Source organism: Denticeps clupeoides, chromosome 9 (genome assembly GCF_900700375.1).
Source record: "Denticeps clupeoides chromosome 9, fDenClu1.1, whole genome shotgun sequence".
In the NCBI taxonomy this organism is placed as follows: domain Eukaryota; kingdom Metazoa; phylum Chordata; class Actinopteri; order Clupeiformes; family Denticipitidae; genus Denticeps; species Denticeps clupeoides.
Window position 1 is genome coordinate 11,194,635 of NC_041715.1, and position 288,358 is coordinate 11,482,992.

Consider the following 288,358-nt stretch of genomic DNA (forward strand, 5'->3'; position numbering starts at 1 on the left):
TCATTATTGGGCCAAGATACCAGTTGACAGCAGGAATTCTTCTGCTTGGGACCGAAGACTGGGCATTCATGTGAGGAGTGGGTAACGGCGCTTCCTCCTTCCTCTGGGATGGGGGAGGAAGACTCCCAGAAGCTGTGAGTCTATATGGCAGAAACTACATGTTACGCAAGTGATTAGTGCTGAGGATGCCTGGCAGCAAGGATAAGCTTCAATACTTCCAGTAGTGAGCTATCATCTCCTTTTTCTTTATATATATTTTTTACGTCTTTCTTGCCGCTACTGAAGAAAAACGACTGGGGACAGTTTTTACACAGAATTGATTAAAGTGAGACAGATGGCCAGAGTCTTTATTTACAGAATCCGTGCTTTATGGAACAAACACAGCATGATGTCAAACGAAAGTTGTTTCAATGAAACATACAAGCAGGGACAATACCCAGAATGCAGTTTTATGAAACACTGTTAAAATCATTGTTACAATTAAACAACATGCTGTGAACATTTCCTAATTGTCGTGGCCAGGGCCCCGGTATAGGATGAGACGTCAGGTTTACGTCAGGCCTAGCTTAGCAGAACGAGGTGGGCTGAACATCTAGAACATCTAAACTAGAACATCTGAGGACGAGGGAGAAGAACTGTCATGGGCAAAGTGGTTGGTCGACAAAATCTGAATCAAACACGTGTAATCCATAGAAAAGAGTCTGGGACAGGCAGTTGGTGCGAAGCAGCATCAGTCCTGGTTAGAAAGGTTTGCAGCAAAGTGTGAAAAACACGATGAAAATCGTGACTAGCAAGATGACCACCGGGGTTTTATGTTGGATGCCGACCTACTTCCGGGTGGCTGACCTTCTCTGGAATCCAGGAGCCCCCTGTGGTCGATTTTCACCCACAACCCTCAATGCCCACATGACCAAACATCATAAAGACTGCGTTTTTTTTTTCATTACTCCATTTTACAGATTAAACAGTCCCCTTTACTCGTCTGGTAGCAGGGGCAGATCTACATGGGCCTGGCCACCAGTTATGCTTCATATTGAGATGATGCCCCATATTTTCATTGTGGCTTGTTTTTGTATTGTATTAGTTTTCATTGGATGGATGTGGTTGAATCAATCACAGGATCCACACAGTCCAAACCAGTCTGAACCTCCTTATAGTCTCGAAAACTCTGCACTCAAACTCAAAGCCCCACTTACTGTACAGGTATAAATGATCCAGACTCCCTTCCCCCCTTTTTTTTATTTTGAAAATTACTCTGTTTGGCCATGACTCCTCTCCACTGCCCCACAGTTATTGATGTCCTGCACGAAGATCAATGGTCGTGTATCTGTTAGAAATCTTAGACAATAGAAAACGGCTGAACTCTGCACTGTGGAGCACACCGCGCCTCAGCACAGCACTCATTTATTTGATTTATTGAGTGTGTCCCCACCGAAAGGGGAAATGAAAGAGTCAGCCAGGCAATTATGCAGCCCGGGAGAAAACCTGCACGCGTCCTGAGCCGGCAGAGATGGCATCAGGTCCACGTCCTCTGCCCGCATCGATATTCATGGGCCCACCGCGTCATACATACATTAAGAGACTGATTCACGGCCAACATCCACGCTGTCCCTTCGTCTTCATGGCAATGCTGCTCTACAGGAATGTAGAACAGAGCCCAGCGTCCTGCCGGCAGGGAGGGGTCTTCAGCTCGGCGGGAAAGGTGTGGTTCCACAGGGTTCCTCGCCTGCTTCTGTTCTCATTACCGGAACAATGGCGTCCGGATTACGGCAGCCCGGGAACACGACATGTGTTCCGTAATTGTGACAAGAGCACTGCCAGGGCAAAGCGCGTCCTACATCCGTTCATATCTGGGTGGCGCTCCTCTGCCGCAATCAGATCTAATTAGCGTATGCAGATTCCTTAATTAAAGCTTGGCAGATGCTAATGAGCCGCAGCACTCCTGGAGCACGATGCGTGGCGATACGCTTGTAAAGAATGTCGCTGGCCCCAGCACGACCTCGGCGAAATGTGTGTGTTTTCATTTCTTTTTTCTTTTCAGGAGGCTCGTGCATCGGCAGCTGTGGCAGACGGACATGGCGGTGATGGCCGACTACGGTCGGTGTCTTTGACAGGGACGTTATTGGCGAGACTAAACGGCTCCTTTGAGCAGCAAAATCTTAGAAATTAATTGTACTGATTCATGCAAGACCCTCGGGGTGGGGAAAGAGAAATAGTAATTTAATCCCCTTAATTCCAATATGGAGGTGGGGGTTTCGGGAAGGGGGTCTCGTCCCAGGTGAAATATGTTTGTGTTCTGAATATTACTCATCCATTCCTTACCCACTGAAAAAGCATATATATTCATAAAGCGTGATATCCACCATAAGGTCATTATCCATAAATGTCAGCTCCTAATTAATTAGAGCTTTCTGAGGCGTGTTCCCTCTTTCTCATTAACAAGGCATGTCTGGATGACTTTATTCATATTCATGCCCAAAATACACAGAGACACTTTTTCTCTGTCAGCCTTCAGTGCCGATCCCCCCGTCCCCCACCTAACCAATGACATTAATGGTTGAAGGGCAGAACTGGGTCTGAACTTCTCCAATTTTCTCTCAAACATTCTTCCCGTTTCTTAAAGCCAGCTATTTAACAGTTTAATGGACATCTTTGTGCGAAGGCTGCATTGTTCAGCAGTGTGTGTGTGTGTGTATGTACAGTCTAAATTTGAATTATCTCCAATTCTGCAAAGAACCGACAGAACAATTAGGCAGAAAATTGCTAGTCTTAGGAAATTGATTGTTTTAACCTACCCTGGAGGCTCCTTCATTATGGGGCTTTTTGTTATTCAGTCGACCGGGCCACGCTAATAAAAATCCAATCTAAATTTGCACAGACGGCCTAAAACGTAAATGCAGCCTGATCCTAGTACAGCAGCTTACAACACATGCCGAATGCCATTGGCTGGGTTTTCCAATGGAGAAATGAACAAACACAAGGCCGCATGAATTTATGCTGCATTTGATACAGTAATATGATTCATAAGTGTAGATTTCTTTAATAAGCCCTATCATTAGATTTGATGATGTTTGGACACTCTTGACCATTCATTTTCACTTAAGCTCTATATTTTCATCATTACTAATCTGTTGATTTAATGCTGATTTACACAACTTATCATTAATGCTATGGTAATGCTGTTCATTTTACATTTCAAGAGGGAATTTATTTTATTCGGTGCAGTTCACTCCACTTTATGCTGCACTTACACAAGGCCAGAAGAAAAATGACAAACATGACAGACATTAACGTGGGAATGTATCAGCCCCGTGTCAAAGAGCAGATCCCAATTAAACAGTCTGCGTAAATTCTTTAAACTGATGCATAGCGCAAATTAGCTTATTGTGTAAATTTTGCTATTTTGATGATAGAGAAAAAAAAACATACTTTGCCACAGCACAAAATTGAAAAAAAGGCAGCGAAAGAACATCTATTGTGGATTGATATTATGATGCCACATGCACCTAGGTTTTCAGCCATTGAAACAGACCTGCTTATCTTTAAAAATGTGCCAGCACCACTGATCCATGTAATTATAGCAATCAACCACATTCAGAATCTATTTAAAGAATGTAAATCAGGTCATAGAATGAAATGGTCAGGTATGTCCTCTCGATGATTTGCACTGCCAGAAAATCTACTCACGATCACACATATGGCCTCCATAGGTCCAGTTTCACTCAGGCCTATACACCAGAGCATTATGAAGATGGCAGTAAATGATGCAGTTCCTTGAATGATTGTGTCTCTGTCCTTTTATGAATATATTTTATAACAGCAAAACAGCAGACACTATAAACACTATTCATCTATATACCAATGTGCCACAATTAGACAAGGATAATGTTTTTTTGATTACACATCTCATAAAAAAATAATAAAATATGAATTCCAAACTTTGCCCATGATATTATAGCATTATTCTTTGAACTCCCATCTGGAGTTAAAGGTCCCCTATTATGATTTTTGTTTTGCTTTTATACAGGTCTTAGTGGTGCCCTAATACTGTATCTGAAGTCTCGTTCAGAAAATCAGTCTTGGTGCAGAATTACAGCCAATTTTATCCAGTCCCACAATGAGATTTCCCCAGGACATGCCGTTTTGGTGTCTGTAGCTTTAAATGATAATGAGGAGGAGAGAGGCAGGACGAGGAGGAGAGCGGCCTATAGAAGTGAGCGGGCATTCACAGAAATGACGCCGCAACTAGGAAGTCCTGAGGGTGTTTTTCCAGCAAAATTAAATTAAACCGCTGTTTCTACAGTGTCTCGTGTGACGGAAAAAAAAAATCACATTTGTTTTCATTTTCACATCCAATCACTGAGCAATTGGAACACTTCGCACATTTTCAAGCCATGACTGTAGGTGGAGTTACTTTTTTAGGGGAGGGGTTGGATTTGATCTCTTCATCGGAATTGATCTCTTCATCGATGGTAACTTGAAAGCACGTTGTAAGTCGCTCTGGATAAGGGTGTCTGCCAAATGCCGTAAATGTAAATGTAAATGTAAATTCTCTGGGTGGACAAAGCAGGAGAAATGGGAGGTAACATTTCCCCTCATGACGACATAAGGGGACAAATTGCAGATCCGACCATTTGAGTTGGGCAAAGCACGCGTTATAAATATCGTCACTGAAGGACCATAGACAGGCTAGGGGAACTCGTTTTAACGTTAAATAATCTTACAAAGTGAAATTTTCATAGGGAACCTTAAACATCACCATTAAAAAAGACATTCGATTAATGTTTAATGGTGTTTCTATTATCATTATCATTCCAAAATACATTCTTATGCAACAGAAGCATGCAGGCACATTTGCAATTTGCTATGTATAAAAAACACTAAAAATTTGTTTCTTTTTCTTTCACAGGTTACCCTATTCATTGTTTAACAAGTATTTATTATAAATTATAATGTTTTGATGTTATAGTCAGGGGTGCACATAATATTTTTAGTGAGCTACTCAGGTGAGTACCAGGAAATGGTGTTTGGTACTCACCCCATACATAGCGTGGTCTTAATAAGTGCAGTCTTCCTCACTGTCCTCCTCAGTATTGCTCCCACTGACCTCAGCTTCCTGCATGGTAGATGATGAACATGCTGCAGATGCACCTGCCTGTCCTTGGTTGAGCCTCCGATTAACGGTCTCCATCCACAGGTCAACAGCTGGCTTTGGGTCAAATGTCTCTGTGGTCTGCTTTGACAGGTGAATGTGCAACAGGGCTGAGAGATGAGCGTGTGACAGACGAGATCTGTACTTGGTTTTTATCAAGTTGAGATGTGAGAATCCCCTCTCACAAGCTGCACTGCTTAAAGGCAGTGTAAGAGACAGCTTAACCACCTTGTTGATGTTGGAGTAAGCATCTGGGTTACTTGTATTCACTATTTGGACCAAGTCATACACAGAAGAGGCTCCCAGGCGTTTTCCTGCCTGCTTTAAGCGCATCCATTCTGTCACAGTGGTGTCTTTGTCAAGATGCAAGATGGCCTCATATTTCTTGAGAATGCTGCAAACAGTTATGTTTCCAAAAATGTGGAGGTCTTGCTTTTCCTGAGGCCATGTTGAAGGATCAAATACTAAGAAATGATCACATGACTTGAGGGAGTCATATCTGATTTCAAACTCTTCAATTAACCCCCTGAGTAAGTTTGTCTTGTCTCTGTCAGCATCAGCATTAGAAACAGTGTGTGCTCTGTAGTGGCCCTCACTATCAAGCAGAAGGGTGAACTGTCCAATGGCCACCATGAGTTCATCCTTACATTCTCCAATAATCAGCTTTTCCTTCTGAAACCTAATGGATGTGGTCTTTAAAATGTTGCCAATGTCAAGCATGTTTGACAGAAAGCATTGAAAACGCTCTGTACAGATATGCTGCAAGTCACTGTTATCACTCGTAGCCAGTTGCATTTTAATGGCTGGCAATAGTCTTGATATTTTTAACAGTGTTTCATGCCTCCATGCAGACCACCTGATATTATGAAACTTACCCAGCTTCACAAAGGGGATCCCATTTTCTTCACACAGCTTCTTCAGGGCAGCTATTTTTTTTGCTCCACCTTTTTGCAAATAAAACTGCAGCAGCTTGACCACGGAGCAATTAAATGTCTCACAGTAAGGAACGTTGCGATCAGCAGATTTTAAGCAATTCTCCAGTGTGTGTGCCGTGCACAGAATGTGCACAAGGGATTCTCTAACTGCAGCAAGTTGCCGGAGTTTTGGCACAACGCCGTTGTACATACCGACGTTGACAGCAGCCCCGTCTGTGCACACAGCGACCAACTTTGTTGCCCAGTCATTCAAGCCTGCGTTCTGGAAAAGTCTCACAAGTCCGTCTGTTATGGCCTGCGCGGTTCGATCAGTACCCAGTTCAATCAGTCCAAGAAAGTCCGACGTAAATTCTCCGTTGCTGGACACAGACACAATGTAAACGATTTCCTGCTCAGTTTTTGTGATGTCCTCAGATCCATCAAAAAGCAGCCCCCAAAATTCGGCAGACTGCAATTTGGCTCGTAACTCCCCGCTGATGGTGTGAGCGATGCTCTGCACGATTCGTGTGCCCCCTTCACGTGAATGATATGCAACTCCGACATTTACTCCTAGCCGCTTCAGTAAAGGAATATCCTCAGAATATGAAGACATGGGACGTGCGTGTTTAGCTTTATGGAAAGCGAGGAGAAAAATATTAGACAGAGCTTGCTGCTGTTCTTCATTTAGCTTGTCTCGCCATCTATTAAGCGGGCGACTGGACATTTCTTCTCGGCTAGCTTGTTTATTAGCAATGACTTGCGCCACATTCACATGCTCCTTGCTCTTTTCATGTTTCTCAAATAAAGGATGGTTAAAATTCTTTGAGCCCCTGTAAAACGCACCTGATTTGTCTGCTATATGTGGATGCGAGCGGCAAATCTTGCACCACATTTCAGTGCGCTCACTGTTAGCTTCCAGCCACTGCACATCTTGGAGCCACTTTTCCGAAAAAAATCTTTTCTTCGGCTCTGGCTCCGGTTGGCGTTTCTTAGCTGGTGGCGAAACGCCAAAGAAGCTGCTTAATGTCTGTTGTTTTTTGGACATTTAGTTGGTGACAAGCAACGTGTAAGATTAAATGAGATAGTGGTGTTGAAAACGTGATGGTCAAGTACGCAAAGGCGCGTGGTGACACAATTGTCACTACGCATTCCTAATTTTTGTCGCGCATGCGTAACTGCGTACCAGTTATGTGCACCCCTGGTTATAGTCACATTACAAAAAATAATAAATCTGAGTTAAATGGCTGCATGCTTTTTTTAAATAGACAGATGTTTAAGATAATAAGTTATGAACATTTCAAACTTGCATAAAATAAAATTGTCGAGAATTTAAGTATTTTGACTTCGGACTATTTTGTGGAACTTATAATAAACTGCCATTTAATGGCATTTATTTCTTTTACAGAGAGTAAACCATTGGCTCCCTGCCTCTGTCTCTTTAATTGTAAAGCGTTTACCATATTCTGTCCCACCGGTGCACCTTATCTCAGGTGAGGAGGTAACACAAAGCGTGCCTGGAGCATCATGGGAGACTCTGAGAACATGAAGATTATGGAGGAGGAGCATCTGCCAGTCAGCTTAGAGCAGGATTTGCTGTTTCTGGTCCGGGACCAGGCTGCCCATCGTCCGAATGTCCCACAATTCAACTGAAGTCTATGCAAATGGTTGAGTGCGGCACTCTCTAACTTTACCTGACAAAAACAGTGCTTGAAGCCATGTACAAAGCTTACATTCCGAAGCTGCTGTCAACAAAAAGGTGCAGCGTATTATGTGATAAGTGTTGCGTCGCCTTCTTTCAAGTCCATATTATCAGCTCTGAAAAAGGGGAGAAAGTCTTTAGGCTTCATGGGAGAGTCTGGCAACACACAGATTACAGAAAGGGTTGCATCACCCCGAGGGCTTAGCCATGGATTTGTTCAGCGAGCAGGGAGTTCAGTGTAGCATAAAACTGTGAGTTTCTTTCTATATTGGTGTGTTCTGATAATCCTTTGACACACCAACCTGCATCCACTTTTGAAGGGAGAAGCCACCATGGCCAGGGTGTTGATCAGATGATCTTTACTCAAGTCGGAAAGCTTGTGTGGATGGCAAACTGCTGAATTTGGAGACTACTGAATTCTGAGTCAATGAAAGATGGGAATCAAACGTCTGATCCACTGTCTGATCCAGCTCTGGGACCAGGGGGAGACACACTGTTGACATCACTTACTATTGTAAGTGATGTAAATCATAAATTAGTATTCAATTTGCTAAATCGAAAAAGGATTGTTTAAAGAAGTTTAAAGATTTTTTTTTTTGGAATTTGAACAGCATTTTCTAACAATTTGCTGTTTGGGAAGATGACCACAATTGTGATCACATGTTGTAAATGGTGAGGGAACCATCATTACAACAAGCCCCATGCTTACCATGTAGCACTTCGCTTAATGGCAGTTTGAAGATTTGCCCCGTTTGTTGCACAGCCTGTATGATTTTCAGTGCTATAATGATGACCAAATATTGAGCAATAGAATAAAAAATACAGGTTATAGTTAAAAGTACCATGACTGTTTAACATACACTCTACAACTACAGTACCATTCCACCACTCAATATGCCTCATAAATATCCAATAAAAACAGGCCTAAAGAGCAGGTTAAAACAGGTCTGCCTTTTATTTCCTAAGTTAATTTCTTCCCCCAGAGCTGTCTCACTCACTCCTGTTTTAATTGCTGTGTTTCACTGTACATTGGGGCTGATTAAAGTCATTAAATGTTTACCCAGTTTGCACTTCCTTAAATGCCTGCAAACAATTAATTATAAAGGCAATTATTTCCAGGTATCTGTGTGGGTCTTATTTAGCTAATTACCTCAGTCACTATTTAATTAGATCTCAGACAAACACATTTAAGACGGCAGTAAACTGCAGTAAAAACAAAAAGAGACCCACCTGACTCTCTCTCAGTAATAACACTGAAAATATTTAGTAAGCCATCACAGTAAGTATGCTGAAGAACTGAATAAAGAGTAGTGAACCTGAAATGTTCAACCCTTTCAGTGACAGTGTTGGGAATGTAAATTAAGGCACAAATGAACATAACATTAGCATTCACGATTCTGAACACGATTAATAAACACATTTCTCATTCTGATTCGATGGCATATTTTCTTTTAGAACTTAAGTAAGAGCGACAATTAAATATATATTTTCATAAATAATTTGATGTTTTACTGTATAAATGAATATAAGAAAAATCATACTGTAGGGAGCATCTCTGAACACCTAAGTACCATTAACTCATGTATAATGGTAATGGTACATGGTTAATACTCAATATGTTATTGTGATTTTTTCCACAATTTTACTCTTTAATATTCATTTAAGCATTTTAAATGGCTGAAATATAATTTTCATTCAGGCAGCAGTTTGAAGCTATATACAACTATATTTAAAGAGATTCAATACTTCATGCTTTTAAAATATTGTAAAAACAATTACTTAGTACTTTTAGCACTCTCTTCCCTTTTCCTGCCACTGTCCTTGTCTGAATCAAAATGTCATCTTCACACAGACTTCACACAATAATAAGCAGTAATTTAATTTATTATGTCTGGATGTTTTGAGACCCCCCAGTTTGCATACTATGGGGTGTCAAAGACAAATGTAGTCTTCACATGTGGGTAATTCTGCAAAAACATGAAAGGCCTCAAGTTCCATCAGGCAAAGACGGGCTTCAACATTGCACAGGGCAATCTGGTGAGACAGAGCAGAGGCTGGGGCTGGCAGTACCCAGAATCTCCAGGCACACAGAACATGACGTGTGGGCAATAACACGTCATGTATCATTGAGGGCAACACATCTTGAACTTCACAAACTGGTGGTGCTCACACTGCAAGCGTACCATGTCCCAGAGAGATTCCAGTACCTCCAGCAAGAGTACTTCAGCCATTTCAGGATGTATTTCACCTGCATTCTGGCAAGCAGCATCCAGCAGGCTCCAGTTCATAGACGATAAGTCCTAGAAGGTCAGTTTATTCTGAAAGATCAATGTCAAAGTTGTCTTTGTGAAACACTATACCACAGGACACAGTGACACAACGAAATGCATCCTCTGCATCAGTCACCTTAGTGAGCAGTGCCTCAGGCACCTCAGTGGCACCGTGGCAGTAAGGGATTCTAACTGGCAACCTTCCGGAAACGGGTCCATTTCCTTACGCGTTAGGCCAACAACTGTCCCAAATAATTACAGGTGCCAGGATGTGTCAGCAACGCATCCATAAAGAACATGAGATCCAATGAGATTGTATAGATCCACAGAGCTTAATGACAGAGAGAATGTGAAGGAGATGCTTGATCAGGCTGAAGCTTGGCTGCAAGCTTCTGTCTCTAGGAGTGGGCTACCCTATGTAGCTCCCAAGATGTCTTTGCCCACTTCTCATGTATGAGGTGCTGTTATCAACAGTTAAAGCCTCGGAAAGGAGGATCAACACCTTCCTTTTATGATGGATGTCAGTCCATGAAAGATTCTCTTCAATTGGCCTGTTCCGTTCTGGAAGCGAGCCAATAACATCTGTGCTTATAAAGAGTTGAAGAGTTTAAGGTGTCTAAAGCCTGACAGGGGATAATGCTACATGACAGCAGCAACCAATTAGTCTACCAAGCAGATATTAACATCTGCTCTGGACTGAAGTAAATGGCAAGCAGGCTCTGTGGCAGATGCAGATGTAAGGTGGGGACTGTCAACCAAGGCAGGCTGGGCCTTCAAGTTTTAACCGATGCAAGGTGGAGGGATGCATATGATAAAGGTTACTGCACTCTAGTCTATGAAGTCTGGGATTTCACCCACCATTGAGGTGAGAGCAAACAACTCATTGCATTACAGACAAAAGCTACACTGTAGTACTGCACTGTGTAGGACTAAAGGGCAAGAGCTTGTAGAATCATGTCATTGGCCAATGTAACCGCAGACTTTGCTTCTTTGCGTAGTTCACAGCAGACCATCTATCAGGGAACCTGGGACTTGGGTTGCCAATGACCTTGCTTAATGGTCCAACTGTTGGGACTCACAAAGTTCCATTGAAAAATCCCAAAATCCACAAACCACCGACTATGACTATGAGATCCATACTATGAGTTCTCATTGTTTTAAAAGCATCCTGAGACTTACTTTTGGTGTAAGAAATAGGGCTGACCATGTTAATTGACAGGCTCTTTAGACCTGAACTAAATTTCATAAAACTGCACTCAGTTTGATGTGAAAAGAAGCACAAATGTATTTTTCATGCGAAAACCCAGGGGTTAATTAAGCTTTTTTTCTGGAAAAATGTCAACACGAGTTCCTGTTTGTGCTATAGGCCGCTCTCCTCCTCATTAGCATTTAAGACCTTTAAGGATAAGTTACTATTAAGTTATTTTTTTAAAGATGATTTTGCCACTTACAAATCCTATAAAGGTAGCACTGAGCATACTCAGTGAAAGATCCTATATTTGGGATCATGTAAAAGTTTTGGGTCTATTTAAAAAAAAGAGGACCCAGACACACACATTAAACATCAAATAGGAGACATTTGTCCCTGATTGGTCCCCAATGTTACAGAGAAGTTATTGATGTCTGCAGTGAGATCTCGATTGGGCTTTCTGTAACATTCTGAATGGCACCTTTAGGGAACATGCTCATCTGGTACATTAAAAATGTCTTTAAAATGTCCCTGTAATATACCTGCTGTATCCTTGGGAGATTTCTAGAAATGGAATCTTACACATTGAAGTTTAGGGAATTTTTGGAGATGACCTTTAGGAGGGTATACACCTACTAATAACTTGATTTCTAAACACACAGACACCTTGCACTGTCAGTCCTCTTCTCAGACTTATACATAGATATTTTTATTATCAGGACACTTTTATGTACATTGGAAAATGACACTGGATTACAGGCGTAGCATGGTACAGAGGACTTCAATTCTCAGGGCAGCAAACTGGGCTGAAAGTCAGGAAAATCTGTTTTCCCCTCCGTTCAGCGATGGAACAAATCAGACTGATGGATGGCATGGAAAATTCCAGAACACTCTATGTTGCTTGGCAAACCCAGACTACAGTAAGAAGTGATAACATCAAAAAACAGTCAGGTGGAGGTACTTGCACATCTGAAAAAAGAGAAAATTGAGTAAAGAACAGTGGGACAAGGCCATTGTTCTGTTTGCTTTAACCCCACGGCTGAGAAAGAAGCCAAAAAAACACCTTTAAAGTTAAAACACAATGGGACACATTTCCCAGGTGTTTTTTAAGATGTTGTTCATTTGATGTGTTCAAGAACGTCAGATTCACTAGGTCCCCAATCAGAATTTAAGTCATCCTGAATGAGGAAGTGGGATGCATGAGACCTGTCAATCATCGCTATTGGCTCCCCCCACTTTAAACCCATCTGGAACATTTGCACAGGGCAGTAACGTACCTGTGCCCACCCACTCCAGAGGACAAGACACACATACACACAACCCATTCACTCACATGCCCATACCTGGGAATCGACAATTTAGAGTCACCAATTCACCTATCATGCATGGAGACCCAGAGGAAGCCTGGGCACGTGGGGAGAGCATGCAAATGCCACACACACCAAGCTGGAGCTGGGATTCAAACTCACAACCATGGCTGTGTCGCTAACCACCACACCACCATGTGACCCAACTTAGTTTATAAAAAGGTAATCTTCTGGCTGACAGAAATAATTACACACCAGCAATAGAGCAGTTAGTTTCTCCTCTTCAGCAAGCGGATCTAATTATTTATGTAAATCCTGAGGACACACTTGACCTGACATTAGTGAACAAACTCAACGCTATGTTTATTACAGCGCTTTGAAAATAGGGCTCGATGTTGTTTATCATTTAAACAACCATTTTACCATTTTAACCCCATAATCAATAAGTACTCTGGAGATGTTTAATGGGGCATTTTGTCACTATTGACATTTTCCTCTTGTAGTTAAATACCTACAGACTGAATGTATGTAGCTGAAAGGCCACAAAAGGGGAAAACACAATTATTAAACAGTGCAAAAAAATGCTACACCAATACCATATTTTCCAGCATCCAAAACTGCAGCACACACATTATGCACAGATGGCCCAAGATTAATGAACTAATGTGTGAACCACTAAATGTGTTCCTGTATGACTCCAATGGTAGAGAAAAATGGTTTTGTACACTTGTGTATTTACATATGGAACTGAAGAACAGTCGTAATACAGGGAGAGTGTATTACTTTCTACAGCGTCTCATAATGCTAGAACAGATATAAACACGTCCACATATACACATATGGGGCACTGTTTTTCAAATGGCCACTAGGTGCAGCCTACCGCTTTCTAGTTTCTCTTTCCCAAGATACAGATAACTAACAAATATTTGGTTTATGTGTAATTAATCTGCTTTATGTGCCCCCTATTTATGGCATAGTGCTGCGCTTATCGGCAGTTTGAAAATAGTGCCCATACACTCTTTCCCCACACTTCAGCCAAGACGAAAATAAAATTCTCTATTCTGCACAATGGTACTGCAAGAATCATTTGTTAAAAGTAGGATTCCACATAACGTGATGCATGAGAAACAAATGTGCAAGTGGGCAGCAGTTTACATCCAAGGCTTGCACATCACCTCAACTGTGATCCACCATCAGTGCAGACGACAGCAGGAAATGTGTTGTATAATAAAATTATACACTTGTGTATAATTTTGTTTTGTTGTTTTGTTTTGTTGTGTATAATTTTGTGTATAAGTTTGTCAGTGCTTTCCTGTGTATGGGGGAACCTTCAAGACCTGCTCAGGTTGAAGAATGACATGCAATGACAGTGGCTCACTGCATGGTCAAGGAAGGAGAAAAGAAAACGCACACACACTACATCAACCCAGAACCACAACACGCACATTGGCAAAAGGGCCTTGAGCAGCACATTCCTTCTGTCTCTATACATCTTACTGTGACATTGTAGTACTGGATGGGTTAAATGAAGCTGTGTTTGTGTGTGAGCCCTCTGAATAAAGGCTGAAATTCCATACAGCTGTACAGAAGCACAAAGCGTGGCAGTCATTTTTACGTGGCAAAAGCAACAGCAGAGCCTTTTTTTTACTGTCACCCCATCCCTACCAAGGAAAAGAAAGTACAAACAAAAACAATAATGATCATAGAAAGAAGTCACCAATCAACAAGAGACATTTTCAAAGGGACGGGCATCTTCCAACATGGATTATCACTTAAAAAAAAGAAAGAAAACTCAGATATGGTTTCCCCTTCCCTCTTATATACACAGTACCCCTCCATGTGCTCAGATGAGCGGTTTCTAGCTAAAATTTGCATGTATTATTGTTGGTTCTTTTCTCCCCGTTTTGTGTTCATCTGCTTGTTAATTTTTTTCTATTGTGTGTTTTTGCTTGGTTTTGGTCTCAGTGTAGTTTTGTAGTGTAGTTGGTCTCAAGTTTTTTTGTTAGCTCCTTTATTACGCTTTACTGTCTTCTTGCGTCGTGTGAAGCCTGTCGCTGTGCACTTTAATCTCGATTGTGTCTGGCTTCAGTGTCTCCTTGCCATTCTCCTCCTTCAGGGGCAGCTTTCTGTGGGGAGAAATCAAAGAAAACAAAAAGTTACCAGTGATGACGCGTTGGTGTTCCCCTTCCAAAATTCTTTTGAATGGCGATTTTGTGGAAGTCACGTTTTCTCCAACCCACTCATACACTTTTGACCTCCACGTACACTGAATTTTTAGGGGTAGTGTGAGATTTAGGAATAAAAAAAATCTTAAGAATTCAAACACAGCGTTTGTCACTTTTATGGATATCTAAAATTTGAGTGATCACACAAGGACATTTCCACAAAGTTTTAATATCAGAATATTATGGCATATTAAGTACACATCAATAGTAGGAACCAGACTTTTTATGATCTCTATTCCCTAGTTTTACTGAGATGTGTTTATGTGTGTATGCATTTGAGCTCCTCACCCTAACAAGGCTGATAAGACCCCATCTCAGGAGTACCTGAATAGATGATCTGATGCAGGCCATGACCTTACACTACCACCAAATGTTTGGATGCACCTACATTTGTGGCGGTTATCAAAACTACAAGGATATGGTATCCTGTAGCAGGATAAACCAAAGTGTGCTGGTCTGTTTCCCTTCATGTCTGCTATGTTCACTATTGTCATCATTAAAAAGATCCATGTTCATCTTTTGGGTGGTTTTGAGAGATGACATACATCTTACTAATTATTATAAAAAAATTTGTGCAAAACAACTGATACAGAATATGCAATGTGAATCAGATTGTTTTATATGTTTTATGATTCCTGTTTATAATACATTTATTACACATTTATAACCATGGTTTTCAACCTGTATGGACGTCAGTATGCTTGTATCTGTGTTTAAAGCCTTGATTGTTGGTATTTCAGCAAAAAGAACATCTCTTAAATCCCATGAGACCTGAACCGAATAAATGTAAAGGCCAGTGTTACCCATCACGAGATTGCTCTGATATCAGTCCAGATAAGGCAGATAAGGTTGGAACAAGAGGGACAGGGCCATGCTCACGCACCGCGTAATGCAGGTCATGCCTTAATGTGCTCCTTTGTGTAATCGCAGGATCTTACAGAGGATCCGAAAGCATTTATCCACAGATCAAGCAGTGGTTGTGCATGGCTAATCTCAGCACGGAGATCTGAGTGATGAAGGAGTCAGGGAGGCAATGTGGGAGGCGATTGTGAGAGTGAATGAAATACATTATCTCAGCTTGTGACAAAACATTTCTGTTAAAGAACCACTTAAAGAACTGAGCTGAAACTAGCCAAAACATTGTCTGCCATCTGTTGATACACATCAAAGTTCCACGAGTTGTCAGGAGAGCAAAGTAGTCCCTAGTTACTGAAGTAGACCCTAACTACTCTGAACTTCAAGAATTTGCATCACCCCCTTGAGGTTTCCAAAGGTCAGAATGCATTTTAGGCTGATTTAAATGGAAGCTTGACTGAATTAATTGGAAACAGATTTTTTTTTTGATAAAGTAATGTACATGTCTAAAGTACAGATATTTCATAACAGTTAAAGTAGCATATATGTAGATAGATTGATTGATAGATTGATTGCCACTGAGCAAAGCACTGTCCCCAAACACTGCTCCCCGGGTGCCTGTCATGGCTGCCCACTGCTCACTAAGGTGATGGTTAAAAGCAGAGGACACATTTCGTTGTGTGCAACATGTGCTGTGCATAGATAGATAGATATATAGATAAATTAAGAAGCACATCTGCTAAATGAATGTACACATAAATGAGAAGACAGACTCACAAGTATGCGGCTTTTCCTTCCTCCATCTCTTTGTTCTTGCCACTGGTGGCCGTCTTCTTGCTGCAGAGCTTGCGGGTGATGCACATGAGCAGGCCACACTGGCGCAGGAAGAAGCAGCTGACATCCACCACGACCAATAGCAGTAGCAGGCCGGCTACAGCCAACCCCACCACTGCACCCAGGCCCAGCTCACTGAACAGGGAGTCTGCTGAGACAGGATGGACAGAGCACCGTCAACATATAGCACTTATACCACAATTACAGTACACAGAGTGGGTTGCGTATAGTCCAGAGGTCACCAACCCTGGTCCTTCAGGCCACCAGCCCTGCACGTCAAAGATCTTTCCATGTTCCGTCACACCGTCATTTAACTCGAGAGCCAGCTTCATAAAACTGAGGGGAAATATAGCAGTACTGCACAGAGGGTGCACTCTGTTCATGATTATTGGCTGACGTGTTGTGGAGGTGGAGCGCAGACTACTTATGTCACCACATATTCTATGTTCAACATGTACACATTCTATATAGAACACTGGCTATAAGTAGTTCACTTTCCGTAAATGCTAATTCCTAAACAGGGTCATGGCTGTTGGAGCCCATCCCGGGACACTGGGCACAGAGCGGGGCACCAGCACACTGCAGGTCTGAATGATCTGAAGTGACACGAGCTATGCTTGGTCTTCAGCAAAATATTAAAAATACAACTAAAAAAACAGGCATACTGAGATTGGGTTGGTGACCTTGTTCAAAGTCATCAAAGCGTACTGCAAGAGACAATCAGGCCAAACTACACTTGATAGTGTCATTCTCAGAAGAAAATTCCATTAAAACAGAACGTTCCTGGACACACCATTTTCCAAACACATCAATCATGTATTGCCATCTGCTTCTCATCCAATTCCTCTCTGGTTTGATGCAGGCTGTAGCGTGTTGGGAGGACGGACAGGAAAACAGAGACTGGGAGGGAGAGGTTAGGTAGTACACAGCAGCTCTTGCCAATTTGCTAGGAAATCAGGCACAATGAGAAATGTGATGAGAACATAATTTGTAACTGGCAGAAAGTGAAAAAAGCAGGTGAATAAGGGGGTTGCTGCGTGTTTGTCGCCTCTGCTGTCGTAGCACTCTGACATGGGGAAGGTGAAGGTCCTGCTTTGTTTCATAATGAAATTGGGATTGCTCAACTTAAACACAAATTGCTCAGAGGTACAGGGCTGGTAAGTATGTGAAGCTTCCAAAGCAACCTCTTCACAAATAATGATTCGGGTACTGCTCGTGATATACAATGTGTTTGGCCACCGCCTTGCTGAGTGATCGGCATTCATATCTGTCCTTCTAGGCTCCATTCCCCCTGTCAGCCTGTGAGAAATGTGTCGCCTGCTTCTGTGTGCTCATTTGTTGTTGATTTATAATGCCATTAAAAGCTCAATTTAGCATCTCGTTAATATTACTTATCCTGAACTTCCATTCGTCCACATCTGGGTTCAGTGCGCCTCAATTAATTAAGACTCAGATATGTGTGGCCATAACTCAGGACTGACTGGTCGTGACCGTCACTGAAGAATGGCCTGTGGGTGGGATCCCCGCAGGAGATTGACAGCTTAATGAGGGATATAATCATGTGTGTTAACTAATTAGAATGCCTCTCTGGACCACGACTTTGAATTTGGATGCAAATGTAGCAGTTTTTGCTTTAAAGTCTGCAAAGTCTTTAAAGTGAGTATTCATGCTTTGATCACATGGTCTACAAAATTGAATATATAAATAGATATAAATATTTTTTTCCTTCAAAGCCTGCTTTGGATAAGGTAAAAGTCAAATTTAATTTGCTCTTTAACTTTAAATGTCTGCTACCCTCATGAAAAGTAAATGTACAGATTAGCAAATTTGTTGTGCTCATCACTGAGCAGGTTGTGTTATGTTTCATGGGGCATGTTAACACTTGAGAGCTGACTGGATCTCTTTTTCCTTAAATTTCACTGTACAATAAACACTGGTCTTTACATTTACTCAGTTCAGGCCTCAGGGTGCATAGAGATGTTGTCCTTTGCTGACATAAAAATTATCCTTAACAATTAAATTTAACCTAATTTAACCCTTGAAAATGTCATCAATGCGGCCATGTGTCATATATCCCAGCCCTGGCAGGTCTTGGCCACTAGGGGGTGCCACTGGATGCAAAGACAAGTGTTTGCGTTTACCTGTGTGGACTCCATTATGTTGATTACTCCCACTTTTTCACTATTACCCATGATTCCCTTGATAATGAGTTCTGTCTTGTTTGCCCTTATCTCTTGTCTTGTCCTATGCATGTATAACCTACACATGGTGCACACAGTGAAATTTGTCCTCTGCATTTAACCCATCACCCTGAGTGAGCAGTTGGCAGCCATGACAGGCGCCCGGGGAGCAGTGTGTGGGGACGGTGCTTTGCTCAGTGGCACCTCAGTGGCACCTTGGCGGATCGGGATTCGAACCAGCAACCTTCTGATTACAGGGCTGCTTCCTTAACCACTAGGCCACCACTGTGTGCACTGTGTGCTGTGCTGCTGTGTATCACATGTGACAATCACTTCACTTTGAAACTAGTAGGAGTTTGAACTCTTGACCCAACTCATGATGAGCATGGAAGCACACAGTTTCTACTGGATAGCCATTTTAAAACATGGGTTTATGTTCACCTGTGTTGCCAACATTAATAATTTATCATCTTATTAATCATAACATTACCTTTGTCTTTGGTTTCGTCTTGTTAAAAATAATTAAAAATAAAAATGTAACATTGTCTGTTTAGTCTACATTACATCTAGACAACATTGTTAATACTTTGTTCAGCCATCAATTTTCTCAAACCCAGTGGTAGAAAAAATGTCGAAGACCAGGTTTGACAGCTCTCATTGTTGATTTTATCCCATTATCCCCAGTGATGTGGGTTTCTTCAGTGATTTCTGGTGTCCTCAATGGAGGTCTTAAGTGAACTGTATTTGTTACCACCCTGCTTTGGACTGGTGCACTAAGCAAAGTTGATTTTGAATGAACAGCAAACCTGTTCATTTTAATAAACAGCTAGGGCTGACAAAGTCTTTGCCTCTCTTTGTCCCACATCTACACTCTACGCTACAGTACTTTTAATTAAGACTCACTGATTCCTGCATAAGACAGAAGCCAAAATACTTTTTCTCTTTTAGTGCTATAATTCATAGTTAAAGATATGGGCCCTTAGCTCACAGCATTCATTGCTGTCCTTCCATTGTCCATGCTGATGGTAGCAGTGAAGCATAGCATCATGAGAAGAGCTTAAACAGCCAGGTGCCCATTAGCAAACCACACTGGTGGAAAATGGTGCAGTCATTGTGAAACAGCCATTATCCATTTGGACGTGATCTATATTTATGGAAGCCTGAGAGTGTGAGAAACAGGCTTCTAGGAGAAGCTGTATGGATTAATCTGTTACTGGTCCTATTGTTGTTTTTCTGCCCTCATATATCAGACACAATCATTAAAAATTTGTCTCATGAGAGTTCAAATGTGATTTGATGATTTCAGCTAAATCTTTCAAAACACTATAAAAATCCTGCCTTCTGAACTAAGAATACCCCTCAAACACATTAAATTCCTTCCTTTGTTTTTTTTTGCAGGTGACAAGTAAAAGAAACTATGATATTTAAACTAAAAAACGTGAATGAAACAACATGCTGCATTACAAATGTCTTTTCCCAGCTCACTCTGAGTGTATGGTGAGTTGAGTTGACTGCTTGCACAATCAACACAACGTTTACATTTTTTCCAATGTTACAGCCTTATTCCAAAATAGATTTAATGCATTTTCTCCTAATGATGCTACACCCAACACCCCATAATGACAACCTGAAAAAGTTTACTTGAGGTTTTTGTACTTGTACATAAGTATTCACAACCTTTGCCATGAAGCTCAAAATTGAGCTCAGGTGCATCCTGTTTCCTCTGCTATGATGAAACAAAGATTGAACACTTTGGTGTGAATGCCAGATATATATATATATATATATATATAAAAAACTCAACTCACCATACACTCAGAGTGAGCTGGGAAAAGACATTTGTATATATATATATATATATATATATATATATATATATATATATATATATATATAGAGAGAGAGAGAGAGTATATAATATAGAGTATAATAAATGTAAGTCTGTAATGTCCTTCAATGGCCCAGACTTTAATCTGATTGAACTTCTCTGGAGAGATCTTAAAATGGCTGTGCACCAATGCATCCAATCCAACCTGATGGATCTTGAGAGGTTCTGCAAATGGGGAATGGGTGACACTGGCCAAGTATAGGCCAGTACTAAGCTTGTAGAGTGATGTTCAAAAAGTGATGCACTGTGAATAATTTCCAGATGCCCTGTTCTCTATTCCTCATGAAAACAAATGACATCTTCCCCGCACATATGCCCATGGGGCAGTGGTAGCCTAGCGGTTAAGGAAGCGGCCCCATAATCAGAAGGTTGTCGGTTCGAATCCCGATCCGCCAAGGTGCCACTGAGGTGCCACTGAGCAAAGTACCGTCCCCACACACTGCTCCCCGGACTGTTCACTCAGGGTGATGGGTTAAATGCAGAGGACAAATTTCACTGTGTGCACTGTGTGCTGTGCTGCTGTGTATCACATGTGACAATCACTTCACTAAAAAAAAAAGAATAAAAAAATCTAGACATCAATTTAATCTATGCAATCTACATGCAAATGTGACATTGGTATGTATAACTAATGTATGTGGATGTCAATACTGTGGTCAAAGCAAACGGTGATGATGAAGACAATTTCTTTGTTAAGATCTGATTGTGAGTTTACTTAATGGTAAATTATACATTTAACAGTTTCCTGCTATCATCTTTCACAAAGCAGTAGTCTTTTGATCAACGTTTTACCATCTTGAGCATCTGGACAACACACAGATTTACAGCCTGAAATTGCTGGTTTACAATAGATGGGTGTGTAGAGCCTCCTCTGGCTTATTTCGTTTATTTTACCAGCCTGAAAAAGAAGGCCTTATTTATGAGCAATGTGATCAGGTGTAATGGCCGCGGTAAAACCATAGACCCGTTTCATTTGCTGAAATTTACAGCAGGAACAATTGACAGATTGGCCTGATTCAGCTAAATCAGGAATCAAGCTAATCTACAATGCTGCTATACTGTACTCTGCCAAATTTCAGTCATTTGTGTAAGGCTTGAAAGTCTTCCCATTTTCATTTTCAGTAAGCACATTTCTGGTGCTAATCTGTAGTCCTGTCATACAAAAACCATCAAAATGCTTTTTGATTGTGGCTTTTCATTTGGGGCAACGGTGGCCTAGCGGTTAAGGAAGCCGGTTTGATTTGCCAAGGTGCCACAGAGGTGCGACTGAGCAAAGTACCGTCCCCACACATTGCTCCCTGGGTGCCTGTCATGGCTGCCCACTGCTCACTAATGGTGAAGGGTAAAAGCAGAGGACACATTTTGTTGTCTCACCATGTGCTGTGCTGCATGTGTTTGACAATGACAATCACTTCACTTTCACTAAATTGAAAACATTCAGTCACACGTGCACAAGAGAATAATGGGCTATATTTAGATATTTGCTCCATGGAAAACTGAAATAAAATGTAGCTGCTTCTTTTCAATAAACAGCAAAATAGCATAATACTCAGTAATTCCAATTGCTATTGTGAAGGGCTATTTATTTCTTCTGTGTCCACTGTTCCATCACTGCATTTCAGAGGCCAATCTGCAAATCTCCATGCAGTGAGAATCATTGAATAAATGTATTTGTCAGGAAAAAAGCTATTTTGTCCACAGACTAATTAAACCTCAGAAACATCAATAACACAGCATGTCTAACATTGTGAGTTTGGGCCTTATTTTGATTAAGCAATGCACTCCATCATACCAGAGCAACACATTTTTTTGGGATGTTCATGCAGATGTGCAATGCACAAATAACAGGGCTGAACATAGTGCCATTCGCTTATAAAAGAAAGTTAAAAATTGAATGATATCAAAACAAAAACAGAATAGACTGTTCTACTTATTTTCTCTAATAGGAGTACAAATTCATACTCTGTAATCAGAATAAACAGACAATAAAAATACTATTTTAATTATAATATAATAATAACAACAGCAGCAGCAGTTTGGCTTACTTACCTTACTAGTTAAATTACTAAATTACCCCCCAATAAGAGTGATATGAGTAAGAGAAGACAAACCAAAAAATTACTCAATTCACTTTATTGGAAAAAAACAAACTCCATAAGAGGCTACTATATGAAATTGCTGTTTGAATTTATTCGAAAGAGTCTGATATCTGTTTTTATAAATTCAAATCAGTTTTTTTGGTTAAATTATACTTTACATCTTCGATTTAGATGAATCTAGTATTCCTTTCTGCTGTGTCATGGTAATGCAGCATTACTTGTATTATTTTATTTACTATCTGCACTACTTTCACTGAAATGGAATCCAGTGGATTAGTTGCAGGAAAAAACAATACACTGTGTATATTTTGGTACAAAACCGGTTTTCGCTGCATTTAATTCATGACCTTACAGCCAGCTGAAGCATCCTGGTGAGAGAACCTCTTGATGCTGAAGATCAACACAATTGCTTATTTAATGTGATTTGTAAGGGACAATTCACTGAGATTTTATTTAGGTCTAGACTCAGAAGCTGTCAAAGAAGGTCCATGACCTGCCGAGAAACTTTTAATCTGGTTGTACACTCTTTCATGGTCAATTTTAAATAGGACCACCTTCCTTTCATCAGTGCATCATATTAATACAGACAAGTAAATTAATGAACACAAGCAATGCACTAACAGTATAAGGTTGGGTGTGTAATTGAAGACCAGTGTGAATAGCTGAGAGTGTCCGAGCTGCCTGCCTCTGGTGAGTGTGATCTGGCTTGCAATGTCGTGATGCTGGTCTGAAATCAGAGGGATGGGTAAGTGAAGCAGGCAGAGTTGGTACCAAGAACTCAGTCAGCACCAAGACGTGATGTCAAGAGGAGTCAAAAGCTGGCAAGGTTGAAGCTGGGAAAGTCAGTCAGAATCAAGGTGAAAGGCAGAGAAGAGTCAATGTCGGGCCTAGGCGAAAATCGCGAAGACAATCAGCACAAAATTGTAAAGCAGGGAGAGAAGTCAATCAATCTGTGTCATAACCTGAAGTCTAGAGATTTGGGATAATCTAGTGCATGATGTTGGACAAAAAAGAAATTCATGTCAGTAACTGTAACAGTGTCAGAGTTCCAGACGATACCCAGAGATATAACCAACTATAGTTGATTTTGACAGCATGCCTTTATTTTAGTTTAAGTCTTGTCTTTTGCGTCATTTTAGTCTAGTCAAGTTTCAGTCAACTAAAAGTCTGAGCATTTTAGTCATATTTTAGTTTTAGTAAAAAAAAAAACTGAAGCTATTTTAGTCAATGAGAAGAGTGAGTGCTCTCTTAACCATTTCCACTCCCTGTAAGTTCCAAAATTACATCTAGATCATAAAATGAAAGCTTTTTCCAAGCTAGAAAGTGTCTGTGCATTGATTAGTGTGTGACATGCATCACATCGTGTAGTGTATTACACAACACAAATGTGAAATTCCAGATGGATCTTCGCACTATGTAAAAACTTTTTTTTTTTTTTGCTTTATAAAATTATCGAGTTCATATGTGCACATTACAATGGTTGCATTGTTCGTGGAGTGCATGCAATGCCCAGCTGATGGAAGGCTATCTTTGGTTTTGTCATTGAGATACACGGTGCACACAACAAAATGTGTCCTCTACATTTAACCAATCACCATTTTAGTTGAAATTAAAAGTAATTAAAAACAGGCTGAAATTGAGGTTATTGTCACAAAGGGGTTAAGACACATCTAAGACACAAGTACAGTCAACATTTGTAACTACAAATTTGCAAGAATGGCTGTGGTTTTCATGAGTATTAAGTGCTAAGCATTTCCAGAAATTACTCATTTGCAACAACTTTATTTTAAAAAATGTATTCCCCTCTCATGAGCTCATTTACATGACTCTCCCATGTCCCACCTTTTGGCTTCTTGCACAAAGAAATTATGAAAATGCCTAGCAACATGATTCAAAATAGGTTTGTGTGAAGAGAATCATGCATTGCAGTGCAGATAGTGACAGGGTTAAAATGTCTATGTGATCACATCTATGGGACTTATGTTCCAAGTACTTTCTAAGACCTTGTCAGGATTGCCTGCAGCTGGGCTCCACACCGGAACCCAATCCTGACGCCCCATAAATGCCGGAAGTTTCCGCCCGTTCGGGGTCGCTGGCATTTTCGTGAACTCGCTGCACGAACTTGACCTAGTTTTGTTTTATGTGTTTTGAGTTCTGGCAATCGCCACACGCCTACGGGTTTGTTTATGTTCTTTATTTAAGTTTAAATCGTTTTCGGCCACCGCGCCAGTCTTTATTTGTATTTCTTTGTTTGTTATAATAAAACCCCCTTCCCAGCATGTCAAACCTCTGCGCTTCCTTCCCTCGTAAGTCCGTAGTCGTGACAGAATGCCAGCGACCCACCCAAAAGCGCAGAGGTGGAAAGCGGAGGAGAAGAAACGCCGCGAAGGACGCAGCGCGGCGCGGCGAACGCGGACGGCAGGGGAGAGACGCGCCGCCCGTTCTTGTGGAGCGTTTTCTCCCCGAGAAGCCGTGGTACGCGGCGCCGCGTGATGACGTCACCCCCGGGAAACTCCGCGAAACCCGGAAGCGACAACGTCGGCGGGTGAGGAGGCGGAGCGAGGACGTTGGCGTCGGCAGCAGCGAGGAAGTGACGTGGGCAGCGAGCGCAGAAGATGCGACCCCCACGATCTTCGGCATGCCGAGCCAAGAACTCTGCGCTCTGCTGGCAAGGCTCCCCGTGGACTGGGACGACACGGATGACGACGAGAGCACGGGAGACGAGAGTTGGGCTCCGCCCATCGCGCCAGTCTGCGATCGTCGCAAGGTCCGTGGGGACCCACGTCACTTCCAGGGGGGTGAGAAGCGGCAACAACGGCGGCGTTCCTCCAGCGAGGAGGTGGGCAGCCTCCAGCCCGAATGGCCAGAGTACTGCCCATGGGAGCTTATCGCGCCATGGGTCCAGGATGTCCGCAGGGTGGACGACCCTCGGAGTCACCGGTGGGAGGACACGGATGACGAAAGCGATGATGACGTGGATTTTCGGTGGGCGGTCGGTGCCGGGATGGCTCCGCCCAGCGTGCGCGTCCGAGATCATCGCGGCGTCCGTGATGACCCATGTGACTTCCGGGGGTACGAGGTTGACACGGACGACGACCAGGATCGTCACGAGGTCCGTGGAGACCCACGTCCCTCCCAGCAGTGTGAGGAAAGCTGGTGGAAGAGGGCGACGGGATGTCGCCAGCCAGCAACTGCGCTGCCGGAACTGCCTCGCAGGGAATCCTCCATTCCTGCTCCAGTCGCCGACCCGCCTTCCCTCTGCCCGGACGTTCCCCAGCGAAAAGGCAGCGCAGCACCAGCGTCCACACCTGCTGGAGAGGACGTCCACCCCCCTCCACACCACACACCTACCACCATCTCCAGCAACGTGCCCAGCCCCATGTGGGACAGCCCAATTGTCCCGGGACCCTTCAGTGGGGCAGCAGACACTGATAAGACCACCACCATCCTCTCGTGTCTGCTTGGGTCAGCATGGGGCTGGAGCGCAGCCCTCTGGCAACAGGGAGAGACAGACAGCAGTTTTCGGGACTTCCAGCAGAGACTGAGGGCGGAGTTTGATCGGCCAGAGCCTGAGCCAGGGATCGAACTCTGCCCCTCCACCAGGTCCAGCGCCAGTCAGGATCCGGGGCAAGAAGACCAAGCACTGGCGGGCGACGAGAAGGTCGCACCTCCCGAGATCCTGGCTGTGCCCCCTGAGGAGGTCCTGGAGAGCCCAGAGAGGGAGCCAGACGACCCTCTCTTCTGTCTGTCTCTGTCTGTGTGTGTCTGTGTGACATATGTGTCCGTATGTCGCCCCCACTTCCCCTCTTTGTGTCCACCAGATGGCGACCCAGCCGCGGAGCCGAACCCCAGGGAGGAGGTTCCTGACCCGAATGTGCTGGTCCAAGGCGAGGTGGACAAGCCCCAAGGTACCCCTAAGTCCAGCCGGGGGGGGTGCTCCCCCAAAGAATTTTTTGGGGGGGTGCAGTTCGGGTTGGGGACTCCTCCTGAGGGGAGGGGAGGTGGGGAAGCGATGGAGCTGGGTCCTCCGGTAGCCAGTGAGGAGGGCGGGCCAGGCATGGGCCTGCGTCTGCCTCCAGAGGGGTGGAGCGCCATAGAGCCCCCGGGTAGGCATGAGGACCCAGCTGGGACAGGCAGGAAGAGGGCCTGCTTGTCCCAACGGACGCAGAAGGGGCTAGCCGGATGGTCTGGCAATGCCCCCCCCTTGGCACCAGGGCCGTGCAGCGAGAGGGGCTGCATAGTCCCAGAAGGCACCAGCCTGGGGTGCCTGGAACAGTCGCCGGAGGCTCTGGGACAATCTCCCTGTGCGGTGCAGGGGGTGACACAAGACGTGTCAGAGGGGACATGTGGAGACAGGGCCCACACGTACCCAGATGGATCGGCCCTGATTATTGTGTGCAGGTACAGGAGTCCGGGGCCGCCATGCGGGACCACGCCGGGGAGCCAGGCCGAGGGTCCGGGGCCGCCATGCGGGACCACGCCGGGGAGCCAGGCCGAGGGTCCGAGCCGCCATGCGGACCACGCCGGGAGCCAGGCCGGGGGTCCGGGGCCGCCATGCGGGACCACGCCGGGGAGCCAGGCCGAGGGTCCGGGGCCGCCAAGCGGGACCACGCCGGGGAGCCAGGCCGAGGGTCCGGGGCCCGCCAAGCGGGACCACGCCGGGGAGCCAGGCCGAGGGTCCGCGGCCCGCCAAGCGGGACCACGCCGGGGAGCCAGGCCGAGGGTCCGTGGCCGCCAAGCGGGACCACGCCGGGGGAGCCAGGCCGAGGGTCCGGGCCGCCAAGCGGGACCACGCCGGGGAGCCAGGCCGAGGGTCCGGGGCCGCCACGCCTGACCCACGCCGGGGAGCCAGGCCGAGGGTCCGGGGCCGCCACGCCTGACCACGCCGGGGAGCCAGCCCGAGGGACCGGGGCCGCCACGCCTGACCACGCCGGGGAGCCAGCCCGAGGGACCGGGGCCGCCACGCCTGACCACGCCGGGGAGCCAGCCCGAGGGACCGGGGCCGCACGCCTGACCGCCGGGGAGCCAGCCCGAGGGACCGGGGCCGCCACGCCTGACCACGCCGGGGAGCCAGCCCGAGGGACCGGGGCCGCCACGCCTGACCACGCCGGGGAGCCAGCCCGAGGGACCGGGTCCTCCAAGGGGAGGATACAGCAGGGCAGGAGCCCTGTGGTTGCCGCCGTCCGCCCCGCCGCCTCCACTGATGGTACTGTTGGGGCTCCGAGGACGTAGCCCTTGGAGGGGGGGCTCTGTCAGGATTGCCTGCAGCTGGGCTCCACACCGGAACCCAATCCTGACGCCCCATAAATGCCGGAAGTTTCCGCCCGTTCGGGGTCGCTGGCATTTTCGTGAACTCGCTGCACGAACTTGACCTAGTTTTGTTTTATGTGTTTTGAGTTCTGGCAATCGCCACACGCCTACGGGTTTGTTTATGTTCTTTATTTAAGTTTAAATCGTTTTCGGCCACCGCGCCAGTCTTTATTTGTATTTCTTTGTTTGTTATAATAAAACCCCCTTCCCAGCATGTCAAACCTCTGCGCTTCCTTCCCTCGTAAGTCCGTAGTCGTGACAGACCTGGTGGATGGTAAAGGCTAGTGTTGTTTTTGTCAATGAAATTTATTATAAAATATCTTCGTCATCATGAGATGAGACAAGATGAAAATGATGGTCATTTGACTATAACTTTAATGAAATAAATTTAATATTTGTGACCAACAAAAACAAGACTAAATGTGGTTTACAGAATAAAAACTATACTAAAAAGATTTACGAAAATGAATAGAGACATTATTTCCTTTCGTTGAATTGTATTATTATATCGTGGTTTCTGTTTCCTCACAGAAGCAATCGCAGCATTATTTGATTTCAGAATACTAGTCATTGTTTAGCAAAAAAAGAGCAATCTTTGGATGCACTTTCTTTACAATAAAGTGGAAAAGAAATGCAAAAAAAGCAAGCTCAGACTTTTAGTTGAAATTTGACTAGATTAAAATGAGTCTGAATGTGACTGAGACTAATAAAGAATACAATGACAGCTAGATGCAAAGACTAGAATTGCTAGTTATCGGCTTGCTAGTTATTTGTCTGGAAGATGAGGAACTAACTACCCACCAGGAACCTTTGGTTGCTTGTTGTGTAATTCCTTTGGACACCTAAAATATGAATATTAATCATGTTTTAAGAACAGTCTAAAATTGGAGGAGCCAATAGTAATGGCCAAATTATTAGCTAATTTAACTAAATAAGCTATTAACTTGCTGGTACTAAAACTCGAACAGTTTGTTCTATGGTGATTCAGATTGCAGTATTATACACCCCATTTTAGTGTCATTTCTAATTTCCCTGACGTCCCTGCTTGGCTTTAACTGTCTAGATGTATTTCCAGTGTGTCTAGTTTGGTGCAGTTGATCGTTTACAAAGCAATGCTTTAAAAGTGGCATCTGGAAAATATGTGAGTTCTTTTGCAGTGTGTATGTGTAAAATTCACAAAAAGCTGAAAAACGTAAAAAACTTTAAACCCCCCCAAAAAAGATTTTATTATAAGTGAAATGGGCTACAGTTAATGCAACATCTACATGGGGCACAAAGCTTGTTTTCTTTCTCTGCTTGGTTCCAGTTAATGAATGCTCCAGCGTGGCACTCCGTTGGGTGCTCCTGCCCCTGCTATTTTAACGTCACATTGCAGAAAAAAAACGGTGGCTGGAGCAACAGGAGCAGCATGACGCCTGACGGACGCGTCCACCTCGTGGAACTGCCCCTGCTTCAGAGGGCCCTGCTGAGTGAACAGTCGCTATTCTCTCATTTTAGAGTGAGAAGGAAACAACAAAAAGGAAACCATGTGAACGGCAGTGGGGTTGACAGTTCACAATGTCTCACGGTTCGATTCGCTTGTTGACCAGGAAGAAAAGGGGCAGCAGTTCAGTTCTGGTCGCTAATATGTCAGAATTATCAGAGGCAACGATGAAAGTGAGATTCAACAGAATTGTAGACAGAGTCAGTCAGTGGCATCAGAGACAGAGATCAGCGGAGACCAGTCAACAGCAGAGGAAACCCCCCGAGAGAGCTGCAAGCGTCCCTGGCTGCAGATCCGGTTGTGGAGGGAGGGGTTTGGATAAGTATTGCGTGGGGTGGGGTGGGCGAGCAGTCGACAAGGTTGGTGGCCTGCGGTTGTGGCAGTGGCATCAACACAGACATGAATGTACGGCGAGGGACAGAGCGGTGACTCCGGTGACGACTGCCGCCAGGACGTGGTGCGGAGCGCCGTCCCCACTTCCGGCAGGGAGGGGCTCACAACACGAATCTGTAATGAGGTGGGGGAGGAAGATTAGGAGAAGGAGGGGAGCAGGTGGTGAGTGGCGGTGGTTGGTTGGTTTATCGGAATTCCAGTCAGCGGGGCGTGGGCAGGTTAAACGGTGATGGTCAGGCGCGGTTAAGCGAAAAGAGGGAGTTGTTTTTATGGATCACGAAGCGGAATGTTAAATTGACATATCGAGGAAAGACAGCGCCGTGTTCAGAGAATACGTGGGAGGCGATGGTCAGGCCGTAGTTTTTTTTTTCATCACGAATATTTGTTGTGATGGGATGGAGCGGAGAAATGCAATTTGGGTACAGTGCAGTGCATGAAAAGAAAAACAAATTGAAAAGAGACAGAGGGAGACGTCGCCATCAGTGACATTGTTTTTTTTTTTTTGGTTTATGAAGGGAATGAAAAAAGGGGGTTTAGTGGCAGTTGAGTACAAACAGAAAAGGCCCAGCAATTTAAGATGTGGCCCCAAATGCAATACATTATGCATTAGGGGCCAAGTGAAAAGAAGAGAGAGAAAAAAAACAAGATTGTTTGGAAAGAAATTGTGAAGATGCATCATAACAGAATTATAAATTCATATTTGGGGAGGGCGAGGGATTGGATGGAGGGTGGGATGGATTGATGGATGAAGGGGCGGGGTGGGGGGGAACAACAATGGGAAAGGAGGTGGGGAGAGAACAGACAAAATGGCACCTGATTAATAGTGTGACTCAAACCCGCATGAACGCAGATGACATACACAGATGCATGCTGACACACGTACACACTCGCAGCTTATCCTACATCTATATACACATCTCTTTCTCACAACCGTTTAGCACAAAGGACAGATGGAAGTATCCCAGGATGCACCTGTTCCCTGCCAAATTTACATTTGACGTGTTAATGCCCAGTTAATGATTCTGAATGTCAGGATGTATAGCAACATTAACACATTAAGACCCGTGATTTGTCTAGAAACCTGAACATGCTATTTTGTGTTGTTGCAATTTAATCAAATATTTTGTTATCTTGCATAATTCCAGCCTTTAGCTGGTATTACTGAAGAACAAGTTGAATGAAATGACGATGAGTAGACAGCAGCAGCTGATCATTGTTGCCGTTCGCCATTATTATATGGTTTTGCCATTAAGCACAGTCACTATGCAGATATTATCAAAAGCAATGATGATTCCTCTTATGTTTGTTGTGCATTTCTTAGTTCTGCAAAGTTACAGCTAAAGCTAAGTAAACTGGTGATTTAATAACGATTCATTTCAGCCTGTTATTGTAATTAATGGGCTTTTTTAATTCATTGGAAGACACTTCTATGCCATCATACTGGCTTTGTGAGTCTCTTAAATCAGCACTCATCCCCCCTGAGCTTCAGTAGGGGGCATTGTGAGTAAACAGGAAGCAACAGGAGACTCGGACCATCTGTACAGTGCACACCTGTGTGTGCAGCAGAATGAGGCTGTTGAATTTAGCTGGAGTTCACCGCACCGATTAGTGCAGTGTATAAAAGTCTTTAAAAAAAAATCCTCATCATCCTGCTCGAACAAGCACATGAATGAATGTTTTCAGGGAAAAGTGACTGCCTCTCAGCACGTGTTGATCTTCCATAGTCGTCCCTGCCAACTGCTGATTTGAGCTATAACTGTCAGAGGAAGACTTTTAACTTCTTTACGGGATTTCAGACACTTATGCTTCACATGACTCTCATGACTTAACTATGCTGTTTTTGGACTATTGATCCCTGGCCACCACATGAACACGGTTTTCATTTAGTTTTGTTGAGGCCAACATTAGAATGTAGTAGCCTAGTGGTAACACACTTGCCTATGAACCAGATGACCGCAAAGTCACAGGTTCAAACGACACTTCCTACCATTGTGTCCCTGAGCAAGACACTTAAACCTGAGTTGCTTCAGGGGGACTGTAACTGCATTGTTCTGTATAAGGGCTTCTGCTTTATGTCAGAAATATTAAAACACAAATATAAAAATTCTGTTTTGGCATGAATGGTACTATTTTATTATTGTTTTTTTTCCCTTTTAATAAAATCAGATAAATAAAAATGACTTATGTGATTATTATTCATGATATTTACTGCAATATTGCTATGTCAGCACTGCAAAGGAATATTCAGGTATTCTGTGTATTTGTCTCACAAAGAAAATGTAGATATTCTGCTCCCAACTAGGCTTAATGTTACAATATTAAACCTTAAAAAAACTTAAACAAAAAGGTTTTCATTAATTGCTTCACAGCCCTCCAACATCTGACAGGTAAAAAAAAAACGATAAAAAGACATAAATGATTCTTACAGGGTAAATATTTTACATAGATTATAATAGAAACCAAAAAGATCAATTCTGTGGTTTTATACCTGGACTCAGACGATCCACTTTGCCTTCTGGCAAACATTGGCAGACATTTGAAGTCCCACAATAAAAGCATGATAAGCTTGTCAATACTTACACAATTTCTTTCATTCAGAAAACTGCCTGTAGTTGCCAGCGGGTCTATGTGGTCCATGACCAGTAACCCATTTACACACTCTGGTTTGGCTGTTATGTCTAATTTACAGGTCAGCAGCGAACTGATCTCATATTCATTTGGCTAATGGCTAAAAAAGCAAGACAGGTTAAAAAGATTCAGCTAGGAGAACATCTAGCAACTAATTAGATTAATTAACATAACTAACTATAAACGGGATGTCTCAGAAAGGCAGATGCCCAGAGGCTCTCAATCACTGAAAGGGTGAAAGTGTGCATAAAAAGATTGTGTAATACTTTAAAAACAATGTTGCTGAATGTCAAATTGCATCATCTCATCATCTACAGTTCATAACATCATCAAAATATCTATCTGTCTGTCTGTCTGTCTGTCTGTCTGTCTGTCTGTCTGTCTGTCTGTCTGTCTGTCTGTCTATCTATCTATCTATCTATCTATCTATCTATCTATCTATCTATCTATCTAGCAAACAAGCCTCACGCAACTACCAAAACCCTGAATCTTTCAGCATACACAGTACTAGACCCTCCTGGCCTGCATACACACAACCTAGTTTTGCTTTCTATCTTTTTAATACCACCCTAACCTTTTTAACAGTCTGGTGCCACGACAAAAACATGTTAAAAATGTAGTTGTGTATCGGCGCACATATTCTTTTTCAAAAATGTTTTGATTTACGAGTGTGTTTCTCGCAGCTCATTAATGTTGTTTAAGTTTCATGGGAACGCTTCAAGGAGCTCCAAGGTCTTGGATGAAAAATAAGCTGAACAGACAGACTCGCCATTGTGTCATCGGCAAAGTAGATTAGGCAGGGAGGTAATTTGGTTGTAATTTCTAAACTGAAACAAAAGATGAAAAGTTTGACTTTTTAAAATTGTTGTTCCGCTCAACAGAAGCATGAGGAGCATCGTTCTCTCTCTCCAGAGCTCTGTTTGCTGCCTCACTGAGATAATGAGAGAGGACAGGCAATCGGCTGACCTCATTTAAACACTCATGCCAACTTTTCGTTTTTAATTTTGAAACATGGCAGGAGGAGCGAGCGCTTCTGCAGATCGTGCTGTTTGTAATGAATAACCGCTCTCCATCCATCGCTGTCTGGGGGCTCTGGTCTTTTGATCAGGAAAAAATACTGGTCCTCTATGGACCGAGGAAGCTGTCAAATAAGACGTGTGTGCACATGTGCATAGTAGCGCAAAAAATGTCAAAATATTTCATATTTAGATCTTATTTTTTAGATCATATCTTATTCAGACAACTAAAATACGAACTCTGTATTTTATATACGATTTGACTTACATGAGTTTACACAAGTATATGCACATTTCCTTGAGCACAAACTTATTTGACAGCTTGTTTACCCCATAGTCCTCTGGCTGAACTTTCACAAAGTTCACAAATTCCACAATCGCTGACAAACTGCTGGGAATTGCTGGATGTGTTACAGATGAGCTGAATAATCAAACTTGACAAAAAATAAATCCAACATCTCCTCTACAAACAGGAGTGCAGAACTACAGCAGTGAGGTCGGAACCGTGTGTGGATTAGTGTGAGGACACCTATGTTCATACTAAAGCGGATCTGTAAGAAAGTAGACAAGCTGACACCACATGAAATGAGGCCATGTGCATTATATACATGTGTGTGTTTGTTAAGTGTGCACACATATTGGTGATGTGTGTGTCAGTCTGTGCGAGACAAAGTGGCCAACAAACATACTTTTCACTTAATGGAGAACAAACATTCAAAAAATTGAGCTTTTGTGTTAATAGCATATGTTTAAGTGTGTGTGTGTGAGTGAGAGAGAGAGTGAGAGTGTTTGTGTGTGTTGAGGGCGTGCGCATACCAGTGATATCTGGCTTGTGAGGCATGGAGAAGTGGACGATGGTCGGCTCAGACAGGCCTTTGATGTTGCGGGCCGTGATCTCCACCTCGTACTGAGTGTTCCACTGCAGAGGCTGCAGCAGCACAAAGTCGTTTGCCCCAGGCACCAGCTTCGTCATCCACTGCTCCTCTTTATCCTACATACACACACACACACACACACACACACAAACTGTGAATTCTTTATTGGGTTTTCTTTGTTTCAGTTTTTTTGTTACACCCAGGAATGGACTAAAATCAGTCTGTCTCACCAAGATTCAGAAAGATATTTATTAATGTCTGCATGTCGAGAAATAAAAGTGTTTATTCATTCTTTCCTTACTTCAGATAAATTATTTACGTTAGAACTGGACTAAGACAGTATAATGGTGCTGTGGATCAAAGTGAAAAATCTGATGATCCATCTGTTCCTCCTAGACGTTTCCCATTCCCCCTGTTAGCCCAAATCTTGTGTGTCTGTGCGAGCATGTGTGTGTGTGTGTGCGCGCCCATTACCTCCGGCCATGCAACCCACATACTGTTTAAAAAAAAAAAGGCTCGTTCTCTTTTCATACTTCTGACATTTTTGAAACGCCACCGCTGTTTGTACGCCTAAACACCTCAATATGCATTTCATGTGGTGACAGTCCTTGGCTTCCCTGCCTGCTCCTACTGTGACAGCTCCATTCCACCAACCTTTACCTTAAACTGCCATCTGAGCAGAGGCAGAGGGAGATAAAGTAGAACACAGAATTTGCCAAAATTCAAAGAAAACTTTCAGAGAAGTCTGACAAAAGGAAATAAATCCTGACAGAAGCAAACCCACCAACACCATATTCTCTTTGGGTGTTTATTAGCTTACACAAGCATCTTTCAAAGAGCAGCTATTGCCCACCACATCGCTGCAGTGCTAAGAAATGTCTGAATATAATATGTTGAGACTTAAAATATGCAATCAAATACAATTTCAGAACTGCAGTATGGGGTCATGGGTGTGGGGTGATATTTTAATTTGAAGGTGCAAGTCTCAGGAGCATCTAACATAGTAAGCAGCCTCTCACATCTAAATAAAAAACAACCATGCTGCAAGCTGACACTGTTGAGTGGTCCAACGTTTAAACATCAGCAGAAACCTATCAGCAGACATTCTGCCAACTTAAAGAATACTTGACACACCTTTAAAACTATTCAGACTGCTTAAGGAATGCCATAAATTAAAAGTAATGTAAATGTATTCTGGTCTGTGTAGAGCAATGGTTGAATTGTTTATTAGCAAACTGAAAAATTAATAAATGAAAAAAGTATTCAGGAAAAAAAACATTTGAAAAACAAGGTGCAGCTTGACTTGTCTAATCAGTCCCTTATTTAAGCCTTTGTGAACCAGAGTCGTTACCAAACATGCTCACCAAGGCGCCCCCCCCTTTTTGGTTCCCCGAGGGTCTGGTATGTGCTGCATGTGTATTTCTGTGTCTGTCATCAAAATATACAGGATCGTGTTTAGCCCACAGTTTTCCTAGGCAGGAAGTCAGCCAGTGAACTGGGACACTTACACCGACCTCACCAAGCCCTATGACTTGGTGAGGGTGACAAACGGGCAGCAGCCCTGACTGATGCACGCCAGAGCCAAAGAGGGGGACAGTGTTCAGTGCAAGGTGCTGTGTCTTGTTTTTTAATTTTTCACAGTGCAATAAACTTTCATTTCTCGCAACCCAGCTTGGTCGTGACAACAAATAGGTTGATCAATCTGTTGTTGGAGAGGTGCTATTTCCTGGAATTCTAAACCAACTTTAGTTTAATTTAATTTGCAAGCTTCCATATAATTTCAGCAAGTCAAAGTGCACGTTTTTATGATACCCATACATCACCAACATCCTTGTCCCTTCGACTGCCTTCCTACAGAAAAATTACATGTATAGGTGTGGAAGTATTTATTCAGATATATGCATTCAGATCATCCAAATACATCCTTTTTTTACCTACATGATTAAGTATCTCAAGATGCATTCATTTTCTAGGTTCTAATATGAAATAGTCACCATTTGCTCACCAGCATTAACACACCACCTCCAGATTACTAGTTAACAAATCACATAATCACATGCCAGATCAGGAAAAAAAGTCTATTAAGAAGTCATACACCAAAATACACCATACGCCAACTTCCCTTCTTAATAAACCTGCAATAGATTCTGATAAATAGATTTATGGTGTAGAGCATAAAAAAGATTTCATATAAAATGTTCTGAGTGGGATGGAAACAAAACAATCTGAATCATCCACAGACCAACGTCCTTCACTGCAGTCACAGTGCATAATGTAAATCTAACAGAGACAACAGCCTATTTTGATTCAAGGTTAGTTCTTGTAAAATGTGAATAGCTTCTTCCTGTGTTCTTATTCAGCCAATCAGCAACTGGACCAGACAGAGAGAGAGTGTATAGTTGTGGCAAAAAGATTTGAGAATGACACAAATACTGGTTTTCACAAAGCTTGCTGCTTCAGTGATTTTAAATAGTTTTTTCAGTTGTTTCTGTGGTGTATTGAAGTACAAGCATTCCAAAGGCGTTTATTGACAATTACATCAAATTTATGCAAAGAGTCAATATTTGCAGTGTTGGCCCTTTTTTCAAGACCTCTGCAGTTCACCCTGGCATGCTGTCAATCAAATTTTGGGCCAAATCCTTACTGATGGCAAACCATGGCAACCCTGGGCAGTGGTGGCCTAGCGGTTAAGGAAGCGGCCCCGTAATCAGAAAGTTGCCGGTTCGAATCCCGATCCGCCAAGGTGCGACTGAGGTGCCACTGAGCACCAAGGGTGATGGTTAAAAGCAGAGGATACATTTTGTTGTGTCACCGTGTGCTGTGACAATGACAATCACTTCACTTTCCATTCCGTCATAATCATTGCTTGGAGTTTGTCAGAATTTGTTGTTTTTTGTTTGAGGTTTGACCACAAGTTCTCAATTGGATTAAAGTCTTGGCCATGGACCAACATTTCAATGTGTTCTTCCCCGAGTCGTAATTATCACTTTATACTTATGGCACCATACACTGGTGGCACCCCAATCCCACAGCTGAATCATCCTTAGGAGAAGGTCCTTGTGCTTGCTGAATTTTTTTGGTCACTCTGAAGCCTTATGATGATCTGACAAATGGCTGATTTAGGTGCAACATCCTTGCCTGTGAGGCCCTTTTAATGCAACACTATGATAACAACACATGTTTCCTTGCAAGTAACCATGGTTAACAGAGGAAAAACAATTATATCAAGCATCACCCTCCTTTTAAAGCATTCAGTCTGCTATTCTAACTCAACCAGCATGACAGAATGATCTCCAGCCTTGTTCTCCTCAATACTCTCACTTGTGTTAACGAGAAGATCACTGAAATGATCTCAGCAGGTCCTTTTGTGGCAGGGCTGAAATGCAGTGGAAATGTTTTTTAGAGATTAAGTTCATTTTTCATGGTAAAGAGGAATTTTGATCACTCTTCATATCATTCTGGAGTATATGCAAATTGCCTTAATAAAAATGGGAGCAGCAAACTTTGTGCAAACAGTATTTGTTTCATTCTCAAAACTTTTGGCCACAACTTTAGATGAGGAATGAGGACCAAATGAGGTTTTGAAGAATGAGAGATGGCGATGAGATGCCCATCCAGTTCCATTCTTCTCAATTAAGGCAAAAGGCAGTTGCGTGGGCTCCATTTGTTACAACAACTATATTTAAACCCTGACGTATCATTTTATTTCTCACATATCCTATATGTGGCCCACAGTGTCCGTTTCATTCCTAAAATAATAATAAACAATCTACACAGGATGTCATCATAGGTCACTCACTGTTTTGTACTTGACAATATACTCCAGTATGGGCATCCCACCATCGTCCTGCTTGACCAGACCCAGCCTGTAGGCCTTCCCGACCCCTCTCTGGCCGTTCACTGCAGGGGGGCTTGGCTCACCTGCGGTGGAAGAGATTGAAGTAAGCAGATTTTGGTGTGACTACAGTTAATTTTAATAAGAGGTACAGAGAGTTAAAAGAAGTTATGTGTTGGTTGTTCATATCATACCTTGTTCATGTTAAAATTTTGAAGATCACAGTTAAAAAAAGAACAAATTCCTGTTCCCCTGTGCATTGTAAATAAAAAAAGAGCTTTCTTTTCAACTAAGTTGTCACGACACAGACAATGAAGGAAATATAGGTGAGAATGTGGGACAAAGGATTTTATTAAATAAAATGAAAAACAAGGGAACAGGAACTGAAACTGGATAAGCATAAAGGGTTAGAAAATGGGGAAATTGAGACAGCACCAACATGGAAGGGGCACAAAAAAAAGGAAGGGAGCACAGGGGTATTAGAAACACCATGGCAGGGTGGACGAGAACAGACAAACAAGGACACACAGCCTTGATCGGGAACAACAGCACGGGCAGTAAACACGGACACAGGTAAACAGTAACAAGGACTAAGCAGATACAGGACTAGATAGATTCCCGGACTAGGAAACATACAGCTCTTTGGCAAACAGGTGGCAAAGACAATACAGGGTCAGCAATATCAGACCAGACAATGAAGAAAAGACACACAATGAATGACGAGGGGGTGTGGCTTGACTAGTAACTGAGAGATGCTCATTGAGTGCAGGGTAAAGAGGGGCTGGCTGTGCTGTCGTGACATCAGTATATGCTTGTCTGTTCATGAAACCAATTCAAATTCAAAAAGTCTGCCCGATCTGTTCTGCACTAGGGCAGTGGTGGCCTAGCGGGTAAGGAAGCGGACCCGTAATCAGAAGGTTGCAGGTTCGAATCCCGAACAACCAAGGTTGAGCAAAGCACCGTCCCCACACACTGCTCCCTGGGTGCCTGTCATGGCTGCTCACTGCTCACTAAGGCAGATGGGTTAAATGCACAGGACACATTTGTGTGCACTGCATGTTTCACACTCTACTTTCACTTTTTTTTTTCACAAGCATGTCAATAATTTATTCTTCTTCTGCATATGCATGTGGAGAATGGATTGAGACATAAGAATAAGTATGACGGTGTTGTGATGGTTACAGTGAAAGTCACGTTCACGTTCCTTATGTGTAAATTGATTGGACCAGTTCGATGTTCACAAAACAACATTTCCAACAGCAATTGTACTGTAGACTCACGTATGGGGAGTGTCTGGAAGGTCTCTGTCCGGCTGAACTCGCCCTGGCCTTTCCCATTCACTGCTGCTACGCGTACCTCATATGTGGTGTTGGGCTCAAGGTTGGAGAGTTGAACCAGTGCTGTAAGGAGAGAGAGTGCAAGGTGATTGAAGATGGACGTTACTTTTCCTGCTCTTGCCTGTGGCCTCCAAACTAACTTACTTCAGAATTATGGATATTAGCTTTGAGGCCTTCAAGTAGTAAGCTGTGCTTATCTTGCTGTCAGATTTGTCCTTTAAGTTCCTTTTTTTGAAGTTTGAACATCACACAGCCCCTTCTGGCTGTTGTGGGAGAGAAAAAAAATTAATTTGTGATCTTGCAGTTGTGTAATCTTGTACCGCTGGGCTCTTCAATTCTCCCCCTTACGGGCAGCCATGGCAGACACCATCTCAAGGTCTAGAGTGTCTTCTGGCATGTGTGCATGTGTGATGTGGTGATATTATACTGTAGGGGATCAAACAGCTCCCAAGGTCATTCACACACACTCAACTTGGGTGAACTGCATCTGTGTGTGCGTGTGTGTTGGTTCAAGGTTGCTTCAGAGATCCAGTGCCTGGATCAGGAAGCTCAGTGTTTATCCTTCATCGTGTGTCTGATGAAAGCCAGACATCCAACAAACCATTGAGCAGCTTTTCTATAATAGCAATAATAATAATATAAATATGAATGATAATAATCTGATAAACGCTCTAAATGGTAAATGGTATAATATGAATAATAGAAGTACACTTATTTACTGTACATTTTGTGAGAATCTAATGTTTACTCAAAACTAAGAAACCTTTGTCCCAATTTTATTGACCTGTCTTCTCATTTATCAAAGACTTTGCTAAAACACTGAATAACAATGATTTATATTTACATTTACATTTATGGCATTTATCAGACGCCCTTATCCAGAGTGACTCACAAACAGTAGTTACAGGGGACAGTCCCCCTGGACCAATTTAGGGTTAAGTGTCTTGCTCAGGGACACAATGGTAGTAAGTGGGATTTTAACCTGGGTTTTCTGGTTCATAGGCGAGTGTGTTACCCACTAGGCTACTACCACCATATGATAATTATGCTTACAGTATGATTATCATCCATCATACATTTACATAGTACTTGTGTTGCATTTTTAATGTTCTTGTGGTTCTGTGTGTGTGTGTGTGTGTGTGTGTGTCTGACCTACTAGGTGACATGTGGAAATGCGGACAAACCTGGGCATTGTGAAGTCACCTTGTGTAGTTTCTTGTTTAATCTGTTTATGTAAATCCTGTGGTTGCCTTTGACCTTACACTTGCGAAAAAGCACCATGCTTAGCATGTAGTGTTGTGCTTAGTTTTAAAACAGTGTCCTATATGTACTGTGTGTGTGTATATTAATCTGCATATTCAGTAGATGTGTGTGTCTGTGAGTCTGTTGACGGTGTCTCTGCGTTGTCTGTGTTCAGTAAACTGGAAAAATGCTTTTTCAGAGTTTAATTGCATGCGGGTGCTGACGACTCAATACTCAGATTCTGCCGTATGGCATCACTGTGTGGAGCGCAGGACGTGCCATTTCTACCTCACTGCACTCCGCTGACTGTGAGATGGATTGAGTTCATGGGGGGGGGGGGCGAGGATATCGACAGTGTTAATGATATATTCATCTTCAAAAGCAGCGCAGTGCAGATAACCATCCCACGCCACCTGGCAGCTCACTCCACACTTACTCTGTGTGCCTTGAGACTTGACGTCCCTCCAGTCGTGAGTGCCGCTGTCCTTGTATCTGACCAGGTAGTGGCTGATGGGCACGCCACCATGGGAGTCAGGCTTCATGAAGGAGACTGTGGTGACGCGCTGAGCCACTGCACTCAGCCGTACGGAGTAAGGGTTTGAGGGTACATCTGCAACAGAAGAACACACAGCCAGGTATGTTTTTCACTGGGAGGATAGAAATTAGGAGAAAGGCACGATCAGCCCAGCCTTCATGGGTTCACATAATTGCAGCCCATTTCGACTGCATGGATACTGTTTCCATTCATCTTTACTTGTGGGTTTTCCAATGGACAAAAGTGTTATATTGGTACCGAAAATAAGATGACAATTCCTCTTTTTGTGTTCAAATTAAGCGAAAGTAATTGTCATGAATGTGTTTTTGTCATCTGTATTTAACCCATCACCCTTAGTTAGCAGTGGGCAGCCATGAAAGGTGCCTGGGGAGCAGTGCGTGGGGGCGGTACCTTGATCAAGGACACCTCAGTGGCACCTTCACAGTTTGGGATTTGAGCCTGCAACCTTTCAGGTTATGGGTACGCTTCCTGAGCTGCTATACCACCACTGCCCACACTCAATACAAAATAAGATAAATATTTTTTTCACGTACCAGTATTGCAATGACACAGTAATGTGAGTAAATTTGACATACTTTGAACGTCTTGAGACAGTGTCCCTAATCTCATGTGGCAGTGGTGGCCTAGTGGTTAAGGAAGCGGCCCCGTAATCAGAAAGTTGCCCGTTAGAATCTCGATATAAACCAAGGTGCCGCTGAGCAAAGCACCGTCCCCACATACTGCTCCCCGGGCACCTGTCATGCCTGCCCACTGCTCGCCAAGGGTGATTTCAGTGTTTCACAATGACAATCACTTCACTTTCACATGTGTAGAATGTCTCATGTGTACCTGCTTGCTGTGTGCAAGCACTTCACTTTCACTTTCACTTTCAATGAAAAAAGAAAGAGCACAAACACCTTCAAGGTATTAGAAAAATTGGTGTCACACCCATCGAGAAATCTGGTGCCAATCTGCAGGGCTGGTTATAAGGAACTTTGGAGCAGCCGGTCAGCGACATTTTAGTGGACCCTGCGACTGTTGTGTGTTTTCAGTTCTGGCAATCCAGGAATCCGCCTCTCCAGCTCTGGTCGTGGACACATCTTCCCTCTGCTCAGATGTTCCCCAGCTGAGCGGCAGCACAGCACCAGTGCCCCTGCCTGCTGCAGAGAATGTCCACCACCCTCCATGCCACACGCCCATCAACATCTCCAGCAACGCCCCCAGGCCCCTGTGGGAAGTAACCATGGTGCCTGGACCCTTCTCAGGAGCATCAGGTACATGTCAGCCCTTCTTAACATCCAGGGGTGTGTACTTTGCTGCTCTTCCCACAATCTCAGACAGCGAGAAGATCACCACCATACTCAAGTGTCTGACTGGGTCAGCTTGGGGCTGGGGCACAGCCCTTTGACAGTGGAAAAAGACAGACAAGATGGGTTATTCGGACTTCCTGGAGCTACTGAGGGCAGAGTTTGATCGGCCAGAGCCCAATCCAAGGATTGAACCCTGCCCCACCACCACACCCAGCACCAGCCAGGATCCTGTGCAGGAAGACCCCATGGTGTGGGATGCAGCACTGACTGGTGGTGAGAGGGACACACCTCCTGTGATCCTGGCTGCACCTCCTGAGGAGGTCCCGAAGAGCCCGGAGAGGGAGCCAGAAGACCGTCTCTTTTGTCTGTGCGAATTTTGTCTTGTGTCTATATGTCGCCCCCACTTCCACTCTTTATGTCCACCAGATGGCGACCAAGCAGTGCAGCCAATCCCCAGGGAGCAAGCTCGACTACACCAGTTTAGGGCCTGGTGGACGAGCCCAAACATACCCCTGTGTCCAGCCAGGGGAGGTGCTCCCCCAAAGTAATTTTGGTTGGGGGCAGTAGAGGTTGGGGGCTCCTCCTGAGGGGAGGGTGGGTGGGGAAGCAACTGTGTGTAACGGATGTACACCAGCATTCAATCACCAATACACATCAGTTGGTATCAAAAGGGAGGTTTTATTTCCGTGGGAACACAGCAGGGTACAGTTAGTGGCTAACGTTCACGCATGTCGCGGCCCCCCTCTCTGCTCCCGCAGCACACTGATGTAACTGCATGTCAATACAACTTGTAAAATAGAATTAAATAAAATACATAAAATAACCCACCTATTTACAGGTGAGCCCAACAGTGACATCAAACGACAGTAAAACAGAGAAAATTATAATACAATTTAAAAAAGAAAATGACGATCGTATAGTGGCTACATTACATACATTTCACATTTAACATACCTGTGGGAACACAGCAGGGTACAGTCAGCGGCTAACGTTCATGCACGTCGCGGCCCTCCTCTCATCCTACAAGACACAGGCTTCTGCTAACACGTGGCGGGAACAAAGTTTCTTTTTTTTCTTTTCAGAACCACAAAGCCGCACGTGCTTATATTAGAGCATAATACCAACAACATAACATTAAGAACTTTAATACACCTATATACAACAGATAATATGGGGAACACTGCATGTGCGTCTCATCCCTCTCTAACTGCACGTGAATGTGAGCTATCGAGTGTGCCATTAATATAACCCTGACCACACAAACAATGTGAAACCAAAATTTTCATTCCCACCCACAATTACACAGAAAAACACATGAACCCCATAGCTTACAATTAAGTTTTGTTGGAGTTCACAACATACATATAATCATCTTACATAACATCCCAACCACATACTCCCCCCTGAACTTCACAAAATTTATTCAGTAAGGTAAGTAGCTCAATGACACAATGCTATGAAACCGGTCATCCATACAACCATCGTCTACTATGCGACATACTTACAGGGAAAATGACAGAGGATAACTGGCCAGGTTCTCCACCATCACTTGGTGGAGAGAGGTGCCCCACTCACACCACTCCCTACTACGAACAGGCTAACTTCACTAACTCTGTGCCTTAATGGATTTACAATTAATGCCAATCCCATGGAACATTGATTATGACGACAGGAGATTCACAATCCCACTAACTGATCTTTCTATAGGTACACTTTTCTGTGTCATGTTATGAAACGGCTTACTGGCTTCACTATTCTCCCTACTTTCGTCCTAATCTGGGATATAGTAGTTGCTTGGGACAAGCAACTACTATATACATCAACTTGGGACACCTCAGCAGACAAAGGGGTTGTGGAGGGTACAACCATAACTGAGCCAGCAGGAACACTGGTGCTTTCAGTCTCGATGTCATGGCTGCTTTTTGAGGCACTGTCATCACAAGGTGAGTTGTTCACAGGAAGGGAAACAGGTTCTGACACTTCCAATCCAGAAGGCACTTGTGGATCTTCTGCACAACCAACTGTGTCGGTAACTTCAATTAACGGTACGCACAGCACTGTCTATGACTGAATCTAGAACAGATTGAGTTCCTCCAGAGTTCTCGCTCTGCACCTGGCTGACTTCAGGCTGACTGATGAAAGAACACGCATCTCCAACTTCGAGCGAGAGGAAATTTGCTTGCAGGAGTAAGTTGTGGTGAACTACTTTCACATGTCCCGAGCTGGTGTTCCTGACATGGTAGACATGGCACCTGGGGTCCTTAGATTCCACAACGTAAGGGGTAGATTCCCACTTGTCTGCCAGTTTTCTGCATCCACATTCTCCCTTATTTGCCAAAAGGACCTGGTCATGCCACCTAACATTCTTTTAAAGCGCTCAGCATGACCATTTCCCATCGGATGATATTCAGTGGTTCTTGGCTTCATGACTCCAACTACCTGCATGAGCTCTTGGATCAGCTGGCTCTCAAAGTTAGCACCTTGATCCGAGTGTATCCTTTCTAGAAATCCATATATACAGAAGTACCGGTCCCACATCTGTCGTGCTACCTGCTTAGCTGACTGGTCTCTACATGGGAAGGCATGCACCATTTTGGTGAAGTGATCCGTTACTACCAAAACATCCACGCTTCTTCCATTCGAATCCTCTGCTGACCAGACATCCATGCAGACAAGTTCCAACGCCCTTGTGGTTATGATACTTTCCAAGGGTGCTCTACCCTTTGGCACAGGTGTCTTGCTAACCACACATTGTCTACAACACTTGACATGCTTACGAACATCCTGTTCCATTCCAATCCAAAAGAACTGCTGTCTTGCCAAGTATAGGGTCCTGGCTTGACCTTGGTGTCCAGCAGTGTAATGAACTCCTTCCAGAACATCCTTAATAAGCAATGACCGAACAATGAATTGGTGTCTTTTTTTCCTTGTCAGAAAGTCTTTACTGGCTCTATACAATATGCCATCCAACATCTTCAGTTTCTCGCACTGCTTCAAAGCTTTAAGTACGTGGTATGTCTCCTTAGCACGCTCCCTAGGTGAAGGTCTTCTGCCACGGGCCACATAGACAAGAATACGGGAAAGGGTAGCATCCTCGGCTTGCTTCTCCTGCAATTCCCGGAGGGAGAATGAATGCAATGGCACTTGACCAGATGGTACTAGCTGTTCCACGTCCTGTGCTAACCAAGAGATCACTCTACCTTCAGATCCCTTGTCCCACTCCGTGCAGCCAGTCAATAAAGCAGACACTTCCTCACTGCCGAGTGAATGACACTACAGATTTTCAAAGGAGGAAGGTTCTACCATGGCCTGACAGTTAGTTATTGCTTAGCCTAAAAGTGTCCTGAATCAAGTCTTCCTTAAGCTGTTCGGCCTCCTTCAACAATGCTCTTTCACACAGACCTGTGTTTTAATAAATGGCCTGTCAATAAATGTATTGGATGTTAAAATCATAAGGAGCTAACTTGGCGACCCACCTCTGTTCACATGCATCCAACTTGGGCTTTGTCAGGATGTATGTAAGTGGATTGATATCTGTCCAAACAGTGAACAGGTGACCCTTCAGCCAGTGTCCGAATTTGTCATAAACAGCCCACTTTAGCGCCAGGAATTCCAGTTGGTGAGCAGGGTAGTTGAGCTGGGCACAGATAAGTGCTTTGCTGGCAAAGGCTATTGGTCGAGACTTGCTCCCGTCTTCTGGGGCCTGTGCCAGTACGGTGCCCAGTCCATTCAAGGAAGCATCCGTGGAGAGGATGAACAGCTGACTGAAGTCTGTACAACAGAATTCAGGAGCGCTGACTTCAGCTGCAGGAACGCTTCTCTGTGCTCCTGCCCCCAATCACTTGGTTTTAACTTTTTGAACGAAGCAGCTCCTCTTGGGATCCCTTTCCTTCCTCTAGGAGTGGCAGTCAACATGAAGAGTGTTTTGGCGATTCTAGAACAGTTCTGTATTTGACAAAATTAGTTTACCTTCCACTGACATGGTGTGACAGCATCATCCATCATGAGATCCACTTCTCCCATATCACAGATGGTGTTGATTTTGTCAGGATCTGCAGCAACACCGGTCCCATCTACCACATGGCCAAGGAACCTCATACTGCGCCGGAGGAAATAGCACATCTTTGGAGCTAGCTTCAGCCTATGGGCACTCAGTCAATTGAAGACCATCTCCAATCGCTCCAAAGCTTCCTCCTCACTTGGAGCATACACCAACAAATCATCCAGGTAGCAGAACAGGGTCAAAAAGTTTTGATCCCCGAACACGCCCATCATTAGATACATAAAGCTTGCGGGGCTGTTACACAGACCCTGTGGAAGCCTGTTGAACTCATAGAGGCCATTGGTGTTGTGAAAGCAGTTAGCTTTTTGTACTCTTCTGCCATTGCAGCGTTATAGAAGCCGGATGTCAGGTCCATGGTACTGAACATGGCATTGCTGCCAAGGGCCGCCAGACAATCTGCTTGGTGGGATAAAGGGCGTGTGTCTCTGATCGTTTGAGCATTCAGTCACCGGTAATCGACACAGGCATGGAGATCGCCGCTCTTCTTCCACACTATCACCAGGGGAGAAGCCCATTCACTCTTGGACTTCCTGATGATCTCCCTTTCCTCCATATCAGTCAACACATGTCAGAGTTTCTGGTAGTGTACTGGGGGTACACACCTGTAGGGTAGCCGTAATGGTCTGTCGTCGGACAAATGGATGCGATGGACAATGTCCCTAGCCTTCCCACAATCAAGCTTATCCTTGGAGAACACACTCTTGTACTTCTCGATCCAATCCAGCGACACTTCACAGGAATTGATGTCCAAATCTTTCAATCCCATTCGCTGCAGATCATTGCTAATGCTGGAGCTTGAGTCAGCTTGTAATGTTTGGTTATGTAATTTGACTGTCACCTTAAGTGACCGCTTGATGTCTCCATCGAGGTCTTCTACAGCCACACATGGGTAGACATCGGCCAGTTTTGTGTTCCGTTTGAGAGTTATGGGCGAGGGGCCTGTGTTCAAAACCTTAACTGGCACCCATCTATCCCCTGTCATGGTAGCTATGACTCCTTCTTGTGGGTCTGTGCTCTTGGTACTATTAATGTGGGCACGGAGACTGTGTGACCATACACTTCCATACTTACATCATGCACATGCTTAGGATGAACTTGGACACCTCCACAGCCTACAAGGATAACATCAGTAGGAACTGTACTCTGGGCTGCGATTAACCCTGCATCCAGCAGTTTCTGTTCAGCCTCTTCACTCATAAAGTGAAGTGATTGTCACATGTAATACACAGCAGCACAGCACACAGTGAAATTTATCCTCTGCATTTATCACATCACCCTGAGTGAACAGTGGGCAGCCATGACAGGTGCCTGGGGAGCAGTGTGTGGGGACGGTGCTTTGCTCAGTGGCACCTCAGTGGCACCTTGGCAGATAGGGATTTCTTTCTTTTCCACAATAACATCCACATAGAACAGACTATCTACTTCATAACATTCTGAAATTACATAATTTCATAGCCTCACTTGTCACTTTGTTACTTTAAACTTACCTCTGTTGCACTACATGGGTTTGCACTCTCCACCATGTGCACTTATTTGTATATGGTGTTTTTAAAATTGTATATTGTGTTTTTTTTTTTTTTAATTGTATTTATACCTTTGTATTCAATGTTACTGTTTTGTATTTAATGTTACTTGTATGGGTCTGAGAGTAACGTAATTTCAATTCTCTGCATGTCCTGTACATGTGGCAGAATTGACAATAAAGCTGACTTTGACTTTGACTAATTTCATTATGTTCTGAAACAACACCATCGTGTGGTTGTCCAAAATGGTCCAAATGTGGCAGCCCGTCTCATCTTCAATCAGCCAAAATACACCAATGTCACGCCTCTTCTCACCTCTCTCCAGTAGCTCCCGGTAGCCGCTCGCATTGAGTTCAAGTCCTTGATGCTCACCTACAGGGCTGTAAATGGAACTGCACCCTCCTATATCAATACAATACTAGCTAGCTACACTCCTGCACGCCCTCTCAGATCTGCAAATGAAATGAGACTGAAAATTCCCTCTTCACGGGGTCTCCGATTCCAATCAACTCTGTTCTCCTTTGTTGTCCCTGGCTCGTGGAACAACCCACCCTGCTCCATTCGACTAGCCGAAACTACTACCACCTTTAAGAAGCAGTTGAAAACCCACTTATTCAAAAAGTATTTCAGACAAATCTAACACTTAAACACGCACATGCGTACACATTGCACAAAATGAATAAAAATTTTTTTTTCTTCGTCTAGCAATCTCAGAGCATGTTCTTTACTGACAAGTTAGGCCTTATCAGGGCTCTTAGTTTTTGTAAACTCAAAATCTATAGAAATCGAACAAGAATTGCTGGTGTCCTCCTCCTGTAAGTCGCTTTGGATAAAAGTAAAGTAAAGTAAAGTAAAGTGTGGTTGGGGGTAGCCGCAACCATTTCTTCAAACTCATCGACATGGCATCACCAGTATTGAGGGTCCCCTTTCCTGTACTTACATTGTCCCCTCCCAAATGTGAGTGATTCAGTTTTCCTGGTTCTGTGATCGATTGACAGACTGGACAGCACGGTTAGTTGTCCCAGGGCAATCCCTTCATTGATGTCCCGTTTCAAAGCCGACGAGGCATTGCTTCTCCTTCATACAGTGTGTACGAGTGGAATGTGACTTATCACCACACACCTGGCAGGTGGTACGCTGCTCCCACGAGAAGGATGAGGGTCTTGCTGGAGCAACAGTTGCCTTCTCTAGCACGTTCCAGCGTACCTGATTCTGTAACAGCACTTCCACTTGTCTTGGCATCACTTGACTTGACTGGGACACACTGCGCTACATTAGCACGGGCATACCCACCATCGCTGGTGGCCGTGGGGTAAGTGACAGCCATGGCCATAGCCACCTGGAATGAGCGAGGCTTGTGCATGCCTGGAAGAAGCTTCTTTGCTTGGAACTGTCTCTGATTCTCGTCAATGGCTTCCTGCACCTCGATCACGGTCCATTTACCTATGGGTTTGCACTTGAACACACTAGAAAGTTCGGCATCTGGGCTGTTTCTGATTAACATCATCGTTATTTCAGCATCCATATTCTCCATTCTGCTTCCTTGTCGGTCCAAATGTTTGCTGGCTACTTCAGCTGCTGTGTTGAGCCTCACCCAGTAGTCAACAGGTGTCTCTTGAGCAGTGGGCAGTGTAGAATAGAAGTCGGCCAACGGTAGGCATGACACTGGAGTTTCAACTCAAGGTGCAGTAAATTGCTTCTGGGTTGACAGTAGCATTATGTGAATTGTTACTTTAGAGAGTTACCTTGACAATGCTCTTTGCTCTGCCCATCAGGTGTTCCAGAATCTCATCGATTTTTTCAGGCTGTGCACTCTCTTTCTTTCGCAGATAAACTTCCATCTGGTCGATCCATTCTTGGATGGAGCAGCTGTCTCTTCCATCACCACAGAAGATGGGTGGCTCTTTCACTTTGGATTTAACAATCAGGCTGACTTGAGATAAATCAAGGGTTTTACTGACAGGTTCGGTTCTAGTGTCACCCAGCGGTGGTGACTGGCATGACTGCACGGGGGTCTGACTAGCCAACAACTGATTAATGACAGAGACTCCAATCACAAAGTCACATAACTGTTGTGTGGCAACATCATTGCTAATAGCTGGAGTGGAGAACCTGGGTATAGCAATAGGTGTCTCAGTGCAAGATCGTGTGTCACCAACGGGTGAAGCATGAACATCTGTGGGATGACTAATGCCTGGCGATCCCACCTCTAAGAATCTAGCTAATCCTCGGCCACGCCCCAAACCCAATATGAAAGCATCAGATACTTCTAACTTATCACTGGACATTTTGGGTTGATATTACACAATGGATGATGACCAAATAAAAGAAAGTTTACTATGTACACAACACCACTTTCAGATCTGATATGCAGCAAACCGTAACACGTTGGTTCATGGATCTTCTGTCTTGGTGCTTCCAGGTTCACAAGCATGCACTCGGTCCCGGCGATCGGCGATGGCTGATCAGGTGCATCTGGGTCACGGCACCAGTTTTATGTAACGCATGCACAACAGCATTCAATCACCCATGCACATCAGTTGGCATCAAAAGGGAGATTTTATTTCTGTGGGAACACACCAGGGTAATGTCAGTGGCTAACCCTCCTCTCATCCCCTCTCTGCTCCCACAGCACACTGAGGCAACTGCCCGTCAATACAACTTGTAAGATAGAATTAAATAAAATACATAAAATAACCCACCACATGAATTCAAACAGTAACTCAGTCATTAAATGTACAACTATTTACAGAAAATTATAATACAATTTAAAAAAGAAAATTATGATCGTATAGTGGCTACATTACATACATTTCACATTTAACATACCTGTGGGAACACAGCAGGGTACAGTCAGTGGCTAACGTTCATGCACGTCGCGGCCCTCCTCTCATCCTACAAGACACAGGCTTCTGCTAACACGTGGCGGGAACAAAGTTCCTTTTTTTTCTTTTCAGAACTTCAGTACCAACAACATAACATAACATTAAGAACTTTAATACACCTATATACAACAGATAATATGGAGAACACAAACAATGTGGAACCAAAGTTTTTGTTGCCACCCACAATTACACAAAAAAAAGACATACTCATACAATCATCTTCCATAACATCCCGGCCACATGTGCTTGGTCCTTCGGTAGCCGGTAAGGAGGGCAGGCCAGTCATAGGCCATGGTCCACCTCCAGAGGGGCGGAGAGCCACAGACCCCCCTGGAAGGCATGAGGATCCAGCTGGGACAAGCAGGAAAAGGGCCTGCTTGTCCCAACATATGCAAAAGGGGCTGAGCAGATGGTCTGGTGAAGCCCCCACACTGCCAGCAGGGTCGTGCAGTGAGAGGGGCTGCACGAGATCAGAAGGCACCCCCCTGGGGTGCAGTGAACGGTTGCTGGAGGGTTCGGTGCAGGGAGGGGAGCTGGTCGCACTGCCAGCAGAAGGCACCATCCAGGGGTGCAGCGAACGGTCGCCGGAGGGACCGGGACCGCCTCCCAGCACGGTGCAGGGAGGTGAGCTGGTGGCACTGCCGGTGGGGACGTGCAGCAAGAGGGGCTGCACGTCACCAGAAAGCACAGATCGGGAGTGCAATAAGCGGTTGCCGGAAGGTCCGGGACTGGGATGCAAGAAGCGTCAAAGGGGACGTTTGGAGACAGTGCCTGCATGTTCCCAGAAGGGTCGGCCCTGATTTTTGTGTGCAGGTTGGAGGGACCGAGGCCGCCATGCGGGACAATGTCTGAGAGCCAGCCAGAGGGACTGGTTCCTCCAGTGGAAGCACACAGCAAAGCAGGAGCTGCCGTCTACCCCCCTCCTCCACTGATGGTACTGCGTAGCCCGTGGAGGGGGGGCTCTGTCAGGATTAGGTGTACCTGGAGATGCAGTTGGTACCAATCCGAAGGGCTGATTATAAGGAACTTCAGAGCTACTGACCGGCTGTGACATTTTTGTGGACCCTGCAACTGTTGTGTGCAGTTTTTAGTTCTGGCAATCGCCACATGCCTGCGGGTTTTTTTTTTTTGATTCTCCCCTTGATTTTGGCCCTTGCGCCATTTTGGTTTCTGGTTAATAAAATCCCATTCCCAGAATGTCCCGCCTCTGCACTTTCTTCCCCCATCAGCTCGCGGACATGACAATTCTGTTTCCATTTCCTTTTTTTACTGACCATTACGGATGCAGTATGTGTATATGTGAACTTGGTTGTTTATATTGGCACCCTAATCCAGCTAGCCCTAGCCGCACACTAAGGCCATTAGTGACAATTAATAAAAAAAAAAAAGTAATAATAATAAAAAATAACTCAAGCTCAAGGCAGCACAGCAGGAACCATCTCATAAATGGCACAATGCTTGTTTAATATTAGAGCAGGGGTTATACCCTGTACATGTGTGTGCTTTGCAGGGAAGAGCCAGCGGCCAGGCCCTCTCGCCACAACCATGTATCACAAATATCCTTTAACAAAATATTATAAACATTAATATCATAAATAGGCCAATGTTGTCCCTCGCTTATGAAGTAATTACATTTTTGCGTGATTTCACTTACATGTACAACATTTATCAGACGCCCTTATCCAGAGTGCCTTACAACCAGTATTTACAGGGACAGTCATCCCCTGGAGACACTCAGGGTTAAGTGTCTTGCTCAGAGATACAGTGGTAGTAAGTGGGGTTGAACCAGTGACTTTGTGAGCTTCTGTTTCATAGGAGAGTGTCTTACTCTCTATGCTACTACCATATAACTGTTACTGTGTGTTTATAATGAACGGCTGACTTCAGCAGAAATAGCACAGTTTTGGATGAAACCCGTTCTTGACAGTTTATGTAGCTTCAGGTAAACTGGCTCCCCTGAACAGCAGTGTAAAAATATTGAAGGTTGTAAATATAATGTACTGGTTGTGTGCAGAGTGCAAACTATTGCTATTAAATAATAACAAAGAAAGAAAAATGTCTTTCATTATTCTACTGTGAATCATGCCAAAGATGACTTGCAATATTTTTATGTGATGCCATTGCAGTGTCATGTGTGTAAAAGTGCCATTGGCTCAGAGAAACCAATGAGAAAAGGTTTTTCCTGATTCCCAGGATTCGTAGCTTTTACGGAATATTGAAAGGTACACGTAAAAAATACACAGCTTAAACACTGACACACACATATTTATCAGCAGCCCGGACCAAACAAACAGCTCCTTTTATCGGCCTGGGCCACATGGTGAGAGCGAATGAAAGAGGCCCATTCACTCAGCTGTGGTGGGCCCTGTATAGAATACATTATTCTAGTTGCATTCAGCTACCACACACACACACACACACAATTTCCCATTCTGTCCTTCTGTTGGATTGTCTCACAAACACACAGCCAGAGTCCAATAAGATGCTGAAAGCCTGGCAGACACCATCACACCGCTCTCAGCACTCACACAGCCACCTACACATAAACACACTTCGCAACACAGTCATCAAAGTGGGACAAAAATGTAAAGCTGTTTTATCATAACTGTAGCGTCTGCGTAGGATCACAGATGGTTGATCTTCAAAGAACCTTTTAACCTGTGACATTTACATACCAATTACAACCCTGGACCCTCACTCTGATCGTCCCGTCTTCCCCCACTGTCACAAATGTAGCGTCTGCGTAGGATCATAGATGGTTGATCTTCAAAGAACCTTTTAACCTTTGACATTTACATACAAATTACAACCTGGACCCTCAGCCTGATTGTCCCGTCTGCCCCCACTGTCACCAAGACGATGCAAAACAGACGGGGTCTGCAAACTGCTCATCGGGGCTCCAAGCTTCAAAGCATTCCAAAGACCTCCTGCCTGGCTCCACCGTCGCAATACACAATCACGCACACACTTAAAACATATTGTCTGTATCTTGTGCTAGGAATATGTGATTATAAGTGGATCCCGTATATGCACGCGTTGTGTGTACGTTCCCTTGTATGAATTATACTAGTTACAACTTTCTATTGTACATTAGGTAAACTTTAATTACCTATAATTAAGTGTATAAGTGTATCTCTACTTTCCTACCTCCTAAAGGTCCCTTTCTTGGTGTCAGAAGGAACTTCTCGTTACTACTGGAACAGTGATGCATACCATGTGATCACAAAATACATCATACAATTTCTATAAGGTAGAAATTGTAACTGCAACAAACCACAGTCTCTCTCTGGACCAGCCATAAACATTCCGGTCAGTCGTAAACCCGGACAAAGGGAACTTCTCCCGCCAAAATGTCACACTTGTGATTGGCTATTCAGGCCACATGATGGGCGTGCCAGAAAACATTCAAAAAGGAGCGTCACACAGGCACGAATGCTCAGAACTTCTCTTCTTCCTTCCGAGACACCTCCTTCAACACCTTGACTCTTTGGAAAGTTTACCTTCAAGGACAACCTCCAGCGCCAGGCCTAAGGATCGAAGATCGCGACCCTACCACATCAGGACTCCTTTGCATGAAATAAGGACCAATGCAAGTAACTATTTAGATGCACGTGTAAACCCCTTTTTAAGGTGAACTTAAGAATTCTCTGACGATTCTCATTAGGCTGTGGTTAATTGATGTGTAATACTGCCATTCTCTTTTCATCACTTTCCTTTACCCTGTATGTATATGTTTGTCTAATTGTTGTATGTTAGCTATAGCCGTGTTTATTAAAATCTTTAAATTCACAATCGTTTGTTTCTGTGTGCTGCTCACAGCTGAGTCACTGAACGTTGACCTTTTAAGCTACATGCTAAGTTACTGCTAGTGGGAAAGCTACCTTTCCTGGCAAGAGGGGGGGATAATCGTTCCCAGAATTGATAAATAATTATATTATCTGCTCCGTGGACGGACAGATCAAGTAATTGTAACATTAATTCTGCTACAGTTTATCCCAAAATCTAATCTAAATGTTTATTGTTAATTATAACCAGTTATAATTAATTCTAGATATTTCCTCTTGAGCTAATTCGTTACATTTAATGGTGGAGAATGCGGGCACGTTCAAACTTATTTTGTGAGCAAACTCAGTAACAATCTTTTTGTGTTTTTATGCACGCTTAAAGTGAGGCAAGACTCACTCTCGTGATTGGTTGGTTCAAGACCACCTCCATATGTGTATTTCAACAGCCATTGTCTGTTAAAGTACACAGCCATTAGTTCATAATATTAAAATTGTGCTGTAAAGACGAAGAAATCTCTTTGCTGTACATTTTAATATTATCAGATCGCCTGTTGGAACGAAGAAATCTTCCTTCATCGCGATAAAGATTGATTTGAGCGACGTTCCTCTTGTCATCTTTTTATAGGCCTTATTCGTAAATGAGAGCCCTAAATGCATATGTGTAGAAACAGCTAAGGAACCCTGTTTTTAATTGTTAGTGTGTAAGAGGCGGCGAAGAAATCCTGCCCACACATTGCTGTGCAACTAACTGCATTTGTGTAAAAACGGCGAAGAAATCCCGTTTTTAATTTTCAGTGTGTAACTGCAGCGAAGAAATCCTGCCACACACCCCTTTTGGTGCAGCTAAATTGCATTTGTTTTAAAGCAGCGAAGAATTCCTGTTTTTAATTGTTAATGTGTGAAAGGCAGCGAAGAAGTCCTGCCACACCCTGTCTAACACTCCTAAATTCCAACTCCACCCCCTCTGTTCTAACCCTTGGGGCTCACCCACGCCACCTTGTGGCCGGTCTCAGTAGGTGGGTTTTCTTGGTTGGTTGGCCTAAGCCTGCCAGTTTATCTGAAAGGCTTAGTCTGGCTCTTTGCCTCTTAACTTGATTCTTGTTATTACTGAGTCAAGCCTCTCCCTCTCCTGTTTAGATTTATTTAAATTTAGTCTAAACAGTGTTTGAATTTAAATTTAGAATCGATTTCTATATTCTACACCTGTGTGTTTACTCATAGGTAGTGCTCCCCCTCAATCCTATACCTCTCCTCTGTGTTTGGCGTATTTGTTTGTTTGTCTTCACCTGGTTTCTGTTTGTTTGCCTAGAGACCAAACCTTTGAGAATCATCAGAGAAGGCTGAGTAATACATTGACAACCCAAGCTGCCAAAGTCTTAAGACTGTCACGCAGTCAAATCTAAGTACTATAGGCGCAGTCATTAACACTGGTAGGACTTGCATTGGTTTTGTTTTGTGCTGTCCCTCTCTCTCGCTCCCTTTCTCTCCCTCTCTCGCCTGACAAGCAAGCCAACATGTCTCGATCATCCAGCCCTGAGGCCCACTGGGATCGTCTAGAAGTCTGGCTGAACGCCCTGACTAGCAATCTTCTTCCTGAACCCACCGGGGACCTGCAGAACCTGAGCCAAGAGCAGATTGACGACAACCTGAGCATCTTGATGGCCCGCGATCCGACGCAGGACTACAGCCACAAGGAGCTGGCCAAGATCACCGCATCACTGGCTCACAACCTCCTCGGCCAGGCAAAGCTGAGTGAAGCAACAATCCACCACCAGGAACGGCGGACTGCAGCACTAAAGCTTCAGGATGAGAGAGCACAGAGGAATCTGACGCTCGTTCGAAGACAACTGGAGCAACTGGAGACTCAGGACAGGACAGCACACAAACAGCACCCAGAGCTACAGGAGGAATTGGAGAGACTCCAGAACGCCTTGACTGATCTCCGCGCGGACACAGCACACCGGGAAGAGCAGGAAAAGGACGCCAGAGAAGAGCTGAGGGAAGAACTCAACGAGGCTAAGACCCTCCTGATGAGAGCAGAGACTGAACTTAAAGAAAGAGAAGCCAGGGCCAGGGCCTGTGAGGGCCACCTGCAAACTGCCCGGGCTGAGGTCAGTACTCTGTCCCAACAAAGAAACTACCTGAAAGATGAACTTGACACGGTTCGCAGAGAGCTCAAGCACTCATATAGACTGCACGATGACCCTAGAAGAGAGATGCACCCCGCAGAGTTTCCCCTAACCAGCAGCAAAAGGGAGGAGAGCCCAGTGCTCAGGACATCACCTGCCAGCATCCCAAACCCCCCACCAGCAGCAAGGGGGTGGGAACCCTCTCAAAGACTACATTCCAGTCATGGCGTGTCAACCAAAGAACTGGATAAGCTGGCGAGGAACATTCCTATTTTCACTCCCAACCCTGCAGGAGGCCATGATGTCCACTCATACCTCGATGATGTGGACTTCCACTTGCAAACTGTTGCTAACGTTACCACACGCGACAGGCTTTATCTGCTCAGAATCACTGCTAGCCGTGAGGTGCGCAGTTTCCTGGACCGACAGCCAGAGAGCGTCAAAATGGATCATCAGCAACTGCAGCAAGCGCTAATCAGGGAGTTCTCTGACCCAGAGTCAGAGCATGGACTGATCACTGCCATGGACCTTAAACAGGGCAGACAGGAAACCACGCAAGCCTACTACAACAGACTCCGACAGGCCTACTTCGGAGCACGCAACGAGCCAGGAATGGAGGACGATTTCAATTTCAGATCCCTGTTCCTCCGGAACCTGCACCCCACAGTAAGCCACTACCTGGGGGTTCTGGCATGCCCACGGACGATGTCCACCCAACAGCTGAGAGACTTGGCCCACAAGGCCTTCGCCAAACAAAGAGCTGTTTCGGAAAAGACAGCGAAAACCCACACCATCTATCCTGTCTCCACTCAGAGTGCAGAACTCACTCTAGAGGGCGCCGAGCAAAACCACCATGACAACAGATGGTCACGAACCTTTCCAGCCAACAGGGGGCAGCGTGGACATGACGGGGCCCGACACAAACACCAAACTGGTCATTCCGGAAGATCCTGGGACAGGCCACAACCACCCCCCAACCCAAGGGATGAAGCCACATGGGAAGGAAAGAGACGACCCAGAAGGAGCCAATTTTCAGCAACACAAGCGTCAAGATCAGATTGGCAGCAGCCGAACCCTTCTCAACACTCTCTGGATCAGTCCAGATTTAAATCACCAGCAGGACCAAACTGGGAAGCCACATCTGAAGCAGCAGAGATCATGAGAGTTTTGAAGGAACTCCTCCAGGAAAGGCACCAGAGGGGGGGCAAAAAGGATGAGTCAGATCAGGCATGACTAAGCGTGCAGTCTGACCCTATCACCCAATCAAAGTCCCCTCAACATAATCCTCCTAACCAACTCAAACATAATCCTCTGCTGACCACAGAACGAGAGGTCCCACCACCAAGTGATATCACGCAACCACAGCAGATTACTATGGAACCATCAGAACCAGCCAACTCCCAGCATCACACCTCAAGCCAGGACCTTGATGTACCTGAGAGTGCTGTCTTGGTGGTCTGTCTGCCGGAAGAGTCACGGGAGACTGGTCCTGACTGCTTACCGATTACCACACAAGCCCCAATACCAAGACTGTTGGGGAACCTAATTGAAAGGGGGGTAGCCAAGAAACTGTACCTGACCACCACTTTGGAGAATGAGGTAAGGCTAGAGGCCCTGGTGGACACGGGAGCAGACCTGACTCTGATGTCAGCCCAGCTTTTCGACAGACTTCAGATTGCTGCCAAGAGACAGAATCGAACTCTCGAATATAAGAACTGTGTGCTGAACGTACAATCATACAGCCAAAATGATGTACAACTAGAACAACTAGCTCCCATTCACCTAACCATCGGCCCTATGACCTTAGTACACCCGGTGTACATCTCTCCATTTGACACATACCCTCTCCTTATTGGAAAAGACCTGCTAGACCGCTTTGAGCCCCTATTGGACTTCAAACATCTAAAAATTTGGGCTCAAGTGCGAGAACCTCTGCCTCCTCAGTCACCAAGATCACGCCAGACAGACTGCCAGGTCACAAAGGCCACAGAAGGTCTCGCCAACAACTGCGGGAACACACCGACCCAAGAGCAAGGTTCAAGGTCATCACTATGCACTTTCCAGCTGGCTACAGCAGGTGCACTACACGGCGAGTTATGGCATCCACCTTCCCACCCACCCACCCTTAATGTGGCTGCCATAACCCGCAGCAAACAGACTCTGCCCACTTCAATGACCGCCTCACAGCCGCTTACGCTGGCTCCTCAAATCACCACCATGGACATTGCTGACATGCAGGCCTCTGACCCAGCTATACACACTATCCCTCACCACCTCTCTGACCCCTCCAACCGCCCTATCACAGCTGCACAAATGGCCAATACGCCAACCCTCAAAGCACTACTCAACGTGAAACCTATGCGGTGTGTGACGCACAATATTCTTGGGTACTGCCCTGATGACGTCACTGCGCCAAGGCTTGTGGTGCCACAGTGCCTAAGGGGGGTCATGCTAATATATGCTCACGACACACCAAGCGCGAGACACCACGGCACAAGTACCACGTATGAGACACTAGAACAAGCGGCATACCGGCCCAGCATGCAGCAAGATTTGGCAGAGTATGTGAAAGAATTCTTTCCTTGTTACCAATTCCAACCAACAAAAACAAACCACAGAGCCTCACTGCAGCGCAGAGGAGTCACACCTCCTTGGTCAGACCTCCAAAGTGACTGGGTTGGACCCCTGCCTAGGTCAACTAGAGGCTACAAGTATTTCCTCACAGTCGTATTCCAGTTCACAAAGTTCGGGCTGCCACTGAGAGTCAACTCAGACAAGGGCACCAACTTCACAGCTGAGATTATACAGCAAACCTGGAAACTTCTGGGAATACAAGTACACCTGCTATACCAGCCAGGAGACACCAACTACACCACTCACCAGTACCTTGAGGAACCGCACCGGCATTTGAGAACCGCATTTGCTTTTGCCCAACAACGACTCCAAAAGAGTGCAGACGGCCAGAAAGCATATTACAACTGGAAGGCATCACACCAAGAACTGGACGTGGGCGACAAGATCAAGCAAAGCCGTGGACAGAAAGAACCAGCGTTCAAATGGTTCCATCGTAACCAGATCAAGAGACATGTGGCTTCTGGCAGGGAAAGACAAAGGGGGGTGCTGCTGTGGCTGTCCTTGCTATGCCTCCAGCTAACCAGAGGACAACCACAACCTGAGATCACATCCCCAGGTCCAGCATCCGGCATTGCACTGAGGGACCAACATGGACTTCTCATCACCAACGACCGTAACCCACAAGTATACCGGGCGTTGTACCACCTTCCGAGCGATGAGTACCAGTCCGAGGTGGAACTTCCATCTTTTTTTTCAAGGATCACAGTCTCACCCTGGAGCCCGAATTGGAACAGAGCATTGAGGAAGAGGGGGTCTCAGATAATTGATATCACCCCAATCGACACAGCCCTCCAAGCATTGTCTAGGCAACCTGTCCAGACCAACTTTCCTGTTGCCCGATCCTGGACTGCGGCCGACACAGCTCTTTGCCTCGCCACAGCGATCAGTTGCACCCTAACTCTCGGCCTTGCCTCCGTCCTGTTTAACAGAGTAAATTTGGTGCAAAGGTCCATGAACCGGTGCACGGCTGCATTTCCCCGGACCTTTCAAGAAAAACCGCCGTAGGAGAGTACCCCAGGCAGAGGCAGTGCTGAACTTGACCAAGGGAACACCCGGGTGGAAGACCCAAAGGCTTGCTGGTCCACCTGCCATCTGACTTACAGGATCCATCTGTCATCCCACCTTCATGATCCAATGTGCCTGATAAGGTTTCTAGTTGAACACTTTTCAGCCACAAGGGGGGATTTGTAGCGTCTGCGTAGGATCACAGATGGTTGATCTTCAAAGAACCTTTTAACCTGTGACATTTACATACCAATTACAACCCTGGACCCTCACTCTGATCGTCCCGTCTTCCCCCACTGTCACAAATGTAGCGTCTGCGTAGGATCATAGATGGTTGATCTTCAAAGAACCTTTTAACCTTTGACATTTACATACAAATTACAACCTGGACCCTCAGCCTGATTGTCCCGTCTGCCCCCACTGTCACCAAGACGATGCAAAACAGACGGGGTCTGCAAACTGCTCATCGGGGCTCCAAGCTTCAAAGCATTCCAAAGACCTCCTGCCTGGCTCCACCGTCGCAATACACAATCACGCACACACTTAAAACATATTGTCTGTATCTTGTGCTAGGAATATGTGATTATAAGTGGATCCCGTATATGCACGCGTTGTGTGTACGTTCCCTTGTATGAATTATACTAGTTACAACTTTCTATTGTACATTAGGTAAACTTTAATTACCTATAATTAAGTGTATAAGTGTATCTCTACTTTCCTACCTCCTAAAGGTCCCTTTCTTGGTGTCAGAAGGAACTTCTCGTTACTACTGGAACAGTGATGCATACCATGTGATCACAAAATACATCATACAATTTCTATAAGGTAGAAATTGTAACTGCAACAAACCACAGTCTCTCTCTGGACCAGCCATAAACATTCCGGTCAGTCGTAAACCCGGACAAAGGGAACTTCTCCCGCCAAAATGTCACACTTGTGATTGGCTATTCAGGCCACATGATGGGCGTGCCAGAAAACATTCAAAAAGGAGCGTCACACAGGCACGAATGCTCAGAACTTCTCTTCTTCCTTCCGAGACACCTCCTTCAACACTTTGACTCTTTGGAAAGTTTACCTTCAAGGACAACCTCCAGCGCCAGGCCTAAGGATCGAAGATCGCGACCCTACCACATCAGGACTCCTTTGCATGAAATAAGGACCAATGCAAGTAACTATTTAGATGCACGTGTAAACCCCTTTTTAAGGTGAACTTAAGAATTCTCTGACGATTCTCATTAGGCTGTGGTTAATTGATGTGTAATACTGCCATTCTCTTTTCATCACTTTCCTTTACCCTGTATGTATATGTTTGTCTAATTGTTGTATGTTAGCTATAGCCGTGTTTATTAAAATCTTTAAATTCACAATCGTTTGTTTCTGTGTGCTGCTCACAGCTGAGTCACTGAACGTTGACCTTTTAAGCTACATGCTAAGTTACTGCTAGTGGGAAAGCTACCTTTCCTGGCAAGAGGGGGGGATAATCGTTCCCAGAATTGATAAATAATTATATTATCTGCTCCGTGGACGGACAGATCAAGTAATTGTAACATTAATTCTGCTACAGTTTATCCCAAAATCTAATCTAAATGTTTATTGTTAATTATAACCAGTTATAATTAATTCTAGATATTTCCTCTTGAGCTAATTCGTTACATAACTAACCTCACACACACCAAACCAGCAAACTAAAGCAACCAACGTCCCTATGACAGCTTAAAGAAACTTTAATTTCAACTTCCTTGCCTTTTAAGAACCACTTTCCATTTCATGTGAACTTGCAACAATACAGTGCAGTCCAGTGAGTGTGTGACAGATTACACAGATTATATATTTGACAAATGCCAGCAAATTAGCCTGACCATTTTTGGGATTTCAGGAAAATTTGAATGTTTAAGAAAAAAAAACGGCATGTCCAAATCTCAAAGACAGAGAGTGAGAGAGAAACTGTCATTTTTCAGTGCCAAACCCTAAAAAGGGAAGAAAGAGTTTATGAATTGAATGCTAAGTGGCTGTTTTATTAGAGCTTAGTTTGAGTAAAATGAGAGGGAGCCTGAGTAGAATTTTCATCCAGTTTTCTGTTGCTGGGTGATACTGGACACACAGTACAGGCCAAAAGTTTGGACACACGTTCTCATTCAATGTGTTTTCTTTATTTTCATGACCATTTACATTGGTAGATTCTCACTGAAGGCATCAAAACTATGAATGAACACATGTGGAGTTATGTACTTAACAAAAAAAGGTGAAATAACTGGAAACATGTTTTAGATTCTTCAAAATAGCCGCCCTTTGCTCAGATTACTGCTTTGCACACTCTTGGCATTCTCTCGATGAGCTTCAAGAGGTCGTCACCTGAAATGGTTTTCCAACAGTCTTGAAGGAGTTCCCAGAGGTGTTTAGCACTTGTTGGTCCCTTTGCCTTCACTCTGCGGTCCAGCTCACCACAAACCGTCTCGATTGGGTTCAGGTCCGGTGACTGTGGAGGCCAGGTCTCCACTTTTTGTTAAGTACATACATTTACATTTACAGCATTTATCAGACGACCCTTATCCAGAGCGACAATCAGTAGTTACAGGGACAGTCCCCCCCTGGAGCAACTTAGGGTTAAGTGTCTTGCTCATGGACACAATGGTAGTAAGTGGGATTTGAACCTGGGTCTTCTGGTTCATCGGCGAGTGTTACCCACTAGGCTACTACCACCCACCCATAACTCCACATGTGCTCTTTCATAGTTTTGATGCCTTCAGTGAGAATCTACCAATGTAAAGGGTCATGAAAATATAGAGAACACATTGAATGAGAAGGTGTGTCCAAACGTTTGGCCTGTGCTGTACATCTCAGAGAGACAGAGATAGATAGCTAGATAAAGAGAAAGAAAGAGATAGGGTTGGGGTTGGGACTGGATGGGGCTGAATGTGTGGGATCATATAAAGTGATGGTCACCTCATAGAAGAGCTAATCCTGATGGTAAGGTAAAGTAAAAAAAAAAAATTGAATCGATAAAGAGTTCACACTTTGGGATTTTGCGACAGGTCATAAGAGTTATATGGGTTTGAACTGATAAGTGATGAGAGGGCAACACATTTCAATATTTCACCCCTGGCATGTCCGTTTGGTCTCCAACACTATGTTCTGTGATGAACATATGTGAAGATATGTGAGAAGTGACACAGTTACAAACAAGTTAGTTGCATAATGATCAGATCAAAATAAAAACACATGGACAGATACCTGAAGAAACATGGGTCAAGAAATTATTTTATTTTGGTAACATGGTAGATTCCCATCCCACTCACAGATACACCCACACATTATTTGAAGCTGCTGTACCTGTGTGAAGAATCTGTTATGTTGGATACCTTCTAGCCCTTGATCAGTGGTCAGGCTCTGACCAGGACAGCTGCTGACTGGGTATTTTAGACAGTGTGTAAATATTTTCTCCTAGCATCTTATCTCTGATACTCATGAATTGGTGAAAGTGGTGGCTGACAGCTTTATCAGATGGGCAGCAGTGTGTCACTTTTATGCTTTTTACACCTGTGACACCTGTTAGTGACACCTGTTAGTTTTCAATTCATTTTCATTGGAAAGCTGGCAGGCAGGAGGAGAAACCTGACACTTTTATGCATGAATCAAGAACATGTTTTTTTTTTGTATAAAGCAATGTAAAAAAACATGATATAATTAATTATATATGACTAATTACAAAAACATTATTAACAAATGTCTCACATTATTAATTAATTTGTCAGTCTGACCCATCAAATTAAGAGGGCAGGACAAACTGATCAGCCTGAGTTCTGTCCAATAGGGCCCTACCATTGGTCATAACTCTAACTAGGTTCAGCATCCCCTGCTTAGATGTAGTTTCTAATCCTACAATGTCTCTTATCAGCTCTGCTGGAACAATCCCTCATGAATGGTATGACACAACTAAACCTACATAAACTCAGGCTATATCAGCCCACTTACTTTAATGGGTCAGACAGATAAATGTTATTCATGATGCAATGTGCCCAAATGAATATTTGAAATATTTCAGTATGACACAATAAATTAATTAATGATGGTTTTATTTCCAGTTTTTTAGAATTCATGTAAAACTAAATTAATTAATGATGTTATAACAATTTTTCATTTAAAACGATTTGATCTTTTTGATGCATTAATAAAATACAAGAAAATAACCCATGCATTGCTCTCTTTATGCAAATACATGTACCGAAAACTAACCAAAGCATTGGCTTAAAAATCTAAGGTACGGACTGTACCGTGGGATACCTGTACCGTCACACGCCTAACACCAACATAACACAACCCTCTTCCCTATACACTTCAGCTATCCTTAACTTTCAAATCTGAAATCCCTGTCAAAACGCCCCATCGAGCAGTGCATGTAGGGTAGTGACATAAGAATGTCCACCTGAATTACCCAAACTCTTTTTGGATAACACTAAGATGAACCTCATAAGAAAGTGTTATGAAGACATCAGTGATGGGAATATGATGCACTCAGACCTACCAGCCTGTGCCAAGATAAACTCCTGGAACCTCATCCCAATGTTGTTCCGTGCCGTGCAGTTATATCGCCCAAAATCCCTGTCTGACATTGGAGTGACCTGAGACAGATCGAGAGAGAGAAAGTCAAACAGTGAGAAAAAGAGATTTGATTTCATCATAGCCATTTTATTCATCCCCCACATCACAGAAAAGAAGTAAAAAAAAAAAAAAAAAAAAGAAAACCACAATTAAAGCTTTGACACATAAATGTTCCGGGGCGCTGCTTGAATTCCAATTTAAGTTTCTAAGTTTGCGAGCGTGACATGAAAGGATATCTGATTATTCGGTTCAATGTTTTATTTAAATCATTCATTTTTCATCAGCAATGCTTCAAAAACTGAAAAAAAAACATAACTAGTGTTTTCTGTGATATGCAGCCTCTTTAATCTTTCAGCACTAGCTCGCCATGGTTTAAGGTTTTATTTGAATAACAGCCACACCTCCAGCAGTGACCTCCCGGTGGCGCTGTAGACACGCATGTTTCCCGTCCCCTCGGTCGGTATGGTCAGTTTGTCTCTCCTCCATAGCATAGTGGCCGGTGGATTGGACATGACATCACAGCTGATGTTGACAGGGTTCCCCTCCCAGGAGTAAAATATTGTGTGATTGGTCTGAAACTTGGGCGCATCTTTTAGAAACAGGAAAAGACATATGGTCCATGATCAAAAACGGTGCTAAAAATGTGGGTCTTACAACTTATTACAAAAACAACAACAACAACAACAACATTTATTTCTTATATAGCCCATAATCACATACAGTATGTCTCAATGGGCCTTGAAAGGCCCTAGAGTTGACCTTCTGCAAACAAAGAAAAACTCCACTAAAAAAGAATCCAATGTAATCCTCAGGATTTATAGAAATGTATAAAAATATGTGACATATTTATAAGTAGTTTATATTTCTTCATTAAGATACTGACAAATACCAACTACCTTATTTTATTTATTCATGTCAATCCCAAGGATATTTTTTACCTAACACTGGTGAACATGCCTGCAATTAGTGCATTGCGATGCACTTAGCAGCAGTTCCAAAAAAGTACCCCTTATATGGTACACAAAACTATCAGCAGTAGATCATTAGCGCAGTTACTTAATGACCTAAAGACCTGGGCTACTACCCTATTGGCTAAGAGTGTATTTATGGTCTGGAAGCAGGAGCTCCTGGCCTGCGGCCTTAAAAACTCATTAAAAGTGACTTTAGCATCAGTCCAGGTCTGACCATAAGTGTTTAAATCAAGACAACCCATGCTCAGCCCAGGAGACTGTCCTGGCCTGGAGGTTTTCCAATCAACTTTAAAGAAATATCACTGTTTATCTGAACAATGTATGGTTTAATTAGATCATTAAAGGAAGTCATTTGGGTATAAAGGAGGAAATCCAAACTCTTTGATCTGAGTATGTGCGTCAGATTACAGTAGTTGCATTATTGAAAGTATTGCACAAATTGAAAGTGTTAATAGAAAATATGTCTAATGTTGATGACAATGTAGAAAAATTATAGATTTTACATTTACATATTACACATATACATTTATACATATATTTCACAAAACATGTTTTACACATAAAATGGAATTCAGGCATTTTCGATCTCAACAATCAGAAAGGTTTAGAGGATCTAGAGCATGGTAGAGAGAATTTCAGATTCTGAAACATAAAGTGCCTGTTCATTGGTTACCAAGCTGTGATATAAACCCAGGTCATTTTATAAGGAAGTGCGGATCACAACTTTTTAATACAATGCTGAGGGTGCATTCAGCTTGAACTTTCAACACCCAATCAATGTCAAGAGGAAGAAATAAGGTTTTGAGTTGCTCTGAAAATGAGGTCACTGTGAGTGGTGGATATGGGCCCACTTCATCATGAGGTGACCCATGTCTACCTGGTCCCACATGAATCTGCCTTTGACTTCTGCATACTCGCCTTCTACATACTTCTGCATACTGCCTCCCCTGGTTAATGTTAACATTGCATGCAGCATGACTGATGTGACAGAAAAATCTTGTAAACATGAGAGGTTCCTATTCATATGCATTTGCTTAGTCAAGGTGGAAATTGCCTGTCTCCAGTTCCTGTGCCTGCACAACAGTCTGCTAATAAAAAGAACATCCAAGTAACCTTAAGGTGCTTGAAATATCTTGAAAACATTCTTAGAAATGCCTGGCAGTGCTCTGACTGTGGGCTGGCAAGTTGGGAAGGACAGATAGGAGGAAGGAATCACAGATGTTTACCATCTGGGTGTGCGTTACCTTACTGGGGCACTGGGTGCAGGGCAGGGTACCAACCCACCACAAGTCACACAAACTTATACGCACCTTTCACCCACAAACTCACATTTACAGATATTTCAGAGTTGACGATACATCTTGTGTACATGCCTTTGAACACCGGGAGGAAAGCGGAAAACCTGGAGGAAACCTGTGCCTACATAGGAAGAGCATGATCTATGATGATGCCAAAGGAGGTCTGTGCAATTCTCCTATATTTTGGCATAATACACCACAGACACGGGTCTTCAGGGGAGAGCACTGAAAATATCTTTAGCTAATAACAAAATAATATCGACAGATGTTGTTTCCTTAAGCTATTCTGAGAATTTACACATCCTCAATAAACAGCATGGTGCTAATTATGCAGGAGAACTGCAGATAAGCTGATGCCGCTATAAAGACGGAAATTAGTTTAAATCAGTTTATTTGTATCACTGCTCTTGTAAGTTTAAATATGTTCTGGATTGGAGGATGTGTGTTTATGTGTATACTCACATTCAATGTCCAAGTACATGCTCTTCTGATGTCCTCCAATTCTGCTCAAGGCCTCACAGTCAAACCGGCCCCAGTCTGACAGAGCCACGCCCACAATTGTAAGCATGGACTCACCATGGCGACCACGAGCCTCCACCCGTCCATCATGACTCTACAGACACATAGAAAACCATACGAACAAACAATTTATTCCCTTTCAAAAAACATTGAAATATTGGTTTAATTTGGAAATACATAATACATTAATAAACAAACAAATTACTTACCACATACAGTGCGTACAGAAAGTATTTTTCACACTTTGATATATTGCAGCCATTTGCTAAAATCATTTTCATTAAAATCCTCATTAATGTACACACAGCATGTTGACATTTTTGCATATTTATTATAAAACCTTGAGATGGTTCTACACCTTCATTTAAATCCAGTTGGAACTGCCTGAAGAGCTCAGAGACAGAATTGTGGCAAGGCACAAGGTTACAAAAAAATTCTGCTGCACTTAAGGTTCCTAAGAGAACAGTGTCCTCCATAATCCTTAAATGGAAGATGTTTGAGACGACCAGAATCCATCCTAGAGCTGGCCGTCCGGCCAAACTGAGCTATCGGGGGAGAAGAGCCTTGGTGAGAGAGATAAAGGAGAACCCAAAGATCACTGTGGGTGAGCTCCACAGGTGCAGTCGGGAGATGGGAGAAAGTTGTAGAAAGTCAACCATCACTGCAGGCCTCCACCAGTCGGGGCTTTATGGCAGAGTGGCCTGACTGTGGCCTCTCCTCAGTACAAGACACATGAAAGCCTGCATGGAGTTTGCTAAAAAAAAACACCTGAAGGACATATCGATTGGTTGAGGAATACGATTCTCTCGTCTGATGAGACCAAGATAGAACTTTTTGGCCTTAATTCTAAGTGGTATGTGTGAAGAAAACCAGGCACTGCTCATCACCTCTCCAATACAGTCCCAACAGTGAAGCATGGTGGCGGAAGCATCATGCTGTGGGGGTGTTTTGCAGCTGCAGCGACAGGACGAATGGTTGCAATTGAGGGATGAATGCGGCCAAGTACAGGGATATCCTGGACTAAAATCTTCTCCAGAGTGCTCAGGACCTCACACTGGGCTTAAGGTTTACCTTCCAACAAGACAATGACCCTAAGCACAGGGTCAAAATAACAAAGGAGTGGCTTCACAACTACTCTGTGACTGTTCTTGATGGTACAGCCAGAGCACTGACTTAAACCCAACTGAGCATCTCAGGCTGAGAAGACCTAAAAATGGCAGTCCACCAACATTTATCATCCAACCTGCCAGAACTAGAGAGGATCTGCAAGGAGGAATGGCAGATGATCCCCAAATACATGTTTGAAAAATTAGTTGCATCTGGCAATACTGGTAGTAAAAAAAAAACCCACAAAACACATACAGTGTTTACTTACAGAATTAAAGAATTGAAATAGACGTTGCAATTATTAATTTACAGACCATGCAAATTACTCCCTTTATTGGAGTGACGTCCTTTCTATTATTACAGGTTTGCTCCTTGACTAATATTTAGTTTAGGAACTAATGTAGAAGATTAATTGGGTAAGCAGGTCAATAGACCATTTAATTGGCACTATGAGAAATAAATCAGTTTTAGTGGTTTACACAAAATAATTTAGTGTTATGTAAGTGTCTCCATCACGTCCTTCACCCTCACATGTCTTCTGACTCTACTCCTAGTACTCAATCATCACGTGCTCTTCTCTGTCCTGATCAGCTGTAAAGTCCGGTGACCGAGCCATCTGGATATGCACTCTGTCTAGTCTGTCTGTTACCATCCTTAATCTGACTTGCCAGTTTGCTTGTTTGGGGGCCTCATCCCCTTTTACTTTTTAAGTAAAACTTTGTTTTTTTGTACTAGACTTATTCCTGCATCCTCCATCCCTTGTCTTTACTGGATCGTAGCTGTTTGAGGCTGGGTGTCAGTTCTGAAGACATTTTGAAAAATAAAACTAGCAAAATGGGATTTGGTCCCAGCAAAATTTCATGTGTAGATTTATGCAAACTACGCAAGCCAAGACTGTAAATGTAAAGGATGTATAGCTGTGCTCCATCATGTCAGCATATTAAGGCTGAAGAACATTACTCATCACCTTTCCTCATGCACTTTCTTATTCTTTCATCACCATCACTGACTTCACTGACATCACTTTGGTCCAGTGCTCTGTACATTTCTCCATTAGGTTCTGCAGTTTCATCACTTCTTTTTTCAAGGACTGGGGTCCTCTCATTTCCAGCCAACTTAGTTAGTAGAAAGTTAGCTCTTTATGATTAACACAACACACATCTATTGATCATACAAAGGGCAGTGGATTTCCAGGTTTACAGATGTGATCTACTAAAATATATGTGGACAAGTATCGCTCTGATTTTAAGATTTAGAGCTTTATTCTATTCCTTTGTGAGCCATCTGGTTCATGATTACGTTTGTGGCTTCTATGAACTTATGTAGAAGGAGGTGTAGGAGAGTATGGCCCTCAGGGTCATCTTTCCACTTCCACTTTGTTGGGTCTACAGTTCAGAGTGGAGCAAAAGTCTCAATGCAAATCCCCAAATCAGATTAAACCGGAGCTTCTTGTGAGCTCCTGTAGGACCAGCTTAATGATGCATGCGACTTTTCTGCTTCCAGCAGCTCCAGCCCTCCTCCCCATGTCCCTGGAACCCAGGCCTTTCTAGTAACTCCCAGAGCAGCGGATGTCTGAAAGTGTTTCATTAAGATCCTCAAGAAGGGGGGGTATGAGGACCCACCTCCCTCAGTGGAGCACTTTCCATTTGCTGCTATTGTTGTTGCCTAACAACCAGCCTTTCATGCATTTTAATGATCTGTAACCACTTTCCTCCTGTTGCTCTTGCTCTCTCTCGTGGTTTCTGCTCCAGCTTGGTGATTGAGTTTAGGCCTGATGCGTGACTGATGTGGCTGAAGGCTCTTATCTCCCCAACACCATTCTCCCACACAGAAAACACACTTAATGCAGCAGCCACTGGGCACAACGCATCAGAACAGAGATTTCTGTGTGCCTGTGTGTGTGTGTTGTGTACAATGCTGAATATCTGTGCATTTTCATGTGCACGAATGCATGCTCATTCAAGGCTTACAGAACATAGATTTATCGCCAATTATGCACATCTACTAAGCAGTGGTTCTGTGAATATGTGTGGGCCCATGTCTGCAGAGATACGTTTTATATTGCTTCAGCAGCCATATGCCGTCAATTCAATTGATTGCCCTTTCACTCTGCTACTATCAATCAATCTTTATTTATATTGCACTTTTTACAATGTACAAAAAGTGCCTAACAAATAGAACTGTGCTCAAAGCCACATGTGAGCAAGCCAGAAAACTCCCTCTAACAGAAAAAAAACTTGAGAGGAACCTAGACTCAGCAAGGGGGACCCAATGAAATAAATCCATAAAAATATGGCATATGAAGGTTATTGGAGTCCACTTGTGAATAATGAATTATTGTAGTGCTTTGTAGTGTTTTAAATTACTTTGTGAAAATAGCGCCAAAATATTTCACTTGTTGATGCCCCTGTAGTGCTTTGCTAGAATAGATGCAGTCGAGACTCCTTTCACTGTTGACAGGGAAGACATATGCAGCATAAAAGGTTTACAGTAGATCTCTGAGGCTGACTGTCTGCCTGTGTGTTCAGGCTCTGGGCACATGTGGCTGTCTGTCTTCCTGTGTAAGACTTGCATAAGGCAGTGTAATACCTGCCTGTCGGGCCCACTGTGCACTTCATTGCAACATTCTTCTGGCAATAAGCTGTGCTTATCGACAATAAAGCAAACGTGATGTGAAAATGAAATGCAAATAAGCAGAAGGAAAAAAAAAAAGAACATATAATTTTTTCCCCCTTTTCCTTCTCAAAGCAACAGCGCAGATGTGCAGTTTGGAGCAGTGTGAAAGCTTGATAAACAGGCTGTTTTACCCTGACTTGGCCTAGATTTGGTTATGTGCCATTGATAGCAGACCGCATCACCGCTGTGAATTGCATTAAATAAGCTAATTGCTACTAATTATGCACAGAGTCACGCTGTTGTGATTACAGCTTATGAAGAGAGCTGCTAGATTTTCGATTAGCCAACAGTATGTGATGTTTAACACGCCCATCACTTTTTCGAGCGTTATAGAATAGTAGTGGAGCAATAAATCACATTTAAAAAAAAAATTCCAATACCGGGACAGCATCAGGCTGTCTGTGAGTAATTTGAATCAATTGTTGTGTTTTAATAGTGATGATTATCATGTAGCACTACCAGTGCAACACCAATGTCCCTGTGTCAGTATCACTCTTCACCAGATGCTACGTGACCAAACTTTGAAACGTAGTTTAAATAATGATTAAACTTACTTTAACACTGAAAAAACATCATGGTATAGCTTTATGAACACATTCATGAACCAAACTAATAGTTTTATGAATGATTTAATCCAATTTTACTATGAGCGACAGAGTACGGACCAGTTAAGGTGCCTGATTTATAGCACAAAGTGCACTAATAAAAGCAGAATGAGAAAAAATACTGCATATGTGCATATTATGCAACTGATTTTTATGCAACCGGTTTGATTAATACTGATTCAAATCAAATCAGTATTTGAATCAGTTTCATCAACAAACAAGTGTTGACTAGTTAATTTCTGGAACTGTGGAGAAAAAAACTGTACTGCAGTAATTGCAGCAGTATTTTATTGTAAGGTCAAATGTTGAACATTGATCATGTTGAGCATTAAAGTGCCAGCTGAGTGAGCAAGATGTACCTAATTAAGTGGGCATTGAACAGAGGCTCTAATTAAAAGGCCAATAGAAGTGTGTTTCATTAACATTTCCCTTCCATAAGGGATTATACATTTTTTTATAATACATTATATGATGGACATAATGTATTATAATGGATTTATTAATGATTACTCCACAACTGTTCATGTTCCCTAAAATGTTCTCATTGACTTTTTCATATCATTATCTCATGAGGCTTTTATCTCAGATGGTTTCCATGTATGACAGAAAGATACTGTTATTTGATAAATATTGTAATGAAGTGTATTTATAACGTGTTACAAAAGGGCTGTACCTAGAAAGTATTACTGAAGTTTCTGCCACTTGTCTCACCTTGTCTCCGTCCGTAAAGCTATGTCCATCGCTGGCTCTCCTCCAGCTGATTTCAGGCAGTGGTTCACCCTCTGCCTTGCAGGAGATGACGGCGGCGCTGCCCTCCACTGCTGTTACATTACGCAGCTTAGTGATGTGTGGAGGAACTGAAGAACAGAGGGAGTGAGGGGGGTAGTCAGTTAAGATGGTGAAGGGAAGAAGACATCAGAAAAAAGACATTAGAGGAAAAAAAAAAACGGCAGAAAAAAAGATCCAATGAACCAATTCAGTTTGATGTAACCACCACCCACAGTTCAAACAACCATCAGTGACCTTGACACCCAAAATCTAATCAATTTCTAAATAATGTGCAGATGGATGAACAGAAGACTGGAATTCATAATAGATTTAGGATTTAGTAATATTTAGTAATATTTAGTAATATTTTTTACATAAAACATTTTTGAATTGGTTGACTGACAAATTTAATATCAGATACTTGATTGGAAGAGTTCAGAATGGAGTAAAGTGATTGTCGTTGTGATACACAGCACAGCACACGGTGACATAACAAAAACGTTTCCTCGGATTTTAACCATCACCCTTGGTGAGCAGTGGGCAGCCACAACAGGCGCCCGGGGAGTAGTGTGCGGGGACGGTGCTTTGCTCAGTGGCACCTCGGCGGCTCGGGATTCGAACCAGCAACCTTCTGATTATGGGGGCGCTTCCTTAACAGCTAGGCCACCACTGCCTAGTGGTTAGCCTTGCACCACTGGCTAAATGGATTTAGCGTGAACACAGATTTAATCTTTGTCTACATAGAACAAACATACTCCCAAGGTTTAGGATTTGTTTCTATGGCAACACACCCAAATCAGATCATGCAGATCATGCCAACATTTGAACCCTGAGAAACTGGTAATCTCTGTATGGACTGGGACCGGGCTGGGATAAGCAATCAGGTGTCTTCATAACTGCTGCTGGGCAACCCTCAGAGGCACTGTGTACATACTAATAATAACTTCCTGATAAGGTGTCAGCAGTTGTATCTGATGTAGAACAGCTCTCTCAAGTAGGTGTAGCGCTGCGGTGCATGAAGCAGGATACTCTATTAAAGTACATTGGAGCTCCCACCCCACAGGGTTCAGGCCCCCATCTGGAGAAACAGGGTTCAGCAACCACTAATAACAGAAGGACTATTTGACTCTGAGATCCCTGGTGAAGAGCAAGAGTTAAACGGCTTCATGTAGAACCCATTCATTTTATCACATATGACAATGATAACACAAGCGTTAGGGAAAAAAAGAAGGCACTGGGGCAGTGAGGTGGGGAATGTTCAGAGGTACGGATCAGGGAGTTGGTTGTTGAAGTCGTGCCAACCACACAGTAATATGCATATCTATAAGAATCACTAAATATGTTTAAAGGTTTGCAAGATGATGTTGTCAAATTGCATTTAATTGACTACCTTTAATGCAAAATATATAAATGTAAATGTAAAAATAAAAGTGACTTAATGATGCACACCACAATACTTACTTACTTACAATAGTACTTCCAATAGAATTGTATGACAATTACAGTGTCATTACTGAACTGAACATAAAACTGAACACAAAAGGCACAATGGTCTAAAACTTTACATTGGGCAGTGGTGGCCTAGCGGTCAAGGAAGCGGACCCATAATCAGAAGGTTGCCGGTTTGAATCCTGATCTGCCGAGTTGCCACTGAGCAAAGCACTGTCCCCAATTACCTCTTCCCTGGGATGTACGCTTTCAAAAACTGATGCAAACCTGAAACTTTTATAAGTTTATCTGCAGAAAAGGCTACATGAGGCTTTAGAAACATTTGCCTTTTCATATACACATGGTGTCTAACACACACAGGCTTTCGGCTCAATTTGTGTGGTAAAACACCAACTCTTGTCTAAACAGGAGGTTAATCGCTGATTTAAGTGCTTTTAAGGAAAGAAAACCAGGACAGAGACAAGATGCAGACCAGTTAGGTATATAGCCTTAGGAGGGCTGAAATGACACCACACTGCTGAAGGTACAATCAGAGAGATCCTTACCAAAAAAACATTTCTACCACGTGGTGTGTGTAGGTAAATTATGATTTTCCTCCCCGTACTGGCACATTTCTTTTTCTCTCCCCTCATTTCTTTTTTTGTCCAGCTCTATTTTCTCCCTCCTTACATACTGACTCACCCATTGCATTCACAACACATCCCTCTAGCTTTTACAGAGTAGCTCTATTATTTTTGGATTTGTTTTTTTCTTTAAACCTTGCGCTTTGCTTGTCATGTATTTTTGTCCTCGCCCGTGGATTTGGTAAGTGAGTGCATTTTTCTCAGTATTGTTATTGTTATTGCTTGCATTCAGATGCTATTGTGTAGCAGGTGTTTCACTTTGTTTCTTGAACGTTCACAATCAGACCATCTATTTTAGTTTGATTGGTGTTCTTTGTTATTTTTGTAGCCCATCTCCACTGTACGACACCAACGACAAATTCAGCATAATTTCCACCACGCCTTTGCACTGAGAAACAGACCATGTGGACACCTCAAGGTTAAATCACTATTCTCCATGCCTAAAGTTTATCCTGAAAGACATCAAACCTTAGGGGCAGACAGAGGTAATAAGACCCTGCCTATCTGAGTGTAAATGCACACACACAACACACACACAAACTGGCAACGGCCATATAAGGAAAGTTACAACCATGTTTCCAACTGCGCTATGCAAAAAACAAAACTCCCATCCAATAACGGAGATTCATTTAAATGAGTGCTGTGAAGAATCTCACTGGCTTGCGCATCGAACGGATTCTGATGACTACAGAATAAATCTCCATACATTTCCATGCAGGAGAAAAGGTGCTATCGAAAGAAAAATCTAGGGGAGCTTCATGAAAAGCCAAATTGGAATTTGTGGCTGTAAAATTTGCTGTGGCATTTTTATGTTAAATTATTTAGTGCCCTGTTTATGCAACAGAAAGATTTTATCTGGAGAGGATGCTTTCACTGCATATACTGAAATACCGTACACTGGCTTTTACATTGATCCACGAGCAACAGGACTCTGACCCCACAGGCCCCTCTACCTGAGCAGACTCTCAGTATAATATCCAGTCAGGAGAAATGTCTGCCAGTTGCAGCTAAACACACCACAAGGACATTCTAATCAAACACACATTTTCAAGCCACATCACAGTGAATCAAACGTAATACCTCACCTTAGCCCAGGAGAGTCATGTGACAGAGATACCAAAAAAAATCATTTTTAGCTTACTTAAAATATAAACAATAAACATTATTTGAATGATTAACCACATTAAATATTAATTATCAGTAAAATTATGTATTAGGATTGGGCAAATTTGAAAAAAAATTGGCAAATACTGAGGAAAGGACAACACGTGCACAAAGCATGTGCAATAAAGTCATGCTTTACAAGAAGTAAAGTAACATACAGACTAAACATGAGTCTGGACTTCCATATTGCCCCTTTTAAGTTTTGTATTTTTCTCAAAATATGCAGAATACATTTGGGGTTTAGACAAAAAAAATGTTGGAAATCGCACAACACACAAAAAAATTAAATAGTGTCATTCTAAACCCAATATATGTTTTTAAATATAATTTTAGGCACATATTACTACTAATAAAAAAAGTTGAAAAGTTCAAAGTTATTAACCTAAGGGTTGATCTACCAAATGCTGTATCTAAATGTAACATCCATGAAACTGAACTACTATTCATCCCACAACAGGGTCTTTAAATTTCACTGGACATTTCTCCAATCCCCTCTTCTGACAAAGCATCCTTGTGGTAACCATGGACAGTTCCTTTCCCTACTCCTTCTACTCATCTCACATTATCATTTTTATTGACATAGGCTACTCAGATAGATGCTTGTCCAATCTCTAGTCAGCTCCAAACTTGACTACTATCACTCACTTCTGGCAGGTCTGCCTCTTAGGTGCAACTCAACCTCTCTAGCTGATCCAGTATGCTGCAGAACAACTCACATCAGTTTCTTATAATGATTCAGATACTGATGCTTGGCTACAAAGCCAGGTAAGGGTCAGCAGCACCCTCCTACCTCAGAACTCTCATCAGTCCTCGCTCTGCACCTTGATCTCTCCAGATCCTTCAGCACTGTTTGACAAGAAACACCCTCTCTCAAGGTACTAGGAAAGCATTCATCTAGACTTTTGTCTTCAACACTGGCAGTTATCACTGGCATTTAAGTAATCTGTCACACCTAATATTTTAGCATTGACGTAATGTAAATAAACCAATCAAATCTGTTGTAACCTGTTACATTACGTCACTATTAGGTGTTGACAGATTACTTTTTTAAGTTTAGCCAGAGTTCACTTTTGAACACTGGGCAGTGGTGGGCTAGCGTTTAAGGAACTGGCCCCATTATCAGACAGTTGCCGGTTCGAATCCTGTTCTCCCAAGGTACCACTGAGGTGCCACTGAGCAAAGCACCGTCCCCACACACTGCTCCCTGGGCGCATGTCATGGCTGCCCACTTACTAAGGGTGATGGTTAAAAGCATTTTGTTGTGTCACTGTGTGCTGTGCTGTGTATCACAATGACCATCACTTCACTTTCACCTTTTTCAGTGTGTCTTGGCTCCAATGTCATGGAGTCACTAAAGATCTTCAAATGCAAGCCTTCTGTTTTAGGTAGGGTTTGTACGCATATTTAAAAATGGTTGGGTTCTGAGGTATTAAACTAAGTGTGCAGAAAGAGTCAAAGTGTGGGGGCTGTCAACTGTAGGGCCTGTCAAAGCTCATTTAGACGTACTTAAATAAAACTTTACTGCACAGAGAAAGTTGGATTGTCATGATTGTCATTGCCTAACCACTAGCCCACCACACTTATTCATGTGTTTTCCTGCCAAAAGTGTGACTGTGACCTGGTTTTGAATGAAGGTTTTGGCTTGTAAACAGTACCGGCCTGTGCAAGCTGCCCTTACCCTGCTTTTCATGATTAATGAAATCATATATATTAAATCTTCAAATGTGTGTGTCCATGACTGGATTAATGAAAACAAGCAGGAGGGTAATTAATGCAGAACCCTTTACACAAACAAACATTTCATTTCAGTGGCTTAGACCAGAGATTATTTAAGCAACAAAAGCATTTGCAGACACAAAAGAAAATGGGTCGTTAGAGTCATAATAATTAGAAAATGTGGTCAGGATATTTCATAATAGGGATGTGTTAATCAAATTATGGGACAAATACATTGGGGTGCTAGAAGAGGTTGTTTTGCATAGGGGTGAAAGGTAGTTTTACAATTTTACAGACATCACACCCTCTAAAAAGTCATTTCAAGGAGGTACCCCAGGGAGAATTGGGAGAATTACTTTAAAGAACATAACATGATGACAATTTAGATATTCAGTAGGTCAGTCACCAGCATGTAGACAGAAACTAAGGCTTTAAATGACAAATCTGAAGGCTGGCGGACTAAACTGCAACAGCAGCTGACAGAGACAGACAGGCTAGAGTCCAGAGGAGCAGAGCAACATCTGAAGCTGCAGAAGGATCTGGCCGAAGGAACCTTTGTTCTACATGAAGTCAGACTGAATTTCATTCATTTTGACAAGTCCTTCAAGTCATGGCCTTAAAAGCGCTATAACATTTATTTCTTATTTTCTTTTTATTTTCTTATTGCACTGTTTTCTCAGATATTTTATACAAACATCACAGGACATGACAAAATGATGGGGACAGATGTTAAATTAATTAAATATAATTTTTGATTTTTTTGAATTCTAAATTCTCTCTCTGTTACAGTAATGTGGACTTCATTGTAAGACACTGAGTGGGTGGCAGTGTCCCCCCCGAAAAAAGGACAGATGGTTGCTTCCTTACCGAACACCTTGAGGAAGAGTTCGTGCTCCGTCTCTCCGGCCTTGTTGGAGGCCTTGCAGGTGTAGGGACCTCCATCATCTCGTCGGATATTCCGAACGGTCAGAGTCGTGCCCCTTGCCCGGACCACATACTGTTCTGATTCCTGCAGTTCCACACCCTTCCTGCACACACACACACACACACACACACACACACACACAGTGTGAGCTCCATGTAATCAGTCTGCACACCACCAGAAAGTGAGCAAAAGGTTGCAGGCCAATGAACATTTAGTGCTTTGAAAAACTTCAACACCGAAGAGTTTGGACTCAACTATTGAATCTGACATGCAGAGAGGAAAGACATGCTGAGAGGAAATGGAAGAGAAGAGAGGAGAGATTGCAGTTTCCCTTTTTTTCAGTAGCTTTGCATTCATCACACTCTCTCACATGCGCAGACTCTCAGAACATGAGACAATGCATTTGAATAGGACATTAAACAGATTGTGGAGATACCCAGCCATGCCCTGCTTGATAAATGAGCTGAATCGCGCTGATATATAATGATTTCCCAACATGCTATCAACGCGCCCTCTGCTCCATGGAAGTTAACTGCCAAACCATAAGCAATCTGCAAAAAGCACCGCTTCTTGTACAGCAATTTATTATCTGTAGTTTTCCTTTGCAGGAGCTATGCATTAAGTAAAAAAGGAGACAGAAAAAAAAAATACCTAGCAGCAAATCCATAATAGGATTTCTTTGTACAAACGCCTTGGGCAAAGTTTGCAAAGTGCATCTTGAGAGTGCTGAAGTAGCAGTACAAAGAATACAAAGGTGTCCATACAAATAATTTAAGATCGTGTCATTCACTGTAATTGCTATAGAGTTTCCAAACCAGCACTCGAGTTGAATTTGGGCTTTTTAGCATCCTGTTGCAGTTTGGCTAACACGACACAATACACTATTAAGAAAAGATATTCCAGTCTTTATTCGATTTTTATGTAAATATTTCTCAGGCTCCCCAGCGGTAGTGCAGCAGCCATTACACGACCTCCATAAATAGTGAATCCTTGTTTGAGGAATAACGGACAAAGTGGTCAGAATCATGCACAGGGCTGGGAACCAAACTTTTGGCAAGTTTGTTGTACTGGGAAAAAATGTACTCATTGAGCAATTTATTAATCTTTCGTTGGCAACAGTGCCAAAACATGGTGAATGTTGCTAGCTATGAAGAGATGTAACGTAACGGGTCACGTCGCACCACAGAGGCTGGAGGGAAAGCACATGCCATGTTTGGTTTTGAAAGCAGGGCTCCAGACTGCAACCAACCTCTCGAGCTTTTTGGGAGAGTACATGATGTTCATTTGTTCTGGTGTCCTTTAGCACTGTCCCATTTTCATTATAAAACATAGCTGAGCTATTTAGTCTGCATAATCAATTCCTTCAGACTGACACACTAAGCATAAAATACAATGTGTACAGTCTTTTTTCAAAAAATAAACTGAAATACAGATTTGGTTTGGGCCTTGTTTGCAAGTGAAAGGGCAAAGATGACTTCAGGATTTACATAGATAAAACTATTTACCAAGAACTGCTTGGTAAATATTTGCTTCTTGAGGAAAATGCAGTCTTAAAGGTGAAAAATGCCCTGGTGACATTTACACTAATAGATACTACCATGTATAATAAAAATTACATTTGGGTTCCTAAAATATCAAATATCAAATTCGGACAACACTGAGCACAAGATCCTGCTTCCTCCCTTATCCACTGTGTACCTCTGCATTCTGTCCAAATAGTAAAAATTCAACAGATTCAACAAATTTAGCAAAGGCTGACTATCTGCTCAGAGACCCAGAGGTGTCAGGATAAAGAAACTAAGGAATAATTAGGAATCATTATCTCCCATCCTTCCAATTTGTCTGCTCCTTTTCCCACCATGCATTGAGTAAAGGTCAGGTCATGTCAGTGCTCGCCCAGATCCACTCAATTTCCATGTAATTCCCAGATATGACAGAGGAAATTCCACTGATATACCAATTCTAACATAACCATAACAACACAAAAAAAAAAATACAAAAAAAAATACAAAAAAAAGAGACAATACAGCGTATTTCCTGCTTAGAATGATAGTGCTTAACCTTTGGAATGCAATTTGGATGCAGTCTTTGCAAGGAAAATAACAATGTAATATATTAGAATAAGCAACGCTGGTCCTGGAGGAATGCATTAATATTGCTTTATTATTTTGTACAAAGAACAGGTAATGAAAATCCTCATGAATAATGATGCAATAATGCAAACACGTTTTCATCGCACTGCAGCCAAACGCTGGGTTATTCTAAGAAAAACAGTAGTACCTGTGCCAAGTAACATTGGGCTCGGGAGAACCGTAGGCCCTGCAGGTGAAGGTGACCGACTCCTGGTAGTCTGCCGTGACGTTGAAGGACTGCTGGGGTACAGAGAGCACCGGGGGCACTGTGAAGAAAAAGAGAAGGAGGGGTTACCAGTAAATCTTACAAATTACTGCAGGAAAAAGTTTCTGCAAATCATTAAATTGCACCAGGGGACAACAGCAAAAGTGTAAACTTTATATCTTAATGATGGTGCTTAACATGCCTGTATGTCTGAGCGGTTTTCCAATTCTTCACCTCTTAATTATGATAATAGCTGTCCATGTCCAAATGAATGAAGACAAATGGCTTAAGGAGTTGCATATTTGCGTTACAGGATGTATGTCAGCTGGTTTCACACAAGACACATGGCAGTGTGTGCCGGGCACGTAAAGATGATGCCTTTGGCAACACGCTTAAGTGTGCTGCCTTTCATTATTGCCTGAGGAGTCGTGCGCTTTCAGGCATAAGATGAGACGCAAGTGACGCTCTTTGTTTTTGAGATGCTCTGTTTGCCACATCCTTTTTCCTCGTGATGGTCTCTGCCTCCATATGGTGCATGATGGTTGCAGTGTTGCTTAATCTGACTGTGTAGCGATGGAAAAAAAGTTTGTTCTCATTCACAGAAGGTTTTTTTCATGGATTATATTTTTTATAAAAACTTATCAAGAAAGAGGACTTGAAAGATCTCATCCACTTTAACAGGAACGCTACTCTGCTTTTTCTGCCCAATGTTTCAATCTATATGAACAGGGCCTATAAGTGTACTACCACCCATATGTAGGGTTTAAACACCAATGTTTAATTGGTCTGACGTACATGTCTGACATAAATAAAGCAAGCAAAGACCAGTTAGAATGCTACCCAAAATGGGAACTGCCAACAGCCATAGTCCGGCAAGGATTTCAAAAGCAGCGGGTTTTAACTCATAGATGCCTCAATGCCAGAAGCCAGAGTGGACCAGGGAGCAGGGATAGAAAGGAATGCATCTTAAATTCGATTACTGCAAACTCAACTCATTATTCCACAGCAATGGGACTTACTCTTCCTCCCTGATGGAGGAGGAGCTGCAATGAACCCAGAATCCAAAGAGGAAACTTGGTCCTCAGTGATCATCTATACAGTTCCCTCCTTTAGACATGGGTCATTTTTTATTTCCCAAAAATCCACTGTATAAAAAGAATGAAATCAAAGGGGCAGCAGTCAGACCATAGGATTAACAAAATGTACTGTCTGAAATATTATCAAGAAGAAAGAGCTCAGTAGACTTGCTGGCAGAAGAATCCACACAATTGTATAGAAAGATCCCCAAATATTTGTCAGACAGACCACAAACAATTTCCATCAGGCAGGTGTGTGTCAGAGACTCCATGACCAGAAACATAGAGGCTGCATTAATGTAATAAGACAACAAAACAGGAAGTCCAGATTATGTCTGGCCCCTAATTACTTTAAAAAAAGACTGCAGTACTCTGGAAAAATGGTCTTGTGAACAGACCAAGAATAACATGCATCGGTGTGTGGAGAAAAAAGAGGAACCAAAGCACACTTGGTGGTTTGGGTATGTGTGGCTGCTACAGATCCTGGTGCAATGGATGATGAAACTGATGGCAGCTGTGCAATAAATTCTCTGAAACATCTTGTGTGCTCCCAGTTATGTCTCCAAACTAATGATACTTATCTCAAACATGCAGCTAAGGCAACACAGTAGCTTTGCCAAAGCTAGAAAATGGAAAGTTCTTGAATGGTCAAGCCAATCAGAGATGATTTATATAAAAGTGAAGTGATTGTCATTGTGAAACACAGCACACGACATGGTGCACACAACAAAATGTGTCCTCTGCATTTAACCATCGCCCTTAGTGAGCATAAGGCAGCCATGTGAGGTGAAACCTTCTGATTACGTGAGAGGGGGGTGAAGACTGCTGCATTAGAGGCTTAGCAGAGCACCACCATACTCAACACTTGATTACGTCTTTTTTTTTTTACAAGCAAAGTACATGCAACAAAGCAACCACTAGCGTGCATGCTTTTGTACACTGTCAAGAAAACTCTGCATATACCAGGCCGAGTGTAAGGCCACTACTCACCGAACTGCAATACTGACAATTTTAACCAGTTCTAACTGGCCTAATTGTACTTTGTTTGACTCATGACCATGGGTCCATCATGTTTTTCAATCGTTTTGGATCACATAGAGCACCTGATGCAGGGACAAAACTTTCCCTGTTTCACTAAACATGACCGCTCTACATTTATATTTACATTTACATTTACAGCATTTAACAGACGCCCTTATCCAGAGCGACTTACAATCAGTAGTTACAGGGACAGTCTCCCTGGAGCAACTTAGGGTTAAGAGTCTTGCTCAGGGACACAATGGTAGTAAGCGGGATTCGAACCCGGGTCTTCTGGTTCATAGGCGAGTGTGTTACCCACTAGGCTACTACATCATGGACACAAAGCTAAGTTCAGGTCTTGTTTGTGTCACTTCACTCTTTTTTACAATATAGTAAAAGGGAATGCAGTCCAGAACGAGGCTGGCCGGGGGAATTCCAACACACATTCAAACATGCACATAGAGAGATTGTCAGCCAATTCACCCAACCTGTGAGGAAACAGGAGCCTAATGTGAACCTTTAAGTCTACCTTTACTACAAGTTGCTTAATATTAATGATGATGTATGTGCATGTAGTCCTACCTAATATGCCCAGACTATTTCAGTTCATCACATTATGTTGCAAAACATTATGTTCTGTTATATTAATTTAGCACAAGTGTTTTACCAAAGCACCCTAGCCACTGAATATGCCATGTCAAAACATGCCAAACAACTTTCAAATTAATGAATTCAAGCTTCAGGACAATGAGAGGCATAAAAATGCAATTAAATGTGATGCTACATGATGATTTTTTTAAATTCCATGTTTGGACACTGGATATACAGGATTTTATTTGCATGCTCACAGAGATATGACAGTTTGTATCTATTTTTCCCATCCATTTTTTGTATCTATTTTTACACATTTGTTATTTGTACTGTAATTTTTAGAACTGGATTTGACCTGTGTTTAGCTGAGTAGACCCAGTGTCAAGCAGCACAGTCAGTTGAGTTTCTCTATTTTCTCTATTTTTCTAGCAATAAAAGAAAAAAAAGAAAACAAATTCTTATTATGTTTTGAAAGTGACATTTGCGGGATGAATGGCATTCTGTGGTTAATTTTGCCTGCAAGGTGTTTCAGTGAATCTCTCTGTAATTCCTTACAAGGCTGTTGTTCTGTTTCATTTTTCATAATTACAGTGCAATATTTTCTCACTCCTCTGCAATTCTTATGTGAGGAACAATGGACTGAAAGAATTTGCACAGATCATCCACTTCTGTGAATTATAAGACAATTTAATAGAGGCAGCACTTGGCTAAAAAAGATGAAATTAAGTGGATGTTTTATTCATGGTCAGCCTGACTTGGCTGTATATTAGATCAGCACTTTGCTTTCGCCCTCTATTAACCATCATAAATGCGAATTGTGTTTGTCTAACGGAAGACAAATTAAGGGTCAATAACTAAAATTGCTGACAGGCCAACCGCAGCCGAGGGAGCAATATATTAGATGACAGAAGCAAAAGCAGGAGAAATGCAACATGGAAGGAGACACGCCCACTCTAGGAAATGTTGCTGCTAGGCGGAGATGGATGGTGACAAAGTAAATATCATTTGTTCGTGAACTTTTTTCTTCACTTGATTATATGATGTACAGGGAGTGCAGAATTATTAGGCAATTTGTATTTTTGAGGAAAAATTTTATTATTGAACAACAACCATGTTCTCAATGAACCCAAAAAAACTCTGTGTGTGCATCCATCCATCTGGCCCATCAAGACTCACTCTCATTTCATCAGTCCTTAACACCTTAGAAAAATCAGTCTTGAGATATTTCTTGGCCCAGTCTTGACGTTTCAGCTTGTGTGTCTTGTTCAGTGGTGGTCATCTTTCAGCCTTTCTTACCTTGGCCATGTCTCTGAGTATTGCACACCTTGTGCTTTTGGGCACTCCAGTGATGTTGCAGCTCTGAAATATGGCCAAACTGGTGGCAAGTGGCATCTTGGCAGCTGCACGCTTGACTTTTCTCAGTTCATGGGCAGTTATTTTGCGCCTTGGTTTTTCCACACGCTTCTTGCGACCCTGTTGACTATTTTGAATGAAACGCTTGATTGTTCGATGATCACGCTTCAGAAGCTTTGCAATTTTAAAAGTGCTGCATCCCTCTGCAAGATATCTCACTATTTTTGACTTTTCTGAGCCTATCAAGTCCTTCTTTTGACCCATTTTGCCAAAGGAAAGGAAGTTGCCTAATAATTATGCACACCTGATATAGGGTGTTGATGTCATTAGACCACACCCCTTCTCAATACAGAGATGCACATCACCTAATATGCTTAATTGGTAGTAGGCTTTCGAGCCTATACAGCTTGGAGTAAGACAACATGCATGAAGAGGATGATGTGGACAAAATACTCATTTGCCTAATAATTCTGCACTCCCTGTATGACATAACTGCTCCACTGTTTGTCTTTGCCTTAATTCCAAATTAAGGTATCCCACGTGTTTGTGGGATACTTCATAATTACCTGACTATTTTAGCTCCCAAGTTTAGTCAGTCCTTGGCACTCCCTACAGGTCTCCCTACACGTCTACAGCTATTCTGTTCCCTTTCAGTTCAGTCTGAGAACACTTTTCAATTCCTGTTTATGCTTTATGGAAGCTCACTGAAAGCTAACATTGTCTCAGCAAATGAAGAATGTAACTTTATCCATTCACACCTCATTAATATTAATGATGACTGCACCGCCACAGTATTATAAATGTGCGTTTGTTGACCAGTTGTAAGCCTGACATCCCTCTGGTTTTAAAAATGTCCTCACCACCAATAAATGATCGTTCAACATCTTTCCCACCCATTTTACATGTGTGTGTGTGTGTGTGTGTGTGTGAGTGGATGAGCCAGGCTGTGACATTATTATTTCAGTAGTGCGTAGGATGAATCACTTCTTTAATAATTAACTCAATACGTAGCTGTAGGTAACTTGTACACTCTACAGTGCTCCTGCTGGGATTGTGATAGGACCATGTCTCAGGGCCGGCAGCATGCTGCAGAGTGACCTCCTGAGTGGATGCTGAGAACCTGCATAGATTTTCAGCTTCATTGTGCATGGTGATTTAAGCAGAGGTGAAAATAGTTTACAATTCTTGCTTGCTCTATATTACGCCTTTTGACATTAGTTTTGATACATCCTGGTCTCTTTTATGTGCTATGTTTCCTGAAAAAAAAATATTTTCTGACATTATATCAGCTGAAAGTGCAGGCAGCTGCTCTGAAACAGAAACAATGAAAATTTGGCAAAGGACAGGTAAGATTTGATATGTTCTGCAGTGCTCATGTGTCTACACCAATTATTGTTTCTTGCTCATTAAAATCTAGCTTGCTCAACCTATTTTAGACTCAATTGATAAGCTGGTGTTTGTGATCGGTTATTAATTCAACAGCACATGACCTCAACCTATTGAAATTGAATGGGAAGTACCTCCATTGATGTCTTCGGCACGTATTTTTAAGTCTACAATTATGGCCTGATGAGCCTCTTTCCCACACATATGGTATTGAGATTAATCGTGCTTTATTCATTAAAAATAATTGGGACTAATTAGTTAAGAAATGTAATCGATTGACAGTCCAAGTATGAATGAATAAAATATGCTGCAATTATTTCAACTTGTCAGTCTTTGCTACATGGATGATAAAAAGGTGCCTTGCCAATGATTTAAGTGCAGTTGATTTTTAGCTGGAAATACACTAAATCAATGTTTCAGTGTATATGGACTTCTGGCCGTATTTGATGCTTTTCATTTCAACAGTTGAGACAGCTGAGTTTCTTTCTCTGTAAATGTCCCCAGCTTCATTCACTCTTTCACCTTGACACATAAAAGCACCATATACACAAAAAAAAATCCTTTCTCTTTTTCTCAATTTATTGTTACTTTTCAAAGCTAAATATTTAATTAATGTTAGATTGCTTAAAAAAGAAACAGGTATTGTGTAATTGCCCTTTTTGCATTTTTGCCTTTTTTTTAGAGTATGAGACTTTCAAATGTTAACTTGATGGATTTTAACTTGTTAAAGTCTTGTTCTTAGAAGATATTTAAGTAATTTTATGAAGAATGAGAACAGATATTTTACATATTTAATGGCTGCCCAGGTGAGACTGCCTATAATGATCTCAGCATCTCCTACCCAATCTTTACATCCTCAGCACCAACCCATCAACTGCACTATCAGTGACCCAAACGGTAACCTCATAGTTCAGTTCATCCCCAATGGGCAGGCACATGTAAATTAACCTGCCCTACAATCCAATGTCACTCCTATATTAATTGTGTTAATTTATTAAATTAATTATTGTAAATTCAAAGCTCCCCATTTCCATTTTTCTATTGCCAAGCTGTGTGTATTACTCCAGTCATTGTGTATTTCTTGTCTGAAGCTTTTGTTCGTTTGTTACAAGTACAGAGCTCAGCATAAATTAGTACACTGTCCACTGAAGTTAAAATCTTGATAGGAATGTTTTCTGATGAGAGGGCTTGAAGAAAATTGCCATGCAAGTTCACTGCAGTTAGGTAAAGCAGTAGAAAGCCAAACTGGAGTGACCGTTTCCCGTTACACCATACGGCGCATAATGCAGAGTAATGGCATGCATGGGTATCGTCCACGAAGGAAGCCTCTCCTCAAGCCCATGCATGCCTAGGATTTGCTAGGGCCCATGCAGAAAGTGATGAAGAATACTGGGAGTCTATACTCTGGAGTTATAAGACAAAGATCACCGTTTTTGAACTAATGGTTTCAAAACTGTATGGTGTCGTAAAGGTGAGGATTTCAAAGAGAAATTCATGGTGCCTACAGTAAACCATGGTGGTGGTGGTGGTGTCCTTATGTGGGGCTGCATGAGTGCTGCTGGTGTTGGGGAGCTGCATTTCATTGAGGGTATCAGGAACTCAACAATGTACTGCTCTATACTGAAGGAGAAGATCACTCTGTGCACTTGGTCGTCGAGCACTTTTCGAACACGATGATGATCCAAAACACACATCTAAAGCTACTGTTGCATTTCTGAAGAGGAACAGGGTCAAGGTGATTGAATGGCCAAGTGTGTCTCCTGATCTGAACCCAATCGAACACCTGTGGGGAATTCTGAAGCGGCAAGTTGAGCATCACTCTCCATCCAGTATCCAGCCTCTAAAAGAGATTATTCTTGAACAATAGAAAAAGATAGATGTTGCAATATGTCGCCAACTTGTCCTTGAAAATCATGGTGGTCATACAAAATACTAGATGTAGTAGTTTTTCTTGCGGGGTGTATTCATTTGTGCTTCAACTAATTTTAGTAAAGCTAAATCTAAGTTTTATTATTAACTTTAATTTCATGTTATGGAGTTAAACAAGTGTTCAATAAAACCCAGCCTTTAAAATTTCTGGAAATTGTTCTTTTGTTCATTGAGCTACTGATTCAAACTGTTTAAAGAGGGTGTACTCATTTATGCTGAGCACTGTAGTTTGTAGATGGCCACTTATTCATGCATTCTGCTACTTAAATATGCAATTGCAGTTCTCAGTTTTATTGCAGATTGATAGTGATAGTTGTAGTGTAAGTACACAATCAGCTATTCTCTGGCTCCCCCTTTTTAGCTCGGGGGCCTTGTCAATTACCTGCTTTGACATTCCTGATCCCCTGCTGCACTGAGTACCTCTTGAACTGCATTGTGATGCTACTGAGGTTGCTGTGTAGTTTTGAACTTGAATATAAATCTTAATAGGAATTGTCAGCAGACAGAGCAGTACTGTGTAATAAAACAGTTCAGTGTTCGTCCGGCTTCTATATACCTGGCTTCTGCTTTTTAGAAGGCATTGCATGTTTTATAACAGTTTCACGGTCATTGCAAAATCTTAAATTTTGCAGAGTTGAGGACTCTTGAAGGAGTTTACAGAACCTCAGAGCCTTTGAATGGCTATGAAACAGAATGGACCTGAATTGAGAGCTGTGAATAAAATGCTGGTCAATATGCCTCTGAAATGTGCTCCCAGAAGCAAATATAATTGACTTGGTGAGACAATGACCATTTTCCAAAGCCTGCAACCTAATTCAGCCCATTCTAAGTTAAGTCAAACCTACTAGAAGAGTGCTGCCTCTGTGAGACATGGTCAGGGATAAAGAAATCAAAAACTAGGGAGTCAATGATCTAACAGAAAGTACAAGGAGAACCTGTTGCCCCAACATCTGTTATCTGCACACATAAAACTGAATGAATAAATAAGGTTCTGAGGTGGGGAGGTCTGCAGTTGTTTGATGAAAAGTGACTTACAGACAAGTAACTAATCTCAGCAAAATGAAATTCCGCCTTTTTGGCAGCCCTTTGTGATTGGTCAGCCTCCCTGGGAATGAACTTTAGATATTGGAAATATGACTTTTTTTCTATATCGCCAACAGGCACTGGCTAGGCATGTGGCTACTGGTTAAAGAGGAGTTGGGAGCAGGGTGAGGCAGTGTGGGTTTTGCTTTTCAGTGGTTGATATGTGTTGTCATGTTTTCAGGTTTCATCCAAGGTGCTTTTTTGATCCAACTTATTGGATCCACTAGAGAGATTTCAGTGGTGACTGCCAGGACATGCTTGCCTTGTTGGCATCATCCAGCATCCAACATCCTTGGTGGCTTGTCTTCCTGAAGTCCCTTTGCCTAAAAGGTCAATTGCAGCATCACTTTAAGAAGATGGGTGAATTATGGCTCTTGGCGTTTCATTTGGAAACATGAGTTTGAGATTAAGGAAAGCTGAACACTGATACTCCTGAGGAAACAGATACCTCTGTGGCCTTGTGTTTAGTGAAATGCAAAACTATGTGGGTCGCAATCATCAAATTCCAGATTGAAGCACAGAGCTACTACTCAACAGCCAAAATCATTATCATGTTATTACCATTAGATAATTTGGTCTATGATTTAAAATGAGAAAGAGATAGCATACATTTAAAAACATGCTGACTTTGGTCCATAATGACAAATCATTTATAATGCAGAGATTTGCCAGCAAATAGGGGATGCACCCCTTAATGTTATAATGGGGATACTGAAGGTACTTTCCTGGGACCTTCATTTACTTTCAGAACTAATACATTTGGACCAGTCTGTTGTCAGTAGACAGTATTGGGTTGAATATAGTGGTGGCTATCTGATGTGTAGTGGTGTAGTCATACTGTGTGTAATGTTTGTGTTACTGATGTGTGTAGTTTTTTCATGATTGTTACACTTTTATCTTGAGCAGAAGGTGGTCGTGCGTTCATGACGTAAACTTGCACAAGCATTTTTAAGTTATCTTAGAACATCAAGCGGACATTGTTTTGTTTGCTATGTTCGCTTTGGCAATTTGGCCTGTTTTAATTTAACGTATTAAGTCCCTTTGCCATTCACCAATTTCAGCCGACCAAAGTAATTGATTGATTTCTGCTTTGAGGAACTGTTTCAAGGCAAACATTTCAACTAACTCGGATGTTGGGCATGAATTAGAACTTGTATACAAAACTTGAAGCAATCCATTCATTTGAGGTGTGGTGTTGAATTTCACCTTAAGTTCAGTCAATTTGTATACAGGTTCACATTCTAAAAGATGGTAGCCTTGAGCATGAAAGAGAAAAACATATATACACACACACACACACACACACACACACACACACACATAAACACACACTTACCATTTACCACCACGATGATGTCTCTGAAATCGATTTCACCCCTGGCCTCCACTCGTGCCTCGCAACGGTATACCCCTTCATCTGCTTTAGTCACCCGCTGAATCTGGAGATTATTGTTGGGAAGGACCTGGAACTCTGTTAGAAACAGCAGAAAAGGGCACTAGATCTTTATAGTACAGTAAATCAAAAAACAATGACTTATGTTGTCACCTTCAGGTGACAATGAAGACTTAATGGATAAAAAAGTAGGACCTTCCATGATAAAGCTGCATGCACACTTACTGTGGTGTTCTGGTGGGATCTCCATATTGTTGTAAAACCAGGTGACCACAGGAACAGGAGAACTTGTGACATCGCACACAACCTCTGCCCTCTCGGCCTGCCGGAACTCCTGAGGTGACTTCACCTCCCGAAATGTCAGCTTTTCTAAATGACAGAAAGTATTATGATGACATAGAAATTGAGTTTTTAGCCCTGCTAAGTCACATGTCACAGGTAGAGATGGAGACTGTAGACCACCTGTTGTCTTCATAAAACCATTTTGATTAGCACATTTATTAACTTATTTGAGACATCAAATCAAAATGGACTGGTGCCCTTCCCTGCATCAACAACTGAAGTAGACTTGGATGAACTCTTAATGTTCCTGCAGCCTGCAAGCCCTGTGTTTATATATGATACATGTGTACATGACTCATTCAATTTCAATATAAAAAAAATTGAATCCCATCATTAACAGTCTATCACTGTAGCATACGTGATTCTTTTTTTCTAAATGACATTACGTCAAGCAGCTCCTCTCCCGCACATCGAGGAGCATCTTCTAAACTATGCCAGACGTCCTCATCCATCCTGCCTCCCCTCCTCTGAGAATTGATTAAGGAGCCACGTCTGCTCGGACTAAACTCTCGGCGCCCAGCATTGCTTATTACAAGGCATAAACAAACACCACGACGAATGCCAGAGAGCGAAGCTAGCGGGAGGTCGGGTCTTGGCAGCATCAGACACCTTCTGCACTCCGCATCCGGCATTCTCATTACGTCCAGCGAGCATTATGATTTAAAATAATGCACGAATCAAAGGAGGATCCGTTTTTTCCCGTGCTTCATTAAAAATGACTCACTTGATCCTTGTCTCATTGAAGATGTTGACATCCACTGCTGGCTTCACTGGAGACATCTCTACAGGAAGTGTTTTCATTTTTCTTTCTCTTTAAGGTCTTTGAGTCCAATCCTCCTCCTGACTTTTGAAATTGAGTGGGTGGTTTTCTTTCTTCTTTTTTTTTTCTCCCACTTTTAATTTTTGAACTCCCATTCTCAGTAAGAGACAGTCCTTCCTGTCTTTCTGTTCGCTTTCATCTCTTTTATTTCCTTTAATTTTTTGGGGCTGAACAGGAGCAGCAGGCATAGAGAACCAATGACATGCCCTAACTCATTCTGGCTTGAGGAGATGCTCCGATTGGGATAATGCATCATTTCTCCTTTACTCCTTTCCTTGTTCTTTCTAATTATTAGATATTCAAATTCACATCAACAGAATTTTATTTCTAACATAATTTGATAAAAATAAAATTTTTTCCATGTCTTTTCTCTTGGTCTCTATCATCCTCCCTCGATGTAATCTATTTAATCAGGAGATAACAATTGCTGCCTTTCAGATAACAGTCAAAGAGCTCAAGTGAGTAGTTTAGTAGGTTTGCACAGCTGCTCGCCTTGCTGTGCCCTGCACTGCATCCAGTGTCCTGGAATCAGCCATCTGAAAGCATTATTCTTCAAATGTATATGTATAGATAGGTGAGACATTAAAAGTGAGAGCATGAATAAATAATCGGTGATGATTGGAGCCTGGAGAGCTCATTGCTAATAACCACCCAATTCAAATCAGATGTGGTGGAATTGGGAGAGAACTAAGATGTGCTGGACTGGTAGTTCCTAAAATACATTACCTGGGATAGATTACAAAGAAACATCACTAAGATTAGGGAGTAAAACACTTTTCCAGTGCTACAAATGATCTAACATCATTAACCAGTTAGAAGTACATGGATGACAGAAGTACATGAGCAGATTTTTTAAGCTTTTCATTTCAGCATGAGGCTGTATCTTGTACTGCGTCTAACTAGGCCCAAGTACAACTTGTGAAAGCTGTCCAAGGTAATTGGTGCTAAGTGCAGTGCAAGGTCACAGGCAACAAGAAAGAAACACAATCTTTAATGATAATTTCTTGTGTGAGGTATTGATGGGTGCAGGTTCAAATGCCCCAGAATGAGGAACAAGTGTGAATGAAAGCTGTCACTCATAAGACTCCTCCTTTTATCTCATTACATAAATCCACATAATACACCAGAAAACAAGTCCCATGCCTAATGCTACTGCCAGTTAGAAAATATTGCCCATTGGATTCATTCTGTATCTACTTGCTCTATTATTAATTTAAGTGTGAGCTGACCTTCGATCTCCTGCTCCACATGTCACTGTGCCTCGTTGCAGTGCAGTTAAAACACAATAATAATTACAGATACTAGTTGTGTTTCATTTAAATGTAATAAGAAGGGCATTTTTGGGAGCACATTACTCTAATATAGTAAGGGCTGAGCATTCTGACCGGGGTGCTCAGAGGAACAGCCCTGACATCCCCAGCAATGAGCTACATGCGGAGCACAAAGTGCCTTTATATCACCAGGCATCGGAGTGGAATAAGCGTAACAGGGGCGGCGTCTCGGCCTCTGATCGCATTTCCCAGCAGGCAGGCATCTGTTTTCTCCAGGTTATGATGGATCGTGATGCATTATGCATGCTTCATGTCAATGCATATCAGAGGGCTGCCGAGCGCCTCCTCTCCCGCTGAGGCAGACCTGCTTAGCCCTGCTTCAGTGCTGAGCAGCCCGGGCACCTGACAGGCCTCCCCACGTGCCGGTGAGCTTTACTGGGTAGGCCAGGAGAGCAGGGCGAGCCTTTCCTGGATGCTTTGTAGCCCAGAGTCAGATTCATATTCAGGTTTGTTAAAGTGCCAGGGTGAGGGAGTCAATGTTAGTCAGAGGGGGGTCCAAACATGTACTGATTTAAGGCAAAGCAAAGACTAATGCACACACACACACAAGCACACACACATCCCACAGGACATTCGTCTTCTTGTCTTCCTGGTGAACTTTTTTTTTTACTGCCATTACAGAAACACTGTACTCACTGCAGTCGACGCATGGAACATTTCCATAAATGCCGTCAACTATGTGCTATAATGATTGTAACAACAGCTCATTAAGGGCAAAAGTGAATTAGCATAACTGGGGCTATTTAAACCCACATTAATTTTTTCATTACTAAAACGTTATCCGTGCATTACACGAATTTAATTGTGGAACTAGGTCAGTTTACAAAAATAACAACAGTGAAATTCTCAATTGCACTCCAGGAATCAGTACCTTTTTATTATTCATTAACAATATTTTATTAATGCAGAAATTACATGGAATAATAATTACACGAGACGGGAAGCTGAGATTGGAAGACACTACAAGTGTTTAGGCTTAGTGGGCCTTAAACACATCCATTACACAATGGATTAAATAAATTTTTCCCTCAGAATTCTACACACACCATCCCATAAATGACAATGTGAAAAAAGTTTACTTGAGGTTTAGCCAAATCTATTAAAAATAAACAAACTGAGGAATCACAAGTGTCATCCTTGAGATGTTTCTGCAGCTTAATTGGAGTCCACCTCTGGAAAAGTCTGTCTATATAAGGTCCCACAGTTGACAGTTCATATCAGAGCACAAAACAAGCGTGAAGTCAAAGGAATTGTCTGTAGACCGAGATAGGATTGTCTCCAGGCACAAATCTGGGGAAGGTTACAATGAGCACAGTGGCCTCCAACATCCATAAGTAAAAGACGTTCAACCACCAGGACTTTTCCTAGAGCTGGCAGGCCACCTAAACTGAGTAATTATGGAGGAATTCAGGGCGGTGAACAAAAATTGCAGGAACTGGGAGGATAGAAGGAATGATGACTGCAGCAATATACAGAGACATCGTGGACGAAAACCTGCTTCAGACCGCATCTTTGCATTTGTAATTTTGCATGTGGTTCTGCAATCAGACCCTGTTCTCCACAGTTCTAACAGCATAACCAGTTAGATGGAATGAGTCCCAACCATCCAGACTGGTACTGCATCGATCAGAGCAGCCTGGGCCAATGAGACCCAAGAGACAGGAGACTCCACACTTCTCTCCAGTCGGAATTAGCAGATGGAGTTCATCCAGAAGGAAACAAGATGTGCCCTGTGATTTTTATCCTCACCTCCACTGGGACTGTGTTTGTCTGTTTGAATAAGAGTGTTCCTGAATTTTGTGCTAGTCTCTTGATCCTGCCCAACCCAGGAGAGAGAGAGTGTGTGTAAAGAAAGTGTAAAGTACGTACGGTATATCTCCAGAACCACTGTGGCCTCCTGACTCTGCCCCTCAGCATCGGTGGCTTGGCAGCGGTAGATGCCCGCGTCCTCGATGTTGGCGTTGTACAGGGTGAGTCTGGACCGGACCCCCTCAGTGTGCAGTGCTACACGCTGGGATGCCACAATTCGCTCACCCTGGGGGTTGTACCAGTCCAGGCTTACTGGCTCGCCTATGGCTGTTGGGAGAGTAGGAGAGAAGGAGAAGGTGTTTCAGATCCGGCTGGCACCTAAATGGGCAACAAAGTCAACCATCTTACATGGAGATGCATAATGAGACAACATGACCAGGATTAGAACCCCCTTTTCACCCCACAGACAGGCACCTAAATACACAAAAGACATTCTTGTAGAATTCACTACATGTAGGTCACTGGCCCTGCATTTATTGTCTATGCCAGAGGGTCTGTGGGTATTAACATCTGTAATTACTTTTAAAAAGACCTTAACAAAATCTTATATGTACAATATTTATTTACTTATTTATAGTACTTATTTACTTAATTATTCATAAAGATATCAGCATTATTTAGAGCAAAATAAATTCTAAAACCTCAACAAATGCTTACATGGGCAAGATGTTTGGATGGGGGAGTAGGGAAGTGTGGATATAAAATGCTGGTGTCTTTTCATTACATTTGTCACAGCCCTGGTTGGTCTGCGCTGTGTGTGTGTTTTTTTTTTCTGCGTTTTTTCTTATTAGGGACCGGACATGCGTGTGTGGGGTCTAGTTGTGCAGAGAAATGCTTATAGCAACAGCACCTGAAAAAACGACCAATCTCATCTGATGTTAAAAACTTAGCAGGGTCTGGCCTGGTTAGTATTAGATGGGAGACTGTCTGAGAATACCAGGGGGTGTAAGCTCTTTGAGGCAGTGGTTGGCCTAGAGGTTAAGGAATTGGCCCCATAATCGCAAGGTTGCCAGTTAGAATTCTGGTTTGAAAAAGCCAAGGTGTCACCATCCCCACACACTGGCCCCTGGCCACCTTTCATGGCTGCCCTCTGCTCACTAAAATAATGGGTTAAAAGCAGAGGACACTTTTCGTTGTGTGCACCGCAGTGTTTCACTATAACAATCAATTCACTTGCACCGCACTTCTTACCCACACTCACTGTTCGGTGGTTGTACTTCCTGTCCATCATTATCATTAATTTCCCTTAGACCCTTAGACCCTTGCTACTCTTGTTAACTCTTTTCTTTAATAAATTATCATTGCATCTTTAACTGTGTGTCCTCCTTTATGTTTATGAGCCATTGAGCCAAGTTTGTAACACAATACATACATCAGTATCTGGATTGAATGTTATCTAATTTCAAATTAGTCGGCAGGTAGTCAAGAGGTAATGTCAGTACAGTTCGGTTTTCATTGGACAATCTGATAATAACTGCCCTTGAAAAACATGATGAATGTTCAGCGCTATACAAGTTCACAATGGATTTATTGATTTGTTCTTATTTTTTTTATTATTTTAAATCATGAAAAATTACAATAAATGACAGCCCCAATCCTCAGAGGTTTGACTGTATGTCCACTGGTTAAAGACTGTAGCATTCTCTCACATGACCACCAGTTACTTTCATAAGGACCTGTTAATTCCCAACAGTGGACATGCTAGTTGATAAGACTTCTTTGACTGGAAGGTTTCTTTGAAAACTTTGGTGTACCTGCCAAATTAAAGTGAGAAAGGAAAAGTAGTAAAAGACAAAAGGAATAAAAAAAAAAAAAAGACAAAGCCCTTCCCATGGCATGGAGAGGCTAGTGCCTCATAAATCTTGCTTTGCTCCAAGGTCGTGAAGAGCACCAGTATGTGGCCGCTCCTCCCAGTCCCCCGGCATCCATCACTGCTGCGGGGGCTTACAGCACTGCAGGGGAGGCCTGAGACAGAGTGGGCCCAGCTCAGCTGTGCACAACTGGGCCAGAGATGGGGGCGGGTGGGGGTTATCTCTGGATAAACAGCAGCAGATACCCAGCGGGGGGAGTGGGCTGAGAGCGCCCCCGTAATCACTACTGGCCACTGGATGGGTGCCTGTTTCTTTGCACTGGAGAGTCAGCCACAGGGCAGAGATACACTCAGACACACACACACACACACACACACACACACACACACACACACACACACACACACACACCATTTTCTGAAGGTATTGCCTGATGGACAACTGTGATGCTTGTTTAAAATTCATGTTTGCCTTGAAATAAAAACAGAATCAGAAAATCCTATCGAGGTAAAGCGGTGTAATGGCATCGTGTGATCGATAGTGTCAGAAGCAGCGCTTAAGTTGAACAAAATCGAAACGGTAATCTTTTCTGAGTCTGTGTTAAGCTATCATGATAATGACCCATAACTGATACCGAGGCTAGGAGATCAAAGGATAAGATCTACAGCAGCATAAGTAGTTTGAAAGCTTATGAGCAATGTCTTCTGGCAAATTCTGCTGCAAATAAAATGCTGCACCTATTTACAATAAATTTGAATTAATTTCAGTAAAGTGTTAACATTCATAGTTCATTTTTAAAAAGCTAGACTAAGTTCTCATTTACAGCATTAATAATATAATAACAATAAAAAGGATCGCTATTCTTTGTTCATGAAACTGATTTAAATGCTTCAACAAAATGGCTTCAGCAAATGGGCCTGTACCACTAACCCCATTGTTCCGTTCCATACATACGCAGATCTACTTCTTATTCTGCACACAAACATGCACATGTTTAGTTTTTGGAGTCGTTGTGCAGCATTCCATTAAAATTTTCACAATGGTGAGGGCACAAGGTACAAGTGCATGACAAATATATTTTATTAAGAAACTGAACAGAACAGAACATAAATAAGGCTCAAGGCCCAAAATTAGACAGAGTGGGTTGAACAAACATAGATGACTTGCCAGTACTAGAAGGAAACAGGAAACATTCACACAGATAATCAGACACAAGTGGAACTAATAATGACCAAGACAGGGAGACATAGAAAGATGTGGCCCCATCTGGTGGCCAAGAGACACCAGGACATGACAAAATCTCGTAAAATTTTGAAGGCAATCACATTCACATTTATCATGTGTAAATAGATTCAATCAGTTCGTTGTTCACAAAAAGATAGGAAAACATCCAGTGTACTTAGTGTAATACTGCTAATAAATTTCTAGATCAGTACAATAAAATTTTTTTGGTCGCACTCTTTAATTCCCTCTACATAGTCAATTTTAACTGTGTGAGTGTGGAGTGAGAAAATGAACAGATTCTCAGGTGTCTCCCTGGTGACTGCCACTGCTACTGATGTCATGCGTCACCCGTCAACAGGAGAGAGATGTCTGAGTAGCTGAATACATTTTCTTCTTGACACTGGAAACACGTTCATATAAGCCACGAACCCTGTTGGCAAGTTGCCACTGAAACATCTGTACAGGTGACAAGGCCCAAGCCACGACTTGATCAAATCTCAAAGCTCAAAGGAAGGGCCAAAATAAACATACAGCAGTCAGAAGTGACTAATTGACACTTGCCTTTGGTAAATGGCAGCCTGCAGCTTAAGGCATCAGTCTCTGACTGGCGACCATGATTCAAATTTTAAATTCAGGGGCAGTGGTGGCCTAGTGGTTAAGGAAGCAGCCCCTGCTACTGAGGTGCCACTAAGGTGCAACTGAGCAAAGTACCGTCCCCTATGCTGTGTATCAGAATGACAATCAGTTCACTTTCACTTTTTGTGTGTGTGTTGATGACGATCTTGATGACTTGTTTAGGTTGTGGCTATGTGTCTGATCCCGCAATAAACAACATAGCGGGATCAGTTTAATCAAAATCCTCAAAATTCAGTGGCTCAAATAATTAATTCTGACCTTACATTCATGTCAGATTTTTACTTGTTCTGGTCACATATGAATATCTCCAAGTGCCAACAATACAATGTGATGGGAATGATTTAGCATGGGTTGCCAGATCTTGTGAGACACGCAAACATCCAGGTTCCAACAAAGAAAAGACTAAATGAGGTACTTGCACTGAGAGAGAAATGCTAAAAGTGTTTTTCTTTTACTGTCTGGGCATCACATTTAGGAGACAGAACAAGGATGTTCAGGCGGCTTCAGAGTAAACAAACACAGTCTATTTAAATAAATGGAGTGGGCAAATCTGGTTTTAGACCGCGTCATTATTTTCAAGTCCCATGATGACAGGCACCATGATTCACTGAAAGACCAGTGTAGGAGGCACAGTTGAGCATGTACTTCCCCTCAACAGTACACTTATGAAAATATACCATGCCTCATTATAGTATACTTCTATCAGCCCAGCTTTAAGTATATTATATAGTGAAAGTGAAGCGATTGTCATTGTGAAACAGTGTCCTCTGCTTTTAACCCATCACTTTAGTGAGCAGTGGGCAGCCATGACAGATGCCCGGGGAGCAGTGTGTGGTGACGGTACTTTGCTCAGTGGCACCACATTTCACTGTGTGCACTGGGTGCTGTGCCGTGGTGTGTCACATGTGACAACTAAACACTTTCACTTTCACATTGGTTGGATTTGAACCGGCAACCTTCTGATTACGAGTCTTTTTCCTGACCCGCTAGGCCACAATCATTAACAAAGATTATCATTAAGAATACTGCACAGCATTAATAAGTTAAAAGAATGGTCACATGAGGGCCAGACCAACCTCACACACTGTTTTGGTTTGGTGACCTATGGTCCTGTAACACAGCTGGTTAACTAGTTGATTCCTTTCTGCTTTAGGATTTTCAGATGCAGCAAATGAAAGAAATCTAATTTAACTCTTTTTACTACAATCCTGCATGAACACTGCCAGACAGTGAAGTTCTTGATTTAAATGGCTCCCGGCATCTGGGTTAAAGAGGCTTCAGAAGACAACCATATGTTCAATAAGCAACCCCGACAGAGCCACCTCACTTTCATTCAGTCAATATCAGCCACACTGGGACAGACTTTAACTCCACATATGACTGCTCTCAGAGCTGTTGCTGTCATGCCACCACTTGTCTGTGAGCTATATTACGCCTGCAGTCATTGTAGGAAGCTTTGGGTGTTTGACCTTCATGAGTCCAGGGCATCTGCCTTCAGCTATATACCTGCAAGGTCAGGGGAGGCAACAGAGAGGCGTCTCCCCAGCAGGGTTCTGAGCGATTCATCTCACACACACACAATCACACATACAATCACACATACACACACACACACACACTGAGTAAACACAGTTTAGTATACACTGGATGCACATACCTTTATGCTTTACCTACACATAAGTGAAAGTGAAGTGATTGTCATTGTGAAACACTGCAGCACAGCTTTTAACCATCACCCTTGGTGAGGCAGCCATGACAGGCGCACGGGGAGCAGTGTGTGGGGACGGTACCTTGCACAAGGGGACCTCAGTGTAATATACATTACATGGACAAAAGTAAATCTTAATTATTGAATTCAAATGATTCAATCAGACCCAAATACAAGCCCATGCAGTCGACATTTGAGAAACAAAATGAGGCGTCCTGGAGAGCGTTGCACCCTTTTCATTCCATGGTCAACTTAAAGATTATTATTGGAAAGTTTTTTTTTAAAGTACGCAGTAGTTTATGGAAGAAAATTGAGAACACTTACACATTCCATTTATATCCCATATTACAGAGCACTGCAGATCCAGTGTAAATGTATGTATACCACACACACACACCTGTGGCCGGCTGTTCTGCGCTCAGCGGGGCTCCAGCCATGTGGAAAACAACATGGCCAGACCCCATCCTGATTTAGCCTCACATAATCCCACCCCTCGCCGCCCAACACAGGCAGATTTTTGCTGCTCCACTGCCTCAACCCCGCGACCGCGCCTCACTGGCCGCCCTCACAGGGGAAAACGGCTTTACAGAGCAGGAGGTGAATTGACGAGGGGGTTTACACAGTAACTGTAGGGTAAAACTCCGAATCGGAGTTTGGTGGTCCATTTCAGTGACTGGTATTTGGAGAGGAACGAGGGGAAAAATATTGAAGGTGAGATATTGGACCTGTAATTGGAATTGACTTCTTGGCAATGTCAGAGGACGTCTGTCACCAATTTTCCTACGGAACGTCCCAATGTGACCCAAGCTCAGCTGGGTGGGCTGAGAAGTTTATGAAGCCACAAAGAAGCCAATTTTAATGATCAGCTGCTGTTTAAAACCTGACAATAATCCAACACGGAAAGCAGCAGTCCCACAAGAAGTGTGACATTTTGTATATTTAAGTGCGGCTGAAGGATTGTTGATGTGATGAACATGTAACTAACTCTCTGCAACTAAGTACTTCAGTTTATGTCCAGAAAACATTATCTAACATGTGAAGCTACTGGTCCACAAACGTGAGACCAATCTTTTTTGATTAAGACCCATCAGAAGACACTACAGATGCTGAACCTACACTGAAGTTTTGATGCTAAACCATCTTTTTGCCATAACACTTCGAGACTCCAACCCCCCAAGAGACGTGAAGGGCAGTGGTTTGCCTTCGGGCAGTGGTGGCCTAGTGGGTAAGGAACGGACTTCTGATCAGAAGGTTGCAGGATCGAATTCCGAACCACCAAGGTGCCACTAAGGTTCCACTGAGTAAAGCACCGTCCCCACACACTGCTTCCTGGGCACCTGTCATGGCTGCCCACTGCTCACCAAGGGTGATGGTTAAAAGCAGAGGACACATTTCGTTGTGTCACCGTATGCTGTGCTGCAGTGTTTCACAATGACAATCACTTCACTCTCACATATCACAGAAATAGTCCCTACTGTACAAGGTTGTGGAGGCTTCTGGGGTTTCTTCAGTTGGTCACGTCTGGCTTCATCAAAAAATTATATGGAATTTTTTTTATGTAGGATAAATACCTGAATATTGTCAATAAACATACTTCTACATCAATGGATTTTTTTTTATCGGATGGACCTCATTGGAAATGCGGTGGAGTAGTTTCAGTAAAAATGTGTTGGTTGTTGTAGCTTGCACCATCTGTATGAATAGGAAAGTGACATGCAGCTGAGTGAACACTGTGAGGTTTGTGGTCTGCTGCTCTCTGAACGGCGAAGCAGAATGGCTAAAGTGCTCTTTAAACATATCGCCATTTCTAGCCACTGCAGTATCATAGACAGGCTAGCGGAACTCATATTAATGTTAAATAATTGAAATTTTCATAATTGGGGAATTTTAAGAACTGTTAAAAAGCTAACCCAGTTCCAAAGACCCTACTGACGGTCCTCTGAACAGTGCTCCACAATCTAAATAGAGTCAGCAACTGGGTGTATATGCGTTTGTGCACACAAGGGGAGGGGAGATGAAGGTATAGGGCAGTGGGATGAAGATATGGTGGAGAACCTCTAAGAGCTGTAATATTACTCCTGCTATATTCCCTGCCATGAACTTGACCTACAGCAGAAATGAGGCACTGTGGGTTCATGGGTTGACTTTGTATGGATTTTTGAAGCAATCTTTCAGTGAACCAGAGAGAAAAACATCCTTACCTGTGCAGGTGAAAAACTTGGACTCCCCCACACTCAGCTCCACCTTGTTCAGCGAGATGGACACTTGGAGAACAGCTGAGGAAAGGAAAGAGAGAGCAAAGTTGTTCACTACTAATAAAGACACGGAGCATCCTTGTCAGCCAATCAAAGGATCCAAACCAAAAGGATGTTCATCAGAAAGATACCTGTAGAACAACACCCCTTCTCAAGTAAGGATCAAGGAAACAAGCCAGAGACAAGAGCAAACAAAAAGTCATGAAGAGGAAGGAAAGAGAAACCTTTTGATCTCCCCGTTTTTCCTTGGTTGCTGTGGATTTTTTCTGACTTGAGGAAGAGTGGCAGCAGCACTGAGCCCAGTAATAAAAATGCCAGACCCTGTGATTTTCATTAGCCTGAGTGTGCGTGTAAAATGACCACTTGTACGAATAAGACTTTCTCACACACACACGCACACACACACACACAGAGGCTATATAAGGCTGACTGATATTTAATAAAATGTTACCAGCAATAAAAAAACATCACAAATCACAGTTTTCTCAAAATACGTCTAAAGGTGCTGGTGTCTTTCATTCATGTTCTAGGCCAGCAGGTGGTGTTTAGATCACACTATTCTGGACCGTGTTGCTGACTAGGACCATTTTGAGATTTACCCATTGACCATAATCTGAAAAATCCCATCATTGGTGAAGCTAGAAAAGTCTATCAAGTCACATTCCATGAACTATAACAATGGAATGTCCAATATTAACCCTGAAGTTCGCTGAAGAAGAGTCACTCTGCTTCCATGCGTTTTTCTCTCCTTTAACTGTGCATTAACGCCCATTGAGAGATAATGTTTTGGGTGTTATATTAAAAACAAATGTCAATCATTTACTTATACACAACTGCTTACTCCACTTTTGGGTCATGAGTGCCAGTGTACATGCTTTTGGACCAGGGAAACCCATGCCAACATGGAGAGAGCATGCTAACTTTTCACAGATCCGGGACCTGAATTTGAACGCACAAAGCCAAGTCATTCCAAGTCTGTTCAGAGGATTTGGGGTTTCCTGTGTGTAGAGAAAATCAAGAGAAGGAGCAAGCGAGAAACAGGAAGGCATAAATCCCTCCTCCAGCAGTCCGAATAAGAACATATTGCAATCATTTATAATGTGATTATGTGTTGGCTGGTGCAAATGCAGATGTCCTTTAAGCCCATAAACCACACTTCACTCCAGCAGTCTGGCATAAACATGATTCCCACTAATGTCCTGTGAGATGCATAGGAGCCCCAAGAGTGTGTGATGACCATGTGTTTTACGTGGTTTGGCAGCCAGGTCCTCACCAAAGAGGATGCAGCATCATGAGAATGTTGATATGCCCAGAGAACCAACAGCAGCCACACTCATTTCCGGCACTAATTTAGCTAGAATTTTTATGCCACAAGCAGAAATTCACCAAACAATGTCATATAATGGATTTAATCGATTATGTTTTGCACTGCATTGATGCAGAATCATACATGTCTGCATCGTGATGCATCGATTACAAGATTAATTTAAACACCTCTACACTTGAGTTGCTCCAGGAGGACTGTCCCTGTAACTACAGATTGTAAGTCACTCTGGATAAATGCTGATAAATGGCGTAAATCTAGTGTGTGTATGCTATCAGAATGTATTCACTGACAGAAACCCCAAAGCCGTTTTCTCAAATGTCCAGGAATGTGAATTATAAGATGGCAAACATTTAGTATGAAATGATTTTCTTCAAGCAGAAAACATCAACTCAGATTTGGACAATAGATCCAAAATTTGGAAGGACAACTTCACTTTGTGATGTGAATATCTGCACATTTTTTTTTTTTGCAATGAGTTTGCATATTTTTTCTTTGCACCCGAGCAGGTCTGTTTTCTTAGAATGGAACCAGACCTGGTTTCAGACAAAAACCCAACATAGATCAAACACACACAATAATAAAAGCTTTCGAACTAGAACTTTCCGCTGTCAAGATAGCAAAATGTAGTAGGATATGCACATTTATATTGCAAATATCAGTCAATCTGTTGGGTTTATTGTGCATTTAGTGTGCTATGTTGTTGCAAGAGAAAAACGACTGGCTGCCTTTACTATGCGCACAGAATGCAAAATAAATTACTGCTCAAGGTTTTTGTTCATATCTCATCAGACTTAATGTCTCCAAATGTTGCTCAAGAAAAAAAACCTTAATTTGAATACACTCAAAGAGCATTCTTTTTTGGAATTTAGCTCCACGCTAAAAGTAAGGTTAAAGGCGTCCTCAAGATTTACATAAACAGTTGGATAAGAAACAAATCTTAGTGGCAGTTTGAAAATAGTGCCGAAATCCCTGTTAAGGCTCATTATGCAATTTAAATGAGATGTATAGCCTGGTCAGGTCTTGGAGAAAAGATGAGAAACAGGAGACAAAGCGTCCGTTAGCTTTCCTTTTCATTTCCAATAGCAACAAAAATTCACTAAACATTGTTGCATACCTTGTTGGGCTACAAGCTGTTTGAAAAGGGGTTGACACGAAGAGCCATGCAGGTTCTACATGGTGCCTGTGTTCAGATCGACTCATCTCAAGAGGTTTTCATCTAGAGAAAATGACACTTTTTAAAGCAGTGGGCAGCTTATAGCTAGACTGATCCCAATTTTTTCAGATCCCAATTTTGATACAGATTTGTCATTTGAGCTTTCAATTCATCTCCTTCATCTGCCGTGCCACGTTCTTCAAAGGAAAGTGATGAAAAAGGTAGGTGTTCTCCAGGTTTCACTTTTACTTGATGTTCTGTCTTGGATATTAATGAAGACTTACTAGTATACTAGGATCTTTATCCCAATTTTACGCTGTCTAATGGTCAAGCCACACAGTAATCTGAAACTTCATAATGTCAATCTTGCTACTACCATTTCCCTCTGTGCAAAGGGGTATCTGGATTAAAACTACATGTTTTTTTATGTAAATACATTACAGTGTGCAAAATAGGTACAAAAATGTGCAAAAATCAATCATACTATAAATTTAAAAATAGTTTATAATGTGCTAAAATATACACAGAACTGCGAAGATGTGAAATAAAGTGTTGAGAAAAAAAGGGCTTGTTATTTTTAACAATTAGCAAATGAAAGAAAAATCTAAATTACCCTGCTCCCCAGGCACCCTTCATGGCTGCCCACTGCTCACTAAGGGTTATGGGTTAACAGCAGAGCACACATTTCATTGTGTGAAACATGTGATGTGCATCACAATGAGAAACACTTCACTTCCACTAATGATGACCAGCTTTAAACGGTATTTTACTGAATAAACTGTGGGGAACAGCCAACCTCTGATATCAAGGCAATACGGATTCATCACACATGGCAAGAGTGATCAAAGCAACAGACAAAAGTGAGTTATACTGCCGCATTAAGATCTTTCCCAGTCAAATATTTGAATGCAAACTGGGGTCTCAAAATAAGCTGTTCAAGCACAAACAAATGAGCAATCTTGAATATATGCAAGCTCATTCCCAGAGCCCTGATGTCAACTTCATCAAGTCTGTCAACCTTCCTTCAATAATGGTATGCAAGTGTATTTTTTGAATGCAAAAGGTGGTCACACCAAATATTGATTGAATTTTAATTTCTGTTTTTGTTCATTGATAAAATATTAATATAAACACCATTTTGGATTTTGAACATTTTGTTTGCACAAGCCTAAAACTTTTGCATGTATAATGAGTGGCTGTGATGTATGTCCTCCAGCATACCTAGCCGTGAAAAGTGCAGTGTCCAGTGTTCAGGTGCAGATAAAAAGAACATGTTACATTAAAGCAGAAGTTCAGTCAATAAGCTATAATGCATATTGGCAGTAATCAAGAGTTTAGAAATTCCTTTCAGAGCAACCCAAACAGTATACAGGGAGTGCAGAATTATTAGGCAAGTTGTATTTTTGAGGAATCATTTTATTATTGAACAACCATGTTCTCAATGAACCCAAAAAACCCAAATTGGAAGTAGTTTTTTATTTGTTTTTATTTTTAGCTATTTTAGGGGGATATCTGTGTGTGCAGGTGACTATTACTGTGCATAAATATTAGGCAACTTAACAAAAAACAAATATATACCCATTTCAATTATTTATTTTTACCAGTGAAACCAATATAACATCTCCACATTCACAAATATAGATTTCTGACATTCAAAAACAAATCAGCGACCAATATAGCCACCTTTCTTTGCAAGGACACTCAAAAGCCTGCCATCCATGGATTCTGTCAGTGTTTTCATCTGTTCACCATCAACATTGCGTGCAGCAGCAACCACAGCCTCGCAGACACTGTTCAGAGAGGTGTACTGTTTTCCCTCCTTGTAAATCTCACATTTGATGATGGACCACAGGTTCTCAATGGGGTTCAGATCAGGTGAACAAGGAGGCCATGTCATTAGTTTTTCTTCTTTTATACCCTTTCTTGCCAGCCACGCTGTGGAGTACTTGGACGCGTGTGATGGAGCATTGTCCTGCATGAAAATCCTGTTTTTCTTGAAGGATGCAGACTTCTTCCTGTACCACTGCTTGAAGAAGGTGTCTTCTAGAAACTGGCAGTAGGACTGGGAGTCCATCCTCAACACGAAAAGGCCTTTGATCTTTGATGATACCAGGCCAAACCAGTACTCCACCTCCACCTTGCTGGCGTCTGAGTCAGACTGGAGCTCTCTGCCCTTTACCAATCCTGCCACAGGCCCATCCATCTGGCCCATCAAGACTCACTCTCATTTCATCAGTCCATAAAACCTTAGAAAAATCAGTCTTGAGATATTTCTTGGCCCAGTCTTGACGTTTCAGCTTGTGTGTCTTGTTCAGTGGTGGTCGTCTTTCAGCCTTTCTTACCTTGGCCATGTCTCTGAGTATTGCACACCTTGTGCTTTTGGGCACTCCAGTGATGTTGCAGCTCTGAAATATGGCCAAACTGGTGGCAAGTTGCATCTTGGCAGCTGCACGCTTGACTTTTCTCAGTTCATGGGCAGTTATTTTCCGCCTTGGTTTTTCCACACGCTTCTTGTGACCCTGTTGACTATTTTGAATGAAACGCTTGATTGTTCGATGATCACGCTTCAGAAGCTTTGCAATTTTAAGAGTGCTGCATCCCTCTGCAAGATATCTCACTACTTTTGACTTTTCTGAGCCTGTCAAGTCCTTCTTTTGACCCATTTTGCCAAAGGAAAGGAAGTTGCCTAATAATTATGCACACCTGATATAGGGTGTTGATGTCATTAGACCACACCCCTTCTCATTACAGAGATGCACATCACCTAATATGCTTAATTGGTAGTAGGCTTTCGAGCCTATACAGCTTGGAGTAAGACAACATGCATGAAGAGGATGATGTGGACAAAATACTTATTTGCCTAATAATTCTGCACTCCCTGTAATTGCTCCAGAGGGACCTAACATGTGATTGGTGAATGAATGACACTGGCTAAATGCATAAGGTGAATGAATGTGAGGCCTGGTGGTGGAACGTCCTTCACTCAAAGTTGAAAAGGCTAGGACGGGGTCTCTGATTCACTTTCCCCAGGAGAACAATCTCCTCAAATGTAGCTCTAAATTAGGATCTTCTGTATTCCCCACCAACCCTCTGTCTTACTATCATCCTCACTTCTACTCGCTGCTCTGTCTGTACCATCTTCAGTGGTCAGCCATGTGCATGGTTTATTGAGGAGACACCGCCACCATTAATCACAATACGGAGTGTAAGTAACAGAACTTGAAAGAATAGCAAGGAATAATTGATTGAATTCAAAAAACCCTTAGGCCGAACATAACGATAATGTGATTGGCCAGTTGGCTTGTCTCCTGTGTATGAAGTCTGGAGGAATTTGGAGGGATTTTTCCCTTCCACAAATGGAGATGTAAGACGGACAAGAAGAGGCCTCTTCACTTGTCTCTTGGCCTCATTTTTTCATGGCAGAGCTGGCTGTGATGGGGGTTAAGATGTCTTTGTGTTGAGCTGAATGGGGAGCTCTGCACAAGTCGCTGCACTTTTATTATTATGAGGGAATTGACTTGACACCAGGTGACCCATCTAAACAACGCAGGGGAGCAGGAGTCAAACTCGCATATTGCAGAGCGGCAGAGATGCACAGAGCAGTGAAGTGAATAGGAACAGCAAAACACACACACACACACTTATTCTTACTATAGAGCACATTTTTCTTCATATGAGGACTTGCAGTAATAGCTATGCCACATAGGAGCTGGTGGCGGTTGACAAAATAGGTTCCATAATACAATTGGGGGGACAAAATTTGCATAAGTTGCTTTCATTATCTATAAACCCAGTTCACAAATTTATCAGATAAGTTGATTTTTATTACAGTTATTAATATGATTGTTGTTTATAATCATTTGTAAATGTTGGATTCTGAATGTATCTTATTTTGTTGTGCAGTTTCAAATGGATTAAAATGGTTCTTTAATGGGGCAGTGGTGGCCTAATGGCTGCCCACTGATCACCAAGATGACAGTTAAAAGCAGAGGACACATTTCGTTGTGTGCACTGTGTGCTGTGCTGCAGTATATCGCAATGACAATAACTTCACTTTCACTAATGTGATCATTTGGAATACTAATTACGATTGTTAGTTATAGGTTCATTTTTACCCTACTCTTAATTTAGAAGTAAGTAATATAACTCTTGTGGATTGTTTAAAGGGTGTGACAAGGGAGTGTGTTAATCAAATCATATATACAGGTCTGTGTTTAATGCCTGAGGATTGAGGATATATTAAGCCCCAATGGCTCAGTTAATAGTTTGATTTCTTCCTCTTTAACACGGACAGTGCATTTCTGAATCCTGCTGATTAAAACTGTCAACATATTTGCTAAAAATGAAGTGTTTATTTGAAGCAAATTGAGATTCCGTCACTGATCCTGTCACTTGAGACACAAGTGGAAATGCATTCTAATGCCAAACCTGAACACTCTCATACTCCATACACTAACCAAATTACTGACATATACTTTCAAATACCTTCACAACATGCACACACTGATCGATACACACATATAAATGAAAGTGGATGAAAGGGTTGTGTGTGTGTGTATGTGTCAGTGCTGATGCTTGTGAGTCCTTGCACCTCACAGTGTATCTCAAAGGCCATTGTTGCCTTTCTAATCACTGCACAACAATGGAACTATTGAAAATGCACCATTAACAGTCTGAGCTCCCATTAGATCAGGAAATGGTCCCTCATAAGCACGGCGCCGGGGCCCGAACTCGCTTATTTACAGCCTCTCCTTCAGCAGGGGAGACGGGTGACCAGAAATAGCACACATAATGCTTTGTTTGTTTGTTTGTTTTTTCTTCCTAGTTTATTCGGTTTTGAATTGGAGTAGATGGAGATGTGGTCTGCCGCAAGGACGGTAATTGTTTTGTGCGGCTCCGATCTCGGCCCTGCTGAGTTTGTTAAATGAAGAGATGTCACGTGTCATGCTGTGTGAAAGGAACAAGTAGCACCCCCCACCTCTCCTACACAGTCCTCTGCAGGTAACCCCCCCACCCCCCTTTGCTGCATTTCAGCATCCATTTCTACTGTAACTCACTGAAACCAGCTATAATTCATATGGATTAATGCATTGGCTGGTTAGTAGGTGAGGGGGGGTCAAATTGTGGGACCATGTTTTAATCCGGAGCCATTTGTTCGAAGCGTTACATAGCCAAGTTGCCTTTCATTACTGCTAGTTAATGTTAAGGGAGTGCTTCTAGCAACAAGTCATTTTTGGAGGTGCTCTGATGATTACTGGACATTATTCATTCACTTGTATTTTTGGCAATTAGATAATCCACTTCCCATAACTTATTCATGACACAAGTGAAAGGAGTTTTTTATTAAGTTTTTTTACCCTTTCATTAAGTTGCACTAATGCCATGTGCCACTGGATACATTTAGGAAGAGTACGGGTAAATTAAGACAATCAAATTTCCCAGTTTCAGCAGCAGAATGCCACAGCTCTCTTCAATGCATCGCAGCAGCCAACCTTCAGCTGTCACCTCACTGGACTTAAAGCCAGACTCTCTCCTGGAGGTCGTCGGTGTCAATCACCCTGTCAAAAGAGGATTTCACCGGCAGCTGAACCCCTCAGCTGGTTTCTTTTCCTCTTTTCTCTCTCTCAGTCACCCTCTTTCCCATCATGACACAGCTGACAAGTCCTCTTCCCCTTTCATTCCTCTTTGCTCTCTCATTAGTGACTTCCCTCCCCACCCCTCCATCCTTCTGGAGGGTTACATATGTTCTGTTATTTGCATGAACTGTGCTCAATTTGCCCCTGTTCTGCCATGATTGACAGCTCACCCACGACTGACAGCCAAGCTACATAATAAATAATCTATATGCATGTAGGCTGAAGTGTAGCAGTAATTAAAGTGTTTGTACAACATCAAAAATGGGCAAAGGAGTAAGGGGGAGTTTAATTGGCTCTCAAACACATGCGCGCACACACACACACACTGTGAAAAAAAAGCCCCGCCCGCCATGCTGTGACACTGCCACTAAATATTAATCAACCACTCCATCAGCAGCAGGCCTCGCTGTCACCGCATCAGCATAATCACCACTCTGTCCAAAATGGCCGACTCCCCCTTTCTCACACAACACTGATTTAGTGCGTTCCCAGGATCCCATTTTGGTGAGTGGACTGATTTACAGCAGGCGCCGCGTCTTTATGTGGGGCCGAGGGTCCTTGACGACGAAAAAGCGCCAGCAGCACCAATCATCCCGGCTGCTGACTGGACGCCGCCGATCTGGAGGCACCTGCTCGGCTCGAGTGGAATGTTTGTGTTTTTGGCTTGATTGGCCCACCGCTGTGTTGCCGTCGACTGGAGCAGGTTCTGTGTGGAACAGGTTGTGGAGAGGCAAGCAAATCACTGATTTTTATGTTGTCAGGGCGCTCTGAAGTGCACTGATCAAAGAACGCAGCAGCGCGCCACGCTGTATTCAGCGCCCCCGTAATATTTATGGTGGTAAATCGCAAAACGTGTCCAGTCAAATTGAGTCAAAATGTTACTTATCGTGTGCACAGCTGAACAGCACAATGGCAACAAAAGACACATGAATACAAATGCTATCTATTTTAGGAGAAATGTAAATATGAACAAACAACACCATTCATATGAAACAGATGCATGTAAAATGTGCCACATGTAGAGGTGGCAGTAAGCAATATAGCCTCACATCTCCTAAGTTGTGATTGTGAATCGCTGCTCTAGCTCTTCCCACTTTATCTCCAAATTGTGGCCTCCCCCTCAACAAAATGGACTATCACCAGGAAGCCAAATGGGCAAGCGATGGCCTGAAGTGCTGGGAGGGCAGGGTCTAGTAGGGGGGCTGGATAAAATAAAAGAAGCCAAATAATGGCAATGTATGCCAAAAGCCAGGCAACACAGATGGGTTTTAATAAGGGATTGATTGACAGACAATACAAGTCTATGCTTCTGCATGGTTTTAGGCTAAATCAGGAGCAGCTGATCAGCTGACCTGAGAGCTCAGGAGGGTGTCTGAGCTGCTCATAAAAGGTATGGGCAACCAGTGGAGGCGAAATGGGGAAGAAATGGGGAAATGTTTACGTGTGCCAGTTAAAATATGAGCTGATCTCTCTAGCAAAGCGGAAACATCAAAGGCCAATCTGATTATACATGACATTGGGCTCCCAAAAAGGTTGTCACAGATCAAAGGAGGTCTGAGAACCTCTTTCCCCTGGGCCCTTCTCTGCTGCCTTCCCCCTGCTTCTACAGGTCCAGGCTACCTCTCTGGATTTTGCTCCTTGCTCTTTCTCTACCCTTCCCTCTCCATCTTTTTCTCTTGTTGTCTTATTTGGGTGTTTCTTTAACATCTAACTGCAATAATAATCTACCTGTGTTATTCTAGTAACTTCTATTCTTCCATGCATCTTTATAGCTAGGTAGCATCAGAAGAGTTAAAATACATTAATGGAGCCAGATTAATAAGGTCAACGCAATCTCTGATGTCCACCCTTCACTGTCGATATGTTGTATGAAGTACAGTAAAGTACCAACTGAATCATAGTTATAATAGTTAGATGAAAGTTAGATGAAAAGACCAAAATGTCACCTGTCCTTGTCTGAACACCAAGGTAGGGGAAAACACAGGCGCAAGTGAAATAAAAAAGGTTTATTGAACTATGGGACAAACATTTTGGGCCATTTGGGAAAGGGGAGGTGGAAAGGGGAAAAGGGAGTCTATGTGACTTCCCATCTTGTGGTCTTGTGTTTGTTTTCCGGGTGGAGTGTGTGGTGTGTGTGTTACCTGTGTGAGTGGTGCCTTTCCTTTTCCCAGTTTCCATGTTCCCTTTTCTCAAAGCAGAATCCTATATGTTGGTTTGTCCAGTTTAAATAAATAAATTGGATGAAAATAATTTGTGCCTCGGTCCTCCCCTTTCTGTGTTGTGACAGTGCATCAGGATGTTGTACGGTTGAGTAACATTGCATTGCACCACGTTAAGAACACATGAAAACCACTGGCAAAGGTGTGATATCCCGACCACATTAATGCTCAGATCGCTGAAAGCAATGGACACTGTGTGGTCCCTCCCAAGGCCAATCTCAGCTCCCATTTTCCCTCCAGCCATAACAGAAGAGCTGGGCCTATCTCCCCTCCGGCCAAGAGCATTTCTGCCTGATTACAGGTTTACTTACAAAATGACCTTCACAGTCCGTACATAATTTACTGGAAGAGCATCCTGACGAAAGAGATACGGTGATCATGTTTCCATCTATTCTCTTCTTTTAGTAAACCCCCAAGCACCTTGCAGAGATGGCCACAATGACATCATCCTTCTCCTACAGTGACATGCTCTAACTAGACGCTGCTGGGAAGGGGCAGGAAGAAATTAATTTGCCGTTACAAATGGCAATTCAACCGCGGCTCTAATATACTCCCAACCATCATATCAGTTAAGATAAAGCTGAAGTAAATCTCGGTGAATCGGGAAAACTATCCTGGTCCAATTTAAAAAACCCATTCGTTTCATAAATCTGTACCCATTTTCTGGTGAATTAATTATAGCATTATCCACCGAGCAGATGGTGCTGCTTCACCATTCCAACGGTGAAAAACACCAGGGTAGATGAATATTCTTGGATTTCGAGGAGGTAGAGTTGTCTTTAACAGGTGGTAAAGTTAAATGAGCACTAATCCTAATTACAAGCAAACATCCACTTTGCTAATCTAATTGATCACATATATATCTTTCTAATTGGCAATCTGAAGAAGAACATTCGTGCTAGCTAGGACTGCGAGACGGATGCTTGTTCAGTCTGAAGCAAGGTTTAAGGTTTAATGGCTTTTTTATTACTGAACCTTAATTCTGGTCATGATAGAAAGCATCTTGCTGTGTACGAGGTTGTGTAGCTGCAGACTAGACCATGCTAACTCATGTAAATCATTCAAAGCATCTTTGATTTGCACAATTTGACATTTTTTTGAAAACACAACTTGTGTTTGACACCCAATATCTACATAAAGATTGTTGCTGGAAAAATGTATTCAATGGACAAGATGTGATATGCAATGTGACGTGATGGGACCCTTGAATCCAGATCAGGAATGCAAAAGTTTGAATCCCTTATGTTTATGTTGGATAAGCATCAATGATACTATAGTTGTTTTGTTTTGGGGATAGTGTTGCATGAATAACAGCATAAGAGTGGTATCATACTTGATGTGAACACTATACACACTCACCTGCATGTATGAAAAGGACCAAAAAAAATGTGTGGAGGAGACACTTTGACACAGTGCCACTGCATTTTTTAAGATCATTTTTATATGCACATGAAGTAGGAATTTAGTTTATTCTTTAAGGATTTCTGTTTGCACTGGAGAGTGACATCATGTCCTCAAAACCATAGCTCTGCTTAAGGTGTTTAAGAAGTCTATTCTCTGTCCACAGAGCTGCAATGAAATGGTGCAGTTAAAGTCCTTCTCGAAGGTCATTAAAGCTCATCTTATTTGTTACAAATGTGGTTTGAGCTATAAAGATTAGCGTAATATCACTCTTACTCACCCAGAACAAGTTTTTCATAGTCTAAAAATGAATTGCTTGATTCTTCTGAATATAAACCAACTTTTAGAGGACTAACCAGGCCTTGAAGTTCAAACCGTGTTTCATTAATTCCAACATAGTTTCCAACTAATAAAATGCAGAAGTTTCACTTCACATTTCACATTTTGAAACCTGCCATTGCTTAGTCATATAGATGAACTGTCTAATTGGGTGGCCTGCAACCAGATTGGGTTTTTATCAGCGTCAGAGCCACTGAGAATTTGGTTTAATTATGGAAGTTCATTAAACATTCATAAGGTTATTTATTTTAGGCTGAATCATTGCATTTATGTTCCATAACAACAATAATAATAATATCACAGGAAAAACTATGCACCTCCAAGAACACCACTGAGGACGTCTAGTTTGGCTAGTGGCTATGAAGAAATAAATGAAAGAAACCATAATAATGTTCCTCATTCCTGCTCCTAGTGGACTCCGCTGCCGGAATGTTCTCTATCAAACCCGACTTTAATTAGGCTCAGGTGTTTTTCCTCACAGTCTAGTAATGTGGCAGGATGTATGAACTGTTGGCTGGAATAAAAACAGCAGTAGAACAGGAGTAGTTTGCCAGTCGGAGTTTTTGAATAAAAGCACTGACAATATATCTGCATTTTGGGTTTGTTGTGGTGCCATCGGTAAACAGAGGAGGAGGAAGAAGGTAGGATCTTGCCTCCAGTGGTGACAGATTGGGTGGTTCTGAATGTGATATTTTACCAAAATTTAGCTTTTTTTCATTTAAGCAAAAGCTAATTGTTATCAGGCTAAATCGTGGTGTTGCCATGCTAACAGGTAACACTTAATTACATTTTAAACCCAATTAAAACATATTAGCACACATTTCTCAGCAGAGTTTTGACACTGTTCTCTGTGAGCTATCTGAACGGGCTCAGTGTGATATGAAGAGCGGCATGGTGTCCGTGGGGCATAATTACCCTCTCCACATCGGTCGTTCTGGGGGCAACCTCCGCCAAGTGGAGAACACAAACCTCATCTTCAACTGTTTATCGACTGCAAGCTGCAGGGCCTGGCTTCTCGCTAGGCATCCTGTCTTTGCACTGATATCATTATGTCCTTCAGAAGACCCATAATGGAAAAACATGCCCTTTAAAAGCCTTTGAAATATGGTTAATAATAAACGGCCTTATTATAAACATCAATACTAGAGATATAGATGTAGACGTTTTCCTCAAGTGTGGCCATTGTGGTTAAGTTTGCCATCTCAAACAAAACAAAACACTGTTGAATGTATATTTTGATGAACCAGTATTTAATGCAGCACATTTAAGAGTGTGGATATAAGGCAAGGCCATGATATTCAGATACAGTAGTGTACTGGTGCTCTCTTTTGGCAGGATCTTGGTGATATTTGCACACTTCATAGGAATCTCAAAAAAGACAACCCAGAAATGAAGGCTGTTGTCTTGCCTTCAGATGGAAGACCACTTTTTGAATTAAAAAAATGATCCTATCTGGCACCATCTCGTTAGAAATCCAGCAATTGCAGCACTTTACCTCACTGTATTTATGTATGTCGTTACTCAGGCCTGCAATGTAAAATGTGGCTCAACTGATTGAATGCTTTTGCTGAGAGAATCCCCGTTTCAATTAGCAGGGACTGAATGGGCCAGATATATATTTCGTTGACCTTCAGATGGCAAGGGAATACAAGAGCTGTCCAAGTTGCCTTTTGCTATGTGACTGACTTTTTTAATATCTTTCTGAAATAATTAATAGCATCCTTCAGTTCCACTGTTTTATGGTACTTTTGTAGTACAGAAACAGTTCAAGGCACTTTTTCTTTCTGCATTCTTTTTTTAATAAGGCTCGGTTGTGCAGACTTGCACTCTGGGAAAGCATAAACTGATCTGGCTGTACCTGAAGCAGCTGCAAAAAGAGAAAATAAAGAGCTCTGCCCAGCACAGTGGCTTTAAAGAGGTAAGTGGTACATGTGAACGTCACCGCTACATTCTTATCCATCACTCAGACAATCACCAACACTCCAGTGACAGAGGACAGCCATCAGTGTCACTCATGGCACTGACACGCTGTATTCATGTCTTGCGTCTGTGTTCAACAACACAGTTACTGTTGCCTCGCCACTGTCATATCCATCACCGCACAGTGTAATGGTCGCCTGCCTCATCCTCAATGCCTCTTATAGGTGTTGCGTTGCCGGAAATGGACTCTTTAACTGGTTAAAGGTGTGTGGTGTGGGTCAGGCAGGAAGGCCTGGTGGGTTGGTCAATCTGTCAGGCTAATAGAGAGAAAGGGGAAGAGATAGAGAGAGCAGAGCCGCAAAGCGGACCTCGGCGCTGCTTTGATGCATGACACGGTGTGCGCAGCAAGGCCAGTTTCATTTGTTTTCCTCCACATGGAAAGGGGTATGGAAGGGCCCTCACACACTATGGCACTCTGTCAAACTATTTTCTGGAGAGCAGCCCAGTTGCACTAAATAAAAGTGATAGATCTGAGAAGGTCTGTAGAAGACGTTCTAAGAGCAACATCAAGAGCATGCTTTTGAAAACGGACACATATGTGCATATAAATCACTGTTTATTTAGGGTGCATTAGAAATGTCATTGTTTTCTATGAGAGAAAATACAGTAGAATAGAAGAAATGATAGTATTGAAATGTAGTATGGACATTAATGGAACTGTGACACTTGCAAGAATCTGTCACGTCCGCAAGCTGACGGGGGAATGAAGCGCAGAGGCAGGACATACTGGCAACAATGATTTATTAATATAAGGAAACAAAACCCGCACGAGGGGCCAACAACAGGGAAAACAAAGGGGGAGAACATAAACAAACCTGCAGGCATGTGGCGATTGCCAGAACTAAAAACAACTAAACTCCTAAGTTGCAGGGTCCAGATAAAATGTCACCAAACAAGTCCTTATAACCCGGCTCCAGCCATGTCCCTCATTACTCACCCCTGTCCAGGGCTGGAGCCTTGCTGTCCACCAGATTGGTGCCAGGTGAGTCTCCAGGTACACCCAATCGTGACAGAATCATAATATGGATTGTGAGTTTGCCGGTAATTGGAAGGTTGCCGGTTCAAATGCTGAGCTGCCAAGGTGCCGCTGAGGTGCCACTGAGCAAAGCACCGTCCCCACACACTGCTCCCCGGGCACCTGTCATGGCTGCCCACAGCTCACCAAAGATGATGGGTTAAATGCTGAGGACACATTTCATTGTCTCACCGTGTGCTGTGCTGCTGTGTATCACAATCACTTCACTTATTCTAAATTTTGAGGTAGATTACATTAGATTTGTTCAGATTTTTTTGGATGCTTCAGATGGGTGGCACCTCTACTTTGCTCGTCTGACCATGGTGCAACCCTTCTCCTGGAGCCTCAATCAAGCGCTTCATGCTAGTGCCCGCTCTCTCGCTGGACTGTGGTGCTCTTTCTCGTCTGTCTTCTCTGCTCATTGTTTTGCTTGGTACCCCAAGCATCTTGGTGATGCTGCTGCATTCTATCATGTCTCGATCTCAGGGGGGAGAAGGTGCAGAATTCAGACATGGTGGAACTCAAAAGGATTTATTTTAGTAAAAGAAAATCAAACACGGCACGAGGGCCAAAATGGACAAATAACCATAGGTGGACCATTCAGGTTGCAGAAGCATCTCAAGGATGATCAGTGAAAATGAATATTTATGTACCTATTGTGTTAAAATGTCTATTTTTTTATACATTTAATAAAATGTCTGAAAACACATTCTTACTTTGCCCTTTTAGTCCAATTTGTGTAGAGTTTGGAAAAAAATGAGTATTTCCACCATGTGCTCACAGTGTACAGATTCATGTACTCTACACTGGAATGAATTTTCTTACACCCTTGCAGCAATATGAAACGAATATTAAAATGCAGAAGGGAGGCGAGAGATCAGCACATCACACACTTAGCCACACTCAGCGATGCACCAACGCATTCATTTCTCTCCGCTATTAACAATCCACTGCCTTCCACTCTTGGACAGGACATTGAACAGCAAAAAAAAAAAAAAAGCGCCTCATCTCCGCAACACAGCCAGCCACCGCCTCTCCCACTCGTCATTTCTCAGCACGAGATCAAAACTCTCTGTGAACAGAGAGGCGGGGGTACCAGGGCGGCACGGCACACATTACGGGGGAAAAACAGATGGGGCCTTTTTCTTACAGGGAAATTCGTCTAACATGTGTGTCTCGCTGCAAGCAGTAAGAGAGAAAGAGTGATGAGTCACGCAAGGCTCAATCTGTAGCTCCTCTCCTCCTGACAGGTAGAGCACAAGGGGAATAAAATACTATTCATAAGGTCTCCACTCCTGAATTCCCAGGGTGCTTTGCGTCGACCATGGTCTGCATGTACGAGGCCGACGGTCGGCTGAAACACACATTCAACACACATCATATTAGCTCTTCTGTACTAATGGACAACTATAACCTAATGATAGATTTTATCAGGATTTTATCATTCCCACATGGCTGCATGGAGTGCACAAGTGACCCTGGCGAAGAACACACATTAATACAGCAATCGGTTCGGGGGGGGAAAGCGGCGCGAGACGGCCCCCCGGTTTATGACATAATTACACTGTCCCGAGCCTGTAATTACGAGCGCTGAAACTGACAATTCTCGCCGATGTGCAATTAATAATGACAAGAGCCACATTCCCAGTGGCAGCGGCCGTCCTCCTTAAACAGACTTAATTATTTATCACAGCCCGGTGGGAGGTTATTTACTGGGGCCGGGGACCTGAAACATGCAAATCCAACTGTGGCATGAGAGGAAACAGAGCGTCTGAGGAAATGGAGAATGAAGTACAACAGCAAGGGAAAAAATAAAGAAACTAGTACTGAAACAAAACATGAAGCTATGATGTTTGAAGATGTTGATGAATTGTTTCCTGGCAGTAGTGTGCAGGGAGTGTTTGCCAATTCGCCTGTTTGCCAAGAAGAAAACTTTCTGCAGCTTTATCTCGATAGTGGGGGGAGACCCCAAAATGTGAGGTCAGCTGATGCCTCTATGTACAAGGGAGGAAACAGAGGGAAATAGAAGACAATGGGTGAAGACAGACGATACACATCACTCTGAGATGCTCCTGTTTGAAAAATTGAAATTCATCATCTGGAAATATAGTGCATTGCTTTTGATTGCATTGATTGCTTCATTATGACAAAAACAATAATTCTGATTACTTTGCTAAAATTGAAATCATAATTATTTAATTACTCATTGATCCTTGAAACATCTTCCTTAAATATTTAGTATTTTAATGAATACAAGTAAAAAAGTAAACAGTTAAAAACAATTGCTATATATAAAACTTGAACATAAAAGAATAATAAAATAATAAATAAGTAAAAAATGCTAAACTACAATGGAAAAAAAAAAACGAACTACTAGTTTCATCTGTATTGTGTTTTCATTTGATGTCATAATTGAAATTACAATTAGATTATTCGCCCAGTCCTACTTGATGGACAAAAATCACAAGATTCACCTCTAAGTCCTGATAAAACTTGTCATTAATAAACATCTCACTTTGCTTCACTTTGCTTTATAGGGTCCTAGTTGCCCAGTGGGTAACACACTCACCCCTGGAACCAGAAATCCCAGGATCAAATCCCATGTAGTGTGTCCCTGAGCAAGACACTTAACCCAAAGGTGCTCTAGGGGGACTGTCCCTGTAACTACTCTGGATAAGGGTGTCTAGTATCCCCCTTGAGATTGAGTATCAACCAACACTGCTCAAGGAACTGGGTCTTGCAATGGCCGGGGCAACTGCGTATTTTCACATGACTACACATGACTTGGCTTAGCAGGCGGATTGTTGGCTTCAGTTTCCCTCTGTGCATACTCTCCCCCCAAGGGCCATAGATCTCTCAGAAGAGATGCGATGCTGCCCCCCAATAAATGATAAGCGCAGGGATGGATGAAAAGAAAAGGAGGCTTTCATCATAACCGAATCGATGGCCGCCTTAATGAAAGTGTCGTAGACCCGGTGAACCGTGCCAGCGCTGGGCTGGATGATCACGACGGGCCGTGAACACCCTGTCCTTGCCCGGGGCCTGATGTACGATGCGCTAACGTAACGCCGCAGATAGAGATGTATCATCGCGGCTTCAGGAAACATGGAGCACTGACTCAGCACTTCCACCCATAAGACTGGGTGGTGATGCATAGCACTAAGGTACACATATGTTTCGTCACCGAGAACTGGCAGCGTGGCCAGGGAACGTTATCTGTGCCAGAGCTCAACCCAAGCGGTTAATGAACTGCTCATCCATTATGACACCAGGCATCTGGAATTATCAGCGTTAAGTGCTGGACAGGGCACCTTATTGGTCCTCCTTTATTAACATCGGGTAAAAGATAGGCTTGGTTCCAAGTAGTTCCTGTGCAGTTCAATTCCATTTCTGGAATTGAATGGGCTTGACTGGACGTAGTCCAAGCACCAGCCTGGAAAAGACGAATGATATTTAACCCTACATCCGATCCCTCAAAAGGTTTGCTGGGTTTTGGATCGCAACTCTTTATTCAACTCGAGAGTGATTATTACAATGCTTCATTTTCTGAAACTAGCTCTCCTTACCCAAGGTTAATTCCACCTAATTATATATATATACACACACATACACACACACACACACACACACACACACACACACACACACACACACACACACATATTTTGGGTGTTTGTCTGTATGTAGACACATACATACAGACACACACCCAAAATGTAGTCACAGAACAAGCCATAAAACAAAGCGCAGTAGTATGCAGCATTGAGAACAGCAGTGCAAATGTAAAAAAGTATTTAAGTTAATAATCCTCACGGCCTCTGGGAAAAAGCTGCACCATAGCCTTGTTTTGGTTTTAAGGCTGTACAACCTCCCGCCGGTTTTGTGGGGTGTGTGGGTGCGTGGAGTGTTCCATGATGCCCTCGCTTCTGCACCTGCTGATATAAATATCATCCAAGGAGGTGAGGCTGCTGTTGGTTATTTTACTGGCCAGGTTTGACCACCCTGTGCAACGCTTTTCTTTCAGCCACAGTGCAATTCCCATGCCAGAAATTAATGGACAATGAGAGCGTGCTCTCCACCCCACACTGATAAATGGAGGTCAATGCAGCAGGACTGAGACCCATCTGTTTCAGCTTGGCCCACTACAGGCCAGAAGGAGATGTGCCCAGGTCAATAAAATCTCCACCACTTCTCCCTCAATAAAGAGTGATGGTCTTCCCCACGTTGATGCAGAGGTTCAGTACCAGCTCCTTCACCTCCTGTCATCTGCAAGTGTCACAACACGATTGCCTGTGTACCTTGCAGAACAATCACAATGTGAGTAGTGTGTACAGTTGGGAACACAACCCCTTGTGGGAAACCAGTGTTGAGTGTGATGGTGGAAGATGATCTGCCATGGATACTAACTGCTAAGACCCAAAGCAGCACAACATAGAAATTCTTGCTTTCCAGATCGGTGAGAGCAGAATGAATGACAGCTCACACAGAATCTTTCATGTGGGTCAAAATGTTTCATGACCATCGGGGCAGTAGAGCCACTGGGTGGTAGCCATTCGTACTTTTCACAGCTGAGGTTGTGGGTACCAGTACAGTAAAAGATGACCGAAAACCAACAGGCGCCACAGCCCGGGAAAGTGAAATGTTAAATATTTTGTGCCTGAGCACATTCCCTCAGAACCCATCCCGGGATATTGTCCAGGCCAGCTGTTTTGTGGGGTTTGATCCTCTGGGTTATTACGTATTATGCTAATTTTGTGTGATTTATTTATTATTGATATTACTCATGTGGAGGCTTCAAAATAAGCCCATGTGCATTTTCTGCCTCATCCTGCTGCCCGGTGTGTTATTCAAACTCCATTAAATTAATGCTGGGGTATCGAGGGGTTCCTCCTGCGAACCTTTGAAGGCTGGCTTCAGCTTCCAAGAAGCCTGACACTGATATCGAGATTACAGGTTTTGTTAAACAATGTGAGAGAAAAGAATTAACATGGCAGATTAATGAGATACCTGCAACAGCCTGATCAGAGAAACACATAGACCCTGGGAATGATGGGTGCAAAAAAAAGTAAAAACCAAATTCAGAATGCGAGAAAACGCCCCCAGCATGGACCTAAGAGACGGTCTTAAGCGTGTGTCAAACAGTGGGCCTTAGCTGTTATGAGAGCAGAGCTACTAATGAAGATCTCTCCAGGTTCCACAACTGACAGACTTCACCATCTGCACCTCCCACCCTGGAGCACTTCCGTCTCACATTTATTCCTGATTAATTGCATCCCTCTTTCTACTCCCAACAGCCAAAAGGGTCCAGATGACTTAACAGTGACCATGTTGCTGATCTGTAAATTATCACAGAGCATATGGTGAGCAAATAGATCCCATGTAGATCAGGAAAACGCATTACTGACCGGCTATATTCTTTTCTGTACGTGACCATCTCAGTAACCTTTAGAGTTCCACAGGACACACTTTGGTGTGTACCTACCAAGTTTGTAGCATAGATCTTTTTTTCCCCTCTCAGCGGGAACTCCTGCCAGCTTGTTACTCATAGTTCTGCTGCCAAGCACACAAGCTGAGACTAAAGAATGACCGCGGTTCCTTTCCCAGCCTGGGCCGTCGTTCACGACCACACGATGGGATTGATTTGGGCTTCTGCCTCTGCCAGGATAATAAGCAGGTGCTCTTTCTTCTGGCTGCTTTTGTGGCATCGAGAAGCCTCACACTACAGTTCACACTACACGTGTTTCAGACTGACTTGTTAAGATTGATCGGTTGCAGGGGTCACAAACTACATGATATTTCACCTCAGACTGGTCTGTTTTCAAAAATGGATGAAATAAATAATGTAAGTGCCATTAGTTATGAAATGATGAGTCCAAAAAACATACAAAATCATCATTAATCAAATAAGGCTGTGAATGGCGGGGCTTGCCTCTGATTGTCCCCTCTCCCTACTGCCTTTCAACAACAGGCAGCAAGCTGAAAATCAAGTTAAAACCCTTAAAACACTTGCACTTTTAATTAAAACTTTCTTTTTAATTAATTTCTCTTGTTTTAATTTCAGCTCAGTGAAGCTTTTTAAGTGCCAACACAGTTTCAATAAGTTACCTTTCTTGTGGAATTGTGCTTCGAAAGAACTTTATGTTAACCAGATTGTTAGTTAATAATTTACAACTCAGCATTGCATTTATGGACAGCGATTTAAAAAAAAAAATGGTGCAACTAACTTCGGTGCAGGTAAACATAAGAAAAAGTCTTTGACTACATTATGCTTTCAAATGTTACTATGTAGATGACTTAATAATAACGTTTAACATTTTATAGTTTGAACCAGACACAACTTTTACAAGAACAAACAGTAATTATGAAAGGAGAACTAAACAAAGCCTCAAGAAGGAGGCTCATTCCATTCAAAAGTGGCCTGACCCAAACACACTCATCCAAAGGCAAGGGTCCAGATCCCACACTTGCTCCTCCTCCATTCATTCTCATGTCTCACCGGTAAACTGGACCGGCAACCCCTCCAGATCTATCCTTTTGCTCTAGGGATGCCACTGATGAATAATGGATGTTTGACTTTATATAACTCAGTCTGCTTGAAGGGGCAGAGGGAATTGGTGTTAAACTGGCTCACCCTGGGCGAGTCTTATTTACACCCACTGTACAGACTGACTCTTTAAACCAGCAGTTCCAGATACACTGTACATATACTCACATTTTCTCACTCCCAGTCAAACATTACAGGTTGGTAACACCATCAGAGTAATCATAATGCTGCTTTTATATTAATTAACGGCTGTATTTGAACATTTTTAGGTTGTATTAACACATTTATCTACAGATGGGTCAGGTGTGTGTTTAGTACGTACTTTACATGATTGACAATGGGCTTTGGTCACGTCTTGAGGGGCTGAGGGGTGACGAAAGCGCAGGAGTGTGGCATTTGTGGTTCCTTTTGTATTTTATAAAACAAAAGGAAATAAACAGGCATGAGGGCCAAAAAGGAAACAGAAAAGGAACGTAAACAAACGCGCACATGTGTCTTCTATGACAGGAACAAAGGAAACACAAAGTTGAAGCTCCAAGTTTCCACATTAATGCAGCAGCCTCATTCTGCTGCAATTCTCTTCCTTTTAACCGGGTCCTAATCATGGACGCCCCTTTATCAGCGGCAGCTGTCCATGGTTAGAGCCCCGTTGTCAGGTTGCTTGGTGCAGGCTGGGAGCCCAGCAGCTTTGAGGCTTTATTATTATTAGGCTGGAAAACACACTGGGAGTCTGTGAGTCCGCAGTGATAAATGCAAAAGGGGAGTATTTTTCACATACATTATCACACATATACATATATATTTTTATTGAGGTGTGGGTACAATACTATAGTGTGCCTGTAGTGTGGCCTGAAGTGTCACTCAGATGTCTCTCCATCATTGAAGTGTCTCACCAATGTAAACAGAGCTCTAATTCTTCTGATAGTTGACATTGCTTGTGTGTGTGTGTGTGTGTGTGTGTGTGTGTGTGTGTGTGTGTGTGAGTGTGTGTACAAGTTTCCCAGCAGTCACTTGACAATGCGATGTAAATTCCCGACAGTCACGGCGCACATTCTGAACACAAAAGCATTTACAGTCAGATTAAAATACGGTACAAATTGAATTAGCTCCTACATACTCTTTAAAAGCTCTACAGAATCTCATTAAAAGTCTTATTAGTGCACAGACATCTATCGCAGGAAATACAGAGTATTATCTGACCCTGCAGCAGAACATCAAGAAATCCCCAGCAGTTCCATGCCACATTTTCATATCTGCTTCTTTCATTCACCAATGAAAATAAATACTACCATTTCAGAGTATGCATTTACTCTCTTGTTTTAGTCTTCAGACTGTGGTGAGTCTGTGCAGGTCTGTTCCGCAGTTAAAATCCAATGAATTTCCATCCAGCGATATGCCCCTGTTATCCCATGTGGGTCACAAACTGTGCCAAATGTATGTCAGAGCTTAGACCTGAATCCAGAAGCTTTGTAGTTGTCCAAAATCATGCCTGACTGCATCAAGAGGTCAGCTTCACTGGTTTGCTAATAATTTTCCGTGGCTTTGAATGTGTATGTGTCATAAATGTACACTTGTATATGTAAATTATTCTGAACAACTCTCAAGCACAATTCTATAGAACACCAAAGGTGAACTATATGCCTAGAATGGAATACATGTTACATAATTTAGGAAAACAAGGTACATAAAGGTATTTATGTTGGTATGGTTTTTTTTTTATACCCTAGTCCCTTTCAAAGATGCAAAAACAAATGTGCAGCTAACACGTATCGGAGATGGTTCCACCTGGCCGGTGTGAGAGTGACGGCCCTGCTGTGATTGGCTACTGTGGAAGATCAGGCCAAGGCGGCAGATGGTGGGTACAAATAAAAAAACCCAAAGGACTGGGCAGTGTCAAGTCCGCAAGTCACAGATGTGGGTGTGTGTGTTTCTCACAAAAACATTAAGCAAGAATATAAAAAGATAGCAATAACAGATGGAGAAACAAGAGTAATTAAAAAAATTGCTCACATACATGCAAATTGTGTGTAGACTTTCACTGTCACTATATGTTTCTTCTAGTAAGCAGATGATTATAACAGGGCAAAAAGCAATGAACACGAAAGATGTCTAAATGTCAAACTAGTTCTGATCAAAAGTTCACAGCAGTGTAGTGCAAGATTAGTCGTGCCTTGTGTTTCATAACAATTGAAAGGTGATGTATTTTTCCCATATTTTCTTCCCATAGACACACACCTTGCTTGTGTCCAGCGTGTATTTTGCATTTAATAGCCCTGAATGAACAGAACAACGGAACAGATGGATATTGTTTCAACCCTCTCTGTTCAATAGTGATGCTGCTGTCTGTAAAAATTACAGACTAACATCTGACAGTCACTTCCGTGGTCCAACCCTTAAATTGAATCTGCTCAGCAGTGGCCCTCCAGAAATGGACTACTAGCTGTGCTTCCATTAACATTCAAAATGTTCAAACTGAAATGGCGAATAGAAGAAAACACCTAATGGAAACACATCAATTTGAAAAAAAAAACCCCAAAACTTCAGTGTATCACAAAATCACAATCACCTCTCAAAAATCCTTTGTATGTGGCCGCATCCAGGTAGGGAGTTTGCATGCCTTTAAAAACTTGCATAACAGGCTTGAATCACACCAATTAGACGTAACGACAGCTAGCGCAGTTGCTCCTGACAAAATCTAGATGGCTCTGAACATTCATCATCATTTTTTTTGTCATTGCAAAACATCCCTGAATGAAAATAGTACTTTTGCTATTAAAAATATTGCTTTGAGCAAATTGGTCTAGGAAAAGCAGCCGCATATGAATAAGGTAAAACCCTGTACACATTTTTGGGGTTCACTGTCTACTCTTTACCAAACAGCTCTTGTGATGATTCAAGTTTGGTGGAACGTGGAGAAATCTGAGCTGTGCAGGGTTGGTGCCCTTCAGGATCGGGGCCGGCGATCTCTGTTGTGGACCAATTTAGCCATGGCCAGTAGTAAATGCATCTACCAGTAGGTGAATGTAGTTAGGAGGAGATCAGCGCGGTCACAATATCTCCTGCTCGGATCTCTTGTATCATCACTCAAGGGCAGATGACGGCAAGTGTTCATGTGCAACATGTGTGAATATTAACAATGGGCGCCAGTGTTCGGATCAGTGTGGGATAAACTCCCCTTTCATCACGAGGCTTTATCATGGGGGGGGTTTGTGTTCGCTGCTTGGCGCACAAGAATGCAAATGCAGATTATTAATATGTTGCTAATCTGCCTTTTCTCGGGGTCTCTGGCTGACACAAACGATGGGAACACAATGGGCGTTCAAGGCCAGTCTCTCCTATTTCGTGCCGATTGTGTCTCGGACGCGTTTGTGGTGCGCCGCATTTGCATAAGATCCCATTTCCCCAAACGCAGGCTTAGCGGCTGCAAATCCACTCACTGCCGAGATCACAACATCGACGCTCGGAGGGGAAACAGAGAGGAGAACGTAAAGGCACTTCTCCGCAATTTCACAGCTTTTACGGGGGGGAAGGGGGGTTGAGCTTTTGGGGATTAGTGACGCAGCCAGGCCTATAGAGACGAACCGCTAGCGCAGGGCTGGAACAGTCTGATTCAGAAACCACCATGCTTTCATGGTGAAGAGGCAGGACGATGTGGTGATGTAGTCCGGGGTGATGCTCCTTTCAAAAAAGGTATTTGAAAATGAAACTGGTTTGTTTAGTGTTGTAGTGATGTTTGTCCACCCTACTGTTCCCCTGGAACACCATAACAGTCTAAATAATAATTATCCAGAGCGACTTACAATCAGTAGTTACAGGGACAGTCCCCCTGGAGCAACTTAGGGTTAAGTGTCTTGCTCAGGGACACAATGGTAGTAAGTGGGGTTTGAACCGGGGTCTTCTGGTTCATAGACGAGGGTCTTACCCACTTAGCCATTACCACCCCATATTTTGAATGTAGATGTGTGCAGCTACTGGGAGCCAGTGGAGGGAACGTAGCAGAGGGGTGGTGTGGGAGAATTTGGGAAGGTTGTCGTGCAGTCGTGCTGCTGCATTTTGTACGAGTTGTAGAGGTCGGATGGTACGTAGAGGTAGACCAGCTAGAAGGAAGTTACAGTAACAGTAAGTTCATGTATGGTACAGTAAGATCATGTTGAGCATGGTTAAATGCCAGGATAGATAATCATTAGCCCCCCCAAAAAAAGTGTTTTGCCCATTCTTTCTAAAGTGTACATTTCCTTCACACACACTTCCCAGTTAAATACTTTAATTTATTATAAATCGTAATTATGGGACATCTATAGCATCTTATAAACATTTGAAGGCAGACTACACAAGCCTACTGGAATAGTTAGAAAACTCTATTAAAATTCCATATTAAAAATTATAATCTAATTCAGACTACATGAATATATCAACACTATTTAAAAAAAAATTTGTTATGTATAACAGGTAATTGCAACACTGAGTCTGAGTGTGTTCTTGCATAAAAATCTGAGGATTAAGAGGGCTTAATACGTAGTTAAGTATTTGATACATATTTATTAACCTCGGTCACTCAGACTGTTCTTCCCTTTTTGTATTCAGCAGCACAAACTTGGAATCTTCTCATTCTCTCTCTCTCTCTCTCTCTCTTAGATTAATTACATCACAGCTAGATTTCACTGACCCCGGTTTTATTTTAACATTGCTGTATGGCAAATTCTGTCAAACTGAGTTTATCTGTCAAACTGAGCCTTTATGCCGTGAAAAATGTCTGTTTTTCTAATGGAATTTAACATGGAACAAAATAGAATACAAAATGAGATGTAGAGCAGTAATTACGAAGCAATCAATCTCAGAGAAAGTCCTCTCCCTCATCTCATTGCAATGTGTGTGTGTGTGTGTGTGTGTTTGTTTCCCTTGTTGCCGCATCACATGCTGAAAGCGCTTCGATTTTGGTAGATTTCATTTGCGGGGCCTGTTTTCGGAGGGAGAGAGAGAGAGAGAGAGAGAGGAAGAGCGGCATGGCTGCCAGCATCTCTCTTGTTCTTTCTCGCTCTGTGCCGTGTGTTTCCTAATGGGGCCATTGTTTGCTGACTGTGAACGGAGTCCTGAGGGAAGCCTTTATTTTTAAACCAAGTGTTTGACACCAGCAAAACCTGCACACATGCACTCTGTGTGTGTGTGTGTGTGTGTGTGTGTGTTAGAGAGCGAAAGTGTGTAGCTTCACAGCATTGAAAAGGGAGGAAGAGGAGTGGTAATGGAAAAAAAGGAACCAGGGAAGGAAAACAGAGACTCAAAAGGCAAAAGAGAGCGAGGACAAATATGTTTGCGAGGTGGCGAGCGAGTGGCTGAATGAGCAGCGGCGAAAAAGGAGAGCGAGAGCGGACAAATTCCTCTCCTCTCCCCGTTAATATCCAAAGCTGTCTCTGGTCCCTGCAGCCTGCTAATGGGCTCTCCGGAGAGAGGCGGAGGCGCTCGCTACAGCATGTAACTTTAATGAGAGGACAGGCACGTGCGCCCTGCACTCACGCTGCTAACCTGCATGGCCGGGTCCTCGGCTCGCCACTACCGAGGCCGAGCTTATTCTCAGCCCTGGGGTCTCCCGGGCTGCGTGGGTTCTGTGCCAATGCCATTATGCGCATTATGAATCTGAGCAGATGCACGGCCTCCGGACAGAAGTGCCACTGTAAGCAGGATATTATTAGTCAAGTGTGGCTGTATTTTCTTCTTTGCAGTTGTGAGCTGTCATATTTTAGACAATTGTCAGAGTGCCAAAAGTCAACAGCCAGTACTTTTTAAAAAACTAAAGTCGTTTAAAAGTTTATGCAAATGACTATCATTAGCATAGACTTCAATCACACTGAAATGCACAACCAACAAGTTTTGCTACAGATGGGGAATATAAATGTATAAATGTTATTTTGGCTGAGTGAAATATCTGCATGAATGCTGGGACAATTACATCTGCATAAAAAGACAATGTCACAATTTGACGAGTGAACCTGTCACACCTTTTATTTTCTATGGAAGACCCAGGAAATGTCTAGTTTCATTATGAACTTCCAAGAAATAGAACTGTGAGAACATCTGATACACACAGAGACAGTGTGTGTTTGCGTCTTAATAACTGTGTTCGTGCTTTGTGTTAAATGAACCACAGTCTGCCCTTCTGTTTGTATTCACTGGTCTGTAAAGTCGGAGAGGAGCCAGTGAGAATGTATGCAGAGGTTGCATCCATGGGTTTCATATCATGTTTTGATGTTGGCCTAGTGGTTAAGGAAGCAGCCCCATGATCAGAATGTTGCCGGTTCAAATCCCGATTCGCCAAGGTGCCACTGAGCAAAGCACCGTCCCCACACACTGCTCCCCGGGTGTCTGTCATGGCTGCCCACTGGAGAAAACACATTTCATTGTGTCATTGTGTGCTGTGCTGCAGTGTATCACAATGACTTTCATGTTTTATATCAATAATTATATCAGAAAATAAAAATACAGTACACTGTACAAATCTCCTTCACTCAGAAGGCATGGAACACACAAGCAAAAAAAATGGCTGTTGATGAGTATATGTTACCAAAATCTTTCAGTAATCTTCAGCAATGAGCTTTCACAACAGCTTTGCTGCTGTCAGAAAAGACTTATCAATGTAGATGTTGGTAGATATCAAGTCCTGTCGAGAAAAAAAAAATTTTTTTTCATGAGTACAGGGTTTAGCCCATGTCTCACAATCACTACATCCCAAAGGCGATAGATTTAAAGGAAAACTCTTCCTCTAGGGGAGGAGTTCACTCACAGAGTAACACGTCTTTGGTGGTGTGAGGAGCGAAGCCAGTTGGCAAACCCAGGGATGCGCTTCCTACTGAGCAAAATGTTGCATTTGTTTTTTTTGGCTGGAGTGGAGCTCATTGAGCTGGTGATGGGCTGTCATTGGAGCTCAGCCAATGAGAAGGCTGCACTGAGAATAACTACAATGTAAGAATAAACTGAGTGGATGAGGCTCTGAGGCAAACTCGCCCTGTTGCATTTTAGTTACAGCAAGCACAGGATGTATGGGGGAATTGTCTAAGCTGTGTAAGGCAAAGACAGCATATGTGGTTGGGTATTGCTTGCGCGTTGAAGGGTGAAATAAATATTTTTTCTTTGCACGGCTCTGTGAGTCTTTCTGTATTTTGCAAATGTAAATTTGACACTAGTGACCATTTCAACGAATTTCAACAAATCCAGGCAATAAGGAAAGAGAGCCGAGGTCTATATAACAGGACAGGGGTGAGAATAGAAAGACACCACGGGGCCAACATAAGGGGACACAATAAACTTTACTCATAATGTCCAATTATTTTGTCCAACAGTGGCTCCTAGTGGCCAAGACTCTGCATGGCCAGTATGTACTAGGGCAACAGCTGTTATAATGCTCGTGTTTTGATACAGGGGTTGGTTATAATGGATGAATACTATGCTATAAGCCTGGTTTTATGACAGTGCCAATGATAATAGCCTACATTATTATGTTCTTTCAATCTGCAATCAAGTGTCAGAAGCACCCAATGTCAAAATTCTAGCAGAACTAATCCATCTTTTGCACAATGGAAGAAAAGTGCAGAATATTGGTATAAATCCAAAAGAGTTTTGAACATATAATCATGAGACACATGAAATAATGATGACTTCTGGTCTTTGAGCTTCAAATCATTTCAAGGAGACTCTAGTTTCCTTCAAGAGCCAGCTCTATTATCGATATCTCGCTTTGTGGTCTCGGTGGCTTCCCCACCCCTGCCATCAGCGCCACCCAGAAAGTCTCAGCTGTGTAGAAGTGAACTGTCACAGAATAAAAGGTGGACTACCAGTGGGGCCTGAAGAGTAGACTGCAAAACCCCAGAGGTTTACCGGGAACCATGAAAACAGGGTTTGGTTTGCTGTTACTCCGTTGTTGGTACAGTTTGAACTCCACTTTAGTTCCTTTTAGTGGTGAATCTGTATTTGCATAAAATCTTCTTGATATGAAAATCAGCCTGTGATAATCCTGGTAATTATGTTGATTAAAGGTCTTTGTCCAACATCAAAGCGCTTGTTAGAACTGTAAAACATCAGCATTTTCTCTATGAGGTAGCTTTTTTATTTTTACCCGAGGCACAAATGCAATGAAAACTCAGCTATTTCCACAACTCCCTGAGAAGTGCAAGTGTAAGACGAGGAACTGGGGGTGTGGGTGAAGGGCACTGGTTAATATGCTTTCCAAATCGCATTAATATTCTGAATTACAGCATGTTCCATGGCCCCGAAGGAAGGCAAAACGCAAAACAGGTTTCTCATTAAAAACATTCTTCATTTTGGATCGCTGTTTATGATTTTTTATTTTTTTTTTGCGTTAGCACATCATATACAAAGCAAAACAGTTGAAGAAATTGCATTTGCGTGCCTCTTCTTAACAGCAGAAACAGAGGGCCTGCGAGGAAGTGAAGAGTAAGTGTATTAGCACTCATGCACCTGTTTAATAGCAGCGGGCACCAGGGACGCAATATGCCCGCCAGCAAGACTCAATACGGCAACAGCCTCCACCTAACAACCATCACTCAGCTACAGTTTAACGATCTTCGCTTCAAGATCTTTTCCGAATTAGGTGCAAATCAATATTTAGCTTCTGTAAACTTTAGCACTGAAAGAAGGAAAATGTCCATCGCGCTTGCTGTGTTTTGCAGTTCTTTACAGAAAATGAACTTGACGGAGATCGCAGTGCGTGGATCGCAGTGTGGGTGGGACGGCGTGATAAAAAAAACAAAAAAAAGACGTGAAAAGCGGATCCGTGGGCGTGGGGATGTAGGGATGGGATCACGACGAGGTACGTAAGAAAGACGGGATGAAGGACAGCAGGCAGCATCCTGGCAGCCAACAGACAGGTGACAGAGATTAGAGGCGCCGGAGAACAGAGCTGTCAGCCTGGCGTTACCCACACTCCACTGCACAGCGACAGCCCCGCGCCTGCTTTTCAGCCGCTCCGTTAACAGGAAGTGTGTCATTTTGCTTCTCCCTCGCTTTATCTCTCTTACTCTCTTTCTTTGCAATTAAGCAGTGTGCGCTCCGAGAGCGTGGCGCAGGCCTCGATTGCTGCACGTGCTTGGCGTCTAGCTCGATTCGCCTTCCCACCGATTTCCTGCATTTACGGTGCCTATCAGGGTTATGGATCACCGTGCGCAGGACATACATTAAACAGAAATGCATTTGCGACGACTCGCGGTCCATAAGTCAGCCGAGCCTGGACCATCTGCAGGTACAGGCCACTGACACGACGGGGCGGCCGCGGAGATGAATTGCGCTCGCTCTCTGTTTGTTCTCGGCCATGTTTTATGGAGTGGGGCGCCCTTCGTTGGCAGTACAGTGGAGGATGGATGGCTGGGGCGGCGGGTGTCTGTATGTGGAGCACCCCACCGCTATTGATCTAGAGGGGCTGATATACAGCAGTTATCTCGTTCTGTCGGAACCGGGAACTCTGGACGATCCCTCAGGGTTTTTGGGGAGGGTTCCAGTGAGCCGTTTTATTCCTGCAAACACAACAGGGGGAGTTATGGCCTGGCCAGCCCTTCAGAAAGAAAGAGAGAAAGTGAAAAAAAGAAAAATCTTTCACTTCTTTGGCCATTTTTCTTTACTACTTCAAGCCACCATAATGGCTTCTCTACGGTTTCTCCTGGGAATTTCTTCACATTCTCCCTCCCTCTCCCTTTGTCTCTTTGTGTCCCTGGCAACAGAATAATCCTTATCCTCGCTGACTATATTCAAGTGCACAAGCAATCATACTTACACTGATGCCAGGTTCAAATGTTAAGCAAATGTTATCTGAAGTGTCAAATGCGAGGAGTCACATAAAAAAAATCACAGTAGGGTCTTGGGTACCAGCGCTAATTCTCAGTCATGAAGCATGATGTGAGCCCATCACTGACACACTCACACCCATGGTCTCAGGGTGCCAGCCTGCCACAGTGAAGAGCCTGTGAGGAAAAACCTTCCGCACACACAATCCAGCCTCTCCAGTTGTCCTTGTATTAGGACAACTTTACATTTACAGCATTTATCAGACGCCCTTATCCAGAGCAACTTACAATCAGTAGTTACAGGGACAGTCTCCCTGGAGACACTCAGGGTTAAGTGTCTTGCTCAGGGACACAATGGCAGTAAGGGATTTGAACCTGGGTCTTCTTGTTCATAGCTACTACTGGCTACTACTACCCTTATTATATAATATAATAAAAACTATTCTGTAGCATACAAAATGGTTTTAGGTTGACTGTTGACTTTGTGTCTTAGAAAACAGAAAGAACTGAAACTGAAACAACTGATACAATAGTGCATGAGATAACAGCACAAGCTGGTATCTGTCAAACAACATGTTCCACAATTAAATCCAGTACAAAATCTCACTGGTTCTTTACTGCGTCTGCAATGGTCAGCTGAGCAAAAACACACACTCGACCAGACAAATCCCCACATCAGGTCTGACAATTTAATCAACATATTCTCCTGGTGAATATAATCAACATGGTGACATGATCCGGTCCGGAAGGGGTTGCGTCCTTCTTCTTTGTCAAGTCTTGTCATCATTCCCGATCACCTGCCTCGCCATGCCAAACGGCCGTGACACATAGTCGCCTTGTATGGAAGAAAACCTTTTGTTATACTTCTTGCCAACACTCAGTATTTGGGGTTTGGTGAAAAGTTTGGGAATCCCTAGTTCATACTTCCAGGATGTCTTAAGATGAGCTCTTCTTATGTCTATTTTGATCAGGATTGTCTGCCAAATGGAAAAAATGTGATGAGAAAGGTTACATGAAATGTTAGAAACAGACGAAGACGCTCTCACATTCACACACTAGTCCTCATACACACACACACACACACACACACACTCACTGTACATTAGCCGTCTCATCAGCACTGAATGGCTCCAATTCACCGTTCACTTCCATTGTCTTGCTGAGCAATAATAGAGCTCATTTAGCTCAGCTGAGTCAAGAACAGACTTCATCACCGGAACAAAGGCCGCATGGCACGCTTCTCTCCGAAGCCCACAAGGAAATGAGGGGTGATTATGGGTCGCCGTTAAGTGACAGTGTTAGAATGGCGAGGTCAAGGTCAGGAGGGGTGCAGGTACCGAGGATATTTAATTACACCCCTTTCTATACCCCAATTCCTAGCCTCAGTTAAGTGAGGTAAAAAAGTGATATGAAACAAAAGAAGACTCATGTCTCACACACTCCTGTTGCTTGTAAGGGAATGCATTACTTGCTGGGGTGCCCCGCAGGACATGACAACAGGATGTACATCCATCTCTGGACCAGGGAGATGACTAATGAGTCCTAATCAACACACACCCTGCTTGTCCTTCGGCTGCTAACGGTGCTAACTGCGGCGGCATGAATATTTAAAGGCGTATTTGCATACACAAAGGACATTGCATTAGTACGATCGATGGGCAAGAAAATGCAGTCCTCCTCCCATCTACATCTTCTTAGCCAGTGCTATAGTACTACGGCCATATTCTACTTCCACTATGTTAAGCTTATCCACACAGGTGGAGAAAGAGGAGGGAGGGAGGGGTAGATGGGGACCCATTCGAGTGTGTAATGCGTGCCATCAGGGATTTACAGGTCACTAGCGGTGACATGGAGCCCGCACCCAATGTACGAGGTGGGCATTCATCATTTTCATTAATCCTGCGGAGCACGGGAGGTTGGTGAACCTGCAACCTATCCAGGAGCATCGGGGCGTAGCTGAGGACAGTCTGAAACCCCCGACACTCCAGTCAACAGTGCGGCCTGCTAAATTCGACAGATTTCAGTCCCATGAAGCCTCTCTAGGGATGTGCCGGAAAAACAAGTTCAATCTTCAAACGTCTTGGTACACATATCTGCCCATCTCCCCTCTTCTCCCCCACAGCAAGCAGGAGAAAGATGTGGAAAGATGATTACCAATGACAGGTGTTACTGATCTTCTGCAGATTTAAAATAAATAAATTACTGTGAAGATTAACGATTGACTTTTTCACCTCTGAACATAATTTTTGAGAGAAATGGCCAAACAAACATATTCTTATGCAATAGCTGGCACCATAAAAAGTGGTTTCGGTTTACCAGTTATACTAGCGTTTATAACCTGTTGTGCCAGTTTTATCGTCCTCTGTAACACAGAATACAAAATGAAACATCTGGTATCATCTGCCCGTCTCGCCTCTTCATCCACACAACATGCTGGAGATCTTCCACAACTCAGTGCTCCCACTGAGGATTCTGCATTGTCTCAAGTTACACTATATTGCACTACATGCACTCTGTAATATGCACATGCAATGGACAAAGCTGCTCTGCGGTTGGAGAACACAGAACATTCTAATACTTGTCAAACATCTCCACTGCCTTCCTGTGTTTTAAAGTCAGGAGCAATCTGACCCTTCTGAAGGTCTCTTTGTATAAGATTACTGAAAATGCTGCCAGAAGTCTCCTTAGTGATTATCAAAGTGAATGGTTTAGGGCAGTCTCCATCACCACTTTTTCTCAGCACTCTGATTTCCACTGTTGAGTACCTTTTAGACCAGATGATCCCTTCCGACTGGACCTTTTTCATTTTATATTTCCTCCAACAACGGATCTACAACTTACTGTCCATCTCCCTCGATATGCAAGACAGATCTCGACCTAACAAAGCATCAGTAAACAGAACCAAACAGATCAAATATGAGTGCGCTACAGATTATGGATTCCGCCACCTGAGGCTCTTTACGAACTGATGTTGTAGAAAGATGATTACTAATGACAGCCGTTGCTGATCTTCTACAGATTAACGATTTACTTTTTCACCTCTGAACATATATTTTGAGAGAAATGGCCAAATAAAAAAAATATTTAGATATTTTTTAAATAATATATTTACTAGTTTTTATAACCTGTTTCTATTATTCTGGCCATTGTGCCAGCTCTGTCGTCCTCTGTAACACGTGTTGAAGATGACACTCCTTTTTTGCCGCTCCCCTCTTCTCGCATAGACAGCGAGTGCTCATCATATTGGCATCTCCTGGTCTGTGCTATTGATAGGGCTCGCCGTGGGTTTCGTGTCTCTTCAAAGCCGCAAATGTCTTACAAGGGATCAAGCCAAACAGATCGATATCAGCCCCCTTTAACGTATCCAGCGGATTGGCTTTGTCCATTCACAGGCCAGGAGGGGATATCGTGCATCGTCTGGGCTCCCATTCAGAGAGAGGAGCAGGAGAGACTGAGAAAAAGGGGCATGAGAAAATGGAGCAAAAAGAAAGAATGCTTGAACAATGTAGGATGCCCAGGAGGCATAATAAGCAAATATAATATCAATATTAATAATAGCAAAACTAATGTTCACAATGATGACACTCCAAAATGTATTATTTTAATATATATTTTAAATAGAACATACAAATATGCATAAATATATGCACCTTTTACATTAAACATTAATGGGGCAGTATAAGTGGGGCTATTATAAGAAATTTAATACAGCATTCATAAGTATGGTCACATTAGCGTATAATGGTAATAATTAAAATGGTTGTTCCTGCATGACCTTAGAATGAACCTTTTTATCTACATAGGCAGACTGCTTGCACTGAGGTGACTGTGTTCTACCACCATGTTTCAGTATGGTTCTAGAGCAGTTCTAGAAGGCACGTTTCATGTTGAAGTAAAAGCTTTAGTACTGTGACTGTAGGTACTGACGGCAACCAGAGTTTCTTATTCAAATTGGAAATTTTAATTATTGTATCTTTTTGACAGCTTGAGGTTTGAGCACAATGTTCTAAGAGAAGTATTATAACTAAATTATGTGGTTGAAAACAAACGAGTGCAGACAAACACAAACCAGGTCATATTCTCATCAGAGAATAAACACACCAGAGCACTGGCACACACACACACTCAGACACACACCTCAGGGTATTCATGCCCCACACTTAACACACCTGGAAAGGACACTTTTAGTAAATTTGGGAATATAGATTTGAAGGTTTAAGGCTAAATCTCACCATTATTACACAAACATGCATCACTGCACACTTCACAAACCACAAACATCCATATATTCATACAGACGGAACGAAACAAACTGACAGTAACTGGTTCAAGCTCAGAAAACACCCTTCAGACCCAGAGGGGGTCGCCGCAGGTAGAATTAGTGGTATTTTACTACATAATTACTGCACTCTTTAAAAAGGCAGCAGGTCCATTTTCACCACACTTACACCTCACCATGCACCATGCACACACACTGATCCCAGGAGCTCAGAGGAAGATGAGGACCCCGCCGGAACCGATGTCACATTTCTCGCAGCACCACTCAGGGCAAGGGAATAACCAACTCAAGCCATTAAAGAACGCAGGTACCAGAGGATTGTGTGAAGGTCTCTATCTCATCCAAGTATGACAAGTTAATTGCTCCTGGAGCACTAAAAACACTCAGTAGCAGCACAGTAGAATTAAGGGTTGGTGAGGTCAAGAACAGCAACAAAAAAAAAAATGTCATGTATATCACCTCATATTTATTGTGATAAAATTATTAAATAATGCAATAGAAATAGAATGGCCACCATTCGTGATCTTGACCATTGACCTTACTGTGTTAAAAGTCAAAGATATGTACTAATTTATTTATTTATTGATATTGCACAACAAAGGCGCTTGTCATGTACACAGCAACAAGACATGGGGAGTGTGGGGAGTCGGGCTGGAGAGGCCGGGAAGTGGGGCACGGCGTGACATCACCGCGGCAGGGGAGAAGGCAAAGGCAGCAGGCTTTAGCAGAATCCAAAAAAATTCAAAAAGGAGCAGGCGACACCCAAGATGGCCGCTCGGTAGTTATACTGGGTGTTGACCCCCGAGTTCGACTGCTTCCGCGTGGCCTCCCCCCTCGGCCATCCTTGCACCCCTGTGGGTCTGGTGGCACGAAAAAAAAACAAAGAAAACTATTACATAGCTTTGGTAGAGGGTCTCCACACCATGCACATAGGCCCTGTGGTTTACCTGTCTCCACTAAGTACCTGATTGTGTACAGTCAATACAGCATGTCTTCTCCTTCCTATGACATGTTGAATGCAGGTTGTGTTCCCCTGTTCAAGATTGTGTGAAGGTTTCTGCTTTTTGTTAATTACGTTGGTTTTGGCCTGTTTTTACTTGGTATAAACGAAAACTTGCACTTCTTCTTTCTACCTCGCACCTTACCACCTCTCGCAATGGTGAGAGAATGGCAGTTCAAATTTAAAAGAAGAGTGCAGAGTAGCAAAGGGTGGTCTGAGACAAGGCTGGAGTGTGTGTGTGTGTGTATGTGTGTGTGTGTGTGTGTACACTCAGGGTCACATTCACAACAGCAAACAAAAGCCGCTGAAAGAAGAAAGCGAACACACTCACACTCACTCTCTCACATACGGAGGCTGCTTAAATGATGCAATCAATAGTTCTGCAGTCCACACTGCCATTTAGTGACCTGACACTTTAAGGGTCTCTCTTAGTGTTCAGTGAAAAAGAAGGAAAGACAGAAATCTGTATCCAGGGGTCTAAACAAACCAGAACATTTCGAAATAGCCTTTTTTGTTCTGTTTTTTAAATCTCAGTCTTTCATGTGTGTAAATGCATAAGTTGGAGTGTCTGAGTCATCCGTTCTCTCTCTCTTTATCGCTCCCTTTTCTTTTTGTCTGTAGCCGGTTGAGAGTCACCTGCTATATTGGGGTTTGGAAAAGAGAGCCAGAGATGAATCTTGTGGCAAGCATAGAAAAAGGACATCCAGTTACCACTCCAATTTATCACAGAGTGAGCACAGCGAGTACAAACACACATATACACACACACACACACAGTACCAGTCAAAAGTTTGGAAGCACCTACTCACCTCAGAAGTTGAACATTTGAGTGCCTCCAAAGCAGGAAGCTCACCATCCTCTATGTGCTTGACCACAACTGGGTTTACAGTTTCAACATTCGCTTTTTCTATTCGCTCCATTCTCCCAGCTCTACAACTAATAATTATTATTTATTATTCCATTTAAACCCATTTCATGTTTATTTTCATGGAAGAACAAGGTAATTACTAAGTGAATCTAAACTTTGGAATGGTAGTGTACCAACATACATTGAAAATACCACCAACACCAACAACAACAACAACAACAAAAAAACTGAACCCTTTTTTTTTATTGTAGGTTATACATGCAATTATATTAATTTCATCTGTAAAAGATGAAATTAATGAAACAATGTTTGCATGATTTACTGAATGTTCTGAACAGATACACATCTGAACTCTGATTGCTCATATTGACTGGACACCATTGGGACAGCCTGCATCATCGTAGCTTTTACCTGAGGTCAGACTTTGAACATGTTATGATGAAGCTGTGTATTAAATATGCTTCTAGAAGTGTGTGTGTGTGTGTGTGTGTGGGGGGGTGCGCTCAGACAGTGGGGGTTAATTAGCTGTAGAATTTGCATGCTGATTAATTGATTTAGGGCCTGAGTGAATTTTAATCTGTTTATCCACCCAACTCTCCTCAGATCTCCTTATGGACCATTCAAAGGGTCATTGAGAAACCTTTCTGCAATGTGCCATGGGACATGCACACACAAATAATTTTAACATATGAGTGCTTCAATTAAATAAAAAGTTCATTGCAATAACACTTCTAAACTATATTTAGTATTTTAAGATAATACATTTTTCTGTGTTCATCAGGAGATTCACTCCCACTTATTACATAAATCCATGGCCAGGAATACATATACACACCTCAAAATCTTCAATGTAGTATTTGCTAGAGTAAGTTAAATTAAATAACTACGTTCTTTAATGTTTGGTTATGTGACGTTTTGAAGTGGGCAGGTTTAAACCATAGAGAATAAGGAAGTAGTGTGTATGACAGCTGTCAACAAATGGGCTCGTCACAATCATTAAAGGGGCATCATAGGGTTAAAGATTGTGCTCTGGGTGGAAAAAAAAAATCTACATCAACCATTTTTTTATAATATAGAAAATCTATTTTTGTAAATCCTGAGGACAAATCCTCAGTTTCTAGTGCCAGTTTGAAAGTAGCGCCCATAATATATGGTTTTACTCACTATATGGAGCACCATTATCTTAAATTTATAGTAGATTCCCTGTAAACCTTATATAGTGAATGTGTGAATGCTGCAGATACACTGTTGAACACAGGCACCTGGATTTAATGAGATTTACCTATCGCCATGACAACCAGACCAGCATCTATCCTGCAGGTGGGCCCAGAGTTAACCCTCTGGATTGGATAAGGAAAATTGAATGGTCTGATGGAATGTGGTGATGCTGCAAACACATGACAACAAAATTCTCACACTCAGCTAATTCCCTCACCAGAATCCCTAAGCATCCTAATACCAGATTATTACCATAAGTCATAAGACGTATCTGTGTGAAATGTAATAGATGAGTGTGTGCGGATGAGTATGACATGCCTGAGGTGGTCCATCTGCTGAGAGAAAGTAGGAATACGCACTAGCCATCTACACATGTGCCTACACACATCTGCCAGCATCTCCTCAAAAGTCATATAAAGAAATTTCATGGCCAGGCTTGGAGCCGCAGGCCACACTAATTCTCAGGAGAAATCCTCCACACAGCATCAGCGATTCAGTCAGGATTCAGAGTCCAGGGGAAGACAGAACTGAAGGAGAAGGACGGAGAGGAAAAGATGTAAGAAGAGGAGGAGAGTACACTGGAAGAGGCGAGTCTGTGGAGACCTCTGGGCAGGACATCACGAATAAAAGAGTTTCAACAAGAGAAGAGAACATCACGAAAAATTCACTTTGTTTTAAAGCCAAACAAAATGTATCAGTGTAGTCAAAACTGTTTATTGTGGACCAAGACCTCTTCAGCAACTTTCCTAAACTCTCACTGTCTCTCTCGAGGCTGAGGTTAAGCGCAGAAGCATGGTGAGGAGAGCAACTTTTTAGCTGGCCTTTCAATGTTGGACATTGCTGCGATCATTGCTGCAAACCCTTTAATTAATTAAAACATGTATTAAAATAAATGAATTGGCACCATCTGTGTAGACTTTGAATGTAAGATGTACTTTGCTGGGGACAATATTATCCGAATAAATATATCCGAAGAAAACATTATCCTAATAATTTAGAAAGGTTGTTAATAATGATGATAATAATCTCTGCACTGTAAATACACGACAGAATGATTTTGCACAATATGCTGTATAATGTTTTGTTCAGTATAATGTAATGTCATATCTTGCTTTCAAGAACTATGCATGCTAGGTTTCCTTTAATTCACATAAATGGCAAAATAAATACATAAATAAACAATAATTCACAGTCCAGCAGAGATGAAAGAGAAAAACATGAACATTACGGACACTATTTCCTATCTGCTGCTAAGCCCTACATAAATTACATAAATACATAGTCAAACAAGAAAGAAGCAAAAATGTTTGTATATGTGTTATTTGTGATGCACAGTCTTACATCATCCAGAATGAGAGCTGCCAATCATCAGGCTCTTCCCATTAAAAATTGTGTGCTTGGTGACAGAAATAAATTGACCTTACACTAGTGAACAAGCCCCAAATGCCAGTTTGCTAACAGTGTCCATTTAGTCATGAGAAAATGACTCAAATATCATATTCTTGAAAATTAGTGAACTTTTCCAACCATGATTAGAAGAGAAACACAGTATTTTGGATTCATTACCAAAGGTAAATAAGGCCTTCTGTGCAGACCAGTGGAGAAGCACTCATATAAAGCAACATGACTAAATCTCAGCAAGAAGAGAGGGAATGCAGAAATGGAACCATCTCCCAGCTACTCGTCTGCCCACTCTCAGAGCCAGGGTCTTCTGGGAGCTCGTGTTTAAATTCTTCAACATATTGTCTAAGCTTTGGCTAAGAGCCCTGGCGCTAATGGCTAATTGTTGATTGGCAGCTGGATCCGTTACCAGCCTCCACCGTGACCCCCATTACATTTACTCAGGAAGCCCCCCGGACTCTGAGGGGGGCCGAGGTCGCCCTGCCCTCGCCTACACAGTCCACTCTCCAGGACACCAGCCTTCATAATAGCTCATCCAGCAGCTAAGAGGTCGCATTGCGCTGCCGGATCAAACCCATCTGTCCACGGGACAATTAGAAAGTGGGTTAAAGGTGAGAGACAGGTGAAAGGAGGGACAGGACGAGAGAGAGTTGGAAGGTCGAGGGGGAAATGAGGGGGAGAACAGAAAGCTTGTGAATGGCTGTGCAGGCTTGAGAGGGTGAGAAAGGGGTAGTCTAAAGAGGGAAGTTGGAGAGAAACTGAGGGGAGCTTATCGAACTTTGGGCTACAGGAAGTAGAGGAGAAAAGAGGGCTGAGATGAGAGGAAAAGGTATGAAGCCAGAGGACAGGAAGAGTCTGGGAGGGAGGGAGAGAAAAGAGCTGTGAGGTGCCAGCAGTGCTGTGAGTGATGCTGAAACTCAGAAGTAATAACTTTAAGGATTTATGAGTCAAGGGTGAAACTGGAATATAAAAAAACTGACGTTCGTGTTACGTAACCTCACTGCTAAACATCCCGAAATATATACACACACGCACACACACACACAGAATTCTAGACAGTATCTTCTGGCTAGGGCTGTTCGATATGGCATAAAGTTCACATTGTGACATAAATTTCAACATAGCTGGTCTACGGTATATATTGCAATATATAATTTGATAATGTCATGATCCGGACCGGCAGGGGTTGACTCTGGATCCGGAGTCTCATGTCCGTCTCGTGTAATGTTCCCTGATCGTGTTCACCTGATGTATATTTATATAAATGTATAAAACTATCCTGTTCGTGTCTGTTCGGCATCGGGTCATTGTGCGTGTCTATGTTCCCTTGTCTCGGGTAGTTTGTATTAACCCCTGTCCTGTGAAATCGTGCGAATGCGTCCTCCTTCATCGCCATGTCCAGCCCACCCGTGACAGATAAGTACATTTAAATGTAACTGTTTTGGAAAGGGTAACGTGTCCATAGACTGTTACAAGCTGAGCTTCTAACAGTCAGTAACAGTAAATGCACACCTTCCTCTGCAAGCTTCACCGGAGTTTCCTCCACTAGACACCGACCCAAACCTGTTACAACCTGAAGCCGCGAACTCCACAAAACCGCCTGGTTCAGACGTCCGTGAACACAGGCCGTTTTTCTGCTCATTGGAGATAATCTAAAGCTGCTTTCAGACCGAATGTTGTGAGAACAGAGACTGGTGTTGTCCTGCGCCTCGCAGCTTGAAACTCCGACCAGGACCGGCGCTGTACTCAGATCAGGCCGCCACACTCACTACCAGCACTACTTTTTAACGCCGCCAGAAAATCACCAAGCAACATCTTTATGATACAATGCATCGTTTATACGATTCCATTCAACACCCCTACTGACTGGTTAACCAGCAGGTCCACATTCCTTCCACATTTCTGCTGCTCAGTTACATTTACATTAAGGCATTTGGCAGACGCCCTTATCCAGAGCGACTTACAACGTGCTTTCAAGTTACCATCGATGAAGAGATCAATTCCGGTTCACTAGGACCCCAACTATGAATACATCTATTTATTCACCATGTTGTAGTTTCTATACATAAGTCGGACAACAAGAAGGTTACAAGTTAATCTGAATATTCTCTAAAGAGGAAGGTCTTGAGCTGCCGTTTGAAGATACTCAGTGACTGAGCTGTTCTGACCTCGAGGGGAAGTTCATTCCACCACCGAGGGGCCAAGACGTAGAAGAGTCTAGATGAGAGTCTTCCTTTTACCTTCAGAGATGGAGGGACCAGGCGAGCAGTACTGGAGGCTCGGAGTATAAGAGGTGCAGTGCGGGGTGTAATAAGGGCTGTGAGGTAGGATGGTGCTACTCCATGTTTGGCTTTGTAGGCCAGCATCAGTATTTTGACCCTGATGCGTGCAGCTACTGGGAGCCAGTGGAGGGAACGTAGCAGAGGGGTGGTGTGGGAGAATTTGGGAAGGTTGAAGATCAGTCGTGCTGCTGCATTTTGTATGAGTTGTAGAGGTCGGAGGTCACAGTTCTGATTGTGAAATCAAAATATAAATTCGGGAATATATTGTAAGCCTTCCTTTACTGATAAATTATCAGTGCATCAGTGAATCCTTAAACCTTACTCACTCACTTTCGATATCTGTTTAATCCACATCAGGGTAGCATCCTGAGTAAATGGGTACAGGGCAGGGACCCTGGTGAGGCACTCATATTTCAACCTTAGCCTCCAAGTGGTAAAAGAGTTGGTTTCTCTGAAGGTTTTAGTGTGATGACCAGTTAATACCATTCAGCAGCGTCCTTCATCAAAATATGATACGGCCTCAAAAAAAAATCAAGCTTCAAAAGTTCTTTTTTCAGTACGCTGAGTAACATTACCTTCCCACTGCTCTGAAAAAAAATGTATAAATCTTTAGGCCCCCTTCTGGTACCAGAGTCTGTTTATCTCATGTGAATACATTTTACATAAGTATACTCCAGCAGCTTTCATCTTACTGAGCCAGGGATTTGTCTGTTCCCCGTGCCACTGCAATTTACTCGAGGACTGAAGAGGGAGCGGTGCGTTCAGTGTCGCAGTCAAACAGAACCGGCAGCACTTCTTCATGTACGACAGAACTTGGTGGTTCGTATATATATTTCCGCTGTGGGGGAGCCCGGATTCCTTTGCCACTTGCTCCCCATTAATTGAGGAGGAGGTTAGCCCTGTTCAGCATAGTGAGTCGCACACATGCGCACGCACACTCACATACGCACGGAAAGATATGCCCACAGAGACCTCTGGAGAGCTTCCCTCTGGTGTCTGTAATAGAACTTTAATCAGTTTTAACTGGCATTTTATCTGAAGAAATCTAATTCTCCTTGTAGAAATCCGTCCTCCATCTCCCTGTGAAATTAGAGAACAATCAAATTAAGCTCAAATGAATACTTAAGTACTTTTCCCAGCCCCCCCCCCCCCCCCCCCCCCCTCACTCCCCCGTCCTCTTCTGCTACTAATGTCTTCATTAATTTAAAATTGAACGACTCGCTCCACCATCACCAACCAAAAACAGAACAGAACAGAACAGGATTAAAGCACCGTACAGCATATTTCAGGACAGCATGGTGCAAAAGACTGGGTCTTTAATGTATATAAGTGCAAATGTGACTGTTTTAGCACAGAATGCTTGAGTAGCTGCTAAAGTCTAGGCCCAACCTAGACTGATAAAGCTGGTGGACCAGCACGTCATCAAAATCAAGTGTTGATGTTTCTGTTATGGGGATGCATATGACAGTGTGTTTCTAAGTGCCAGTCCCTAACCCAGGTAACCCATCAGTAGTTACAGAGACAGTCCACCTGGAGTCTGGTTCATAGGCAAGTGTTACTACCACCCTATCTCCCCACGGGAGAAGATAAGGAAAACTTATTTTTATTACACATTTTCGTGTGTATTTTGGGAAATTTTTGCATGACTATGGGCTGAAATGTGAATATTTTTACTAAAGCACTAGCGCCTAATACTGTGTCTATTGTAGTGCTTTGAGCAGCTACTACCAGCAAAACCCGGCTACCCGGCTTTCAAACTCGCTGTGTTTCAGAAGACAAAACAAGACAACCTTCAAAAAGCATCAAATGATGTGAGATTTCAATTTTAAGGCCCCAACTGGAACATTAGTTCAAACACTTTCCGCATTTCAGCAGGGAGAGAGGAGAGTCACGTCTACCTCTCCAAAACACACAAACAATGGAGGCAGAAGTGGCCTACTTTACGTTCAGTCACATAGCCATAACACACTTAGCTCTAGTTTATGTTTACGCTGGACTCTTAATAAATGACAAATGTCTTGTTTACTACGATGGATTTTCACCAGTTAAAAACCGTCTAAGCTGTTAAAATACAGACCTTGTGTGTGTAGTTTGAATGCTGTTCCGGTGTTGGAGAAGGCTTCCTCCAGGTCCGCTGGTTTCCTCTCACTGTCCAAAGGCATGCACACTAGGTGAGTTGCTACTTCGTGGTAAGGACAGTGGTGGCCTAGTGGTTAAGGAAGCGTTCCCGTAATCGGAAGGTTGCCGGATCGAATCCCGAGCTGCCAAAGTGCCACTGAGCAAAGTACCGTCCCCACACACTGGTCCCCGGGCGCCTGTCATGTTTTTCACCTTGACTGTGTGAGTTAATGGTGTTTGCCTGTGCCTGCGCCCAGTGCCCTGAGTCCCGGGATAGGCCTGCATAACAGGACTGGGCAGTTAAGTCAATGCAGTGGTTTCGTTCTACGATTATTCAAATACTAAAAAAAACTCACATACTGTTTTAAGCATTTCAAATAGAAGGTAATCTGAGAATTATTAAACAGATTCATTTAATTTGCCAGTGCTAGATTATTATTTTTTTTATTTTATTTTGTGCAGTGTGTGTGCATGTGCGTGTGTAAGTGTTAGATTTGTCTGAAATACTTTTTAATCAAGTGGGTCTTCAACTGCTTATTAAAGGTGGTAGAAGTCTCGGCTAGTCGTATGGAGCAGGGCAAGTTGTTTCACCAGCCAGGGACAACAAAAGAGAATAGTTGATTGGAATCTGAGACCCCGTTAAGTTGGAATTTTCAATCTCATTTCATTTCCGGATCTGAGAGGGCGTGCAGGAGTGTAGCTAGCTAGTATTGTGTTGATATAAGAGGGTGCACTTCCCTCTTATGAAGAGAGGCGGGTCATGGGTGTGTTTAGGCTGATTGTTGGACTCGTATTGGCTGATTCTATTACAATTCACCAGATTACTTACCTTCTCTAGCTCCTGTTCCAGGTCTGTTTTGAGTTTGTTACTAACCATGTGATGATACTTGGTATACACACACACACACACACACACATTCAACCCAAAATTCAAGGAAGCAGCAGTGTCTTTCCCTTCTTTCTTTCTTGTACTTATGTTTGCGTATCCATTTTCCCCCTCAATTCAGTGTCTCAGCACTGACTCAGCAGCAGGACAGGTGGCCTGTGTCTGTTTCTCACCTCGTCTCATTTCTCCCTCACCTCCACTATGGTCGGCTGGCTACATCCCTGTCTGTGATGCCAGTGGCTGGCAAAATAAAGGCTCATCAGCAATCACGACTACGGACTTACGGGGGAAGGAAGCGCAGAGGTTTGACATTCTGGGAAGTGGGTTTTATTATACAATAACCAAAGAAATACAAATAAACAATGGCGCGGTGGCCGAAAACGATTTAACTTAAATACAGATAAACTAAAACTAACCCGTAGGCGTGTGGCGATTGCCAGAACTCAAATTACAAACAGTGTTACCAACTGAAGTTCACGAAAATGCCAGCGACCCCGAACGGGCGGAAACTTCCGGCATTTATGGGGCGTCAGGATTGGATTCCGGTGTGGAGCCCAGCTGCAGGCAATCCTGACACAGAGCCAGAAGAGTGGGACAAAGCGTTTGCATTATGTCTCACCCTTTGTAATCAAGGACAGCCGCTAAACGCATCATGGCCATAATTGCCATTTTGAGAAATGCATATTATTTATTAATAATTAAAGAAATGACATTAAGGACAGAAATCATTCAGTCCTAAAATGATGGCAGTCACAATCCCTCTCCATCATTTCCTACACTCAGATTACAGCACTAAGCATGCCTCTCTCCTTCCACGCTTCCCCTCATTATCCGCCTCCGATCGACTCGTTCTCCATTCCCTTTTGTCTCAGTGAGACTGAACAGGGGACGTATGAGGGACACACACATCTTGCAAGAGCCTAATTAAAGAGGCTCCTCTAAAAGCCGTCGGATTTTTAAAATGAGCAGCCTGCTTGGCGAGGGGGTGGTCACAGAGCTCAGCACATGCTTGCAGAAACCCAGAAGCCCTCGTCAATGGCCAGCAACAAATGCCAGAGACCGCCGGATGAATATCTAGTCTGGAGGCTTGGGCGACTTAACCCCGGCGGTCGGGGAGCTTTCAGAAAATGTCAATGTTGATTTATTTTGAAGAAAGAAAAGGTCAGGGAAGCCAGGCCTGTCAGTGGAATGGAAATCTCCCAATGATTGCGCTTCACGAGGAATGAGCGCGCGTGTGTCATATTTGTTCTGTCAATTCCACTCGGACTGGTCACTTTCTATAACTTGGGTGTTTCTTCCGGCCTTTGTATGTTAAAATGCATATCAAGAAAATAAATAAAGAACGAGACATGATGGGAGAACATGGCGAACCTACAACTTACACTCAAAAAAAACAACAAGACGTGATTTACTGCCGAAGCAGATTGTCACAGTGACACAGAACAGACGGCACTTTAGTTCTAAACGTAACAGGTGGAAAATTGCTCAGGGAGCAAATTTCGATGTCTGTAACGTGGCTGTCGCTGTTCCAACTGTAGCCAACTGTATTATGGAAAATATATTTTATGACATCTGTAGTTCCAGCAAAACAAGAACAAATCAAGGATTTACTTTTGATTGCTTTTGTTCATATATCACTTTCTTTGCTTCTGTTGGTTGTCCACTTTACAAAAGAATTAAACTGAGGACCAATTGTATAATGTGGAAATTTATTGTTGTGTACCCTAAACTGTGGCAAATCTCAATTTTAACAAGCTTAGAGAAGGACTAGGAATCCCCAAAATATTGCTGTGATTTCCTACACAGTATGTGCAGGTCAGTCTACAGATTTTCTCCCCTAGCCCACTGGGACTTTGAGCTACAATACTGACTATACGGTTATTTCTGTTACAAAGTGCAGAGCAGATGCTCTCAAGAGGTCAAGAAAACCGTGAAGATCTGTAATCTGTAAGGGCTCTAAATTTCCATCAGCAGAAAGACAATAGTCCATAGTGTGTCAAATGAGAAAAAAACATTAAAACTCTTTCAAGTTTGTTCAAGTTTGTACTGGAGGACTAAAAAGGGCAATGGTGCTATAAGGAATTGAGCTGAGTGTGTGTGTGTGTGTGTGTGTGTGCGTGTGTTCAGGTGAGTCTGTGGTGCTTTGTGAGCAAGAACTGATTTAATTTGATCAGATCAAATGAAAGCCCCAAATAAAAGCTTTGTTTAATTAGCCTCCTGAGTCTGAGCAGAGCATAATTTATGGGCTCGTCGTACAGAAGTTAAAGTGCTGTAAATGCCACATCACCGGCACAGCAGCAGGCCACCCATCAGACAGCTATGCGCGGGAGCTAAACCGTAAAAACCCTGAGCCGTTCAGCAGGGGAACGCTGGGATGGCGCTGAGTTGGGTATAGGGGCATATTGGTCAGAATTGATTCCATGAGAGTGCTGGTGCAGAGGCTGTCAGCCAGTCCCACACGTTTTCTTATGATATTGACTCTGTGGTGATGCCTGGGTTTAGCACTAGTGTCACAATACTGCCCATATTTTCTGTTTCAATGCAAAAAATGCATAAAAATGCAAAAAAAATTGCTCACACATTAATCATTTAGGCCAAACAGGAGGGTTTTCTTTACATGATTTTCTAATAATTTCTGTCCTGTTCCTTATGGAATTCCCCCTTCCAGTAGGTTCTCGCTCCAGTCAGAACTTAATGAATCTCAGGTGCTTCTTAATGGCCTGAAAGCGAACACAGCTGGATGTAAGCCGTGTGGGTTTGACTGACAACTGCCTGGCGGGAATGCCTTCAGGAAAAGGATAGAGGAACACCATGGGGTTCCCGACCCTGTTCCTGGAAGAACTCCTGACATTTCTTAATTCGGATCAGATGATGATTGTGAATGGTTGAACAAACAGAATGTTCAAATGAAAACATTCTGTCGCGGGGTCCACCAACAGCCAGATTTGAGAGCCCACCCAATATTAGTTTAGTGGACTTCAAAGACAACTAGAAGAAATTTAAATATGATCCAGAACATGGGCTTTGGATCAGTGAAGTTTTTTTTTATTTTTTTTTTTATCACTGCTCTGCTTCACAGCTTTGCATTTGCTTATATAATGTAAACATCTGTGAAAAGGATCCTCCACCGCCTTTTCCTGGACTGGAGCGATTGCGGCATTAATCCGAACTCTTGCGCAGGTCGGTAGCATCAAGCGTAACCTTGGCTCTTATCTGGAAGCTGTGGGACCGGAGACCTGTTCTGAAAGGCATTTGGAGTGAGCGAAAGCTGCTTTTCATTTTCCACTTGCTTGGTTTTTAGCAGACTGGATTTTTGGGAGTAAATGAGGGACGGACAAAAATCGGGCGGGAGCAGCCGGAGTCCCTACAAAGTCTTATCGTTCAACCCAGACAAGCAACAAATGCAGCCCCCGTGGCACGGCGATAGCATCACAGCAACATTACGGAGCACTTTGAAAGCGGCCTATACGTTTACGCAAAAAAATAAAAAAAAGACGAAAAATATATATCCCCCCCCACGTCATTATCTCGTCCCTCACAACTGGGCCGTATGATTTCACGAGCGAGTCGCCATGGACAAAACATCTCAGGCAGGAGTCTGTAAACAGCGCTTATCTGGTGTGGAACATCTGTAAGGGTAATTAGGAAGGGCAGCGCTTCACGCACTCGACCTTCAGCCCTAATCAACTTCTGCATGCCAACGCTCAGGCCAGAGGCTGCAACGCGTACCGAATATGAGAGCGAGCTCGACAGGAGTGAAGGACGCAAAAAGCCACCGGTTGCTCATGATGAATGATCCACAGTCGTTTCAGGCTTGTTCCTTTAAGGTACAAGGTATTATGGGTAATGTCGCCAGGCTGAGGGCTCACCAGGGGCTCCTTGCTTAAACGTGGGATGTCTGTAGTCTTTTTTTATCGATAAGTGAAATTATAATTAGGGCTGTCAACTGTCAACACATTTTGTAAAGAATTAATCACAATTAATTTGGATTAATCGCAATTCATTCTTGTGACTAAAGCTTGCTAAAATGACAAGTGTGGGGGGAAAAAAATTATTTCACCGCTTGTCTTGGTCTTTATGTAGACATTGTCTGTAGTTATGATGAATGTTGCGTCCGTGTCATGTCAGCTTGGTTAATCACGTTAATTTATTTTTACACATTACTCATCCATTCACTACGCATAACGCTTATTCCTACGCGGGTTCATGCTGCGTAGGATACCGTGTGTTTGGGCTAAATAAACGTGCACCTCACGGCTATACCCCACCCCCACCACGCCATGAATTGCGTACCTCAATGGAGAAAGCAGAAATACACAGCGAACTTCGGCGCAGGCAGCGCTGTACCACAGCACAGACAGGTTGTCTGTCAGCTTGTTTATGACTGTCTGGAATTAGAAAGATGTGTCCCACCAGCCCACATTGGAGCTATTTTGATGCGCTGTATTATGACCTCATAAAAGTAGGCCCGGTGTTCCAAGGCTCAGGGCGGCACTGAGAGGGTTTCAGCATCACTTGACACTCTGGTGTGCACTGCCCAAGTGGCACGGTCAAAATCAATCACCCACTGTGCCTTTTGTTCTCTAGCCGCTCCCACGCCCTTAAAAAACAGTTGAATCACCAAGCCGTAGTGATCCAGAGCTGCATGGGTTAAATGCTCAAATTGGTCTGTGAAACAAACATCCAGGGAGCTGTCCAAGGTCCTGGACGATTTTCCGTATGGTATTGTGGTGATTTACCTTATATAGGCACAATGGAAGACAACATACAATATATAGATGAGAAATACAAAAAAAAATAAAAATACAATATTTGGAAAGAAGTAAAATGGTGCAGAAAAGGCAAATTAGTTGTACATGGATTTCTGGATTGTGAGCAGGTACTCAGAGAACCTCCTGACCTGTTCATTAAATGTTCTCTATCTCTCTGTGGTTCCCCTGTCTGGCACCCATTAGAGAGTAGAGAGTTAGTGAGAGAGGGGGTAGCGGTCTCTCTCCATCCCACTTTAGAGTGGCTGCCCGCGCTTCAGTCTCTGCTAATAAGAGCCCAGGCTGGGGGTCATGTGATAAAGCCACTGTGCTGACAAAGGGGCAATCTCACCTTCAAACAAGGTGAAACTTTTTAAAGCCTGTTGGTCACGACTAGCAATATCTTTTTTTTTTTCCAACAAGCACACGTGTACACATGCTACTATCAATCATATAAAAAACATTGGTATTCTGTACCAACTTCATTGTTTTTTTAGGAATTTTCATTTTATATAACCTCTGTGATCATGAGGGTGTTTCATTTGCTAACGAATGGAGGTTTTTAAGCTATTTAGATTACAATATCTGGAGTAAATTCCGGAAAACAGCATCACCCTCTAAATCTAATGAAAACCGTCACTCATCAAATAGTCTCACGTGATTGGGAAACCACCTTGTACAGATGTTTTCAGTGTTCTGTAAGAATGGCATAAAACAGTGTTTTACGGGCCAGTGGTGGCCTAGTGGTTAAGGAAGCGGCCCCGTAATCAGAAGGTTGCCGGTTCGAATTGTACAATTGCACATTCTACAAGCTACATCTAGTTGTGCTTCATTACATGCCACAAATACCAATAAGCCTTGGAAACAGGTAACGGGTGTGGTTCTGGGATTATTTTGATAATACATGATTATTTCATGTATAGCTGTAAATGCTGGTGTATATTTACAAATATTTGATTCCTTTACTAAGATTCATTGGTGAGATTTTTTATTGCTAAGACTTTTTTTTGTTGTTTGTACAACCACTAAAAATCCATGTTGATCTCAGCATAGACCATAAACTATTTTAAGTTAAATGAATTCAAAAGTGAGTTCAAATCTAAAGGTGCTTAAGAAACACATGAGCATTTTTGAAGGCTTAATGGCAGTTTTTGTTAACAGGAGATTTTTTAGCATTCATGCACATGCATGCTAAATTTTAAAGTGTTTAAAATATTTTAGCATGTCTTTCATGTGTTTCTATGGACACTGAGCAGTATGCTGTGAATCCTTATTAAAATATGAACAATTACCAAAGTTTTAAATAGAAGGAAATAAACTGAGCCGCCGCTCATTTATTAAAGAGCTGGTGATTGAGGAGAGCATAAAATAGAAGCTATTCCAGGGCTTTAAATCAGAAAGCTAATTAAAATCTCTAATGAGTGTTTTTTGTAATTAGCTGAAAGATGTTCCTTCTCTCTCTCCCTGTTGTTAAAGAGATTAAAGTCATTAAAGCTTAGCGACTCTAAAGCAGTTTCACCTTCACAACCATGAAACTTCATTTGAGGGAACAGATGCTGGAGGGGTTGGTTTGGATACGCTCGCTGCTCAGACAACAGGTTTAGGGGCCACCTCTCGCGGGTCGGTTCTCCCATTACCGCTTCTGACCTTTACGTGCATTAACGGGACAATAAAAAGAGGAGGACGACTTCACCTCTGTATCTCAGCATGAAGTCACACGTTAAAGCAGAGAGATCACGTAATATAAAGGAGCATACAAATGCGCAATATCGTAAAAAAGAGCAATTGAATCTGTACTTCTTGGACTTTTCCCGCCGCAGACGAATGCTACACTACGGTGTCTATGGAAAATGAAACCTGACGCAATCTAAATCTACAACTGAATGGCTGCGCCTTCGTCTCCAGGGAGGAGGGAGTGGAGGAGTAGAGTCTGCATTTGGGTGGCAGTCTGAGCCGTCTGGCTGTCACATTTTCACAGAGATATTTGGCACTTATACAGAAACACAAAGCACTAAAAGCTGGAGAAGTGCTAGAACAACACAGGTAAGAGCCTCTTTATCCAAAATTCGTCCTCTCTACTTCAGCATTCTTTTTCTAAAGATGATATTGAACCAAAGAGTGGACATACAAGATTGAGCTCATCTGTCCTTGTTAGCAAAGCAATTTAGCTCCTCTGACTTTAATCATACATACAAGGCACCTTTTTTAAAACACTATGTATGGTTATGAATACATCATATTCACAAAGCACTTTTAAAGATCATGTTTCTTTCTTGCTTTATCTATTTATGTAAACCTGAGGATGCCTTTGAAACTACACTAACGAACAACTCAAGGCACAAGTTTTTCAAGTTTTCCACTTATTTTGGCTAGAAAAAAGTACAGTGACTCATCACTGTCTCACAGCATGGACAGCAGGGCGAGTGAGCTCTGTGGCAGTGTCCACCAATGGCGATTCCATCAGCACCGCAAATTAGGAACAGTTTTTGTCGAAATCCGTAAAAAGGGAAAGCGAGTCAGAACAATGGGGCCATCTGAAAAACTCCATCTGTTCTGAAATATTTCAACGGCGTATATTGCAGGAACGTTTGCTGCCGATGGAGCGGAACGTGCAGCTTGCTTCACAAAGGTCCCAGACTGCCATGGTAAAGGCAAATGGATGCTTGACAAGTTAAGGAACCACAGTGAATGGGGTGGGAGGGTTCGAAAGAAAGAATTTTTTGAAAAGATGTCTTCAGGCCCCCGTACACTGCTCACAGAAACTGGTCCAAGATCCGAAAGGGGGGAGCCCTGCTCAGTGGTGTCACTGCACTGTTTATGTGTGGAGGCGTGCAATGGCACAACATCCCATCCGCAGGGAATGCTTCGCTCCGCAGCTTTAGATAAACAAATAGCTGTGTGTTTCCTTTCATTAACATGTACTAGAAAAAAGAGAGGAAGGGGAGGTGTGTAACGAAACGAGAGCATGGAATGAGGATCTCTCGTGGGTGAGGAGCCAACGCTTCCTAAATCAAACCTAATTACAACAGGCAGTCATTTCGGTCGGCTCCCGACCGAGCATGCTAAATACTGCGAGATGAAGTGGCTTAATGACTTGTGCTTTCCAGAAATCGGAGCCTGGCGCTGGCGTGGCGTGAGTCAGGAAGTCGGAGGATGAGGCTCATCGGGTGCCGCACATAAAGTCACAAAGACATTTAAGGGGCCTGATGCATGACGAGGAAGGTTAATGTGAAAGGGAGTTGCTGGTTAATGGAAGTGCTTTGTTTTAAGATGAGCAAAACATAGAGTATGAAAGAAAAGAGAAATCAAGGCCGCGGGCAGAGAAGTGCAATTTTCGGAAGTCCACCTGGAATGAAGTAAAAGTCTGACCAGAGATCCCTAAATACTGGGAACATGGCAGGGACCCACCCTGCTCAGGCCATTCGCAAACACACTCACACATACAGCCAATTCACCCATTTCATGCAGGGAATCAGAGGACCTGGAGGAAAGTCCCACCAACACTGAGAGAGCGTGTACAAGCTCCACAAGAGTCAAGCCCACAACCTCGGAGGTGTGAATTCACAACGTTACTCTACTGTGTAACCCTGATATGCAAATTCTTTGATTCTTCTAATAGAGAAGAAGAACTTTACATTCCACAAGTGGCTAAATATATTATGGTTTAATGGTGCAACTCAAGTTTAATTAGCCTGCTTTGAATTTGATCTATGGACACAAATCTGTGTATATGTACGAGGTAAATAAAGGACCTGCCTCTATTTACATGTCAAAATGTTTTACCTGTTTTGAGGTTTTTCAGGTAGGAGTTTGGGAATCTCTCTAAGTTATACACACATACACTCACATATATATTACATACTGAACAATGACAGTGGGAAACCCAACATCAACACTGCTCCTGGTCCATCACTAACATACAGGAAAGCAAGCATGATCCCAAATTATCCTGGCTCATGCAAAAGACAGATTTCCATATAGTGCTTACACCATGAATTACTGTAATTAAGCCCCTCAAATGAGTACCTGGAGGTCTCCTCCCTGATCACTTGCACACAAGGGAGCAACAATAGCCTACCCACACTCTCCGACTCCGCAACAATGGAACAAGGTGCCATTCTCCCTGCTCCGGGACAAAGAGAGCCTGATTTATGTTGCTGCCAGAGAATAATACACACAATGAGGTACAAGCGTGAATTAAAATTCATATCAACTGTAGTAGGTGGCGTATTTATCATGCCACCAATGTGCACATGCGCGCATGTGTAGAAGGTGAGAAGGGATTCACAGCGTTGCATGAGGAACACGAACTCCCCCTCCTCTCTGTGGGCTGTGTGCTTTGTCTTTATAGAGGCAGAGCGGGTTACTTGTCGGGGTAATTTTAAAAAGCAATTTGTTCTTTTTTCCCACCTCCATGTTTGCTTTTACACGGTTATGGAGTGTTCACAGTGAGAGACTAACCTTACATAAATTACACACAACACAGATGAAAATGTCAACACACTACTCACTTGAGCATGGGTAAAGGTGTGTGTGTGTGTGTGTGTGTGTGTGTGTGTGTGTGTGTGTTTGAAAGACAGACAGATGCACAGAGACTGCACATCGAGGACTGATGTAAACACACTATCACACGCAATTTCATGGTGTCAACACTCATTCCCCCCACCACTGCCTTGTCATTTCTCATTTTTCTCCGGAGGACGCAGAGACCGCACCCTGACTGCTGGAAAGCGGGCCGCAGTCCGCTGCGCCGATTACCGTGCACCCCTGGACTCAGGCTCCCAGCAGGCAGTCAGCCGCCTGCCCGTAAATGTCGGAGTCTGCGGGGCTGGTGCGCAAGTTTTCAGGAGAGATGTGGATTTAAAATGCGTCTGAAACTGAGATTATCACAGTGGAGTTTATTTTTGGACAAAATGCAATCAAAAGTGATGCAGTCACTTCTTTTTATTGTACGACAACTGGTGCAGCAGGGTCTGTAAGGGGTTAAATGATGGACACCATACTGTCCTCCACCCTGCCTTATCTCCTGCTGACCACAAGATCAATAAAAACCTCAAGGTGTTGATGATGTGAAAGGTAAGTGACCACCTTGCACACTGCACTCAACTATCGTTTTGCTGTGAAAAATCCTGAAGCTGAAATTGGCAATTTTTTGCCATCAAAAATCTGCTGCCCGTATTTCGCTGTCCTATTGTTATTATTTTACCTGAAATTGTCTTATATAACACTTCCTGAGTCAGATTAACAAGGATCCATATGATGATCAACCGAAGTACCAAGTTTATTAAATTTGCTATAATGTTGTACATTGGCAAAGTAATATGCATTTAATTAACCTTCCCATTAATGTTCCCAATTAGTCGTTAATCATTATTAATGACCAATCATAAAGTATTACTGCGATTAATTTCCTGATTTGTTAATGAAATTAACATTAACTAAATCAGGAATGATGTTGTTGGCCCCGCCTTCTTCGGCTCTTACCTACATTGTACAGACACTAACAGGAAGCGAACCATAGAAAATCACAGTGCCACAGTGCTACAGGTAACAGCCAACATAACCAAATCATCTCAAAGTGTTAATACAAATGTATGAAAATAATCCCAAAATATGACGCTACAGTCCTGGAAATATTAAGAATTCAGATGAGTTGCATCTGAAGCTGTACTATTTTTTTGTTTGCCAATAATGTCACACAGTTAACTGTTCTGAGGATTTAAGTTGGCTCTCTTTGCAGCTACCGAATATCGTCCTTAAAATTAATTCCAGCAATGAAAGAACAAAGGCACAAAAGAACGAATGAAAACGTGATGAGTTCCCATGTGCTGAAATGCTCATTACAGAATCATTCAGAAAGACTGACAATAACGACCAAGGATAAGGAAATGCGAGAGAAGCAACAGACAGAAGGAGAGATAGAGAGATCACATATGTCCAATGAGCTTCATACAGCCAAACAAACCAAGCAAAAAAAAAAAAAAAACTGGCAAATTACAGCTTTGCTTCTCGCCTCATGAGCTCCTCCCAGCTAACAATGGCAATTAGCAGAATAAGCTGCACGAGGATGGGGGGTTCCAGGATGCAGATGCTAGCTGTGTTTCTTTTTTAAATGAACATGACCGTGCCGGAGTGATGGATTGGTTGCAGAAGGAAAATGAGTGTGAAACGGAGTCTGTGCACGGAGCAGGGACTCATTTACATCTCCGAAATGGAAAACAACAAATCAGCCCAAATTATCCTTCAGGCCAACTGAGGAATTTTCCATGCAGCTTAAAAAAAAAAATTCATGGTCAGACAACACCTACCCTGCTTTCCACCGTTATAGGATCTGTCCACACCTCCAAAGACATCAAAGATAATTGGCACGCCGTTCCCCATGACTCGAACCCCTCAAATACTAACACCCACTGAGAAGAGCAATCGATATCACATCTGACTCTGCACACCCTGCAAACGCTATACGCAAGGAAAACCGTCCTTGACCTTCAACAGAGGGCACTAACATTCAATGTTGATGGAACAGATGAATTGTGATAAAATTGTATAGCAATCCATATTTGCAAATTGTAATTTTCTAGGAGGATTGTGGGATTGTTATATATGGCAATGACATGTCTAGCCATTGCCTCTGTGGTTTGCACAGTGAGTTGGGACAGGTCAAGGCTCTCATTATCTCCAGAGAGGTATATGAGCAGAACATGAGTCTCCAACAAGCTGAGAGTACAGTCCGTCTCTGCTGCTGTCATTATGGACTCACGACACTTGACGGGAGGGGGAGGCTGCATGGACAAATAAGCTTTTCAAACAAAATGTCCTTTCTTCAGCAATAGTGCAGTTCGTGGTGTTCCAAGTGTTTTCTTATCTAACAGGATGTCCCAGATCTACTTAAAATGCCTGTTCTGGGGGACAGGCCCACCTGGCTCATGTGAAATCAGCCCTTGAAGGAAAGCACATTTCATAACCACTGGTGTCTTGATGCAAATACTGATAACACCACCAGTCCTATGGATGTGCATAAAAAAATCACTATATAGAACCGAAATATCACTAGATCATGGCAACAGGGGTTGGTTTCCTGACTGCAAATCACCGTAGGATATTTGTTCCCTATATTCTTAAAGCATTATGGGAATGTGAAGAACGGGCCTAGTACCAAAAATGAACAAAATGGGTCGGCTCCCCAAAACGTCTTGCCATATCCTACAAATGTTTTGCTAATGTTATGGGGATGTGGACCTGGAGGGTCTATTCCAGAAATGGCCGCTGAAGGTTCCTGGAGGGTAATTAATTTTCACTGAATTTTCACTATGTCTCTCTAACCTTTGAAATGTGGGAAGTTACATGGTGAAGACTGGGACCAATCTTTGGCTGGGTTGTCATTTTCAGGCCTGCAAATATATCAAAATGTCCCACAAGCCACATGTAGCTTTGGTGTCTTGGGCCATCTGCCCTCAAACAGTCACATGCCTCAGCAGTGTTAGAGGTGTGGCATCACCACAGCATTCACTTTCTCGACTTCCTCATGGTCTTCCTTTTCCTCTTCCTGTCTCGTCGCTTTCTCAACATGAACAGATGGATACGGCTTTAACGTGTCGGTTTCCCCAGACACGATTTCTCCCGTATCCAGATCAGAGCACACACACACACACACACACAGGCAGTGTGGACACACACACTCTCTCACAGAGGGCAAATTAAACCGGTACGCACATAGCCTGCTGATCTGTGACAGTGCATAAATCAGCCGCTTTTCCATTAGAGCTGCCGACAGTCACGTAGCCTGTTAACTCCCGTCAGCTACACTCACTCGGGCTTTCAGCTATGGTGGCACTCACCGGAAGTCTGGCCTTTACAAGAAGGTGGCAGAGCAGATGATGTGAGAATTAATGTGCGTGTCATTATGTGCACAATACAGCACAGACACAAAGAAAGCTTCTAAATATGCCCCAGAAAACATAACACTCTATGACAAGGATTAAAAATGCGTTTTAATTTTGGTCATTCAGAACAGGATCAACGGACTGTAAAGTGGCTTGAACTGTGTAGAGCAATGGTTAATAACACCAGTTAAAAAACTGCCATTTAGCCCAAGCTCCTTTTCTCTCACAATTAAAAAAAAGTCAAGTAAAAATAAGTGTACAATTTTTATTTTATCAAAGAACAGCTCTGTAGCTGATTATTTTTTTTAAATAAGACCTAAAATCTATTATTTTCACTCTGGCAGTCAACAACATTTACAGCATACATTAGGCTAATCACAACCTTAATCAATTCATGTCGAAAAAGGCTATGAACAATGGCGCAAGAATAGATGTCGCTCTCAAAATGATTCAGTAGTTTATAGAATACATGAACAGTAAGGAAGGCAAATATGTTACTTCTGAAACATGTATTATTGTTCTAATTACCCTAACATTACAACTTCATGTTGTACAATTGCAAGAATGTCATTTTTCTTTGCACGTCAGATAGCATGATGCCAAGTCACGCTTTGCTTGTGTGTTCACCTTGAAGACTTTAGATTATTTAAATGCAATAAACCTTCACTGCCATTTGCGAATATCTGCAATCTGTTACTTACAAGTGAGTCAACTTCAACCTGGTAATTTTAACATAGCCAGTGTGACAGATTGAATGGTTTTTTTAGGTCCGTGCCGACTCGGAAATAAGATATTAGCTTGATTTTTCCCCCCTTATGTCTGTACCCTCTGGTCCAGTTGTAATCAATGTATGGATGCATGCCATTCGTATTATGGTTACAGGTCACCTGCTGTTACGATGGTCAGCATTCTGTGCACACATATGGGCCATATCCACAGTTAGAATTTGGGAGATTTAGCTGGATTTTCTGACAGTTGTCTTTGGTTATTGAGGTACGAGGTGACACACCGAGCGCTCTGCAAGCACCAACATAAACTCATGACCAAGACGGGGGGTAGCTCACTGGAGTTAACAGGCTAAATTCTGTCATAGCAGCCATCTGTAGCTGCCTGCGGTGTGTATAGCCTGTATATACAGCCTGTGTGTGTGTTTATTACTGTGCAAGTACAATAACATGTGGGTTTGTTATGGGGTGCTGTACCCCACATAGCTCCCATAACTGTGATTCTGTTTGAGGTGAGGGTACATTCCAGACCACACCACACCACAAACGATTTAATTCACGTTTTCTGTGTGTTTGTGTGCAGTAGACCGCTTGAGTGTGTGCATTTTAATGAGGATGTCTCCTCACAACCTGTAAGCAGTACACTTTTACTTCCAAGAAACAGAGACCGAAGAGTGAACGCTTGCTTTGGCGCGTCCTGGCACAGCATGGTTCCCAGAACTAGCTGGCAACACCCTGGCACCACGCAAACCTCCAGAATGACTGGCTGGCTGCAGACAGGAACTCTTGAGCTGCCAGTCGTGGGTATAAAGAAATGACTAGCAAGCTACGGTAGCCGGCACCGCATCGACTGCCAAAGCCCCTCTCACTTGGAGGGCATCACATTTAGTGGCTCTGACTGGCAACCTGGCAGAGTGCTGCATCTTTTACAGAAATAGCTGGCAAACGCGGACACTAACTGTCTTTTTCTCAGGGGTGAGGATTACCCCCGTCCTTCGATGGCAGACATTTAATTGTTGCCGAGGTAATTTGGCCTTACAATGACAGAGCATAAAATATTTATTTATTTGCTTATTTATCGTTGTTGTTAATTTTTTTTTTTTTTTTTACATTTTTTACATAGAATTAGGACTCAATTAGGAGTGTTTTTTTTGGTTTGGGATGAAACTGCTGATCCTTTTATTCCCTTGTGGAATGTCCTGAATTTGTGAGAACATGCTTATTAATACAGAGCAAAAAAAAAAAAAAAAAGAAACTGGTGGACAAACTGATCCTGTCCCCCAAAATAGTGCTAATGTCAACAGCCATTCTGATAAAGGGCTAGAAGTTGCCCAACATAAAGTCTATAGCTCAATTACAAAAACTATATAATAATAATAATAATATCTTGACTGCAGTGTCAAACTGTATATCTGCATGGTGTTCCTGCAGCAGAGGTGTCTCTAATAAAGTTACCAAGGGGACATAGAGGAACAGAGAAAAGCCCCCATGCATCTCCGCATGTCTTCCCTCTGCCTGCCCAGTGAAGAGAACTGCCAGCCAGACTTTTTCTAGAAAAAAAAGAAGACATCTTCTTTCCTCCTCCTAATGTCGACATCACAGATCCAATCATGGCTGCTGGCTTGGTGGTGGCCAACCAAGCATTTTATCTTCCTGCACAGTCTGGATGAAGAGGCGGTAAGAGCTGGTATGAGGTGACCGACTCATTTGATGGGGGAGGCTGGTCTTGCTGACAGAGCTGCGCCTGAGAGAAAGCCAATCACGTCCCTCCCTACAACTTCCCACCCGTCTTCACTGCCTGCTCTGAGGGAGGGAGCCCATCACTGCACATCCTGGGAGTTTTAGGATGAGACCACACACAAGGTGGACGAGGTGGTTGTTAAAAAAGCCACTTATCCTCCCATAATGTGCCATCTTTGGGGATTAAGAGGGAACCCCTGCTGACTTCCATGGAAGAGAATTACACAGCGATACAGTAAATTCTCTCCAGCAGATACGCTTCCAAGCCAATTCCATTATGGGACTCGCCATTCAAGCATTTATTAAGAATGGCACAAGGAATGAGGATATTGTGCTTTGTGGCATGATCCGGCACTGTCCTTTAGGCTTGTGTCCTCGTAATTGATGTTTGCATGTGTGGACTCATGATAAGAGAGATTCACTTGGATATTGCAGGCAACACAAAGTAAGGTTCGGTAAGGAGATATAAACGTACGGCCACTGTCCTGACCCTGTGCCTAGGAATTTAGGCCTGTGATTATTGTGAGAACATCTGATTATTCTCGGTTCAGTTTTATAGTATGTGTATCCTGCATTAATGGACACATGCATGGCCTGTTCCCACCATGTCTCAGAGCTTCAGCAGATAATGCACACTTCTCAGAAAAAGGAGGATCAGAAGTTTTCCAACAAAAATGGACACCAGCCCAAAATAATAAAAAGTAGTTTTTTTCTGTAAGTATTTTGTATATAAAGTATTTTTATATGCAATCATCAGATATCCACAACAGCAGAATCATCACTTGCAATTTTAATGAGCCTACAGAACTGCAAAATTATTGATGTCTTTATTACTGTATATGTAACCGGATAAGTAAATCTTGCTAAATTTGCCAGCTAAATTTAATTGGCTTTCCATGAAAAACCACTGGACCTGGGGAGCCATGAAGTTTAAAATATATAAATAAATATCAGAGAGAGAGAGAGAGTGAGAGCGAGAGAGATTGAAGGTTGGGGTTGGATGGAGAAGGAAGCGCAGAACCGGGACATTTGAAAAGAAAATGGATTTATTACAAAAGAAACAGGCACAATTGCAAATACAAAGGAAGGAAACACAAAACTACCAGAAGGCGATAAGGTCAGGAACATTTCCACATGCATGTGGACTCTACTTACTGCTTTTAATAAGTCCTGATCAATTATGCTTGAATGGCTTAAGTTTGGATTGATCACCACTTTTTAATCAGGTGCATAAGCACCGGCTGTGTAAGCCCAGTGGCCCCTGGGCATCACAATGAGAGTCATAATTTTACATAAAATTTTGTTCTTAAAAAATATTGTAAATATAATCTAGTTCTTTACTCGCTTAGTGTGACAGTCAATGGTATATTAAATATGTCACGTTAGTTTTGTAACATTTAATTTCCCGAATTAAAACTGTATTTAGATTTTTTGAACTATTAAGAAGAAACATCTACTCTCATGTCATTGTTACCATAGCGCCCCCTACATAAGAGAAGGGTCCCTACAGGTAATGATAGTGCCCCCTACAGGAGCCAGGCAGACTGCAGCAGACGACAGTCGCTCGGCACCATGCAGCAAGAGGTGCGGTGGTATGGGATCACATTATCCAGCCTCTCAGGCGGGACGCCTCCGGAGCAGGAACAGCTTGCTGGCCAGCCGAGCGTGACCCGGCAAATGAGAATGAACAGACACGATAGGAAGCTAAGAGGAATAATTAGAACAGCATGGCATAAAGGCTCGCAGCCCCCGCCTGAAGGCCGGTTTATCAGACGTGACCGTTACCTAACTGACCGTGACAAAAACATCAGCAGCGTCCTCCCATGAACTTTGTTAAGCAGTATGACAGCCAGGAATTGCCATTATATATTATAATGCTATTTTAACACTCTTATACATGTTGCTGTTTCATCTTAGATAAACTGATGGGCTGAACTTTATTCTTGTAATATAATCAAATTTAAAGCATATTTAATTTTTTTTTTTTCCGGGCTCTTAAAACAATACGCTTCCTGCTCTCGTCAATATTTCTAATCACAAGTAAAAAGGAAACAAGCACGCTGCTCTCAAATCTGCAAAGTGAACCCGACTGTGCCAGCACAGGAAATGTGCATGGAGAATCAATGTGGCGGTAAAATGAAAAACAGATAAAGATGGAAACACAAGCATTAAGAAAAGCACAAAAAGAAGGGGAGCAATGCGATGGGCACAAAATCTGGGGGAGGGATTCAAATGTCCTCCCCCCCATTCGCCTCCTCTCGCTTTTCGCTCTATGGATTTTCCTCAGTGCTCTCTTCTGTGCCGGGTGTTATCTGTCGAATTAGCTATGCAGGTTAGCCCAGCTGATAAGGCCTCCTCTTTTTATCCTCTCTTTCAGACAGCGCCGCTGCACAAATATTTGTACAGTTAAATAGAAAGGGGAGAAGAGTGCGCCCGATTCTCTCGGGCCCGGATCCAGACGGCAGTTTGGGCTCCATTATCAGCGATTCACCTGAGTGAGTCACTCAAATGGATCCATTTAGGTGAATTGTTCATTATATTACTTAATTTGGAGCACTGGGTAAAATTGATGAGGGCCCAGTTGGTGTGTGCGTATCCGTGTGTGTGTGGGTTGGCTACCTTCTAGCTGTGCTGTACTCTGCAATTTAGGACACTAGTCTCCTACATACATTCACTGCATCCTTCTACGCATCTAAACAAATGAATTGGTTTTCTTTGAAAGTGAAATATTTAAATATGCGTAATTTCTAACAATTAAAAAAACAATTACATAAAACAGCCCTGTAGGGCCCTGCAGGAGACCTGTGTAGCCCGTTCATTAATTTAAGACAGGCGATGCAGGGTTTTCGATGAGCTGTTGTGCATATTTGCCTGGGGAGCTTTATCAGGCTGAGTGTATTAGAAATGCCTCCTCGCACTTGTGTTGAGTCGGGGGCACGGCAGCGAAACGGCTAATTGGCGTAATGAGCTCATTTCAGTCCAGCACCTGAACATTTGAACGTCGTCTGCTTAAATATGAACTAAAAAGCTAATTAGCTGCATCGCCGGGACACGCTGACACTGAACAACCTCTGATGAGCCCCTGAATACCTAACGGAAGGAATGAGCTCTGATCACCCTTTACCAGTTGTGACTAGGAAGAGCAACTTGTAGGAAACATCCATTCAATCTTGTTAAAAGTCCCCAAAAATTATTCAGCCTAACATCATGCAATCATCATTTTACATTTACAGCATTTACCAGACGCCCTTATCCAGAGCGACTTACAATCAGTAGTTACAGGGACAGTCCCCCCCTGGAGACACTCAGGGACACAATGGTAGTAAGTGGGGTTCGAACCTGGGTCTTCTGGTTCATAGGCGAGTGTCTTACCCACAAGGCTACTACCACCCTATTTCATTAATCATTAAGGTTAATTTGTAACATTTCAATTAAGTAACAGACACTACCATTTAAAATGTTGTACTCGCATACTCTGTGGCGGTTTAGAGACTAAGATGGATGAAGAATGCAATGAGAGAAACGTATTTAGTAGCAGGAGAAAGTGAAGTATGCTATTCAGAGTCGCCTCTTTTTACCTTCATGGCTGCTTTGTTCACTAGTATCATCATCAAAAGCCACTTCATGAGAATCTCATTAACATGAGTGGAGGAAAAAGTGTTCATCATAAACCTTCAACACTGGTGGAAACCATCCCTGTTGTCTAACTCACAGCAAACGTTTCCTGCTTTGGAGAGCCTCAAATGTTCAACTTTTTGTCTTATTTGTTTTTTTGTTTTTTTATTACATAACCTCGTGTGTATTTTTTCATAGTCCTGTGTCTTCAGTTTAGCTCTATAATACAAATAATGCAAAACCCATAAATAATTGGTGCATCCACACTTTTCACTTTTGACACACTTTTGTAGATAAATACATTTTTGCGGCATTTATGCAAATGAATTGTTCAAACAAACTGTGTTATTTCTATCAATCTGGCAAGTTTACTAATCTGGATGGCGGGTCAATTAAAGCAGAATATTGTTTTCGGGGCTACTGTATCTCCGGGGATGGAGTGATAAAAGACAAAAGTCAAAAGTATGACGAAAGTAATAGCGCAGGGTAAATGTTCACACTCAGTGTTCAAACCGAATCACATTCATTTTCCTGAGACATTTCTCTCCCCATTGTATTGAACATGGTTCTCCATCTCATTTCTTTACTGGCTTAACCACCCACATTCACTAAGCATCTCAACAAAATTAACATCTGAAAGCAGGATTGAGCGATTGAGCCGTATCTCCGGCATGTGTGGTTTTCTTTCTCTTACCCTACAGGAGAGTTCAGTCCAAGACTTCACTGTGTGGATGCTATTTAAATGACGCGCTGTACACCCCACAACCAATTGATTTTATTGGCCGATTAATCTTCATTACTGCTGCAGATGTCTGATCTTGTCCCAGCATAAAGATTAAACAGTGGCAGTGGCGGGTTGACTGTCTCTTTCCTGGCACAGGTCACTGTCTACACTTCATACCTCTTTTTTTTTTTCATTTCGCGTGCTGGAAACTTTCAGATGAACTGCAGCTGCATGTCTGTCCTTTTAACTGATATGAATCTTTCTTTTTTCTCCTTTTCGGTCTTCTCGCATGACGAGGAGAGGTGAGGGGTTCAGCTGGAGTTCAGCGCCGGCTAGCGAGCTAATATCCACCACGCTCGCCCGCCCTTCACCGGGACCGCACACTTGGCAGATCTGATTCGACTGGGGCGGATTCACAGCTGTCAGGCATGATCAGCAGGTGCGAGAAACGGACCCAGCGGAGCTGCAGGATGGAAAGACGCTGTTGCCTTCACCCTGAATGCCTTGGACCACTGATGACCAGACGTTTGATCAAGTGGTCCACAGCAGCCCTACTGTTTCAGCCACTACACATGATACGGCCTGTATGTGCCGTTTTATCAGGGCACATCTTAGGACGCCTATTCTTAGCATGAACCTTGGTTGGCCGGTCACACCGGGGCCATTTCCAGCAGTCTGCCAACACCCTCCACGAGAGCAGGCAGGGGTGATTCACACCTCCCTCCCCGCCTTTGCTCATAATTCCACTGCACTTTTGTCCTGCCGCACTGACGATTATGATGAAGGGGCTGCTGGGACATGTCACCTCCTCCTCTCCCAGGGTCGTACCTCCCATCCGTCACTCCCCTCTCTGTGCCCTCTGTGGGACGGAGGGAGAAGAATTACCAACAGTCCAACACGGCCCTGTAAATCTACACAGAATCCAGTGGAGCCGAGAGCCAAGGACCCAAAAGCTCTGCAGTCCAGTCGTTACGGGGACAGGGGACACTTCCAAGACTGATACTCCACCCACTGTACTCTCCATTTTTTTTTTTTTTTGGTCAATGCTCCTTGTCAAATCATCGGCAGATGATGTATGGTTTACTTTCTTCTTCGCAGTAAATTCTTATCTTTTTTTCAGCAGATGAAATGCCGAAAAAAATATAATATCTACACAGAGAGTCTTTGAAGATCCAAAACCAAAGTGGTCATCTGATGCACCATCTCTGCAGATGGTTTCATAATCAGTCACACATTTGTTTTTTTTTAAGAAGACAACTGATATCCCACTATTCCTATTTTGGAATATCCAATCCAATTGGCAGCTTCTGGTTTCAGAGTCAGAGCACTGCAAAGTTCAAAGGGCGTGACATCCACAGCAGGATGAGAGGGCTAATCAGCACGAGCCCACGTCCCCGGTCTGAAAGGCAATTCCACACAACACCACTGACCCCACATATCAATGTCGCATCCGGCGCTGCGGGACGAGAGACAAGCATGTGATCACGTCCGTCCTCCACGGACACGCACTGCCCTTGTCATCATCGCTGTGGCATGGGATGAGGGCGGATATATAATATTCAACCAATCTGTCAACTCCCGTAATAATCTGGCACACGTTTAACCCGTCACTCAAACATACAGGCACACAGAGGTCTTCAGGTTGTGTTTCAGGCACATCTGACTCCTCCAAATTTGAGAACAGTTATATTTTTGGAAACATTCATATTTTGGAGTAGGAATTAACCAGCTTCTGCAGTGGTCTGTGAAGGTATGGCCTTCTTGGATCATTCTGTTTTGAGGACCGCAGCATCCATGCTGCATTAAATGAGATGGTCTAGCCTATTGATAATAAAAGCTCCGCCGCTGGCAACTTCCTCGCCGTGAAGTGAAAACCCCCAACGCCACCCCACAACTCTGCCAAAGCTCATTACAAACAATTTCCACTATATCATAAAATTTTCCATTTCTTTTTTATCCCTATAATCTGAGTGAACAGGGGGTTGCCGTTGTGGTATCAGCCGTGTACTAAAAACCAAATTAGTGTAATGAATTATGGGATAGATAAGGACAGGTTAGTATAGTAATGCTGCAAATAACACTAGCCTACAACGTAAATGGGAATGGAAGAGAGAACGAGGGGATAAATTAATAAAAAGGAGAGGATTTCATAAAACAACAATCATGTGGAAAGAAATGATGATAAAATGTGTGCAACATAAGGCGCGCCGGCGCAGCCCCGTTCAGCATCACCATTGCTATTGGCGTTTAACATAAAACAAAATTAAGCAGAAGAAAACAACCTGAGTGTAAAAAAATATGACTAAAGTTAAACTGTAGTGAAAAAATGATTAAAAACCTGGAGCAAATCTTGTTGTAAGATGTTATTTGTTGTCGGTTTATAGATGCATGCACATCGTTCATGTTAAAAATGGTTGGAATATAAACATTGGGTTTATATTAACAAGTGATGAAATGTGAATGCATCCTCAAAAATAATTGGAAAAAGCCCGTAAACATGGTTTGAATTATGTCCAGATTATAGCTGCTCTTACTGTAACAAGGAACAACACAACACAAAAATGCCCAAAAAAGCTCATACCATGACAAGGGACCCCTGAAAACCACTAGTAACAAAGTGACAGACCCCACTGTTCTGGATCAAGAAAGACAAACATGTCACATAGTCAAAAAAACACACACTTACACACACACACACACACACACACACACACACACTCAAAAGCCATAAAGTTGTCCTTCATGGGGATAACGTGTTTCCACAGAGCTCAGATCAGTTTTGAGATCCCCCCCAGGGCGTTTTTTCTTGCCCTTTCAGCCTCATACACATTGAAAGAGTCAGTGGGAAGAGAGGGGAAAAAAAAGACAAAATACAATTTCTTCAGTTGCCTTGGTACTTTGGCTGTCACAACACGTCTACACACCTGTAGGGCAAAGTGTTTCCAACCATTTTCAAGGGCTCTGCTCTCCAGAGAAATTCACTTTAGATCGAGCTCCTCCTGTGCATATGGGAGAAATATGGTAATGACAGAGACGCCATCTCAGCGTGCAGTGAGATGATGATACTCGTCATTAAATGTGTTGTTTATGTGTCAAAAGGAATAATGAAACCCATGATGTCTGCCGTTTGTGTATGCAGTGAGGTCCAGCCAATTGTATTTATAACTATTTGTTCAGACAGAAAAACTGTAGAATTATGGAAATAGGAAACGATATGTAGAATAGATCACGTCAATTAGGGCTGGGAGATTATACCATCTCGATCGATGATTGTGGTAAAATTCAACTCGATCTTGGTGATCAGCCTTGGACATTTTTTCACTATCACAATAAAAATGGCAGAAATTAGCATGTTATGACTGTGTATTTACACTGTTTTTAAATGGACACAAGCAGCTGCTAGACATCCCAAGTCCCAGGATGTTTATATAAGTCCCAATATTTATAGCAGCTCCCTTATGCCCACAATTTGAATTAAATATTCCTGAAACTAATGCATGAAAAACAAGAGCATGCAGGCAAGACAGTAGCATGCATATCGTGCACTTGAAAGAAGCGCATGCGATGGAATGAGAGAGCAATTTTTTCTATGAGATAGTAATTAGAACAAAATGAAGAAGTAATTAATGAAATAAAGAAAATAAAATAATGACTTTTATTTTGCTTTATCAGAGAATCCTCCATTTGCAGCTCAGCAGACCTCACTTGACAAGATGTCAGCTTGTAACTCTAATAATTTGATCTCTTCATCGATGGTAACTTAAGCACGTTGTAAGTCGCTCTGGATAAGGGCGTCTGCCAAATGCTGTAAATGTAAATGTAAATGTAATCAATTAAGCTTTTAAAGTGACAAACTTGCATTAGTAAACACAGCATTGACTAATTCCTCTTTACATATATGCAGATATTCCATAGTTTCCAGGTACCAGAGTAATTTACAACATGAACATTGTCTGGACTGAAGTTTGATGTTTTTTAAAAGGGTTAAAAAACAAGGACATTTCTAAATGACCCCACAATTTGTAGTGACCTTTACTAGTGTAGGCATTCTACTTGGGGCACAGCATCGATTTAGTCCGTTCACGCTGAAAAGAATGCTCCCTGGGGATCAGCTCCCAGGGCATAAAGTGTCTCTGAATTAGAGGGCTGAATTAGGATCAAGCCTTTCCCAGTCCCGCGCTTACCCTCTTCCGTAGCGGCTAGAAGTCGAGACTGATCCCAGATTAGCTTCTCCGCTCCGGGACGCTCTATAAATACAATCCGCGATGCACAAGTGACAGGCATGGTGGAAAAAGGGAGCGACGAGTGAAATCGGTGAGTAAATTTGGTATATATAGCGAGATAACAAATTGCAGCATGTCTACTGCCAATGAATGTACAAGCGGAGTTGCGGGGGGTGGGGGGTTGGGGGACAGAGAGCTCGTCGTCTGTCCTTCCTCATCACTCTGGCCGTGATTGTGTGTAATTACGGTAGTCGGCGAGAGCCTCGGTTGCCGGGCCTGTCAGCTAGCTGAGAAATGACAGCAGAGGCCGCAAAGCAATGAGAGCCATTCATGCCCATTAGCGATGGAGAGAGATGGTCTTTCAGCAGACCACTGCCGAGCTCTGTACCCCACTGCAACGAATCAGAACCTCCGCCTGGGGATTCGGGACCAACATCCATCCATCAGAAAGGCCGTGTCGGGAAAATAAACTCATGGAACGATGAGCTTTAAATAGGAACCATATCATTGAACATTTGAAGCGTGGCCTAATTGGTGCGTCTCTAAAGAGCAGTGAGTGATTTACAGGAGACCATCGAGACCCTGAAGTGAGAATGGTGTATAATAGGAGTAGCTCTGTGCCGGGAAATAATTTACCCAAACCTGGACCCCTCATCTGAGAGCTCCCAAAGCACAACAGCTCCAGCAGCCTCCCACAGAAATATGCCCGGCCTCCTGAGAACTGCAGAGCTTTTCATTCTGGTTCTGAACCATCCGAGGCTGAGCGAAAGCACACACACATACACACATACACACACACACACAAAAAAGACAGGCCGCTTTGCATTAGGCCTCTGATTTTCATCCGGGATGACAGAGGCAGGTAAAAAAAAATATATTTTCTTGTTTCTGAAGAAGCCCTCCCGTTTCTGCAGTCAATGCTGAATTTGTGTTTGTACTAAAACTATAATGAAACATGTGCCGAGTCCACTGTGATCTTTCTGTGATTTGTGATGACAAGTCCTGTTTGTGAGAATAAAGCAGGTCTAATGGCTGGTTTCACTCGTCACTGTTCATGTCCTTTCTGTGAAAGGGCTTTCATTTTCAAAAAGGGACATTGGGAGTGTTTTCCGTCTTCAGGATAAACAGACTGCTTGTTAATTACCTTGGAGAGGATGAAATATCTTCCCACCCAGCCCTGTGTTTTGTTATTCTCCTATCAGCAGGTCATATGCACAAAGTCTTAATGCCCCTCAGATTCAGTGCCCGTCAGTGGACATCCGAAACGTGATCTAATCACGACCGCTTTCACTAGACCAACAAAAAGTTCATTTCTTTGTTTGTTTAGTGAATAAGTTGTCCTTTTTGTCTGAAATCCGTTTGAAATGTTTTAACTGTCTTCAGCAGATGTGCCTGTCATGCGGCACTTCGGTACGCTGTCCGTACCAGCTACTGAACACGTTCTGCGAGTTCACACCAATCATCAGTCTGCCTCAATTTTTTTAGAGAATAAGCACGCACATGTCAACAGAAGCTTGTGCAAAATGGCTTGTGTACTGTGGCTATGGGGGTACCCCAATAATCGATCTCTTGGACAAATCATTACCAACCCTGGACCGACTCCCTGCACACCCGTTGAGGCATACTGTATATGATTTTGGACTATAGAAGAAATAAATGTTGCTGTTCATTTCATGTTCATTTTATAACACTTTCCCCATGTGCTCAAATAGAACCTTGAAAATATCCCAGATTGTCATATATTGTCCCTCGCATTCCTCTGGGCTGAGGGCGAATGCCAGCTTCATCTCAATTCAGAGGCGGCATCAGAAGGCTCCTTCAAGTGGACCGGATCCTACTCAGTTGATCAATGACATTATACATCAGTACAACCTACTCAATACCTGTAGGCCTCTGATGGATCCGAGCCCATGTGTCCCTGACACTGCATTCATAATCGCTGATGATGAAACATTGATTAGAACATTTGCTATTGGAAGAAATGAATATTTCATTAACATCCACTGGTCATTTTTGATTAGTGACATTTTGAGCATCACGAGCTACAGTAGATCCTCTGTTGGATCGGACTGCATGGGTCAGTTTGTGAATCTTGGCTGCCATGCCCCACTTTACCACATAATATATATCCCACCAACTGCTGGGTGGCTTTGTAATGAGATAATCAGTATTTTTCACAGTTTCCACCTCTCACTAGTGCTATGGTAGATCAGTGTAGGTTATGGTTCTCATGAACTGATAAGGAAGAAGACTACTGTATCTTCTGAATACGTTCACACCGCAGCCTGCGTATCGGTCCACCCCCGGACCCGGTGCCGCTCAGGCTGCTGTGTTTCACGGTTTCTTCCCTCACCCCTGCACAGACGAGTACATACGCTGCATGACAAATGTTCACATTCTTTTATTTCATGCCTGGAATCCGAGCTTCTCATCCCTCATTATTACCATTTTGCGGGAAAACAGGGCGGCATTTCATTTCACACTGCTGAAATGAGTCTTGCGTTTCGGGAGCATTACACCATACAAACATATTACACCCTCCTACCAAAAAAAAAAAAGAAGAAGGAAAGTGCAGGAGGCCTGTTGTAAAATATGAATTGCGCTCCTCGCCGGCGTTTATTATATCACTGCGTGTAATTCGATGATGGCGGTAAAGGGCCATTTTTCATTTGGCAGCACGGGGACTGAAATTAACACTCGGCGTGGGACTCCTGGAGTCAGTGGGCCCGATAATTAAATGGTATGAATGATCCCTCTATAGCGATGACAGATGCTTCTCCAGAAAAACGAACTAAATAAAGAAATAAAGAAATAAATAGCTGCGCTGGGTCTCTCGGGCAGTCCCGAAAATCCCCCGCCCTTCCGATTCTCTGCTTTTTGCTCTTCTTCCTGTCTCAAAACCTCACCTTGCCAACGGAGCTTCCCACTTGTCTCAGGCTCTTTCTTCCAGCCCAAATGTACCCCGTGCTCCTTTTTGTGAAAGAGCTCCCCTGAGTCCACCTTTACTTGCTTTGTCTTCTTGTCATGTTCTTCTCTACCTCCCTTCCTTTCTTTAGAAGCCGGTCCTCCTCCCTCATGCATCTCACCACATCTCACCTGCTGTTATTTTTTCTTTTTTCTTCCTGCCGCATCTTTCTTCGCCAACATATTTCCCCATTTTCAGTATTTGCCCTCCCTTCCGCGGCAGGTGAAAGGTAAGTTGCCAAATATAACAGGGATGTTGCATTTTTAATGTCTGCTTTGTTTGTACTGGTTTTTGGCTGAGTCAACCGGCTGGAAGAAACAAATATGGAACGTGACACTGGAAAATGCATTTCCTGAAAAATTAAATCTGATGAGTGTTCCGAACGAACGTCTATTCATCATTCTGGAACTTTCCTGGCTCTCTAAAGAGATTAGCGCAAAAAAAAAAAAAAGGTGGTTAAAAAAAAAAAAAAACTACCAGTAGTTTACTCCCCCAGGCAATGATTGCATATTAACGGTTAAACAGATAAAACAAACTATTAAATACCTTTTCAATGGTGCTGCTGCTGTTGATTTGATTTATTGGCCGCACACAAGGAACTTGGTTTCATTTGCATGTATCAAATGGCAGCAAGCACATGTTTACGTATTTACAAGCAGATGCGTTGATAAACTAATGGTAACCATGCACGATTTGTGCATGTCTGTCATATTTACCGCCATTTTGTCAAATATGAACTGACAAATTTCCCCCTCGTTGCCAACGGAAACTCTCTTGGCCATCGGTGGACTCATGGTTTATTGTAGCATTTCCATGTGGAATTATACAGCGTGAGCGGAGGTAAACAGAAGCCAGCGTGAGACGACCGCCAGTTCTGCACACAAACAAATATTTCATTTTCATCAAAATAAGGAGCCCGTTTCATGTTTATTAAACAATCTAATCAGATCTCGGCGAGCGCATCGCCCATGAACTCTAATCACGGTGACATTTAAATACATCATAGGCAGTCAAATGAAGTCCAATTTCACACTCCCATTCCTGATCAAAGAAGGAATGGCAGCTCTAGTGTTTGATGTGACAAACGCAAGTAGCTACATTAGGAAGGTCTGCTCCAATCACCATGGAAACATGTGGATCTGCTTGTTACCTTTAAACTCAAGAAAACCACTTTTTGCGACGGACAATATGGTTTGTTGCTTTAAGAGCAACAGCGCGTCCTTTGCTGGGGCAAGAGGTCAGAGGCACTCTGGGAATGAAAAGCGGGTTCCAGTTGGGTAACGTAGTGTGACGCAAACCTGTTAGCAGCTGGTAGCAGACTGCCGAACAGAACCTAGGGGGCATGATTTGGTGTGAAGCCGGGAATTTATCGTTGGGAAAGGGTTGCCAGATTGAGGTGTGAAGAACCACACCAAGTGTCGCTTTGGGGTCAACTGTCTGACTCAATTTACGTTAGCAGTGAGTGGCACAGCCTTGTTGAAATGGGCAAAAGGGCCGAGGCAGGACAAGAGAATAGAATGAGATGAGATTCTGAGTTTATTTAATGCTGACAAATGAAAATGAGAAATGTAAAGATGTCATTTTGGAGACATTACAGTTAACAGTTTGAGAAAGCTGAGAGAGAGAGAACAGACTCAGAGAAGATAGAGGCAAATGAAGGAAAAGGCATACGAGGGAGCGGGCAAAAAAGCTCTCATTTGCAGAGAGACCCCTGCAGCGTTCAGCTCCCAGGGAAAAGCGCAGTTTCAGCATACGCTCATTTGTAAGCCATTAGCATTTAACACACACACACACACTGAGGACACTGGTCAGGAATGCTGTGTATAGGGAAAAGCTTTAATATATCAGATTTATATATGTGTGTGTGTGTTTGTGTGTGTGTGTGTGTGTGTATTAGTGCCACACAAGTTAACAAGTTATTAACTGACAATTATTTTAGCATTAATTAAGTTTTTAAATTATTGTTTTATTGGGTCATAGGAGGTATGTTGATCTTGGCATCTCAAGAAACAGCAAGCAGTCATGAAGGTATCTTTACTTTACTTTATTTGGCAGATGCTTTTATACAAAGCTATATATATATATATATATGTGTGTGTGTGTGTGTGTGTGTGTGTGTGTGTGTGTGTGTGTGTGTGTGTGTGTGTGTGTAGTCTTTTTAAAAATATTTTATTAAAACTACAGAGTGTTGGTGCGGCTGAGGGCTACTCTATGAATTTAAACTCAGGGGTCTTGGTGTGTGTAAATGGTGTTGTATTGTGTTTTTCATATGTGTTGTGAGTGAGAATTTGAGAATTTGTAGAGATTATTCTAGAACATTACAATAAACCGGTTTATGTTCAAGCACCTGCGTCTGGGTCTTTTCCTTCCTTAGTGCTGTGACAGTTATTTGAGTACTGTACTGTACTGTACTGTACTGTGAGTCATTCATTTTCAAGCCCATTCCTGCTGACCCTGTTATTAAAATCAGATTACAATAAATATTCAGCAACAGCAAGCCTGCTGTATGTCGTGTGAAAATGAAAAACGCAAATTTTCACATTGTCCAAAAAGATGAGGTGCATAGGGCAGGAACCCATCAAAACGCCCATCAAAAACGTCATGCAACACAAAACCAGAGTAAGCCAGAGTACCAAATCTGAGCATTACCTTCAAGGATTGATGCTGTCTGCTTGTTTCGTTTTCTTGGTGTTGGAGTTTGAGGAAGGTTTCTGGCCATTGGGTGCATTTGCAACATGTATATATTTCTGTACTGTTGAGGATCCATCTGCTCCCACTACCTGGGCTGCTAGGGTTTGGGACAAGGGCGTAGAATTTGCCTGGACATGGGGGACGTGTCATCACCAGTATCCAGCGATTACTGAATTGGCTTCAGCCATAGATTTGGGAAGAGATGGCAGCAACTGGATCGACCACAGCTGCGAAGGCAAATGGACCGCATCTGTCCCCACCAATGTCAAAATCTACGGCCTTCAGTTAAAAGTTTGGTATTTTGGATTTGGAAATAATAACAGTAAAATGATGAGTGTGGAGTAGGTTCCTCTAATGCAAGATCGCAATACTTGGCAAGACAGTCCTTTTTAGTTACTGTATCTTTCTCCTTAAATCAAGAAGATGCCCTTGATCTGTTTTATTTAATGCTGAGATATGACTAACTGTGCTATTTTCTGTAGCATTTGGCTTTTCACCTACTGGTGTATGAATAGGTTGCACTTCTGACACTGTTTTTCGCAGGAAGTGTCACATTTGCATTATGGAGAGAGGAAGATATTAAGAAAAGGAAGACAGGAAAATGATGTTTCTGTGTTGAAAGGGCCAGTGTTTACCTGTCAGACATAAGGAAGCCTAATTTCTTAGGATAGCGCACTCATAATAGCTGGTAACAGATTTGCAGAGCAGTGAGCAGATGTCTCATTTATATGCAGCGAGGGAAGTTGATCAATCAATGTCTGGGGTGTTCACAACAGACTTGACTTGAGAGATCACAAGGAAGCGTGCAACGTTTCGTTTAGAGGATACCACTGTGATTTTGCTATTCGTGTTGATATAAAAAAAAAATGCCTGCACACAAAGTACACCATGCACAAAGGAGCTGTGCAAACATCCAATCCCCATCATGCAAACAGTCTCCTAAAGTGAGTCCTCAATGCTAAGCATGCATCCAGGTCTGCTATTTGTCTGGTGCAGTCAGTAGATACGTCACTCATCCATGAGCTGTCATGAAGTGACCTGGTAATTCTCCAAAAAACATACAGATTCTTATCTGTCTTTCAACAACAGCCTCATACAAAATTTTTCACATTTTTCTGACTACTCTAACTAGTGTCATTATTAGGTTGTACAGTGTGAAAGTGGTAACGTTAGTATAAAGTCCGAGGCCCAATGGCTGCCGCGCAAACAGTTTGTGCCTGTCGTCAAATGGAGTTCGGAAAGCTTGCTTATAAGAGCGGCGCGTACGCGGCATCACCGCCGCTTGTGGTGCACGCGCGGGACCGAGCCTCAGATCTGCTTAAACGAGGCCACTGTGATGAGCTTGTGGCCTTTGATGTGCTTTCTGATGGGGTTCGGTGTGCTAAGTGTAAACAGATACGAGCGTAAAATTGCAGTGGAGGAGCATGGAAACCAACGTCAGACTCAGGCCTTTGATCAGGCAGGGTGGGAAACATGGTGGTTGTAATTGGTTACCGTTGGTTAAGGTTACAGTGAGCCATCGTGCCTCTAGGTCACGCCCTCTCCACGGCTCCGGTCTGTATTTGCTGGGGAATTGCCCAGCAGTTTTCTGCATGTATCACAGTTTGTCACAGTTTGAACATTTTCAGCTCTTTATTTAAAGGTGATCTCCTGTTGATTGTAGATGTGTTTCCGATGACAGGAGGTTCTAAAATTGTCATGTGCACAGTTTTTAGAGAGAAGCAAAAGCAACACCAGGGTTGCTGTTCGTATAAGAGAAAGGTAGTTTAGTTTAAAGCATGCCCTCTAGTGCAAAGGAATTTAACCCTGTTTGCAGTTTAACAGCATTGTGGAAATGGCCTACTGGCTTTTAAAAAAATAAAATGAATTTAAATCAACTGTAGTTTTACATTATAATTTGAGTTCAAAGAATAAGCAATTTTTCAATATGGTTTAAAACATGTTTTTCTTTTACAAGCAGTTTCATGAATAAATGAAGTTTTTCCACTTTCTGGTATTAATTTAAACATACAGGGACAGGGAGGTATGATGGTTCAAGCAGTGTGAGGTGAGTAAATCCCTGCCGTCATCATCATCAATAACAGGAAGTAAAACTTATGAGTCTTTTTTTGGTTTTGGTTTATGTTTATCCCAGAATTTTTGTTTTCAGTCCCTGCTGTTATAACAACCCATTTTCATATAGTTGCTCAGCTCAGCTCATCTATAATTCTTCTTTGCTTTGACATTGTTAATGAATACTTGTCCCTCTGTGGGTTGGTGTGTGTGGCATGCAGCCACAAGTTTCTCAGACAAAGTGAATATTGATGGGCTCGCGCTGTGAATTGCCCCGCCAGGCGCTTTATTGATGCCTGTAATCTGTGATGTTAGGGTGCGATCGCACCTGTCTCCACAGCTTCATGCTCCGCGGCCGCCTAATCCCATTCACTCACGCAGTAGTGGCGAACGACAGGAAGTGCTGGCGGGGCCAGATTGGCTGCCAGCGGAGGTTCTGGAAGAGCTGCAACGTGGCCCGAGCAATGCTGCATCGGCACTGAGTTTGTGTCGGCATCCCCGGTCCAGCGTTAGCCCTCAGAGGTCATGCCACATTCTCCTGAGGCAGGTATGATTACGATTATAAAGTACAGGAACAAATTATAGTCCAGCAATTAACACGGGCAGACGGCTAATTATTATAATTATTGTTGTTTTAGATGCAGCCTGTGATGGACTTGCATTCAGGGTGTGCTGGGAAAGGCTCCAGCTTCCCCCCTTCATCCTAACCTGCATGAACATTTAAAAAAAAAAAATTTTCCAAATGATAAATGCGCAGGCCCAGATCACCTCGCATGCTAAAGGAAGAAATTTATTCTCAAGGCATTGTGGAAGATGACCAAGCCGAACATGCAGAGAGAACCCAGTCCAGGACAAAAAATGCTGTGACTTCCTCTCCAAAACTTGGGGTTTCTTGGGGTTTGTGGAACAAAACTGAAAAGTTGTTGGACCCACGCCTGGGACTGGCCACATTGGTGCATGCTGACAGAACTCTTCCAGGTGCATTTGTTCAACAGACACAAAACCTTCCGTTTGATGCGCTTAGTAAATGGAGAATCTTTTTATTCTTGTGGACCTACCAAGCATGTGGTCATATCCATGCTGTGTACTCTTATCTTCTGCACCTTGATTACTTCCATTCCTTCCCGTTTCAAGGAACGGTGCCCAAAATTCCCACTTCAGTGGTAATTAATTGCATTAAGGGGGTTTAATTAATGAACAGAAGTCTCTGTTGGGGGTCCGAAGAGTGAGATTTGAGCAAGTGCTTTAATCAGGGAGAAAATGGGTCGCAACGGGCGCGAGACGTGTTTACTGCCGTTGAGGGTGTGTTTGTGTGAAATCTCCACAGCCTAATCAGCTGCTTGTTGCGCGGGAGAGAAGATCTTGCAACGCTATGCAGATGCAGACCTTGATGCTCCTAATCCCACCCGCCTGACACGGACAGCCACTAAACAACGACACAATGCTCTCATTATCTACCTATTTACAATTAGATCCTCCACTCTCACAAATCCTGCGAGTCGCACGCAAAACACGCATCAGCCAACAATTAAAGATGCACTCTGCCGTACTGCAGACTAATCCTGCAGCCGGCACAATGCACCGATTTACAGCCTCCCAACAGGAACATGCAATAAAGCATAAACAAACAGAGCGGTAATCTGATAAAATGTCTCGCTTTCACACTCATCCCGAGATGTATGAGCTCGTTAGGAGGGCTGCCTCATTTAAATACAGAAACGCAGCCCGGTAATGAGGTACCAGGACGCGAAAACGAACACGCGCCGTGTCCAAAACCGCCACCTTCGGTCACCGTCCACCAGAATTTAAATGAAGACAGATGCCATCACAAAGCCTTCGCCGTCAATCAACTAAAGGGGCACCCGCACAAAGAGTATACTAAATGAAAACCACCCGGCAGCTGGCACCCTGCCGGGCATCTCCCTACACTAACCGTCACTCGGGCACCAGACCTGACGGGAGGACACAAAAGGCTGCACCCCACGCCTTTCAAATGCAGATGCTGGAAGCGACTAGCCTGTCTGTAGCGCAGGTAGTGGGAATGTGAAAATGAAATTGCAAAATGTAATGGAAAAAATTAACATAACAGACGGTAATACAGACGGTCTTCCTGCAGAAAGATGTCTTGACGTCGGGTAAAAAAATTCATAAATAAAATGCCATTGCAGTATGGAGATTACTATGTGGTCATCAGACCTCTGAATGTAGCATAAACCTAAAAAAAAATTTGCGGGTCATTTTCAATGCCTTGAGACACACGGTGTTACTCGTGAATTAGTTCTTTAACGTCGTTAGTCAGGTGTTAAATATAATCAATTAACGTGCCCCTTCCGTTGTGCTAAAAGCCTTGCAAGTGACCATCAGAACTCATGTTCACACACTTCCACGCACACGCTAACACGCTGGGTTGTTTCCGAGAGATAAAAGTTCATTACGTTGATAGAATTGATGTGGTGCTGATCCATCTAGCTACAAGAAACCTCCGCCTCCAGCCTGGAGAGGTCCTACACAACGTCCAGAGAGAGAACAATATACAGAGGGAGCTAAGACTGTGTTTAATGGTGTCTGCTGCTTTTCCATTGAAAAAAAAACAATGCATGGCCACATGTATACTGAAGAAGAAGGATGTTTATGTAATATGACCATAGATGGGTGAAATTAATAACATTTATCATCTTGGTGCAGGGGACATATTAGGAGGCAAGTAAATAATTTGTCCTTTCAAGTTCTGTTTGAAGTAGACAAAACGGGATTTGATTGACTTTGACAAAGACCAAACTTTGTTGTCTAGGCGACTGTTGCTATTTGGGTTTGGACCGTTCCTGGACTCTTTTTTTTGAGTGTCAGAAAACACAATGTATCATCATTTGTTGCATATGGGGGCTGCATAAATGCAAATTAAAGTGCCCACGGTGAAATCTATTGCTACTGATGGTTTAGTGCCAAATAGCTCTAGCAGAGTGCATGCAGCAATGTTCCTTAATCTTACACAAATTACCAAAATGTTATCTCTTGATTATTCCGAGTGTGTTCCTTCTGCAATTATCACGGGAGATGAGTATAGAATGTTGACACTGCCAAGCCTTGAGCACTACGACTCCATTGGATGGAAGTTCAGCCTCGCTGTTGCTGTCCTGGAACAGAGCCAGTCTAGTCTGCAAGCAGTCGATTACACTCTTGACCCAGTGAACTGTGATCCCCTGCATTCACACTTTGCTACATCATAAGCCTTCATTGTATGGGTCGTTGTGTGCTCAGCGCAACAACATTAAAAAAAAAAAAAAGATGGCCTCATTTGTTCACTGGTTTTAGATGCATCACCGCCATCCATCATCATACATCCTGCCTGTTGCGAAGGATCCTAAAGGCAGGCATGATTAACCTTCCTGATGCTCCTTGAGAGAACCAACACAAATTGTGATGGATGCCAGGACGAATCCATGGAATCTGATCTACCCAAGGATTTTAAAGTGAAAGCGATTGTTGTTGTCATTGTGATACACAGCAAGCACGGCACACACAGCACACAATGAAATTTGTCCTTTCTGTGCTTTTAACCCATCACCCTTAGTGAGCAGTGTGCAGCACGTGGGGACGTTGCCTTGCTCAAGGGGACATCGGTGGCACCTCGACGACTCGGGATGAGAACCTGCCACATTTCGATTTTGAGTCCACCTGCTAGGCCACCACTGCTCCACAAAAAACATGGAGCGCTTCACAAATTTGCATATCTATTGCTCTACAGCAAACCAATACTAGTTATATTTATTCTCAGGGGAGTAAACCAGCTTTTAATCTCTGATACTCCATACAGCAAGGTGCTTTTTCCACAACATAAGGTCAAAGGCATTCAAAAAAACAAGAAAGCAACATCATCTTTAGTGATGTGTGTCAATGTGACATATTAATCGGGTTTAAATCAATATTAATAATAGATACTTTTGTAGCTTCTCCTCTTTAAGATGCAGGTAGCAAGCAAACAGGCCCCATGCTGCCCATTAAGGACACTTGAGTAACGAAACATCAACAGAGGTGTGTACCTGCATTCCAAATGACCACAACTGATGTTCTGACAGACGTTTTGACTAACCAAGGTAGCACCCAAAGTGCCTAGACTAGCGAAACGAAACTACAGCGGGTCTAAGTATGGGATCATGTCTACAGAGTACATTGATGTACAGTGTTCACCATAATCTCATCAGTTAGTCTTTCTTGCTTCCCTTGGTTTTTGTTTCTTGATTCCCTGCAGTCTTCTCACCTGCACCTACATATATAAATGCATCTATTTTATACATCGTCTGTGATTATTCTCTTCAGGTCATTTGGCCAATTGCATTTTGAGTTTATGACCTTCAGGAGAGCTCAGACACCTCTTCAGTTTCATGCAGGTAACTGATTTGATATAATTTACATGAATCTAAGAAATGTCTACGTGACAAACCTGGTCTTTCATCTTGTTTAAAATCTATTCCCTATTCCAAGATATTTAGTCAAGTTGCATCAAACAATGTATGGAACAACAACCTGCTTCCAGGTTTCATGATTGAACTCCAGAGTCCCAGAGTTCCCCTTCATTGACCGTGACCTGCCTCCATCACGTGCTGGCACTGTGGTGGCCAACAGCCAATGGCAGCCTTTGATAAGGAGTAAAGTGTCAGGACCTCATATATTCCTGCACTGGACCACGACGGGTGGGGGGACGGAATGGCGAGTGGCCTTTGTGCTGCACATCGAGCCAAACAACAACGCACTGTGAGTCGCGTTTATATCACAGGACTGTGCATGTGTGTAGTTGCTATGGAATAAATGTACAAGCCGCAAACACACACACACACACACACACACACACACATTGTGTGACTTATAAACAGACACCTACACTGTTGTGTGGGGGTGGTAGGATGAACACACTGAGTCTGTGAAGATTTTCATTCTGCAGCTGTGCAGCCTGAAGCCACTCACACACACACACACACACACAAACATCCTCAGACACATACCCATTTCCACAAACTCACTCTCAATTGTATCACAGCAAACACAGTCACATATACGCACCTTCAGGAGCTCAGACAGGCAGTAAATATTTAATAGTGTTTCTCCTGGACTGCTTGCACTGAGGCAGAGGAGAATCAAACTCCCTCCGAGAATGTCTGGAATCAGGTGCCATAGCAACCGAACTGAAAACCATTGTGTTTATGGGCTACATCCTTCCGAAACTCTGAAGCAAAAATAAATCTGTCATCACAGCTTTCTGTTTCATTTTCACATCCTATGCACCATTTCTCTCCAAAATAATCAAAATTCGAACCATTGACCCTGTCAATCGTGTAATGGCAGTTTCCATACACAACTCCAACAGTAAATTATGCAGCAATAGTTTCATTCAAACCCAACCCCAGACTCCAGCTAAATGATGAATTCCTGGCCTCTACCGTCACAGGCGAAGAGAAAAATTATGTCACATGCCGTTGTTGAAATATAGTGTATTCGTAAATTTATGCTACTCAGAAGCAAATATGGCATGGCCATCATAAGCCCCTCCATCATGACCTTACACTGTAAAAATTACCTTCTATAGACTGGCTGGTCCATTTTTTGCCAATCTGCGTTATCACATTCATCATCATAATCGCCTTTCTTAATGCAGTAATTTCCTGCCTTGTTATTGTTATTGTCACGAGTGTCTTTATCATCATCAGCAGGACCAACTTCATTAACCACCATCGCCTCCACTGTCCCTGTCACCGTTATCATGGATCACCACAGGCATATCTGGCCCCTTTCTTTTCAGCGATCGGGCCAACTTCTTCAGCACCACTAGCAGTATTGTGAAAGACATCGCCTTCCACCCTTCTGACCGCCCCCGAAACACCAGCTCTGCGGAGCTCAGCAGAACCAGAGGCCGGCAGCAGCACCACTTTTCTGCAGAGCAGTGGCAGCCCCGCGGCGGACCCAGCCTGGGCCCTCCATGGGGCCACTGGCTCATTAGGCAGCCTTCATTCATCTCTCGTGCGTGCTTAATATCGGAGATGAAGGAAGATAGAGAGAAAGCGAGCGAGCGATGCACACAAATGGGGCAAGAGAGAAGATGGGCGGAGCACAGATGGAACCTTGCCCGCAGGTGCAAATGAGATGGGCATTGTACCTTAGGCTCAATAAATAGGATCACCTTAATTCTTACTGCTGGTCATTATCCAACCGTAACGAGAATGTCCGGAAAGTCCAGCACTTATCTTTTGATGTTTGAATTGTGTCTCTCTCTCTCTCACACACACACACACACACACACGGTTCCATTCAAGCCACATGTACTGGTTCTGGAAATGTATCTTTACGAAGTGTACAATTTGTGCCCATCTATTTTCTTTTCTCTCTTCTTCCTGTCTGAAGCTGACTAACCTACCTGGCCAATTAACACTGCACGTCCCAGAGTGCTTTGGGGCAACCTCATTTGCCCATGTCGGGATCCCCGTCTAATTGCATTTTTGACATGGTGATTAAAAGCCTTCCATAAATCACTCGCTGGCATTCGGTAACACACAGAGACACCAGGAAAGTACATTCAGTACAGGTTAATTCACACATCCAAACCACAGAAGATATGAAAGCATCATGCTTTTTGAGGCAACAAAATGGGAGGATTACCAAAAAATTATTTCATTTAAACTTCATTTTGTATATTATTTTTAAAATGTAAATTTCCACAAATTCAATGTCATCGCCACTTTCAAATATGAAAACGTTTTAAAGAATCAGATTTCTCCGAACCAACACAATTGATCATCTGATATTATGTTGTATGTTCACCTTCAACTCGTCTCAGACTGAAGTTAGATGGAAATAGGTGTCATGCATCCCTAACAGTGATAAATGCTACAGAAAAAGGTGAAGGAAACTCGTACTCCCAGATACCGTGCTCCCAGATACCGCACAGTGTGGTGTTATTAATGACTTACTGACAGAATGACGTACGAACCGGAAAATGGCAGGTAAAACGGGGAAAAAAAACTATAGTTTGCATATATAGTATATATAGTACATATACTATACAGATTAGAAACTGTAGATATGAGGCAAGGAAAACACAGACACATATGCACACGCACGTAGTGTCAGTGTGCGGTGGCTCCAGGTTAATGATGGGAAACCAACCCTCTGATGTCTACAAGCCGAGCCCTCCTCCCCTCCCGTGTGCGGCAAACAGAAGAGCGACACCGGTGTCCTCATCCATTAACCCCGGAATCAACATCATTACCAGGCGATCAACACGGGCGCAATCCCACAACCCTCTCACACAGGACCCCGACCCGCCCCGCACCCACCATACATGTATAATGGGCTCAGGCCAGGGGCTAAAAATGGAGACCGGGGCTGCGTGAGGCTTCCGATCGGAACTGCACTGCAGCTGACAGGGCTGTCCAACCAGCCCACTCTCCTCCGCTTTTTCTCGTCCATCCCTGCTGTTCCACCCAACCAGCTTAGGTTTGGTTTGATCTTTCAGACAGAATGGTGCCTCTTCTCCATCCTTTTTGAGAAAAGGTGGCCCCTTAATCAGAATCCCGATCCGCCAAGGTGCCGCCGAGGTGCCACTGAGCAAAGCAGCGTACCCACACACTGCTCCCCCGGCGCCTGTCATGGCTGCCCACTGCTCACCAAGGGTTGTGTGCACCGTGTGCTGTGCTGAAGTAATCAGTTCCCTTTCACTTGAGGAGTTGCTGAAGAAGCGAGGGAGGAATAATGAACATCATAACGACCTAAACCCTCACTTAAAAAAAAAAAAAAAAAACTTCCATTGTCTCATTTTAACAGAAGTGCCCTAATGCATTATTTAATGAAGCTGCTAAATCACGGACAAGCAAAACATTTCCAGGAGAGCTGGAAAAATAGAAATATTTTGTCGTGTGCAGATGGGTGAAGATGGGTCACCCGGTGGCATCCACATTGAAAATGTAAAACATTCAAGCCAGTGTACTATGTCTAATTCAGAAGACAGTGTGATGTTTTTACGTAATGGCCTGGGGACGTAAAAATGTGGTTTTAATGGGTTTCAATGGGACAGTTTGTGCCCTAGGTGTGTGTGTGTGTGTGTGTGTGTGTGTGTGTGTGTGTGTATATATATATATATATATATATATATAAAAGGAAAGGGACTATTCAGATTGCTATTAAAACAAATACACAAGCTTGCCGAGATTCAACATTCATCAACAAACATAGAAAACCATCTCGTCCAATATCACACAGATGATTGGTATAAGGCAAATGCTACACAACCTCATTCCTGGTGATCTACCAACCTTCACTTTTTGGTCGTAGTGCTACACGCATAGGGGTGACACTACGGTTTTTATGGGAAAAGCATGATGATTGTCAGCTCCTCATTGTGCATGATTTAAACCAGCGCCCATTAATACACAACATGCGCAAACATCAGTAAAGATCTTGTTTCTTTCCTGACCTTACACTTGTGAACATGCCCCATGATTAGTGCATTGTCCCTTTAAAATAGTGCCCTTAGGGAACCCCACAAGGACTATCATCCCACATTACAACTTCCGTCTCCCACTCAGCAACACAGCTTGAACAAAGAGGCCATTTAGCATCTGCACATATCACATTTACTCCATTAAGGCCCGATTGATGTTCTTCTCAAATGTCATCTGGAGCAGTTAGCCACTGCGGAGCAGACGGGGGTCTGGGGTCACTTCCCAATGACAAACTGCATTACTATTGACGGGAAGCAACTTTGACCATGATTATGAAATAAGTAGATTGTCGAAGTTTATTTCCTGAAACAAACAGTGAAGGGATACTGATATGACTGTGAAGAGCTGGTGGAAGTTCTCCTGCACACACCGCGTATCAGACTGCAAAGTGGGCTCTCTTCTGGGTGGTTCCTCGTTCAACCTTGGAAGGATGAGAATATGACGGTGACAGATGTTACATTAAGCCCTAATCCATTACAAATCACAGTGTTCATGACCATTTAACTTGACCATAACATGGCCATGTTATTCACCAGATTCTGTCAAAATGAGGTGAAACCTCAGGTAAGTCACCATCATACTCTGAGCTGGGCCTATTTTTGTCACATTGCTACACACTGTATTAACAGCTCTTGGTTACACTGAGCCGCCCTCAATATCCCATAATGCCCAGTGATCACCTGTGCATCATCTTGTCTCCACTTTTTGCCTGATAGTTTTCCTGTCCGTAAAATTCTGAGTACACAAACATCAGATCACAACAACTTGTTGAGTTATGATGTAGAAACATAATGCAGGGTACGACTTTTTTAAAGCTCTGTAGTGTATATTAGATTATATTTTTAATAATAAAATAATAATAATCCATAGACTTACTGAATCGTGTTGTGCATTTTACATTTTTTCCCACTCAATACAAAGAAATTACAGAAATAATAATTACAGAAAAAATGTACACATAGTGCAGTTGCAATGTGTGTGACATTAAACATATCTCATAAAATGCGTTTGACTAGGTTTACTTTTTATATATTACAATAATGTAAAAATACATATTTTTGCATTATTTGTGGTATTTAATTTCCAAATGAATGATTTCCAGTAGTTTTAGTTAAAGCCATTGGATTTGCCTGATAATGGATCTACGGAAACCATTCACGTCTTGCTACGGTGGTGCCTATTCTGTGTATGATTTCCTGCATCCTACATGCGTCCGAGTGACAACCATGTTTCAACCAAGCATAACTCTACAAGCACATCAGCATATTAAAATGTGAGTTTATTTTTCACACTTTCGAATTTCACAGAATGCACGAGCATCGTCTTCCCGCGTCCGAGGTGCAGAGCACTGCATAAGCCTTCCTTGGGTGTCTTGTCCTTTGCTCTGCGTCGTGTTTACTATGCGGCACGCTGCTGTGCTCGGATGAAGGTTTGGTGAACATGACACAGCAGTTGTTTTGGGTTTTGTTTTGTCCCTTGTGCCGGCGCTTGGTTAAAAGCCACGTAACAGAAGTCAGCTTGTCGCGCAGTTGTGCCTCCTGCTTTTCCCTCATGCACAGCCATGACGGTAATATACGGATCGCGGAGACTTTTTAAACTCACCTCTGAAAATCAAACAACAGAGAAGAAAACCGACCCGTTGCCGACCCGCCCAGCTTCCAGAGACTCTCTGGCCACGTCGGCCTTTTTTGCCCATCTGCACTTGTTTGGAGGCTTACTCTGATCTGGGACCTGTAGCCTCCCCTAAGCCTTCATTATAGCAGAAAGCATCAGGTGCTACACCACACTTCAAAAAAAAAAAAAAAGAAAGAAAGAAACCGAGAGATGGTCTGCAGTCTGATCAAAGGTGGCTTTCTTTTTGGCCCTTCCTCTCCCGTTCTTTCACTCTCCCATCTGAAAGACAATCTTCGAGAAGCTTATTGACATTGGTTGAAAAGGTCAAGCTGATTTTCTGTTGAGTTTCCTGGCAGCAGGAGAGTGAAGAGGAAGGTGAAATGCAGGAAAACAGAGAAACAATGCAGTTTTTTTTTTGGCATTGTATTACAGAGAGATAAAAGTAACTGTATCTGCAGAGGAGACCTTCATCTGCCCAACCTCCCTGAGGTTCGGCCACGCTCCGTGTCCGGGGTTCCCGCACTGCTCTCTGCATTGCTGGGCCGCGCTAACAAAACCAGATTCCACGAACCCACAGTCTTCTGGGACCCCGACGGAAGTCACAACCTCATGGATTTATAAAAAATGAGCTCCTGGCCTATTATATACCTCCTCGCCATCTCCCTCCTAAAACAGCTGATACTGCACATCACCTCCATCATTGCACAATGCACTTTATGTACACTTGTATATAGAATTTAGTTTTTTTTGCCTATTTATTTCATAAAAAGTAGATATAGTTATTTATAAATCACAAACAAACGCACAACTTGTACAATAACACTTACCACATCCTTGCACGTTGCTGATTGTTGTTGTTTGTTCCTACATTATACTTGAGAGACACCATCTACCGGAATCAATTTCCTTGTATGTGCTTGCACTTACTTGGCCAATAAATACGATTCTGATTCTGATATCTCAGAGACGAACAAATTCTGGGAAACGTTGGTGTTCCCCGACAACTCGATGAAACTATAAGAAATGAATGGGGATTATTAATGGTTCCGCATGTTCGCATGCTTGTGCATGCAGCAGTAATGAAGGTGCGGCGGCGTCAGAACCCTCATCTGGTCCTCGCCCGTCCGCTCAGCGCCCATTAGGGCTCAGTGCTGCTGGGCTGGCGTGACGGGGGGAAATGTGCCGCAGAAGACAGACATCAAGGGGCATCAAGGCCCATTATTTAGCATTTGCAGTCTCTCACGTCTTCATCTAAACGCGTCTTTTTAAGCCCTGGAAGCTCAGCAGAGAGAAAAGCGAAACGTTCGCAGTACGTGCTTCATTAGGAGCTATTAACCGGCTGCCTGGCGGGTCGTGTGTCTGTGTGACGCGGTGTTACGTCGGGGTACAACGTGTAAATGCTACACTCCGTCACGACAGGCACTCTTCACTTAAGTTACTTTGGCGGAATTGAATTGTGGGTTCCGTCGCTTGGCGCCGATTGTGATGAAAGTTGAATTTTTTTTTTAAGCACCAGTCCCAGCCAATCAAAAACCACGACTATGCAGAGCAAGATGCCGCTACGGTGGTCACTCCGGAGACGCCCCTCCGGCAACCTTCAAGCAACGGCTGTGTAGGACGGGGGGGGGGGGGTGTGCGCTTTTGCGCGTGGTGCGTTTTCCGATGGGCACTGTGGAGAGGTGAGGCGCGTGGGAGGCGAAGCTGACAGCGGAAATCAATACTCCACCCGTCCTCCCCGCAGCTCGCTCTACCCAGGCCGCCTCGCGCTGCTCCTCCACGGCCACACGCGGCGCGCCACACGCAGCGCGCCACAAACACGCCGCTGCCACATGCCCATGTTCACATCCGGGACGAGGAATTCGAACTCAATAAGCAGAAGTAATAAAGTCTACGGAGATCTTGTGCGGATCATCCAGCTCTGGTCATGTGGCAGCCGGGCATTAGATTAGACGACTCCGTGTTCCAGGGCGCTATTCACGCTAAGCGTAGTGCCTGGTTGTTATCTGCCTGTTTTTTTTGTTCTTTTTGTTGAGTACAGAATATCCTTTTTACATTTACCTTATTTACCAGACGCCCTTATCCAGAGCGGCTTACAGTCAGTAGTTACCGGGACAGTCCCCCCCTGGAGACACTCAGGGTTAAGTGTCTTGCTCAGGGACACAATGGTAGTAAGTGGGGTTTGAACCTGGGTCTTCTGGTTCATAGGCTTGTTACCCGCTAGGCTACTACCACCCATTTTGTTGTTGTGATTACGGAATACAGAGTTTAATTACGGGTTTTTGTCAAATAAATGGGAGGAGCCAGATGATTGACACACTGTAAAACAAACAAAAAAAAAGAAGTTGGGAAAGCGTAAAAGTTTTAGGCACCCGGCTGCGAAGCATTTTTACTTTTGCCTTTTTACAGTGCAGCTACTTCCACATTCTGGATGCTTCAAACCCTCATCATCAGATGCACAATCATCTTTACAGACTGTATTTTGTTCTTGTCTTATCTACGTATCTATGAGATTTACATTTACATTTACAGCATTTACCAGACGCCCTTATCCAGAGCGGCTTACAGTCAGTAGTTACAGGGACAGTCCCCCCCTGGAGACACTCAGGGTTAAGTGTCTTGCTCAGGGACACAATGGTAGTAAGTGGGGTTTGAACCTGGGTCTTCTGGTTCGTGGGCGAGTGTGTTACCCACTAGGCTACTAGCACACCATTTGATGATAAAAAAAAGACCCCACGCTTCGCGCCAGTTTGGAAATAGAGCCCTCGGTGTGCGTTTGACGCCATGTCTGCCTGTGACAACTGTAGAACTGGCACCAGAACTGCTTCGTCTTCTCTTCAAACCCACTAATGCTCATCCACGGCGTTCCAGCTGGCGCTGAGATCCACGGACCAGAGCGCCACTCCCACTGACCCCCCCACCAAAGAAAAAAAGAAAAAGAGGAGTCTCATTACAATGAGAAACGTATCTTTCCAACGAAGTGGAAATTGCCCTCCGCACAATGCCCGGGCCTGCCGACTCTCAGCGTCCTTTAAATTGATTTTCATACACAGCCCGACCTCAGGGGGGAATTTCCATTTTCATACGCGCCCAAAAATCCATTCGCTCAATTAATCACATAATACGATCAATTCATTCCACAGAACGGGGGGGGGATAAAAGACAACTTGGAAATGTAAAGTCCGTGTACGACATCTGCTGAAGTTGCATTAAATCCCCGGCGGCTGTGGGTATTTTAAACGCATCAAAGTGCGATATTATTTCTTTTTTTATTGTGGGGAAACAAGGCGATCTGCTGGTTCTGGTTAACAGGGGGGTGCAGATGAAGGATGAGGTGCTGCCGGTCACCTGAGCGTTTTTAGAGGTGCACCTACGGTGACAGGCATCCGAGAGGTCGGGTGACAGGAGAGCAGATCTTTGCCACGATCCACCAGCCAGGGGATCTGCTTCAGCCACGCCCCCCGTTAGAAAAAGGCACAGAAGAGCCCAGCCGGACCTCCGTGGTCAGACATGTTCTGGACATGTTCTGGACCCGCCTCGGGACTCGTGTCCTTTCGGCGTTTGCCGGTGAACGGCAGCACATGGCCGTCCGATCACGCGTGCGCTCCACCCCCACGCGGCGCTCTACCCCCACCTGCCGTTGCGTCGCAGGACATCGGCGGCTGGCGCTGACGTCGTCACACCCCCCAAATACACACCCACGACCCCAACACATACACCCACCCCGACCCCAAAACAACCTCCCACCCACCACCCCACGGGAGTTAGCGCGTCTGGGTGCTGTGCGCGAGAAACAGTGGAACACACACACACACACACACACACACACACACACACACACCGATGCATTGGGGTAACGGGGGAGTAAATGCCGTCAAAATACAGAGTTTTGGGATGTTGCTCTAATAAACACGACATACAACTAATTACACGACACACACACACACACCGCAGGGCGACACTTTAAAAGGGCACCCTGCCTGGAAACAGCGACAACATTAATAAAGTTTTATTAGCGGGATTAAAGCCGCCGGACCTTCCGTCACGACTCGTGGCCAGAACGTGGGCAACATTTCCACGCTCCCGGAGAGCAGCAGCGTGTCGCGGGGACAAAAATGATGACAGACCCGCAGGACGCCGTAAAGTAAAGTTCCGTCTTACCTTCGCCGCCGCGGAGGAGCATTCCCAGCAGGAGCAGCACTTTTCCCGCCATGTCCGCAGCTCGCGCTCCGCGTGGGAGTGGGTGTGGGAGTGGGTGTGCGTGGGAAAGGGGGGAGAGAGAGTGGGAGAGTTCTGCTGCTGGGGGGGTTAGAAAGGGCACGACGACGAGCAGCGTGTCGTCCCGCGTCTCTCGGTCTCTCTCCGGTTCTCTCCCGCGTCCGCTCGTCGTCTCCGTCGGTCGCTGTCCGGTGCTGGATTTTTATCTTCTTTTCTTTCTCTTTTTCTTTTTCTTTTTTTTTGACGAGACGCGGAAGTAAAAGAAGCGGCGGCGTCTGCGGCAGCAGCAGCTCCGAAACGCAGCAGCGCCGCTTCCAAACTCTCAAACCCGCCTCACGTCCGGCCGGGACCCACTATCACGCACCGGGCACGCACACCACGGAGAGAGAGAGAGAGAGAGGAGGGGTGGTGGAGAGAGAGAGGGGGAGAGAAAGGGAGAGTGAGCGAGGGATCGAGAGAGAGAGGGAGAGAGGGTGATTAGGGGTGTAGAGCGAGAGAGAAGGAGAGAGGGAAAGAGAGAGAGTGAGAGAGGGAAGGAGAGAGGGAGATTAGGGGTGGAGAGAGAGAGAGAGAGAGAGAAAGGGAGGGAGAGAGAGAAAGGGCGAGAGAGATGGAGAGAGAGAGGGAGATTAGGGGTGGTGAGGGAGAGAGAGAGAGGGAGAGAGGGGAGGGAGCGGTAGAGAGAGATAGAAAGGGAGATAGAGAAGGAGAGAGAGAGATAGAAAGCGAGAGAGAAGGAGAGAAAGGGAAAGATAGAAAGGGAGAGAGAGAGAGAGAAAGGGAGAGGGAGAGAGAGAAGGAAGAGAGGCGGGAAAAAAGAAAAGGAGAGTCGAGAGAGAGAAAAGGGGGGTTATCAGTTAGAGCACAAATAACCATCACAAGATATAACAAACATTTCATACACGGCACTGGAAATAATGACAAAATTATGAGCGCATTTGAATGTCATTAATGCCAAAATCAAATGGTATCAGTGTTTTACTGAATAATATAAGGATTGTGTATATTTGTCGAACTCTCCAAAATGCAGCCCAATCGTGTTGACTCGGGGGCCGAGCCACGCCCTAACTATAAGTGGAAGTTGGGTTCACATCAGACGTTTCACCTTACAAACCTTTATGGCTTGTAAACAGACCAAAAGGGTTCATTCTGTGGGGATCATGTGACCATGCACACGATCCATTATGAGAACTGAAAATGGATTGGCAGATGTGGGTAGTATAACTAGACGTCCTTGTCCTTTATTTTCATCACCTTCACATGATGAGACTGGCAACCACCAATACACATGAATTGTTCAGAAACATGTTCACATAGAATACTATTAAAACAGTAATTTAGGGTAATTAAGGGGCAGTGGTGGCCTAGTGGTTAAGGAAGCGGCCCCGTAATCAGAAGGTTGCCGGTTCAAATCCTGAGCCGCCAAGGTACCACTGAGGTGCCACTGAGCAAAGCACCGTCCCCAAACACTGCTCCCCGGGCGCCTCTCATGGCTGCCCACTGCTCACTCAGGGTACATTTACATTTACATTTAAAGCATTTATCAGACGCCCTTATCCAGAGCGACTTACAATCAGTATTTACAGGGACAGTCTTCCTGGAGCAACTTAGGGTTAAGTGTCTTGCTCAGGGACACAATGGTAGTAAGTGGGATTCGAACCCGGGTCTTCTGGTTCATAGGCAAGTGTGTTACCCACTAGGCTACTAGGTTAACCCACTAGGTTAAATGCAGAGGACAAATTTCACTGTGTGCACCGTGTGCTGTGCTGCTGTGTATCACATGTGACAATCATATCACTTTAATGTAGGAAAGACTTCAGTCCAGTCCAGACTGTGGACTGGACTGTTGATGATGGAAGAACGTCTGCATAAAAAGGAGTTAGTCCTGATTAAAGAAGCAATAAAACCAGTATGTGGCATATCAGCGGAGGCGGGTTTGACTGCATCGTTATTTCAAACTGTCACGATTGGGTGTGGCTGGGGATGCAGCCACACCCACACCCACATCTTGTTTCCCAGTATGTCCCGCCTCTGCGCTTCATTCGCCCATCAGCTCGCGGACGTGACATAAACTTTCAAACTATTTTTTTCTATTAAAACCATTAGCCTTTTTTTAATGGAAACAAGAAAAATCTCTAATTACCCTAAACTTTTGCTTTTGATACTTAAGCTTTAATTTGAATGATATTTTAACTTGGGCGTCTCCATTTTAATGGTTTTTGTGCTTCATTCAGCATTCACAACATCCGGCTACTGCATCCCGGTTCCCGGATTTGGGTTTGTTGGAACAGAGTTAAACCTGAAAACCTGCGAGATGCTTAATCAGCAGGAGCAAGGCTGCTTTACATCCATTCTGCCTAAATGGAGCAAAGCAATAAGTGAAAACTCAATACGTGCACACACACACACACACACACACACACACACACACACACACACACTCACAACAAACAGCCTCTTTGCGCACTGAGGCTTGTGCCTTAATGAACTCTTGTCCCGCAGAAACACATTCCATACTAATCTTCTGAGCTAACGCCAGGGAGCGTGTCAATCTCCCGTTTCCTAAACGCCACAGCCGACGACTCGGACACGCCAGACCACCACCTCTGTGCATTACAATAAAAACCCATAATTAGATGGTGGCCACAGTAAGGCATGGGATGCAATAAACCTGAGTGCAGGGGCATTATACTGAAGTGAAATCAGGATAGCACCATGAACAAATCAGTGCAATCCCAAAACGCTTCCCTTTGCAGTCATTATTGCAATTTTATTAATTAAAAACCACAATCACATTGATTGCCATACATGTGGACATGTATGCTATTTAACACTGTGCCAGTTTAACACTGACCTGGGTGTGGACGCCGTGTTAATTTGTGTGGTGATCCCATTCTTGGTCCTCGATGGCTGATATTTCACAAGAAAGCAAGGTTGTGATTTTGAATCCCGGATTTGTGTGTGTGGAGTTTAGGTGATTTCATAAGTGGTCCCGGGGAGCAGTGTGTGGGGACGGTGCTTTACTCAGCGGCATTTCAGTGGCAACTTGGTGGTTCGGGGATTCGAACCGGCAACCTTCTGGTTACCGCTCGGCCACCACTGCCCCGGGTTCTCAGGTTCATTGGTTCATTGGTCCTCAAGGTTCATTGGTTAGCATGCATGCTAAGTGGACTATTGATTCTAAACTACCTGTAAATAAATATATGTGTGTGTGTGTGTGTGTGTGTGTGTGTGTGTGTGTGTGTGTGCGCACCCTGTGGTTGGCCAAGTGTCCCCAGGATGGGCCCCAGCAGCTATAACTCCTAATTAGGCCTAAACGTTGATGGAGACAAGCCTCAGATTTGTTATACCTCGCACACCTTTCCGGAAATCACCCTCCCACCTTCAAAAATACGTGCAAAAAAAAAAAAAGATGCAAAATACCTGGAGAGCGTTCCGCAAACATATCGCTGAGAAAGGATAAAAACACCTTGACCGGAAACGCAGCCTTGTTCATCCAAGGCATTATGGAGGCCCGGCTTTGTTGGCTCGGGGTTTACGTGTGAGCTCTGTGCCGTTTGTTTACGAGGTGAGATGTCACGGCCGACATGCCGGCGGGACGAGAGGCGGCTTTACCAGCCAGCCAGACCACGCAGGCTGGGCCACCGGGCTAAACGCTGCCTCCTTCACACAGAGGTGTCAAAAGCCAAGGAGTGCCGCTTTGTTCGACTTGGACAATCACCTTTTTTTTTTTTTCCCTGCCAAAGGGTTTTCAGTGTCATACATTGAGAGGAGATAATATAAAACGACAGCAGATTAAAATTGTGACATTTCCTTTCATGTCGGCCCTGTGGTTCAGTAGAACAAAATCTCACTTTTCTTCAGTACTGAAAACATGTCCTTGGCCCTCCTCTTTGTGTCCATGAGTTTTGCATGCATTATGCAAACGTCAGATACAGCAAATAATGTGCATCTTGTTCCCCTTTTCTGGCAACTTTTAGTCATTGTTATTAATACATTTTGTATTTTCTGTATCAGTAAAAAAGCCAGCAGCATCAGCCAGCAGCACAGTAGATGAATACAGAAATATCATATCTCAGCACCATGCTATGCCATGTGTAAGCCCAAATTTTTTAAGCAAATATTTTGATTTTTGAACGCTGTGCTGGATAAAAGAAAGAAAGAAAACATGGCCATCAGCGTATTGTATCTTACAAGAACCCACAGGTAGAATGTTTCCTCGTCACTGGGAATAAGAGAGCCAACTCAACCAGTTTGTCTCTTTGGCCGGGTTTGGTAAGGCTTCATAATGACAAGAATCTTTGGCTGTGGCACCCTGTGACTCTGCTTCCCTCAGATCTGTGTGTGTGTGTGTGTGTGTGTGTGTGTGTGTTTGTGTGTGTGTGTGTGTGTGTGTGTGTGCGCCTGCACCCTACAGCCTCCCGCATGCTGAGTGCTTTGGAGGGCCCCTTCACAGCCAGCCCAGTCCGCGTCCACACAGCATTCCTGCAGCAAGGGGGAAAGGAAAAGAACGCAAGGTCTGAATGTACGATAAAGGGGTTTTCTCTCTTTGTCTCAGTGCTCTTTCTTGCTCAAAAGGTTTAGTTCGAATTGCGTTACAATTCTTTGTCTCTTATAAAAACAAACGGTTGAAAAAGAATGGTGTCCTCTGAGGCCATTAATCTGTAATTAATGAGTAATTTTGACATTATGTCCATCATGTTTCTGGGTGTAACCTGTAATTGCTGTACAGCTAATTGTTTCTTAGCAAAACACCCATACATAACCAGTGCCTACTGCCTGTTTTGGAATGGCCACAAAATGTCATACTCCGTCATTACTCCACAATGAAGCTAATGGTAACCTGGCACCTTCCAGCCAGACCTGCTGCTTTTACTTGCGTAGGGAAGGGGAACAGATGCCAGGCTTATCACTATCACTAGTATTAATAGTATTTGTATATTATTTATATAGCGAGATGGATTGGGTTGCACTGATGACTATATCAGATTCTCAGGTTTCCCCAGTATGAGATATGCATGTTCTCACCATTTGTTCTGTGTTCTCATGCCGTTCCTCTGGGAGCCCTGCAGTTATAAGATATGCAGGTTAGGTGGGTTGGTGCTACCTATGTTGACCATAGATGCTGCTTGTGTGAGAGATATGTTATAAGAGATGTGTGTGTGTGTGTGTGTGTGTGTGTGTGTGGTGCCTTTCACAGTCCTACAATGGACTGACAGTCTGTCCAGCAGGGATTATTCCTGCCAGAAGTACCCTTAGATTGCCAGGACACAAAAACAATAACAACAACAATAATAATAATCATCATCATCATTTTTTAATGAGACAACATTAATATTTAATGGTTTAAGACTTTAAGACTATATACCTTACCTTGGTGCTATACAGAAAAAAAGAGGACAGTGACATCATTCCCATCTTCCATCTTTCCTCTATTAATGGTCACATCTCAGCAGGACGCCTACCTGACAGATGAAAGAATGGAATGGTAGACAACCCCCTGTGTCACAGGTTTTTTCCTTTCTCCTCTCTTTCAGCTGCATCTACTAGATCCTGTCCTACAGAAACAATAGTTCACCTTTCACTGTCGTCTGTCAACCTTTTTTTAAATTCTTTCCCATATCTTCTGCAGCATCTTTAAATATTTGGAATGCCACAACCTACAATGTTTTTGGAGCTGTGAAAACCTGCTTTTTCCATGAAGAATCCATTAGAACATCAGCTCAGCTCTTGATAGTTTACAGTAGTAGATAGTTACAGAGACATTATGGAAAGCTTTACTGTATTGCTTCCACCCAGTGAATAGAAAGATGATCTTACCTTGGATCATCTGTCACTAGTTGTTCCACAGACATTCACTATGAATTAATACATGGAAGGATGGAAGTTCAAGACATCCTTAACCATCCATTTTCCAGACCATGTAGGTCAAGCATATCCTGGCAATTTTTCACAAAGCGCTGCCAATGCTGCATGGGACAAAGACCATCACATGGGACTGAATGATATGACCACATATCATAAAATCAGCATTTGATGTTTTTGATGTTAAACAGCTGCCTTTTAAAAGCATGGCAGATATGAGGACTGAGGACTCTGCTGTCCCTTGTCAGTTTATGTGACAGACAGCCACATGAAGTGGATGTGTTGTGTACATACAACATGCTCATATTGCATTTGTTTTCTCCGCATCATATCTCAGATGCATTTTCTTGATGCTTGAAAGCAGCAGATGTAAGACAGCATCTTTAAGAAAACATTATGCAGCATGCATATTGGTCTCTGCAAAGTGAAGGATTTTTTTCTGAAATAAAATACATAAATACTACACATGAGTGAAAATAGGAAAAACTGAAAGAAATCAGAGGCAGTGCTGGCGGTTAATGATAAAAACAAGCCTTGGAAGAGTACAATATTGCTCTCTTTAATATTTAAAAATAAGTATTATAATTAAATAAAAAAATTAACTTAGCATCAGCAAAAATGATTAGGTCCATTCCAGAGCTATTTATTGAACGGTTTCTGTACTTTTATCTACACTGCCTTGCAAAGTCTTTCAATAGCTTTGTATAGTCTCAATGTTCATTCATATTAATTGCATATATTTTTAGCTGATATCTTGTATTGACTACGGCAGAAATGAACCACTTTGTCAGCACAGACTTTCAAACAGTACATGGCAAGATTTTTATTGGTTTACCACTATTGTTTCATGATTGTAACCCTTTTTTTGTAATTTCAGTAATCTTCATTTTGAAACCCCAAATTTGTGGTTTCCAATATTCACAAATCTGACACTCATATACATTTTTACATTTCTGGCATTTACCAGACACCCTTATCCAGAGTGACTTACAAATCACTTGCTACCTGTAGCAACTTAGGGTTAAGTGTCACAGACACAATGGTAGTAAGTGGGATTTGAACTTGGTCTTCGTAGGCAAGCGCCTTATTGACTAGACAACTACTTCCCCACAATCGAAGGTTTACTTGTGATCGTTAAACTGCTAGATGTGACTGTGGTCACAGACGCTCCCCTCATCATCATGGACAGCTTCCAAATATCTATTAGCTCTTTTCTACTGCTTTTCCACACCTGCTGATGTTCCAGTGCAAATACCCAATATGGAACCAGTGCTGTGCTTTTACACACAAAAAACAACGATTGCTACTTTTCCTTTGCAGCTGTTGGATAAAAAAGATGGTGGTAAGACAAATATACAGTACCTGGAGTGCAGAAGAGGGCTCAGTTCTGTGTTGGGTGTAGTAGTGTGATGCCCAGAGGTCATTGGGTGGCACCTGATTAAGGAGTCCTGCGTAATCACAGCTGAAGCCGCATAATTGCTTAGGACTCCTTTAAAAGCAGTGCAACACCAATATGGACTCGGTTGTATGTTGGTTTTGTGCCTGTCCTTATGCCACATGCCTGCGGGTTTGTTTACATTTTTTTTTATCCCGTTCTGTTCAGCTCTCGCGCCTGGTTGGAGTTTCCTTTGTGTTTAATAAATCCCTGTTTGTGCCAAGATATGCTTGCTCCTGAGCTTCCTTCCCTCGTTGTGACAAGTGTATGCGGATTGTGACAAATTGTCATGGGGCTCCCACCAGTGTTGGGGAGTGACATGCAATGTATTTTAATTAAAACAATTGTACTGTTACTGTGTTACTACAAAATAAAAGTTTCTGTAGGAAAAAATGTAACTAAATTACAGTTACTTATCCAGCTACTTACCAGTAGCACATGATAAAGGACCATGGAAACACATGGACAAACATAAAAGGACCCAACAAGGATAACACGCTCGCCTATGAACCAGCCTATGAACCAACAGATCCAGGTTCAAATCCCGCTTACTACCATTGTGTTCCCGAGGAAGACACTTAACCCTAAACTGGGACTGTCCCTGTCACTACTGACTGTAAGTCGCTTTGGATAAGGGCGTCTGATAAATGCCATAAATTTAAATTCCAAGTTTTTTTTCCTCAAGATTTCTACACACAACACCCCATAATTTAATTTTTTAATAATTTGGCAAATTAAAAAAATCACATGTATATAAGCATTCACAGCTTTAGTTGTTTATTTTTACTGTCGCTCAATTTTTTGGAACTGAACATTGTGCAAACACTGTCATAGTTCTGACCATGAGGGGTGCTCCAGTCCCGTGTGCCAGTCTGGAGTTCCATGAAGTCCAAGTCGTCGCTCTAATTAATTGACTGTTTGCAAATTATGTTCTGTGTATTTATACTGCCTCCTTGTGTTTTATCCATGTTTGTCCATGTGTTTCCATGGCCCTGTCACGATCCGGTCCGAAATGGGGTTCATTGTTGTCCTGTGAAATGTTCCCTAATCGTTTTCACCTGTTAATTGTATAAAGCTGCCCTGTTTGTTTCTGTTCACCGTCAGGTCTTTGACGTTATGTTCCGTGTTCACCCATGTCAACGTCTCGGATGTCTCCCCTGTCCTGTGATTCACTATTAAACCCCTGTTTTGTGATGTCAGGTGATAGCGTCCTTCATTTCTCGTCACTCTTCGTCCTGCTCTCCGTTCACCTGCCTCGTCATGCCCGCATGGATGTGACAGGTCCTTTATCATGTGCTTATGCTAAGCTTATGTACACGTATGCATCCTCTTCCTGACTAGCACATGTTCATGACATAGTCATGTCATGTAGTTTTGTCGATGACAAAAGGGTAAAAAGCCCATTTTGCACTGAACAGTTTATCTAACACAAGTGGATCAGTGCTCCTTTAAGATTTATACGTTTTATTTCTCCTCCTTTTGAGATGTTTAACCCCAGCAGTTTTAACCCGTGCACGCCAGTATTCTGTTTTGAATAATGTCACCAATTATCCAACCAGTTTCATCAGATGAACCACGGTCAAGGTGAAACTTAAAGTACAAGCCAAAAGTTTGAACACATAAATGTGTTTTCAATGTGTTTTCTTTATTTTAATGACCATTTAAATTGGTAGATTCTCACTGAAGTCATCAAAACTGTAAATGAACACACGTACGTAACAAAAAGTGGAGACCTGGCCTCCACAGTCACCGGACCTGAACCCAATCGAGATGGTTTGGGGTGAGCTGGACCGCAGAGTGAAGGCAAAGGGGCCAACAAGTGCTAAACACCTCTGGGAACTCCTTCAAGACTGTTGGAAAACCATATCAGGTGACCAGTGGTGGAGGAAGTACTGAAGCTTAGTACTTAAGTTCAAGTAACCTGCAAAATATGTACTCAAGTAAAAGTAGAAGTGCTACAACAATATTACTTAAGTAAAAAATTTACTATTAAAATTAAAAGTACTCACACAATGGTTTGTCTCAACATCTGGGGTGAGCCATTTTGTAAAAGCATAATACATATACTGACTTATGCCTGTACTGATGTCATTGCTCGTAATAATTACAAGCAATTATACAGTATATGTGTATTGGAAAGTTTGGTATGCTTATTGTGCGTGCACTCTGCAATACTGTGTGTACCTTAGAATTATGTGGATGACAAGTTATCTATTAGGTATTACCCACTAATATACAATTAAGATAAACCAATCAGGACATTATATATCTTTAAATCATTTATGCACTTGCAACATTATTCAACACTTCTGTTAAGAGCAGTAAAAGGGAAACACAACAGTAACTCAAGAATATAGCAGTACGAGTGGCATTGTGAGCCCTTTAATCAACTTCGTATCACCAGCACATTTTGTTCAACAAGAGTTGCTTTCCAAAGTCCTTTACCCTGGCTTGCATGAAAAACAAATGTTTTTTGCGCAACTGTAAAACTAGAAAATACAAAGTTTATGTTCCAATCATTGCAGAAAAGCAAAAAACATTGGCCTAATAATGGATAAAACAACACTTAGTAAATACAAAAGGCAGATGTTAGAATGAGAAACAACAAAGGAGGTGTGGCTCTCTTAAGAATATGCCAGTATAAATGCTATTCAGACCCCTGATCAACCTAGCTTTATCAATACTTTTTGTTTAGAGTTTTTTCTTTAACAAAACACAAGTCTATATGAAAAACAGATGTAATTGTAAATCTTGTCAATGATCTATTGATTGCAGAAAAAAACTATATTGTGTAACTCAACACTTACAATACAAATACAAAAGGAAGATCTTAGAATAAGAAACTTAAAATGAAGGACCATCAAATGAAAACTTTACCACTGGCCAGGCAATCAAAGGTCAGAGTGTGAAAATGGCTCTCTCACGAACATGAGAGAATAAGTGCCATTTAGTGCCCTTATAAGCACAGCATTACCAGTGCTTTTTGTTCAATTTCCAACAGGTTTGGCCATGATTGTTCAGTTGTATGACAGATAGAAGGAGAAGATTGAAGGAGGTTCAGATAGAAAGACGTTGTATTGAAAATGTTAAAAAAGAAAAAGAAAAACTAAAGAACGAACGTGAACTACTTCCTTTTTTGAGCTGTGAACTGGCACAACACTGAGCTGGACATTAAGCTATCTTCTCTGAACTAATAAACCAGTTTTATCCTACCACCGTGTTAAAAAAATAATGAAGCTACAATGGTGTGATTTTATACTATTTCTGTATGTCAGCATACATTCGCTAGATAATAGTATCATAACATGTCATAACATACCCAAAAGCATAGCACACCATAGCATAGCTTACCTCTATATGTTTTTTCAAATTTGAAGGGAAGTTTTTAAATGCCAACAATTCTTTATGTTAAGGCAGGCATGGAATGCAAAGAAATGGCAAGGACTCATTCTTTGCTCCATTGTACTCAAAAAAATTTCTTAAATACGGCCAAGTTGAATGTCTTGTCTTCTTGAAATCAAGCCGGTCTACCAGGTCGTGCTGCTAACTGACGTGCGCTCTGCCATCATTGGAGCTAATAAAGCCTGATTGGTAGGAAATGGCAAACAACGGCAGAACGCAATAGGTTAACAATTTTTTCATGCAATTTTTTGAGGAAATTGTGTTCATAAAATGTAACGAGTAACGGCATAAATTGTAGAAATGTAGTGGAGTAGAAACTACAGATAATTGCCGCAAAATGTAATGGAGTAAAATAAAAAGTATGCATTATTATTTTACTTAAGTGAAGTACAGATACGTAAAAATGTCCTTAAGTACATTAACGAAGTACAAATACATTGTTACATTCCACCACTGCAGGTCACGACCTCTTGAAGCTCATCGAGAGAATGCCAAGAGTGTGCAAAGCAGTAATCAGAGGGTGGCTATTTAGAAGAAACTAGAATATAAAACATGTTTTCAGTTATTTCACCTTTTTTTGTTAAGTACATAACTCCACATGTGTTCATTCATAGTTTGATACCTTCAGTGAGAATCTACCAATGTAAATGGTCATGTGTCGGGATGGGGCCCAGGTGTCTCAAGCTGCAACCCACCAGGAGATTTAAGGCGCCATGCAGCTGCCCGTCGGCAGCGGAGGCACTCTTGTGAACTTGACCTTTGGTGAACTCGACCTTGAAACTGTTCTGTTAGTAGTGTTTTGAGTTCTGGCAATCGCCACATGACTGCGGGGTAGTTTTGGTTCTCCCTGTTTCCCTAGGGCTCCCAAGTTTTCGGCCATCACGCCGTGTTTATTTGTGTTTGTTAATAAATCATTGTTTTCGTTATGTCCCGTCTCTGTGCTTCCTTACCTCATCAGCTCGCCGATGTGACATCATGAAAATAAAGAAAACACATTGAATGAGAAGGTGTGTCCAAACTTTTGACCTGTACTGTACAACCCAATCACAAGTCAAGGAGCATTAACCTGAAGGTCAGCGGTTGTCTTTGCTTGATGTAGACAAACAACTTGCCTCCATTTGAAACAGAAACGTCATTTCTGCAACCATGGATTTTTGTTCAACTTTTTTTCTACGAAAAAATTAGCTAGAGAACCCCCGAACGTCACCAATGTGTTCTGTTTAATACCCATGTTCAAGTCTTGCTTATTTGCCCAGAAGCATGCGCTGCTCTCTATAGATTACGTTTACACTCATTGTCTCCAGGAAACAGTAAACCGTATGTCTGCCGCCTGCCAGAACTGAGGACAGCTTCTCCCACGTCTGATTCTCAAAGCATATGCGGATCTAATTTAATGAACAAAAAACCTCTCATGACTCTCTAACGCTGTTTCATTTTCTCGCTGTCGCCACAGGACCCTTGTGTTTATCTCCATTAGAGATGATTTTGTTGAGCAACTCATCATTAACAGCCCCTGCCACCACGCAGTCCTTTGCTAAATGGGCGACGGGTCGAAACAGATGAAGACGCCGAAGGGTCTGGCCAAAAATGGAGGGCGGTGTTTAAAACTGAGGAACAGCCCAGAGTGCAACACAATATACTTTTGGGTGATTTGCCGAATTAGTTGATTTTTATTAGAAAGAGTCTGGAACTAAAGACTAGAAAAAAAAAAAAAAAGCGTGTTCATTTTAAGCCCTCATGCCCCAGCACTTTGTAAACTCAAGATACCATCTTCAGCGATAATATGTGTAATGAATTTTCAGCCAAGGATGAGCAAAAATGACACAGACTCACACAATAAGAGGATTATGTGCGTTCACACACACAGACACACACGCACATACACACACAGTCAACAAGTAAATGCTGTGATTAAAGGTATCATTACATCTCTGGACTGGCTGAGGGCTTCGCCTGACCTCGGCATCCAACAGCACATGACTCAACACGAAATATCACTGCTGATGTCAAAGACGCAACTTACAAGACCGCTGGCTCCCAGACATCGGCTGTGCATTTTTATTTATTTATGTATTTTTACTGATTTCTCAGGCTCTGATTTCTCAAGCTCTCCGATCTATTTTTAATGACCGCAGGACCGATGATGAAAATGTGACTGTAGCAGGGTTACACTCAATGTGCTTTTTTCTATCGTTTCATTTGACCCTTGAATCCTGCTTCTTACCCTAAATAACTGAGCAGAAGACCAATTGGCTGTGCTTAATTCAGAGTTGAAGACTGCATACTACTATACTACTACTTTATTGCTCAGTGTGAAAATTAGGACGTTAGCATTTTGGGTCACTGAGCTACTATGGACAACTATGATGCTTTAACCCTGACACATACTGCCAAATGTGAATGAGGGTTCAGTTGAGCAGAATGAACATTTTCATTCATGCCGATGAACTTAGAATCAATGCCTAATGACATTGCCAGACTTTCCCAGCCCCTTTCAGCTCCTCTGCAGGCCATGTTCTGTCTCGCCTACACAAGGGGTTTGCCTCACTCACCAATCTGTTTTCACGCCATGTCAACTCGGACTCTAACCATCCTGTCGGCCTGGTGGACGTCAACATCACATGACTGCGTCTTGGCCCAGTTGGTGCCCAATTTAGCCTGGACATGGGCAGGGAGGTGAGACTGAGGGGGAGACACTTTTATCAATAAGCCTTTAGAAGGTCTGTAAAAGACTGGTAAGCCAACATTCATCTACCTCACACTTAGCCCCACAAATTCATCCAAACCACTTACTATGCCGTGATTGTATTTCAATAGTTTTTAATACTCAATTCTGAAAGTGGAAATGGTTGTGAGTTTGAAAGTGGTTACGGATAGTGTGGAAAAATCTCTTTAAGGAATCTGTCACATTTCATACACATTTTGACAATTCTTTAAATATCAAAATAATGTGCTTTTGACTGGGGTAGAGGTGGACAAAGTACACAAGCCACTTACGTAAAGGTAGCATTTATTATGGTAATGTTTCTGTTCACCACCAGGTCGTTGTGTGGTGATCTTTCCCCTTTCATGTGCTCCACGTAATAAACTCCTGTCTTGTGACGTTGTGCATATGCGTCCTCCTTCCTCAAGGTAGTAGCACCGCCAGTGGGCGGGCGAGAGGTCATAAACAGCATTGTCCAATCGGCAGGCAGAAAAGAGCAAAGCAAAAAGAATTGTTGGGCAAAAAAGGTCAGCGTAAGGTGTAGTCAACAAGGCAGAGGAAAGCAGCAACAAAGGACGAATCACAATGATGCACGGGCAAGGATCGAAGATGGCCACTGAATATTTTTGGAAGAGATTCCCTATCTCAGTAGCTTGGCCTTCTGGCAGGGAGGTGGAAATGAGAACATTGACACTTACTTACAGTGCACTGGGTCCTAAATACCCACATGTGACACCCATTTGGTTTGGCTGATTAGGACTGTGTGCTGCATGATTGGTTGTGCGTTATAGTTGATGTATTTCACTGTGTGCACTGCATAGCAGTCATGGATGGATGTGTGAACATGACCGTGACAGTTTTGTGTGTTTTTTTTCCAACCATTGCGCCATTGTTCTTTTGATTAATTAAAACCACACCTTATCTTAAATGTCAAGTATTTGACTGGGGTTTTGGGATGAGAACTTTGATGTGATGGGAACAGTAATGCGGCCGGCTTGAGTGCAGTCCAGGCCTGAAGGGGAGGTGCAGGACTGTGGTGGCAGGACAAAGGCGCATTCAGTCATCGAGGTACAGAAGGGGCAGGTGAAATTTATGGTTGATAAATCAGGCAGGGGTGGTAGATCAAAAGTTCAGTCGATTCAAAAAGACGAGCATGAAAGAGAAATAATTATTTAAGAGTGGGCAGCACCCAAGATGGCTGCCCAGCATTCATTCTGAGTATTGACCCCATCTTCTTTTCTCTTCCGGGTCACAGTCACCTGTCGCTGTCGCAAAGAGGAACAGATGTATAGTGATTTTTTAAATAAAAAACGCTGCAGTCCCTGATAAAAAATAAAATGGAAACAAAATTTAGCAAATTACTTCTTTCAGTGGTTCTGTCTATATGCTGATTAAGATGATTCAACATGTGAACTGGATGGTGATTTGCAAAAGGAACTGAATCAGAGTGTATCAATGAGGGGAAAGCAAAAAACGGTTTTGTGCCCATCGGAAATACGACTGGAGAGCCCTGAGGAGCAGGAGATCAAATGCTACTCTGTTCACCAGAATTTGTAAAATTTTATCATTGTAATTATTAGTCATTGTCATTTGTTGAGTCAACTATAAAATCAAACATTTTCAGTGCAGCTTATATTCCTTAATTGGCTTTTAAACTGTGTAATTGGATCTTTGGATTGGTTCCAGGCCACTGTAAACTCCACACTCCCCAATTTTCCTGTGGTTCCTGGTTCTTGGGTGTTGTCAGTGTTTGCTTGACATCTGTTGTTTTTGTGTCCCTGAACATTGCACTTGTTCTGGAGATTTAGCCTTTTTGAGATTGTTAATTCAATTAAAACAGAATTCACAAATTAGTAAATGTACATTACAGGCCAATGTACAGTAAATGTACATTACAGTGAAGGCAAAGGGGCCAACAAGTGCTAAACACCTCTGGGAACTCCTTCAAGACTGTTGGAAAACCATTTCAGGTGACGACCTCTTGAAGCTCATCGAGAGAATGCCAAGAGTGTGCAAAGCAGTAATCAGAGCAAAGAAACTAGAATATAAAACATGTTTCCAGTTATTTCACCTTTATTGGTTAAGTACATAACTCCACACGTGTTCATTCATAGTTTTGAGCCTTCAGTGAGAACCTAAAATAAAAAATATGAATGAGTGAGAAGGTTGTTTCCAAACTTTTGGCCTGTACTGTAATTATCATCAAAAACAATTCTAACAGACCTTCATCATGTAAGGAAACAAATGGCCATCGTAGACTTCCAATTGTACAAGAAACATTATTACTATTATTATTATTAATAAACATTCTATAAATCAGCATATGTAGGGTTACACTGCTTTTCTCTGAATTTATATTGGTTTCCTCCAGGAATGCTGACATTTAATGCCAAAATGTGCCATTTTGAAAGTTAAAATTTGCTGAAAATAATTACACCCAATTAACTGTGACTGGTGAATAAAGGGGAAGGTGTCGACAGTCTCACACACCAATTACAGTGACATTTTTGCCCATGGAGATTACATTTAATTATTACACTTTTCACGCCTGCCTTTCAGGTGCAGAGTCTGAGTAATAAAAAGATTTCTTTCTTTTTTTTTATAATACACATCTGCTATTTGAACACCCAGTTGCAGACCTGTTCAGATGACAGCTGTGGATATTTTATGTGGGTGTCTTGCAAATGTAGATGCTGACATCTTCCCATTTCTGTGAGTGTGTATGTGATGAGGGGGTGAACTACCAACTTTGCAGTGACCTTCTAGAACAGTCATTAATGCCAACTCTCACTGCATGGCACATTAGCTAAAATAAAAGAGTTGATGCATCTCTCCCACTATGTCTATTTTGTATATTCTGAGTATATTTATCATTGGTGTAGACACTTAAAACAGGCATGCATAAAACTATTACAATTTTCAAGAGAGAAAGAATCAGAGAATGCCAGTCAGAGTCATTCAGAAACATTTCAGAGTCACTTCTACACATTTTGTATATCTGCAATGCTGTGGTTCATGGGGAGAGCTTTTTAATGATTATTTCAATGCCCAGCTTTAAAGGTTGCCTCCTCAAAGGTGGAAATTTCAGACCTTTGTAAAGTCTAGAGATTTCTTTTTTAATGCTTGAGGTTTTGAAGTTGAGAACTTGCAAGAGGCAATCTTTGGTTTGATGTTACACCAGTCGGCCCTAAGCCTGACATTTTCAGAACAAAAAAGAATGAAAGATTAGTCAGCCAGAGAAACAACTGTTGTCTTTTTGAATGGATTGATAAAACATGGAGTAACATTTTACGTCTTCAGAGTAATTTCAATTTTAAAACAAATAATCATCTAAGCTGTCAACAACAAAATTAAGTAAGAATGGAAATTCCAATTTAATCAATATTACATGTTTAACCTCAACCCTACCACTGTTGCATGCCCAGAAAATACCCTTTTCAGTTCCATACCTTTCTAAACAGTTGTATATCATGGAGTATTTGTACAGTCTTTGATATTGTCAACCAAAAGTTAATGAACACATGGCCCTTATAACCGTTGCGTACACACAAAACAGGACCTAAAAGATGCACATGCCTCTTCCTACACATACATTGCGATCTATAGAAACAAACTTGACTGCAGAATGTGAGAATATTGTAAGTTGCTTTGGATAAAAGCGTCTGCTAAAGTAAAGTAAAGTAAAGTAAAGAATATTTACGCGAACTGTGACCCACGCGTGCAAGCATTTTGGGGGGAAAAAATGCAACCGCGGGTGAAGACGGTGAGCAGAAATGTGAGTGGCATTAGACCATAGTGAGTAATAGATCGTATTAACTTCACTTTTTCAGTCACATATCTATAATAGTAAATATACAAGTAAGAACATTGTAAGAAGATTATGCCAATGGCAGAATTAGAAGAGGATGGGTGTTCAGGGACCATAAAGATTTTTTGGCCCCTAATGGTGACTGGCTTATTTAGATGAGATTACCTAGATGTGTGCATTGGAACTGTGTGTTGAGCTGGGTCCAATGCTAGAGAGACCAACCCGACAGAAACGGCAATCACACGCTCCACACATGAGCCTGAATGTCATTATAGTGATTTTTCCCGTCAAGTCGGTGCCTCACTCTCTCAGACGCCACCCCCCACACACCTGATTCTCCAAGTATTGAAGCCATCCGGTTTTCCAGAGGTGTCCGCTCCGATGTGCTAAATATAGCATTTTCTGCGCGTACATTGTTTTCGTCTTTTGATCGCACTTACGCTTTTAGTATGAGGTTTAGTAGTTTTAGTAATTATTCTACTAAAAGAAATCAACAAATTCAAAAATATACAAATAAACTTTGAATCATCATGCATCACAAACAAAAAATATGCATTTGGATTTGGTCATACATTATTTTTACATTTATTTTTATGACATTTGGCATGTTATTTTGAGTCATAAAGACTATGGGTAAACAATAGTGTTGTTGTTCTCGAGACATGTCTTAGTCTTGTGGTCACAACGGGACAATGTCTACATTCACTGTACATTCACCTCTGGTATTTTGTGATTTGTTCCTGTAAGATGCATTTTATTTGATTTTTCATATCTCCTGCCTTTTGGGATTGGGTGTGTGAGCATTATTGGGCTGATGACGTAAGTTCCTCCTGCCACACTGGGTTTGGGAAAGTGAATACATTTTACAAGTTGTACACAAGCGACCTCAAGTGCCCCTGAAATCTATTTCTAATCAAGATTTTTTTTTTTTTTACATGAAATGGTTTATTTTATTCCAAACAGGTTTTGGAATAATGTTTCAGTGCAAAACTGTGAAAAAGTATTCTAATATTCAAAGATTGGTAAAGACCCTTGAGTTAATTTGAATTGTGGTTGCCTTGTCATATGAGCTTCACCTGTCACCGGTCTCAGGTGTGTATAAAAAGACCCCCAGTACACTAGACCTCGACATCAACTGCAACTAGACCTCTGCAAACATGCCTAAGATTCACCCTGAGACTAAAGTGTTGATTATCAAGAGGCTGAAGACCAGATCCACTGCTGATGTGGCAGACGCATTAAATTTGTCTCAGTGTCAAGTACAGAGGATAAAAAAAGGATTTGAAGAGACTGGAGATGTTTTTGACCAGCCCAGGTCAGGTAGACCCCGCAAGACAACCGCTCGAGAGGACCATTTGTTGGCTCAAAAATATAAGGCCAGCCCATTTTCCACTGCAGCAGAGCCGTGTGGCATTTGTCAACGCCGACAGCCTGCTAAAAGGATGGACGCTGGAAAAGTGGCAGAAGGTGGATTTTTCAGATAAATCTTCTGTTGAATTACATCAAAGTCGCCGCAAAGATTACAGGAGACCTACTGGAGCCCACATGGATCCGAGATTTACCCAGAAAACAGTGAAGTTTGGTGACGGTCTGGGGTTACATACAGTATGGGGGTGTGTGAGAGATCTGCAGGGTGGAAGGCAACATCAATAGTCTGAAATACTGTAAAACTGTGGAGAATAAAATAAAACTCTCTACACACAAAAGCACTGTATTCAAACCACTTCAACTTGATGTTACCTGGCAGAAAGAGGCAGGGCACAATAGAGGATAAAAGGATGAACAGTTTCTAATTTATTAACACCAATAAATTATTATTGCAGTTACATGCGAATATTTATGTAAAAAGGTACCAATGTTACAGAAAACCCAAAATGAAAGGAAGGAAAAAAGATATAGTAAGAGAGAGAGAAAAGGCAGAGAAAAATAAGTAAATAGAAAAGACTCAGGGACTGGTGGGAAGATTCCCCTCAGCTCCCAATGGAAAAGAGAATAGAAGTCCAGAGACCACAAGAGAAATTCCTTTTATACATTTGCATTTACATTTGACTCCCAGGAAGTTGCCACAGACCAATCAGAATTATTTTCTGTCCTGTCACGCCCCTGCAAAGAGAGCAGGTGATCCTGACTCACCTTTTGCTCGGGGGAAGGCTGCTAAATGCTGTAATGCCGTTATGACAAAGATGTGGAGAACAAAGAGGTGATGGGTCTCTCAAGAAGACAACAGCTGCAGAAGTATTGTGGTCCTGCAGAATGTCCCATCTTACAATACCAAGAAATCTTATCTACCTTTTATATTCCCAACCATAATCGAGGCCAAATTCTGCAGCGGGATGGTGCTCCATCTCATTCTTCCATTTCCATATCAAAGTTCCTCAAGGCGAAGAAGATCAAGATGCTCCAGGATTGGCCAGCCCAGTCACCAGACATGAACATCATTGAGCATGTGTGGGGTAGGATGAAAGAGGAAGCATGGAAGATGAAACCAAAGAATATTGATGAACTCTGGGAGGCATGCAAGTGTGCTTTCTTTGCTATTCCTGATGACTTCATCAATACATTGTATGAATCCTTGCCAAACTGCATGGATGCAGTCCTTCAGGCTCATGGAAGTCATGCAAGATATTAAATTTTTATCTCACAGCACCACTACTAAATTTGCGGACATATTTTTGTATTTGCAGTAAATTTGTTCAATTTCTGTATAGGCGACAAAACTTTTGTCTTGCCAAAATTTGACCTTTCTGTCTTAATTAAATGATAAATAATTTTTCAGTAAAACTAATTCATTTCAATGCATTAAACATCATTTGGTCGGGTTTTAGCTTTTCATATGAGCTATTTCTAACACCAATTGATAAATTAAAAGTCAGGTTAATAGCAGGTGTTTCTACAAAATAGATGAGTGACAAGACTTTAGTCAGGTACTGTATGTGTTCATTCTGTTGCTTTTATCTACATAGAAAAAAAAATCCTGTGTGCACAAGTTATTGTGTACATTGGTCTGTGGTCTTAATTTTAGGATTCATGCTATATTTCTCTGCACTTTGTGAACATCCATCTATAACCATGCATTATCTGCGGACCTTGGAATTGTTCCTGGATGAAGCCGATAACTCGACCTAAGTCTGTGTAGACCTTCCATCGACTAAATCTGTTACCTTTCAGTATGCACAGAAAATTAATTTGGATGATTAGAATCTCGTGTTTAGCTCTGGTTGCTCTCGCAGTGAAGGATATTTTGCTTTCATGGTAGTCACAAAGTCTCTGCACAGTCTTGCCCAATGTGACTCGGGCCATTACAACCTGTTTAGAATTCAACTAAAAAACAGAGGTTCTGAAAGCCTCCTTGTATTCTGTCAGCACAAGGCAGGAACATGACCCAGACAAGACAATTTCATCTCACCCAGAGATCTCACCCCCGATCTCTGAATTACCATTGTTCTATTCCCAACCCTAAATTTATTCTCAGTGAAGCAGAACGTGCCACATGGAATGCGACTCCTGTCATTTAAAACTTCATGGTTAATTATAGTGACACACAGGACCCCAGGATTATAACGGCGCTTCTTTTATAATAAATGTTTAATTATAATTGTAGTCCCTGATTAAGTCAATGGGATAACTAAAAGGGATGTCCGTTCAAAAGTAATAAAAAATTAAACAGGAAAGAAAGAATACTTAGTGAGCCAGCAGGTTGTCATGTACCATCTATGGACACATCTCAATTACAATCGGATGTTGCTACCTCCTCCAGCCACAGTAGTTCTATTAAAAAAAAAAAATTATTAGCAAGCGTGGTGCACTCCTTTTCCATCTTTAAACCATTTCAAAGTTTAAACCATATTCAGAACAACACCCAGGAGTTAAAACATGGCCATGATTTGATTGTATATTATAAAAAGGGATCCAGGTTTGCATTTCCATACGTCTGACTGACAGCCTAGTGGAAAAAAAGACTAACGACTCCAACCTGATGCATACCATCTTGGAAATAAAATAATCTTTCAGTCTCTCTTTTTTTAGTGAAATTGCCTGGCGAATTATCTTGGGGTGCTTATGCTAGGGAAACAGGTCAGCAAATCATATCCTGATCCTGATAATCCCTCTCGTCACACCGGATTACTCTCATCACTCTCGTTTAACCCAGGGTTCACAAGTGGGGATGAAATTGGACACTGACTTGGAGATTAGGCTTTGTGATTGTAGAGTAGGGTCGCTAAGAGGTTATGAGATTTAAAGTAATCGCCACTGGGGTCAAGCTTGTTGGAGAGTTTTAATAGAAATCTGTCTCCAGATGTTAGGAACGCAGAAGATTCCATTTATCTGTAGCCATGCACTTTGTCTTTCTAATGTTACAATGTGTCTCCATGAACTTGTGAACCTGTCTCCTGTCCTAAAAGTAACCTGGAACTCAGAGTGTTACTGTGACCCCCACAAATCCTTGTGACGTCAGCCTGGTTCCCCTGGGTCTCTGGGTGGTGTCTTACTCTATCTCCACAGAAGGCAGTGTCACAATGCGCTCTTTTGATCCTTCCGATGTGTAATTAACGTGGGACCAGATGTTGAGTTGCCTAATGCGTCACTTTAATGTTCCAGCAGTGGATTTTCTAAATTACTGGTGTCAGGGAGAAGCAGCCGGAGCTAATTCCGCAGCATGAAGTGATGAGGCTAAAGCCCTCTCCCTTTGTGCTGGTGACGTCTCGGCCCAGTATACCAAGCCTAATGCTGTTAATTTTCTCTCATGCGCATGGCTCCTGCCGCTTTCCAACCAGCAGGATGGAGCTGGGCAGGTCCCTGAGGTCAACACCAAGGAGAGCGGCGTCCCCGAGATCATGTCAACTAGCAACATGCTTGATTACTGCCAGTGAAGGTGAAGCCAGGCCAGACGGTCATTATTTTCCCGTGCACAGTTTAGTTGATCTGCGGTTAAAGCTCAACTAGCTCGTCAATAATCCGACAGCTGTCTTTATCCAAGTACACAAGCACTAGAGAGAATGAATTAAATGTCTAATATATTTATTCTACTCCATAAAATAGTTGTTGACCAATTATCTCACAAACCAACAATAGACAAACTATTTTGCTTTTGGAAAATGTGGAGTGGTGAATTGAACACAACTTTTTTTTTTTTTTTTTTTACAAATGAAATTCACATTTTGTCTCCGGTAACGTGACTGTCATGAATGCAGAGCCGGTGACGTTTGGCATTTAATCAGCTTCGGGCAGGTGCTCAGGGCTCAGTCGTTGTACCGATTTTACTGCCTACTCAACTCAGCTCCAGCTCTCATCTCAACTCCCTGTAAGCCTGATCCCATTTCCCTGTCCACCTCCTCTCATCTCCCAAGATCATTCATTATAGCAGCTTGGCAGCTTTGGCTGTGTCGTATTCACATAGAAAAAGGCGGAATCCTGCCTTACCGCACGTGGGTTTACGTTGTCTTGCGATAGTCACTCTCTCACTCTGCTCCATATATCTGGATAACCCATTTTAGTTAGAATAACATTAGTAGCTGTATTTTAAAAGTCTGCTTATTGAGTTGACTGAAACCAGCTGAAACCATCAAACACAATATCAGTGGTTCCCAATCTGGGGTCTGAAACCACCCTGGAGGGGTGACCTGGGCTGGAGATTTCAGGCGGTCCACACAATTTCATCTCTGCTGGGATTAACAAAATTATATTTGTTTTTATTAAACCAAACACAATACAACTGCTGTTTTTTTTTTTTTTTGAAAATAAAAGTTTGGAATTAATCACTTTATTATTTTAATGTGTGTATGAGGAAACGAATAGGGGTTGGGGCATCCTGGCTTGTTTTGGACACAGGTGTAAAAAGTGTACAGGCAGAATGGAAGATTCCCACAATACCCAGAGAGCCCAGAAGCTGGGGAGAACCCCAGCATCTGAGGAGGAAATGAAGAGCCAGTAGCTATGAAGAGAACCTCTTTTATACCCTGTACTTTTTTGCAAAAAAAGGTTGCCACCAACCACTCACATTGTCCTTTGAAGTTTCTGCCTTGTCCAAACAGAACTCCTGACACAGGAACACAGTGGCCACCCACAAGACTTTCCAGCTATGGCACCTCAGGTCATTTGCTAGCCTTTTGGCACCAAGCTAATGCCCTCTGCTCACATTTGCACAGGGATCACAATTTGTCCATGACTGGGCATGTGTTCTGGATCACCTCATTGACTGAAGATGTCGACTTTTCTGTTTCTTTTGGGAAGAAGGAATTCTAATTGAGCTTATTGTGGTGGTCTCCAGGCATCTGAAACCACACCTTGAATTTTCTCTGTAATGTATTGTATCCAAAGTGAAAAGTAAAAGTGAAGTGATTGTCATACACTGCAGCACAGCACACAATGACACACAAAATGTGTCATTTTAACCATTACCCTTGGTGAGCAGTGGGCACCCATGACAGACGTAGTGTGTGGGGACGGTACTTGACGCTCAGTGGCACCTCAGTGGCAGCTTGACAGATCATGATTCACACCGGCAATCTTCTGATTACGGGACCGCTTCCTTATCCGCTAGGCCACCACTGCCCCAGGAAACCTCAGGTTGCAGGGAGCCTGCCGTCTTGATAGAAATCAAACACAACACATTACAGAGAATATACAACTTGATCAAAGACTTTATACAGTTCATGGGACTCATTGGCTGATGAAGGAATGTAAATTTGAATATAGAACGTTCAGGTACAACGTTCCATTTTACATTTAAACTAACTCAGAAGAACAAAATAATGACAACAATGATCAGAAATTGCAAGGCAAAGACGTCAAGGAATTCTTAACTGCGCATTTGTGATTTCTTATTGAGTCTATTCAGCAAACAGTGGCCAGATAAAATATAATTAACAAACAAACTTTCCAGGACATTGCAATGTCCTGATCATACAAGTGGCAGGACAGTTAGAACTCCTTATGGTTCGCAAAATTCCAGCTTACGTGCTATAGGATTGTCACATCTTGGGTGCCGTGGAGGACAGGAGGCGTAGAAGCAGGACAGCAGGATTTTATTGTAAACAGAAACAAATCCTGGCTTGGTGGCCGAAAAGAAATAACTAAAACAAACCCTAAGGCATGTGACAGTCCTCAAGAACATGAAACAAGCACAAGGTACGTAGAATGCCCACATTAATGCAGCAGCCCTGTCTTGCTGCCAGCTTCTTCCATTGTCAGGGCCCTAATCATGAATGCCTAAGCAGCATCAGACACAATAACCATCAAGCGTTGCACCCTCTGTAGAGGACAACAGACGTTCCATTTACATTATGATTAAAAACATGTTATATCGTTGTTATAACTTGGTGTTAATTGTGTGTTTTCCAATTCCTGAACTGTTATTACCAAATTGTTCACTTTGGGCAGCCTTCTGATGCGTTACTCTTATTCGCTTTTGATGCAGCTTACCAACATTCATTGCTGCTGCAGTGATTTTGCTATGTTTACTCAGTGTAGTACCAGTAATGTAAAATGTCACAATTTTTTATCAGTTACAGCTTGTACATTCTGTTCCTCACTATGCACTTAAATTAAATTTTGGACATTTGCACCATAACACTACTTGTTACACATAGTTTAAGTTTAAAAACATACATTTGTAATATTTGCATATTTGTTTCACTTGAATACTTGCAATATTTGCCATATTGAGGTGAATAACAGATGCACAAGCATTTCACTGCAAATTATACCGTGTATGACTGTGTCTGTGACAAATAAAATTTGAATTTGAAAATTCAGTCGTACCGTGGACCGTGTACGTTCACAGCCGTACACGGTATGATTTACACCATGTGTATGGAGATCCAGCAATGAAGGGAAATCCTTCTTTATTAACACATGTAGATACAATATTTACATGTAACTGTAATAGTTATGTTAAATGGTAAAAGAGATAAAGGAAAATAGAGAGAAAGGAGGAGTCAAGCTCCAAAGACGAAGTGATGGCCAACACACACACAACTGCACGAAAGGTCATTGAACTACTGAACTGAGCATCTCATCACAGGCCACCCCCACTCACATACACCACACCTGTGCACTTCCTGATTGCACTCCTTTAAATGTCTGGGACACCCGCTATTGGTTTCAATGTGCAAGTTCTTGTGTTTCTGTGTAGTGTTTGTTTTAAACAAATACTGTTTCCTGCACGTCTGCGCTTGGGTCCATCGACTTCACTCCCTCCCCGTGGCATTACAGAGGGAGTCTGGATCTGCAGAAATAGGGGGGGAGAGAAAGGCCCAGAAGCTGGGGGAGAAATGGAGGAGGAAAAAAATGGACAAGTAAAAGAAAAGCCAGTGGCCGTGAAGAGAACCTCTTTGGCTTGCTAAAAAGGTTGCCACGGACCAATCAGATTGCCCCTTTGGTGTTTCCGCTTTGTCCAAGTAGAACTCCTGATACAGGAAAACAGTGGTCATCCATAAGACTTTCCCATCATGGCACCTCAGGTGATACCTTCTGTTTACAAACAAGAACTTATATCTTGGAAATAAATTGGGGATCTTCATAAAAGTAATGGACATAGAATCACAAGCAAGAGGGACTTGAAAACCTGAAAAGATTGGAAACCACTGCCTTTGACAAATTGAAGGATAGTGCAAAGATTTTAGGGTTGGGATTAGGATTCCAGAGGCATCCAAGACATGATTGATAAGATGGAAGGTGTAGCAGATTCATGTCTCCTGATATGTTGCTGAGAAGCAGTTTGCTGCTGATTTGTTGTTGTCAAGTTGCTGTGAATGGCTGCTTAAGGGTGATTTACTGATATTTACTGACAGTTCATAATGTTGACAAGATGATTATTCAAATGGATTTCAAGTGTTGGCAAGCGTTGGTGGGATGAACTGAACACTGAACATCAGAGATCGAGGCAATAGGGTGACTGTCTGTGACACTTGTCCACCGGACTCACTTCTCAGTCACACCCTGGATGGCTGAGTCTCACCTCTTCACACACCTCCAAGGGGGTGCAGCTAATTTTTTATTACCTCTGATGTGAGGGGTTGACGAGGCTGTAAGGCTGATGGATGGGTGTCTGTTCTGCTCACTCTGGGAGGGGAGGAGAGGAGTGACGGATGAGCCATGCAGGAAAAGAGAATGCTACATAAAAAACTTGAATATCAGAGCAGGATGTTGTATTTGGCGCCGCAATGCATATATGTACATATGACTACACAGAGATTCACAGTAACAAAAAAAGGACGGGCAACCCATTCTACCAATTAAAACGCACGGCTTTGATGCGGCCACCTGAAAAGAATTGTGCCTTCAATCTGCCTGACCTTCATCCCCGAAGCTGCGGCTCACCATCTTCGGTGAGGATGACCTTTCAGAGGCGCAGCTGTATTCACGTCTGACACTTATCTTATCTCTGTCTACAGACCGATAAGGCACTGCGTTTCTTCCTCTTCCCCTCTGAACCGAGATTCGTCATATTAGAAAGATGCATTAAAAAAAAGAATAAATAAATAAATGGAGGAAAAAAAGGAAATGGCATCACAGGTTTTTAGTATTCTGAGGATGCAATGAATTTTATGTGACCGCAAAGGAAATGCTTACAGAGATTAGAAGGTGTGTGTGTGTGTGTGTGTGTATGTGTGTGTGTGCATGTCTAGTTAGTGTGTTGCATTTATTCCCAGCTGTGACACACTCTCACTCTCCCACACACACAGTCACTACAGACATTGATTTATGACAATCATCAATCTCTGTCTGACACACTTTCATGTTTTGGCATGGCATAAATAAGGTGGTGTTATTGATGCGAGCTGGAACCACTGAGGGCACAAGATGGGTTGGGTGGAGAGGAGTTGGCCTTTTTTTTTTACCCATAATGCATCTCAACCTATTTTGCTGTGCAGGGTATGAGAGATGATGGTTTCCTGGTCTAGTGACCCACCAAGGCATGGGAGTGCCAGTAGGGACACTTCAGGAACAATTGTAGCCCCACCCCACAAGAAAAGGGCAAAGGAAAGCAAGTGGTGGTGGGGGGTGGGAATGGGGCAGCCCCTGGGGCCACGGCGGAGGACTTGTAGGCTCCACCGACAGCTGGACATACCCGGGCAGACCGGGTCCTGCAACCTAGAGACCCAAAGACACCCCCCCCCCCCCCTTTCCTCCAGGGACCCAGGAAGGCCAGGACCCGCCAAGTAGTCCTTGGGAGTGAGTCAGTCTACGACTGGGCAGCCAGCCCCAGACGCCGACCACCAACACACAGGTGGTCGGGGAATCATCCACCCACAGGGAGTGTTGAGGGGGAGAAATTGGCTTCCACCCCTGGGGGAGTCTGTGATGTGAGGTGGAGTCCAGGACCCAACTTGCCACATAAGCATAGACGAGCAGTCACCCAAAAACACAAGTATATGTTCTCACCTTCAAACACACATATGCAAGTATTCACACATTCACCCAACATGGAGATGTACAAAAATAATCATTGCATACACATTCACACTCCCCACACTTACTCTAATCTGCCAGATCCAGGGACCATCATCATGTCCAGAGGGGCAGTTTACGCCAGACCCAGGAGGTCTCCCTTCACCCTGCGGTGGAGGCTAGAAGCCCGCCAACCTGGACCGGACCATGCAGCCAGCTCGTCCTCTCGGCCTCCAGCCCTTAAATTGTGAGTTGAGAACTGGCACCAGAGGAAGGTCTGAATGAACAGGACTCAATCTGGATGCCATTCTGCATGCCCACCCCCAAGTTCAGAGTCAGTAGTGAGAATGTCTTAGTTCTGAATACCTCCTCTGCACCCCAGCAATGAACCTGGACCTTAAGACCCTATGTGTGTGTTGGTAGGATGGAGCGGGATGTATTTAGGAATAGGTAAGAAAGGATTGGGGGGCACAAAGCACCTCCTGGGAATCCAGCAGCCCCACTCCCAAAATCCACACAGGGCAGTGAGCCCCTAAGAGCCGGCAGAGTCCCATCCCAACCAGGACCGCAGCCCTAGAGCTAAACCCTCCAAGGAAACCCACAGCCAGAGAACCTCCAGATCCCCCAAGCCCATACGCCCTCCCCGTCCATTTGGTATGGAGGTTCCCCCAAAGCGGGACAAAACCCAGACCTCCACACATACTATGTAAAGGAGTTAATCAAAAAGATTGACCTGATGTGGCGGCAGAGGCTATCATTTTGTCCAGCAAATGATATCTATACTGGTTGATATCAAGATAGATATGACTAATATTCCTTAGATTAAGGAATTCTACCACACTTGGTGGTATTTGTAATTTGATTCGATTTCCTTTTACTACATACTATGGATTACACTTGTTGATATTTTAGGAATTTTTCTCTAGTTAATACCTTGTTATTTAACTAATATTTTTAGAAACTCCTACCTTGCTCTCAGAGATGAGCTGAAACTGATGCTTTTAAAGCATACGTCACTTGAGTTACTGAATGGTAGGTCTCTATATTATTGCATAGTGCCTGTTCTATGTCCTGCCAAGGATCGGTTTTAATCACCCTGCACTCTGTTATACTGTGAAAGAGTAATAAAAGTTAGGTGAAGCTAATACTCCACCTAACTTTGCATCTTTTCAGTATTTTTAGTCTAATATGTGGTGGTGTGCTGACGTAAACCAGTCAGATGATGGTTTGGGGCCTTTGAGGGCCTTTGTTCACACAGTCCATGAAAACTCCCCAATTAACTCCCGGCAGAATTTGATTATGACACTGCTCTTTTGTCTTCATTTATAATGCTTATTAAGAGAATCTGGTCTGCTCTAAGAACAAAACACATAAACCACTACCCGATTGGACAACGCTGCATCTTTTCCAGCCGACACCCAGAGTCTGAAAGAGTGATGCTGAAGCACAATGTCACAGCACCGGAGTGGGACGAGAAGAAAGAGCGAACGTTGGAGAGAACGAATAACCCAATTGCGCTACGATGCAATTTAAGCGTGAGAGTGTCTGCGCTGCAACACACATGAATGTTGATGATCCCGGATTTACCTAGAGGGAAAACGAGGATCGGGCTAACTTGTAGGAGAAGGGCTGAATTAGAGCCGAGTCGTTTTATGAGAAGCTGACCAATGACTGAGCACCGGCGTGCACCTGTTGTGTAATTTTAATAGAAGATATGTCACCCACTTCCACATCTACCAGGTCTTTTGAACAGAGTCACGTGACACATGGTACCTCTACAGGTATAATGAGCAGAATCCTCCAAACCTGTGCAATGAGCATGACTAAGTGATTGTGATACACTACAGCACAGCACGGGGTCGCACAACGAAATGTGTCCTCTGCTTTTAACCATCACCCTTGGTGAGCAGTGTGTGGGGTGTTTTGAGGACATTTTTGACAAATTATTATATAATGGTCAATGTTGTATATGCAAATAATGTTAAATAATTATGTATAAACAATGTTGTAATTCACACCTCTTTAGTGAGACGAGCCCTTAATGTTACACTGCAGCAGTTCATTTAAGAACATTTAAACACTCTTAGTAATGGCATGTTGCTCTTTAGGCATTGTGTAATTGATAATGCTTCCGCCTCAGCAGTGTAGATTATTGGTGGTTCTCCTCTACTATTGGTGATTTATGTCTAAAAAATTGTTATTGAGGAAGTGGCCATCGGATCAATATGCCATTCTTCACAGACATGTCCTGGCATAGAGTAGCCAGGGTAAGTGATTTAGCGTGAAACTTAATTTAACGGTGCTAGCATTACAAATGCGAGAGCCGTTAAATAGCTGAACCTGCACACTGCCTCACAATGGCAGTAAGATAAAAATATGCCATTCTCTTAGCACTGAAGGATTCTCATGTGAGACCTAGACCTAGATCTCTAAACAGAGTAAGGCTCACTGATTCTTCACGATAGACTGACAAGTTGCCAGGTCAAAGGTTATGGTCAAGAGATGGGTCAATAAAGGATTTTTTTTCTTGGACAACAGTGGGTTACAGGTCAAAGGTCTGTTCACGTTCAATCCCCTGGCCTGTCCTAGTCTGGAGTGTATGTGATAACTATATTACTCCAATACCAACAATGCATACAACTGACAGTTCAAACTGTTCAATGATTTCATACTGTCTCACAACCTGATTTCACCAGATGACATGCACCCGAGGTCAGAGAATCCATTTATAACCCATCCATCAACACTACTGCATGACAAAGAAACAGAGGCAGTCATGTAAAACTGGGACCAACACTAGTGCAATTGTTTCTTCATTACTAGAGTAAAAAGACACGCTTTCTGTGTCAGCGTTTCCTGAAATGACAGTGTTAATAAAATGTAATTACTGAATCATAATTTAGTGCTGTCCACAGAACAGATTCTTGAAGTTTTTTATATGTTAACATGACATATGCTGCTGTAAAAGTCCAGTCTCAGTTGTCATGGAACCAAGTGGTTTGTGAGGGCTCTATAGTTTGAAATACAAAGAAGCAGACTCAAACACAAGAAAGTGTATTAAGCAAGTTTATATCTATAATACCTTCAAATATTTACATATTAATACAGTGGTCAACATGTTAAAATGATCTGTTAACCCATGCACTATGAAATACTTGTTTGGCTAATGCCAAATCCTAACAACATTGCAGCATAAAAAGAAACAGAGATGCTAATGAAGACTGTCAGTCATTTTATGCCAGTTGTTTGATGAAGTAAAAAATGTATTTACTGTTTACTGAGGTTTGTAAATGGTACCTAGAACACTGTCATAGTGCTGTGGATCTGAACTGACCGCGGAACTCGTGTTTTTTTAGGACTTTTCTTTGGAATGTTTTGAAAGACCTCAAGCATATGATGTATTCATAAAACCTGCCTTACAGAGGAATGAAAAACATCTGCATGTTAAATAGCTGCTCTTGTTTGACTTCAGAAATTTGAACAGCATTTTCGCTGGAGGCACATAAACCAAGAACAGGTTTATCGCAGATTCACACAAGCATGCAGACACACGCAGATAGTGTAAGAGTGGGCAATTACACCCCCGTCTCCAAATCTCCCAGTGTGATCAAACTGCATCTCAATGTGCCGCGCATCTAAGGAACGATGTACTTAAACTACTATCAGGCCAAGGTGTTTTAAAAGCTCTCAGATACGGTGGGAAAAAGTAAATATCTGTGACTCATAAATGGAGTCCACTAAGCAGGAAATTTCACAGAGGCAGCAAACTATTTGGAAAGTGTACGACTTGTGAGCACGCTCTTACTGGGACAGAGAATTAACGTCGAGTGGAATATTAAGCTTGAATCGTTTGCATTTAAATCCATTTGCCGAGGCGGCCGGGGGAGCAGAGTGCACTGTTTTCCAACTTGCACAGGAAAATGCCACTGTCGGAGTGATAATTGGATCCATTATAACCCCCAATTTCATCAAGTGGCAATAGGTTTTTAATAAAGACAGTAAAAACAGTATGTGCGAGAGTGCACACATCTGCTCATTGCACTCATTTACCGAACCCATTGCTGATGGAAAATGATTATGAGTTTCAGTGCCGAATAAATATTTTGGCAGAGATCAAAAAAACACAGGAGGCGTGGGTGTGATCCTCAGCTGATGGTAGTGAGTGGTCCCTTAACATTTTACATTTCACTGGAGCATGAAATAATCATTTTCTTTTTTTTATTTGATGTTATCATGCAGTTACTGCTGATTTTTCAAAAATCCCATAAAAAAAGTGTTTCAAAACCATCCCACTGGTCAGGAGCTCACTCACTCACACCAATGCTGAGCCCACATTAGATGATACACTAGATTACTATTGTGAAGAAGATTTATTGTTTCTTTAATCAAGGGCAATTGCTGAAGTGACATACTTGGAGTAATTTGCTCAACTTACAACACAAATTATTGCAAGGAAACATACAAAGACAAGTGAAATCTGGACATGCACACATGAACCAATATGGTGATGGGGGACAGAACAATAATGACAAGGACACATTTTACTAATCACTAATTAGAATTAACAAATTTTACTAAACAGATGAAAAGATAAACAGATTAGATAACAGATAATAACACATGGAAGACATGTAACATCCAATATTGCAATGTACAAAGGGTATTTCCATTGATGACAGCTGCCAACAGCAGGCCCTGAGTTAAATGCATATAAAAACAATAAAAAAAATAATGGTGTACCCTGTTCAACATTTACTTCTCAGCAGAACTCTGGAACTCAGTTAAAATAGAATTATTTTGATCATAAGTTGCACCGAAGGGATATTTCAGAATTCACACAGAATTCACACATAATTCACAGTACAGCCATTCGGATAAACGTACACCAATATAAAACATGGAAGTGTCATTTGAAGCCGCTCCGTGAATTACATGTACAGCCTGGGTCATTAGACATTATCTGTGAGAAGTACCCCCACAGGCCGGTCTCATTCCATCTACACAGCAAGCGTGGAGCCTTCACTCTGCGGTCCAGCTCATTGGGTTCAGGTCTGGTGACTGTGGAGATCAGGTCTCCACTTTTTGTTAAGTACATAACTCCACATGTGTTCATTCATAGTTTTGATGCCTTCAGTGAGAATCTGAATCTGAAAAGAGAACATATTGAATGAGAAGATGTGTCCAAACTCTTGGCCTGTACTCTCTCTCTCTCTCTTTTTTTTTGCATGGCACAAAAGAGGTTACAAGGATGAACAGTTTCTAATTTATTAACACCAGTAAATTACTATTGTAGTTACATATAAATATTGTATGTAAAAAAGGTACCAAAGTTACAAAAAAGAGAAGGGAACAGAGGAAATTGAGTGGAAAAGTCAGGAGCCAAGCTGCAGAGCGGCAGGAAGCGATACTTGGCATGAAACTGTGACGTAATTAACAAAGTCTTAGTTTGTTATCGGTCACGTGATTTTCTGCTTAAAACGATACGTGGCTGGAAGGGAGTCGTTGTCTGCCACGGGGGGACCTTCACGAAAGAGAAAAGCACAAAAGGCCACGGACCTGGGATTTCCCATCTTACATAATCATACTATTATTTAGTGATGGGCACATGAAGCTCCGAAGAAAATGTGTCAAGAATAAGGGGGCGTGGCAGACTACGACCCGCTTCGAGGCGTGTATCGTTTTAAGCAGAAAACCACCTGACCGATAACAAATGAAGACTGTTAAGTATGTCACAGTTTCATCCCAAGCATCGCTTCCTGTAAAAATCCTGCCTCCACTTTGTGGGTCATTTTGTTAAAGAGTGTATGAGTGAGTAATAAACTTGTCACTACTTTTGTACACTTTGGCTCCCCTTGTTTACTCTCAACACCTACAACACTTCACCAACCTAGACCAGGGGCTGCACTTATGCACCAGACCAGCACCATCTCATCTCCACCACGCAATAAACCATGTTGCCTTCAGTGTGCTTTTTTCAACCCTCATGGCTTCAAGGATTTGCTATTGCTTTGCTGATTCACTTTGTCCTTTGTTTTTCTTTATTTTAGAATAAAGGGTTTTCAGTACTGCACTTTGGTCTTTGTGTCATACCCGCATGTCAATTTACATTTACAGCATTTATTAGACGCCCCTTATTCAGAGTGCTTGCTCAGGGACACAATGGTAGCAAATGGGGTCTGAACCTGTGACTTTGTAGTCTTCTGGTTCATTTGAGAGTGTGTTACCAACTAGGCTATGACCTATTTGACACATTTGACAATGGGAATTCAAAGAAAATAAGTATAATGTGTGGTACATATCTGTGTTACTCTGCTATTAGGATGTAAGTTGTCAGCAATAACAAAATACTGTATACAGTCATGGCCAAAGGTTTTGAGAATGACACAAATACCGGTTTTCACAAAATTTGCTGTATTCGTTTTTATTATGCCAATTTGCATATACTCCAGAAACTTGTAAAGAGTGATCAGATGAATCGAAGTCCCTCTTTGACATGAAAAAAACATTTCCATTTCTGTGGCTCCAATCCAGCATCCTGATACAACCATTCATCAGCTTCAGGGTGCCCAAGAAAGTCCAGCACCAGGGCGAATTGCAGAGGTCTTGGGGGAAAAAATGACCAATACTGCAAAAATGGACTCTTTGCATAAACCTGATGTCAATAAAAGCCTTTGAAATGTATAAAATGCTTGTAATTATACTTCAGTACACCACAGAAACAACCGACAAAAATATCTAAAAACACCGAAGCAGCAAACTTTGTGTCATTCTCTGTCAGGATTGACGCCACCTGGACACATGACCTGTGCCCAATCCGGACAGCCATTAAAAGCCCGTGACTCCTCATCTCTGCAGGGACGGAATTTTCGTGAACTCAGTTTATGAACTTGACCTTCTGTGTGGACCTGACGACAGTTTGTGTTTTGAGTTCTGTCTCACTGTTTCCGGCCATCGCGCCTTGTTTATATGTTAATTGATAAATCCCTTTTCCAGTATCTCCCGACTCTGCGCTTCCCTCCCCCGTCAGCTCGCCATCGTGACATTCTCTAAACATTTGAGACTGTGGGATTCTCTTCGGGAAACAGCAACGTGCACAGAGATATCGGTACCATTACCTTTAACATTTTATGATTAACCAGTAAACAACCTACTCCATATTTCTGAAAGACAAATTTTTGGATCAAGGACTTTGAAGGTCCCGTGTGGAAGCAAGAGAATAAAATGTTCCCTCCTCTTCATGCCGTGAATACAGGCGTGTAGTTTTATGTGTGGCCCTGGTGGCTGCCCCTTTGCTCTCATTGTTACAAAACAAGAGCAAACAGCTCCCGGGGTTGGGGTCAGTCAAGCATTTTAGCCAAAGGGTTGGCACGCTTTACTAATGGAGGGGCAAGCATTGGCAAGGTAACAAATTGAAAGGTAGTTCCATGTAGCAGGATGCCCCATTTATTACGGTGCATGGTTAGAAAAAAAAAAAAAAAAAAAAGCAAACAGAGGATGTTTTAGAAAGAAACCCAAGTTAAGCTATTTCATCAGCCATATCAACTCCATATAATTAATTCATTTCTTAAGTGTACAGAAAACCCACATATGCCAACCCCCTGTGGACGCCGCTGCCTTGCCTTGTTTTACACTCATGTGCTGGAAAGCAAACACCCCAAAGCTCATAACAATATGCCGTCATTGGCTCTATTATAAGCACGGAGGTAAATGATTCTCTTGTGGCTCAGTTTTTTTTTTTTTTTAATCAGGCGACAAGCTGATTCTCTAAATGAATGTTTTTAATATTGTTTAAGTGTTAAAGGACACAAGGCCTTATTATATGCTTCTGTGAATAGATGATTCTGTGAGCGCGCCAGCATGATAATCATGTGTGATTCTTCAGATTTCATCGCCACGGCCATCATTCCAGACTACAGTGGCTTCTATTCACCATTCATTTCCCTCATCTGAACAAGAGCACAATAAATTAAAAAGCATTAGTGTATGTGTGTCTCTGCGTACGAGTGTGTGTATTGCCACTTTAGAAGATGCATCAGAACATCAGTTTTCAAAGTGCCTGTTAACTTTTTAATTCTTCCCAAAGGGATGACAATCTGTACGAACTTGGATAAATAATTAAGGATTGGCTAATGGGATTGTCAGGCTTGGCTTGTTATTATCATGCCACCATTTGTTCGTGTCTTCCTTGTGGGGAACATTCTGCGACTGGGGCTTTTTGCGCAGTCTCAGGCCATCAAACAGGAAATGATGGCAGGGCTTTAAACGTGTGTGCGTGGCAGGGTGGCTGAAAAAATTGTGTGCTGTAAGTTGTTTGAATATTTCATAGGGCGATTAACAACTTACAAATGTAAAGGAAGTCCATAAAATAATTGGAGTGATTGACTGGGAGTCTTCTGGACCTGAGCAAGGACCTAGATGACTGTACTAAAGACAGCGTAAATAAGAAGTTCTTTTACATTCTTTATAATGACTAAAGATTCCAGTAGATCAAAACGTATTTGTAATATCACTTTACATAATCTAGAAAGGTAGAAAGTGTCTTCGAAATTAGTGGCTCCTGAAGTAAAATGCATGTGTCTAGAAAATAATTTTTTTTTTAACATTATTAAAATTTTTATCTTTATTCAGGAAAAATACAGATGAAGGACTTGGTGTGCAATCTGCATGCTGCTTTTCTCTTCCCAAACTAGGTTGCTCGTCAACCCTGTTAAATGACTTTTGATTATTTTTTTTTCATTATTATTTTTTATTTTTAGATCTTTTTGTCAGTTCTTTCTGTGGTCTATTGAAATCTAATTACAAGCACTTATAAGTTTCAAATGTATACAAAGAGTCAATATTTGCAGTAAAACTCCACTCTAGCATGCTGTCAAATGACTTCTTGGCCAAATCCTGACCGATGGCGACATAATTTCTTCATTATCAGTGCTTGGAATTGGTCAGAATTTGTGAAAACTTTTTGAAAACCAGTATTTGTGTCATTCTCAAAACTTTTGGCCATGACTGTATAGCTATATATTTTTCAAGGATCTTCAAATCTTGATTTTTTTTTTTTAGTTTTGCCTGTACAATTTTGAGTAGCCACAGAAACCTAAACTGTGCATTGACCAGCAAGAGCATAGATATAATTTTGACACTGGTGATGATGTGAGTGCCACCCCCATCTCCTCTTTATTTCACTATTCGTCACCACTGTAAGAATGGACATCGCAGGAGCCTGTTTTTGCATTGCATAACAGATGTCTGCAGGGGGAAGTGTAACATTCCTGTGTCGATGGTTGAGGGTGAAGATTCGACACCCCGGTTTTTACATGCCTTTGTCCGACATCAACGTGCGAAGTATCAGCCGTCAGGACCGCCCACCCTCTTTGTCTTCACCAAATGGGAGGCACCGGGGGCGTGACATCAGAAACAACATCAGAAACAACAGGCTGCGCACCTGTGGAAAAGGGGGCTCTGAGCTATCTTGCTCAGGGGGGTTTTTCCCTCAGAAGCCGGAAGGCTTCTGGGACTTTTATCTTCCCTTCTCTTTCTCTTCTCCCTCTTTACTCTTTCTTCTCATGTTTACTTTCTCTATAACCTTGGTACCTTTTTACATTCAATATTCACATGTAACTACAATAATTATTTACCGGTGTTAATAAATTAGAAACTGTTCATTTTTAACCTCTGTTGTGCCATGCCTCTTTCTGCCAGGTAACATCAAATTGGAGTGGTTGAATACAGTGCTTTGTGTGGAGGGAGAAAGAGTTTTTTCTACACACTCTATTCTCTTCTCCAACACCACATGGACGTCATGTGCGTTTTTACAAATGGTGATCCCGACGTGATACCTTTGCTCGGATGTGGATCTGTGACCGTAAGTCTCTTTTATCTGAATTTTACTGCATAGGGAGGAATAGAATCTATGTGCTTTAATTAAAATAAAAAGGATCTACATATCCTAAAAAGCCCGGGACCGTAGAAACCGAGGCATTTCTAAATCCAGATCCAGTCCGACAAGGTATAAAATGAACATTGACTAATTACTGTATCACTTACAATGTGGCATGTAGATATGGCTGGCACAATAGATGAACCCACAAACCAAACTGTAACCAGTAATAACCAGGATTTGTGACATTTTAGATTACTGGTATTACATTGAACATCATAAACCATGTCCCACGGTGAACAATTTGATAATAACTGATCAGGGATTGGAAATTGCACTGTTAAACTTAAATGTTTTTATTTTAAATTCATGTTCAGTATGATCAACATGTTTAGGATCAGAATTTAAATTTATGTGAAACTGTTTCTCTCTCTGAACACCTCAACAATGCCATAATCTCAAATAATAGCTTTTAGTGATAAAGGTGTAATTCTCTAATCACATGGCAACAAGCGGGATTTTATTTGTGTTTATTTAACCGGCCACTGTTGTTGATTGAACTTCGTTAAGCCGATGCAAATTCGCAGAGTTATGAATTCCCTAATAAAGGTGTAATTCTCCAATCACATGGCAACAAGCGGGACTCTTTTATTTATTTATTTGTGTTTATTTTTCCGGCCACTGTTGTTGATTGAACTTCGTTAGCCGGTGCAAATCCGCAGAGTTATGAATTCCCTAATAAAGGTGTAATTCTCCAATCACATGGCAACAAGCGGGACTTTTTTATTTATTTATTTGTATTTATTTTTCCGGCCACTGTTGTTGATTAGACTTGATAAGCCAGTGCAAATCTGCGGAGTTATGAATTCCCTGATATCATTTTAAGCCTCCCACTATATTTACATGTTTTTTGCATTACAGTATCTGATCATTGTTGTCATTTGTTTTTCTGGTTTGGTTTTAATGTACGATGAACACTGTTTTTCTACATGCACAATCTGTATGCAAACCTCATCACACTCCAGACAAAGAACCCAACCAAGTGTGAAAAGCCCTGGATCCAGTTGAATATTCTATGTATGCTGCTGTGTTTGATCTATGCCAAGAGGACAGGTTTCCCTACAAGGGTGACCTCAGATGCCTGAGGATCACAAAGGACACAGAACCACAACTATCGGCTACATTTGAATTCCCGACTGACCAGGAAGCAAGCAGATACACAATCATGACCCAATTGTGATCCCCATGGACCCTGAATACTCGAGTGCCCCAGGGGATCAACCGGCCGTCTGTAAGAATGGACATCGCAGGAGCCTGTTTTTGCATTGCATAACAGATGTCTGCAGGGGGAAGTGTAACATTCCTGTGTCGATGGTTGAGGGTGAAGATTCGACACCCCGGTTTTTACATGCCTTTGTCCGACATCAACGTGCGAAGTATCAGCCGTCAGGACCGCCCACCCTCTTTGTCTTCACCAAATGGGAGGCACCGGGGGCGTGACATCAGAAACAACAGGTTCTGATTGGTCAGTGACAACTTCCTGTAGGCCAGTGACAACTTCCTGTAGGCCAGTGACAACTTCCTGTAGGCCAGGGGTATAAAAGTCTGCGCACCTGTGGAAAAGGGGGCTCTGAGCTATCTTGCTCAGGGGGGTTTTTCCCTCAGAAGCCGGAAGGCTTCTGGGACTTTTATCTTCCCTTCTCTTTCTCTTCTCCCTCTTTACTCTTTCTTCTCATGTTTATTTTCTCTGTAACCTTGGTACCTTTTTACATTCAATATTCACATGTAACTACAATAATTATTTACCGGTGTTAATAAATTAGAAACTGTTCATTTTTAACCTCTGTTGTGCCATGCCTCTTTCTGCCAGGTAACATCAAATTGGAGTGGTTGAATACAGTGCTTTGTGTGGAGGGAGAAAGAGTTTTTTCTACACACTCTATTCTCTTCTCCACACCACATGGTCATATGTGTCTTTTTTACACCACCACCCACAAGTCTTAGACCAGTATTTCACAATATCAATTTACTGAAAGACATGACAAGTCAATGAGATGGCTCAGCTGGTGTGACCAGAACAGTCATTCAACAACTTCACAATAAGCTGCTTAATGTCTGCAGGTCACTGTTTAGATTGTATGCTTAGAATGCGTAGTAATGCCACGAGGTGCTTGTTTAAAATGGATATTAGATCAGGCTCTGGCATTTATTAAAATCTATTTTATTAATTTATTTTTAGCAAAGGGCACACATGAAATGACTGGACAGAGGCATCTTATAATGTCACTGAGCGTAATGCCACTCACATTTCAAAGTCATAATGGCTGCCTAAAAGCGTTGTGCTCGAATGAGAGCTCACAAAATGCTCCCTGGTCAGCTTCAAAACATGTCTTCCTGGCAGTTGCCATTCTATACTGTGTCAAACAGAGGTGTTCGTTTGGTGCTGTTTTCATTTCGGCACGTGAATCATTGACTGAGAAGTGCTATTAAATAAATGCAGAATGAGAATACGATGCTCTACTCACCAGTAAGTCCATTCTCCCTTCTTTTACATGTGCTTACAACATGGTGCTAAATGGCACCAACAAAACCAGTGAAGAGAACTAAACCTTTTTCTCTATGCTGCAAGCAGTTTAATTTACCTTAAAAACCCTGTCAAACATTGATCATTTTGAGTTTTTCGGTTATCATTTAAATAATTTATTACAGAATTTTATTAAAATAACATTATGCATGAAGAGAAAGTCTCCTTTGTCATTGTTGCTGTTTTCCATCTGTAGACTTTTGCTCGAAAGAGTTCATTTACAGATTTACAAGTTGTTTGTAGAATATTTGCTAACAGATCTTGAATTAATTGTATTATTTTTGTGTTTTAAAATTTTAGTCCATTCTTGATCAATTCCAAAAGTACCTTTGGGAAGTTTTACTTAGTTTGCAGAGTACTGTTTTTCTGCATTATGCATGCCACATTCCTTACTTAGAACCAGCAAACATCTCTCTTAATGTAAGAGCTATGGCGTAGCACTGGTGTAACAAGCATCCGGTGTGGCTTGTTGTGTCTCCTCCGCTGTGTTTGTGCCTGTTCACCTCGTCATTCATCGACAGAAGACCAGATCTCCTCTATACAATGGACGCATCAGCAGTACCAGTGCCCGATGAACGCTCATCTATCATGCTTAAATTTAAAGTGAAGTGATTGTCACATGTGATACACAGCAGCACAGCACACGGTGCACACAGTGAAATTTGTCCTCTGCATTTATCCCATCACCCTGAGTGAGCAGCGGGCAGCCATGACAGGCGCCCGGGGAGCAGTGTGTGGGGACGGTGCTTTGCTCAGTGGCACCTCAATGGCACCTTGGCAGATTGGGATTCGAACCGGTAACCTTCTGGTTAGGGGGCTGCTTCCTTAACCGCTAGGCCGCCACTGCCCCGTGTGTAGCTCTGTCAAAACAGAGCCCCCAAAAATATTGTGAGCTTGTTGACGCCCCTCTCCATGGAAATCTTTAGTAAAAGGCGAAAGATTTGTACGTGATGAAGAGAAGCCCAAGCGACAACGCTTGGGCTTCTGGAAGAGCTGGGCTGCTGGAAGAGCTGCTGGCAGCACACCAGCACACCATCCACAGCTGGCATGATCTCTCTCACTTGCTGTCGCATCGGTTGAATGTAAAGGCCAAGAACTGCTCCTTCTTTATGAAGGAGGTAGCGTTTCTTGGCTACCACATTAGCTCTGAGGGAATCGCTATGGAAGGAACGAAGGTACAGGTGGTAACTGCGTGGTCGGAGGCCACCTCCATTAAAGGGTTGCAGCTCTTTCTGGGGTTTACCAATTACTACCGCTGGTTTATTAAGAACTACAGTACTGTGGTTGCACCGCTCACATCCCTCCTCTGGGGAAAACCAAAAGCACTCCTATGGACCGATACTGCATGGGAGGCATTCCGTTCCCTGAATTAGTAGTTTGCCACAGCAAATGCCTTACAAATGCCTGACCTGACGAAATCTTGTGTAGGTCATTGCCTCGTTTTTGGCATAGGGCCGGTGTTATCCCAGTACCATGGCAACCCCCAGAAATTACACCCTTGCATGAAACTGACGGAGGCCGAAAGAAATTATGATGTGGGAAACGGGGAATTACTGATGGTCAAGACGGCACTGTAGGAATGGCGCCACCTGCTTGAGTTAGCGAAGCATCCCTTCCAGGTAATCACTGACCACAGGAATTTAGAATACATCCAGCAGGCCAAACGCTTGAATGAATGTCAAGGTCAACCTTATTCTACTCTACTTTCAATTTTAAAATCACATATTGACCCGGGAAGCTGAACAGGAGAGCAGATGCGCTCTCTCGGCCATATTTTGCCAGGCAGAGAAAGAACCGAGCCCATTCTACCTCCCTCCATGATAGTCGCCCCGGTCATGTGGGGGCTGGACGAGGAGATCTCTGGCAAGCCAACTTCTGGTGGTTCTCTGTTCATTCCTTTTCGTCCCCTCCCTTCCGGCCTTCAGGTTACCGAAGCCCTGTTTCAGAACGTCTTCTGGGTCCACGCCATCCCGGAGAACATCCTGCCTGATCGTGACCCCCACTTCACCCCAGAGTGTGGAAACAGTTGTGACGACCCCCTGCACCCCTTCAGGTCTGGGAGTGTCAGTGCATTGGATCAGGAGGTGGCTAATTATTGATTACACCTGTGCTTACACAGGTGGCTCGCTTTGGGTGCAGTGGTAGCCTAGCGGTTAAGGAAGTGGCCCCGTAATCAGGAGTTTGCCGGTTCGAATCCCGAGCCGCCAAGGTGCCACTGAGGTGGCATTAATGCAGAGGACAAATTTCACTGTGTGCACCATGTGCTGTGCTGCTGTGTATCACATGTGACAATCACTTCACTTTCCATCTCCAAAAGGGGGAGAGAAGACACTCGTGTTGGTTGGTGCTGACAACTGTCTTTCTCCCCCCTTGTTTTTAAGTTTTCAGTAAAGTATTGTTTGTCTTATACTTTTGTATTCATGTCCCTTCTATGTTGTGGCGTGGAATGAGCTCGCCGTAACACAGTCCTTCGAACTCCTCAGGGTCGCTGTAAATTTAACATCAGGATACCACCCTCAAGCCAACGGTCAGACAGAAAGAACAGTGCAGGAGTTAAGTAGGTTTTTATGGGCATATTGCCACAGCACCCAGCACGACTGGGCAGACTATCGTGTGGGTGGAGAATGCCCAGAATTCTCTACACGACTCTTCCACCGCTTTAACACCCTTCCAGTGTGTTTTCGATTGCCAGCCGCCTTATGTGTCCCTGGGACGGAGAGCCGACTGGAGTGGCTCAGGTGGACAAGTGATTTCAATAGAGGGCACACACTGCCTTGAAGTCAGCGATTCGCCATTTTAAATTCCAAGCTGACCGTCGGCAAAGGGCAGCGCACATCATCAGAGAAAGAGACCGGGTCTGTCTCGCCACAAGAGACCTGCGCCTCAAATTCCCCTGCACTAAGCTCACACCGTGTGTTATCGTTTCTTTCCTTGTTGTGTCCCGAATCAATCCTTCGCGTTCACCTTGTTTGTTCATGTGACACTCCTTAAGCCAGTCACTCCAGGGCCCCTACACAAAGACAGTGCAGCTGTGACACCCCCTGGGCCAGTGGAGGTGGACAGTGCACCTGGGTCCAGATGTGGGGGCATATTACAATATTAAATATATTAACTATACTAGTTTGTGTTGTTCGTTTCAGTGTATTGTGAAAGTGCCGTGTTTGTGTGTGATCGCACAGGATCATTACTTGTCACATGGACAGATGACTTTATTTCACTCTGGGAAAGAGAAGGACTCCTCCCATGTTTTCAACATGAGGTATGGTTGTTTTTTTATCTCCCTTTTTTAATTCAGTATTTTATGTGTTCCCATGAACTGTCTTTTTTTGTTCACCTTGTCGTCCCTCTGCCTACAATGTGACAGCTTTCGGTCTAGAAACAATTCCTGACTATCTTTTATTTTTTTTTTTTTTATAATTTTTTTTTTTGTCATTTACAACATAGCACTGCATTGGAAATGACAGCACTGTAAGAATCTTACAGATTCTTAAATTACTTAATAATTAATTTAAAATGAAAAAGTAACCATTTGTTTTTTTTCATAGAAAAAGGAGGTGCAAATGCTCTACATCTTAAATGATAATGTGCCTCAAAAATGTCCAAAATGCAGGACACGGGAGTGACAGACAAAAACCAACATATAAAAGAGTTCTAATAACCCATGCCAAACTGGCATCAGCTGGATGAGAACCCTGTATATGTGACTGGCAGCATCTGGCCAGCCCAGGGCTGCCTTGGCATCACAATTACACACCAAATATTTCTACAAAGAAGCAACACAACCAACTCCAGTGATGAATGTTAACTGGTCATCAGCAAAAAGAAGAAAATCATATTTTCAAATTTGTTCTTAGCAACATAGCTAGGTTTAATCTTATAAAGCCTTCATGTATAGGTAGTTCTACATTTGTAATACATGTTTCTTGTCCTCAATTCTTCAGGTATGTGTATTGTGCAGAAGATATGCAGATCTAATGCATTTGACTGCATGGATATTAAAACCCTTTTTTTGTAAATTAAATAAAGAATTACATTTTACTGGGTAAAAGAGTAGTGATGTTCAGTAGTACTGTTTACACGCAGCAATCCGGTACTACTGTGATATTTTGGTGCCTTCAATTTTAAGCGCTCTTGCAGGAGTTATTATTTTTTTATTCCAAAGACTACACTTTTTTATGTTTCACGTTTAATTAAAAGTTCCTCTGCTGAACCAGTTTGACAGAGATTGAGCTACAACTATTCGAATTGTTTTAATGTTCTATGTTTAAATTAGCCTATAGTTTCAAGTTCATGGCAATTTCAATAAGCGCTAATTCACCTCTTTTTTTTTCATTTACAGTGAATGTCTTGACACTGTGAGGGCATTAAAAATGTCATAAAACATCAAAAAGGGTTTAGATATTCAAATTACATGCAGCAAACTGTAGATTGTGTGTCTTATGGGATAGATGATGAGCAGAGCGAGACATGAACATGGACCTAAACTGTTCAGGTGTGTGTCTGTGCGTGTGTCGAAGAGAAAGGGTTTGGCTGTTTATCATTTAACTCATCTAACCCCCATTTTCTCTGTCTTCTCTGACAGCTAATCGGTGTGAAATGATGGTCTGACAGCTAAATAATGGCTGCTTGTTCTTCACATTCTCAATTATAAACATTTAGGAAGGACCCCCTGCCAGGCGGTTGAAAGGTAGCCATTTATCTCATCTAAATTCTCAGAGAGAAGAACAACTTGTCTGTATGCAAACAATACCGGCCATACGACTACCTGCCACAAAACATCGGCGCCTAAGGGGAGAGAGAGAGTGTTGGCTGAAACCATATTTAACACAGAGGACCTTGGATGACTTTAAGGGATCTTCAGTAGCAGTGGTAGCAGTGGAGGCTTAAGTGTCCAAATCCCGCACTCAAGTGCAAGCTGATGGGGTATGCTTGTAAAATATTACTGTGGTAAGTGTCATCCAGTGATGCTTGAGCAAAAGTACAGATGTACTCTGTTTCAAACTCCAGCAAATGGGCAGTAAGTTTATTGCAGGGAGGGTTTTTTTATAATAAATTTTTTTTTGTTGTTGTTGCTATTACTGAAATAGCACTGTTCTGATCATTTGTGTTTCAAACCCCACTTTTGTAGGGGGGGCTGATCTACTTGTAGGTCACTCTGGAAAAGGGGTCGGTTAAATGCTGTAAATGTAAAAGTTAAGATAACGTTATGTGCCCATTCATAGTCTAATAGTCATAGTCTACTAGTCTTTTTTCAGTTGCTGTTAACATAAGAACTAATGTTGATCAAACAAACAGAAAAGTTTCCCGCAAAAGTTCTGCACTTGTGGTGGCCCTTTGTAGCCGTGGGCTACCACATCCAGGATGTCACATGAATCATGTGGTAATGAGGACCAAAGGCCTAATTTTGATGAGATGTTTTATTTTTTTTATTTACATAATGATATTTTATGCAATCATCTTGACAAGAAGATGTCTATCAATCCATTCTTCCAGGGAATCTATTCTCTTTTTTTTATCTCATTCCTTATCTTTTATCTCAGAACTTATCTTTTACAGTCATAGCCAAAAGTTTTGATTCTGGTTTTCACAAAGTTTTCTGCTTCATTGTTTTAAGATATTTTTTTCAGTTGTTTCTGTGGTGTATTGAAGTATAATTGCAAGCATTTTATAAATTTCAAAGGCATAAAATTTATGTAAAGAGTCAATATCTGCAATGTTGGACATTTTTTTAAGACCTCAGCAATTCGCTCTGGCATGCTGTCAATCAACTTCTGGGCCAAATCCTGACTCATGGCAATGCATTACTTCATAATCAGTTCTTGGATTTTGTCAGAATTGACCATCAGTTCACAATCATTCAAGTTCCCTGATGGTAGCACTCACCTTTAGTAGTGCTCACTTGTCTTCTCCAGACAATCACTTTTCCAAATGCCCCAAATAATTAGAAAGGGGCTTCATCATCTTCAAACTATCCAGTCTGCAATTCATCTGATCACTCTTCATAACATTCTGGAGTATATGCAAATTGCCATAATCAAAGGGAAGCAAACTTTGTGAAAACCAATATTTATGTCATTCTCGAAACGTTTGGGCCTGACTGTACTATCTCTTATTTCACCCAAAGCTGTTATCAGAGAATTATCAATTGGCATCAAGTTATCACTTGTACACAGCTGGATGAAATAAACTTTCCGAACAGTTCTGCTGCGAGTTCATACACCCCTCCTCGTATTAGACAATGTGTATGGTCAGTGGGGTTAATTTACTGCTGCCTGGAAGCTCTCGAAACAATAACAGCCTGTTCAGCATTCTTCCTTCTGCCAAAGTGGTGGTACTATAACATTTTAGATGGCCCCATCTAACGATCTTGATGTCTTGAGGATAAGGCTAATGTTTTGTCGCAGGCCAGAGTCTAAAGACTCCCTGACAGTGTCACATAGGAATACTCCATCACCCAGTCTTTGTTCTTGGGTTTCATGCTGATGAAGTAGATACTGTCCTAGAATGGAAAAAGGTTTTCTTACTTCTTAAATAATCAATTGTTTTCAGCTCTACTAAGCAGATTGAAAATGGGTTTTTAATGATCAACTATGCTTTTAAAGTGACAGACACAGAATTCCATTGGAACTCCAGAAAAATTGTTGGTAATATGTGTGTGTTAAGGTATGTTAAGACCCAAAATACGTAGTTGTTAATAGGGTGCACCTTCATGCTGAGGAAAAGCTTTCGGTTGGCAGATTCTTTTAAGGGCAGTGGTGGCTTAGATCGAGAGTTTGACGTGCGGAGTGAAGAGTGAGGGTGTTGCTGCTTTTAACCCATCACCCTTGGTGAGCAGTGGGCAGCCATGACAGGCACCCGGGGAGCAGTGTGTGTGTGGATGCTGTACTTTGCTTGGCGGATTGAGATTTCGAACCGGCAACCTTCTGATCACGGGTCCGCTTCTTTACCCACTAGGCCACCACTTCCCCACATAAGGTGATAAACTCCCATACCAATAGTCAAACCCGGGCCACCTGGGTGAAAACCAGGAATCTTAACCGCTAGACCATATGGGAAGTTAGGCAAAGTTAGGCTGCATCATCTTTTTAAATCTGATGCAGGCAAAAACAGGAAGCCAGTAGATGGAAAACCGCAGTCAAGTAGTGTCAGAGTTTATTTCGACCATGATGCATATTCTTTTTACAGTTTATTTTGAATCCGTATTATAAAATTAGAATAGTCTGGCTGTATCCTAACTTCTCATCTGAAGCTCAGCACTTTAATAAAAAACAGAGGTCAAAGTGGCATGTTCAGGATGCTGGGGTGAGCTGCGGACCACTCCTGAGAGAGTAGTTGCCTGAACCACTTCTGTGAGTCAGACACCATTAAACGTCTCAGCAGGGTCATGTTTTTATGGGCTGACCTTGCTGTGCTTCAAGCGACCTGAGGGATATTAGTGACATAAATCATACTTTAATGCGCAGACCTTTCCACTGTCTGTCTGCTCTGACACTGGGCCACCTTGGATGTGCTGAGGAGGCTGGAGGAATGAGCCAGGCCATGTGGTGGGAGGATTTCACACCTCCTTATCCATCAGATATCAGTATTTAATAAGGTTTTGTTTATGACATACAGCCATGCAATATCACACAGGAAGTGTTAATTACCTTTGAATGCATGCCTTCCTCTCTATTAATGGACAGGGGATAATTATCTTTCTTTTCAGAACCAGAATCATATAAAGAGCAAATGTGTTCTTGGTCAAAATGTTCACTTCTGCTGCCTAATATATCCCTCCCACTGCCAGATGCCATTGTACTGACACTTGGCAGTGGTCATCACGTTACGGCAGATCAGTGTAAACCAATTTTACACGATCTGTTGTTTGACGCTTGTGTTTAAACCGTTGCAGTTTCTTGTGTTACCAAAGTTTGTCCTTATCAGACAATTAGGTGCCCCTCAACATGAAAGTTGGCTTTTCATTATTGTGTGCAAATAATAGCAGTAAGATTTCATAGCAGGAGCTTTTGACCCTGATTTGCTTGATTGTGCTGTATCTCATTATCCAATCATTTTGGAGGGCATTGTATTAATAAAATCCTTCCCACAGTGAATAATATAAAGCCCATCAGAAGGCAAGCCTATTTATTTGTTTTTCATCTATTTTAAGGAATGTGATTTTGTTATTTTTGTGAACTGTAGTTTTAAATTGTCCTAATTGGCCTTTTATTGCAAATAGTAATAGAAATCTTGAAGTTAACTCTGAGGGCACCCTTGTCAAACTGGCACTAAGTACTGCACTATGCTCAAAGTGTAGGAATTGTGCACTTGTGTATGGTTAAAGGCAGGGCCGGCCCTAACAAATTTGGATGTGTTTCATTTTACCCACATACAACACTGCTATTTTGTTTTCATGGTGATGAGGGCCCTAAAGACAGAGGAGAGCCATGGTTGCCTGATAGGAAAGCCTTCCACCGTGCAGTTAGGAATCATTATTTTTATTATTATTTCTACTACTTCATAAGCTTTGCTAAGCAGGTAATTCATGTCGGCTTGTTCTTTTCATGTTAAGAAACGTTACTACCATCTGGTTTTGAGAATAGTAAATCATTTTTTCTTCCTCCATTTGTGGCGCCCACTTGGATGGATGGTGCCCTTAGCATTTGCCTAGGCTGCCTATGCCACAGACCGGCCCTGGTTAAAGGCATTAATACATAAGTAGATAAAACAAGGGGAAAAAGACTGGAAAAATGTCAGTGCTTTTAATGTAGCATGTGTGAGTTGTCAGTAATCAAGCCCCTTCCAATAAAAACTCTCTTTACATAAGCGTAGTTAAATATCTATTTATGTAAAAGCTGTGGTACATCTCTTTCTACTTGCGAACAAGCAGCAGAAATGGGCCAGAGTTTGTCAGAGTAATCTGTTAGATGATTGTGATTAAACCACAACATTTGTGAGAAATTGTTATGAGAATAAAGACTCTTTTTTGACTTTGCAGTGAAAATATCTGCAACCAACTTCATCAGACCGGCTAAAGTTAACATGGATTGATTTTCCACTCTTACCATTTTCAACTTTTTATGACAACTACATTTTGTCTTCGTTGAAGGATTGTATGAATTTCACGACCCAGAGGCCTGTGTGGTCATCAGCTCTACTTATTGTGACTCTGGATGACTTTGTTTGGCTGCTGCCCTTTCTACTGTGATTACTGATGCACTGAACTGCTTTCATGTTCATCCATGAGATCGGTTTTCTTTGAGACAGAGGGAAAAATGGTTTGTCTATTTTAAGTAGCTGTGTAAAGTGGATTTTAAAGCAGGCGCTATGTGAGGCAGTCGTATCACACTCACATGGGGGTGACGGAGAGGACACTGTGGACGCGTGACCGCCATGCATTCTAAAGATCCTGGGCCTTTAAAGACTACATTGTCATGCGTGGCTCGGCCTCTTGCTGAACTGACAGCTTAATCATATCTCACTCTCACCACAGGCTGAGGGACATGGGCCACTGTCTCTCAGTGTGAAGGGGACTTTCACCATGTGTCTTTGTAGTTGGTGTCAATGATATAAGCCCATAAAGATCCATGGGTTCTGTTCAGAGGTCAGGGCATGAGAACTGTCAAAAATGTCATCATGAACTTGAACTAATACATTCCATGATCCCCCCCTAAAAAAAGTCTCAACCAAATAATATGGACTTTTGTAATACTGTCCAGCAAGTTTCACACTTTTTCATCCCCATTAGAGCGTTTGAAAATGACCTTAATCTTTTGAATCTATATATATAAATAGGGCTGTCAGTCGTACCTGTTCTAAACATGCTATTTTTAATACTCTTTTCAACATAGGAGTAGACAAATATGTTTACCATGTGCAGATTTATGTTTATTAATGACAGTGAACAATGAAATTTTTAAAATTACACCAAAAAAAAAAATGTGTAATAAAATATTAAATGATAATTAGAATTAAAATGATAAGATAACTGTGATACGGATAAGAAACAGATATGAACAGAGCAGCTTTATACAATCTTACACAGGTGAACACGATCAGGTAACATTACACAGGACGAACATGAAACTCCAGTCCCGGATTAACCCCTTCCGGACCGGATCATGACATCAATGTCCAGTAATCCCTGGTGAGGACCCTCCACAATGTAAATCACTTTGAAAGTTATAGCTTCTGTCTACCTGTCACTTCTAAGATGGCAAAATATAATATCACAATTTATTTACATTTAAATCATGATTTCAATTTCATCCCAATTTTACAATGATTTGGAACTATAGCCTTTTTTAATATATATTTAGCAAGTTACTGAACAGTACAACCAATCAATTTTCCTTTGTAAACATATCTGAACATTTCTGAACATATTTTAATTGTTTTGTGCAATTTTGCTAATATGTTTATTTAAAGCTAATAATGTTAATTCAGAACAAAATAACACCAAGAACAAGCCAGTTTCAAGCAATTCTTAAGACTTGGTAAATAATAAAAATACTCTTAGTAAAAAAAAATAGTAAAAAACTCTTATGAACTAATGCAATTTCTAAACTATTACAGAATTATTCAACAGTCATTTTAACATGACTTGACATGACAATATCTCCAAAGGTTAAACCATAAAGAAGTTCTTAAAAGGGTAAATAAAAGGTATAAATGTGAACTTAGAGGTCAAAAATAAAGTGCAATACTGTGGCAGTACTTGTTGCTGGAATGCAAAGATACTTTTGAGCTAGTTGGCTAATCCTTGGCAAAGTTTCCCTCATGTTTCCTCCAGATTGTGGCCGGGGGTCCGGGCGGGGCCGCTCTTCGCACGCTGTGACCCCGTGGACTTGCAGCACATGACTTCAGCATACAGTAGTTCACTTCGGTTCGTTGAGTGTTGTTTCTATAAGGCTGGAATTAAGCGGTATAACAAAAAAAGGAAACCAAAAAAATGTAGAAAGCACATAGAACCGCAATAGATGGATAGAATGTGGTCTATATAGACAATAGTGCCATCTCTCTGCTTCAGCAGATCTTCAGCAAAAATCAACCAATGTAAATGGTCATGAAAATAAAGAAAACACATTGAATGAGAAGGTGTTTCCAAACTTTTGGCCTGTACTGTATACATAAAATTTTTACCAGCAAAAGGTGCCCGTCCTGACACAACCCTCCCCATTTACATGGGCTTGGAACCAGCACCAAGAAATACACTTTCACTTGCAACCCCGGTGGCCAGGTTAATCTATAAAGTTATCACTATTACCTCAAATCGATAGCAGTTTTTGTCTGAGCTTTTTGTATTAATTTTGAAATTCAGTGAACGTTATTTAGGTTCTGTGTTTACCTTTGCTGCTTGTTGCTGCCACCCACTAGAGGTGAGAACCTTCACTGGTCTCACGATTCAATTTGATTATGATTACCAATAAATATTTTACATGTTTTCAAATACAAGTTCAAGGTCTTGTAAATCTGTGTGGATGCTTTGATTTTCTCCAATGGGCAGAAAATGATCTGTCTTCAGTCCGCGCTCACCCTATGCCATGGCAGAAAAATGCCTGGTTCAGACGTCCGTGGCGTCAGGTGAGCATGGACTGAACACAGACCGTTTTTCTGCTCATTGGAGAAAATCTTTCAGACCGAATGCGCTGTGCTTGCCATGGGGTTCAGCACAAAAAGTATGCAAAAAGTACAAATATGATCATTTTGTGTTGGAGATCTCATCAGCTTTTCCTCCAGTCCTGCTTTGTGTGTGTGTTTCGAAGTGGCAGAAAGAACACTCGCCCGCTTGGATTCTATTGGTCGTGCATGAATACATCACGGCACACAGCGGTCAAAGTTCAACAAATGACTGCGGTGCAAGAACAAGGCCGCCGGGTGCTGCACTGTTCAGCAAGGGGTCCTGAAAATGAAGAAGGCAACACTGTTTGAGAGAACTGCGAGGAGGAGGAGTTGTGAGAAGAGGAGGAGGAGGTTTGGATTTAAAACATTATGTTGACCACTTCTGGGCTGTCGTCCGAAGTAAAAAAGTAAAGTGAAGTGATTGTCACTCCAATGTGCAGCACAGCACATGGTGCACACAGTGAAATTTGTCCTCACCCATCCTCACCCATCACCCTTAGTGAGCAGTGGGCAGCCATGACAGGCGCCCGGGGAGCAGTGTGTGGGGACGGTGCTTAGCTCAGTGGCACCTCAGTGGCTCCTTGGTGGATCGGGATTCGAACCGGCAACCTTCGGATTATGGGGCTGCTTCCTTAACCGCTAGGCCACCACTGCCCCCAGAAGTATCATCCACCCGCCCCCTGTTGGTGGGGAGGGCTGCTCGAGTCTGTGGCAGAAATTCACAATAGACAGAGTTTATTCCCTACATTATGATATAGGCAGATTCATGAAGTTTCATGGCAGATTCAGTTGATTTTCAGCATTTTTAAATGGAGCCATAAGACTGCTACACTCAAACATGGAGGCAACACTCTTGAGGTGTGTGCATGATGCTCCTGTGTCTGTATCTTTATAGTTGTTATAAAAATTATTAGATCATCTCCCTGTCAATCCCGATCTAAACCTCTTTCTCACAATTGTCTCTGTCTTAGTTCAAAATATGCATTATAGAAAGAATTTATTCATTGATCTAATACATAAGGGCTTAATTAGTTTAATTAGTTAGGGATTGCACCATATATTGTTCATGGATTTTTTTTTTTTTTATGTAAACCCATCACCAAGATATACCCTTTGTCATGATCCGGTCTGTCAGGGGTTACTCCGGGTCCGGAGTTCGTACCGGAGTTTCATGTTGGTCCTGTGTTATGTTTCCTGATTGTTATCTCCTGTGTATAGTTGTATAAAGCTATCCTGTTCGTGTCTGTTCACCATCGGGTCATTGTCTGGTGATGTTTCCCTTGTCTTGTCTGCCATGTATTAAACCCCTGTCTTGTGACGTCATGCGTATGCATCCTTCTTCCTCACCATGTCCAGCCATCGTAACACCTTTTCAAAAGAGAGTTAAGCCTTTAGCTTTTTTTCAATCTAAGAGTGCAGTCTACTGCATAAAAGACAATGAAATGGACTGTTAGCATTGTCCGATCCATTCTGCTCCACGTTATCAAAGTGACTTATACCCATTAGAATATGGGGAAAAAAATAAACAGACCGCCTACACATCAGTGGGAGATAACTGCAACCCTATTATAGTGAACAGTTGCTGTAATTTTGCATATGATTTTTAAAACCCCTGGGTGCAACCTGGTTGTATTTCATGTATGTACATCATCATATTAAAGTGTGATTATATTAAGGGTCTTAAGCTCCCTTAACCTGCTCTGTATCTCTGCCTTGGCTCTAAAAAGTGAAAGTGAAGTAATTGACATTGTGATACACATCACACCACATGATGCACACAACAAAAGTGTCCTCTGCTTTAAACAAATTTTGGTGAGCAGTGGGCAGCCATGAAAAGCACACAGGGAGCAGTGTGTGGGTATGGTGCCTTGCTCAGTGGCACCTGAGTGGCACCTTGGCGGATCGGGATTTGAACAGACAAGCTTCTGTGTGTGTCCTTTTTGTCCTTTTGATGATGTCATTCTGCCAGTCATTGAAGGCTAGTTCAAGTACGTAAGGGAAGTTTTGCAGGTACCAAGGATGGTTGATCTGAGCAGGTTCAAGTGCAGTTTGATATTCTTGTTTTTCCAAAGAAAGAGCTAAAGTCTTTGCTGGGTGGATGTTTCATCCAAATGATCATAGATTTCTGTTTAGTAATCCTGTTTGATGGACATATTGGATATAATGATATAGTAATGAACTGTCCAGCAGTCATCTAAGCCAGTCTAAGCCTCATTCATAAAATGACAAGGTCTCCGTCCTTAAAGTATAATACAAGAGCATATGCAATTGTTGTTGATGAGGACCAGACGGATGATCATGAGTTGCTCATTTACCCCCAGTCTGGCATCTGGCATCTATATTTAGGGCACAATTCCTAGCACCCTCTCTACAAGCTGTAAGCAGAGAGGATCCTAAAGAGGACTCTTCCGTCATGGAAGAGGACTCGCCCCGCCTCATTCCAGAAAGCCCAGTGTCTTTCATCCACCTCTTGAGGAGCTATCAGACTTCATACCAACTGAGATCTCAAGGTGTTTATTCCTTTAGATACTGATGATTATAAATTACACCTAATGAATACCACAATTCAGTATCTCAGAAAATCTGAATATTACTTAAGACCAATACAAAGAAAAGACTTTTAGAAACCTTGGCCAGCTGAAAAGTATGAGCACGTACAGCATCTTGTTTTTCCTGAATTACTGCAGCAATGTGGCATGGAGTCCATCAGTCTGTGGCACTGCTCAAGTGTGGTGAGAATAACATATGTAAGTAATATTGTTCATTTGGGGGACACCACAGACCAATATTCCTTAGGGCGCCTAAATGGCTAATAGGGGGATTGCTCTGTTGTATTGGGGAAAAGGTGTTAAATGTCTGTCCTGTTGCCTGACAACACTCTCTGCCCTCTGCACCTTCTCAAGGAAGGCTAAGGGTGTCATAAATACAATATACCAGGCAAGTCCAGCAGCTTATGAATTGAATTTATACTGGACACCACAAGTCCTTATCATACGCTTCTTTCCAAGGCGAGAATGTTTGTTGACACTTGCAATTGAGAACCACCTGCTGTATGGAAAAATGGGGGGGGTTTCAGGGCAGAATGAAGCTTGCAGATGCAATTTGCTAATCCACAGGTTCCTAATGGACCTGAGACCAGGCCTCTGACTGGGCCACAGCTGGACATTCACTTCTTTGTTCTTATGTTGCTCTGACCTTATACATGGGGGGCTCATATCCATCAAAACAGATCCCTGTCGGGACAGTTGTAAAAGGTGGACTACATGTCAAAAAAATATTTGGTTCATTGGTTTGTTTTGGTTATTAGTGTTTATTTTCACTTTTTTTTCAGTTTCTGAGTGGATGAATAATGACCAAATCAAAACCCAAAACCTTTCAGCCACTGAAAAACAACAGAAAATTCATATTTTTCATTTAGCCACTGTCTCGGCTATACTCATGCTTAACTACAGCTATATCATACACCTGCTTGATGGGAAAAGGACAACAGGGGTTTTAAAAGGTTTGTGCATTTGTCTAGTGAATCAGTGCCATATCTCCTGAGCTGATGACATGAAAACAAGGTTAATAATTGGTGTCACACCTCATGTTGCGAACAGGCCGTGTGCAACATATTAAATGCCATGTGCACGCTGAGAGTGACAAACATATTTATTATTGGTGTGAATCCACTAATTTATTACTTATGTGTGCCTGCAGATCATTGATATTACATTGAATGAAATAAGCTTAACTGCATTGATCTTGCATTGAATGAAATAAGCTTAACTACAGTCTCAGATTACATTAATGTAAGTATGTAATTATTCAACATTAGCATTGCAACATGGTAACATAAATACACATATATAACATACAACATGTGCATTTTTCATGCTGGTACATGCATATGCTGTGCATGTGGATGTGTGATTTGTGTCTTGAAAGCATGTTTGGGTATTATGTCATTAATACATGAGTCACATGTTTAAATGTACATTTTCAGCATTAGCATTGTCATTAAATGTGATATTTTAAATAATGCATATTGGACACCAGGTATGTACTATATAACTGATTTCTACTATTGACCAAGAAGAAGCTATTGTGAATGCACAAACAAATACTGAGATCCAGGTACCGATGAGGGTTGAAGGGATTAATTAGAGAAAGGCAATTGTAAACAAAATGAAAAATAACGAAACCAAAAGAGTGACAAACAACATATAGGGTAAGTACTTTGGGGCAAAGGGGTACATGGGAAATGAGGAATGGGGAAGGCAAACACACACACATAGAGATGGCAAGATTAACAGATGCAAAGAGCTTAAACACAGAACCAGAATGGGACAGATGCTAAACAGGATGACAGTGGTGGGGGGGTGGAAAATTTGTGTAGACAAATGGGAAGACGCAGAGGAGGAAAACAACAATGACAGGGAAAGGGGTCACTGACAAGAAACAATACTTGGACTAGAGTAGTACGCAGACTTGGAACATTATGCTCTTCAGTGATATGGTGGCAGAGACAAAATGGGGTCACAGCCACAAGATCAGACAAACAAGAAAGAAAGAAGAAGGTCCTTTACATACGTGGGGAACAAGTGAGGTGAATGAAGAGGGGGCGTGGCTTATCTCTGTAGAATGGAAATGCTGGTCGTGAAGAGGTAACAGCACTACTGTTTCAGACAGACTATTTAGAATGAGAAAATGACAGAAGGTTGTATTATAGCACTCCATAAACATGTCTCCAACCTGATCTACAGTGAATTTTCCCAATTGTTCAAATGGTAACTTATCTGAACGACTGTTGCAACCTTTAACAATATTCTATATCACATCTCAGGCAATCATGATGCTAGGCAGGAACTTAATATGGTTTAATATATAATTAGCCTTGAGTTAAGGACTTACAATAAGTGTGTGTATGTGCCCAGTATGGTAAGAGTATAATGCTCAATGTAATCATAATGCACTGTGTATACAACAGAGCATCAGGAGCAGACGGCCAGTAGACATATCCCAGAACAAAACTAAATAATACAGGATATGAAATGTGAGGTCTTTTTCTATGTCCATAAATTATGCATGGCAATATTTCTCCCTAGTCATCTTCAATATCTCAATTAATTACGCAGGGAGAGAGCGAGAGAGCTCAATGATGCAACTCTACCCTCGGCTTTTACAAAGTTCTGAGATCAGAGATCATGTTTTCTTCAGGACTTTCAGTCGAGATGAAAGTACAGGAACATTTTTCAACAATGACATTATGTCTTATCTGAAATTAATATTTATGACATTGCTAGGCAATTCCCAGGTAATGAGTGGAATGTTCAGATTTGGTTCATTATAATTTTTCAAATAAACAGTGTCATATACAAGAGGCTCTATTTTAAAAGCTAAAAATCATGTTGATTCATTTTATTCTCCATAATAATTGTGTTGATTCATAATAATTTGTGTTGATGCATGCATTAATATTGCTTAGTATTGTTATTATTATGTATACTGTACTTATTTGTATGTTTACATAGTACAGTGCATCTTAAGGAAATATGAAAGATGGTGAGCATGACCCCCCTTTTCCCAGAAAACAAAGAACAGAACCCTGATCAAAACACAGCGTAATCGCAGAGTGGGGTGGTGTAGAGGGATTTATGAAATTCAGATTTAGATATGAATGTTAATAAATGAACCTTGTTAATTAGAGACACACATCTATGTATAATTAGAGTGTCACAATCTATATATGAGTTTATATGAGACATTAGAAATACACTGCACATACTAAATAAAGTGAATAAATCTGAATCAAATAACATTTTTCATTAGATATAAAAATGGGACTTTTTGGGAACTTATATTAAAATCCAATATTATTAAGCATATTAAAGGTTTACATAAAAAGATTTATGCATTGAATCTATCCTAATGCTACTTATCTTGCTGAGGTTAAAAAAACTTTTCCAGCAATGTCACATTTATTTTTCCTTTCTGGGATGGAGAAGAGGGAATAAGGTGAAAAGAAATAATCGCAGATTCCAGAATGCGCCAAATGGAAATTAGTCGTTTTATCGCTCCTCTGATCTCTCAGTATGTTGAGGCAGCTGCATTGGAGGAAACCGGCAGAAATAGGCAGTGGGGAATATCGGCTGTTCCACTTTCTAGGCTTTGCAGAGACAACTCGAGGAGAATATTCAGTTAGCAACAGCAACTCTTATCAGATCCAAGTATTTTTTTTTCTCCCTAAGTGAGCAAATTATTGGTGGTGGAGGATGGGGGGAGAAGAGGGATAGTTAGTGTGAGCAAGACTCTGACATGTGCAAAATGTCGGGCCAACAAATGTCTTCAAGGACGTTTCAAATGTGAACTTTTCTTTTTGCTCCTGTTAAAATGTCAAGCCGCAGAGAACACAGGCTAACAAATGTGACTACGCAAACAGTCAGAGTCCCAGTCTGAGATATTTGTCCTGCATGATGTGTGATATTTTATCATCTTTTTACTTGACATTATGATTAGCAGAGTGATAGGCTGTCGAAGTTGTCGTGTTTTTTTGAATATTAACAAGTAGAAATGGCTGAATATCCATGCCAAAGCTGACATAAATGTAATAATCTACTCAATTACAGTTTATAAAAGATTCATGTATTCACAATAACTTTGAAATTCATGCAAAATAAATTGCATGAGTAAAACAGCTGTGTTGTACAGTTTACTATAGTTGTTTACTTCTGGTTGATTAAGGTTCCAATTTCCATATCAGAATTAAGATGAACAAAATGTGCACATCTACATTTGAGCACAGTGAGAGGTCACTTGATCTTTCACGAAAGCTTTCTCAAACACAAATACGGACGAAAAGAAAGCAGTATGGAAAGAAGGCTCTCTCTGTATCCCTCTTTAGCATGGGGCACAAACAGACTAATAACTGGGGTGGTATCTCTAATTCGATGATTAACAAGAGGATACACTGACCCACCATCTTTAAACATTTAATACTTCTACGGCAAGTAACCTAGGATACATGTCTTTAGACGGTGGGAAGGAATCAGGGAACCCGGGGAGAGAACGCAAACTCACAGAGTCTGAGCCGGGATTTGAACACGCAACGTTGCAGATGTGAGGCCATGTAATTAACCACTGTGCCACTGTGCAGCCTCCCATGAGCAGGCCCTCACTAATGCCTCTTGAGTTACACAATGGTATTATGACACAAGACATTAAAAAAAATTTTTCTTTGAATCCTGATAATTTGTTATATTTGAATGTTTTAAAGTAAGCTGAAGGCCTATGGTCCTTGATGCCTTAGGAGAGGGAGCAGACTTCATACACAGTGGGTGGTGCTTTATGAAGATTAGCAGCCAATAATAACTCTCCAAGTCTTGCCGTTTGATTTGGAGTGAAGACCAGAGGGCTATAAGCAAGAAACAGTCACACAAAATGAGTCCGGGGATTTGGAGCGCTGACTTTTAAAATGCACTCTACTCCATGCAGCTGCATCCACAGGCCTTTAAAAGCATCTGCTGGTGCACTTCATCAAGCCTACTGAGTCTTCTCAGATTAAATCTCCGCGTTTATGCTTGGGAGAAGTTCATTACAGAAGTTTTACTTTCTGACTGTGAGAAAGCGAGAGACATCTTTGGCTGACACCCATGTATCCATGTATCTATTCCATGTGATAATATTAAATAGGAGCTGTCCATGGGCCTGATAAGGAGTTATAATTGCACGTTTGTTGACTTTGGTCTCTCTGGGGCCCCTGGTTGTATCTATAGCTCCTTTACCAGGACACTACTGGTATTACAGAGATTAGCTCTAAAAGTGTACAGCCATAAAAACGCGGAATGGCTTTAGGACACTTCACAACTTTAGGGAAGTTAATGACATTAAAGACACCATAAAATGGCACTATAAAAATCCACGACGAGCCATACAGTTTTTATATGGGTGCCTTATAGTCCCAGTTTGGGAAAAAAAAATTCCAGCAAAACTCTCTAGCAAGTAACTAAGCTCCCACGACTGTGGAGAGGTACGGCGGTGTGTGTGTATGTGTGTAAGAAATGCTTGCTCTGAAAACCGGTGCATGAAGAAGAAGTTGCGGTGGTGGGGGAGACTCCCCAGGAGTCACCCACCTGCCTGACGCTGTTATATCAAAGAGATTAAAACCTTGTGATCAGTTTTATGTCTTTTTTTACCCCATTTTTTCAGGTTCACTATCATCAGCATGATCGCTGTCATTATTGCTCTCACTGCGAACTCCATCAGCAAATCATGCCTGTTTTTCCACGTTAATTGGTGAACTACTACAGTGTCTGAGGAAGGTTGTGGTACGCAAGTGTTAAAATCTAATTAACCGCTCTACAGGGGGCCACTTTTTCACGTTACCATAGCTACATCTGCTATCAGCCAATAGGATCAGGCATCGCTTGCCCCCAGAGTTGCTTTGTAAAGATTAGTACTGGTGTGAGTCTCAGGGCTGCCATTTTGATTTGAAATTAGGAATCGGAGGTCTGGAAACAAGGCAGAAGCACCTGCACCATTGCGCAAAATGCATCTGGAGCGTTTAAAAAATGCAGCCGTGCTGCAGCATCTGGAGACTTTAAAAAGCATCTGCCAGCACACTTCATTGGTCCTACAGAGAGCTGAGAATTAACAGTCTGCTCTGATTAAATCTCTTCTGCAATTTTAGGTTTGTCATGGAAGTTCTGTGCTCTCAAAGATGGTGTTAGGATGAACGGAGTCAGAGGAAGAGTGTGAGCACTCATTACCCTCAGCCGAAAGGGCCAGACAGACAAACCCTGCAGCGCTGGCTTCAGAGCTCCTCTCTTTCTCCCACTCTCTTATCACTCTGTTCTTTCCCTCTGTCATTACCTGTGTCGCCATGCCAGCGGCTGGCGTATCGGAAACCACATGTGTCACTTGGTGTCGCTCACAACCCCGCGCTCTCCCGCGGTCTCCAGACGCCACCTGAGCGTCCCAGGAGCTGAGCTGTTGAGACTCCCGTTACCCGGCAACTGCTAACAAGGTGCTTAAAAGAAGCTGGTCACAAGAAAAGAAACATTACGGTCAAAAAAAACAAGATGTTGCTGAATATTTGGTGTTTTTTTTGCAATGGTACAAAGAAAAACAAAAAACAAGAACATTAGTCAGACATATCGTAATGGGCATTAACTATCCTCAATAAAGTCACGTCGACATGATGTCGCATCAACATGGCAAATAAACAAAACAAATGTAAGGCTAATACCTTCTATTTTCTACTCAATTTAAGTGGAAACTGCTTAAGCCACAGCGAGCAAGGCACACAGAATGAGTCAACACCATACACTACGGTTGACAAAAGAGCACGTTTTCATTATAAATGAAATGTAACACAGAATAACAAACTGGCTTGCGTTACACAAAGAACCATTTTCTTTAGAAAATAACCGAAAATTCAAGCCCTCACAATAAAAACCCTTGTTAAGAACTTGCTTGCAATAAAGTTTGTGTGCAATTCGATACTCACCAGAAGAAAAAAATTCATCAGGTGATCTTCCTTGCTCTAACATTCTTATTTCACAGCAAAGGAATTCTATTCCGAGGCCCTTTCATATCCCTTGACCTTGCACCCCAGGTTTTCATGTGGAAAGATGAGCATATTCTCAATGTTTTGGTTGAGGGCTTCTGTGCTGTTGGGTGATGTTAATGTCAGTTACTGTCAGACGACAAGTTGGGCTGAACAAGGATAGTCGTTGTGCTTGCATTCTGGTTGGAACCTCCATTGTGTGAATTTGAGGTGTTTCACAATACGCAACAATGGATCAGCTTCATTGTCAGCAGCAGAACAACAGATATTGCAGAGATATCAGGCCCCACATGTCTGTGATGTAACAAGCAGTTACTATGATATAAGGTTCCATGGTTGAAGATCTTGTTAGCAACATGCACTTGACCATTTATCTTATTACGAGGGAAAAAAAAAATACAGTAATTATTCATGAAAGTGATTGTATTTCTACCCTCTTTACATATTCAATCAGTGAGGACTGTTATAACTAATATTTTGAGAAATTATTCTTCACTTTTGCTAAAAATTATTGGTGTTGCTTCAGGCAAAAGCGTGTAAGACGACTCCACAGCTTAATTTGGGTTTTATTAATGCAAGCTGAACTCTGAGTTCTGCATTTTTACACTTAAAAAATGTGACCCGCAGAAACTGTGCATTGATCTGTAATGTTTTTTTAATCTAATTTTTTTTGTTTAGCATCAATGGCAGAAGCAAAAGCATTCATGAAAACAAATAGTACACTTAGGACGGAGTGTAATGAAAATGAATTCTGCTACCAATGAACAATTCACACTGCATCTATTGATTACAACCATTTATGTCGACGATGACAGATGATAATGATGATATTTCCATCAAAATGATGAATTGATGATGAAGGCTTATGAAGTCACTGGGATATTAACTAATATTATATATGGTGCTGTTTCTGGGAAGTAAACAATTACGATTAATTATTCAGGGGAGCGAGAGTGTAAAAGAGTTAGAAAGTGTCAGGAGTGGAAAATGGGGGGAAGAGTATATAAAGAGAAAATGAGGAAGGTTGGATTGAATTCCTGTCCTGGACTGCAGGAAGCGCAGAGACACTTGAGCTCTGGTATGAAATGAAGAGATCCTTTTTTCTCTGTTGTTTAAGAGGAGAGGCAAGGACAGAGGGGCTTCTCCAACAGCGCCCTGGGCAGGATAACGTGAAGATGAGGCTGAAACATGAGAGTGACAACACCGCCACAGTTTTTAATCAGCCTGTAGGTAGCGCTTCTCCAGCACTCTACCCTGGCAAAGCCCTGTAGGTGTGTTCCTGTAATTCCAACCTTGAGAAGTTATTGCGCCTGGAAGCTTTTGTACATGTAATCCTGTTGCAGTGACTGATGCTTCAAACCCCATATTTACATTTTTCGACTGTTCTTGAGTTAATTTCCTTAATCAGCCAAATAATACACCAAGCAGACCTCAAATGCCACTGAAATATATTTCGAATCAAGATTTTTTACAAGAAATGGCTAGTTTTATTCCCAACAGCTTTTGTTATAATGTTTCAGTGCAAAACGAAACTGTCACAAAGTATTCTAATATTCAAAGCTTGGTAAGCCCATTGAGTAAATTTTTGCAAAGACATAAGTGTTGTCTCCTTGTCATATGAGCTTCATCTGTGACTAATAATATATGAATTAGGTCTCAGGTGTGTATAAAAAGACCACCCCAAGACTAAAGTGTTGATTATCTAGAGGCTGAAGACCAGATCCACTGCTAGTGTGGCAGACACCTTCAATGTGTCTCAGTGTCAAGTACAGAGGATAAAAAATTTTGAAGAGATAAATCTTTTTTTCAGTGAAACTAATTCATTTCAATACATTAAACATAGTTTGCACATGACAAGGGAACATCACCACGCAATGACCTGACGGCACAAACAGACACAAACAGGATAGTTTTATACAATGAAACACAGGTGATAACAATCAGGGAACATTACACAGGACGAACATGAAACTCCGGACCCGGAGTAACCCCTGCCGGACCGGATCATGACAAGTGACAAGACTTTTGTATATATATGTATATATAGGTGTTGGTCTGATTTTTATCTATATATATGCAACATTCTCTTTATATATACATGTATATTGATGAAGAGAACATTGCATATATGTATATATTGATAAAGAGAACACCCTAGGTTGACACTTCATATTAATCTGAACTCTGGTGTTGCATGAATGGAGGCATTTTCCCCAGATTAGTCTGATATCTTCAGATGGCATTTTGTTGACTTTCCCAGCATGCTTCGTAGCACAGAACTATCAGCAGGTCTGTTGTCGGGATGTCTGGACAGAATATACATTATTCCTCTCAAAGATCAGTTCCACTTTATGGACGGGCCTTTGGTTGATTTGTTTCAGTTGTATGCCATGTGGTATGTGGTATCAGTGATAAAAAAGAAAATTAAAATGAAGAAATATTTAGTTTTTCAGTGCTATTTGGCACCTGCAGCATGTGTGGTTGTCAATAACTTTCCAACTGTTCAAGGACTCACCAATCAGGGCCAGACGAGATGATTGCAGCAAACGGAGGACTGCTTTGCAAGTTTGTACACTTACTTTATTCATAGATCAAGTTAGGTCTGGGAAGGGGGTGGGAAGCAAAACCATGCTGAAAATGACCCCACCAGTGGGACTGGACCTGTGACATATACACCGAGGTAGAGAATGCAGAAGGGGTGGTGGTAGTTTTAGTTTTAGCAGTGCTGTATGGAGTTTTGGTAAGATACATACGGGAAAAAAATCCACAAATTCACTAGTAAAGTCGTATTCATAGTGCCCACCAAATCTTTTTTGTTTCTCATTATTCAATATTTTTTTATGTTTTTTTTTTTAATGGGAAATGCCCATAAAGCAGATTTATAGCCTCACACGTCGTCCATCCTCTTTCTAACTACATTAAACTCCTCCTGTCAATATGTCACATGCACAAACTAGCACAAGAAATGATGCCAGATATGTGATTGTTTCACAAAATATGCGCCTGATAAATGTTTAACTGTCACAGTGAATTAACATTGAGGATCTTGGCTATGCTCTAAATGCTACACAAATCTGGCGACATAGAGCACAAGATCATGGCTCTTCCCTCCTTTTTAACTCCTATGCAGACATAACAAACATGATTTTACAATCATCATATAGAGTCCACGACCACTAATGAACCACACATTCAGAAAGGTTATCAGTGCATGTATTACAGAGTTCATAATAAGGAACTAGTGAATTTTATATTTTAATCGGTAAATTTAATTTTTTAGTTTGAATTAAATATAATGAATTTCAAATATAAATCTCACAATTAATACAATTACAGGGGATACTGTTGAGAGCATCAATGGTCCATCCGGCCCCTCAAGTCCAACTGAAGACCAGAAGAATACAGAACACAGACACACCATGTGCATTTTTCTCCGAAATGAGAGCCATTTGACTCATTAAAATGCGAAAAGTAGCAGTGTAATGAGGGCACTGTGACCATTCAACCATTCACGACAAAGTCCCTGCCCTTCAGAAGCGGGGCGCAGCAGATGGCCAGGTTCCAGGTGACTCGGATTCCATCAGAGACGTTAATCAATCTCACTCTGCCAGTGACAGACGTCCATGTCTGGATCTGAGGGGCCGGCGGAGGCAGCATCTGCACACTCTGATGCATGATGGACACCTATGATTGAATGCTGGTGGCGCACAGCAAAATTGACAATCCCTGACTTCGTCTAAAACAAAACTGGGATAATTTTTTTCATTTTCAAACTTTTCTTTTAAGAAGGAAAAATAAAAAACAAAGAAATGTAAAGTGCAGGCTTAATAATTAATAACAATGAATTTTGATTTATTTCCTCCCCAGAAACAAACCTCCAATCCAATACAATATCCAGGCACATAAATGTGCTCTGGCATTACATCATATGCATTTACTGTCGAGCAGCACTTGCCCTTCACAGGGGAAAAATGCAATCAGCTTTATTGAAATTAAAAATTTAGAGATTGTTTGACCTCCAAAATATGAGATATGCCAATGACCAGAAGACAAAGCCTTGTTTAGCAAAAACAGCAGAAACTATAATTATATGATTTTTTTTTAATTCTGCATGCAGCACAAAACAGGGCAATTCTCTAAAATCATTTAAATGTCAAGTGCATTTCTTTTGCCACCTTAAAGCAAAAATATCACTTTGGTTGCCGAGGGAAATTTATACTTTATCCCTACTGAAATGTGGCTGTTCTTTTTTTCCTCCAATAGGAAAGACAAACTGCAGAAGCAAGTGTCATTTTAATCTCGTTCCAAGGACCTCACTTCTCCTCTCTCAAGTCCTGGAGGACAGGGAGAGAAAAATAATTTCCAATGTGTGTGAATGGGGGGGTGCATTTTGAGACAAGTCGTCAAAGCATGCTTTATATTCCACATGCATCCCAGGCATCCTCCCGAGAATTCCGCCACTTCTCAGATTTGCACCATTCTAAGGAGGTGAACGAGAGACACTGACAGACATATGGATTGTAAGAGAGGGAGGAGGGAGCGACTTTGCAAGTCGTGTTTCCTATGTCAAGTTCAAAGTTCCCTGGGCCCCATGGGGTATTGAACGGGCCCCTTGGAATCTCCAGTGGGGGTCAAAGCCTGGCGCTTCAATTCATTTCATTTCATTATGTGAATGAGTCAGGACTCACCAAGGTGGATTGTCCACTCCCTTAGGAACAAGCTGAGGAAAAGCAGAAGCATTCAGAGACCAGACACTCACTGTGTAGTTCAGTTTCAGATAGTTCCTGCCTTATCCTCAGCTGAACTATAGGTTTATGAACCAATTCCCAACTCAAATGTTACAATTATAATCATACTGATCCTAGAACTAAAATTATTTTTGTTATTTTTGTAACTAGAACAAACGAAGTGAAAGTATTACAGTGTTACATGTGTGTAGGATTTTTTTTCATATATTTTTTCCTCAATTAATGCAGTAGCTGAATATTGTAATCTGAGCTCTGCAGGTATAATGAGTTACATTTGCTTATGAAATGAAAGGGATTCAGTGGGAGGACAGGCTGATGAAAAAGATGGATTCCAGCAGAGCAGGGGGTGTAAGAGGAGTCCAAAGGAGTATTATTAAATCGTTTCAGAGAAAAGGCTAAACGTGAAGCTGTAGGCATAGTGGGTGGCACAAGTGTGAAAAGTAAAGTTAGGATCATCTGGAATTGTGAATGAGGTGTTAAGTGTAAGTGACACTTTGAATTTGATTTGGTGGCAATTGTAAGAATAAAATATATATTATTATTATTCATAAATTGACAAAAATGACTGCAAATGAAAATGACTAAATTCTGTTTTGAGCATATAAAATGGCTGTATGAAATATGATAGCAAATTGCTGCAATGTTTAAAGCAATGTTTCAATGTCTTTAAATGTTGATAGCAAAATGCAATGAAAAAAGGCTTGATTTTTAATTTATAGTATACACTGTAATTGATTAAAACATAATCCAGTTCATCATATTAATGGTCAGTAATTAATCACAGAAAATCACATAAAACAAAAAGATGAAACAAACCCATCTGTGGTCTTGGTACAAAGCAATGGATAACAAATAGATTTTTTTAAGAATTGAATATATTGCTTTGGTGAGAACACTGGCACAATAAACATTAACAAGCAAAGTGCTTAGAAAATCTGATTGGTAAAGGACTTTATTAACTAGCACAAGGTGCAAGCATTAATGTAACATGAATGTAACATTGAGTGTGTTCCAACAACAGCCTATGCTAACAAAGCTGCAATCCAGATTGTAGCTAGCTAGACCTGCCAACCCAAAATGCATTTCAGTTGCTGTTAAGCACACATTGTCTAAACTAAACTAAAGGGAAAACTATAGGAACTAAAATAATCCCTGATGAAATTTTGGATACTGGGATCAACGTTTATTTGTAATATAATTAAGAGCTACTAGTAATCTTTTGTTACACAGAGAAACTTATTTGATTGCCTGTGTTATCTGTGAGAGAATCTCTCCCATCTTAGTTTAATATCGAGGTCTACTCCCTTCCAACCAGTCTCTTGAGTCCCACACTTGTCATTGATAACAAGTCTCAGATCTCAGATCTCATTATCAGAGAGAATCATGCCTTACTCTTACACTCAGAGGTCAAGTAGTGAAGAAGAGGTGGCACAAGGGCTACTGAGACAACGTAGAACAACCGTGACCTTTACTAGATGCAGCTGGCAAAAGATGACAATTTCAGATCTTGAAATTGTCAATGTTTTCATCTCTACACCCTTCTTCGGTTGAAGCTGGCCTCATCCCAGTATTTCCTTGGGTTTTCATTTGACTGCATACCACCACATAACATGCAAGTATCGGAACAGATCTTGAACTCCTTATATATGTGCCGTCTCCTTGAAGTACGACTAGGAGGCCTTTACCTCATCCAGCTTGCCAGAGCCTGGAACCGTCACCGGACAAGCGTTTTACAGAGCGCAGAGAAAAGCGGTTGTTTACCTTCTTGCCACCCAGGGAGCCTCAGACCACCACCTCCCTGGCGACCAAAGATCCGATGCAGCTCAGGCATGCTCGAGTGGCCCTGAGCAACGGCAAACAATATTGAGGCAGATATAAGGAGCCATGTCTTTACTGTGTATTGATGTTAATGCCCAGAGAAGAATTGTTCTCGGAACGATGTGTGATACCAATCTAGATCACCTCTAGGTGATCCACCTCTAATCTTTCTGCCAGGTACCAGGGGCACACACTCATCGACTCAGGAGCAGCTATGGATCTGATGGACTTCAACCTTGCCCATCAGCTCCACCAGCCACTTAGACTTTCAAACTAGTCTCCCTTGTAGTGCTCGGATATCCATGACTGGTCACTCCTCTGGTGAGGGGAGGGGTGTCCTGATTACTTGTGTCCAGTCTGACTCTCTTCCTGACTCCACGCCATTGCCTGCACCACTTGCCTCCGCCCTCCCAGCCTAACCCTGCGGTGGGGTGGCCTCAGTCCCAGCTTCACCAACAAAATCACATAACTGTATCTGCTGTTTAGTATTTTAGTATTAAATACTGCTGGCAGCATTTGATAAAGACCTGCTCACCTGTCTGCCCCTACACCAACAGTACAACTTGGTTATCAACCTCCTGCCAGGCACCACACGTCCGAAGGGCCATCTGTATTCTCCCAAACAAGCTGACCTGCACAGTGGCATTTTACATCCCTCCATGTTCCCACCAGTGGGTTCATTCTTTTTTGTGGAAGAAAGATGGCAGACTCTGTCCCTGCACCAATTAAAGGAAATTGAATGACATCACCGTAAAGAGCAAATACCCTTTACCACCTGCTGAACGCCTAACATCTCTTGCACATACAGGAGGTGGAAAACAGGCCCCCTTTATTACCCCCTAGGGTCATTCTGAATTTTTACTGATTCCATTCAGACTTTCTAACAGCCCCACGGCTTTTTAAGCCCTGGGTAATCATGTGGAGGTCGATGCCTCAGACCTTGGAGTTGGGGCGGTGCTGTCGCAGTGCTCCTCACAGAACCGCAAGATTCAACCATTTGTGTTCTTCTCCTGCTGCATTAACACTGCAGAGCATAGGAAACCACGACATATGTTGGCTGTGAAGCCATTATACTGGCTAGAGAGGGCATCGCACCCCTTCTTGATCTGGACGGACTCTAAGACGCAGCCTCTGAACCCATGGCAGGCCAGGTAGGCGCTGTTCTTCACCTGTTTCCAGTTCACACTGTTCTATCAGCCAGGGACCAAGAACACAAAAGTTGACTCTCTATTCAGGCAGTTCTTGCATAAGGATGTCTGGTGATTTCCAATTGAGCCACCTTGTTCCTGCAGTGGACAGCCAGTATAAAAGGGGCCAGTATAAAAGGTTTCCTTTTTCGGGGCTGCGCTTGACATGCCATCCACCACCCGCCTCCCTAGCATTTCCTTTTGCCATCACTTCTGGTTTCCCCTGCATTTCCCCTGAGAGGCAACGTAACTTGTGTCTGGCTGCTTGATTTGATATCGGCCCTCAAATTGAAGTAAATGTTATGTTTATAGTTAGGAATATTTTGCTTTATTTTTAGTTTTGAACATGAGGGATTGCCACCTTGTCATTGTCAGGGGTTTTGTGTTCCTCAATGACCCTAAGCTTTGTCATCAGATGGGACAGAGGAATCCAGTAACAAAAACTGTTATCCACAGCACCCATTTCCTGCCTCTGTTGTCACTGTGTGTTTTTGCATTTCTTGTGTCCCCCTCACATATGCCTGTCCATAACTGGCCCTGCCAGGTGGTCCGGTGCTTCAACCTGGTGGCCTATCAGTTGTCTGTTCTGGGATCCGTGATAGTCAGCCTGGTCTTCTGTGTCCTTCGTCCCATCGGGTCCAGTGGTTGCCCCTTAAAAGAGAAGGTCCTGTCACGACTTCGTGGGAAGTGGGAAGTTGGGCGTGGGAATGACCCCCACGCCCAACAATCATGTAGAGGCCATAATCCATGCATGGTATTTCACTTTGAATGATGAAATAACAACAACAGTTGACACCCCCACACTTGACCCTTCTGCACACAAGGAAAAAAAAAAACAGAAACTTTAGGAAGGAGTGATACAGAGAAGGTCCCTCTTCCATGGTAGAGTGAGCCTACCAATGGAGTCAGTGCAGGGTTTGTGATGATTTGTCCAATAAGAGAGGTTTGGAGGTACTGGACAGCGCAGAGTAGGTTTTAGTCCAGTGTCATGGTGTACATTACATGTCCATTATGATGCTACTGGTCAATTTGAAGATCCCTGAAGCTTTTGTTGTTATGGTGATGGTGGCTGTGGTGACCCTCTGGTTCGTTTCATGCTAAGTCGTCGTGGTCTCTTCACTGGAGTCTGCCAGTAGTCTGTGCACTTGATTCCGTGTCTCTCAGAGAACAAACAGAAGCAGCAGCAGATGGTGGCATTGTACAACTGATACTGAAATATGTGGTTATAGTGGCCTGGTACCCTAACTAGGACAGCCTAAATAAGTTGAATTTAACAATGTCTGTGTTTGACTAGGTGACTGTGTAATTAAGTAAACTTAGTAACTGACACTGTGTCTTGGACTTTAACACAAGGCCAAGATTTAAACACTGAGACTGAGTCTGAGTCCCGAATAATGACTGGGAAGCCGTTCCACAACTGCGGAGCTCTATAGGAGAAGGATCTGCTCCCAGCTGTGACCTTTTGTCCTTTGGGTACAGTAGCAACCCTGCACCTGTTGAATGCAGGGGGCATGGCGTGTCATAAATAACTAAGTGTTCACTCAGGTAAGGTGAGGCAAGACCATTTAAAGATTCAAAAGTAGGATTTGTAGTCAATCCTAAATTTGATGGGTAGCCAGTGCAGGGATTGCAAATTTTCTAGTTCTAGTTAGAACTCTGGCTGCAGCATTCTGAACTAGCAAAAGTTTACTCATGCACCTGCCAGACAGTGATGCGTTGCAGTAATCTAACCATAATACTATAAAGGCATGGACCAACCTTTCTGCATCCTGCATTGAGATGATGTTCCTTATATTTGCAATATTTCTGAGGTGAATGAATGCTACCATACTGATATTATCTACATGTGAATCCAATGAGAGACCTGCATCCATGAAGCACCTAGTTTCTGGTGATAGGGTGGTCGGGTGGGTGGTAGTAGCCTAGTGGGTAATACACTCGCCTATGAACCAGAAGACCCGGGTCTTGTAAAATGTAAATTCTTTACCTCAGTACTTGGTGAGATAGAAAGGCTATCCAGAGGTATGATGTAGTCAGACAGCTTACGTCTGGCTGCCTTAGGCCCAAGTAAAAGAGCTTTTGTTTATCAGGGTTTAACAGAAGAAAGTTGGTGAGCATCCACTGTCTAATGTCCTTCAGACAATTCTCTATTCTGTTCAGCTATTGCTTACAAATACAATTGCGTGTCATCAGCATAGCAATGAAAGCTAATACCGTGTTTACGAATGACGTAACCTAAAGGTAACATGTATAAGGAAAATAGCAATGGATCTAGTACAGAACCTTGTGGAACACCAAACTCTACTTTACTATGTGAAGATGAATCACCATTGATTTCCACAAACTGATACCGATCAATCAGATATGATCTGGACCATTCAGATATGATCTGGCTATTCCCTTAATCCCAACAACATTATCTAACCTTGTAAGGAGAATAGAGTGATCAATAGTTTCAAACGCTGCACTCAGGTCAAGCAGGACAAGCAATGAGATGCGGCCCTGATTAGAGGCCAAGAGCAGGTCATTAACCACTTTAACCAGCACTGCCTCAGTGCTATTGTTACACTGGCGAGCTGACAGGGGAAGGAATCGCAGAGGCGGGACATTATGGGAACAAGGATTTTATTAATAAACACAAATAAAACGCGGTGCGGTGGCCAAAAACAGGGGGAATAACGGGGAGAACAAAAACTAGCCCACAGGCGTGTGCCGATTGTCACATACATACACATAAGACGTTGCCAGGTAAAGTGAACTGAAGAGTTCACCAAAATATCGGAGCTCCAGAGGGGCAGAAATTACTGGCTTTTTAAAAGCAGTCCTGATTGGCTACAGCCTGCAACATCAGCTATGGCCAATCCTGACAGAGCCCCCCTCCAAGGGCTACGTCCCCTAGGCCCCAACAGTACCATCAGTGGAGGTGATGGGGCGGATGGCGGCAACCACAGGACTCCTGTCCTGCTGTGTCCTCTAGCTGACTCTCCGGCATGGTCCTGCATGGCGGCCCCGTACCCTCAGGTTGGCTCCCCGGCATGGTCTCGCATAGCGGCTCTGGACCCTCCAACCTGTTCAGCTGGGGAACATCCAGGAAGAGGGAAGGCGAGTCGGCGACCGGAGCTGGAGAGGCAGATTCCCCGCGAGGCAGTCCCGGCAGCGCAGTTGCTGGCTGGCGACCTCCCATCAGTCTCTTCCACCAGCTTACCCCCACGTTGCTGTCTTCACACCTCTGGGAGTGACGTGGGTCACCACGGACCTTGCTACGATCCTGGATGGATGCGATGGGCGGAGCCATCCTGGCACCGACCACCCAACATGCGTCATCAGCGATCTTGCCATAGTTCGTGTATCCCTCACTTCCTCATACCCCCCGTCCACCCTGCTGTTTTGATCAGGAATGTTAGTAACAAGAAATAAATTACTGAAACAGGCACTCCGTCCGGGGAACAGACACAGTGTCAGCATATTTATGGGTTTTATTATTAATCTTAATATTTCTTGTAGGATCTCGTGTTTTAATAGAGCGAGGTAAAGACACAGTGTTAATAGTATACACGCTGTGTGGCAGCTCTGCGCAAATGGCAGACGCTCGGTTTAGCCAGTCTGTCTGCCGCCTGGTCTCAGCTCTGGTGATTCAGGTTTGTTTTTTGATTCTAAGACTATGAGCCACCTCAACTGAGTGCCGCCCGCCCAGTTGAGGTGGAGCCATCTCACCCAAAAAGACCAGGCTTCCCCCTAAATGTTGGCCAGTTATTAATAAAGCCCACTTTATTTTTTGGACACCACACTGACAACCAGCGATTTATATCGAGGAGCCTGCTACAGGCCTTGTCGTTATGCCGAAGCTGCGGTAATGGGCCAGAGCATATTACTTTATTCTACATAATTTTAGCCAATTGAAGCTTTTCTATAAAATTATCTTTAGTTATTTCTGACTGTCGTAGCCGGACATTGTTAGTGCTGACGTGAATCGCTATACTGGAATATCTACGGATTTTCTACGGTGAGTGGCGTCCTGGTGGTGGGGCAAGGTCTTTTCTTTTTGTAACACTGTCCATGGTATGTATGTTTGCAGTCCCTGTACCAAATTGCAAACATGGCATTCTGGCTGTTTGCAGCAATGATTGTGCCACATCCAAAAAAAACCAAACATCTAAGATTTTGAAAAAGGGATAAAAGGGTTCACTGTTGTTAGAAAGACGTAAAAGCAAATTTCTCACTCTGCTCAACCAGAGATCAGCAGGTCCACTTTAGCTTTGCTGTCATTATTATTTGCTTGATAATGACCAGTTCAGGAACAAGGAAGTGTCATGATGGCAGGACATGGTGAGGAAGAAGGACGCATACACACAACGTCAGGTTTTAGTAATACAAGATATAGTGACAGCATGCAGGAGCAAAACAAGAAAAAGCTTGAGCTGTTGTCTAAGAGTTGAAAATACTTTGTCCAGGCATTGCAGATTTGGCGGGATGAGTTACAAACTGTAGTAACTCTTTATTGCCTCTGGTGGTATATATTGGTATTACAGGACAGGGTGGGCTTCTGCCAGCTGGTTAGCATGCTCACCTCAGTAACGCATGAAAAGACATCATCATGTATGTCACTGGGCAATGCCAGAGGGCAACAAATTTGTCCAAATGCTAAATTTATGGCTATGGCTGAATTAAACCATGTAAATAAAGTTATAAAGAATAAAGTTAAAAACTGCTGACTTGTTCTTTGGAGCTTGTTAATTATGAAATATCTACCTACTGTTGGCAGCTTGTTCAACCATAGAAAATACATGTAATTATGTGCACATACATCCTCTGTCTGTTTTCTGCTGAAAAGGAGATGGTATTCTTTACAAAACATTATCCAGATGCTTTCTCCAATGCCATCCGCTTCTATCACTGATAGAGTGAACGACCATCGATTTGGTGTTGACAGCTTTAAAATGTATTCAAAAGCAAGACGCAGGTCATGCCCAACAGCTCCTCAATTTTTCCACCGTCTTGCCGGAGGGGCTTTAATGCCTGCCAGTCTTTCAGACTGATGTTAGTAGCAGACCACATACTCCAATGCATTCCAGAACCACCCACTCGGCCCCTCAACTTCATCCACTCAGCTGCACATAAAGAGCCTCTTGTATATGGCTTCTACTAAAATTAAAAAGTCCATTAATTATTCATGGCACCGTTTTTCATGCTGTCAGCACCCCCCTGTTCAAAGCCTAGAAAGCTGCATGTCGCAAGCTATTAACGCAATAAAAGTTGATTTAATTAAGGAAAAGTGACGTCTGCCGCTGGCACCACAGTTATGGTGCTGTTCTGGTTATCGATGCGTGTCTTGGCATGCAGGTGTAAACAGAAGTGGAAATACCTATCAGCTCATCCAAACGCTGGTGGCAGTGGGTTTGGGCCCACACAAACAACGCCAGGGACACAAGCCCAGTGAACAGGACTGGCTGATATTCTCCTACTTCCAGCATCTGTCGTAGCTCCATCTGCTCCGAATGGACACTCTGTCCCATAGCTACTTATTATGGGTTAAGTAGGCCACTGAAGTAGCCCTTCATTGTAAAGCCTGTATTCTTGTTTTTTAGGAGAGAAAACGTGCTTTCCAGTTTTTGGTGATGAAGAATGTGTTACAACAATTTTTTTTATTGTACTTGATTGCTGCTTTTGCCAGTAGTTGTAGGTGAAACTAAATTTTTCTGATGATGTGTGTGTCCTTTTCTGGTTTAAGCATATTTTAAGCACAATTTAAGCATAAACATGCTCATTTGCAGGTGGAGCGTCATTTTCTCTTTGTTAATTTTGCCTGAGCCACTTTATTGTAATTTTTGTCCCATTCTTTTCATTTTTGTTTCTAAATAATTTATACGAAGTACTGTGATATTACATGTTATATTGTGCTGTTGCCTGTTAATATTTTGATCCAAGACAAAGATAACAATCACAATTGAAATTCAGTAAACATGCTTGCATTTATTGATCTGAAAGGGTAATAAATCCTTGTCAGCACACACAAACAAAACGTTTTAAATACATTATGTTCCATTTTAAATGTCTCAGTTTGACCTTATGGAGTAAGAGCTTTGCTGTGAAAGAAATGCATGTTTGATTTTTTCATTCAGGTTAGGGTTTAGCAAATACATATTGTTCTAACATCACTTCAGTAATTGAATAGTTTTTTGTTTATTTGTCAACAAGATCCAGGTTAAATCATAATAGTTTTGTTTTATACGTGGAATGCAGGGTTTGCAAATCCGTTTTGCATTTTGTCTTGTACTATCTGTGAATAGTGTTTGGGAGATACATGTTTCGCTTTCTCACCGTGTGCTCACATTTTCAAAATAACAAATGATTTTTCATTTTAGGAATTGCACCTTGTCGAAATGCCTGTTGACCAAGGATGCAGGGCCATAAATGCAAAAACAGAATAAATGTTATTTGGAATATCGGATTTACGCTTCACATCCGATCATCAAAATATAGTGGAGCAGTGGATGCGCCTCAGCGCCATATAGTCCAAATCTGTCCTTTTTTCATTCAGACACATTCATCAACATTCTTTACACACAATTCAGAGGCGAAGGATATCAAACAGGACATACTTACATTTTTTACCATAGTGTAAAATACCTTTTATACTAATACACTTAAATAGAACATGAGGGTTAAATGGGCAATGTTTTTTTGTTCAAGCACCAGCGCCTGGGTCCTCCCCTTCCTTGGTGACATGACAGAAGACCAAACCTATCCACTGAACCCAGCAGGTGCTTGAGTGCTATGCTAGTGCATAACTGGCGTGTGCCAGTACACACTTTCTGCAGAAGACAGCATCGTATCAGCAGAGGGGCGCAGCCGAAATAGCCATCACCCTTTAGCAACCTCTGGGTGGGCCTAACACTTCTCCACCTCCTCGGTGGGTTGGCACAGGGCATTTCAACATTCAAGGACTGAGTCTCTCCACTGTCCCTGCATCGAAACCCATCAGTAGCATTCCCTGTCTATTCCAGTGTGTCTGTGGGGGAGTAGTTATGAATCTACTGGCTGGTGTCCAGCGTATTGTTGGTCCTGGGAATGTGTGTAGTAAGTGGGCTGCTGTGGCCGCAGGGTTGACCTTGGTTGGTCTGCGCCAGCAAGGATGGTCACGTGGTTTTGTAGTGGTGCTGTGGTTGTGGTTTTGTATTTTCAGGTGTTGTGTGTATGTGGAGTGTCCAACATGTGAGTGAGCCTTTCCTTTCCCTGCAGCCGTTTCCACTTCCCCTTCCCTAAAGTAGATTCCTATATGTTTGTTCGTCCTCTACTTCAATAAATTGGTTTGGGGTTCTCCCCTTCCTTGGTGATGCGACAGTGACAAAGATATGGCATGATGCAATGAAAATGCTAGTCATGTGACTAGCTAGAAAAAAACAAAAAAAAAAAACGGTATTGTTGATGAATAAAAAAGAGAGTAAATATGGATTACAAAAACTATACTAAAATATCTCTACATTTTTGTTGACAAAAACTAGATGATGCATTATTTCCTCTCGGTTAGTCCTGTTATTTTTCGCAGTTTCTGTTTCCTGTATCTCCCATGCGTTCACAAAGTTGATGTCACTTCTGCAATTAGTCAGATTTCAGGACACTTCTGATGGTTTAGCAGGTGTCTAGGAGAAAATAATCAAGAGATCTTTCTTTCTTTCTTTTAAAATGTCTTTACTGTCTTTACAATGAAGTGGAAAAGAAAAGAGAATATGTGGTTGAAAAAACATGTATCAAAATAGACCACCTTCCTTGCCTGGAATGGATGTATTCTTGAGTCTATAAGGTAACAATAAAATAATAATAATAATATAACCTTTTTTAATTATGAAAATAATTGACTAAAATATTTTTGGTCTGTTCTACTATGTACTTTTACTATATTGACTGGGTTAAATGGAATTAAATTACTAAAACAAAGATACTAAAATTACATTTTCATTCATTATGTAATCAGTTTCATTGACAAAAACTAGACTAAAATTTTCTCTGTCTAGAATTTGAGTCGACTGAAACAGGACTAGATTAAAATGAGTGTGGACTAGACCAAGACTAATAATAAAGACTAGACTAAAATTAATAAGACAGACTACCAAAAACAACTATAGACATGACGCCTTTGAGGAACAGTCTCCAGCTGCCTTTGGATGATGTGTGAAGAATGATTGTTGATTTGCGAGGCTGATAAATTAAGAAAAACAAATTGACAATTTTGAGATAAAGGCAAACCATGTTTTCCATCAGAGCTATTGTTTGAAGTAATCTCTACATGTGGCTGCAGTTAATTGAAAATCATTTACATCATTCCAAAAATTTCTGTGGCGCCTGACCATAGAAATATAACTCAGCGGCAGGCACACTTGGTTATTTATTTGGTACCATTTTTAGGTGATGCTTTATTTTATTATCTGTTTAAAATAGCATGGATGAGAGTTGGGGGTGGGGGGGTCATGTTCACAAAGCAGACGCTACCAGCGGACAGCCCTGTGACTAATAACACAATTAGGTATGCAGTTTCCTAATTCTTTGCCGGGCAGGACCGCGACTCGACACTCACCTCCCCGAGCAGATGCGTAATTTAGAGCGGGGGAAAGCGCAGTGAACTCCGATGTATCAATCTATGTAATGATTCATAAAAATGCAAATGAAATCCATAATGAAAGAATATTTGAAGCCTTTTTTTGGCAACTGGAATTCCAAACAGAGAAGTGGTAAAGTCATTACTGTGAGCCCGAATCAAAGGGACCTTAAGAGCCACCGCATCCTCTGAAGATAAGGATTCTCACGAAGGATGAAAAAAAAAAAAAAAAACGTTTGCCTGGGGCAAACTGCAAATCCCATTTAACACAAAGAAACGCTTTAACTAACAGGTGAGGTGCGGCGGTGGGGTGGCAGCGGGGGATATCGCTGTGACCCCTGGGTGGCTGGGGTCCCCTGGCAAAAGAAAAGAAAACATTCTTGTGCTCATGCCAAAGCATTTCTTGCCCTCGGGTGATGCTCAGCCTACCAACTTGGGGCAAGCAGCTGCACGGAGCAGATGTTGTTTTTTTCCGACAGGTGTGTAGGTTACCGGCGGCTCATGCCGGACCACCCTCAGATGTGCTGGCCGCAGGAGCCCCCCCCCCCATCAACAGACGAACGCAGGTGCTGCTGAATCCTCTCTCTAGAGACTTGTTCCAAATGTGGAATGGGTGGGGATGAATAGATCCTGAGGGGGAGGGGGGTTAACAAAGTGAGGTGTTAATGAGGCCACTGGCCAAGGATCCGTCTGCCCACATCCTCATTACTACATTCTTTCAGCCAAGCAGTCAAACTCTGAAATCTCAGTGTTGGCGCACGGTTACATTTCCTATCAATGCTAACTTTAAATAATATGCTGAAATAATATACTCAGCATGGATGGCACAGAACAATACATCAAAAAAAAATCAGGACAAGAGAAAAATGTTTTCTTCATCTCTGTCTGACTCTCAGGCCTTACCAGGGAAGGAGCTCATCCACCGCCATGTCACTCCCGCGGCAGCGCATGTCATCGCCCGGGAATCACTGGGGGATCTGCTGCCGCCATTTGAGTGGCAGCCTGTTTGTCAACAAAACAAACCCAGCAGATGCTGCGGGTGGGGGGTGGGGGTGGGGGGGTACCACGTTCCCACCGCATAAACGCTCGCTGGCTGTCAAGTCGGAGGATACAGTAATTACTGTACGCCGGAGCTTGAAAACAGAGGTAAAGATGGTGTCCGAGGGGGCGGGGCGGCAGCATTTTGGCCAGGATGGACCTCTACTCTCCTGAGGACTGATGTGGTGCACAGTGTGGACCCCTGGAATAAAATGAAACGTTTTGACAGCAGCAGCTGACGTCTGCAGTGGCAGAAACTGGAGATGAAACAGAATGCAGTGTAAACATGATACACTTTTGGGTTTTTAAGCCGTGTGGGTACATGTTCACTCGTGCTACATGCTGACATGAGACATAAGGGTTAAAGAACCGAATGCAGGATATAAATAGTAACTCGCACCTTCATATATATTCATACCAGCACCTTGAAGTGTGCGTTTGAAATCCAGATGCAGTCACCTCCATCATTACAAGAGCTGTCTTGGTATGCATTGCTGCTTGTGTGTCTGCATATGTATTTATAACTGTGTGTGTGTGTGTGTGTGTGTGTGTGTGTGTGTGTGTGTGTGTTTATGCCACTGAGGACCAATTTGTCCTCACAAGGTTGGGGACAACAGGCAAACTTTTTCATAGTACCTAGAACAATTGTTAGAATTCTTTGGCAGTTTTTGCACTGCAGGAACTAGCAACTTCCTTCTAGAAACCCCTATTTTGATGAACATGTTTGCCCTTTATGGCTCCATCATGATTCACGAAACTATCATGGATATCCAATAAAAGACCAACTTGTAGGTAAACTACGCTATATGTTAAATTAATAGGATCTGCTGGTGCAGTTAAATAAATAATGTTAATGTATAACTTTGCATGACCTGTTTCATCTGCTTTGAATGTGATAAATGTTGCTGTTAACACCTCTGTTTCACATATAAAGTATTACATTTACTGTATTTTGTCATACAGAACATTCTACACAGCAGTTGCACTAGCCCCATACTCTATACATATCATTTCCCAGAGAAAAGATGAGTTTTTAAACAGGGATGCGGCACTTCCTACTGGTGGTGTGGAATTGCCACATATCTAGTTCATATATCAAAGTTTCTCAAATATTTCTTAAAATATTGAAATTATTCAAAATTGGTAGACTGATTTAATAGGGAGAACTTAGTGTTATGCCTTCAGGCCCTGTCACCAATTCTCGCTCACCTGAGTATTGATTTGCAGCCTCGCCCAGGAATCATGCTCTGTACCTAGATTTCCCATTCATCACACTTCATAAAGTCCCTCTGTCACGCCTCGTGAATGCAGTGAAATGTGTCTCAGTCTCTTAAGTCTCTTAAGAGTATCTCTCTCCCATGCTCATCCTCACTCTAGAAAACACATTTTCAGGATATTCAGAGAGCTACTATCACTATAGAGATCATATTTGTATATAATAACTTAACCCTGTGGCTCTCAATCAAATGTACTGCAGTACCACCTACAAAAATATCCTTTTCCCTTCAAGTGCCATTATAATGACAAGCACCAAAATATATTAGCATAAGCCCATTTAACTAGTTTAGAAAGGTGGCAATTTTAAAGTGAAAAAAGAGTGTTTTTGTCATTGAGATACACAGCAAGCACTGCACACGGTGCATATGACCTCTGCATTTTACCCCCCACCCTTAGTGAGCAGTGAGCAACCACAAAAGGTGGCCAGGGAGCAAGTTGTGGGGACGGTACCGTGATCAAGGTGACCTACATTTACATTTACATTTACGGCATTTGGCAGACGCCCTTATCCAGAGCGACTTACAACGTGCTTTCAAGTTACCATCGATGAAGAGATCAATTCCGGTTCACTAGGACCCCAACTATGAATACAATGACCTCAGTGGCAGCCTGCTGTTTCGGGATTTGAACCAGCAAGTTTGTAAGGTTTGGTCCACTTCCTTAACCTCTAGGGCACCACTGCCCTTAATATGAATATAATTTATTACCGACTGCAAAATTGTAGTATTTCTGCATCTAAACACAGTGAATCTTATTCATCTCAGAGTGTCCTGGTGTACCACAGATTAAGATCTGTCTAATCTCATGATACCCTGTGATTAATAAATATGCTTACTCCCATCCCATCCGGAGCGCTTGTGTTAGGGAGGCAGTCCTAGATTGAATAGACAGCCCTCGATTGTGCAGCAGGCCTGTAGATGGCACAAACCTTTTTACCCCCATGGTTTAGCAAAGGTTGCACAAAGGTACGTCCGTATTCATAATACTATACTAATCTAACATATATTATGTCAGGTACAAACTAAACTATAAAACCAAGCCTGTGTACAGTCAGTTTCTTGCAGAAAGGGTTAACCAAGGTCAATTTTCTAACCTCCCTGTCACGTCTCACCATGTAGATGTGTGGTTACGAAGCCGCATACTTCTGCACAGGTCCGTGGTGTTGTTGGGCAGATGCGTTGGGTGTTATTTCCTCTTGCAAGGGAGAAAATTGGCAATGAAGTTGAGCCACTGCAGCGGAAGAGCGGATCTGTGGAAGCATTTCCATCGATTTGATGGCGTTTGGCTTCTCTTTTCACCATTTGATGGTTAAAATGAAATAAATGGCCACGAGAAGTGATTGGAATAACAATACCCTGACACTCTCCTCTGAATGTCATTGTGCACCATGTTAAGCACTTGCTAGCGTACACCATGGCGGGGCCAGAAAAGGACCCCAGATAACAGGACAAGTGCAGTGGCTGTGGTGTCTGGCATTTAGCCACAACCTCGGCCGCAGAGGAGCTGTCAGGTGCTGAGCATGGAATAAATGCAAGTGGGAGTGTGTCCCAGTGCTAGGCTAAACGTGGGAGGTGGGGGTGGGGGTGGCGGTTATGCCAACTCCGCTCACCCATTCGCACGGGTCCCGGCAGGGCTTCCGGGGCTGCGCCTGGAAGCGCCGCGCTCATCTGTCACCATCGCCCGTGAGCCGCCCAAGGTTAATGGCCAGTTACCAACGCAGTGGCAATGCTGTAATGAGACCTGCCACAACCCCCCGCGGGACTCACATCAGCAGGTCTGAGACACCCTTAAGAAGTGTGGCGATACCCTCCTCACTCTTCGGTTTCTGGTTCAAAAAGTTTTACCGTTTTGCTTTTGAACTAATTATGTAGATTATTCACATGAAAACAGTTATTACGCTGGTCCAGCTTCACAAACCACAGTAATGGCAACGCATTAACAACGGCAATGACAGCACATTAAGTGATACTTATAACTGTAAACAACATTAATAAAATGACTGTTTTCGTCGCTGATATATTATACAGATGTTATAAGATTAGTGTTATGTTTACACTGCATCGTTTTAAAGGATCTATTAGTTTAATTATGCCATTTCAGGCACATGATAGAAGAGGATTAAAGAACCCAACTCCGTGGCGCAGTGACTAAACATACAGTCACAACCTGAACTGGTCCTGGCACTCTGGACCCGGCTGTCCTGCTTTTTTTTGCGTCCACTGTGTGTCTGATTGCCCTTGAGTTGTATTGGTATAAATGAATGTCCCTGGTCCTCTGCATTAGTCTTTTAAGTGTGCCCTACTATGTCTCTTGTATTGTCATTAAATCCCATTGTCGCTGTGACACATACAATAAATAGTAAATATTCCAAAATACTCAACACAAGTATCTGTCTGGTTGTGAAGTATGATTTAATGGATGTAAATTGATCGAAATCATCCTCTCTTGCAGACGGAGATACACTGTGTCCTTTAGAGCAAGTTTTTTAATGCCAGTGTACAGATATTGTGTCTTGTTCAACCCACCAATGGTTTGAGACTTAATGCCTTATGTTTCACCATTTATTATAAAATGTTGCAAGCCAACGTTGTGAGTTCAAATCCCAGATGCATTTTGTAAATGTTGTTTTTATGCGAGTGGTAAATTGCAATAAATTTAAATGGACACCATGAATTTATGCAAGGGAAATTTATCCAGATACTTAACATCTTAACTTATATTTTCAATTTCTTTCATTTTAGACCACATCTGAACATGCATTCATAGAGTGTGTTTCCTCATGTGTAAATACCTAAAAATGACATCTCTATTTGAGTTCTCAGAAGTAGAACCTGCAGTCTGGTTCAAAGGGCATTTTGACTGACTTTGCTCAAAGGTTCCTTGTTGTCAGTCCTGTCAAGATTGGTACTTTTATGTAATTTCAACACTATGTAATTTTCATGTAATTTCAACAGAATTGTATGGCTTGCTGATGTTGCACAATGGCATGAATGTTTTGTTCTGATGTTCGTGGTGAAAGAGGTCCTACACTCTAGCTAAACGAAACTCTGCTGGCTTTCTTAAAACGCTGCTGTCGCATTGGTCCATGTAAAGCTCCATCAACTGTATGAGCTACAGAGAATCCATTTGCCCAATGCAAGAAATGTAACTTGCATTGCTATGTAGCAAAGATATTGATCTGATTTGCTGGTAAAATATATTTAGTGTGTATTTAAATACTGCCACTTAAAAATTTTTCAAGATGGTAATTTAGGATACACTGTGCAGCGTGTAGTTCTGTCAGACATGTCTAATATCAAAAAAGGGTCGAAATAGCCATATCTCTTCATAAACTCAATCTATGTGTCAATATACCATCATCAAAATAATGCATGGATCATTACTCTCCGAAAAATTTGAGTGAGATTAGAAAATCCTTTTACCAGACAAGCTGCACTGTATTTAACATGGTCCAATTTGTCTTCACATTTTATAAAAAAGTGGGGTAATAAGCCCTCGGTGCCAGATGTCTAGAATGCATCTGGAGCTTGGAGCCAAGTTGAGAAATGTGTGCACAGTCCTCAGTGACTCAGGTGTGCTGACATTGATGTCCAGGTAAGATAACACATCGTCCCTGAGCTCTTTAAGATGTAAATGTACACACCACATACACACTAAGTTGTCAGCTCTGTTTATTTTCCATTTCCTCTCACAGCCTGCTATGGGAGTATAGTTCATTCTGAAAAAGGACAGTTTTTTAATGAGAGATCACCAGCAAAGCCTCCTCCCACAACATTTACTTAGTTATTCATTTGTAATCCAGCACATAAACGCAATGACGGATTTTTGGAAGCAGTTTATAAGACACAGGGCACTAGTCTCAAACCCCACCCTTAGTACATAGCTGGTTTAGTATGCCAAGGAAGCATTTGAAAAATGCTTTTTAAAACCTTGTACATCATTATTTACCTTAACTGAACAGGAGTTAAAGGGTCACATTGTTAAATTGGCTATTATACTACATGTACACCCATGTAGTATAATAACCAGAACTGTTCTGAAATGGATGAAATTAAATTAATAAAGTGTTTTCTATATAACCCTGAAAAAAAATATTCCAAGATACTTTCTCCAGACTCTAAACTGTTAACATGATCCTTCAATTTTTTTCCCTAAAGTAATTGAATAAACACATGAATATATACAGTTAAATCTTTCAAAAAAGCCTTAAAAATGCAGGTCAGCCAGGTTATACCAATATAAAGATTTGTAAAGGACCTTTACCGAATCGGCTGGAGCAGGTGGACCACACCCTGGTAATGTTTTAATATTAAGAACTGTAGATGTGCTCCATCCTGAAGGTTGCTCTTGCATTTCCAACTACGTTACATCCCTTGAGCCGCAGGGCGAGTGGCCTTTACATGCAGTCCAGGGAAGAGTTCTCATGATCCAAACAAGTTTCCCTTTGGAATCTATTAGGAGCACTGCCTGTGGGCTTGGCTTTTCAGTCTTCCTGGGAGTGGATGGGCTCCAGTGGGGTGGTGTGCTGCCCCATCGGATGCTGCATTAGCTTGATTTAGCTCTGTCACTTGGGGTCCACGCCCTCCTTCTGTTTGGCTAAATCTGAGCACCACAGGTTTTCGGTTTCTTCCTGTCCATCTCCCAGGACACCCTCTGGGCTTGCAGATTGCTGGCCTGCTGGGTAGTCTCTGTACTGGAGGATAGTGAAGCTGGGGTCGCCTGAGAGTTTGGCCTCCATCGACTCTTTAAAGTCAACAAAAGCAGGGATCAAGAACAGCCCGAGCCTTTCTTCCTGCCCCCTTCTCCTTCAGCCTGTTGTGTTAGTCCCATTGATGATGCGGTGAAAGGGGCAGCAACTTTTTTTCAGGTTCAACCATAAGAGCTTTCTTCTTGTTTCAATAACTGATGTTCTTTCTCTATGAATTTTTAATTGGTTTCAAAGCATTGAAAAGCAAAATAGCAAAAATGTGATTATTAGATACAGGAAAAAAAATCCCTTCACTGGAATTTCAGAATTACTTGTGTTTTAAAATGAAATGTTGTCAATTATGGATTTCATCTAAGAATTAGGCCTGCCTGTAGTTTTTTCTCATGGCCTCTGGCTAACACCTTGCCCTCTATCCCTGCATGCCCTTCCAGCAGCATCTGCATAATGCTCTGAAGAAAAGAAGGGTGATGATGAGGATGATGATTTTTGCTCCAATTATATTATGGTACAGAGTGACCGTTTCTTCCCAGTGATTTCCTTGAGGTCTTTCTTTTTTTTTTAAATTACCCCATAAATAACAAACGGTTGTCAGGGTAAGAAGGAAGACATGAATGCACGACTCACAAAAATGGGGATTTTATAGATTAACCAGGGCACTGTGGCCCTCACAAAAACACGTGACCTGAAAACACAAAACCAAGGTGAAAATGACGAATGACAGAACAAGTACAAGACACAGCAAGGAAACATTCACACTAAGTATAACGGATGAAAAGAACCAAGGTAATCATGCCGAACACAAAACTACGGTCTGGGAAACGTGAAACCAGAGACCCAGGAAATGTTCGGAGCATGACCGGACATCTTCATTAGGTGTGGCTGAGGTGTGCCGATCTCTTTGAGGTTCTTTGATGAGAGAAGACATGCATGTATCTTGTGTGTGTAAAATTGAGTTTAAAATTGGGTGTAGTTTCAAATGAAAAAGAGTGAAAGCGCGGCCAAGTATAAATTCAGTTGGGGGGGTGCTGTGAGAAGGAACAAGTCTTCAAGAGATCCAAGAAGATGCTGATGGAGCTGCTCTAATGTTCTCCGATGTTTTATTGCATTGTATTGTCAACTATGTATGGAAGAGCACAGTGGTCTGGACTGAGAATAACCATACTGCACTCAGCTTGAGATGTTCAGACAGGACTGATTGGAAGGGAATGGAGAGACAGTGTCCATGTATTTTACAGCTGAAGGTGCCAAATGATTGGTAGAATAGAGATTGCGGTGCGATTTCACTTGGAAGCAGACAGAGTTTATTCAGCCGTGATGTTGGCTCATACATCAGGGCAGATTGATCTGGATTGACATCCTCAAGTGCCCACAGATGCAAAATGGGGTTGAGCACAATCAATCGTTGCCCATTTCCTTAAGTAAGGAAAGAAACCTTTCAGCACTGAAATATGTCGCCATCATGTTTGGGTTGATTTTTTGTGATCAGGGTGCTGTTAAAACAGATGGGAGAACGGATGGAGGAAAAAGCATACCGCAGTGTGCTGAAATCATTTCAATGAGACAATGATGCCAAGCAAAAGGTCAAGCCAATACTGGCATCACTCAAGACGAGAGAGGTGAGTGTCCTGCAGTCCAGCACGTCATGGCTGTATGACCATGGTTTACACAAAAAAGTGCGTATAAAAAAAGCTTTTTTTGTTCCTGTGAAATGTGAACTGAGATCATATATGTGCGGACCAGCCAGAGCGCCTATGATGACCCCTGTCCACCAGTGAGACCTTTGGACCATTGAGCAATGGAAAGCGGTTGATGGTCTGACAGGCTTTAAAGGACAAGCTTTAAGTGTTGACTTAATCTTCAAACCTCCTTATTAGATACCACAGAATTGAGCAGTTGTTGGTGCAAGTGCCATGACAATTTGGTCCAGTCTTGTCATCACATTATAATAGACATGATTTTATAAAGGTTGACTGAACAACATACATACCAAAATGTCTAAAGCTTTAAGTTTAGAAGAATTTTAAATTCTTAAATTTTACATATTTTATTTGGTTGTAATTCCCATTTTATAACGTGTTTATTAATATTCATAACAATTTTTCATATGATTATTAAGCACCTTGCACAAAGAGCAAAAGGCTACACTACTTGACTGATTTCATTTGAGCCTGTATGTGAAAAGGGATTTATAATCAAATACTTTCAATGATTAATTTCAGCATCTTGTACATATTTCTCAGTTGTTTACTCCTCATTTTAATATTTAACGCTGCAGAGAGCCTGAAAGTAGTCTAGAGAGTCTCTAAATAAATTATACTGCTATAATCCATTTTACATATGTCACGTTCCAGAAATGATCTTCCCCACAAATTAGTTTGAGGAGTCTGATTTGTGGGCTGTCCCTGTTGAATGGTACTACAGCACTGAGACATACAGTATGTTTTTTTTTTTTTTTTTATGGCTCATTCAGGACCACCATCATCCATAATCTATAATCCATGGTAAAGTGGTCTTATAGCCTCAGATACTATTATGCTCTTCTTCTGTACTTGTCGTGATTTTTTTTATGCATTTGATAAAACGGCTTCACCACCCCACACATCTGAGAGAAGCACTCAGCTCAAGACCCCCCCCCCCCCCCCCCCCCCCCCACTCCCCAAATAACAAGAAAGAGGGGAAAAAACGAGCCTGACAAGTCAGGTGAGAATTCTGACAAGGGGAAAAAAAGAACATTATGTTTAATCTTTCATAACGTTCTCTCCTTTCAAAGGAGCGTGGATATGCTAAATAATTTCTGACTCATTCAGACATCTCGCGGCTCATTTGGGGCCGGAGCCACGCTGGAGAGGGTGGCATTTCCACTCTGCTACACTCCAGGTACGGATGCATGAGATGGGGGATTGGAGAAAAAGACATGAAGGAAGGTGTGAGAGGAAAAGAAAAAAAAAAATACAGAAGCAGACCTCAGAGGAAAGAGAGGTTGAAATGAGCCCAGATATTGTGAGAGGACCAGGAAAGAGCGAGAGAGATAGAGCGATGAGAGGGAGTGATAAAAGAGTAAAAGAATCCATTGCGGCATACATCACACCTGCAGTAAAAGAGAAGGGTTGCCTGGCATCACCGCATGATAAACCATATGGGCAACTGGGCACGTATCTGGGGAGTCAAGCAAAAGCCTTTCCTCACCATCAAATATCAGGAAGCGTCACAATGCAAAAGATGGATGAAACCTCTTTCACTAATTTGTTGTCATATATACAAGTACAAAAAAAAATACATCCAAAGATATTAGTAAAATATCAAAACAGACAGCATGCAGAAATTGCTATTAGTTTGACTAATTGGGTGATTGACTTTTAGAGTAAAATGAACTTTTGTATCATACAAACGACCTAGTGTCTGTTGTCTTTTGCTGCTCTTATCTTGTATTGTCCACTTCCTGCCGTGACAATGTAAATTTCCCAGTTGTGGGACTAATAAAGGATAATCTTATCTCATCTTATCTCTCTCTGTGTTTCGGAACTACGTACACAGTTATTTCAACATTGTACCTTGTTACAAAATGAAATAATTTTTGAGATTAAACATTTTTTTATTTGTTTGATCATTCATTCATCCCTTCATTCATTCTCAGATCAGGCAGCAAAATCCCATGACCTGTAATTAGATTTTATTATATAACCATGGCAGAATCAGGATAATCTGCTCCAATGTCTGTGCTGAAGAACCCTTCTTCTTCTTCATGTTCATCAGTTCTTGTCCTTTGGGGAAATCTTCTCTTTTTTTTTCATGTGAAAACACCAAGGACAGCAAGGCGTATTCAAACAGTCCGTCCCGGTGTTTGGTGATGGGGGCCACCGCGACACAGGGGCACGGCACCACCCTCAGAGTGACACGTCCCAACAATTACCAGCATCTGTCAGCAGAGCCCAACCTTTCTTCCAGGTTCCTGGGGCTGCTGGGTAATTGACTTGTTTTGGTAATGACATTATTGGCCATGCCGCCATTTTCTCAGAGCTCCTGCATTTTTGTAATTTCACAGATGAGGGCTCTGAAAAAAAAAAAAATACACAATACGTTAACCCAAACTAAAATGTCACGTTTATTCAAAAGTGCACATGCTGACGTTCATTTATATGGAAATAGAGTGAACTTTGAAGTGCACAACCCACAGTTTTGCCTTCTAAATTAAAAGTATTTCAGCCCTGAACAAGATGATGATGCAGGCAAAAATAAAGTCTTTTGAACAGAGACAGAAGAAGAAAGGACGTTTTGCACAAAATGAGAAATAATTTTTGAAAATGTCAAAATATTTGACAGTAATAGATTTTTTTTCCATTAGGAATTGCACAGCATCGCCTTATAGCACATATACAGTGTGCATGTTAGTGTGTTAGAGACCACTGAATTCATAGAGCACACCATGGTATTTTTTCCAAAGCTTTGCTTATGCATAGAAGGGATGGATATTTGCAGTTGGACAACATAACATCATTTTTGGTACTAAAATACCTGAATATAATGTTACTGAATATAATGTAAGGGATCATCAATGCTGAGATGTGGTTTAAAGCATTTCTATGGTGCAAAAGACCCAACAAACATGTTTCTCGATTCAACCCCTTCCGGACCGGGTCATGACAGATGGTCACATTGTTGTTTGAACACTTTCACAATTCTGCCACTGGGTGTTGTACAGATATGTGTGTATATTTAAACACATTTCTAAGCACAAGTACTAGTTAAATAATTCCACACTTTGTGCAGGAACGATCGTACACGCCACTCTACACACAGATCTGGGCTTAAGCACTGCTGATAAATGAGGGCCCTGGGGTCTGGCTGTGCAAAGTGTTTGCCACCAAGGTCAGACTATACTGTTTGTGTTGGTCACTTATGAACAGTACGTGAAATTGAAGTGAAAAAACGAAACTTTAATGAAATTTGAGAGCCCTGCTGATGTTCTGGCATGGTCGGGAGCAGCACGAGCAACCTAAAGCCTACATTAAGTACTCTGAGTGCATGGAGGAAAACCTGCAGGATTTTTTCCTTCCTTTGCAGCCTGCGCCGTGTGGGGCTAGGACGCTGAACCAGGGCCCGTCGGCAGGACTCATAATCTCGCTCTCCCCAAAGCAAGGATATTGTGTGTACAGAGGTGTGGCGGCAGTAAATACACCTTAAACACGGGCAAGACGCACCCCAGTGCATTTATCTGTTTGTGTTTAAGGCCACAACAGGGGCCTATCAGGCTCTTATCGGCCGCTGACTGAAGAGCCTGTTTAGATAGCATTGTACCAGCCATGTTTAAACATGAGGCTCCGGCACACACCGTCCCTACAAATAGGCTGCGGCAGAGATAGCACAGCAAGCAGGAGCTCAGGTACCACAGAGCTATACATCACAGAAATATGTGACACCAAGAGAGTAGCACAGCCCGCGCCCGCCGGCACGTCCACACTGCCATTTATTTACCCGAGTAGGGACTGCTGGACAGAAACACGAATACGGCCATGTAGATGACACGGAGTAGTGTTTATTACACACAACTTTGTACTAACAAATGCAGTCCAGGGTACAGAATATAGGTATGATCCCTAAAGTACTGGAATTGCATGTTTTTTTGTTGCACGTTGGTGATCAAAAGCTTTTTTTTTTCAGGTGAGTGAAAATATTACAACATGACTTGCTCAAGTCATTTATTGTTGGCTTTTATAGCCTCTGGTCACACTATCAGCATCAAGCTTGTGATCCATGGATTCCTCAGTGGTCATTGTTTTCCAGGACTTTAGCCCTGCATCCTTCTGTTGATGTCTGGTACATAGGATGCTGGTGTCTGTAGAAGCAGCCTGCATGCTGGTGATTGACTTGGCCAGATTTATTTTCTGGTGAAGTCCTTTGCTTATGTGGGATTGTGTTTCAGATCATTGTATCGCTCCATAATAAAGTTCATTTTTTAGATTCGTTTTAGTATTTCTCAATAACTGGCGAATAAGCACCACACTTTACATTTGCATTAATGCCATTAATCATGTGCTGTGAAAGCATCTTTCATGGCTGCCCAATGCTCACTTAAGTGATGGGTTAAAAGCACACATCATTGTGTCACCATGTGCATCTTGCAGCATGGTCTCTGTCTCCATGGTCAACTGGACCTGGAATTTGTCCATGGTTTTTATGGACTGCGGCTTTGTTTCTTAGTGCTCTCACCATGGACTGTACGCAGTCCCATGCTTGTTTCTGACACATATAGTTTCCTTCTCCTTCAAGGGATTCCAAAGAATGGTACAATATCTTTTCTCACCTAAAAATGTGCGGTTTGATACGAAATGAGTTGTGTTCTGTGTTGTATCATTTTCCAATACTTTTGTAGGGGTATTTCATGAAGGTGGGTTCACTAATGAGGGGGTTTTGGGATGGTGAAGAGCTTTTGAGAAACAGTGTGCATGTATCACTGAGCACTTTGCATCAACGACTTAAGTCTAAGGTGTTGGCAAATGTACGTCAGCTCTTAATGTGGTCTGGTAGCACTTCTCCCAAGGCTTTGATGGCATTTGATGGATGTGTTAAGGCAGTTGAGCTGCAGTATGTAGCACTTTACAAGCACTTAACTAGATATATTTAGTAGCACTTCTCAGTTCGGGTGTCTCATTTCCAATGCATCCTATTCTGGTGTAATCAGCTTTTCGTGATGGCTTGACCTCAAAGAAAACCATCTGCTAAATTAACAAATGGAAATGTTCTGACATCCTGAATTGCATTTCTTAGCTTGAGTTACAATACTTTAGGGAAAATGAGGCTCTGCTGATTTGCAATGAGCAAAATCACAGCAAAACGTCTGCTGTTTCTTCTATTTATGTGTTTTGGTGATGATTACTACTAGTACACAATGGTTTTGTTCTTCTATATTGTCATACATATTGTACATACATCTATATTCTATATTGCTCTTCTTCTATACCGGTCATAGCCAAGTTCATACTATCAGCATTGAGATGTGTAACATTACTGAAAATGCAGAAGTCGTAGAAACCATACAAAATACACAGGTCTTCTGATTCATTGGTGAGTATGTTACCTATTAGGCTAGTACCAGAACTCTACCAAAATATAATTGGACTAAAAATAGCTTATTTAGCATGTTCAGGGGTGCTTTAGTTGCATCTCTGTCATCTCTGCCACAATAAAAATGTCCAGGTCTAACCATCGCTGCGATGACCCTGTGGTGTGACACTCGCCAGTAATGGAGGCAGTGTCTGTCCCCTCCTTCTCTCCCAGCACACCCAGGCAGGGTTGGCACCGGTGATGGATGTGGATACAGAATGAGGGGGGACCTCCCTCAGGGCCCCAAATGGGTTCACAAGAGCTTGTGCATTTGTGCATTCATGTCTTCCATCAGAAAAAAAAAACTTGCTATGCTCCAGTAATGGCGTCTCTCCAAATTCATTTACACAGAAGCAGGCCAGTGTGGGAAGGAGGAGTGGAGGGATTGGGACTTGAATGAGAACATCACTGTCTTTCACTTTCATTGAGCTTCTAGTTAGAGGGCGACATGGGAGTGGATTTTCACTCATGTCCCATCCCATTCCCAGAAGAATGACTCCCCTTCCATGTTACAGCTGCTTATCTGGCCAATTTTTACTGTGATCCCACTCCATTCCATGCACGTTCATTTTACTGTCCCATGATAAACAGTAAAGTTGCAAAATTAATAGCCTTTACTTTTCTGCCCGTCTTTTTTCGCCCAGCATTACCACTGACCCCTTTGAGTGTATTAACCTCAAGATGCCATTTCTGCCATCATGTTACTTTTGTGCAATGTCTTTACAGGGCCAAGCATGTTCACTTTAAAGTTACCCACGCCTGTATTTTCTGTAAAAGAGTGATCTTCATCCAACCCATGGGTGTGTTCTGGCTGGTGAGATAATAATATGCATAACTATAATGTGTTATTGGCTGCCCATAATTAACCACCTACAGGCAAAATGGCAGAATCGGCTTATTATAACAACAGATCACACTGGGATTATCATCATTTCAAGATGGTTATTATATTTCTAAAACATTTGTAATATAGGAATATACAAAACTATCTATTTACTCCATCAAGAAACTAAAGCCCAAATGAGAGCAGATGAGCAAAACTGTCTTTGTTGGGTGCGTTTGTGTTAGAAACGTGGCCTACATTTTCCTTTCATACCTGACAAAATCTGTCTCTTTTGTCCTACACATGAAAAAGATTCAAAATTAACTTTCAAGTTCTGCCTTTTCTTCTGATTATGCAGGACCCCTGGGGGGTTGTGCCACGTCACAGTCATCTGCTGTGCTCTGACTTGACACGCTTATAGAATCTGTGGATAGCTCACACATGAACTTGGCCGCACCAATCACATTTTAGAGCTTGAATTCTTCAAATGAAAAACACTTCTCCAAACTTGCTGTGCAAGGTTAGCTCAAGAAGGACAGCGGGAAATAACATGAGCGGGGAGGGGCAACGATAGACCACCTCTGGATTTGGTATTAAGTAGACAGAGAAGTGCGAGCAGATGTTCTTAAACACCCCTCAGAAATTTGACAGGCGGTTGATTTTCAGCCCGGTCTCCTTGCCCGGTGAGTTTTATTCTGTACTCATTACTCTAGGTTGGAGCCCTGGTGCTTATAATGGCCATTAGCTCAGCTGCCTCTTATTCCACATCATTACGGCTATTTGACTCATAACTCATTACGAGGACAAGAACATCCTGGCGTGACATCAGGATCATTGGGGCATATGGCTGCATTTACTTTTCACTGCGTCAAGCGAAGACTTAAAGTGCATTAACCAACATTAAACCAATTTACCACTACACTATTAAATCTCATCTCTATCAGACAAACACCGTACTTCTTATTGCTTAAAATGTGAGGAATTTAACTCTGTTTTGGAATTGCTGTCTTATTGCAAAGCCTACAGTCTTAGTAGTTCTAAATAATATTAACAGAATGCTGACATTCTGTTATCTAATACATGACTAGCATGTGAAAGTGAAGTGATTGTCCATGTGATACACTGCAGCACAGCACAAACCTAAAAAGCTAAAAAGATGTTCAGACACAAGTCCTGCATTAGCAAAAGAGTCTCGCACATAAGTGAATGGTAAAATTGTAGACTGTCTTGTCACTTTTCATGATGTTGTGAGAGTAGGAAAGCCCACAATCCTTCAGTAGGGTCTTCCCTGTGTGTCCAAAATTGCCTTACTGTTCACTTCATGCTCAGGTTGTGTATGTGTATTCAGCTTATTTAAAAAAAAAAAAAAGTATAGTACTATGGTATCTTGTGTCACTGTAGATACACTGGAGCTGCCTTGGCCTTTATTCACCATTGGCTGTAATTGCTGAGGACTGCTACTGCATTACATTGTGGGATAATTAAAACAGCATAGTGTCCAGTGCTTGCATGTTCTAATGTATCTATAGCTAGTAGGAGTTTTTAGATATGTGAGCCATATCCATTCCATCTCAGAACAAGCCTCAGATCGGT

The 288,358-nt window shown here is 42.5% G+C and overlaps 1 protein-coding gene and 1 non-coding gene across 6 annotated transcripts; both read right to left on the minus strand.

Annotated features, from left to right (window-relative positions):
- Positions 1–11,947: 11,947 nt before the first annotated feature.
- On the minus strand, positions 11,948–194,718 carry LOC114796558 (neural cell adhesion molecule 2). 5 transcript variants are annotated; one of them, XM_028990813.1, is made up of 17 exons: positions 194,203–194,718; positions 103,071–103,145; positions 95,551–95,757; positions 91,414–91,557; positions 91,132–91,266; positions 81,301–81,418; positions 78,963–79,123; positions 73,087–73,232; positions 67,931–68,081; positions 65,601–65,788; positions 65,123–65,219; positions 41,168–41,341; positions 39,433–39,552; positions 38,117–38,238; positions 34,259–34,433; positions 16,389–16,596; positions 11,948–14,657 (listed from the first exon to the last, which is right to left on the minus strand). In XM_028990813.1, the coding sequence occupies exons 1-17, from the start codon at positions 194,252–194,254 to the stop codon at positions 14,546–14,548; spliced, it is 2,385 nt and encodes a 794-aa protein (XP_028846646.1). In that variant the 5' UTR covers positions 194,255–194,718; the 3' UTR covers positions 11,948–14,545. The 5 variants fall into 5 exon arrangements, 4 of the variants coding, with proteins under 4 accessions (XP_028846646.1, XP_028846645.1, XP_028846644.1 ...); XM_028990812.1 differs by lacking the exon at positions 194,203–194,718 and adding an exon at positions 172,195–172,380 and having other exon boundaries at positions 16,389–16,593; XM_028990811.1 differs by lacking the exon at positions 194,203–194,718 and adding an exon at positions 172,195–172,380.
- A 40,461-nt stretch (positions 194,719–235,179) lies between these two features.
- LOC114797530 (U5 spliceosomal RNA) lies at positions 235,180–235,293 on the minus strand. The gene has a single exon (XR_003750904.1). It is a non-coding gene; the product is annotated as a U5 spliceosomal RNA (small nuclear RNA).
- Between the last annotated feature and the right edge of the window lie 53,065 nt (positions 235,294–288,358).

Bases quoted from the DNA above. Each gene is read 5' to 3' on its own strand.
- LOC114796558 (XM_028990811.1), bottom strand. From the start codon at position 172,294: ATGCCTGTCACTTGTGCATCGCGGATTGTATTTATAGAGCGTCCCGGA. The intron at 79,124-81,300 runs GTACTACTGTTT...GTGTGTGTGCAG, and splicing joins CCCAATGTTACTTGGCACAG to GAAGGGTGTGGAACTGCAGG. The intron at 41,342-65,122 runs GTAGGTCTGAGT...CTTCTGTTGCAG, and splicing joins GTTTATCTTGGCACAGGCTG to ATGTACCCTCAAACCCTTAC.